The sequence below is a fragment of the Sphaerodactylus townsendi genome, linkage group LG13 (genome assembly GCF_021028975.2).
Source record: "Sphaerodactylus townsendi isolate TG3544 linkage group LG13, MPM_Stown_v2.3, whole genome shotgun sequence".
In the NCBI taxonomy this organism is placed as follows: domain Eukaryota; kingdom Metazoa; phylum Chordata; class Lepidosauria; order Squamata; family Sphaerodactylidae; genus Sphaerodactylus; species Sphaerodactylus townsendi.
This window is the reverse complement of record NC_059437.1, coordinates 36,194,089-36,482,446: the sequence shown is the minus strand read 5'-3', so window position 1 is coordinate 36,482,446 and position 288,358 is coordinate 36,194,089. Positions and strand designations below refer to the sequence as shown.

Genomic DNA, 288,358 nt, shown 5'->3' with positions numbered 1-288,358 from the left:
TGTAGGTGAGCTATTGTTGGGGGGCACAGCGCCTGGGAGGCTCCCGAGTACGGCAGCCATTCTGCTTGGAAAGGGGTCTCACAGCGCCCGGGAGGCTCTCGAGTACGGCAGCACATTGCTTGGAAAAGGGCCCCCAACATCCAGGGGGGGCACCTGAGTACAGCAATAGACTGCTTGAAAAAAAGCCTCTCACGTGCGACTGACCTCTCCTTCCAAAGGTGGTTTCGAAGAAAACTGCTGACATTGCAGACTCTCTGGCCCCAATATGTGTGTACGTGCAAATACTTAATTCTCTACTCTAACCCCCGAGCTCTTTGCTCTCTCCATTGTATTGTGTTCCCCCCCACCTGCATGCCCTGTTTGATTTTCCACCTGTAACTGTCAATAAAAGGGCTGGAAGGGAAACAGTACAGCAGAGTTGTCCCCTGCATCTCTCACTGGCCGAAACGACATGCTGCCTCAGTTGCTGTAAGACAACAAGCTATAGTTCCACCTGGAGACTGGCATCGCTATCAGGACAGCATTTTTAGAAATGGCATAGTTTGTGATCTCGGTGAAAAATTGTAGGCAGTGTTTTTGCATTTATAGTTTGCACTGGGCTGTTTTACTGTATTGTTTTTTTAATGCTTGTAATCTAACTTGAGTCTTAGCAAGAAAGGCACCCTACTATAAGCAGTGTAAGTCAGTCAGCCAGGAAATAAATTGCGGTGTAACAGGCAGTGCTGCAGGGCGACGCTTGAGTCATGCATTGCCATGAAAAGTACCTGGATTGCTTGCTTGTTTATGCCCATGTCACCCTTGTTCCAAACTATATAGAAAAGCACACCTTGTTTCATTGCTTTTGCCAGGGGTTTTATGTACCTATACTAATTGTACTTGTTCTCCTCTAACTGTCTGTACGTGTGTATGCGTACTTCACAGCCAATGTACCAGAAATTCATTATCCTTTGTCTGTATCCAAACCGGGATATTTTCATCCTGAAAAGGAACGGAGAGAAGAGTCTATTAATAAAATTATGAGAAAAAGGGGGAATCTTCTTTAAAGTATATCCATCACCTGAGTGGGGAAACTGTAGCAAAGGGTGAGGCTTAGGCTGCTCTGAAAGGAAATAATTGAAAATGGAGTCATGTGTCATGTTGGCTTCAGATTCAAGGACTGAGAGAGAGATCAGAAGAGGCCGGATTTTTGAAGCAAATTGGCTTCATTATAAAGGATACTTTTTTAAAAAAGAAATTTGATACCTTTTAGAAGATGTAAAGACCTTTAGTGGTCCTTGTGAGATAGTGCCAGCCATTGATCTCCCACAGTTCACTGCTCTCTGAGAGGGAGAGATTGAGAGAGAGAGTGAATGTGTGCGTTTGGAGGAACAGCTGAGCCAAAACGCATTCAGGTAAGTTGAGTGACATCTCATCTACGCCACTATTTATGAAAGTGAGTTCGCTTTCTCTGCCTCATCAACCCTGGTTTGATGGGAAAACCAGAGCTGATGAAGCATTCTTGCTACAGAAGTCAAGGTGGGAAAGTCTTTACTACTGATATTGTCGAAGGCTTGCACAGCCGGATTCAACTGGTTGTGGTGGGTTTTCTGGTCTGCGTGGCCATGGTCTGGTAGATCTTGTTCTTAACGTTTCGCTTGCATCTGTGGCTGGCATCTTCAGAGGTGAATCACAGAGTGAAGTCTGTTACACACTGTGTCTAGTGAAAAGGGAAAGTTTAGTTGGGTTTATTTGTCCATGTCCCAAGGTGGGGAACCAATCAGTAAGTGTTTGGGTGGAACTTGAAATGCAAAGGTGTGGTTGAGTGCATTGTATTGTGGGTGGGGTTATCCGTCCATTTTTTAAAAGTACTGGTAGCCAAGCTTTGTTAATTCTCAGAGTTTCTTCTTTCTTGTTGAAATTGTCTTGGTGTTTGTGAATTTCAATGGCCTCCCTGTGCAATCTGACTACTGGGTTTGCCACTTCCAGGTTGGGACATTCCTAGAGATTTAGGACTGGAGTAGGGCAAGGTTTGAGGAGGAAAGGGACCTCAACAGGATATAATGCTGCAGGGTCCACCCCCCAAAGCATCTATTTTCTCCAGGGGTGCTGATCTGTGTAGCCTGGAGATCAGTTGTCATTTCAGGAGATCTCCAGGCCCCACATAGAAGCTGGTGACCCTACTTGCCTCCTGACAGCTGTTATTAAACCTCACTAAGTGCAAACATAGAGACAAACGCAGCAGTTCGATTGCAAAGGCATTTGGAAGCCATGGGAACGATCAAAATGGGACGATTTCAACTAATTCTAGGTTTGTTTACAACCTTCCCCTCAATCCCTGCTGTTCCGACCTACTTTTGTTTTCATTGCCCACAGCAATCTCTGGCATCACCCTTGCAGGTGCCTTATTGTTTCCCTTCCGATGACTCATGTGACCCTTTCTGTGGCTCTGAATTGCCCTAGACCCTTCTGGCTGCTTTGCTGAGCTCCGCTGTCTTGCTAAGCCTGAAGGCGCACAGAGTGAATAAATAACTTGCCCCCATTCTCATTGATCTGCTTGGCAGAATGGGGCGTGCAGCGTGTGAGTGGCTGAGACTAGCACTCGGGTTTCCCATTGATTTTTCCGTGGGATGTGCAGTCCTTGACCCATCGGCAGAGCACAGAGGAGCTCTCCATTAACAAAGCCCCCTGGATATATTTTTCACCAGCCTGCTGCCTTGCATCTTTATTACCCAGAGAGGCTTGTGTTTTACATGATGGCCTGTTAGGCTGGGAATAATTAAACCACAGATGGATGTTTGCTGTTGTCTCGAACTGTTGCGTCTCTTGGCTGGAGCTACTTGAAAAATGGGTTGCTTGGAATCCTAGGACCATGGAGAGCATTGCAGCTGAGCCTTCAAGGAAAACTTGCCTGCTGTTCCAGATAACTACGGCCCTGCTTAGCCCGATCTCAACAGTTCTTGAAAGCTAAACAGGGTTGGCCCTGGTTAGAGTTTGGATGACCCAAGGACTACCTGGGTCATGATGGGAAGACAGGCAATGACAAATGGCCTCCAGTGCTTCTTGCCTTGAAGCCCCTGCTGTGCCACCATAAGTCAGCTGTGACTTGACAGCATGTGGGCACACGCACGTGCACACACACACACACTTAGAGGGATAAACAAAACCCCCAGAAAGGGTCTGCTGGTGTTCTAGAATTTCTCTTTAGCTGAAACTCAGTGTGCAATCGACCCATTCCCAATAGACCCATTCCCAAGTATTAACCAGGGACTGACCCTGCTTAGCTTCTGAGCATCAGTGCAGGGTCAGTGTGATGGCAACCCCCTCCCCCACTCAAGCTTTTCTCCTGCTGTTCCACTGAGCAGCAGAGGGGTCCAGGGGCAAGACATTTCCTGATATAACAGGTTGCTTGACCATCCCACTAACATACAGAGGCCTTCCAAGATTCTGTGAATCTTTCCTACAGATTTTTTCCTACCCTTGCTCTTTGCAAGGTTCACATTTTGTCAAGGAAAGAGATAACTGGAGTAAGAGACTTGGCTCAGCATTTCAGTTCAGCTTGCTACAGTAGAGTTCCCAGTTGCTATTGTATGTCATAAATCTTGCTACCCCTTGGGGTGATTCTCTGGGGGAGGGGAGGCTCTGACTTATCTCGATTGCAGCATACACTAGCAGTTCTTGGGTAAGAGTGGGCCGAAGGCTGTGCCTGCCACATCGTGCTGCATATGTCGGAATGTAATCTTTAAATGATCCCCTCCTCAATTTTGGTCATGCTTTTTTCTCCAATATAACTCCCCCAGCCTATATTGCATCCATTTTGTGTGGCTATCTTGTTACAGGTGTGGGAGGCTGTTTCCACACACTGTTGGGCCCGCAGAACTGGGTTATGTAGCTTTCATGGTGCAAATCCTTGAGCCAGTGTGTCATGCCACAATATGTGGGCAGCAATGGCACCATGCTGTGGCACCCAATCCTAAGTCTTGGTTGCTGGCAGTGCAGGTTGATGGTACCAGGCCGCTCGGGTTTCCTCTCTGATCCATCTGAGGGGAGCTCTCAAGCTGCAGCATTGTCTCAGGCGCTGGGGAACCATGGGAAATGTAGTTCTGCTGTTTCATGGCAGAAACTGTCACGGCTGCTTTCCAGGGCAGAGACATCTTGTTTCAATTCCTAGAGTCTCCAGTTTAAAAGGATCAGGTAATAGGGGATGTGAAATACCTCAGCCTGAGATCCCAGATTGCTGCTGCCAGTTAGAATAGATAATATTGACCCTGATGGTTCGATTCTGGATAAGGCAGCTTCACGGTCTGGCGGAGTTCGGTTTTGAACCTTTCAGACTGTGAGTTTTGGGAGCTCTTCCACACTGCTGTTAACTGTGGTGTGCCTTTTGTTTGTCCTCCTTTCCATCCTCTTGTCGCCTTCAAGGGACAGGAGAGGGTGGAGGAGAACAGCTGTGTTTAGCTACCGTCTCTTGGGGCTCTTCCGTAGCTCTGCAAATATTGGTGCAGGGAGACACATTTGTTGGTTTACAGTCATCTGTTTGCAGAATATGTTCTCCATTTAGCTTTTTTATTATGATATTTTATTTTTATTGCTCTCCATATGATCTGTTTGTTTGCATTAAGTCGATGCTAAGGTTCTGTAATCTGATTACGGGGGAGCCGGGCACAGAGGGAGGCCATAAAGCAGTCAAGCATGCTAGCAATATTACCTGCATTCCCCAACTCTGACTGCATTTGCCAGGCTTCCTGCCAGACCCATCCATCATTGGGGCTTTCCCACTAGTGAGAAACCTCTTGCCAATCCCACAAGCCACAAGGAGCTCCAAGTGCATGGAAACAGATTAATGTAATGGGTTGCATCTATCAGTTTTAGTACCACTGAATTATTTGCCAGTTCTTGCCCAGTGAGGATCCCTTTAAACCACGATAGAAACTTGATAACAGGGGTAAATTTCAGGAATGAATCATTGATTGCCAAAGAAATAGTGGAGATACATGGAACTTGGGTCACATTTATGCCCACCTCTTGCTGTGGAATGTTTGCCTAAACTACGTCTGATGGTTGATATGAATAGGCTGAACGACTGATTTTCAGAGGTCTCCTTCTTAGGGGAAGGATTTTGGCAGAGCAGTTCAGTTTAGGACCTGCTCAAACACTGGCCATTTAATTTTACATCTTCCTCTTCCAATGGTGGATAGTTAGATGACTCTGGAAAGTTCACAGGCTGGGCATGAAGCAAAAGCTTTTTTCCCCACTGTTCTTTGCTTTTTACACCTGAAGACCTAAATATACACAATGTTATTGGTTTGGGAAATGTATCTGCTGTCTTTCTGAGTCCTTCTCAATGGGTCCACTCTGAGTTCCATCCAACAGAAGTGTGCTGGATTACCAAAACTAGAAAACAATGCAATAAAAAAACATTATAATGTGCACAATAAATTACGGTCCTTGTCCCTTATAAAAAATGTCCTCCCAAACAATTCCTGGCAGCTGGATTCAAATGGACCTTGCTAGGGTTACCAACACAAGGTGATACCTAGAGATCTCCCGGAATTATAATTTATCTCCAGCTTACACTGGCAATCAGCAAAAGGGTTATAGGTGGGGAAAGGGGGGGCACAACATTGTCCGCAGCATCATGTCACTTCCAGGGGAAACCTGGATGTGACACGGGGTAGCTCTAGGAATCACCAGAAACTCTATTCCTGGCATTTTTTTCGAGCTACCTCGGTCACTTTCAGTTTTTCTTCAGAAGTGATGTAGTGGCAAAAGATGCAGCTGCCATTTTTTAAAAAAATCTTCTATTACCACTTGGAGCAGTGACGGGCATCAGGCAGCCATGGATGTTCAGAGGGCCGAAAAGATGGCATAAGTTCAAAGTCCTTGGCACCAGCATTGTTGAGGCAATGGCCAGGTGGAAACCAGAGGCGTAGCAAGGGGGAAAAGCACCCAGTGCACTGGTGCGTCCTCCGCCCCTGCCACGCCCCTGGAACACCCTTGCCAGGCCACACCCCTGGAACACCCTTGCCACACCCCCACAGGGGCATGCGCCTGGTGCGTCATGCATCCCCCGTTCCCCTTGGAGCTACGCCTCTGGTGGAAACTGACTAGCATCAGGTTCTTCCCCACTCACACTTCCGAACCACTCCCCTTGCTCACTGGCACGGTGTGTTGACATGGCGCTGTGTGCTGCATTTGTTTGCCATGGAGGGCTGCAGTAGCTGCCCACTGGTGGATCCGTCCTTCCGCCAGGGCAAGTGCCTCAGGGAGGGCAAATCCACCAGCAACCCTGCACTACCTCCAACGGTGGATTTGCTGCCCCCTTTGGATGGGGCTGTAAGGCTGCTAAGTCCCTGGGCAGGATCAGATATTCCCCACCCAAATTTCTTGTTCCCCACTGTCTCTCCAAGTGACAATAGAGGAAAAATGGAAAATAAAATTAAAAATTAAAAACCCCACCAGCATTGCCCACACTATGACATCACTTCCAGAAAATACCTGGAAGTGATATCATTGCACTGGTCACACCCCCTGGAGAAAATAGCAGCTTCAAAACGTGGACTTTATGGCCTCACATCCACCCCACTCCAACTCTCTGCTTTCCCCAGGCACAAATCCTGGATCTGTAGGAATTTCCCAAGCCTTGGCAACATTAACCTTGCCCCAAAACTATTCCCTTTTTAATAATAATAAGCAGATATTATCTGGCAGTCTGGGCTACCAAGGTTGGAAGCTCCTGGGATCTGCCATAGCTTGGCATGACATTAAAAAATCTCAAAGTGTAGGATTTTTCTTTGAACTTGCAGATCTTGTTGTCTTAAGGAGTGAAACAGTGTGCAAACATTTTGCCATCTGTTTGATTAGGCTTTGGAAGAGATGCTGGGGGCCTGGTATGCAGCCCGGAGGCCACTACTTGCCCATCCCACCTTTGAAACTGTCACCAGAGGGCTGTGGGAGAGCTGTGTGCAATGATGAATCTAGCTATTTGCCTCTCTTTTAAACCACAGCATCATTTCATTTCTGCGCATATGGAGGTTTTCATTTCCTTAATTGGAAATAGGCAGGTGAAGATCTAAATAACTTGGTTTCACAGACCTTGGCAATTGCTAAATTGCAGAGGAAGTTAATCTCCAGTGAGATTACTAACATATTCACCAAGTAATAAGTTTTCCTCAGGAGCAATGGGGTTTGCAGCTGTTATCGGTTGTGATAAATGCACTATTAGAAGCTAGAAATGATATTGTGGGTTCTTTCCCAGCGGGCTCTCTTGGGGGTATTTTTGTGAGGCGAAATAGCCTACAGGCTATTTTTGCAAAATACATAGGGCTGATAAAAAAAAGGAAGCTTAACCCTGTGCCCTGAGCTTTCAATGGTGCAGATTTAAAAGAGAAATGGCTTGATGTGGGCTACATAGGAGGGGGTCTCCTTGTTGACCCTGAGGATACCTAAGGAATATTGAGGAAAGGGCACAATATGGCTGCCATGGGGTACAATTACAAAAGATTGGGGGGGGGGGGGGTTCCAAGCCAACCATACTCCTATGATGGAGATATCTATTTCTGAACAGGTACTCCCTGCAGACACAAAGTTGATGCCTCCTGGAATCTTCTGGAGGAGTTCCGACTCCATTGGACTCCAGAGGAAAGCCAGAACTGGCTCTCTGTTTTGAAAAAGAGCGGTTTTGGGGAGCTAGCAAATGGTGCCAGGAAACACAAAAGTGGGAACTATGGTGCACATGGGTATCATCTTGGGGACCACTGCCCTACTGCTTCCAGCTGTGAAACGGACAGAAATCCAGCCAAGATCTCATTTCTTTCCTCATTGCACCCGTTAAATTTCTATTAGGGAAAAAAAAATGCCATTTGTTGAATTTTTGAAGCTGTTAACAGAATAGCCAGTCCAACAAAGGTGACAAGCAATTTGTTCCCTTGTGTATTGGTCTTACACGGCTTTTGTTTGTTTTCAGTAAGGGCTTCTAGTGGATGGAGCTCCATGTTACCCTAGTAAGCAGGGTGTCCTGTTTGGATGATCCATCTCAAACACCAGAATATATGCAACTGGTTCTGCTGGGCTCATGTTGGAAACTGCTTAGTGAAGGCAAAGGGCCTAACTTAGCATCTCTCCTTGATGTATATTTTTGTCCTTGAGCTTCTTTGTTCAGAAAGCATCCTGCCAGGGCACTCCATGCTCCTGCTTAGAAGATTGAAGGACACACTTGAATCCCACTGACTTTTCAGGAGCCCATTGAAAGACTGAGTGGAGAGATTAGCTTTTTAAGCCTCTGAGCAAAAGTTTTGACAGCCCCATGGGACAGCCCATAGGCACTCTTTTGTCAGCTGCTTGGAATAAACTTAGAAGGTACATATTCCACCTAAAAGCTTGCCTAAAATTAAGGAATGACACGCATGCCTGCACACACACAGGCACCCTTCCAATTAATTCTTATACACTAAATTTGCAGAGCGAACTTGGCCATTGCGACAGGAACAAACATGTCACAAGCTCCTCACAAAACTATACTGTAAAACCCTCGTGCGGCCTTGGATAATATGTGGAAACTATATTTGTTAATACATAAAAAAAACCCGAAAACACTAAATGTGGCAACCTGTCTAATATTATTTTACTGCAGATTTCTTCAAACCTACAGCTTTACTGCATCATTTGTTTGCAAAATAAATCCTGTATGTGCAGTCACTATGTTCCCTGAATGTGTTTTGACATAATCTTCTCCAGCAGCCTCTCAAAAGGAATTCTTCTTAGTTCAATGCTGTGTTTTATTTTCAAATATCAGACCTGGCATTCGGAGTGCACTTTTGCATGAGAATTAGCAGATATATGTGTGAATCATTTTGAACAAGAGCACATCACTAAGAGAGAAGGATCTGTGTAGACAGCAAGTTTATGACATTCTCAAAAGTCGAAGGGGTGAAGGAATTCATAGTCAGATACAGAGGGCAGGTGGGCTCGTTTCCTGCTTTTGTACTGGGTGTTGGTTGTTCCCTGTGAATAATCCTGGTTCTTCAGTGTTTTTGCATATTACAACATTGGCTGTTTCTGTACAACATAAATGTCTTGAGGATGGAAACAGAAGCTTTTTGGGGAGGAGTTCTGCACAGCTTTTCCCCCAACACATTTTGAAAACATTTTATTTTGGCCTGAAATGGTTTTATTTGGAAATGCTTAACTAGCAATCTTATTTTCTGAAACATATTCAAAACATGTCCTGCTAGCTGTGCAGAGATTAGGAAATGTTTTATTTATCCCTCCCAATTTGGAAGCTCTCACTTTTGTGTCTGCTGCCTGCCACTCGCCATTTTCTGCCATTTTCTGAAGTGTTCTGTGGACGTTTTCTCATCTAGCATCACGGCTGACCTCTATTTCCATCGCTGATGTACACTAATAAACTCCGTTTTGCCTGCCGATTACGGGAACATGATGTTTGTCTGTATTTTTAAAATAAGTTCTGTGCTGTATCTTTGAAGCGTCATAGACACAATATGAGAATTGGCAAGCTTGGGCTGATTTCAAGTCTCCATAGCTTCAAAGATACAATAGGACATTTTTTTTAAAAGGAAAGAACCATATTCACTGCAAATGCTTAATTTTTCTGTGCTATGCGGACAAAAATACAATCCAGACCTTTTTTCCTCCACAACGTTTGCAACATCTTTTAAATATTCTGTGTGGAAAAAGCATAGACATAGACATTGGTCTTATTATTGGAAGCCTAATGCTTCATTATTCCTGGCTATTGTTGATTTTCCAGACTGTGTGTCGGTGGTCTGGTAGTTTTAGTTCCTAACGTTTCACTTGCATCTGCGGCTGTCATCTTCAGAGGCATGTCACAGTAAGATGTGTTTCTCTCCGTGTCATAGTGTGGAGTGTTTGTGCAGCTGGGTACTTGTTTTGCCCACCTCTGAGGTAGGAGGGGGATGAGGTGCATTTCCATACGTCTGAGTGAAGTTCATGTGCAGCTGCATCCCCAACTACACAGAACACTCTACTCTCTTCTGTGCAGAGAAATACATCTCACCATGACATGCCTCTGAAGATGCCAGCCATGGATGTGGGCAAAACATTATTTATTTATTTATTTATTTATTTATTTATTTATTTATTTATTTATTTATTTATTTATTTATTTATTTATTTATTTATTTATTTATTTATTATATTTGTATACCGCCCTCCCCGAAGGCTCAGGGCGGTTTCCAACAAAATAAAAATTTAAAACATCATATATATAAGTTAATTAAAATACATAAACTATTAGACTAGAGATGGCTTCAGCTATTCTATTCCCCCTTTTATTAGGAGATAAACTACCAGACTATGGCCCCACAGCTTGGAAAATCCCCAACAGCCAGTTGATTTCAGCCACGAAAGCCTTCAACTTCATTACTCTATCAATAACAATGAGAATGGTGATTGGAAAGCCCATATCACTGCTTCAGGGTTCTAACTGCCTGATTTCCCCCCCCACACACACACACAAACCATATCCAGGGGTGGCCAATCTATGGTGCTCCAGATGTTCATGGACTACAATTCCCACCAATTTGCCCTGCTGGCAGGGGCTGATAGGAATCATAGTCCATGAACATCTGGAGCACCATAGGTTGGCCACCCTATGTTAGACCGACGGAATGATATGCAGCAGAAGACATTTGCCAGCTGGCCTCCGCCAGGCGGGCCTTGTGTCCTCCAGCAAACAGCATGAGGACTCCTCTGAAAGAGGCATCTTTCTCTTCTCCCAAGCATTCCTTTTCTGTGTCTTTTCCCCCGTAAATGCAAACAGTCAGGTAGGAGGCTTCAGAAAAGGATGCATCAAAACTTTCGCTCCCGGCAATCCAGCAGTACACCTGGCTTTGTGTCCTGTAGCCTTTTTGTGGGCTTTCATCCCTCTTCCTGTCTTGGCAGATATAAAAACAGGCCCTGCTTGGCAGAAGGCAATGGCTCTGTATAACATTTCTGTCTTTTATGGGGTCTGCAGCCTGGCAGGTGTTTTATAGCAGCGATCGCTGCCCCCTTGGAATGATGGCGCCTGCTGTTGCTGGTTTGGAAAGGACATCTCCAATGGCAGGATTTTCACCCCACTTGGATCCGTTCCTCACAATCACCTGCTGTCTTTGAGAGCCATTCCAATGCCCACACCACCACATCTCACAGCACCACATCAGTTGTCTCATAGCAGCCTGTTAACTTCACAGCCACCCTGTGGGGTAACAATGGGCATAGGGCTGTGCATTCTATGGGGTTGGACCATTGCTTTAATTGTTTCCACTATGTCAGGCTGGAGCCTGGCATCCACGGAGACTGGGCTTGTTCGGATGGGAGGGAGAAGTCTGGATGGACAGTTACTTTCGCTTCTTCTCAGTTATCAAGCACTATGTGGCCCTGAGAATAGATAACATTGTCTCAGCGTTGTTTTGTAGTCTGCATCAGCGCGTGGGAATGGGGAGGGAAGAAGGGGGAACCTGTGGGTTGAAATATTGGGTTTTAGCAAAGCCAACTTAGAATTGGCTTTGAGCTTCTTGCCTGGGTTACTTAGCCAATAAAGACTTTTGATCCCAGAGTTGCAGAGTCGGAGTTTCAGAACCTGGACTTGTCCCACTGGCAATGGCCCAGGCAGACAGAGGAACTAGAAAGGAATGTCCCAAACCTGCTTCCAGAGAGACTTTAAAGGTCAAGTAACCGGAAATGAACGCAGGACAATATACAGCTAAAGCCTGTGCTCTTCCACTGAGAAATGGGAAGGCTCTTTGATTCTCTTGGAGCTCCTCTATCTCTTGAAGTTAATACAGAGCTTCCCCACCTTAATACTACTCTCACTGGAAGAGTATTTCCTAGCCCGAGGCCATTTAAGTGGAAACTGAACCTGGCGTTCTCTATCAGAGAACAATAGATCTTTCTAGTTCCCAAAATGAGAGTTGTTGGTTGTGGTATTTGTGCTCAAGGGGCTGCTGCCTGAACCTCTCTGGCCACAGCAAGCTTAATGACATAGGCTTTCCCAAGGAGGTCAGCCTGGGAGCTTCACAACCAGGCAGGGATCAAGCCAAGAACTTCACAGCTTTCACCTGGCTACAGCTGCATCCGAGTCCCCTTGAGAAGTACCAGTTCATACTGGTATATGTGCATGCATGTGTGTATGTACGTGCAGTCAAGTTGCAACCAACTTAGGAAGACCACAGCATGGGGCTTTCTAGGCAAGTGAAAAGTAGAAGTGGTTTGCCACTGCCTTCTTCTACAGAGCCTTCCTTGGTGAGATTGGGCTATACCAGGGGTCTGCAACCTGCGGCTCTCCAGATGTTCATGGACCACAATCCCCACCAGCCCCTGCCACCGTGGCCAATTGTGTAGAGTAAAGCCAATTGGCCATGGTGGCAGGGGCTGATGGGAACTGTAGTCCATGAACATCTGGAGAGCCGCATGTTGCAGACCCCTGGGCTATACCATACCATTCCACATCTCAGTCTGTAATCTTAGCCATTTCCAAATTCCTCAAAACACACCCTCCCCCCAATAACTAGCGAGGCTGTGTGATTTGCCCAAGGTGATCCACGGCCAGGTGCAACATAAACAGTCCTAGCATCCAGACCCAAAGAAATTTCCATTTGGATGCCTGAATACTGGGTTGGGGAGATGAGCGTTTGACTGTGCCCTGAGTCAGACCTGCAGTATTTCCAGCTCTTCTTGTTACTTAGAAGCCAGACAGAAAGGATAAAGGACCTCACTCTCTCACCAGGAGACACTTGTGGTTCTGAATGTCAACAAGGGAAGCAAACTCAGTGGGGATTCTAATTAGAAAGGAGTCTTTTTTTAAAAAAATACAGCTTTGTCTTTCAACTGCTTATTTGTCTAGGCTGCATCTCGCTTCGGTGTGGTTTTGTTCATGTGTCAGCAGAAATATGTCTCTAATATAATGAAATGCAGAAGATCTCATCCACCACACTTGTAGCCCGGGGGTGGAGGGGGGGTGGAGGATATAAGACTGTAACACATTCATTGGCTGCCTTCCACCCAAGGCTGTGGAATAAGATAATGCCTCTTTACTGATATTCTCCTGACCTTTCTTATAGTGTAATATAGTATTCAAAGGAATAAGAGTGCAACATGCAAACCCCTTGCTCTTTTGTAGCGATTCAAGCAGATCCAAATGTACTCACTGTTTGGGGGGACATTCTCAGTAGTGTCAAATTGCCCTGCCTGATTTTGACAAGCATGTGCATCTGCACAATTGCTTCAAAAGTGGTCATCTATTCAGGAAATAATTGCACTAATTGGCTTCATTTGCCCTCAGTGACATTGCCAGAGAATCACATCGGACTTGGTAACACAGGACTAAGTGATATCTCTCTTGTTCACCATGTGCTCCTTGACTGGCTGAGATCAGCTATATTACAAACAAGGCAGAAGAAGAAACAGGCAGTCAAAGGAAAATGGTGCCAAATGCCAACGAGCGCAGAGGAGGGAAACAATGGAAGCAAACAAGATGGATAAAAGAGAAATACTACTGCAGTAAAGAGTTTTGAAGGGCAATCTTTCTGCACCTTTCCCAATACGCTATCAAAATGGGAGAAATCAGAGGGAGGGGGCAAGGAACCCAAGAAGATCCCAGATTCAATCTTTGACATATCCAGTTAAAAGCATCTCAGAGAACAGGAGTTTAGGAGCGTTCTTATGCCCAAAACTCTGAAGAGTCACTGCCAGTCATAGGAAACAATGATACGGTAGACCAGCAATTGGGCTCTGTTAAGGGCAGCTTTATAGGGCAAAACAAAGAGGAATAGGTGGAGATGTAGATTACCTATCCTGTTTCTCTGAAAATAAGACATCCCCTGAGAATAAGACGTAGTAGAGGCTTTGCTGAAGTGCTAAATATAAAGCATCCCCCGAAAGTAAGACATAGCAAAGTTTTTGTTTGGAAGCATGCCCGTCGAACAGAACACCAGAGCATGCAGCTGTGGAGCAGAAAAATAAGACATCCCCTGAAAATAAGACATAGCGCATTTTTGGGAGCAAAAATTAATATAAGACACTGTCTTATTTTCGGAGAAACACGGTATTATATCATGAAGTTCCACTAATGCTAAGGTCTGGGGGTAGTTTGATCAAATGCTAAATCAGTTTAAATCCACCCCTAAACCAGTTTAAACTCAAATGCTGGGTGTACATTTCATTTATCCTGTTCATGCAATCTCATCATTTTTTAAAACAGATTAATTTGTCACCTACAAATATGAAAAGCAGGCATTTATTTTGTACTGAAGAACCGAACAAGTTATCTTTTTTCCACCCCCCAAAAATCATCAAAAAGGATCGTGTTGGGAGGGAACGATATCACCTTGTGTTCTGTTCTGTTGCCTTTCTAGTGCATCTGAGGTTAGATTAATACTTCTCTGTAATCTCATTGATTCATGGAAGGAAAAGCCTCCCCCCTCCTTCTTCTAACTATCTGAGAACATCAATAAATTCCCTTGCTTGCTGGGTAATGAAAGTCTTTGTAGCTTAATTTAGCAGCAGCAAGTTGGTTATGGGAGGTTTTTGAAGGTAGCAAGTTCAAATCCAGTAGGAGTTGGGTGTTTAAAATTCTCCTGATCTCTCATTCTTCACATTAGAGCAACACTTCGTTTACCTGGATCAACTTAACAACATTATTCAAAGTGCTAAGTATTATGTAACCACCAGCAGAGAATTGCTCTTTCAATCTCTCACCTATGAAACGCTCCATAGACCAGAGGAAGGTCACAGTGGCATAAAGGTCACAGTGGTATAAGTGATATATCCCCACCAGTCCCAGTTCTACACAAGCTTCTATGCCTGTTCATACTTCAAACACATGCAAATGAAAAAAAATCCGAGGCATGTTTTCAGAAAAAGCTGAAAAGGGTCAGCTTACCCGGGGCTTCTGTATTATGTTGCATTGGTCATTCCCATTTAGCTGATTCTTTGTTTGTCCTAGATACATTTATGGGGGGTGTGCCTGTTGATGGCCATGTGCCATGATGATTCAGAAGGAACCTCAGTGTTCAGAAGGAGTCTACCTCTGAATGTCTGCTGCTGGTGATAAATGATAGGAAAGGATCAATGCCTTCATGCCCTCAACTCCCCAGAAGACTGGCCACTGTTGGGAACAGAATGTTGGACCTTTTGTCAGATAATGGACAGCAATTCCTACAGCCTCATGACATGCAAACCCTCCTTGAGAAAGGTTAGAAAGTCTTCTCAATTCCCCCTTGCAGTTTCTTCAGACCTTTGGTTGGAGAAAGAGTTCTCCAAATGCACTTTGTCTCAGGTGAAATTTTAGAGGCAGGTGTAATGACTCCTCCTCCTTGATCCAATGGGTTCTTTCAGCCTGCTGAGAGCACTGATAGCCCTGCATCTAAGAGTATGCGTTTTGAGCTGGAAGTTAATATATATACTTTCAGCCAAGTTTGTGTGTTGTCTCGTTCTGAGGTTTCACCTCTGTAGTTACAGACATGTACACCTTTGGAAGGAGAATAATACATAACCGCAGGTGCTTATTGACTGGGGCACTATTGAGTTACAAATAGACTCAACCAAGCCTTTGACTGAAGAACAGACAGGGGAAGGTGCTGAATTATTGATAAGGGCTGTGGTGAAACTGAGGAGTGTGTAAGTGGCTTCCTCTGCAGTACAGGCACATCAAAAGGATAAACAGGGCCTCCGCCACTTGAAACGTAAGCTGGGGCCTGCAGCTGTAAGCCTATCCTTGCGTCCACATGGAGCCTTCCTTTTAATTACCAGAAGACTCAGCCTTAACAAGGGCTGTCCTCCAATTAATCTCAGTCAGTACATTGTTAGCAGTGGAACTGATCAAATCGTCTGGATATGTTCAGATGCGAAGAAAATTATTCTACCAAAGAAAGCAAAGCTGTGATATTTTTCCATGATACGCCCAAGTGTTGCAGCAAGCGTCATCTTCGAAGAGACATTCCATTCATTAGAGAAAGGATGAATGCCACTTCTAACATGATACCTCCAGCAGCCAGGCACAGATGTTTTCTTACACACACACCCCTCCCACCTTTCGTCCTTCAGGGAATTCAAGGTTTATATAGGGTTCTCAGGAAGTTTCCCTTCTAGGAATCAAATTTTGACTGGCTTCACTTCAGCAAAGTTGCCATACGATGTGCCCTCCAATTAGGTATTCAGACAAGATTCTTGTAGTGGAAAGATATGCTGCTTTCTCTGTGTAGTGATAGGGAATGTCATTTTTATGAAGATTGTAGGGCTTTTCCATTATCTTTTTCTTTATCTCCCAGTTCTTGTTTTGTCAGTGCTTTTTAGAAGTTCTTCATGTGTTTTGCTCCCTCTAGTGGTTGATTCAATATCACACTCAATTTTATCAAGAGTAAAAAGCTGTTGCTGAAATCAGCATGGAATTAAATCTTCTGCCATGTCAAATTGACCACTAGAGGGTCAAAACACGTGTGGAGCTTTTAAAAAACCCTGAAGGTGTCTTTGAGACAAGAAAAGAGGTATGTGGGGAAAGCCTTAGTGGACCAACAGTGCTATTTTGATAGGAGTCACGCCTTCAAAACCCATTTAAATAAATGTGATTAGGAGGGTATTCCTTACCCCACTTTAAGTGCATAAGCCCAAAATGCTGAATGTGAAGTTCACATGATTCGAGGGAAGTAGTTTGCTGATCTTGACTTTTTAGAGGGAACATTTGCTTCCAGCTTCTCACTGGCCACAGACAGCCCCCTTCTTTTCCACTGAATCACTAAAATAATAGTTATCAAAAATGAGTCTTTGTCAACCTTCATCTTTTGAATAGGCCCCTACCCCTTACATGGATGCTGTCAAAGACTGGGAAAACTTTGTACATGTTGAGCGAACTGGTGAGTTTAGCCAAAATTAAGATCACCTTAAATGTAAGATGCCCTCCTATAAAATGTTATACACACAGAGAGAAATCATTACTGTACATACTTATACGTTGTATATGCTTGTAAGATAACCTCTTCTTTTTCTTGATGGCACAAATTGGAGGAAGGAAACTAGTTTTCTTTGGGGTGAATTACAACATATTTTTACTTTGTTTTCTAAATTCAGTTTTTTTTTCACTTGACAATTTCTGTCCCTAGAATCAGTTTTATAAAATTAGATACTAGATCTGAGAATCCTTCCTTAACACCTCACCCCAAGCTAGCTGCTCAGTCCACACTACTTATAGTTGAAGAGGCTGCCTTACCAGAAACAAGGGGATTGCCTAATTCTACCTCCTGGGCGGAGAAATTGTGGGGCTCTGTCACTCACACACACTGGCCACTAAGCCTCAGGACTCAGGACTAAGCCAGCAGGAGATACCAGAGATTCAGCCTGGAAAAACTCCTGCCTGATCAACTGGTCCCCTACCACTAAGCTTTCTTCAATGAACCCTGAAAAATCACTAAGAATATAAGAACATAAGAACAAGCCAGCTGGATCAGACCAGAGTCCATCTAGTCCAGCTCTCTACTACTCGCAGTGGCCCACCAGGTGCCTTTGGAGCTCACATGCAGGATGTGAGAGCAATGGCCTTCTGCGGCTTTTGCTCCCAAGCACCTGGACTGTTTTGCTCCTGAGCACCTGGACTTCACTGAAAGTGATCCCACCTCAGAGATATGCTAGCTCAGCACTAGGATTCTTTGGAAAAAACAATTCAGCCAGTTTCAAACTATAGCATAGGTATACTCTCACATTTCATGACTGTGGTCTGCCAGTTGGAGCTGTTCACTTAACTTTTACACTCACAGGGCTTTAGACCCTCTTGGCAGTGGTTCGCAGGTCCAAATTCTGTCAGGTGCCATATCAAAACCCCGATGGTCTGGTCCACACAAACAGAAACCTTTCTACTGCATCAATGTGACTCACATCTCTGGAGTTAGCAGTGCCGAGCATTGTGGGCCGCGGGCTGGGTTCACGAAGGCTGTTTCCAGGAAGGCAGCTGCAATGTCTTGAAGACACTTTAGAGAACAGCAGAAAAGAAGAATCACTTCAGCAGGGGCTCTTTTAACCAAGCAAATTAGAGTGTTTATTGATACCAGCATCATAAACAAACAGGCAATAAATAGAGAACTGCTTCTGAAAAGGCTTGGTGGTGTGGGCCTGTGAATCTGATCACTTTTTTATTGTTTGTGGAATATTGTTTTACGTATTGTGACCTTCTTGAAGAATGGGATTTGAACAGGTTTATGATTCATTGGCGTGTGTGTGTGCGTGTGTGCACCGGGGGGCACGTGCGTGCAGGGGCGGGGAGTCTCAACAAGTGACTGCTACCACCTGCAAAAGGATTTGTGGAATGGCTTCTTTAGCCTCACTTGCATTCCTCAGCCTAGTGTAACACGAAGGAGTTTCAAATACATATTTTCCCAACTAAACACTGCTCATCCCCAATGCAAGGCAACCCCAAACACTGTTCACCCACAATGCAAAGCAAACTCACCTTTTTTTGATTGCAGGCCTACCTATATTGGGGTCCCCCTCAGCTCTTGCACCCTTTCCCAGTATATCTGCTTGCCAGCTCTGGACTGAAAAATACTTGGAGATTTGGAGGCGGAGCCTGGGGAGGGCAGGGTTTGGGAAGGGGAGGGGTCTCAGCAGAGTATAATGCCATAGAGGCCACCCTCCAAAGCAGCCATTTTCTCCAGGGGAAACTGATCTTGGCTGTCTGGAGATCAGTTCTAGTAGTGAGCAGGGGCGTACCGCCCAGGGGGAAATATGGGGTCAAATGTTACCGGGCTGTGGCCATTTAGTCAAGTGGGGGGTGGGGGTGGAAAATCACCCCCACACACATACCTCCCCCCCCCCAGGTCTATGCACTGACTTAAAGACAGAGAGATTTCTCTCTTTGGCAAGGTCATGGTGGGGGAGGGTAGCCGTCCAAACGGGGCAGGAGTGGGGTGGGGGGAGAGAGAGAACACAGATTTTGCACCACGCTACATTTTCCCTAGATACGCCCCTAGTAGTGAGGGATCTCCATGTGCCACTTAGAGATTGGGAGCTCTACCAATTCCCCATCCCATCCCTTCTCTTTCTCTTCCCATCTATCTGATGGAATACCTAGAAAAATCCTGTGCTAGCAGTAGAGACATACTGGCTGTTAGACTTATTGGGAAAGTTGCTGGTGAGTGGCTGCTCTGCAAAGCTACTGGTGGCCTGCAGCACCCACCCAAGCTGACCCCCCGCAGGGCTGCCAGTGCCATAGGAGCTGCTCGATTTGGATTGCACTGGTGGTGATGGCTATAGGCTTGCCCATCTTCTCTCGCTGTACCTTAATGGTGTGAGAGAAGGAAGCAGGTGGCACCTGCACAGCTATAGGGCTGCTCAGCTCTGCTTGCTCCTGAACTATTTAAATGTCCAAACCTTTCCTGGATTCAAGGGCAAATGAAGCCAATTAATGGAATTACTTCCTGAAAACATGAACAATGCTAGCTGGTGGGTACCAGGCCGTCCTTGGGTACCACGTTGGAGACCCCTGCTCTTTGCAGAAGTGACCAGCCAGAAGCTGTTTGAGAAGCAGGTCATGAACAAAGGAAACCAAACCATGCTGTTTGCACCCAGCAACTAGCATTCAGAAGTACGTTATTGTGGACCGTAGTTGATTAAAGTCTTCACTAGAGGTAGTGCGGGAAGCCAAAGTGATTTCAGCATGGAAGGCAAGTTTCTAAAACCAGCTCTTAAGGATTATGAAAGTTAAACGGGAGGACGAGAAGCATAAGTTGTGATTACTTGGTTTAAAACTCACAATGAAATATTAATGGCTCTCATCAGAAAGCCCAGCTAATTCTTTCCTGCAATAGACATCCTCCAGACACTGGGCATCTGGATGAAATCGAGTTTGTGTGTGTGGTGTGCATGGGAGAGAGGGCAGTTGCTCCCCCACCCCATACTACCCTTGTGGTAGGATTGCCTAGTCAGCGTCAGGAAATTCCTGGAAATCTGGAGGGAGGGGGAGTCTTGGGAAAGGAAAAGAGGGATCTTGGAGGCAAACCTCCAGGAGGTGGCTGGAGATCCCCTGGATTAAAACTGGTTTCCAGGCAACAGAGATCAGTTCACGTGCAGATAGGGTTGCCAGCTCTGGGTTGGAAAATACCTGGAGATTTGGTGTGTGTGTGTGTGGGGGGGGGGTTACAGCCTGAGGAGGATGGGGTTTGAGGACAGGACAGACATCAATGCAGTATAATGCTGTACAGTCTGCCTTCCAGTGTGCCAGCATGATGTAGTGGTTAAGAGCAGGTGCACTGCAATCTGGAGAACCAGGTTTGATTCCCTGCTCTGCCACTTGAACTGTGGAAGCTTATCAGGTGAACTAAATTAGCTTGTGCACTCCAACACATGCCCGCTGGGTGACCTTGGGCTAGTCACAGTTCTTTGGAGCTCTCTCAGCCCCACCCATCTCACAGGGTGTTTGTTGTGAGGTGGGAAGGGAAAGGAGTTTGTAAGCCCCTTTGAGTCTCCTTACAGGAGAGAAGGGGGATATAAATCCAGCTCTTCTTCTCCTCCTCCTCCTCCTCCTCCTCTTTCTTCAAAATCAGCCATTTTCTCCAGGCGAACTGACCTTTGTTGCCTGGAGATCAGTCTTAATACCAGGAGATCTCCAGCCACCACCTGGAGGTTGGCAATCCTACTTGCAGAAAATGGCCAGTTTGGAAGGTGGATGTTATGGCATTCTATCCCATGGATGTCCCTCCCCCCCTTTCCAAACCCCACCCTCCTCAGGCTCCACCCTCAATATCTCCAGGTATTTCCCAACCTGCAGCTGGCAACCCAACCCCACGGGTATTAGGGGGGGAGCAACTGTCTTCTGCTGGTCTGCAGTAGAAGAGCAAGGTTTGAGTCCAGCCGTACCTTAGATTTCCGGTTAGGGTTTCCAGCTTCAGGAGATCTGCAGGTACCACCTGGAGCTTGACAGGCCTAGACACAATGCCATAGAGCCTGCTCTCAAAAGAAGACATCTTGTCCAAGGAAACTGATCTCTGTCATTTTAAAATATGTTGTCTTTCTGGGAAATTTCCAGCCCTTACCTGGAGGTTGGCAACCCTATCTTGGGGAATATACTGTGCTGCACTGTTGCAAAAGCAACATTATCAGGAAAGCAAACTTGGCTGGAACAAAAATCAGCTCTTGCATTTCACTTTCCTTGCACACTCGTAAGACTCCACGGATTGCTGCCTATTACCCCCCATCTGTCCCTACATGTTGCCAAAAGTTCTCTTCTGCCTGCTAAATATTATATTCGTGAGCTCTGCAGTAGCCTGTTTCTGTGCTGGCTTCTGCATCCGAATAAGACATGTTAGCAAATGTGATCCCAGCAGTTTCCCTTTGTAAATCCCAACAAGTTAAAACTATCAAATTGGACAGTTCATCTCAACATAGTTTTGGAATCACTTGTTAAGACAGCAAACACATTTAGCCAAAAAAAAGATACTGACTATCTTCTGAACGAGCAGAAAGTTACTGGGGCAAAGGTAGGGGAAGCTGGAACAGAGTAAAATTGTTACAAAGGCGTCCCCCAAATAGGTCCACTCCTCATTTTCTAGTACCTGCATTTGGTAAACAACGATCGCAGGAGCATATGGCCTTGCTTTCACATCCTGGTATTTGCCATGTAAAACGCAGCGTGTGCCGCAGACCTTGACAACTACAACAGCTCGTGCATGTGATGAACACGACTTCTGGGACTCTTAATTTTTCCCCCAGAATCTACAAAAGGAGGATGTGTAGATAATGTTTGATCACTCAGGAGAACGTGCTCGATTTTAATGAAAGGTCAGGCTAGCACAAACTGCTGCAATTTAAAAAGCCCCAAGCTCTCGGGACTGAATGCTGGGGAAGTGATGAGGTACAAGTTGGCATGATGTATTTACTGTTAACAACAGGACATTTTGAAGGTCATTAATTCATAGGGTTGCCATAAGTTGAAAAGGACTTGACTGAGCATAATGTACACATAGAAGGAGGAGGAGGAGGAGGAGGGGAGGAGGAATCTGGATTTATATCCCCCTTTCTCTCCTGTATGGAGACTCAAAGGGGCTTACAATCTCCTTTCCCTTCGCCCCAACAACAAACACCCTGGGAGGTGGGTGGGGTTGAGAGAGCTCTGAAGAACTGTGACTAGCCCACGCTGAAGTCTAGCCCAAGCTGTGACTAGCCCAAGCTCTGAAGAACTGTGGCCAGCTGGCATGTGTCGGAGTGCACAAGCTAATCTGGCTCATCCCAATCAAATCAAGTTTGAAGTTTTTCTAGAAGCTAAAGTGACCAAGCGGAGACTATTGTACTTTCCTCACATTATGAGAAGACAAGAGTCACTAGAAAAGACAGTAATGCTAGGAAAACTTGAAGGCAGCAGGCAAAAAGGATGATGCAGCATGAGATGAATTGAATCCATCAAAAAAGCCCCAGCTTGTGTTTGCTAAACCCAAGCTGTTAGCAGAAGGACAATTTGGAGGTCGCTAATTCATAGAGTTACCACAAGCTGGAAATGATTTAACTGAACATGATGCACACACACTGATCAAATCATTCCTGAATTCTCCCTAGAGGCTAAAGTGATGAAGTTCAGGCCACTGTACTTTAGTCACTTGATGAGAAGACACAACTCACTGGAAAAGACAATAATGCTAGGAAAAGTGGAAGGCAGTGGGCAAAGAGGAAGAGCAAACATGAGATGGATTGATTCCTTCAAGGAAGTTAGGATTGCCTCTCCTTCCCTGTTCCCTTGCAGCAGGATCACCTTTTCTCCCCCTTCCCTCGCAGTAGGATTGCCTCCTGTTCTCTCCCCCCCTCACTGCTTCTCTGTCATGCAGCCTGCCAGGGAAGATGCACTATCACCCCATTTCATGTGCTCAGCAACATGGCATTCACAGCCTCTGACTAGAGGCAGCTGCTGCTGCTTCCAGCCCCTCTGTTTCCATGATTGGGGCAGCTGTCCCTCCTAACCCTCTGGCCCTGATTGCCACTTCAGCAAAATACGAGATGGCTAAAAGTGGCAATCCTTGTCACACTTCCCTGAAAGTGAGCCCCACTGAACAGAGTGGGACTTGGCTTCCAAAGAAACTAGGATTAGGCAGAGTTTCATTTGCGGTTGATGTTGTGTTCAGTGGTGCCACCGCCTCCCTCCCTAACTCTGGTGAAGAAATATATTAAGGAGTTTAATATTATTTGAAATAGCTGATCACTGGAATGTGTTTCCCTTCCCCTGGGTCCCATTGTAGCTGTATTGCTGCATTAGCTTTCCCTTCCCTGGGCCATGCGGAAGAAGCCTGTCTGGTGGTGGAACACAAATGCAAGTTTTCCCAGCTTGGCTGTCTCACACCTCTGTGCTCTGCACCTGCAGGTATCCAGATATCAGGTGTCTGTAATATGTACCTGTACAGAATTTATTGAATTCTAAGCCTCTGAGCATTTGCTCCATAATTGCTTGATAGAATTAATGCTATTGTGTGGCTGGGGTTTTGTGTCACAAGAAGTATATCTTCCAGCCTGCTGAGAGAAGAGGCTTATGCAGTTCTTCGAGTCCTCATGTCTGCCCCAGGTGTGGAGGTTCTTAAAGACCTGAACTTGTCTAGAGAGTGATGCTGATCTGTCAGACTGACCTTCCCGTTTGTATTCTCTATGTGTATTTATTACATAGGCGCGCCATCATACAAGTGTACAACAATAGACATGATCACATATGTGGTGTGCACATATATTGGTGTGCATCACTAACCCCAGCCATGAACTGAAAATTACAGGAAATTGCAACTGTGCCTGAACTTTATAAACTGTTTAGATTCTCCAACTTGGAGCAAAAAAAACCCAGACCAATGGAATGTGGTGCAGAATGGTCTCAGGGATCAGTAACAATGTTGGGAATTTGCTCATCTGTACCCCAGATCTAGGCTGGAAACACAGAATGACAAAAGCAGGCTGCTCTTGCCACAAGGCATTCCCCCATCCAATCCTCCCATCCATCAATCCTTTCCCCCCTTCCACTCTTTTGACTTGAGATGCAACTGGACAGATCCCCCTTCCCCCACAAAGGAGCAGCAGTGGCGTAGTGGTTAGGAGCAGGTGTACTCTAATCTGGAGGAACTGGGTTTGATTCCCCGCTCTGCCATCTGAGCTGTGGAGGCTTATCTGGGGAATTCCGATTAGCCTGTACACTCCCACACACGCCAGCTGGGTGACCTTGATCTAGTCACAGTTCTTCTGAGCTCTCTCAGCTCCAACTACCGCACAAGGTGTTTGTTGTGAGCGGGGAAGGACAAGGAGTTTGTAAGCCCCTTTGAGGGAGGATATAAATCCAAACTCCTGCTCCTCCTCCTGCTCCTCCTCCTGCTCCTCCTCCTGCTCCTCCTCCTGCTCCTCCTGCTCCTCCTCCTCTTCTTCTTCTTCTTCTTCTTCTTCTTCTTCTTCTTCTTCTTCTTCTTCTTCTTCTTCTTCTTCTTCTTGCTGTTCTGGGCCAGACTCCTTGTCCCTGGTAAGATTCCACTTTGAAACTCCTAGAGAAGCAGCTCTCTGCCTTCAGGAAAAATGTATATCAAGTACACTGCCATGGAACTCATATCCATCTTCTGTGAAGTCCCATCATGTAACAGAGAATCCAGGTACACCTCTGAGAGGGCTGTTCATTCAGTCTTTTGGTCTACCGTTGCCCCTTTCAGTTTTGAGATGTGACCTAGAACCCAGCCCAAGCACTCCTTTATGGCAGCTTCACAGATCAGTAGAAGAGGATTCCTCTTTCCTAGAAGCTGATCCTCCATGGCCTTCTTATGAACCTCTGAGGAAATTCTGCTCTTCTCAGGTAACAGGCAGGGACTGGGGATATGATTTGAATAAGCCACAAGGAGGAGCCAAAGGAACAGCCCAGCCAAGAGACAGATTTGGAGTTCTGTTCATTTTTGTTTGTTTGCACGACTGAGGGAAGGGGGAGAATCTGGTCTGTTCCCAGCATGATTGCTGTGAAGGAAAGCACCTGCTTGCCAATCTGGTATTATTCAACAACAACTAAAATACTAAACAATTTTGTGTTTTTTTTTGGGGGGGGGAGCTGATACCGTCTGCTTAAATGCCCCTTGTTCGTGTTGAAAACATGGTGCACGCAAGAGTTGAGAAGAGAAACAGCTTCCTGAGAATGATAAAGCTCTTTAATATTAGCACGAAATTCACCTCATTTGTCTCATGCCATACGACTTTTATAAATAGGCTTGGATGGCTGAGATGGTTTTACTGAAAAGCCCTGAAGGCAGAAATCTATGTTGGACAGTTGAAGCTGGCCTTTTGGAGACTAGCTGGGTTCACAAAGCGATCGAATTCGGAAACGTTGGCCAAAACTGCAAAGCCCTAATATGTGGGGTGACGGCACATCCATCTTTCTTGCCTCGAAAGTGCCAATTCCATTTTCAAGCCCAGTTCAATTTCCAATTGGTTCCTGGTCACCATTCAAGTTGTTATTTCTAACTAGGGATGACACCAAATTTGGCATGGAGAAATACTGGAAGTGATCCCATAGTTTGGAATTTCTGAGACAATTAGAGGAGCTGATATCGGCCCCCTCCTTCAGAAGTATGAGCCTGACTCATAATGAGCTCTTTGATACCCTCAATTCCAAATTTCCAGAGCATCGTCACAGCTGTACCTGTTCTTATCTGTACCTGTACTTACCTATACCATATACTTATCCCACTCAAATGTACCTGGAAGCAAAGCCTTGGGGGGTGGGAGCTAGTGTGATTACCTCTGTTATGTCCATGAATACTACCATAGGAATTTGAGTGCCACACTTTCAGAGTGCCTTGGCACTAGCACTCTGAAAATGCAGTTGCCCAGGGCAGCGGTGTTTTGGGGTATAACAGGGACCTAGGTGACAGCTCAGCTCAAGAGCTTCTCCATCTACCATCTCCATGTAAATAGTATGCCACAGGAAGATGGACTGGGGGGCTTAAAGGAGGAAAGTCTTGGATATGATACTGATCAAACTCTGGAAGGGGTTTGCAGACATTAATCTTTGTTTTCTTATTTTGTGCTGGGGGGATTTAAACTGAGCCTATTCTGAACTGAGCAATAAGAAGAGCTCTGTTTTGTAGGAACTTGGTGGTACTTGAAGGAGCTTGGTGGTATTTGAGGGCTTCCCATCTCCAAGGCTCCTTCCGCACATGCAGAATAGTGGACTTTCAATCCACTTTCAGAACTGTTTGCAAGTGGATTTAGCTATTCCGCACAGCTGCAAAGTGCATTGAAAGTGGATTGAAAGTGCATTATTCTGCATGTGCGGAAGGGGCCCAAGTGTTCCAGCTTTGTAAACAGCAGGAGAATATGTGCTTCTCCAAGAGTTTGTTTTAGAAGACTCCTTCTCTGCCACCCTTTTGATTCTTTCTCTGAGGGCATTTGCTTGACCTATTTTGCATTAGACCAGCTGCTGAGTTTGTAACTGCAGAATTCACTTGTTTTAATTCCTTGGATTTTATTGCTGCTTTATGGCTATTGCATACATAGTTGCTGCATTGCTGTTGGCAGTAACTAAGTTTTACTTTTAATCACTTTGTGAGCACTTGCTCTAAACCACTCTATGAATCTGAGTACCACTATATAGACTTAAAATAATGTCGACATTCTTTTTGAGATGATAGGATGGTTGTTGCAAGGTAGGGTCACTGCACTGGTGGGTCCTGGGGTTCTCCTGGAATTCCAGTGAATCTCCAGCCTACAGAGATCCATTCCATTGGATGAAAGGGCAGCTTTGGAGGAAAGGCTATATGAACTCTCTCTCTCTTCCTCAATATCCACCTGCTCCAGATAAAGCTCTTCCAAGACTGCAGGAGGGCGGGGCTTTCATATCTGAATGCTCTCCATCTGAACAGCACCATGTACGAAGAAAGATAGCAAGTCAAGGAGAAACATTCCAAAATGTCCTTGTGATGAGGCTGGTCTACAGAACCCCATAGCATCTCGCCTGTTCAATAGTCACATTTTCTTATTTAAAATATTTATTCCCCTACCTTTCTGTCCACGAGGCCTCCAAGATCAGCTTAACAATGGTCCTTTCTGCACAGCAGAAATAAATTGTCCTGCAGACATTTCAAAAAGATCCATTTTGGCTTTTTGTGATCCCACCGGGCAGAGAACACAAGCATTGCCAGCCAAAAACTGTTCTTTTTCCCCCACCTGCTGGCCAATAGAACTCTGGTCAGTTTCAGAGTTATGTCCACCATTTTGTCTACTGCTGCAGAGCTTCTCCTGTCTCTGCCATTTGGTGAAGGTTTTCTGTGAGCTTGCCGCTCATTTGCGTGCGACTTCCATGTAAAAAGTAGATGAATAAAGATTGTTTTGCCTACTGATCCTGCACACGTGTTGTTTTTCCTTTTTTGTTTTGAGGGGTATGTCTGCAAAGCTACAACATGCACAAATAGGTGCATGTTGCAGCTTCTCTAATCATGACATCATAGCTTCACAGACACCCCCATAAAAAAAAACAAAAGGAAAAATGACATGTGCGCAGAATTGCTCTGCAAAACAAATTTTATTCATCTACTTTTTACATGGAGAAAATGTGCAGATGAGCTGCAAGCAGAGGAAACCTCCGTGGGAAACCTTTACGAAGAATCTGCTGCAGCACGCAAAATGGCAAGCATGGACGACGACAATGAAAATAAGAGGTTTGTTAGGAGAAGTAAAGTGTTTCCTGCCTGCTTTTGTTCGCTCAGCAGACAGGAAACGTCTTCAATCCGGGGGTGGGGGGTGGGAGGGATTGCTAATTTAATTTGCTAATCTGCATGTGCGGAATTTTTGAAAAACCAGGTTTGAAAGGAATAAAATGTTCTGAAAATGTTTTGTGGGAGAAAGCTGTGCAAACATCTTTCCAAAATGGTTTTTAAAACATCCTCAAGATATTTTATTTCAATTGTGCAGAAAAGACCAACGGGAACTTAACAAAAAACCCTCAAATGAATAAAACAAATTTACGGAAAAACAATAGCATTACAGGAATGAGGCTAAAATTATGCAGCTAGAAACCAGGCTGTCCTGTATTCACTGTCACCTCAGGCCAGCCACTCACATCCTCAGTCTGACTGCTGCAATAGAAGATAAAACTGACAGCTTACAAGGCTATTGTTTGCTGAAATGAGATACATGTGGTGCTATGAACACTCTGATCTCTGGGATCCACATATCTTTTGATAATGTGCTAGTGGTGCGTGGCTGTAATTACTCACCTCCTGATTATCTTATCCACACAGGAAAATTCAGGAGGTGAATGATTCAACTTGCGGATCCTTCCTCAAACGTGACAGAAATGCTAAGTTCAGCAGAGATATTTACTGTATATTGTTTCAGTGTGTTTTGGCTGTTTTAATTTAATCCCATTTTACAGATATGTCAGCCAGATGGGGAGTCAGGAATAGATTCCCCCACCCCAAGGGGAATTACTCGTTACCAGATGAGTTTCCACAGCTAAGATGTTATGTAGGCCCATGTTTGGGTCTTGTGTTCCGGTCTGAAATGGCCTCGAAGCAGATGAAACTCCCTATGTGTGAGAAACGCTGGTGTTCACAGGTGAGTGAAATGGAGGGGGGATTTTTAGATGCTCAGGGAGGGAGGGAAAAAATACTTTTTGGAAGCTCCAGGCAGGTGAGATAATGAATGAGCAGACATGAAATTAATAATTACTCCAAAATGCCTGAGAAGCTGAACTGCATTTTAACAACTGTCCTCCATGAAGACAGAAGAGGAAGGGCAGGAGTAATTCTGTACATGGTGATACATGGGAGCGGGGGGAGGGAATTCTTGCTTGCAGGCATATTGAGGAAACTGCACCCCAGAGAAAGCAGCACTTTGGGGCCCCTGCCCCCTCACTGTATTTTCTGCCCCCAGCAGAGGAAGAAGACATTGGCAGCACTGTCCATGAGAGTTAACTCTTGCTTGGGCAGGAGTCGTCTTATTGTAGGGACTGCTCTTCTCTTCTTCCCCAGCTCTTTTGCATGCGGAGGGAGATAAAATTATGTCATTCCCGTTTCCCCACCTTCTCCATTGTTTCATTATCATTGCTGCTGCTGCCTTCCTGCTTTTGCTCTGTCATAATTGTAAATTCTTTGTGGATTAGAGCCTGTATTGTTTGCTTATGATACTCTATGAAAGCCAGTGTGGCCCAGTAGGAAGAGTGCTGGGCTGGGCTTTGGGAGACCAGGTTCATATCTCTGCTCTCATGAAACTCACTAGGTGATAGACTTGCCATATGCCACCCATGGCAGGGGATACCCTAACCCAGTGGGCACTTCCCCACTGCCACTGAGTTGGCTGATGGGAGGAAAAATGTGAGCATGGGAGTGGGGGAACACCAGCAGGTCCTCAGTGTGTTGGCATCAAAACTGTATGGTGCTCAGGAGCAGCAGCAGCAGAAGGCCATTGCTTTCACATCCTGCATGTGAGCTCCCAAAGGCATCTGGTGGGCCACTGTGAGTAGCAGAGAGCTGGATTAGATGGACTCTGGTCTGATCCAGCAGGCTAGTTCTTATGTTCTTATGTTCTTATGTTCTTATGAGTTTTGCCACTTGTCAGAGGATCCCTGAAGTCCCTTGGTGATGCACTGATGTCATGTATGGGTGCACAGAGATTGATGTCAGTGTGTTACTGATGATGTCATGATATTACTGATCAAGCTCCCCAACCCAAAAGTCCTCCTGCCAGTTGTTAGGACTTGCCTGGCTATTGATGCCCCAAGACTTTCAACCCCTAGGGACCCAATTTTTGAAACAATCCCCCACTTTTTACATGTGTACACCTTAGAGCAGGCCTAGGAATGATAGAAGGAGCCTGAATTAAAAAGATATCAAATGGCAGAGGCCCATGCCAAATGAGAAAAGGAATGCAGGGCAGCTCCTCATCAATCATGCAAAAATCCAACCTATGAGGGATTCAGTCAAGGGCCATTTCCCCCCAAGGACCCTGAAGCTTTTTTCTGGATAATATGATTTTAATTGTCAATGCAGATGTCCAAACCTATAAACAGTAGGCTGATTCTAGTTTACTCAGTATCTAAATGACGGGACAGGAAGGCTCCAGCCCTTTCTCAATTATGACAAGTACCCAGCCAGAGATCTAACTTCCCAATCTCCCCAAATGAGCATTCTTGATACTTCCCACACACAAATGGGAAACGCCCCTCTGCCACGTAGACAAAGAACTACTTTTAAAGGAGGTTCATCCTGGAAAGATTATTCCCACAGACTGATGCCAACACCCCTTCCCCTCCTCATCGAAGGCAAAAAGGTATAAAAAGTTCCCCTTCAGCTTCAATCTTTGGATCCATTTTGGACTTCTCCTGTTTTGCCAGTCTTACCATTGGCCCTTCATCTCTCAGATCTCAATGTTTTGCTCCATGGACCCGTTGCTGTGCTTTCCTTCCCTGTGTGGTCAGTTCCGCTCCTGAAGCTGCTGCTTCATGGTGGTGGTGGACAACTCCTTCCTCCTCCACTCCTCTTCAGAACAGGCTCTTATGTTACCTTGTCTGTTGTTTGTGTTTGTATTTTTTACCATTCTGTAACTCTCATTTTGCTCTACCATATTGCATAAACTAATGGGTACCTCCCATACAATGCGTGGGGACCAAACCAAAGCACCATGGTTACACTGCCCCACCGCCCCCAAAGAGGCTTCTTGGCAGAGCAGGAAGGCTTAAACTGTAAAATAACCTGTGCTGCTGGGAAGCCCCCATTGGGCTTAATGGACTTATGCCATCTTTTAGGCAGGGTAAGTCTGAAGCCCCAGCTGCCAGCACGACGGGAGCAAAGACTGGACCCAGCCATGCCCCCAGACAGTCCTAGATTGGGAGGAGGAAGAAGAAGAATTAGATTTATATTCCCACTTTCTCTCCTGTAATGAGACTCAAAGGGGCTTACAACCTCCTTTCCCTTCCCTCCCACCCCCCTCACAACAAACACCCTGAGAGGTAATGGGGCTGAGAGAGTTCCAAAGAATTGTGACTAGTCCAAGGTCACCCAGCTGGCATGTGTTGGAGTGCACAAACTAATCTGGTTCACCAGATAAGCCTCCACAGCTCAAGTGGCTGAGCAGGGAATCAAACGCAGTTCTCCAGATAAGAGCACACGTGCTCTTAACCATACACCACACTGGCTCTAGAATGCTGGTGCCATGTCCGGCACTGTGTCCCACTGCCAGGGAGGGCCATGATGGCCTCCCATCAGTAGATTCACCCCTCTGCTGGGACAAATGGCCTGGGGAGGACAAATCTGCCAGGGTAGCCCCATGCTGTTTTCTCTGGCAGATCATCCCCCCCCCTTCCTTTGGATCGGGCTGTTGGTTTCTCTTTTGTTTATAAAATAAAAACTACTTCAATTTAAGAGTCCTTTCCCCCTTGTTTTTCCTAGTGTTGATCTGGATGTGGACCTTAATATACACAGGCTAGGATCCCAAGTATTGAAGTACCCCAATCACATGTGTTTGTTCTATTCTAGCAAGGGGATACCTTTGCATGTTATGACCCTGACATGAATACACCAATTTGGGTAGCACTACTGGGTGGCCTCAGTCCAGTTGCTTCAGCCTAAACTACCACACATGATTTCTGCAAGGAAAAAATAGATGGGGAACCATTCATACCATTCTGACCTCCTGAAAGGTACGGTAGCATAAGAATCCACTCTGATCCTTCCCATTATATTCAAAAGTTAGAATGCCACTGATTCCCTGCTTTCTTGCCAAAAATAGTAGCTCTGAAATGCTCATAGAGTATTTTCAGGCCTACCTTCTGAGTGTAGCACTCTGTGGCACAACTTTCCTCTCCCTACTCTCTCTCTCTCATATCAAAATTCTCTGCATACAGCGAAAAACATTCTACTGTGATCTACTCCTACACTAAATATGAATATATATATATTTCCAATCACACTAATACCCATTCATTCCATTTATAGCTGTTCTATCCCTAGATAGCTCATACAATTTCTAAGATTTTACATTAGATTAAAGAGAGAGAAAACAAATGACTTTTTCTAAGAATTGATGAATACCTCTGAAGCAGCGCTGGCCAATTGGCAGGGACTGCTAGAACAGCTGCCAGTTATTATGCACGTCGTCTGGGCAGTTCTTAGTTCTTCAACCGGCAGCCCAGGCCAGATTGGCCTTCCTTGTCCCTTTGGCAGCCACAGAGTATCTGACAGTTGCTGAAAAAGGAGGATGAGGTGCTCAGGCTCATATTCCCCTTGCTGAAAGGAGGAGTTCCACTTAAGGTTGCCCTTTTCCTCTTGGGGGCAGGCATCCCTTGTCTCCAGTGGGCCTTTCCTGCCTCCACTTAGCTGGGCAGAGGGAGAAAAATTGGGAGGATGATTGCTATCGTCTTGACATACTGACATCACTGCTAAGCCTGACCAGAAGTGCCTTCAATGCATTGCCAGCGATGCTGTCGCATTTGGTCAAAACTGTATGGTTAACCCATAGAGTTTTAGAAGAATGCTACAGCATCACCATGGTTGTAAGGATATTGCTGGGAAGCCCCCTCACCTCACACATACTGATTATCAGCTTCATGCTGGCAAACCTTCTCCCATTTTGAGACCATAACAGAAACCATCTGTCTCAAACCAGAAGGCAAGGTTTTATGGAGAAGTCAGGAAAAATGATCTGATCTGCTCTGGCCTATTGAGAGCCAGTGTGGTGTAGTGGTTAAGAGTAGGTGTACTCTAATTTGGAGAACTGGGTTTGGTTCCCCACTGATACACATGAACAGCAGAGTCTTATCTGATGAACCAGATTTGCTTCTACACTCCTAGATTCCACCTGGGTGATCTTGGGCTAATCCCCTGTCTGGCTCTAATACAGAATTAAAAAATCCATTTTAATATAAACATTTTAAAATACATCAATGAACATATAAACTATACATACAATGGATAACAACAATGATTTGAAACCCCGCATACACTCACGCACAAAAAAAGGGAGAGAGAGTCTCTGGATCAATGTATACCCAACAAGTCTCTTACCACGAGAACATCATATTCAATGAATTGCGCACGGTTGTGAGGTGAACAAATTGGCTGGTGGTCAGTCTCCGATGGAGGTGGTAGAATTGACCTGGGATGAATTCAATACTTTTGACTAAAAAGTCTTCTTCAGCCACTCACATCATTCTGGTACAAGTTGTTAGCAGGCTATTTCTTATGTTCTTATGTTCTTATGATACAACTCCAACTCCTAAACACACTGTCAAGAGACTGAGCAGACCTGTGGAGTTGAGCTTAAGGCCAGAGCATAATGCCTTATGTTTAGGAATTGGAATTGTATCACCTCCATCGGAGACTGACCACCAGCCAATTTGTTCACCTCACAACCGTGCGCAATTCATTGAATATGATGTTCTCATGGTAGAGACTTGTTGGGTATACATTGGTCCAGAGAATCTCTCTCCTTTTTTTGTGCATGAGTGTATGTGGGGTTTCAAATCATTGTTGTTGTCCATTGTATGTATAGTTTATATGTTCATTGATGTATTTTAAAATGTTTATATTAAAATTGAGTTTTTAATTCTATATTAGAGCCAGACAGGGGATTTGCTGTTTGATTGACATTTATACTGTATCAGGCTTTGTTTTGTATTGCATTGACCTTGGGCTAATCACAGTTTGTTTAGAACTCACCTAGGTGCCTGTTGTGAGGAGAAGAAGAGAAAGGAGTTAGCCTCCTTACAGCAGGGAAAGGTGGGATATGAATCCAAACTCTTCCTCCTCCTCCTCTTCTTCATGTGAGGAAGTCTCTGCTGAGTTTCCTGGCTTGCCGAGTGATGTGATAGGCTAACTCTATGCCCTTAAGCTCCCTTGTACAATTCTCACTTCAGGATCCAGCCCTGACTGGTGCTACTGCAAAAGGCAGCTCCTCATTTTGCACCGTCCAGAAACAGGAAGCCTCTCTCTCTCTCTCTCTCTCTCTCTCTTGTTGCTAAGGGATTGCTTTCAAGTAAGACTTCAATGGAAAGCCTCGGATGCTGCCAAAGGGGAGCGCTTGGAGAGCAGGGCCTCCTCCCTGCTGAGCCTCAGAATCTTCCACACAGAAGGGGGTACTAATTATAACTACAAATGGTGGCACTGTAATTTATTGGGGAAAGGAGGTGGCTTTTCAACTCTAGTGTTCCGTACCTGGCTTGCCACCAAAAACATTTCTCTTTGAGGACTTTCAGGCACCTGTGCATTGGCACCTCCGACTAGCATTGTTTCTAACAAAGAAGAAAAAAGGCCTTCTGAAGCCTGTCGTGTCAGGGAGAACCGGCTGCTTTCTAAAGGAGAATGGGATGCCTTTTGTGAGAGAAGCCTTTGAAGAACAGCTGCGGGGATGAGGCGATAGAGCGGGACAGTTGCGCAGGAAGGGATAATGGACTCGGAAAAGGCTTATCTGTAAAACAGGGAAGAGCTTTTGGAACGACCCACACCGCATGCTGGAGGTGGGACAGATCACTGCATTAGAGGGCAGCCAATTGGTTCCTCTGGGAAATGCCACTTGCTCTTGCTGAGATGGACTCTCTTTTGCCTCAAGCCAGGGGGGTCCAACTCTGGCCTTCCAGATGTTCATGGACTATGATTCCTATCAGCCCCTGACACCCCTGCCTTAAGCATTTCCAATACAGGCAGGTTTTGCTTTGAGGACTCTAAAGACTATCAGTGGTTTTCAGTGGCTAAAGCACAAATATTTGTATTGTATTATTTTTGTAATGTAGAACCTTAATATGTTCTCCCTTCAAAGACCTGCTTGGAAAAGGGGAAAAAAGCAAGATAGATTATTAAAACATGAAATCATTAATATTAGCAACAATTTAAAAAGGCAGCCAATAAAAACTCACAGTAAAAAGCATTAAAAACCTAGAGTATAAAGGCATATTAAAAGCCCAGATTATAAAAGCACTTAAAAAGCCATTTGGACCTTAGCTGCCTGAATGATCCTCGTAAGAGCTGTCAGGTTAAAACAGGTTAAAGAATTGGCTGATAGGCATCTATTTATTGCTGCTGCAATTTATGCACTTGGCTAACGCTGTTTTTTTCCTTTCAAACTCCTCCCTCCCCTCCCCCCTCACACACCTTGAATTCATCATAACCATCTGCAAACTGGTTATTTTTACTTGGGATCTTTCTCTAAATGCCCTTCCCCTTGACGTGCAGCTAGAGCCTCCTCTACTCTCTTTTAAATGCCAGGCCAACACATTTCTTTGTACTTAATCTTCTAATTAAGGGGTTTCATCTTTCTGACTTAGCATCTTCATCTCAGCACCTGCTGTCTGTGCGCCTCCTCACAGAGATGAATTTGGTGGTATGATGACTAGAGACAGTACTTTCTTAGTGGTGGCACCCTGTTTGTGGTATGCTTTTCCTCTTAAAGTCTGTCTGGTGCCTTCCCTAAGAGCATTTAAAATCCAGGGAAAAAATCTGTCAGGTTACTGAACTGCATCCCAACTTTTATTGTGCTGATCTTAGTCTGTTTAAATAATGCTTTTATGCAGAGGCATAGCTCCAAGAGGGCGGGTGTGGGGGTGCACGACACACTGAGCATGCCCCTGTGGGGGTGTGGCAAGGGCATGATGTAGCAGGGGCATTCCGGGGTGAGATGGGGGCGGAGGACACACCGGTGCACCAGGTGCTTTCCCCCCTTGCTACGCCTCTGCTTTTATGGCTTGATTTTACCAGGACTGTTTTCCCTGCTGATTTTATTAATTGCTGATGTTATACATGGAAGCAGAGGTGGTTTTATTGTGGGAGATTTTGTATAGTTTTATTGAATCATTTTTATGATTTTAATGATGCGCTATCTGAAATGTGTTATTAGTTTTACTTGTTCTTTCTTCTTAGCTGCCTCAAGCAGTTATCCAGAGAAGCAGAATGTAAAAAGTCTAAAGAAATAACTAAACAAACTATCCATGAAAGTAATGAGAAGGTTTTGTGGAGTGAAATTCCACAGCTCCCTTGGGTGATTTTTGCAAACTGCACAGGCGCACAGGCGCCATATTGGTGTCGTGCAGGTTGGGCAGCCACCCCACAGGGGGAGCTCCTACTGGCAGCTCAGTTCCACTCAGCAAGAGCAAGTTTCCATTCAGCAGTAAGGAAGCCTTAGAGCAGTGGTTCTCAACCTTCCTGGTTCCTGGCAAATTAGTAGAATCTATCATTAAAGATAAAATTATAAAACATGTAGAAAAGCAAGACCTGCTGAGAAAGAGTCAGCATGGCTTTTGCAGAGGCAAATCCTGTCTTTACCCTGAAACTCTACTTTCAGAGTTCCTTTGAAGGAAGGTGTAAACAGGGCATGCGTGGACAGGGAGGAGTGAACCGGTGGACATTGTCTACTTGGATTTCCAAAAGGCTTTTGACAAAGTTCCTCACCAGAGACTGTTGAGAAAACTCAGCAATGAAGGAATAAGAGGGGAAGTCCTCCTATGGATTAAAAACTGGTTGAGAAACAGGAAACAAAGGAAAGTGGCAGTTAATAAATGGGAAGTTCTCACAATGGAGAGATGTAGGGAGTGAGTGTCCCCCAAGGATCCACGTTTTGGGACCAGTGCTCTTAGCTAACCTATTCATAAAATGACCTGGAAGTAGGGGGGGTGGGTAGCGTGGTGGCCAAAGTTTGCAGATGATACCAAATTATGTAGGGTGGTGGTGGAGAACCACAAAGGATTCTGAAGCGAGCTCCAAAGCTGGACCTTCGATCAATTAGGTGAGTGGAGCTCAGAAATGGCAAATGCAGTTCAATGTAGCAAAATGTAGAGTAGAGTGATGCACACATGAGGGGCAAAATCCAAACTTCACATAGTTATCATCACTACAGGGGGTCAGGTGCTATCAGTCACAGACCAGAGAAAGGGATTTGGGACAAATCTTAGTTGATAGTTCCATGGGAATGTCAACTCCAATGCATGGCAGCTGTGAAAAAAGGCAAACTTCTATGCTGGGGATCATTAGAAAAGGAATTGAGAATAAAACTGCCCAAAAGAGATTGTCATTGCCCCTCTTATATAAAGCAAGGTAGTGCTGCGACCGCACTTGCCAGAGTACTTCATGTCCAGTTCACCGGTCAGCCAAGCATCTCCAAAAAGGATATTGAGGGAGATAGAAAAAAGTGCAGAGAAAGGGCAACAAGGATGATTATTGAGGGACTGGAGGACACCCTTCCCCTATGAGGGAGAGGCTGCAGCGTTTGGGACCTCTTTAGTTTGGAGAGAGGCGGCTGAGGGGGGATATGATTTAGAGTCTACAAAATTATGCATGGGTGGTAGAAAATGTTGACAGAGATAACATTTTTTCTCTCTTTCTCACAATACTAGAACCAGGGGCATTACAATTGAAAATGCTGGGGGAAGAATTAGGAGTTAATAAAAGGAAACACTTCTTCACCTTGGCGAACGTGTGATTGGTGTTTAAGGAATATGCTGCCACAGGAGGTGAGTGATGGGCCACTAACCTGGATAGCTTTAAAAGAGGGCTTGGACAGATTTATGGAGGGAGCAGTCGATTTATGGCATTTCACCAATCTTGATCCTCTTTGATCTGAAGGATTGCCAAATCTCTTAACAGATCCAGGTGATCGGGAACAACAGGCCGCGATGAAGGCCATTGCGTTCACATCCTACATGTGAGCTCCCAAAGGCACCTGGTGGGCCACTGCGAGTAGCAGAGAGCTGGACTAGATGGACTTTGGTCTGATCCAGCTGGCTTGTTCTTATGTTCTTATGTTCTTCTTATGTTCTTATGTTCCTGATGCCGCGACCCTTTAATACAGTTCCTCATGTTGTGGTGACCCCCAACCCTAACATTTATCAGTTTTACAGATGGAGAACACTGATGCAGAGAGTCTTAGGCAACCCCTGTGAAAGGGTCGTTCGACCTCCAAAGGGGTCCCGATCCCCAGGTTGAGAACCACTGCCTTAGAGGGACTATTGGTCATCCTGGGTCATCAATGAGTTTCTACGAATACCTAGCCAGTCCCTGGCATGTGTATCATCAGCCTTTCACAGTCAGCAAGATCCATGACTGCAGAATTCTCTAACAGGATCAATGGTGTTGAGCTCCTTATCATCCCCTAGCTGAAGATCATTGACTAAAGGCCACAAGTGCCTTGTGGTGGGCTTTGAGCTGATCAATGAGACTAGCCATGAACTCAACAGATCCTCACGATCTCTGGATAACGACCCTGGGATAACAAGCGCTGGAATGTTGGTAGAAGCTGAGAGTTTCTGGAGAGTCGAGCAAGTTATAAACAGTTATTTCCTTAAGCAACTGGCCCCTTGCCCTCTTCCCCTCCCTTCTTCTTTTCATTCTAGGCAACCGTTGGGTGATTGACTGTGCTCGGAGTCGAGAACCCCAGGATCTGTTACCTGGCTGACATGCATTTAATCTCTCTGCGATTTGCTCAGCATGGGTCAGAAGCCTTAATGGGATCCAGCTGTGGCACTTCTAATAATTTTCCCCAGCTGGTGGGCTTCAATGATTATATTTAAAAACAGAGAGTAGATTTTGTTGTTGGTTTTTTTTTAAAAAAATACAAACCTACAGTAAGTAGGGGAATCTAAACAGAGAGCATGGTCTATATATTACGCCACTTGGTTACTACTGCTTTTGCTTACTCTTCCCAGTTGCCTGGCCTGCAGGGAGATGTCAGATTATCAGTTCTGGAATGCCCTATCAGTGTATCCTACTCTAATCCTTTCGCTCTTGCCAGTGTAACTTTATATTGAAAAATGATTGAACCTTTGAAGAGCCAGGGCAGGCTGCATCTGGAAATCTAGAAGACCAAGGCAGATGCAAATCAGAAAGGAAGGTGTTACCTGGGGAAGATGACTGAATCTGAACTTCCCTAACTTTTCAGACCCCCAATAGCATTTGTGACGGTAGGAGTAAGGCATGCCCTGCCCGGGGACACTGTTCATTAAACATCTGAACACCAGACCCATGCACCATTTCCTGTTTCCTTCGGTATCTCCGCAAGAGTCTGCTAACACAGTAAATTGCATCCCATGGCTTTCTGAGGAAATGGGCGATAAAGGGTTTATTTCTTTCCAATAAATATTTGCAAGGTGATGCTATCAATTATTTATCTCCATGCATGGTGGAGATGTACACTTTAATAAAATGCAGAAAGGTTTTTAATTTTTCAGAGCAATAAAGACAATTGATTTTGTGACGGGCGTGATGAATAGAGGACTTTAATGTCTCCTTGTTGCAGTATTTTGCATTGTCTTAAGTATACGCTGAAATGGGTAGAGATTTTTATGCACACGCATGCACAGGGACGCGTGCATACATACCTTGGGTGGGACTTGCTTCAAAGTAAAGCCCATACGTAATGTCAGAGCCTAGAACCAGGAGCAATTTTCTTAATTCAAAATTCTTCTTTCTGCCTTTCTGCAAAGTCTATGGCTCAACATTAGCTTCTTTTTCGGAGGAATTACGCTGCATTTGTCATCTTTATTTGCACTGCATTTTCATAAACATTTACAAATATTAATAATGTAGAAAACCTCTTTCATTTGGGTGGTAAGGAAGAGAAGCAGGCATCATAAATATGCAGCATAAGTAGCAAGTGGGTCTCTGAGCCTGGAAACATGTTATCTGAGCTGCCATTCAGCTGAAATACACAAATCAAGGCCAAAGGCTCATCATCCAAGAAAACTGCGTGGCTTTAATTGATGAAACAGTTCCAAACATGGTCCAAACATTCATTTCTAGCCTGCACCATTTCAGACAACTGGTGATATGGATGGGAACATGTGTGTGGCTCAGTGGTCTGCAGAAACTCCTAGATTCAATCCCCACCATTTCCAGTCTCCTTACAGGAGAGGCAGGGGGGGGGGGGTATACATTCAAACTTTCCTTCTTCATCATCATCTGTGCAAAGATAGCACCATCACACATGAAATGGACAGTGGAGTCTTCTTGGCTTCTGCAGTTGGTTATGCCACTTTGGTGAAGTAAAATGGATCCATTTCATTCTCCACTCAAATGTTTCACTCATCCCTGTGAATGAACCAAATGACTCTTCCTCGAGCCCTCAAACAGATCCTCTCGGTGAGACTGGACAGCTAATCAACTCTTTGTTCCATTGAAGTAACCGTTTGTGAGAATGGGGCCTTAGATGCAGACACCTTAGTCTAATCTGGAAAGACCAACTTTATCTCAGCGGGTGGGTCTTGTTGCTGAAGGAGCTATTGTGGGGGTGGGTGCAGTGATAAGCTTAACGAGAAAGGGGAATGAGGAGTAGCACCTATCAAACTATCATGTTTCCCAAAGGAAGTTTCTGGAGGAAGGTTTTTTGGCGGCGGGAGGGGGGGAGGGTTGGTCAGACACTCAACGGTATCTCTATACCACGTGTTGAAGTGATTTAGTGAAGCAGATTTACTGACATTTAAAAGCTGCCGTGGCTGCCTGTCTTGTAGCTGAAGAGCGAAGCTCTGTCAGAGTGGCAAGGCTAAGATATACAGGTTTGCTCTTTCGCCAGGCCTCTTGGGAATGGCCAGCTAATGAACTAGATGATTAAGAACTTCCACCTGTCTCTGGGAGAGAGAGAGCACTAGGAATATATAAACCTGGAGAAGTGCAGTTGGCAGAGAGAAGGAGAAGCTAAATATTAGTTGGCCCAAGGCTGCCCAATTTTTTCTGCCCAGTGAAATGCATCTAAAACAAGAACACTGACGTGAAACCACTTTGAATCTGGGGATAAGAATGAGCAAGATCATTGGTGGATCTTGGGCCTTGTTTTCATCAGTCTTGTGCAATATGATGTTAACACACTTTGTTGTAGGAAACAGGGCCTTCTGACCTCTGTTTGTAATAACAGCTGTAAGGGTGGGGGTTAGTGAGATCCCCCGCCCGACTCGTCCTTGACACATTCCTGGTACTGGGCTTGCTGCCCGGAGTACTGACCTCGCTATGCTTATGCTTATCATAACTGTTCAAAACCTACTTTCGCTTTTCCTGTGTGAAACTATGCTTGGGAACTATACCAGGGGGAGGGGCAGTGCTCTCGTCTGTAAAAACGACGATTCTAGCCGAGGGGGGCCAGTTCTCGCATGGCGTGTATTGTGTTCATTGAAGTTTATGGAATAAACGAGCTGTCCTAAGTCGCTTTGTTTCAAGTCCTTCGAGTTCCTTACAACAGCTCACCCATCCTTCTAGTGTTTGTAGCTTTGTGTGTTCATCTCTCTGTTAGGCCATTTCCGCACGAAGGCGGAAACGGCTGGGTTGGCGTTTATGACGCCGACTGTTAACAATCGCTGGGACCGTCTGCATGTGACGGGTCCCTGGGGAACGGCACCGGGCAGCCCGGCGCACATGGAGCACCGGGTTTCGGTCGACCCGGCATAATAACTGGCCTCGATCCGGGCGCTCGCCGCTGTTGCCTGAGGGACACGCCCGGCCTAAAGGTTCCCTGCGCGCTTCGCTCCAGCAGCGCAGGGCAGAGGGCTCTGTCTCCCAGGCCTCGGCATGCTAGCCGGAGGCCCGGGGACAGAAGGTAAGATGCCGGGTGGGGATGGTGGCGTCGCGAAAGTCGCTGCCCGTTAAACCGCCTGCGAAAGCAAAAGCTTCACGGGCAGTAGCGTTTCCCCAAAAAAAAGAAGTGCTGGGAGAAAGCGCTCTGGGGAAACACCAGCTTCCAGGTTGCGAGGGCGGCACGAGGGCAGCGCTGGCTGGGCGGGCAGCTGCGCCTACTTTGTTGGATATCGGCGGCCTGGAGACAGCGTTTTTACCATCTCCAGGTCACCATTCATTGCCCGTGCGGAAACGGCCTTAGCTCCATATAACACTTCCCACATCTAACAAAATGGGTTCTGGTTCTGAAAGCTTCTGCTGCAACACGTTCATTAGTTGTAAAGGGTCACAAGTTGCTTTCTAGTATATGGTGCCGTCCCTTCCCCCACTCTCATTCCTTTTGAACAGCAGGCACAAATTGTGGAGGCATCTGAACAGCAGATGGAGTAGAGCAAACAATGCTAAATAGGTGCGTAAAAATTGTATTTGGGTTCAGTAGACTTTGTTCAGGTTCTTTAATAATATTGCATTTCTAATTGTGTTTAAGTTATATTTATTGCATTCAATGGGAACACATTCCCAGCTGTCGCTGTCCCCTTTAAAATAGTGCTGAAAATATTGAGAGCTTTTACCCATCACTCAAGGCATCGCCCCTACCAAACTGCAGACTCTGAAAAGCAAAGGTCCCCATTTTACATGATAATTCCAGAGCGGTCACCATGTTGACCTATTGTAGCTTCGGGACCTCTATTTTATTTTCCATTTTACATGACACTACGTTTCTCCCAAGTACATGAAGGCATGGAGATTTTCTTCTTCTCTCTAACAGGATCTTGATGAAGGATGGGTAATATTGACCACTGCTGGTGCATGGAGGGTAGGATTGCCAGATGCAGGTTGGGAAAATCCTGAAGATTTTGGGATGGAGCCTGAGGAGGGCAGGAACCTCATGGAATATATAATCATAAAGTCCACCCTCTAAAGCCTCCATTTGCTCCAGGAAAACTCATCTTTGTAGTCTGAAGATCCCACCTTGTGGCTGGCATCCCAAAAATAGGGACTGGGAATCAGGATGAGGGCCTATTTTTGAACTGAAATCACAAAGGACACTTTCTGAAACAACTGCTGCCCCCTTGGATTTACCCGCTGGTCCTTGCAACCAGCTCCAACACTGCCAGGGGTCAACTGGGAAACCTGAGCTAAGCTGGCCCAAGGGGGCTGCTGGGAGACTCCTCCCTGGGTGGCAAAGCAAGAAGCAGGATCAGTGGGAAGAAGCGAGGCCACTCTGCTACACAGTTCTATAAGTCAGCATTTCCTAGTGGAAAAGTCTTATTTCATTGTCGGGGCCTCTGTGCAGTCCCATGTGGGATTGCGCTTGCACAGGCTGGACACAGAGTTTTATAGATAGCAAATAAAGAGCTTTAGGTCATCAAAAGAGTGCTCCCCCCCCCCGCCCCAGCCCACGACACATGACTGGGGGAAGGGGTGCACCCTTCCCTCCAGATCTTCCTTCACCATTGCAAGGAGCCATCCCCTTTGACAGCTCACGGTGGTTAAGGAGGGAGGGTCATGTGCATGCACAGAGGACAACTAGATGAACAACAGTTATGGTAGCAACACTGTTTTTCTTTCGCAGAGCTGCACTTCCCAAAGTTCCTAGAGAAACCCACCAGAGAATCATCCATTGAAAACTTGCTGAAGTTTGAAATGCAGGCATACCCCTTAATTTCTTAGTCCCCTGGCAGACCATAAATCCCAGCATCTTTCCTACCCAGCAGTAAAATTTCCATAGAATATGAGTAAAATGAGACCTGGATGCCTGCAAAGCTTCTTGGTTGCTAACAAAGGAGCTACACACAAATCCAACAGCACGCTGGACTCATGATTGATTTCCACCACAGTGTGGTACAGCAGACAAGAACCAATCTGTTACTTTTCCTTTCACTCTTGCCAACTCCCTTTGTATCTCCCAACCTTACAATAAGTTCTAAAAAAACCCCTGCGTGTATCATTGTGGCATTGAAACATAGGCCATTTCTGCACAGCACAATTATACCAGGTTACAATCGGTATCTTACAATCCAGGTCTATTTTGTCCCGGTTTCTCCATCTGCATGGCTACCCATTTCTGTGAAGGAATCGAGTGAAGACCAGGAGGAAATACTCCAGTTTGTTTCATGTGACCCTGGGTATTTGTATTTACACCGCAAGCGTATCCACGCAAGCGCGAACATCCCCGGTGTCCCGCATTCTGATTGGCTGTTGTTTTTGGGCAACAGCTTGAATGAACATCTTCGCCCTGCCTTTTGAATTGCTGGTCCTCAAAAAATACTGCACTTCTGATTGGTTGACCCACAGCGAGCAGGGGGAAACGAAGCTCCGCCTTTTCTCCAGTTCTGGAAAGGGCCAGCCGCAGGCCTAAACACAGCAAGCGGCAGCAAAAGACAATGGGGCACAGCATCACATCCCATTCCCATTCTCATATTTTTGTGGAAACAAGAGGCTCCCTGCCCCCCCCCGACCCCCCTTGATATGCCCACTAACATTTGGCCCAAAGTGCATAGCTCTCTAGCTATGCGCTCCAAGCAACCAGTACATGTACAGAAAAGAAAATGGAGATATTTTGGGACTCCACTCCTGATTAACGCAGGTGAAATGACACCTGGTCGATACCATGAGCAGAACATGTGCTTGGGGGGACATTTTGGGAAGGGCAAGCTGCAATGGTCGGAGGCTCAGCAGAATTGAATGACATGTCAGGTGGAGAGATCAGGGGGCGTGTAGCGGGGTGGGGAGATCAGGTGGCTGGGTGGGAAAAATAAACTGGTTCTGCTCTCATGGTGTTCGCATGGTAGTGGGTTCAGCTTTGGATTCTTTTTGAAAAGAATCACCAAATTGGTGATTTTTGAAAATCCCAGGATTAGGGAAACGTTGTGCGACAACCCGCTTTAGGACCCGGAACCATGCAAACTTCTTGGCCAAAACAGGATATTTCCCTTGCTCAACCCTGGCTATTTGGGCCATGCAGAAATGACCGTAATCTAAAAGATGTGGGAGGGATAACAGAAGCAGGCAATTTAATGCTGCATCTGATTCCAAATAGGCCTGAAAACTGACTGAATCCCTGTCTATACAGGAAGTTTTTGTAATATACCAAATGGTCTGCAAACCAAGAGTCTGATCTTCCATAAATTACATTTCTTTTCCACAATCTTAGGTTGTCTTATACCTTCTGAAAGACGTGATTCCCTTGCTATTGGGCTCCTGAAGTACATCGCAAAGGAAGGGGGAGCTAATCCGGGAGGGGAAAGATGAGACAGTTAATTGATTAGAAATGTCATTGCCCTGTGAGTTTCTTTCCCTTCTTTCCACCATGTAGAGATTGATTAATATTTTGTATATCTTATTCTGAATGAAACTATTTCATCTAATAGCTTGATGGCAGTAGATGGTTTAGGCAGGAGGCGGAGCGGTGTGTTTGAGAGCAGGTCACACGGTATTGTGCCTGAATTGAATGAAATAACTAAGTTTAAACTGTCACAATCAATATTAAGGAAGTGTCCTTTCAACTACAGCTATTTAAACTGCAGCCAGATAATATCAAGGTTGAAAAGAAATTACATAGGAGGTATGGGGAGGGAAAGCACTGGGATGAGAATGTTAAGGTGTTTTCATTGGAACAAGTGTAAGTTTATACTGTAGCTAAGTAGTATTGAATGACTTGCTATAGCTTCTCAGTCTTTAGCCACGGCAAACAATGTCAGGTGAAAGGCAAGAGGTAAGTATGCCAAAAGGCACAATAGTGGGATAGACTACTTCTATGTGGGGATGCTATAAATATGCATTATCTGCTCTTGCAGATGTGGGTACGTTTTTGGTAACTTTGAGAACATTATTGTCAGTTCCATAAAAAATATTCAGCAGACATACAAACCATTGCACGGTTAAATCGTCCACAGCTGTGACATACAGTGACACAGATCTGCATGACACTGATTTAAATGATATTTCTGCCTCTGAGTAGGGAACGTTCATGATGCACAGTTAAGGGAATTGCAGAAAATAACAGGCTTATGTGACACAGCCATGATTCAGATTTGTAGTGCTTCACTATTTCTGTTGATATTTCCTGAAAATGTGGTGCCAAGGGGCTAGACCCAGGCAATCAATCTCAGCTAATCCCACTACTTACTATAGCTCCATCCCCCACAGCTTTTGCCCATGCAGGTGTCATAATCCTCAGCATGACCTTTTGGGAGGTCAAACAGGAACCACTCAAGAAACCCCTAGTCCAAGGGATTCTTCTCAGGATGGGCCAGCAACACACAAAATTATAAAATTCTGGGTTATGAATCCTCACACCTCAGTGTTATTAGCTGCCACCAGCCCCTTTCACTGCCCAAACAGCCAGAAGTCAAGGGGCAAGCTTCTAACCTTCCTAAGATTAAAGTCAAGAAAGTTACCCTTGCAAGGTAGACCGCTTGCAGTGTGAGTTTCACAAAACAATTAACCTGGGAGTGTAGCCTAGGAACTGCAATTAGACTGAAACCACTCAAAGAAAAAACACCACAAGATATAATTCAAGTGATTTATTAAAAATATGCAGGAATATTATTAAAAAGAACAGTCAGCAGTGAAAAAGACTAACTACACTGTAATAGCATTAGTTCAGATTACCAGATGTTACCCTTCAGGATGAAATTCTCCAGCCACTGCTGGATTTATTTATAAGCTTGGCAGGGTGAAGCCTGGGGCCTCAAAATCCCTAGAGTCCTCCAATCAAGGATTATAATATTTTTGTCACTATCATTGATTCTTACACATGCTGTCATAATGGACTGCACTTAGGTAATTTTCCTTCAGTAATTTTCCTTACACTTCATTTCAGAATAATACAGTCTTAAGCCGATAACTCGGCACTAGGATTGATTTCTGTCTTGATTTTGTCCTTCCAGGGTTTCCCTGAAGTGGACCCCAACTAGTGGGCCCCATCTTCCTCTAGTCATGAGGGTGAAGTTTGGGAGGAGCCTCACAGGTGGAATAGACTTGGCCCTCTTTTCACCTAAATCCAGCACTGTTTCCAGAATTCAAAGTCCACTCTTTCCAAAAGTCAGTAAGAACAGACAGTTTGGCCCTTTCCCCACCTACCATTTGCTGCGCGCTACTGCCCCCAAATAGCGCGTGGTCCAGTGGTGCTCCCCATGAGTCTGGGCAGCGACAACGCAGCCGCCCCGACTCTGCGCTCTAATGTCCCATTTCTGACGCTGAAGAAACGGCACCTTCTGACTGCCCCGCGCTCTGGGGAACACGACCCCGGGGCGGAAATCACTCGCACTCAGAGTAGCGCACTGCAAAACGTAAGTGGGGAAAGGCCCCATTTGTCTGACCTATGAAGAAGATGTGAAATCAAAAGGTCCAAGGTGGATCAACGAGCCATAAATAGGGCACTTGGAACAAAGCAAGAATGAAATTGCTAAACGTCATAGCCGAGGGTCTGAGTTGGCCTGAACTCATCTGACAAATCATATTGATGGCTGGTTATGTCAATTAACTATGTAACCCTGTTACTAGCCACCTGACCCAAGAGGCAGAGTGAGATAGAATGGTGGGGGCTGATCAGCCACTATGTCCACTCAGTTCTTGCAGGTGTCAAAACTCACGACTTCATCTTCGCTTCATTGGATGGAATGTGGCTTCACTGTTCTCTGCCTTGGAGATTAGAGGGGAGTCGGAATAGAACCTGCTTTCTCCCAGCATCCGGGCTCATATCTTAGTTGCAAAAGGTCACAGCTTGCTGAATCTCAAGCAATAGTTATTTTCCAACTTAAACTTTTCTATTGTAGGCCTGGATCCTGAACTAATATGTGAGAGAACAAGAAACTGCATTAAGGGATCCAGCTTCTTGATAGACCCCATCCTTCCTTTTTCACCAGTGGAAAAGCTGATTTGATCCAGACCCATGCACTTGGTGGCAGAAAATCTGGAGCAATAAAAAGGCATGTTTTGCATAGCTCTGCACTTATACTACCTTCTTCTTTACCTTTGTAACTCCCTCAAAACAAGGCCAGGACAAAACAGTTTACTCTCTGGAAGATTAAAATAATCTGCATACGACTCTGTGGCCACTCTGCAAAAGGTCACACATAACAAGTTTGTTTGACATCCTTGAGGAAGAGCTAACGCTTTCTCTCATGTAACTATGGCCTAAACACATTCATGCACCCACTCCTTTATTTCTTCTCTTTTTATTCTATACGTTAGTGGCAACCACTGTAATGTAATAGCGGTGTCATCCTAAATAGCATTATAGTCTTCTATGGAGAGCCAGTATGGTGTAGCGGTTAAGAATGGTGGATTCTAATTTGAAGAACCAGGTTTGATTTCCCACTCCTACACATAAAGCCTGCTGGGTAACCTTGGACCAGTCACAGTTCTCTCAGAACTCTCTCAGCCCCACCTACCTCACAAGGTGTCTGTTGTGGGGAGAAGAAGTGGAAAAAGTTTTTAAGCCACCTTGAGTCTCCTTACAGGAGATAAAGGTGCTGTATAAATCCAAAGTCGTCGTCGTCCTCTTCTTTTTCTTCTATGTGGACTTAGAATGGCATAACTGCTTCAGATTACATTGCTAGTGAACGTTCTGCCAAGACTCTGGTAAGGAAGGAGAATGTTCCAATTTCCAGGCAAACCCAGAAACATTTGATCAAAACACATTTCTCTCAGTTAAAACTGCCCAATGTGGCTCACAATATAATGATTAAAACCATGTACCAGTAAAAGCAAATAAAAGCCAGCATAAAAGCTAAACCATTAAGCAGCTTCAGGTGATACCATTTCCTGTTAAAAGCTACTGCAAATATAAAACAAAGCATCTAAAATAATTTTATATGAAATGTATATGGAAACAGTTTTCTACTACTTTAAGAGGAAATAAATTAAAAAGAAACATGTACTTAATAAAATATGTCTGTGTTGGTAGATATTAGCCCCCAAGAGCTCATACAGGATATTGGCTTAGAGTTACATTGCAGGCAACAGAATACCACTAAAACAAACAGTCAGTATCCAACTGCTATCCAGTTCAAAAGACAAAAGGCTTTCAATTCCGAACCTACCACCTACAAGAAACAGGGACCGCTGACATCTCCTTCTGCATCTGCAGTGCTAATTGCTGTTCATTTTTGAGCCCTGTGCAAACATTAGTCAATTCAATGCATTTTTTTTGCCAAGGAGTTTCCATTCATGAACCAGAATAATTCAATGGTGCAGCAGTGGCGTGGTGGTTCAGAGGAGGTGTACTCTAATCTGAAGGAACTGGGTTTGATTCCCAGCTCTGCCGCCTGAGCTGTGGAGGCTTATCTGGGGAATTCAGATTTGCCTGTGCACTCCAACACCCACCAGCTGGTCATCCATAACCAGGCAAGATCGTGAGGTTGGGGGGGGGGAGGGTGGAGAGGAGAAAGCTTGTTTTCTGCTGCTCCAGAGACTAGGACCAGGAGTAATGGACATGACCAGCCCACCCTTGCAGAGGGAGAGGGAAGGGAGGGAGGGAGGGAGGGGTGGCATGCAAGAGAGGGGAGGGAGGGGTGGCATGCAAAGGGGGGGAGGGAGGGAGCCGAGCATCTGGACATGGCCCACCCACCATAGCAGAGGGAGAGGGAGGGAAGGCATGCAAGGGATGGGAAGTGAGGGAGAGGAGGGAGGGGTGGCATGCAAGGGAGGGGAGGGAGGGGGCTAGTCACAGTTCTTTGGAGCTCTCTCAGCCCCACCTATCTCACAGAATGTTTGTTGTGAGTGGGAAGGGTAAGGAGTTTGTAAGCCTCTTTGGGTTCCAATAGGAGAGAAAGGGGAAATATAAATCCAACTCATAAGAACATAAGAAGATCTCTTCTTCTTCTTCTTCTTCTTCTTCTTCTTCTTCTTCTTCTTCTTCTTCTTCTTCTTCTTCTTCTTCTTCTTCTTCTTCTTCTTCTTCTTCTTCTTCTTCTTCTTCTTCTTCTTCTTCTTCTTCTTCTTCTTCTTCTTCTTCTTCTTCTTCTTCTTCTTCTTCTTCTTCTTCTTCTTCTTCTTCTTCTTCTTCTTCTATGGTATGAATCTTTCTGTCTTGTTCAGCATCCTTGTTTCTTTGGCTGCTTCATCATCAATGCCAATCCATTCCCCACCAAGTCCCTGCTCCTTTTACCTCCTAAATTGGTCGTGTGGGTGATCCTAATGTCAGTTAATAAAATTTCATCCAATTAGATTTTATCTGATGTCATTCAGGTGACCCATGGTCAGAGGGCAAGTGTGGACCATTTAATGAACAAGATATCTGGAAAAATACTGGAAAGAAATTGTGCTTTTTTAGCATAAATGAAAAAATATTTTAAAAAGGAAAAAAAGAATAATTTCAGCTCTGCCTTGGACATAATAGTCAGTGACTCATCAGCTTGTATAAGGAGAGAGAGGATCTGAGAGTCTGCAGTGAAAATAGGGGAATGGAATACCTGGGTCCCTGCCACACAAAAGCATTGGAAAGATAGCAAAGTTAAAGGTTTTGATAAGCTTTGGTTCGCCCACTCAAGCCTTACAGTCAGGTACAGGCCACTAATAGGTTAGGATTGCGTAGGGATTTTGTGTTCTATTCACACCTGGTGGCAGGCATTATACTAATTTCATTGGGACATGTGGGTCTCTGTAGATTCTTTGTTTAACCTTTGCCATCTTGATCTGGCTTGTGGGACAGAATCAAAACCCCTATTTGCTGTGCGACTGATAGGTATGGGGCACGTGTTGTTGAAGCAGAAGCCGCTTAAACGAGATTTAGCAAGGTCTGGTTTTAATTAGTTCAGTTACCACTGGCTTCACTAACAGAGCATATGAAAGGAGAACAAAAGAGAACGAAGAGTTCACAGATTGCTGCGCTAATTCTTCCATCTTTACTTCTGCCGTATGTCAACTTTAATCTCCAGGGTCCTACTTGCATGCTGCAAAATCCTCATGTTTGTTGTGCGGGGATGGGGGGAGGGGGTTGGAGCACAATAATTTTTCATAAGCTCTGTGATGGGAATTTTGTGCACCTCTGCTAAATGCTAGCTCTTTTCTGCTGGTGACTGCCGTGTGCAAGGGAAAGGGGCTTCCGTTTTCCCTCTGCGCTGTTTTCATATCCTCCAACCACCTCATGGGTCCACTATTGGCTTCACTGTGGAAAATCATGAAACTTGTGTGGCTGCTTGTAAAATTTTCACAACAGAGCAAACAGAGACTCCATGGAGCACTTCAAAAATGTGAAAACACTGCCGGGGGAAGGCTGAATCCATTTCTCTCCCTGCCTGTGGTTATAAGCAGAAAAGGGCCAGCATGCATCTAGGAAGGAGGCACAAATGCTGTTGTCTCCACATCCATTTGTGGCCTGGAGCAGGGAGGAGGAAGCCTAGGAGCCCGCAAAAGCCCAGGAGCTCTAGGAGCCCTCCCAGGAAGCCTAGGAGCCCTCAAAAGACTAGGAAGGGGTTGGGTCTCCATGTCGCCCCACACAAGGCGCAAGGTTCCAGGAACAGTCAGAAAGGCTTTGTTGGTGCAGTTGCTCTCGCTGTCCTCTCCCCCGCAGAGGAATTACTTCATTCCCTGCCCTGGCAGCCTATACTTTTACTGCTTGGTTCTTATCCTCCCAGTTCCTGTGAATGGCCACCTTTAAAGCCCTCCCCAATAGTTCTGGTTGCTCAGGGAACCAATAGTTCTTTTCTCCCCCTCTGTCTCTACTCTCACCAAGCCAAGGACACCACCTTCACACTCAGGACCATGGCCACTCCCACCAGCCAGCTGCAGTCAATATTATTTCTCTCAGGCCAAACCCCTTCTAGAAGCTTAACTTTTGGGCTGCTGCTGCTGCTGTGTCAGATACAAAGAACACCCCTGCTCCCACCTGCTGGTTGCGGGGGGGGGGGGGGGGGGGGGACACCTAGCAATCCTGAGAACTAGCCAAGTAGAGAAAATAAGCACCGGTTCTTGGTGTGAACCAGTTAGATATCTGGAAACCCCTCTCCCACCTGGGATGAAAATCTTTTGGTTTCCCCTGTTGCTCTGTGTTTCAAGGAATGCAGACTAGAAAATGAGGGAAGCTGCATACCCGGATTCCTTAAACATTTCTAATTGCTTTCACAGGCTTTCCGTTGCAAACTGACTCCCTGGCTTGACCTGAGGAAACTGAGTCTGGATCGGTGGGTTTTGATCCAGGTGGTGAATATTCATGCTGTAGTCTATTTGCTAGAAAAAATGAATTGCATCCTGTCGACCAGCTGGGGAAGAGCTAGGCTGATGAACATAACAAACATTCCAGACCTGGAAGGCCTCCCATAATAACTTTGTATCTGCTTACAGCACCAAGCAAAGTTGGCAGATCTGGTCTTCAAGCTGAGCTGTCACAGGTTGTGCTGGCTATCCCCCCACCCAACTTCCCAGAGCTCTAGATGTGTTTGTGTCTGGCCCCAAGACCCAGGATGGTGCCTGTCTAATTGCTAGATGGCAAGGAAGGAATGGTTAGCTGCCCAGCTGGTAACACAATAAATAGCTTGATGGAAAGCGAGAGTGAAAGAAACAAGCATTGCTGTCTGTTTAGTGGCGAGGAGGAGTCTAGATCCACTCATTGGGTTGGGTGGGTTCATTTTAATCAGTCCTGCTTTGGAGTCTATATGAAGGTCATGGACACCAGAATGGAGCTGAAAAAGCTTTGGTGGCCCCAGTGCTATCCCCTCAAGGAGATGGCAGTTTCAGCGAGCACTCTGTGGCATCACATCTGTGTGATGTTTAGGGTTGCCAGCTCCAGGTTGGGAAATTCCTGGAAATTTGTGGGTAGACTCTAGGAAGCGTGGGGTTTGGTGAGGGGAGGGTCCTCAGTAGGGTATAGTGACAAAGTACCCACTTTCCAAAGCAGTCATTTGCTTGAGAAGAACTGGTATCTGTCAACTGAAAGTCAGTTGTAATTCTGGGAGTTCTCCAGGTCTCACCTAGAGATTGGCAACACTAGCTGAGCTTCCTCTCTTCACCAAACTCAGCCTTCCTCGGGCACCATCCCCTAATCTCCAGGAATTTCCCAAGCAACCTTGTTCCTGGGATGGATGATATCTTAATGTGCCATTTCCTTGTTTCATGCAGGTAGGGGAAGGAGCCAGGGCGCCATGCAGCTTAATGACAACATGAAGTTTGGGATGCTACCATGTATAAAAACACTTTCCTTGATGCCCAGGCACCTTAACCATTCTTCTGGAATGAATGGAACCATCTCTGCTGTCTCCAAAGCCAGCAAGTTCTATGAAGTATAGAGTTGGTACTCTCCATGGTGCTGAACCCCAGGAGGCGTCTGGTCCTGTTCTGGTCATGATGACATGTCATCAAGAGCACAATAAAGCCCAGAGGTCTCACCAAGCTGAGGTAGACAGTTGATTGCTGACCAAAGGATACTCTTCTGTGCACAATAAGTGATTAAACTACAGAATCCATTACCACCAAAAATGCAGAGATGGCCACTAGCCATGGATTTTTAAAAGGGCTGGGCAAGTTCATGGAGGAGGAGAAGTTAGTTGATGGCTGTTAGGTATGTTGGTTAAATAGAACCTCAATGCCCAATGGTGGTATACCTCTCAATGAGAAATGCTGAGGACAACCAGGAAAAGCCATTGAGTTCATGCCTTGCTTGTAGCATCTGTCTGGCCACCGCTGCCAGAACAGAATGATGGGTCATTTTTGCATAGTCAAAATATCTCGGAGTGAGCATGGAAAATATCACTGTGCAGCCAGGAATTCTGCATGGTTCCTAAAGCTGTGCAGGGTCTGCCCCAGTGTTGCACCACTATTTTCCCTTTTTCCCTGCAACTTTCAAAAACCACCAAAGTGGTGGTACTTTTCAAATGCCGCTGTGAGACCCCGCTGCTGTGCAAACACCACGGGAGCAGAACCGGGGCAGAACTAGTCTATTTTTCCTGCCTCACCACTCTGGCCCGCCCCATTAATTAACAGGCACTGGAAGCAACAAGTATTTGTGTTGACTTAGGAAGTGCTTGCTGTTGCTTGAGAGACTCACTCTCCTCTTCTTTTTGTCTCCGCCCCTTTTTCTGTCTTAACCCACAGTTTCTCCCTCTGTGTTTTTCCCCCCACTGCAATCAAAGCCATGTCTTGTATCAACACGAAAGGAGTTTGGGGTTCAAAGTCATTTAAAACTAAACTAGAGAAAGTGAGTGGGGGAATGGGGAGAGAATCAGCCAATCAGAATATGGGAAACGGAGGTTATCCTCGCATGCGCGAAAGAGATCACTGTACAAATGGAAAAAGACATGGGCTAGTATGAAAACAGCTGGGGCATTATGTCCCGTTCCTGCCTCGACTCCTTGGAAGTACCAGGGAGCCATATGGAAGGAGAAACTGGGACAAATCAGCCATGGTATGTAAGATCCCGGTTCTGCTCCAGGATATTTTGACTGTGCAAAAACAGCCCTGGACTAGGTAGGTAGATTAACAAATACCAAACATCTGTCTTTTATTTATGACATTCTTAACCTGCCTCTCTCCCAGAGAAACTCAAGATAAATTCCAATATTCTATCTAATACAGGAGCATAGACGACAGGATTAAAACCAATAAACGACATGATTAAAAGTCATCCAATACATCTATCTGAAACAATTATTCACCAGAGGAAAAATAAAGAATTCTGCATCAAAATGGTGTCAGAAAATGAGCAGAGAAGGGGCCTTCTTCACATTCTCAGATCGGATCCTGTCAGGCCGTTCTGGTGTTGTAATTCTCAGCCACCTGCTGCAGAGAGTTAATGTTCACCTGAGAACAGAGCAGCAGCCACTTTGTCATACACTGGAAACCATGTTGCTGATTCCCTGAGAGCCGCGCGCAATTGTTTCCCATACAGGCAAACAAATGGAGAGTGGAGTCTTCATTATCCATTCATCAGGCACCTCTCCTCGCCCCAGGCCAGCTGCCATTCGAAGCCCACATGCTATTTCTCTTTATTGCAAAATGCCGAGATAAATTTTTTCCTCCTGATTGGCCTTAATTCATCTCCAGTTTAGGAGGGGGAAAAACAACACATGAGGGGCAGTGTGCCCCCACAGTGCACGGCCAGCCCTGGTGAGTTACATGCCGCTCCATTAGCCTAAATGGGTTAGCACTGTTGTGCTAACAATTTGCACTCCACAAACTCTCATGAATACTTATAAAGCTGTCCCAGGCTCCCAGCCCCCAGCAATTGCACACAACAACCACAGGCAGATGCAGAAGAAAAGAGGCGAAGCTAGCAGAACAGGCTATCACAGATGAGCCCAGAACAGATGTTGAGATCCGAATCTTAGCTTTAATTGACTGACATCTTAGATCATCCCACTGCTAGAGCAGATTGTTTCATATTGATTTGAAAATAACCCCTCTGTTAAGGTTGCCAAGATCTGCTTGAGAGAATTTTGGATATTTGGGGGGAGGGGGTGTCTGGGGAGGCAGAGTTTAGGGAGGGGAGGAAACTCTAGGACTTCCATTCCTCCTAAACTCTATGGAATTCTGAAAAGAAAGATCTAATGTGCTGTCAAGACTAGAAGACTTGGGAGATCCAGTTTCACATCCCCCTTTTGACATGGAAACTTGCTGGGAGATGTATTGTTAAAGGCTTTAACGGCTGGAATCACTAGAATGTTGTGGGTTTTCCAGGTTGTGTGGCCATGTTCCAGTAGCATTATCTCCTGACATTTTTCGCCTGCATCTGATGAAGATGCCAGCCACAGATGCAGGCGAAACGTCGGAGAAAATACTACTGGAACACGGCCACACAATACAGAAAACATTCTTGCTGGGAGGTTTTGGGCCAGTCACATACACTCAGCCTAATGCACCTCACCGTGTTGTTGTGAAAATAAAAAATGGAATGGGAAATGATGTAAGCTGCTTTGGGACCCCATTATGGGAAAAGGCGGAGTTTAAATGGAATTAATAAATACGGACCACCTCCCTAAAAGGCAAAATCTTGTCTATCTTTTATTAGAGCCAGGTATCACTGAGTAAAAAAGGTAGATGTCAGGTGACCATGCCACTTTACTCCACAGGGAAATTCCATACCTTGTGAAATCAGCAACAGCTTGGTTTACATAAGGAAATTGGGCAGGGGGAGGTCCCCCTGGCTTAGAGAAGAAAGTAAATAATCCAAGCAGTGCAGCAGCCCCTGGGTTATTTATTTTAGTATTAAACTCAATTTATTTTATACTATCTTCACATTTCCATTATGCCTGAGATTTGTATGAATTGGCAACACGCAGCTGGGCAGGCTGCAGCACCATCTGTACAGGGCATCAAAGGCTGGAGTGTGTTTGTGCTATATTGTAAAGTGTCGACACCACACAGTTCATTCTTGTAATTTTGAGTCTGAGAAAATCTAGCGTACAGCTCCAACCGTCGGGGATGGGAGCAAGTCAGAGGGCTGGCTTGCCTATTAAGGCCTGTCAGACCTCAAGAAAAGTCAAGGAACTGGGTGCTGAAACTGATGGGAAGGGAGCTGGACAGGGTTTAGGCTTCTGGTTGGCATGCACAATATTTATAGCCATTGCAGATTTCATGCCAATATATTTACCATTGTATGGGTTGCAGCTACAGTTTTTAATTTGTATATATGTGTCCAGAGACTGTGCCTTTGGATTCCCGCCCCAGCATAGCCCAACCTACCAAGGATGAACACTTACCGGGTTGGGGGCACAGAGTGGCATGGTGGCCGGGAGAGGGCAATGGCAGCAGCAGCCAAGGGCACAGGGAGGCCTGGAGACGAGCCACAGGGACACAGCAGGCCGTAGCCAGAGAAACAGTGCCCCGGCAATGACGGGTCAGTACGGGGGTGGAGACCAGACCCAGAATCAGCCACTAGGGACGGTGGAGGTGGGCTCCCACCAGTGGCCAATGCTGCAGCAGGGTACTTAAAGGCTCTGAGGGGAGAGCTAGTTGTTCACCATTCCAATCCCTACGCTATGTCATTCTCAGAATGCTGCATCACTAATTATCAGCAAGTTATTATCAAATATCTGAATCCAAGCAGGGGAGGCAACTGCAGGGTCTCTGAGGACTTTTAAGTTGCCTTTCCAGTTGCCTGCTTGTTGCCACATTGGGGGGGGGTGGAGTGAGCAAGAGATGGTGTTCAATGCATGACATCACTTCTGGTCACAACCTCAAAGTGATGTCACCAGTTCAAGTGAGATTCTAGGAATTTAATCAACACCTGTGGTTACCAAAGAGATTAGTGGGATTCCTAGAGAGTCATTTGAGGTGGGAAACCAGTTGTGGGTTTTCACACATTCCCAGCCTGCAAAAATCAAGCTTTAATGATATGCAAAGTCTTGGAGAAAAATGTCACTGTATTAAAATTTGTCCTCTAAATCCCTGCATATATTTCTTCTGGGGAGAACCTTCCAAGTTCCAGCTATGCCTTGGATCATGCATTAGGCAAAAATTGATGCCAATTTGAGATGAGAATCAGAAGTGCCAAGTAAAAATCTTGTCTCTGCCATAAACACTAGGGGTGGGGTGGGGGGGCGAATCCAGCAATCTCAAGGGTCTGATTCACACCTCATAAAATCCCTGAGGACTTTTACAGGTATGCGATAGGACAGTGATGGCGAACCTTTTTGAGACCGAGTGCCCAAATTGCAACCCAAAACCCACTTATTTATCGCAAAGTGCCAACATGGCAATTTAATCTGAATACTGAAGTTTTAGTTTAGAAAAAAATGGTTGGCTCCAAGGCATGTGTTACTAAGAAGTAAGCTTGGTGGTAATCGGTGGCTTTGCTTTGAAGCAACCGTGCAACTCTTCCAACGGGTGAATCACGACCCTAGGAGGGTTTATTCAGAAGCAAGCCCCATTGTCAGCAACCAAGCTTACTCCCAGGTAAAGGATCGTGTTTTAGTTCAGCACATGAAAATCAGCGGGGTTTAACAGCTCTTAACAGGGTTACCTACACTGCTTCCCCAAAACTAGGTCTTAGGTTTAATGCTAATAATCAAGCCCAGCGGCTCAGGCCAGCCTAGATGTGTGTGTGTGTGTGGGGGGACTCTGTTTGCACGTGCCCACAGAGAGAGCTCTGAGTGCCACCTCTGGCACCCGTGCCATAGGTTCGCCACCACTGCAATAGGAGTTCTGTGCCTCCCAGATGCATGCTAGCCCAATTCTGATTACAACTGTAACGCATGTGTAGAAGTTCAGCTTCAGTCTTCTCCCTCACAACATTTTCACTACCTGAAATGGCTCCTAGGAGCCACTGTCATTCCAGTGGGGCAACTTAACATGTAGCCATCTTTACTAAAAGAATACTAGAACTGCTATATCTGAAAGCTGCATCCAAAATGGCAACTATTTCCCCTCTGAATACAGGCATTGAGATTTCCCACACACAACTGAGTAGTCAATATTTAATTTTTCTCCTTCATTGTATGGGTATTAGCATAATGTTTTAGTCTAGCAGAATAATGGGGATCTCACAGCTCAGTGTCAACAGCTTCTCTGTTTGATCAGGTTTTCATAAGCACAGTACTCCAGGCTAAGACGATACCTGTAAGAATCCTGATTAGGAATGTACAGCCAGTTTGGTGTAGAAGTTTAAGTGATGGATTAGGGTAGGGGAAACTTGGGTTCAATTCAGTGGGTGACCTTGGGCCAGCCACTTGCAGTCAGTCTAACCAACCTCACAGGGTTGTTGTGAGCATAACATGGAGGAAGGGATCCTCAGATGCTCAATCTAGAGCAGCTTGGAGAAACGACGCAATGAAAATTTGACAGAGAAACTTGCAGAGAAATTTGATATGGAAACTTACAGTGGTATTGATGAAAGTCAGTTGGCTGTCCTCAGAATTCTTCCGGTTTTTTTAGCGTCAATAGCAGCCCTCAAAACTATTCCAGTTTTGGCTAGAGATGGATGAGTTCTTCCCTCCAAATGCAGCCACACCATAGATAAGGTTCAACAAAAGGCCAAGTGGGCAAAGTCACACAAAATCAGGAAAGCATCAATACTGCTCAGAAATAAAACCTGTTAAAAATGGATCAAGCGGATTCAACCTGCGCTCCCCACAGCCCTCAACTAAGCCAGCAACCATTCCATCTCTTAACGGCTTTATTTAACATTACGCAAAGATCATCTCTTGGAGTTCTCCATTTCAGCTCTTCCTGGCAGGCACAGGAACATGGTTAGTCAGTCAGTCACAGACATGATGTCTCGCATGCTGCCAGCTGGGTTTGCCAACTCACCACTTCCTTGAACGTTGCTGAAAAGGCAGGCCGAGGCTGGTACTGACTCTGTCAGTCTCAGGTACAGGTTCTAAGGATCTTCCTGTAGTAATGAAATACATTCAAGAAGGATTTGTGGGTATTTAAAGTATCCTTTTGTTAGAAAGCTCCGGAAAAGGAACTCCTAGAATTCCTTGGAGGCTTTTGAATTGAGCAGAGTATGCCGGGTGACTCATTCGGCCCTTTGACTTTTCTGGGAGGTTCTGTCAGTCCAGTGGCCCAAAAGGCAAATGAGGTGCTTACCAAAAAGAGCAGACGTTGCCCCACACCCCTTTCAAAAACTGCTTTTCTCTCAGATTCGGATCAGAGGTGGGATAAAAGCACTAGAGAAAGTGCTGGTGGGCCAAGGGCTGCCCCCGATCAGGGTCACAGTGACCCCAAAGTGGGCCCACTGGCAATCCTTGCCTCCCTGGAGTCAGCAGCCACCACCATGCACCAAATGTGTGGGAACTGCCTGTGCTGTAAGGCAGAGACAAGCTGCCACTGCCATGAAGCAGACATAATACACCACTGTAAGCAAGAGGCCAGACCCATGAGAGTTGCCACGGTAAACTGCTCCCCATTAAATGGGTGATTACGAGCCAGATGGGAGCTGTGGTGACCATCCTCCTCCTTTCGTTCCTCCCTTCACCAGGGACAGGGACAGAGGCAGACTGAGGACCAGGCCTTTTCCAGGTCTGCTTTTGCCCCCAGTCTGCCCCTGCTTCTGATTTAGGATGCAAAGAGAACACAGCTGATAGGTTCTGGGCTTTTCCACATGAGCATTTTCTTTGGGTTCTGGCTCCATACTGCTTCAGTTTGTGCACGGCCAAACAATCTGATTGTGATGGCTACTTCTGATCTGGTGAACAATGAGCATAGTTTAGAGGCAATATCATCCCCCTACCCTTCTGGTAGCTTATAACAGAAAGCGTGTGTGTGTATGTGTGCGTGCGTGCGTGCGTGCGTGCGTGCGTGCGTGCGCACACGTGTGTATTCTGTTCTTCGTAATGTGGGGAAAAATTCTCTTTCCCATATGTGTAGATGTGCATGGCACACCAGCCCTCTTCAGGCATCTTTCTCACTACCCATATTTAGTGTTGCAAGCTCTCAGGTGCACTACATTTGACATAGTTGCTGAGAGCCACTGATGAGGTGAGGAACCCAGCTTCTAATTCAAAAAGAAGCTTCTGACTCTTGTCACTTAGGTGAGAGATTTGAAAAAATGACAGGTCGTGTTCTGTTCAGCACGTTTGATCCAGTTGTTGCAAGAACCTTCCGTCTTCTGGCTCAAACTACATTTCACTCAGTTCTATTTCTAGCTAAGGCCAGCCAGATACCTCAGGGAAATCCATAAGCCAGGTGAAAAGGAAACAGTTACTTTCTCTGTTCCCTCTGACCCCACAGATAGATATTCAGGAGCATATTGCCTTTGTTCCATTCAACCACCACTCCATTAGAGAGTTGGAGTGGTGTAGTGGTTACAATGCCAGTCTGTAAATACAGGTTCAAATTGTCCCTGTTCCATGGAAGCGTGCTGGACGAGGTCACCATCTCTCAGCCTGGTCTACCTCACAAGGTTGTCATTACGAGGATAAAGTGGTCAAGAGGAGAGTGATCTTATAAGTTACTTTGGATCCCCATTGGATGAACCAATTGGGTATAGGTATCTGAATACATTGCAGTTGGCACTGGTCCACATGCATGCATTGCTTATGAGATGACTTCAGGTTCCAGTGGTGAGTTACATATGTGAATATGCCATCAAAGCTAAAGAACTGTGAGCAGTGATTTCATGCCACCTCTCATAAAAAGCTTTTCACTGGTGTCAATTCACACATTCAAGTGATAGCCATCAAGGGACAGTTATTGAGCAGTAAGAAATCAAGTGCATGCATAAATATGTGAGCCAGGCACAAACCAAAAGACTCTTTTTTGAAAAATTAAATTGGCTTTTGGAGGTCAGGGAGAGGATGATGGAGGGCACAATTCATCAATGCAAGTGGGAATGTTGTGCTTAACATACTATTTCCCTCCTCTAAACCCTGGGAATGAGGCAAGATATCAATCAAACACAATAAATAAAAGGGCTGTTACAGGCAAAGAAGTCCTGCTTCAAGCAGTCTTCCGCAGATATGAAAAATGTTGTCACGTCCCCTCTGCTCCCTTCCGCCAGCCCAATTTTTCTCCAGGCTAAACATGTACAGGACCTTCAATCTTTCATCAGTTCGTGATTCAAATGTTATTCAAAGTTCTCAAAAGTCTCTTCAGAAATATACAAAGAAATGAAGTTATGGTCTGTTCCACAAAGCACAAATAAGACATCTAGGGGACATCTTTAAAAGAAGCAACTTCTTAATTTCACTCTGCACACCCAAAACAAAACATCCTGGGGGTGTCTTTTAAATAGCCACCTCTTATTTGTTTTCCAGACTGCACAGGTGTCATTTGAGGGAAAAGGCTTTTTCCTGCCTGACCTTTTTACTCTCTGGTCAATTTCACCCTGTTTCCAAGATGGCGCCGACGAGGGCTGCCTCGGTGGGATGCTCTCAAATGGCTTCTACATTTTCTACTTTTTCCTGCAATTTACAACGAACTTCATACTCCAGAGACCATCTGCTAAAAATTAGGGAACGTTTCCTTAAGGAGTGGCTCTCTGTAACTTTACCCCTATCTGTCTTTACAACCACGGAGGAAACCACGGAGGAAATTTCAGCACAGGAGGCAGCCATTTCCCGGCAACAACAGCTCAGCAAAAACAAGCACAGGCGGCAGAGACGAAGAGGTAGCTACGGAATTTTAAATAGACTACAAGGAATCGAAGTGTCCTGCCCTTCAATCTTTCTTACCTATTTATGCTCACTTGCCAACAAGATAGATGAAATACTTCTTTTAAACAGATGCAATTCTGATTTTTACAAAGATTCGCCCTATGCTTTACTGAAACCTGGCTAAATGAGAGAGCATTGATGATAATAGCATGTGCATGGTCAAGTTTCAGATATTTCTGCTCAGACAGGATTGCAGAATTATCAGGAAGAAAAAGGGGAGGATTATGTATATAGATAAATAAAGGCTGGTGTCAAGACATAAAAATAATCCAAAAATTATGTGATGAAAACTTGGAGTCCTTACTTATTAATTGCAAAACCCTTTTATTCCCTCGCCGAGAGATAAATTCAGTTCTGTTTTTTTTGGTTTATGTTCATCCACAAGCCGCCTGTAAAAAGGCATTAAGAACTCTAGCCTATCAGATTATGGAGGCTGAAGCCAAATACCCCTGATTCACTGGTTAATATTGGGAGATTTAAACAAAGCAAAACTTAAGGGAAGACTCCTACCAAAATATCTTCAGCATGTCAACTGTCCCACCAGAGGCAAGAATAATATCTTAGACCACTGCTATACAACATTGAAAGATGCTTATCGGTTCTTTACCACGAAAGCAGCTGTAGGCCATTCTGATCATTGCATGATTCACCTTGTACCTGCTTACAAACAAAGATTTAAAAGCCACAAAACCAATAACTAAATCGGTGAGAACTTGGACTGAAGAGGCAAAGTTAAAGCTGCAGGCTTGCTTTGACTGTACAGACTGGAACATTTTTAAAGACACCTCTGCAGATTTGGATGAACTCACAGATACTGTAACATCATATGTCAGCTTCTGTGAAGATCTTTGTATACCAACCAGGAACTTGCGCATATATAGTAACAACAAACCTTGGTTCACAGCTAAACTTAAGCAGTTACGCTGCTCCAAAGAGGAGGCATACAGAAAAGGTGATAGAATGCTGTACAATCAGGCCAGAAATATATTAACAAAGGAGATCAGAGCAGCAAAAGAAACTACTCTGAAAAGCTAAAAAATCAGTTTTCACCAAAACTAAACAGCAAACATGTGGAAAAAACTCTCAAAAATATCACCGTTACAGCAAACCACCTTCCCAAGCTGAAGGAAATCAGCAATTGGCAGACGACCTGAATGTGTTCTACTGTAGGTTTGAAAATAATCTACAGTCACCTTTCTCCACAACCTCTATTCAGATGCACCAACAATAGCTAAACTTCCTACAACTGCAATCTCCATTTCATTGGGTTTACAACCCCTGGTGATCTCTAGAAAAAAGGAAGTGCAAGATCTATTTCACAGACAGAAGCCTGAAAAAGCACCAGGCCCAGACAAGATAACACCTTCTTGCTTAAAAGTCTGTGCTGTCCAATTGGCTCCCCATCTTCACCCAAATCTTCAACAAATCACTAGAGATGTGCTATGTTCCTTCCTGCTTCAAACACTCCACTATCGCCCCAGTGTCAAGAAGCCTTCCATCAAGGAACTGAACCACTACAGACCAGTTGCTCTAACATCTGTAGTTATGAAAACTTTTGAAAGGCTAGTGATGTACCATTTGGAAAACCATCACGGATCCACTGTTGACCCCTGCAATTTGCATACCGAAAGCAAATAGATCAACAGATGATGCTGTTAATATGGCTTTGCACTATATCTTACAGCATCTTGAATCACTAAAGACCTATGCAAGGGTCCTCTTTGTTGACTTTTAGTTCAGCATTCAATACTATCAGACCGACATTCTTCTAACCAAACTAAATCAGCTAGCAGTACCTTCCGAGCATATTTGTAAGTGGATCGCAAGCTTCCTAACAGATAGGAAACAGCAGGTGAGGCTAGGAAAATACATCAGACACCTGTAAATGAGCACAGGGGCCCCGCTGTGTACTTTCACCACTTCTCTTCTCTGTATACCAATGACTGCATCTCAAACGATCCATCTGTTAAAATACTGAAGTTTGCAGATGATACAACAGTGATTGGTCTCACTGGAGACAACGATGAAACCAAGATACAGACGGGAGGTTGAACAACTAGCCTCGTGGTGCCACTGGAACAATCTAGAACTGAACACACTTAAAACCGTAGAAATGGTGGTAGATTTCAGGAGAAACCCTCCCATCCTACCTCCTCTCACAATACTAGACAACACAGTATCAACAGTAGAGACCTTTAAATTTCTAGGCTCCATCATATCTCATGACCTAAAATGGTCACCTAACATCAAAATGTCATCAAAAAAGCACAACAAAGAATGTTCTTTCTGCGCCAACTCAGGAAGCTCAAACTGCCCAAGGAGCTGCTGATACAGTTCTACAGAGGAATCATTGAGTCTGTCATCTGCACCTCTATAACTGTGGTTTGGTTCTGCAACCCAACAAGATCGACACAGACTTCAGAGAATAATTAGAACTGCAGAAAAAACAATTGCTGCTAACCTGCCTTCCATTGAGGACCTGTATACTGCACGGGTCAAAAAAAGGGCTGTGAAAATATTTACTGACCCCTCGCATCCTGGTCATAAACTGTTTCAACTCTTACCCTCTAAACGTCGCTACAGAGCACTGCACACCAAGACAACTAGACATAAGAACAGTTTTTTCCCGAATGCCATCACTCTGTTAAACAAATAATTTCCTCGATAATGTTAAACTATTTATTATATATTTATTATATAATTACTGCACTACTTTTTTCATCATTCTTATTACCCATCTCCTCCCACTTATGACTGTATGACTATAGCCTGTGCTGACATTTCATTTTAATTCATTTTATTTTATGATTTTACATTTTATGGTTTCGTTACTATTGATTGTTTCCTGATTGCTTACTAGACCTATATGACAATCATTAAGTGTTGTACCTTATGATTCTTGACAAATGTATTTTTCTTTTATGTACACTGAGAGCATATGCACTGGAGACAAATTCCTTGTGTGTCCAATCACACTTGGCCAATAAAGATTCTATTCTATTCTATTCTATTCTATTCTATTCTGTTTGTGCCCAAAATTTTGCGTGCTGCTGAAGGGAGTCTCCCTGCCCGCATTTGCTAAGGTTGCCCCAGGATATTTGCTCTGCAGGCTCTGATTCTAGGCACCTTTTCAGCCTGAAAAGTATATAGTTGTACTCAGTTCTCCCTTCCAATTCCAGCAGTATATAGTTTTCCTTTCTTAATTTTGGATGAGCTGTATTCGAAAGTATGCAGACACGTGTATGAGAATCTTAGCCACTCGGAGGACCCCCATTGAAAAGCACTGGGACATCAGAGGACAGGTCTACCACCTATTGAGAAGCACAATAAGGCATTCTGAGAATGGGGCGGGGGGGGGGAGCTGTCCAGACTTCCTCCCGAAGATGCCTTCTTTTGTGTTCTCAGGGTGTCTTATTTGGGTTTAGAATGGACCTTTGTGTGCTTTTTGTGTCTGTGTTTATTCCCATTTGGCCCACTGGAATGCTTAACGACACTTTTCCTTATGCTGATAGGCTGCTATTCCGCTCATGCCAGTCAGGTACTTTTTAGCTGTCTTATGCATTAGTGGCTGCAAAGAGACCTCACGCAGGTAAATCTTGTCCTTCTAGGCTCAGAAACCTCATGCCTAAGGATATCATTTTGTAAAATTGTGGGGTATTGTTGTTATTTTTAATTTGAGGATTTAAATCAGAGAGCATTAGACTCAGTCAGGGAATGGGGAAAATGAGATGTTGCTAATCTAATCTACCTTGGCGGTCCAAATTGCCCCAACATGGGGTAAACTCTCCTTTAATGATAACCAATTTAATACTTCATTCATTGAGATAAAGACATGTTAAGCATTTGCCTGGTGACTTTGAGGTATTGAAGGAAAACGTGTGTCATCTTGTGGGACTCCTAAGAACTTGGGGTCGCACATTGCAGACCCTACCTCTTGAACTCTGGAAGAGAGGAGGCAGCAGAAGCTGAATTCCCCTCCCACAAGATTATCCCAGAATCTGAGACTCCTCCCCCTTTTAGGGATCCCAACTTTTAAACTGTTTCCTGTAACTGACCCTTCAATATCAGTTTGAGTGGCAAGCAGTTATCAGCTGGTGTTATTTAACATCTTGCCTAAGAAGCTTCAGCTCTAATGGGATTCATTTCCACTCATTAAGCCTGACCAGTTGGCAATCTTACCCCAGCTGTCAGGGAAAAGGCATGTTGGAAGAGGCCAAGGCTGAGGGGTATCGGTGAGGTGAGGACTAGTAGGCCTTTCACACCCACCAACCAACTGCACAGCCTAGTTACTGTGCTTGGGAGAGGGAAGAGCCAAACTGGTAGGGGACGGATGGTAAAAGCCAGCTAATCAGTGACTCTCTAGCTCTACCATGCTGAACTATTTCTGTACTGAGCCTGCTCTTTGCAATTTTGACTTAATTTGGATCCTGCCCTCATTCTCTGAAACAGAATGGGACTAAATTGCCCAATAAATAAATAAACAAACAAACCTACAGTGGGTAAAATGCCTATGGCAGAAGCCAAATGTGTTCGTTCTCATTCTCTCTGTCTCTCTCTGTGTGTGTGTCTCTCTCTCTCTCTCATATGAGGGAGCGGAGAGGAGAGGAGGTTGGAAGCATAGCAAACCCATACCTGACATACAGTTTGTTTTTCCTCTTTCCCTTATTTTTTTTGGGGAAAAAATACATTTGTGTTATTTTTGAAAAAAAAATGAATCTGTATTTCAAAATGCCCTAATTCCTGCAATTTTTCACTTTTGCATTCTTCTTTTTTCTACTATGTGGGATAGAATTTTGGCATATATTGAATGTGATATCTTGGAAGTTTATAGTACTAAATGAGCAAATAATGCTCTTTAAATACTGTTCCATAGTTTTTACATTAGGCAGCACTCAATATTATATGCCATTAGAGCTTACTTAAGTAGATCTACTAATCCCAACAGCAGTTTAGTAAAATGCTTTTTACAAGTTCAGGTAGGTCAGTCAAACTTCTCAACAATGGCAGTTCAGAGCTGCAGCCAAACTAGGTGATGTCACATGACCTACTCTGGCCTATCGAATGATAGTGTCCCCTTGACAGCAATTATCTCTGCAGGAGAAGCCTGTGATGAGTCTGTTGGCAATAAAATCTCTGGTGCTGATAGGCTGAATGAGTGTGATGGCTTAGAATGTTAATTGGCTCAGGGAATCAGGATTTTTCAGTCCAGTTTCTGTGAGGGAAGAGAAATGTTAGTGTGACTTGGATTGAAAACTCACATGGGGATGGGTGCAACCTTGAGTTTTAGCAGGACATGGAAGCTAAGGGACACGAAGCTTAGAATACAGGAGGGTAAATGAAGGCCTAAGTGCTGGCAGGAACCCAAGAAAATAAAGAGTCCAGATGAAAGTCAGAGGGAGGTTTGAAGGCCAAAAAACAAAGGGGTCAAAAATTAAGGCAAGAAGTAGCTAAAAACAGATTCTGAACAAAACTATAGAGTTCTTGATGTCAAAAGAGCTGTTTGCCATTCAACAAGAATGGAAACCGGAATACTGAGGAACCTGTGTGACTAAAGACAGTAGAACAAAGTAGCCAGTAGTCTCAAAAGGAAGAACCTGAGGAGAGAGTGGGGTGCTTTGGAAAATGGGCAGCCGAGGCGATGATGAGAGGCAGTAGATGTTTGGAAAGCTATATTTGTGGACCAGAGAGCCAAAGGGGCATTCAGGTTTCTAATTCTGAAACCTAGGCCTTGGCGGAGGGATTCTGGTCTAGCTCTAAGTTGTCTCTAGGGTTACTGATTTCCACATGGGACAGAGAGATCTCCTGAAATTGGAACTGATCTCCAGGTACCAGAGATCAGTTCCCCTGGAGAAAATGGCAGCTGTGGAGGGTATATCACTGAGGCCCTGCCTCTCCCCAAGCCCCTCCCTCTTCAGGCTGCACCCCCAAAATCTCCCCAACCAGGAGCTGGTGACCCTAGCTTGACTCTCAGGACAACCATGTAAGACTATTCCCTTCACTGATTTGAGTTAAGCTATCCATTTTTCACCTCCTCTGTGAATACTAAATGTCAAGTACCCTTCCTCTTTATTCCTATACTTTTTCCAGTCTTTGAGTGTTAAAGCACATTCTCAATTCCCTGCCATTGTTTGTGTTGTTTATTGGTGATTCTGTTTGGATCAGCTGGTTATTACTAGCTTCAACATGCATTTTCCCTAACTTATAGCTTTGTGTATTTTATCACCCTCTGACTTTGACCTGCATTTTATTGACTTCTTGGCTGTGCAATTATTGAATGGCCCACTGAATGGGCTGGGATCACTTGATGTTGTTTGTTAATGCTGAGGCAGTGTAGAATTGATCAGTGGATAGATAGGAAAGCTCTGGGAACCTCATATAAGGTACCAGGAGCTTTCACAATAGGAAGGCATGCGATAAAAGAAAATGTACAAGGCTTATTTTTGTTAAGGTGAAACCAGAGGAGGCAAATGTCAAGACCAGCCGGTATGGGTGGGAGCGGTGCGGGAGAGGAGGGAATCAAGGGAAAGGGATTCAGACAGTTTGCTCCAATTGAGCTGTCAAGACTGTGTCATCCTGTCCCTTGTGAACTGATATCTGTAATACTTCCTTTTGACCATCTGTAGGAATGGTGCCATAGCAGGCTAGCAACTCCTTCCTTCCCCCAACATAGTGAAACTGCCAGTAAGACACTTAAGGTCTACCCATAGTCAGAGTCCCCCCAACTTGGTATGCTATGGGATCTGCAACCTGCGGCTCTCCAGGTATTCATGGACTACAATTCCCACCAGCCCCTACCAGCATGGCCAAGTGGCAGGGCTGATGGGAATTGTAGTCCATGAACATCTGGAGAGCCACAGGTTGCAGACCCCGACTTTTGGGTTATTTGGGGGGCATTTAGATGCCCTCAACCAAAGTTTGGGTTGCAAAGAGTCCCAGAAAGATCTCTCTTCATATTATGTTTCCCCTTCCAACAGCAGTTCCCTGTATCACCCAGCAAGATCCACTAATAGTTTCAGATCCCACTAAGTTTCATACAACATGTTCATTAGCCCAGTGAGAACCTATCAAGAACAGCTGATGGCTATTATGCCAAATCCTGTACTAATCTAGCACGAATTGGGGACGGCTGCTGAAGCCAAGGAAAGACAAACCACATTGTGTTATACCTGCTCACTCATGGAATAAGAAGGTCTAGAAAGCTGGATGTGTCAGACTGCTCCTCATTAGTTCATACAAACAGGAGAGTCCCTCCACTGTGTGCTTAATTGAGAATTAATAAGGCACCTCATATATTGAAGTATTAATAGATGAAGAAAGACTTAGGGTTGTTTAGAAAGGAGATAATGGGGAGGAAATTTACCCATGGTACGTTTAACATGATTACTCAAGTGCTTTCCAGATCCTGCTTTGTCTAATATATACGAGTCATAAGGAACTGACATTTAACAAAGGAACTCTGATGAATTAATTCCAGTTGGCACTGAAAATTCATCATGACATTCTAGTAGCTTATATGTGCACCAGTATTGACTTGTCATGATCCTGTGCTCTAATTAAGGGCTGTGTTATCCTATTTCAAGCAGATTAGGAAGCAAATGGGATTTAATATATCGCTGCTAAATGAAGAGGTGATAACCCTGTGCAGTAAGGGCTCTCAGCCCACTCATGCACCACGGAGAGAATGATAGGAATTCCTGAAAATCAGCCTTCTGGGAGTCACAAAAGTTTGCTCTAGCCTGAACATCGTAGGGTCCAGGGCTGGCAAAAGAATCAAGGGAGGGAAGCTGGAAGTGCAGTGAGTAAAGAAGAGGAAAAGGTGTTCCAGGCCAGGAACCAACCTGCATTCGGAGAAGACTGCTTGGATGGGAGACCGCCCAGAAAAGAAGACGGGGCTCTGAGATGCTCAAAATGTGGAGGACATGCTGCAGAAGTTCAGGAGGTCTGCTGTCACCTTTCATGCCAAAGGAGAGGCGCAGCACAGATGCCTGAATGGATAAAAGGAGAAGTCTCTTGAATAATCTCCCTGTTCACGCCAGGCATGTTGGGTGACTTGAGACTTATGTGCAACTTACAAAGCCAGCTTTCCATTAAGCTCTCTGCTGCTTCCAGCCCTGTCCAGGCTGGGCAAACCATTTTCCACCCATTGTGAAAACAGGTGTAACAGTTCAGAACAAAGGTGAACTGCTGCATGGATTACCCTTTCATTGGCCACCATTGTTACTATCAGGGCTGTTAGGAAACAGAGGAAGAAGAAGAGGAGTTTGGATTTATACCCAGTTTTTCTCTCCTGTAAGGAATAAGCAGCTTGCAAACTCCTTTCCTTCTTCTCCACAGAACAGACACTTTGTGAGGTAGGTAGGGCTGAGAGAGTTCTAAGAGAACTGTGACTAGCCCAAAATCACTCAGCAGGTTTTATGTGTAGGAGTGGAGAAACAGATCTGGTTCACTCAATTAGAGTCCACTGCTGATTTGGAGGAGTGGGAATCAAACCCAGTTCTCTAGATTAGAGTCCACCACTCTTAACCACCACATTACACCAGGTAATTGAGAAAATGGTTGAACAGGAAGTTTTCCGTGAGCAGCTTAGACTGAGCAACTTGACAAAAGTCAACAGCTCTATGATATTGACACCTTCTATCCCTTGATCCTAGTGACTTGACTTTCCAATAATATCTTCTGACCATCTCCAGTGCAGCAGAGAAGTTAGTGGGTCCGTCTTTCTTCAAGCTATCAAATCTACATGAAATGAAGAGTTTGCCAAATATTCTGTAACCTCAATATTTGCTTTGCAAGCAGTAGAATAAATTCAAACATACTTCACCACCTAACGTTTTCACAGAATGGAAGGTGTTTAGTGCCCATACCTTTCAGTGTATGTGTTTTTTTCTGCATCATTTCCGTTCTTTGCTGTCACTCTATTCAACCGCATTTGCCTATACTTCCATTCAATCTTATTGGCAACAGAAACCATTGGGTCTGTTTTTTCTACAGCCAACCAAGATGTTTGCACATCAAACATAGTGTCTGAATGTCATTGGCAAAATCACATAGACTGCCACAGCCAATAGAATTAAATGTCACTGGAAGCAAATGAGACCTAGAAAAGTGAGGCAGTGAAGACACTATATACAACATCGAAACAGCATGGATGCATTTGCAATAAATGCCAGAAAGAGGGGATACTGACATTCACAAGAATGCTTGCACTCTAAACTAGATCTACCTGCTGAACCTTGAAAGTGGGTATCAGGCGCAAATTTAGCACGTGGGGGACCACTAAGTCTTCTTTTTGTTGTGACCATTGTGAGGCCCAACGTAGGCTTCTGGAGGCAACCCTTTGAATATGAATGCCAGTTGTTTGGCAAGAACACTGTTAAAATGATGTCTTCGCCCATTGGGTTGGTCCCAGATGAGGAGGAGGAAGAGGAAAAGAAGATGATGATGAAGAAGTTGGCAAAGATGAAGATGAAGAAGAGTTTGTTTCTATACCCTACTTTTCTCTAACTTTAAGGAGTCTCACAGCAGTTTATACTCACCGTCCCCAGCAGCTTATACTCAGTTTATACTCACAACAGTTTATACTCACAGTTTATACTCAACATTCCCACTGCAGCCTCTGCCCCACAAACGATCCTTGTTCCCAGAAAGGCAGCAGCAATGAAGGACTCCCCACTGAGGCGGATTGAACACACAATCTGCTCAGGGGTTATCCTGATTGGCTGCTGCATTGTGTTGGGGCGGGATTTTTTTAACTTTCAAACTGACGGATCCACATCTGCATGAGCATGCGCAGAACAACTCTACACGGAGACAAAGAAATGGGAGATTAAAGCAAAGCCCTGTTTCCGCGCACCTCCATGTAGTCAGATCCACGTGAATACGACTTGTAGCACAGCTTTGTATTGCCTTCTACTCAGTCAATCAATCAAAACCGCCCCCATCTTGCTTAATTTCCACTTGGATCTCTGGTCTTTTTAAAAAGCTGTGCGCGCATCACGCACAGCCCACTGCATTCTCATTGGATGGGAGGCTCCACGTCACTACCAGCGGTGGGAAAAACGAATCTGGATTCACCCCCACAACTTCCCCACCACTCCAGATTGCCCACACGTTTTTTGAAAAGGTCTGCTTTCTTCCAGGTTCTAAAATAACACGTACTGAGGGGGGGGGCAGAAAAGGGGATGAAAGTGTGTTCAGCACTGGTGCAGCGGGGAGTTCTGTTGGAAACCTGGATATTTTGTGTGATGAGCACACATCTAATCCTCAGTGGGGAATCGACCTCAAAGGGGTTTACAAACTCCTTTCCCTTCCCCCACTCACAACAAACATCCTGTGAGGCAGGTGCAGCTGAGAGAGCTCCGAAGAACTGTGACTAGCCAAAGGCAGCAAATCTTGGTAGAGATCCAGCAAATATTAGATTGGGAGACAGTCTACCAGGTGCTTGTTAAGTGACTGCAGTTCTCAAAATGTTTGGAGGCAAGAGGAATTTCTCAATCAGCTATTACCTTCTTGGATGTATTTGACTATTTACTCTTTTTGAAAAAGGAAGGTTTAGAGGTTTCATCAATCCATGTCGATCTGACAGGTATTTGGCCTTTCATCAGGGTATACAGAGAAAATCTCTGTTCTCCTATAGTTTGACAAAGAGATTGTTTAAGGGGCTAACACATAACCACCTATGCCAGTTTCAGCGGCTCAGTGGTCTGTCATTAGTGCTAACCCAGTTGATGTCCAAGCCTTTTGAGGTGCTAGCTACAAAATCGTTAGCCTGTCTGTCATTGAAAGTATGCTTTTCGGTGCCAATCATGTCAGTGAGTTGGCCGCACTATATATGGAACATCCATTCTTGGAAATATTTGATAAAAGAGCAGTGTTGAGACCTAGTTTAAACTTTCTTTCTAAGGACATATCTAAGTTTCTTGCGACACAGGAAATTATCCTGGCTGTGTCTTTCCCTGCACCAATTTTGGAAGCAGAAAGAAAGCTACATAGTTTAGAGAGCATTATTATTTTATTTACATAAAACTAAGGAATTTAGGGAAGATAAGCCACATTTTATTACATACTCAGAACCTTCTAAAGCAGGGGTAGGGAACCTTTAACACTCAAAGAGCCATTTGGATCCGTTTTCCACGGGAAAAGAAAACACTTGGAGCCGCAAATAATTTTTGACATTTAAAATAAAGATAACACTGTATATATTAGGGGGTTTTTTACCTTTTACTCCACTCATTCTGAGAAGCACATGGATGCACCCGCCCTGCTGCCTGCAGGGCGGGCAAGGATGAAGCCGGCGGCTCGGCTCATGGAGCCGCAGTGCAAGGGCAGAAGAGCCACATGCGGCTCTCGAGCCACAGGTTCCCTACCCCTGTTCTAAAGCAAAGAAAACCCCATATCAGACATTCTCTCATTGGATTGTGTCCACAATAAAGTTTTGATACAAGATGGCAGGCAATCCATGCTCTTTAGCGGTACGTGCATATTCAACAAGAGCACAGGGATCTTCTGCATCTTTCCTGAGAGGAATGCCCATTCAGGAGGAGTGTAGAGCAGTGACATGCTAATTGGCAGACACATTTGTGAGACATTATGCACTTGACCTTCAGACAAGAGGAAAAGCAGTGACTGGAAAGGTAGTTCTGCAGTCTATGTTCTACTGAATGGCTGTGGAGAACTCTTGGTGAGAAGCCTGCTAGAGAGCCAGTGTGGTGTAGTGGTTAAGAGCAGATGCACTGTAATCTGGAGAACCGGGTTTGATTCCTCGCTCTGCTACTTGAGCTGTGGATGCTTATCTGGTGAACTAGATTAGCTTGTGCATTCCAGCCCATGCCAGCTGGGTGACCTTGGGCTAGTCACTGTTCTTCGGAGCTCTTTCAGCCCCACCTGCCTCACAAGGTGTTTGTTGTGAGTGGGGGAATGGAAAAGAATTTGTAGACCCCTTTGAGTCTCCTTACAGGAGAGAAAGGGAGGATATAAATCCAACTCTTCTGCTGCTGCTTCTGTTTCTAGAACCCCAATGTGGGGCTGCCCAGAAAACTGAAGGGTCTTTGCAGGCACACATTTCCTCTCACCTGCCCCACTGTGAGTTCTCTTTTTGGGGAGGGAGCTGTCACAGTGATTCCAATGGCAGTTAGATCACCCCTAATGTTCTCAAGCTCAACACCTTGCCGTATGGAGGCCTATACATGTGCAGTCCCAAATATGCACCTGGACATAAAACCTTGATGAACATCAGTTACCAGTAAGTGGACCCCTGTCTTCTTGTGACTCTTTCTGGCAAGATAGACAAAAGCAGAACACACCATCTTTGGGACCCCCTACCCAATGAATTTCAGTTGAAACAAAGAAAGTGTTCAGACATTCAACACATTCCAAAATGTGCTTCAGGGAGCAGCAGACCATAGACATCATAGAAATTAGAAGACCCTTTTTTAATCTTCTCTGTTTAATCAGATAATGTTGGTATTTTTTGTTGGTAACTGCAATAAGGCAATGCTAAAAGAAATCCCATATGTTATGGAACATTGCTCATAAAGTTTATTAACATTTTGTTGCCCAATCCTCATTAAACTTTTAGTGATAAAGCATTAAAAAACAGTTGATGATAATCAGCCTTGTAATTTCTTATCTGCATAATGTGCTCCCCACTGCATGATTTTTTGCAATAGAGTGGGGAAGGCCAGTCTATCATATACATAACCATTTCATTCCTCGTAGAAATTGGTCCATCATAAAATTGAGATTAATGCATCAGATGGAGACATTCTTTTACCTCTGGTCATTAATGGATATTCCAGTGAAACCCTTTCACAGCTAATTGTGATATAAATTCAATAAGTAACGGAGTTTTTTCTCAGCTTTTTTGGGAACCAGTTGGAGCTAGTAGGGAGATGTCTGATCATCTAACTGAGGCTACCATTTCTCCATTCCAGAAAGCTATGGTGCAACTTGATACCAACGCTACCCTACACCACCTAATCCAATCCACAGTATATCCTTCACAGGTTACAGACAGGAGATCTGAAACATCTGGGTACTTGTATGTTTGCCACAATACGGCAAATCCCGTCTCCCAGAGGTGTTTTGGAATTTGAAATTGGTGCAGGGCGGAAGGCTTAAACCCTGCTTGTGTGTTCCTGCATTGCAGGAGGTTGGACTTGATGGCCCTTGGGGTCTCTTCCAACTCTATGATTCTATGATACTTCCCCTTACACTATGATACTTCCCCCGATCAGTACCTGCACACCTTTCCTTGCCATTTTGCTTCAGTTCAGATACCCCACTTACTTTTGGGGTAAATAGAATGGAAGAAAGAGTCTCACTTCTTGGAGGGGTATTGGGCTACTACCACGGGTACCACAAGGCTACCTCTCCACTCACTCGGCTCTCTCCTCCTTTCTTGGTCTGAGGATGCCCCTTAGTCAAGCTCAATTCCTTCCTTCCTTCCTTCCTTCCTTCCTTCCTTCCTTCCTTCCTTCCTTCCTTCCTTCCTTCCTTCCTTCCTTCCTTCCTTCCTTCCTTCCTTCCTTCCTTCCTTCCTTCCTTCCTTCCTTCCTTCCTTCCGGAGGGTTAGCACCTTTTCTGGTGCTGAGCCATAAGCTCTACTCAAGGCTGTTTTTTTGTCACTAATGCTAAGGCAAAGGGAGTGCAGGAATAACTTGCACACTACCTAGCTCAGTCGGCAGTCAATGAAAATGCTGTCACTGCTAAAATACTAAACGAGTGACAATCTGACAATCTCCCACCAGGTGCTGGGCTGCTGCAAAACTCTAGAAAGAACAGCCTCTATGGGGACTGTACTAACACCAGCCAATTGAACTTGCAGGAATGCCAGGTCCTGTCAGGCTGCAAATGATAGAGAACTGAGAAAATCCTCCTTAAACTACAGTGACCAATGGAGACAAAGACCTACCAGCATAATTATTTTCCTTTGCATGATCTAGGTTTGCCAACTCCGGGATGGGAAATTCCTTGACATTAGGGAATAGAGCCTGAGGAGGTAAGGGTTTGGGGAGGGGAGGGGTCTCAGCTGGTTATAACACCATAGCAGCCATTTTGTCCAGGGGAGCTGATCTCTGTAGTCTAGAGACCAATTGTAATCCTGAGTGATGTGCAGGCCCCACCTGTAGGTTGGCAACCCTAGAAAGATCTGGTTTTGCCTTAGGAGACAGGAAAGGTTGTGTCAGTGTTAATTTCCCTGGATATATAAATTAAGTAAATTAATACTGGCTTTTTGCCAGATATATTATCAGGATTCCTGCTCCCTGTCCTCTGCACAGCAGTACACTAATAATTATGTTTTGGTGAGGCCACAGAAAATGTCCTGTTAAGAGATTCATATCCTCTGTCACAAATTTGCAGTCCCATGCAAAGGGGGACCTATTACTAAACCAGCACTGTGAAAACATACTACCAATTTATTTTCCTGTTTTGTGAATGTTCCTGAAGTACACAAGTGAAACGAAGCCCCTGATATAACCAAACCAAGTGGTGGTTGGGAGTTTGTGTCAGTTGCCTAATTTAATTTGCTTTGATTTAAGTTGCCAATTTAAATCAGCCAGTTGAAAATCTTCTATTTAAGTTGTCAATTGTAATCATGTTGCCTATTCGGACTTGACAGAATCTATTCATAAAAGCCATGTTGGTAGGGAAAGCCAATGAAAGATGCTGAGTCAGCCCTTTGGGTTGACAGGAGGGTTGCCATCTCCAGGTTGGGAAATTCCTGGGAATTTGAGGGTGGAGCCAGAGGAGGGGCCACAGCAGGGTATAATGCCATCCTCAGCAAGGTATAATTCCAACAGACTCCCATCCAAAGCAGCCATTTTCTCCAAGGAAATTGATACCTGTAGTCTGAAGATCAGATGACAGAGACCTATCCATCCGTGATTTTTCTTGCATCCCAGAGCTGTGCAAAACATACTTGGGTTCACATTAATCTGTTGCCAATTTGAAAACTTAACTCATTTTGTTTAATATTAGAATTAAAGCTCGCAGTTGTCATGAAAACAGAGAGAGCTTTTGCATGGGGAGGAGATCCCCTCTGTGTACCCCTTCCCAGGCTGCGAAGAAATCTGCCCACACTAGGGGTGTGGCCAGTGGTGGGATCCAAAAATTTTAATAACAGGTTCCGATGGTGGTGGGATTCAAACAGTGGCGGTGCCGCACACATGCACCTCCAGTCCCTATTGGGCAGGGAGGTTGCTTTCTGAGTCCCTTCTCGGCACTCAGAAAAAATTAGTAACCACTTCTAGAGAAGTGGTGAGAACTGGTTGGATCCCACCTCTGGGTGTGGCCAATTTTTCTAGTATTTTTCACCTTCAGCTATAAAAAATCCTGGAAATTTTTGAAAAAGCTGAAAAATGCTGGAATCCCATGCTGGCTTTTTTATTTTGTTGGAGGTCTTTTAAAGAAGAACCTGAAAAATTCCCAGATGCAAACAATGCCAGATTTAGATGAAAAGAAGCTATAGACCATAGGTGTCGAACTTGCGACCCTCCAGATGTTATGGACTACAGTTCCCATCATCCCCTTCCAGCATGATGCTGGCAGGGGATGATGGGAAGTGTAGTCCATAACATCTGGAGGGCTGCGAGTTTGATACCTATGCTATAGACTATTCCACTTGCGAGGCCCCTCCCAATCCCCCACCCTCACAATTAAAGGAAGATGGAGGAGTGTTTTAAACAAAATTGATAAAAGTCGAGGATGATGACGGGTGTTTATAAATTCTGCAGTTCACTATTCATTCTAGCATCACTTTCAAATCTTTTGCTGATGCTTACAATAGAATCTGAAAATAAAAAGTAAAATTAATCTTCAACAGTCATTAGAAAGGAAAACAACCTCACAAAATGGGGTCCACTTCACTGAAGTCCTGGAAAGACAAAATCAATATAGAAATCAATGCTTGTGCCCAGTTATCGGCTTAAGACAGTATTATTCTGAAATGGAGTGCAAGGAAAATTGCAGAAGGAAAATTGCACAACTACAGTGTGTTATGATAGCATGTGTAAGACAGGCCTACAACAGTGTCAAAAATATTACACACACCCCCCACCCCAGCTGGAGGCCTCCTACATTTTGAGGCCCTAGGCTTCAACCAACCAAGTCTATAGGTAAATCCGGCTCAGCCAATCCCGACACACAGCTCTGTCGGCTTTCCCACCATGGGTTGGTCTGGTAACAGTAGGGTAGGTTGAGAGAGAGTAACTGGTCCAAGGTCATCCTGTGAATTTCATTGCAAAGTGTGGATTTGAACTAAGGATTTCCAGCACTCGAACCCTAGTCCAACACCAAAACCATGCTCATTGCTTGCTGCCGGAAATCACTGAGGAACGCAGCAGCCATGCGGCTGTAAATCACTTCACATGCTAGGTTTGGAACTCTCCCATCCATTGGGTGGGGGGGAAGGGCGGGTCTGGGGCAAGGATTCCAAATGGACAGTCCAGCATCATTGAACAGCAGGAGACCGCTTATTGTATTTTTCAGTTCAGAGTGACAGTGACCGTTTTTATTGCCTTCGATTTAATATTTTGCTTTCTAATAATAACAGTATCACAATCTGGCTTGGATTTTATAAGAACGGATAAAAAATGGAAAGCAATAATGAGTTCTTTTCCGTTTCAAGCCAATGAACTATTGCTTATAATGAACCCCCTTCTGGAGTATTGAGCAAAGTCTGGCATCGATGCTGCTAACAGAATTGCTGCATATCACTATTCTTTATTGATTGTTAGAAGAATGAAACAGTTCTTTTTTTCTCGCAGGGTTTTCTGTTGCTGAATTCTCCTCAGTAGCTGTGCATCCTTCATCCAGGATTTTCCTGCTAACTATTATCCATTGCCTTATTTGTCTGCAGAGTAATTCTCCCCATTGTCCATGAATGATCACTTGTGATGGGGTTTTTCCTGTGTTTTTGCTACCTGATCCCCCCCCCCATTAGACCCAACAAGGAAGAAATTAGAAGGGGGAGAGGGGAGAATAGAGGGGAAGGAAGGAGAGGGGGGGGGAAGAAGCAATGAAAGAAATATTTTTCACCCTCTCTTGTTACAGTAGAAGTTGAAGTCTCCCAATCGCATGAATTGGCAGGAGATTCAAAATGTACACAAGAAAATACTTCACGTATAATATATGGGTGAACGAAGGAAGATGGGGGAGGACTATTAAAGCCGCAAGATGGGGGAGGACTATTCTCACAAAGATAGACAAATGAAAGCAGCCTTCTAATCATACTACAACTATTGTTTTTTTGTTAGCTTTTGTTTTGTTCTGCTGACTAGTCACATCTGGGGAGGAAGTAAAGGAGAAGACTTAGAGCCAAAGCAGGCATTATTTCTTTCACAAGTTCACCAATGCAGACGTGCAGTGGCAACTCTCATGTAAAAAGCACAAATGTGCCTGATTCCGGTTAGTAGTGCAGGAAAAGGAGGAGTTCCTATCTTCCCCCCTGCACTGATTTTGGCAGCACCCCCCCCCCCCACACACACACACACATACACACACAAAATGAATGAGACCCATCCCTGAAGTCCACTGGTTGTTCTGGCTATATTTGCAGTCAAAAAATGGTGGTAATGTAAGGGAGCTGAAAAGCAGGTCCCCATAAAATGCTGGTTTTTTTCTGGCACTTTTCCAGCTACTTCAGTTTTGCCACCATTAGAAAAATGCGGGAACGGAACCCCTCTCCCCCTCACTCACTTGAACACTTGACTCTGAAGTCCACATGGGCTTGGAGGTGGAAAGTAACAAGGAGTTGAATGATGAGCTGGGCTGGGCTGGGGCCACCATTCAGCTTGGTTCTGCCATCTTTGAAGTCCATGTGGACTTCATAGGCTCAGGGAAGCACAGAGCTGAATCCCAGGCAAAGTTTCGTCAATCACACCAGTCAGCTCTCCCACATACCTCCAAAGCCAAGGCAACCATTCAGCAATATGGCTTGAAATTTTCAGGGATAAAGTTTAAATAATCTAATATTTGTATTGTCGAAGGCTTTCGCGGTCAGAATCACTAGGGTGCTGTGGGTTTTCTGGGTTGTATGGCTGTGCTCCCGTAGCATTTTCTCCTGACGTTTCGCCTTCTGTGACTGGATCTTCCAAAGATGCCAGTCACAGATGCAGGCAAAATGTCAGGAGAAAATGCTATGGAACATGGTCCTACAACCCAGAAAACCCACAACACCTAATCTAATTTTTTTTGGAAACCCCCCCCCCCCCCAAAAAAAAAAAAGATAAGTGAAAACCTCCATACCAGTGTGGGGATTTGCGGTTTTTCAGCTTTTTCAAAAATGTCCATGTATGTTAAACCTGAACCCGAAAAATACTGAAAATAATGATGCACATTCCCCCACCTTCATGCCCTGCTTGGAAGCTTTGGAACAGCAACCCTCGATCACAGCATCGGAAACAAGAGGGTAGACAAGATGGACCCGTGGTCTGATCTAACTGGGTTCTGCTTGCTATGTTCTCAGTTATTGTTTTTTAAGACCAGACCTAGCAGGAGCTAGGTAAATACTGAATGTTCTTGCTAGAGCAAAATCACAGGATTATATGACCTCACCATTTTGCTCTGTTCCCTTGGGGGCTGTAGGATTTAAAAGAGCATATAAAAGAACCTATTCAGAGAGACAGCCCATAAGAGTTATTATATAATGTGTATATAATAAGTAGGTTTTCAGAACTTGGCCAGCTACTGAAGGATCAAAATACCTATTTACTTACCTGAAGATTTTTTTCTTCTTATGAAATAGTATCACCTATCTTGTAGTGTGCACAAAGATTTTGTGGTGATGGCAATCTAAAGATCCCCCTGGGGAACTGCACTAGGCTTATTGAATTTTTTTAAACTTCCCTCAACATCACTGCAGATTTAAGAACTGTCTGGAGGGAGCAGATCCAAAGGTCGATTTAGTTCAGCATTCTGACTGTGCCCAGTCAGATGCTTGTGGAAACTCACAAACTGTCTTCTGCTTTTTGCTCCCAGCCACTGGAATTCAGATAAGCTATCTCTGAATATGGAGGTTCTGTTTGCAAGGTTCTGCTGGTTCAGAGCCAGGGTCCCTCTGGCTCAGCATCCTGTTTCTGACAGCATTGGGATGTATCTCCCATGCTTCTTTGCAATAACTTTCTTCTGCAGTTTTCCCTAGCATCTTGTATGCAGAGGCACGTTAGCTCCAGCAATGGGGCTTCTGTCTCGCTCGCATCCCTGCCATATTCCACTTGAGCAGGACCCTCTAAATTTATTGCCCATTCCATTCAGTTCTTCTTCAGCAATATGTGCTTGTTGTAAAGGAATACAAAAATATATTAATAATCACATGAATCTCCTTTTCTTACACAATATACTGCCCTTGCATTTGAGACTATGAGGTTCATCCCCATCTCTGACAGCAAACTAAAGATTTAAATAAAATGTGATCAGATTAGGCTCAAATTGATACACCCAGTCCGTGTTATGAAATCAGCAAACACAACAGATTTTCATTTATTTGTCCTCTCCATGGTTAGTTAGACAAAGCCAGTGCATGAGCTTGAATGAGCCATTTGGTCAGAGAACAGCCCACTGAACAGAAATGAATGTTTTGGCTTGAGAGAAATCCCCCAGCTCTGCTATCAAGCCATCCACTTTTTTACTTTGAAATGCCCCAGTGCCAGCTCTTTGTTTGCCCAGATCCCAAGGCAATTTCACACCCTCCAACATTTCACAGATGGTACTAGCGACACATTTGCGTAGTTGTAACACCAAGGATCTGATGTCCCCCTCCCCACATAGAATATTGCTGAAAATGTTTCTGCTGCTATGCACTTTGTTCATTAGGGATACGCAATCCCCCCCCCTCCCAATAACACTCATTTTCCCTTTGTTTCCATTTGAAACGGTCTGATTTGGTTTCATTAACTTGGTTATTAAAGCTATTCATTTTAGTTATTTGATTCATTTTTCATTTCCATTGGGTTCAATGGGAAACATATTTCTGGCTGTAACTCCCCCACCCCTCAGGCATACCATTGGGATGAAATTCTCTGCAATTGTAATCCTCTTCTAAGACATGCTTTCTTCCACTTTCAGACAAAGAGAAGAAAGCAGATTGGGCAAAAAAGAGGCATTAAAGGCCAGAGCAAGCCATAGAGATGTAATGAATAAAATGACATTGGGCACCATGTTTGGTATCTAGCTGTCAGGTCTGCATGCAGTGGAGCTGGCAGAGCCATTATGCAGTGCTTTTGCTCTGTGGTTGTCTGTGTGTGAATTTTTCCTTGTCTTTGTGTGTTTACATGAATTCCCTTCTCATTCCCATGCAAAGAAAGTGAAGCAGGAGAATCTGTTTCAAAACAAAACCCTAAAATCTTTTTCCCCCCTATTGTGCTCTGTTTGTTTCTGTTCTATTCCGGGTTGTTGTTTTGCCATGTTTTTCAGCTTGGCTCCAATACCAGAAGTGAGCCTGGTTGGGAGAAAAAACCTGAAAGAAACAATGAAATTAGAAAAGGCCAAGGAGGGAGCAGGCCGGGCTTACCTTCCCTCACTTGCTGTTATCTTCCCATGCACCCACAAGAGTAAATACCTATTAGATGTGTTACGTCTAATTTGGCCTTTTGGTAAAATAAAAGATTTCCTGTTTCTTCTTTTCTACAGCTAATAGTAGGAGGGAAAGGTTTAACTCTCTGACATCCCTCTGGCTGCTTTTAAGGAAAAAATGTATCAAGATCCTCTCTCCTTGTGGATCACTGGTTTCTTGTATGGTTTGGCCCCAAGGGTTGGAGCTGCATGCTATAAACAGTTCTGTGGTGACTTTCCCAATGATATTTTATGGCAGAATGAAGTTACGCAAGCTGCAGTTTAAAAGAGGAAACCAAATGCTATCTCCCTTCACATTGTGTTTCCTCTAAAAATCAAAATTGTCAACTGCTTTTATTTGAGCTAAAGAAAACATACGGATGTCAATGTTTTTATTTTCTCCCCAGCTGGAAATGCAGCTTTCGGAGATACTGGTGGTAATTTTTGGTGAAAAAAGGGCATGAAAAGAAGCCAACAAAAGTCATTGCTTGTATAGAATCAAAGTCCTTCCTTGCAGGCCAGTGAGCAATTAATGTAACTACATTAAGCGTTCAGAAAGATGGTCCTCTCATCACAACCTTCTTTAGGAAGCAAATCTGAATAACTGTTGATTAATAAGATCCTTGTCAGTTAGGACAGGCACCAGAACAACAAATGGATCTGAAGATTTATGAACAAGAGATGATGATGATGATGATGATGATGATGATGATGATGATGATGATGATGATGATGATGATGATGATGATGATGATGAAGAGTTTGGATTTATACCCCACCTTTCTCTCCTGTAAGGAGACTCAAGGTGGCTTACAACTTAGCTCCTTTCCCTTCCTCTCCCCACAACAGACCTACCTTGTGAGGTAGGTGGGGCTGAGAGTTCCAAAGAACTGTGACTAGCCCAAGGTCACCCAGCAGGAATGTAGGAGTGCGTAAACACATCTAGTTCACCAGATAAGCCTCAGGCACTCAGGTGGAAGAGTGGGGAATCACACCTGGTTCTCAGATTAGAATCCAACTGCTCTTAACCATTAGACCACACTGTCTCGAGCCCCAACTCTCCACCCCACCCCCCAAATCTCCAGGATTTTCCCAACACACTCAGCAACTCTACAACCATCAGCAGCCAATATACTTTGAGTACCAAATACAGTCTCTGCTCCCTATCGTTTGGATTGCACAAGAATGTTTAATTCCAAAAACTTTTCTCACTTGTCTGACTGGTCACAATTTTGAAACAATATGCTGCAGCCACGGGATTGATCCATTTCTAGGCAGAGCTGATAAAATGATCGATAATGCTGCAGACATGTTAGAAATGTCCAATAAGTCATCCTGCATTGTATCTGTAAAAGTTCAAAGGCAGAGATATTCACATTGCACTATGCAGCTTTCTCTTTGGAGTCTCACAGTGCATAAGGAGTATGCCTATAATTACACCACGATCATCTCAAGCCTACTTTATGCTTACTATTTTTAGGTGATCATTTGGTGCAATGCATAAAATACAAAATCCTCTGGGGATCTCCATTCCGCTTCTGCACTAAAAACCACACCTGTTTGAAAAGTTTCAGATTTCCTTGGCTTTATGGCTGGAATGCAACAAACCATGTATTTAGGGTTTCTGACTCCAGCTTGGTGGCAGTACCTGAGCAGAGTGCTTAGAGGGAACAGGATGTCATAGAATCTCCTATCCAAAGCTACCAGAGCTGGGCTGGCAAGACCTGCTGACCTGCCAACTATGGCAGGACTGCTACTCATCCAAGTCATGAGCGTTTCCCTAACCATAGGAAGCTAACTTGGTATAGTTGTTAAGAACAGGTGGATTTGATTCTGGAGAACTGGGTTTGATTCCCCACTCCTCCACCTGAGTGGCAGAGGCTTATCTGATGAACCAGATGTGTTTCTGCACTCCTACATTCCTGCTGGTGATCCTGGACTAGTCACAGTTCTCTCAGAACTCTCTTAGCCCCAACCAACCTCACAAGGTGTTTGTTGTGGGGAGAGGAAGGGAAAGGAACTTGTAAGCCACCTTGAGTCTCCTTGCAGGAGAGAAGGTGGGGTATAAATCAAAACTACTCCTCCTCCTCCTCCTTCTGTCTCAAGTTCGGCGTTTAGACTCCAGTAATGCTTTTCCAGATAAATTCAGGAACTACAATTCCCATCAGCCTCTGTCAGCATGGCCAATTGGCCATGCTGGTAGGGGCTGATGGGAATTGTAGTTCCTGAACATCTGGAGAGCCGCAGGTTCCCTACCCCTGGCCTAGCAGTAGTGGCTTTCCAGTCTCTTCTGACCTGCAACCTTCTGCATACCAAGCAGGTTCTCTTCCACTGATATATGCCCCCTCCCTGCCTTCCTTTGTGGAAGAAATAGTAAACCCCAGTCTGTATAACACAGGAGTGCATTTCAGAAACTGAAATTTCAGAAGAATGATTTTCGATGCTACTGTTTATTTCTTATCTTGGTGTTCACCATCCTTTTTTAAAACTTTTTTTTCCACATTGGAATGTCTGGGTTGTTAAAGGTGTGCTTCACTCAATAAATAGATTGTACTTTATCCATTTCTGGGGTCATGCAGCCGATTTTCTTTGATCGTATATCTGCTTGGCATTTCCTTAATGCAAGACTGGAGCTCATTAAACAAAATCCCCCACACCCGCACTCTAATTAACCTGGGGCAGAAGTTCTGTTGTCGTTTGGTTCTCACAGCTTTGTGAGTCTTGATACAGATGAAGCCCATTCCTTCCCTACAGGCGCTTGAAGTTAATTTGCCTCTTCCCTTGGGAGCTCTTGAACCAGGCCTGAATTTTTATTGCCCCCACCCAAAACAGGCAACAAGAATAATCACCAAGATTATTGTAGACCTTGGCCCATTATTTAGGGGGCATAATTACCAACTAAAAGATTTAGATTTGCTTTCATCTATAACCAAGACTTTCTCACCCCACACTGTCAATTCCAGATTCCCAGTGGCAAATCATTGCCCTAATGGCATGAAAATGGGTTGGATCTAGCAGATTTCAGTAAAAATTTCTTGTGGATCCAAACCAGTTTTCTGGACAGGCCATGTTTCAGTGCAAAATTTGATTTCCCCAAGGTTGAATCAGTTATATCTGGCCACCCATACTGAAGCTGGGAATTTCTGCAGCCAAAGCACATGATCTGCTACTTAAGAACAGGAGCTTGGATTTATACGCCACCTTTCTCTCCCGTAAGGAGTCTTAAAGTGGCTGACCAACTCCTTCCCTTCCTCTCCCCAAAACAGACACCTTGTGAGGTAGGTGGGGCTGAGAATGTTCAAAGAGAACCATGACTAGCCCATGCTCACCCAGCAGCCACGTGTAGGAGTGGGGAGGGGGAATTCCATTTCACCAGATTAGTCCACCACACATGGCTATTTCACACTGAGCCGTGGCCCTTTCCCCGCTTCCACTTCTAGTTCCCCTTATCGCTTTTTATCTTCATCCTCATTTATTTTCACTGCTGCTGCCTACTCCTATGTATTGATCTTGTGTTTACAACCTGCTAGCTTTATAGTTTCTAATTAGCGAACAGGCTTTCCCATATGCAGCTCAATGTGCTACGAGCGACTTTGGATAGGAGGAATATATACGCAACCAAGGGAAATACTGCGATTGATAACTTAGAATTCTCTAACTGGTGTCAGGACAGGCAGAAGAGACGATGGCCCAGGTGACCCCTCATGCATGACAACCAGGACCAAGTGGTGTTCTTGGTCAGGCCAGAAAGCAGCAAGCCTTCATACTTGGTTGGCTCCCAGTTTCCTTCTCAGCACAATTTCAAGTTCTTCTTATCATTGTCTTTTGTTTAGTTTGGAGCCAGAATACCTGGAGGGATCATCTTCCCCTACAGATGCCTTCCAATTTCTCTGTGATAGACATTCTCCCCAGGAGCTGTTGCTATGGTCTTGTTTTAGTAACAGAAATGGATGGAGACCATAATCAGGTGATCTTGCTATGGTGACCTTGTCCTTTGGATATGTGCAGTGGAGTCTGCATTGCCTCCTGTGTTGCAAACAGATACACTGGCTGTGCTGCCTGTGGCTGTAACGACAGAAAACGATGCCCAAGCACTGAAATTGCCCCCTCCTGGACTCTGTTGCCCCAGCGCACCCTCCACAATGGGGTAGTGGAGTCGGGGTGGTGGTGGAGGCTGAGCACCCCTAGTTGTATTAATTGAAAGACTGGCAAACATTGTGGGAAGGAAGGAAGGAAGGAAGGAAGGAAGGAAGGAAGGAAGGAAGGAAGGAAGGAAGGAAGGAAGGAAGGAAGGAAGGAAGGAAGGAAGGAAGGAAGGAAGGAAGGAAGGAAGGAAGGAAGGATCTGTAGAAAGAAAAAAGGAAAGAGATAGGAAGGAAAGAAGGCAGACACACACTGTAGGTAGGAAGGAAAAGAACAACAGGCAGACCCTGGGAGGGAAGGAAGGGAAAGACACCATGGAGAGAAAGCAAAAAGCAAAGCAAAGGAAGGGCTGTGGGAAGGAGGAAAGCAAGCAAGCGGTAGAGGCGGGCTGGCGAGCAGCAGCAGAAATGCCCTCGCCGGCCTTTCCTCACTGGCCACCCGCGGGAAGGGCGCTCGGAGGCTGTTTGGGTGCGGGTGCGGGTGTTGATCGCCTCCTCCTCTGGCCGGGCAGCCGCCGCTTCTCCCGCCTGCGCCTCTTGGAGCCCTTGGGCAGAGCGGGGGACGCCTCCACTGGGGACAGCTCCGCAGGCGCCGTCAGTCAGCAGGTCTGGGCGTGGAGGGTGGGAAGGGGGGGCTCTCAGGACCAGGGGGAGCTCCCAGCCTGGGTCCTCCTGGTTGCCTCCAGTGGCCCGAATTGGGAAGCCACGGCTTGCCCAGAACCGCAAGCAACGGGTGGAGTCAACCCGGTGGGATCCCCGCCGTGGGACCGATCCAAAAAACGCCACGCAGTTCCCGACTTTAGGTTGCCAACCTCCAGCTGGGGCCTGGAGTGCTCCCGCAATGCACCTCAGGTTCCTCCCTCCTCGGGGAAGGGGGCTGGCCCCTGAAGCCCCCCCCCCCCCACGCGACCTGCGGAAATTGTGCTCGGGGCGCTGGCCCAGCCCGGACTCTCCCGCCCCCTCTGTTTTTCCAGTCCCAGCCATTCATTGCCTCCTTTTGCGTTTCACATGTGGCTGGGATATTATTGGAATACCAGCACATGAGATGCAGATGATTTACCCATCGTCCTTCCTGTCTGCTCTACCTGGTCGTGTAGCTTCTTGACGTGTTTGTCCTCTGTTCTGCATTCGTCTCTCCTCAGTTTTACGCATCCCACACTTTTAAAAAAGCCACCGACTGGCCTCATATTATATTTGCACAAGGCATGCTCAGAACTTGGACATGAACATGATCACTATGCTCAAAGTCACACAGTTGCAGGTGAGATGAGCTCCTTGGATCAGAACATATGGACTGAAGACCCTCTGACAACTATTGCACATAGCAGAGTCCTCCCTTCAATATTTCCACAGACTCACAGTGCCATCTTCAGCAGAGTTATGCTCTTCTAAGCCCCTTGAAGCTGAGAGGGGTGTTATTCTGCTAAAGATGACATTGTAAAACTTCGATGAAACCCATATGAGCTGCCCAGGGGTCCTTGGAAGAATGCTTGGTTTAAAAATGTAATAAGACAGGCATTGATCACCTTAAATTAAAAAGCTCTTCCTATTGGCAGCTGGTATTATATCATGGTTAAGATTGTGAGTTATGAGCTGGGAAGTAACTAGTTAAGCATTTACCTCAGGCATCTCCTTATCTCCTGAGTTCCAAATCCCCCTACTGCAACCGTGATGTGAGGATAATAACACTTAGATGCCTTTTCAGGGTTGTTGTAAGCATAGCGCACGGAGTTATTTTCAGGGTTTTCATCTGAGGGCTACAATCCAGAAAGCTTCTTTTTTGTTTAATAACTTGGCTCTGTGGGACACCAAGGAAATAACTGGTGTCTGCATTGGGTATCAGATATAACTGTATGGGCACCTCCTTCTCTGCTGGAGAAAGTTTGTTTTTAGCATCCCTAAAAAATCTTCATCAACATTTGCTTAGAATGCTGCTTTCGGTGAAGTTTCATTCCTTCTCCTGCTTTCTGTAGCAGTGGAGAATTGAGGTTGTTTTTTTTAAAAAAACAACTAAGTCAGTTCTTTATCCCCATAACACAACATCAATTAAATATTTGCAATTGTTTGGTCTGTATCCAAAGTTTCTAATTCCTGGTGCCTTTGAGATATCAGGGCACGGGGATGACTGGGAAGAAACTGGCAAGCACTCAGATCTTGGGACTTGCCCAGCTACTGCAGATTGGCAGTTGTTCTGGCAGGGACTACAAAGGATGATTTCTGAATTGGGCAGGAGGGACAGCTCAATCCAGATTGAAGCTTGAATCGTTCTTAAAAGTGAGGCTTTGGTACTGTGCCTCTGTTGCGTTTCAGGCACATTTGTCATGGATCGGCTGCTTATCTCCGCAAAGCACACCTCCACCTCTTGCGCGTCGGCACTTGTTCCTCCAGTGTTCAACATATAAAAGTTTAATCACAGCATTGTTCTGTACTTACTTCCTAAGCATTATTATTCCTAGACAATCGTCTCCGGAGACCCTTTCATGTTATTTCACTGTATGGCTTGGTATGTACAAAATACAGATCAATCGCCAACAATCCCATGATCTCCCAGTTCTGGTTATCAGCATCTTCCAATACAAATTTTCAGAAGCTCAGTGAGAAGAAAACCTGTTAGGAAGCTGCAGCTGCCTGATATTCTCAGTGTCACTAAACTAAATATTAAAAGACAGAGGAACATGGGGACATTGATAGGGACACATTGGTATTAAAGGCAGCATGGACTAATGGGTAGAGTGTTGGACTAACACTGGGAACAGCAGTGTTCACATCCTAATTCAAGTATGACTATCACTGGCTGGTAACAGTTCTCAGCCAAACGTACCCCATAGGAGGAAGAAGAATGACAGAGTCATATATGGTGCTAGGGTTGCCAACCTCCAGGTGAAAGCTGGAGATTGCCTGGGATTACAACTGAATTCCAGGCGATAGACATCAGTTCACCTGAAGAAAATGTCCACTTTGGAAGGTGGACCCTGTCATTATAACCCATCAAAGGCCCTCGCCTGGTCAATCCCTGCCTCCTCAGGCTGTACCCCCCCAAAATTTCCAGGTATTTCGTAACCCAGAACTGACAACCATAATGATGCCCCCAGTGGGACGTAAAAATATGTGCATGCCTTTAGGTGAACTCTCACAAACTATTTTCACTCCCCCCGCCCCAAGGTCTGTTGTGGTTGCAAGTGTATGTAAGCATCTTCTTCGTTAGAAACAGTAAAGAAGTCTACTGTTGAAGCTGCCAGAGTCTTCTGTGTGCTGACTTATTTACTGCTACAGACTCCAGAGGATGTTACACGAAGTCCCTTGGGGAAATGGAGAAGGGATGAAAAATAATAAATGTAAGGAAGGATGCACGTCTGTGTCGAAGGATGTATGGGCCATGGCAGTGCATTTATGATAACATGAATCTGAAGATTTTTGCTCAAAAAACATCTATGAAATGTCAAGGGAAGCAGAAGCAGTGTCAGAAAGGAGATCACTATGTTTTACAATGTGTGGGGAGGTATACAGGCCCAACCCCAGCAGCAGGCCATTGCTTTCACATCCTGCATGTGAGCTCCCAAAGGCACCTGGTGGGCCGCTGCGAGTAGCAGAGTGCTGGACTAGATGAACTCTAGTCTGATCCAGCTGGCTTGTTCTTAAGCTGCAGTGCAAATGGTTTGTTGTGTGGTCAGTGTGCATTAACACCTTTACTAGTGTTCCTGTTGAGTGGCTGGCAGAGAGTCTGGGACTAGATTTGCCTCCAAATGTCATGAAAAGCAACATCTGGAGACAAATGTGGAAAAATCTTTGATACATGCAAAAAAAATTTGAGGGATGCTTCAAAGGTTTTAAGGCTATTGAAATCCTCAGAGGTGTTTTGCACATCCCTACATGAAATAAACCAGGTGTTGGTACATAATGCTCATAGGGTGCCTTCCCTCTGTCTGAGTCCTGAGGCTGCAGTCCATGGGCAGGAGCTAGGTTTGCCAACTCTGTCCTGGAAGATTCCTGAAGATTTGGGGTGATGCCCCAGAAAAATTGAGCTTTTGGAGAGCAGAGAGCTCAATGGGGATTTAATGCCATAAAAGCCATTGTCATAAGCTGCCACTTCCTCCTCTGTAGCCTGGAAATCAGTTGTAATTCCAGGATAACTCTAGGCCCTACTTGGAGATTGGCAATCCTAACTAAGGCACATAGCCATTAAGTGCTTCACAGCTGCAAGATGTATACAAATCCTGTGGGAACCTGGGAAAAAGAGTCCTGTGAACAGAAGAGCTTTTATTTACTTGTATTGTCTCTTCTATCTAATCCCCATTCACTGTCTCCACACAGCCCTCACTCATACCACTTAAATGCCTTATTCATGCATGGTTCTCTCTCACACATTCATTCACTCAGCCCTTGCAACTGCTGAGCCTGTCTCTGCTCTTCTCTGCAGGTCTTAGTAATAATTCCATCATGGCTCTAGGCCTAGCCAGTAGATTCTTTCCCTTATCTCTGAGGTGTTAGATTGTTTGTAAACATTCCATATAGTGCAGCTGCTGAACCAAAGGCTTGAGAGGCCACATTTCAATGCACCAAAACCAAAGTTCTTGAAGTCAATAGCTACAAAAGTTTCAAAGTCTACCAGTTTACCTGTGTTTTTCAGGGAATTTCTCCCCACCACATTTGTCAAATGTACCTGATTTCAGGATCAAATTGGCAAATGGCTATCCCGCCCGCCTAAATCTATGTGTTCTCTAATTTAATGCCTCATTAGTCTTTCTGTAATCCCAGCAAGTCTCTTTACAGTTTATTGCAGAGCCAATAGTTTAGAGCCAAACTAGGTCTAAACATGCCTACAGGTCCTTGCAGCATTTTTACATCACTTCAAAATGGCAGCAGCATTCACTTAGTCAATCCTGTGGATGCCATCACATCTAGTTCTGCCCGTAGATAGAACTTTATAAATAACACAAACCAAAGAAGGTTGGGTAGCCCAATCCTATGGAAGAGCCAAATGGGCCCTTGGAGCTGGTGCAGGGCTGTCGTGTTTGCCACCCCACTGGCATGAGTGGCACTTACGCAGGCAGGGAGGGCAAACTGGAAGGCAGGTGACCTAGGGAGGGCAAACTGGAAGGCAGGCCTGACTCTCAGAGGTGCACTGGCATCCATGAAGTTACTAGCATGTCTGAGGATGTTACAGGGACATTCCCAGGAGTGGAGCCGACTTTAGTCAGCTTTCACCAGGGGTTGGGGCTGGGAATGCCCCCAGTATAGCACTCAGACTTATGGCACCCAAAAGTCCATTTTGGCTAAGGAAGGCTTTCAAGTGGCCAGGGAGTTTCTGATGTTTGCTGCCTCCTCACAGTCCATGGAAGCCCTCTGAAGGCAGCATGGTGGTGGCGGTGTCCCCAGCTGCCTGAGCCCTGTGGATTGAGCTGTTAACAATACAAGAGCTGCCATGTTGGATCAGACAAATGGTCCTCCACTATCCTAGTTTGTACACTGGCCAGTCAGATACCCTGAAAGACCTATAAGAAGAGAATAGAAGCCATTGCCTTCCTATTGTTGCCCCCTACTTTGATGGCATTCAAAAGATTCTTGCTTCAGTGCTACAATACCACATTTGAAATACCTTGACTATAACTCTACAGCCATAGGATAGGTCTGTATAAAGGCATAATATACTAGTCATTTTGCTTTCAATCCGATTCCTAATTCCCAGCATAAAACTTACCTTTTTCACCACTGCTGTTTACAGAGTCAACATTTTCACTGAGCTGTTCACCAGGAGTCCAAGATCACTTTCCCTAGATAGTAACCACCAATACTGACCCCTTCAGCTTATACGTGAAGTTTCCCTCCAATTTTTGTCCTCTCTGAACCTCACTAGCCACCTCACCAGCCACTTTCCCCATATGAAGAGTCCCCACTGGAATGCTTCACAATCTGCTTCAGTTCTTGCAAGCCTGAAAAGTTTGGTGTCCCCAACAGGCTCAGCCACATCTCTGCTCATCTCTGGATCCAGATGGTTTATGGATAGATGAAATAGCACCCACTCGAGTGCAGATCCATGTAGGACCCCAATACTTGTTGGGGAGCAAACAAGAACAATGAAAGTCTATGAAATTTCCGTCTTGGCTAGTGTGAGTGGCTTCTTCAGGTGAGGTCACTCTGCCGGTCTCTTTTGTCATGCCTTCCGCATTGGAGCTCCTTGGGCTGCAGAACTGGAGAAGCAAGACACTGGCTGAGCACCACTGGTCTCTCTTTTCCTCCCCTGGAACCAGAGGCGCACCATGGGTAAATGGTGCCCAGAGACAAATTGTCTCCAGGATGCCCCCCCAGGCTCTGCCCCACCGCCACCCCGGCTCCACCCCCTGATGCCCCCAGGCTCCACCCCCCACTGACCTTTACCCCGCCCATGTCACCATGGACATGGGCAAGGTCTAGGGTGCCCACCTCCCCTCCCCCTGCCAGCTGGGCTCCCAGCCACCAGCCTGCAGTCTCTTCTGACTGGGGAGGGGAGGAAGGGAGGGAGGGGGGAGTCCGGGGGGGTTGAGGGTGCTTGGAGGCAGCAGGAAGTCCTGCTGCCTCATTGTTTTTTATGATGCAGTTCGACTGGACATGGGATAGGGTTGGAGAGCACGAAAACTGTTTTCAAGGCAGCAGGACTTCAGAGAGGACAAGGGTACCCCTTGTCCCTAGGTAGATACGCCACTGCCTGGAACAGCATTCTTCCTCCCTCTCTAGCATTTTGCTGCTTCCTTTCCCCCAGCCCCAGCCTATCTGTGATTCCTGCTTTTCATTTCCCCCTCTGGCTTTCCTCCCACCTTCTTTGTCCTTGAGGAGCCAATTAGCCACCCTTCCCGAATCCCAATTCACCCAATAGCCCTTACACTTGGATCTGGTCCATCCTTGCCTGTTTCCTTGATCCAGGGGTTCCTCATATTCATCTGCTGGCTGGCTGGCTCCCGTAGATTCCCTTGTCTTAGGCAGGCAGCCTGTTCCCTGGTGCCTTTCCCTCCCTCCATGGACAATGGGCCAGATAAGTACCCAGGACCTCAGTGGGAGAGGAGCTGAGTTTGGGTATGAGCTCCAATCAGAACAGGTATAGGTTTGAAGACTAGTAGATATCAGAAAGGCAGGTAGTGGAAGTAGAAAGCCGACTTGCTGGTCTGTGTGTGTGGTTAGGCTGAGAGCGGCTCAGCAATACAACTGAGCAACCAGCTGCCCATGTAGAGAAATTAAGGCCCCATGGGTCACCTGACCCTGCTGGGCCAAAAGCTGCAATAGCACCTTCTAGCCATTTGCAGCAATGGTGCTGCAATCCAGTAGAGACCAGAAGTTCCCTCTTCTGACAAGCCACCCCGGTAGTACCGTGGAGACCAAAATACCCAGGACTCAGTTAAGCACGATTTGTCTGAGATGTTCAGTGCCTTAATAACTTGGCACTTTTTACATGGATATGATCCTATGGAACCATAAACCCCTCTCCTCCTTCAGCTTTAACAGCACACTGACTGTGCAAATCCTTTTTTTTTTTTTTTTTTGGTAACAGCTCTTCGTACAGTCTAGCAGTTTTTCAAAGGTTGCAGCATTCCCCTGTGAATGTCAATGAGCTGCAGCTTCTGCAGACCGGAGAAGACTTTGAAGGAAGGCCAGGCAAAACTCTTGAAAAATCTGTAATCGATGGCTAGCCCAAGGGAGCACCCTTGTTTAGGAAACACATTGCTCAAATCATATGAAATCAGTTTCTGCCCAGAATGAGACCACCTTGATTAGAACTGAAATTTGTGTAAAAACAAACTCTATCCCTGCATGCATGGACATAATAGACCTTCATGCTGGTTTGCAAAAAATTGCTCAGAGACCCTAGGAAAACAGATAGACAAGAGGAAGCAATGCTAAGCAGATCTACTCAGAAATGTTCAATTTAATCAATAGGGAAAAGTGAACCATCCTAAGCATGTCTAGTCAGAAATGTATCATTTATTTAATGGGATTTGCTGTCAGGAAGGATTCCTTAGGACTGAAGCTGTTAATTGCTCTGGCTTTTCCAGAAATCTACCTGCCAAGATACCACGTCCTCCAGACAAGGAAGTGCCATAGTTGTTATCCGTTTCTCTCCATTTGTTCTCACTGCCTGAGAAAGACACGGTCAGGGCTGTTAGAGATCGTGAGACTGAGAAAGCTGTTTGGGAGGAGAAAACTGCCCAGGATCTCCTGCTACATTAAACATTTGTAACTAACGATCGCACTGAACGCAAGAGGTCAACTGAGTGTGACTCTTGGCTTCCGTGACATCATCACACACGGTCTATAAATGTTTATAAATGAATAAATCACATTGTCAAAGCTGCCTGGCTACGTGGCATTGTGAATAACATTATCCTGCTCATGGTGTGATCACTAATTAGCTGGGAACACTCATCTGACTAATCCAGGAGGGAGGGTGGAAGAAGCAGCAGCTAAAAGAAATAACGATGCTGAACAAAAAGTAGATATTTGAACAGAGGGTTCCCCCCCCCAAAAAAAGTGTTTCTACATCTCTGAAACTATTATGATTTGAACATTACAACAATAAAAACAGTAATTAATTTCAGTTCCTAAGTATTTCATATTTACAGCCTGTCGTGCCTTTCTTTGGGGCTCAGAATAGCGTGGGCGTAACATCGGCACACAGCCGTTTCAACAGACACTGCTTTTCCCCAATTGGTGGAATCACCAAAGCATCTCCAGCTGCTGCTCTGAATGGGCCCCCTTGATGCTCCTAGAAACAGGCAGCTCAAAAAGAAAAAGCATCAAAGGGGGACTTCCCAGTCTTATGCGTTTTAAAGCATTGAGCTCAGCAACCGCGGCAGATGGGCAAGGGAGCTATAAAATATGCATCAAAAGTCAGCGCTAAGATGTACCTTTAACTGAACAGGAGCCATTTCCTGATCGGAGCTCCTGCCGCTCCGCCCAGTGCTGGATTCCCTCCTGTTGTCTCAGGGGTTTTTCAAGGCTACCTGGTTTTCATCCCAAAAAGGTTCAGCCACCTCCCATTCATTCTCATATTTGTCATCAGGGCTTCCACAATGGTCGGTCAGCATCTGCCTGCCCAAAAGGCCACACCCAAATGAATATTTCAGACTCCCTGCAAAACATTGTCCCCATGAACTGCTTGAATTGGGGGGGGGAGTTAAGAGGACTCCTAATGAAATCCACAAATCTCACCCCATGGCCCTATTCAATCTTAGCCCCCTCCCCCTGCCAAGCTCTTCAAAAAACATATCCCCAGCTCCGTTCTTACAAGATGTTGTACAAATTGTATTGTCGAAGGCTTTCACGGCCGGAATCACTTAGGTGCTGTGTGTTTTCCGGGCTGTATGGCCGTGTTCTAGCAGCATTCTCTCCTGATGTTTCTCCTGCATCGGTGGCTGGCATCTTCAGAAGATCCTCTGAAGATGCCAGCCACAGATGCAGGCGAAACGTCAGGAGAGAATGCTGCTAGAACACGGCCATACAGCCCGGAAACCACACAGCACCTATATGTTGTACAAATTATTCATAGATGTATGTTTGGTTATGGAAAAATGTTGGGAAGCTTTAAAGAAATAAACTTTATTTTTATTTACATAATCACCCTCTCTGAGTCATTATGACCCTCCAAGGGTTTCCTCTCCACCCTTAGGTTTGCCAAGATCCAGGTAGGGACTAGGGATCTCCCAGAATCATAACTGATCTCCATCCTAAAGTGATCAGTTCCCTTGCAGAGAATGGCAGCTTCAGAAGGTGGACTTTGGCATGTCCCTCTGAGGTCTCTCTCTTCCCCAAACCATTCTCTTCCCAGGCAACACTCCTAGATCTCCAGGTCTGGAGTTGGCAACCTGGAGAAGGGTCAGCACTGTGTGAACCAGTCCATGCACTGCAGTACAGCAAAAGCAGCAGCAGAATCAAAGAGGCACCATATCTTAGTAAAAAAGAAGAAACCCTCAGAAGAAACATTCAGTTTTACTATTAGCCTTCCAAATCTGAAATTAGATGCAAAAATTTAACAAAGGAATTTTTAAAAACTAAAGTATGGGGTTTGAATGTTAGCGTCTGAAAATTAAAAATGCACTGAAATAGTGTCTGAAAAGAAAAATGAATCGAAATAGGTGATCTTTGGAGAATCAAAATAGGAATCTTTGGAGGTTGGGGTTGGCCCCCATCTAGCTGAGTGCTTGCCGTATCTTTCAGTTTGATCCTGGGGGCTGTGCGATAACGCTGGATGTTCTCCCTTCCCTGACAGAAGAATTTCTTTTGTTGCTGTTTTTTCCCCCTCTAATGAACTCTTTCCACCTTTTATAATTTGCATATTATGCAAATCAAAGTGACTTGGCTTCTAGATAACGCATGAAATATGCCAACTCTAGCATTCTGGAGTATATGAGAATTACTTTTGCTATGATAATGTTAAATAATAATAATTAAATATAGGTGGGACAGGTTAGAAAGTGAATAGTTAAACACATATGAATGTTTTTATCCCTTCGTCTCAAAAGCAGATGCAGACCTAAGACCACTTTGTTTTCATTTGAAGTCCGATGGTACTTGCTAGCACCAAACTCTAACTGAAACTGAAATTTGCTTAGGTCAAACTCTGTCAAATATTTAAGATTCTAAAAATTGGAAATGTGCTAAACAGTTGGGGGGCTGAAACTGAAGTCATGAAAATTTGAAGAGTTTCTCTCAGCATTTATTCCCACACCTAGTTTATTTGAACTCCAATAAAATACTTTGAACTAGGGGTAACAGTTTCTTTTTCTTCAGGAAAAAGATTAGCATAATACCTCAGCAGACAATTATCTGCATAATTCATTGGCCTCTTGCAAGGTTTTTGAGCCTGGGAGTGGTTTTTGAGACTTTTAATATATTTCCTGATGAAACAGTTGTTTTCATTTAAAAGAGAGACATGACATTCAGCTTCTCTTATTTTCAATCCAGTGATAAAGGCATGAGCACTAAAGGTTGATTGGATATGCAGATTAAGATTTTGCATTTGGAAAGTATCCAAAACCTGAACTGAATCCCATATATAAATTACCGTATTACAACTAATCCAACTTCTAAAGCATAATAACATTTAAGTAATATCCAGAAATCTTTAGGAGTGACCATTGTTCTGCTGTCTTGCTGTCTGCTCTTCACATTTGCATAAGCAAGATAAGGTAGAGCAGTGAAGAACAGGTAGAGCAGTGAAGGGAGAGGTGAATCAGCAGATAACTTAACTGGATATCATCCAACCAGAAAAGTTAACAAATGAGCCTATCAGCTATTATCATTCCCACAAGCACAGCCTTTCTGTCAGTCTTTGGATTGTGTCCTACACCAGGGATGGCGAACCTATGGCATGGGTGCCAGAGGTGGCACTCGGAGCCCTCTCTGTGGGCACACATACACAGAGTTTGTCATGTGGGGATGGAAAATCAACCCCCACACAGACACATCTAGGCTGGCCTGGGCCACTGAGCATGACGTTCATGTACTGTGGTGAGCAGGGAGGACTTGGCTGGCGGGCCTGGTGCCTGCGCTCCGGGTGGCTGTTGCCCAAGGTGGGGGAGGGGAGCAGAGGAAGCAGAGATGCTAGAGAGGCACAGAGCAGTGCATGTGGGGCTGGCCCCTGCTCGAGCGGGTGAGGCAGAGGAAGCCAACCAGTTTTTTCTAAACTAAAACCTCAGCATTCAGGTTAAATTGCTGGGTTGGCACTTTGCAATAAATAAGTGGGGTTTGGGTTGCAATTTGGGCACTTGGTCTCCAAAACGTTTGCCATCACTGTCCTACACCAACTGGTAAAGAATTTCCTTGATTCTGTAGAAGGCAAGATCCTGTCTGCTTGCTATTCCAATCCACGGTCTAGGCATATGCAGCTTGACTACATGGAGGCAAATATTTTGCCTCACATGCTTTGCAGGCAAGAATTGCAGTCTGGGAGGGGAGGGGCATTTCTCCTTCCTCAATAGACAATGCACAGAGGCAAAAGTTTATTTGTACCCTTTTGAAGGCAGGCAAACTACTACAAAGCAGGCTGAGGGGGTACAGAGGGAAATATTTCCTCGCTCTGTGCCACAAAGAAGAGAGCCAGATTAGATGAGACGTGAGAAATTTGGATGAGGATACATTTCTCTCTCTTTTGTATGGTTGTGTGTGTGTGTGTGTGTGGTTTATGTTTGAGAGACAGACAGAAATCCAATCTCTTTCAACATTGTTTATTTCATATAAAAGCACTTATTATTACCCTTAGTATGGAAAAAAGACAGGCAGGCAACCTTTCAATCATGTAAAGAATGTGACTACTTTCAATCAAAACTCAAGTATGTGAGTTAGGGCAACATAAACCTTGCCACTCTCCCATGCCATGTATCCAGAGGCGTAGCAAGGGGGAAAAGCACCCAGTGCACTGGTGTGTCCTCCGCCCCCGTCCCACCCCGGAATGTCCTCACCCCACCCCAGAACGTCCCCATCATGCCCCTGGAACGCCCTTGCCCACACCCCCAGAGGGGCGCACGCCTGGTGCGTCGCACCCCTGTTCCCTTGGAGCTACGCCTCTGCACATATCCAGTGCTTAATGCAGTTTCCCCAGCCCAGTGAACCTATGGTGTCAGAGCTTGATACCAGAAAGCAAAACGCATTAAGCCCCAGTGTGTATCAAGTTAAGTTGTAGGAAAGAGAAGAGAGTAATTGTGGGTCCTCTTTTTCTTTAACAACAGGGAAAACTCATATGCCAGTTCATGCCTCTTTATTCCTGTCCAAGGAAAAACGTAGTCATTGAAATGATTATGTTTTCTTTTGTCTCCTGACGTTTGTCAGGAAAGATCCCTTGAGTCAGAGGTGCAGTCCCTAAAAACGTTGTCCTCATTGGCTGCAATGCACAGGTAGAAAAACGTTTCGCCTTGAAACCAATGGAAAGAAACAAAAATGGAATAAAGAATTCTACTGTAACAGCAACATGTAATGGCTGAAATGCACAGAAGTATGAAAGAGCAAAATGGCCAGAATAAAAAATTCTGAATACCCCCACCCCATTCAGGCAATAAGCAGAGGTGCAGGCTGAGCGCTACGGGCAGGCTTACGGTTATCAAATGAATGGTGGGATTTAAAGAACTAGCTGATTTGCTTGTAAAAATATGGCTCATGACAATCACCTCCTTTCCAGTGCTATGCATGTTGAAATACCATCTTTGGATGCATTTATATGACAAATGGAAAGCTGAAAAAATTTGCAGATGTGTTTTATTTTTATTTTTTTCATATTTGGCTTCCTGGTGATGGTGAATGGGTCTCTGATGGGTCTGCCCATGATTTTGTTTGCCTGGATTGTTTCCTGATGGGAGTCAGGGATTTGATTTAAAAAAAACCTCTTAATGTTCTTTTAATGGCTGTGCATGTTTTCTGAATGGGAATTCACCTGCATGGGGTAGTCTCAGATCAGTGCTCTCTGTGTGTGTCTGTAAGACAGACAGAGCGAGAACTAGTAAGAGGAAGTATAGCCAATCTGTATCTTAAGGTTTCAAAACATGGATTATTTTTTAAAAAGGCTGCCTGAAGATGGTTAAAGAAGGTTTGCTTGCTTCTTCCCATCACTTCTCCCAGTTACAAGAAATATCCTGCATGCACAGGTGCCTTAGTTGACTCACACAGTTCTTGCTCTCATGGTCCTATTCTTCACCGACTCTTTGCTCCCTCAAACTAGTTGTTCTACACAAAAAGAGCACTTTGTAGCTTGATTGTAATCAGCATTGGGAGAGAGGGATAAAAAGTTCTTACCTGGAGCTAGCTGCGCCTGGGGGTGCAGTTGGAGGGGAAGGCTATACACGTTACTTTCCAGGGATCTGCTGCCTGCTTTGGGAGTGTCTGTTTACTCCCACAGATGCTCTGCTTGCATGTTAGTAAACACAAAAAGATGTTATCTCATCCAAAGGAAACTAAAGCCCAGAGCATGACTCCTGGAACTTCTTAGGACTTGGGGAAGCAAGGGGACATATAACAGCAATATTTTTGTGTTCCTCCAATTCATTCTGATGCGCAGCCTCCCAGTCACTACTTAGGTTTCCCATACATTTCCCATTTCCCTACATACTGACTCATTCAAACTATTTGGTTGAAAAGTTGGCTACCATTCATGCTGCCTCCTCCTCCATTCTCTGGAATCCTTCTTATCAATGCAGCCCCACAAGTGCATTCACAGGTTTTCCTTACTTGTGAGAAATTGGAATGTTCATAAATATTCCATATCACCTCAACAGTGTTCAGCCAAGAGCTAATTAAATGTAATTGAATCATGGAATCATGAGTTACGAAATTTACAGCAATAGAATTTTCCAACACTCTAATTTTTTTGGGGGGAGTGGGTTTATTTGATTTGCTGGGCCAAGCGGCCAATCACCATGGCTTCTTTGATGGGGAGAGGTCCATGCTTTAATTCATTTATCTCTGTACAGCTGTGGCATTGTCCTACCTGATACTGCAGACCAACTATATTACTTTAAAATAGATCACTGGCAGACCTCTTTCTGAATGTACGGTTGGGTAAGGTAAGGGGGAATTGCAATGCAGTGGAATTTAAAATGTGCTGTCTAAAAATCTGTATTATTTGTTTTGCTCAAGTGTTTTGTTCAAAGCGTGACAGCACAAAAATACCTATTTACTACAAGCCCTAGTGAGGATTGCAGGGGAAAGGGCGAAGCAATGTGGAAGGTGGAAGCTGCTTTGTGTGATGTAAATATATAGCAGTATGAAATGCTGGGGGGGGGGGGTGTTGACAAATGCCAGTTTGTTACTCAGACATTAAAGGGGGAGACCAGAGCAGTAAGCACAGGGAAAGTGGGAATGAGTGGGCAGAAGAGGAGGGCTGGTAAGCTGAAGCTGAGAGAGTAAAAGAGGTTCTGCTGTGTAGGAAGGCTCTGCTGTGCCCCAGAAAGGTTTTGCTATGCAGCTTTTCCTTCACATGTGCAGACGGGAGTCTTTCAGATTCAAACATAAGGAAACATCATCTTAAAAGAACAGGACTAAGAGAAAGGGAGATAGTTGAGGGCTAGGGGTGGATGATCAACATTCAGAGGGGAGAGATGGAGGGTACAACCCTCCTGTCCACCACTTATGCACCTGCAATGGATTAAAGAACTTCCAGGTTCAGTCCCTGGCTATGGTCAGGATCCGCACAGCTGGCAGAATTGATCCATCTGCACTCTGTCCCTTTTTCCACCAGCTCTTCAAGAGTCTTTTGTCTGTCAAGATCATCCTTGCTAGATTGGGGCAAATGGCTTTGTTGACCTTAGAAGGTACAAATACAGACCCTGTAAAAATTACGGTGAGATACCATGGAGAAAAATGTGAACGAAACAGGCCACTATAACTCACAAGAATAAAAGCATGCAAGGTCAGTAACTCAGCGAAAATGATGGCCCGGGAAGCAGGAAGGAGGACAGCTACGTATCCTTTGAGTCACACGTCTTGATGGCAGGCTGGCCAAAATCAGGGCTATACGTCTTGAGCTGGGACTCTGTCTCTCGGCTTCTAGCACAGAGATGTGAAGAGGGAGATACGTTTGTGCACACCGTTTTATGGTTAACTGTAAATTAACAGGGTGCCCAAAGAAACGGAAGCTCTCCAGTGCTAAATTAGCTTACTGCTGATTGGAGTGATGGTGATGGGTATCCTGAGCCATAGGCAGCCAGTTAGGGAGCCTAACCTACCGGTTCGAGAGAGTTTTTCAAGCCCCAGGATCACCCCTTCTTTCAGACACACCGGCTTTTTGACTTACTCATTAAAGTATTTCTCTTCCTCCTTATCTCCTTCGACTCAGGGTTGCCAACAACAGCAACAACCACAATGCAACAATCACAATGCAGCATGAAAACAGCACACACAATAAAAACAGGAGGACTTCATGCAGACTCAAAAGATACAGGATGCATAGGGGAGATTCAGCATGTGCATTTCGTAGAAACTGGACACTGAGACAGTATTAACAGACAGGGAACACAGGTGGGACTGTCCAAATTCAGGACCAGAATGCCTGATCCTCAGTCAGCTCCCAGCCCTTAAAATCCCTTGAGTTTGAAGCTTCCAAATTAGCAGGTAGAGGAACTGATCTGTAGACCAGCCAAGGTCAGAAGGTCAAAGTCCTGATGGTTATTCTGCCTGTCAATCTCCCCTTTCCCCTTTCAGTGACTAATGATCTGAGTTTACCTCTTTGCCTACCATTGTTCTCATCTAATTACTTTTTTTGTTGATCAGGGTTTCGGAGGGTTTTGTGGGACATTGCCAGTCAAATTCACCATGAACAGACTCCTTGTTTACATGTGAGCTGAACATGCAGTTTGAACAAGGAACTTGGCATGTGTACCGTAGCTGCTGGTGCTACATGGTGATGGTGAAGCGGTGTCTTCCTGAACGAACTACACTTCTGACATGCTTTGAAGCTTGCAGCTGCTTTTGTTCTCCAGCAGTTATTCTACTAAATCTTCTGGATCATGGGAGAAGAGGTCTGTGCCCTGTGGGGTCAAGGTCAGACCCACTGAAGCAACATACTTAATGAGCACAACAACATTCACATCACTTGCAGCTTGTTCTTTCTTTACTTCTGCACAGTTAGATACATCATTTAAGGGATGACAGCAGAGGCACCATAAAAACACGCTGCTGCCCTGATCTGGGCATCTTGCTTGCTTTTCTTTTTTTGTTTTCACTGTCAACATTGTGTACCAAGAACACTGTGGTAAAACAAGCATTGCAGTTAAAGTGCTCGAGAAAACGACGGAGGCAAAATGAAAGGGAAACATTTCCGGAACCAGAGGAAAAAACATGTTGATTTAAAAGGAAAAGAGTAGCATTTGGAGACAAGATAGGCTGTAAACAACTTGTGTATAAAAGTCCAAGAGATATTTTGCACTTAATTTGCTTCCCGCAACCCATAACTGACTGTTGGCCTTTCTGTGTCTCTCTTCCCAAACTCAAAACTTTATGTTTCTTCAAACACATGCCTGTCCCCTCCAAAGCAGTCAGGGGACACCTTTACCAAACTGTCAGAGCAAGCAGAATTTTCAGGGAGAAATTGGCACTCAGAAACATCAGTGAGCCTTTCCAAGCTGCCATCCTAACAAAATTAAAGATTGACATTATTTTCCAGGGTAAAGGCTTTTTTCAGGGTAGTCTGAAAATTTTTGTTTGGCTGTAAGATTGTTACTGGATGCCAGTTTTGTTCTACTAATATGACCACCCACCCGAAACAATCAAATAAAGAGATTATCAGCTTGCAATAATGGCATGAAACAGCATAAATCTTACTTTTAACATCCAAACCAACAAACACAAAACTCGCATGAACTTTTAAATTGAATTACAGCAGTCTTGAGATTTGGTCACATCCCTAGAATGGAATAAACTCCTTCTACTTCAGAGCTTTGTTGGCTGAATATATAGTCCAGATCTGGTTTGCCCTCAGTTGGGAGGATGTCTAATCCCTGCCTCTTCGATCTCTCTGAGCACAGCATCTCTGACCATCTCAGTACCAAAGTCCCCAAAAGTATATTTACGTATTTCATTATTCTCACATCCCACATGGCCTTAAGCAGCCTGCAGCAGTTGGTTTTTGTTTGTTTTCCAAAAAGGAACGTGTATTGTCCCAAAGGCTTCCCGATCTTTAAAATTCAGTGGCCTGAGGTATAGAAGAGTCAAAATGAAATAAAAATGACATTTGAGAGACATAACGTCTATTTCAAAACACAACCGAACACCAAACGGCCAGTCTCAACAATGACCCGAAGGACAGTGTTGTCTGCAGGCACAGAGAGGGATTTGTGGGCTGGTCCAGAAGCTGCCGAAAGAGCCAGCAAAGTTGTGGTTAGAGTGCTCGTCTAGGATCTGAGAGATCAGGTGCAAATTCCCACTCTGCCATAGAAACTCGCTAGGTGATCTTAGGCCAGTCACTCTCAGATTGACGCTCCTCATGAGTTAGGGATGCCATCTTCCAGATCAGGTCTTTAGTACTCCTGGAATTCCAAGTAGCTCCAGAACATAGGGAGCAGTTCTGCTGGATGAAATGGAAGCTCTGGAGCCTCGTTTCTATGTTATCACATCCCGACTGAACAACCTCCCCTTCCCAAACTCCACCTTCAGCAGGCTCCGCCCCCAAATCTCCAGGAATGTCCTAAACCAGAGCTGGCAACCCTACAAAGATTGCCAGCCTCACCCCCGGTGGGAGCAGGGAATTTCTGACCCCTGCCAAGACATTACGCACCAAGGCATAACTTCTGAGGAAAACCAGGAAGTGATGCCAGTCCTCTCTGGGAATTGCCAGGAACTCTATGATTTTCCCATTGTATCTTCTGCCAATCCCTACAGAGGCAAGATGTCACTTGTGCATTTCCCAAAAATGACATGACGCTGTTGCCTACCTGCCATGTCCCTCCCACCTTAACCCCTGATCTCCCATAGGTTGCTAGGGACTCTCTCCCCTCTTCTTTTTACCCTCACAAGAACAACCACTTGGTTTGGGTTCCCACTGCGAAAAAAGCAGATTATAACTATCGAAATAAATAAATTCATGGATCTTTACTCCGTAGAGATCTCTATCTGCAGCCCAAACTAACTGGAAGAAATTGCACCCACGAATCCAGCTTGTACATAGGATCAGATAAAAGGAACCTCCATTTTGAGAAGCACTGTAACTAATGCAGAGGACAAAGGAGGAGGATTGTGGGCTTCCCCAAAAAGCCCTCTGTTCATTGCTGAGAACAGCAAACTGGTCCCTTTGGCCCCATCCCTCCGACATAGCAATTCCTGTGCAGGGGAAACACACAAGCCTGTGCATGTGACGTTTCTTTCGTGTCATTCCCTTAATGAAGTCTTTTGAGCATCCTCTTTAATTCAACAGCTCCTGAGGCTTGGGGGGTGCCATAGATTCCTTCATTAAATCCCACTATAAATATCCCATTGACTGAAGTGAAAGCCACACTGCCCAGCTTGCCCCTCCCCTTAACTGCACGTCTCCCCCACTAACAAGCAGCGTGTTTCATTCTGCATACCTTTTTAGCAGAAACTGCAGAGCCTGCTGCTCCCCAGAGAGCAGACCTACTCCTAGGCAGATGCTTTCTCTCCCTAACAAGCAGCAGGATGCTATGTTGACTGCAGGCAGTGAATCAGAAATTGTAATTCTGTTCCACTCTGGCCTGTGGGGAATTCTCCTCCCTCTCACAGAAAGCCAGTCAGAAAAAAAAAAGAAAAGAAAAGAGGAGGACCTCCCTTCTACTGTAACCCCCACAATCAAAGCACAGCTAGGCTCTGAGGAGGCAGGGGAATTGAACCTCCCCCAACACTGGCTGCCTGCCTCTGTCCTTCTGCAGATTCCCTGGGAGGTGGAATTGCCTTGCAGGGCAGGCGAGGAGGAATCGTGACACACTTGGAAAAAGCAAAGATGTTTATTTTGAGGGCTGCAGCCAGGGTGTGAAATTTCTGATCACATTTCCATTTTGTCTCTTGCAGAGTGCTAATTGATTTTGTTGGAACCCCTGCCTGGCCACGCCGGGTTATTGCACACGGAGACAGGTGTATAAAATACACCGTCCAACATATCAGTCAGGACTTGGGGCAGAGCCAGGACAGGACAAAAAAGAGAAGCAGACAATTTAGGGGATGTCAGAGGAAGAGCCTGGAGGTTTAGGGCAGATAGACAGGGCTGGATCTGTGGAACAGTAAACCACAAAAGCTGTCTTCTTGTTACCTCAGGTGAATATCTTCTTTTAAAAAAAAACTGAAGTAGGGGAATCCAGTTTTGCCTGTTGCTTTTCTGGAAATATATTCAGTCAGTACATTTCAGAGATGTGGTCGCCACATCTCAAAAAGGATATCGTGCAGAGTGCAGAGAAGGGCAACGAGGATGATTGAAGGATTGGAGCACCTTCCTTATGAGGAGAGGCTGCAGCATTTGGGACTCTTTCGTTTGGAGAGGAGACGTCTGAGGGGGGATATGATTGAAGTCTACAAAATTATGCATGGGGTAGAAAATGTTGACAGAGAGAAATTTTTCTCTTTCTCACAATACTAGAACCAGGGGGCATTCATTGAAAATGCTGGGGGGAAGAATTAGGACTAATAAAAGGAAACACTTCTTCACACAACGTGTGATTGGTGTTTGGAATGTGCTGCCACAGGAGGTAGTGATGGCCACTAACCTGGATAGCTTTAAAAAGGGCTTGGACAGATTTATGGAGGAGAAGTCGATCTATGGCTACCAATCTTGATCCTCCTTGATCTGAGATTGCAAATGCCTTAGCAGACCAGGTGTTCAGGAGCAGCAGCAGCAGAAGGCCATTGCCTTCACATCCTGCATGTGAGCTCCCAAAGGCACCTGGTGGGCCACTGCAAGTAGCAGAGTGCTGGACTAGATGGACTCTGGTCTGATCCAGCTGGCTCGTTCTTATGTTCTTATTCCCACTCTCCTTCCAAGCAGTTTGGGGCTTAATAATCTCTATTTTATTCTCCCAACAACCCTGTGAGGTAGGTGAAGGCAGTGGGGTTGACCCAAAGTCACCTAGCAAGCTTGGCCCGAAAGCTAAGCAAATTGATTATTCGGGGTTTCATCTCCATACTGCGAGGAAACTTACTATAAAGTACAATAGAGTATTCTCCATGCAATTAGTGGAGTTGGAGTTTCCATCTATGCTAGTGACCCTACAGTATCTTGTGGCAATGAATTCCGTGAGTTCATCGGGTGGTATGTGAAATAACCAAACCTGCTGCCGATTAATGACATTTGAGAATTATGAGAGACGGTGGGAAATGTTTGGTCCATGTATTGAGTGGATGTTGAGGGGTCAAATGATTCCCATCTGCACCCTGGGTGAATACAGCAAGTAACTTACCATGGTGTGTATGTAAGTGCAGCTTAGAAAATTGGCCACACCCATTCTCCTACTAAATAGCAAGGCAATATATCATCAGTTCTTCTCTCAGATTGCTGATCAAGTGTGCAATACACTTCAGAGATTCTTGCCATCCACGTTTCCCCCGTGACTTTGGCATTCCCGATCTTGTTGGCAGGCCGGTACAGGCGCATTAGCAATCTGGATCTGCCATGGTTTCATTTTGATTTCTGATCTTTTTCGGCCCGTCGCACTTGTTCAGTTCGCAGCAGGTTTTTCTGTTTCCATCTTTTGTATTTACAGGCTGCTGATGCACCCCAAGTCATATGGTTTACTTCAAGGCAATGATTACATTGCAGTGCGAAAAGGAAATGCGATCACAGGTTCACGCCACTATCTCCTTTTGCACTGATTTGATTAATGGACTGTTCATGCACCACCTGAAAGAGCCAGCAAACTGTGCATATGCCGGCTCCAAAATTAGTCAGAGAAGCTCTCCAAGATAAGCTAGATGGCAGGTAGGGCAGAACTTTAGGCAGTGAGAAATTACAGAATAATCATGGATGAAAATCAGGACCATTCTCAATGCAAAAGGGTGCAAAATAAATTTAGAAGCAAGATTACTTACCATATTTCTTTGTCTGGAGCTTTTTCCCCCCAGTTATGGGCCCAAGAGAAGGACAACTAAAAACATATATATATATATATACAAACCTTTCTGGCAAACAGATAAACAACCAGCAGCCTCAATAGAACCTTACAATCAACCAGTTTGCTATTAAGTTACCACCAAAACTCAGTCATCAGGTGGGAAAGGCACTCCTGCCTCATTCAGCCTTTAAAAGCTTATGGGTGGGTGGATGCCTTTCTATGCCATTCTTCGATCTGGGGGATACACTTGAGAACCCCCAAGAACAGACCATGGTTATTATTACCTTACACAAGGGCTAGGACTGCCTAATCCTGATCCAAAGAACATGGTTGTCTCGTGGGTACATACTGGGAGATGTGGTTATTTCCACTTGTTGAATAATGATCTGCGCTGATCTATTGCAAGCAATGAGACAAGAGGATTGAGCCAATCCCATTCAAAAGGTCTGGAGTACAGGAGGCAGATTTTGCTTCTCTCAGTAACCACCCCGGTGGAAACTTTTGTTCAGCTCTGTGCGACCTCGCTTAAGCCTGGGGCTGCAACCTGTGCTATATGGCAGTATCACACCATTGCGCAGCAAACAACATTTGTACCCATTAATAAAGCACATTAGGGGAGACTTCTCCATCTATTTATGAGGACAAAAATCAATCTATGGTGCAGCATGCAGAGACAATTTCTGCCCGCTGTGTAAAGCAAGGTAAAAAGCAAGTTGTCCGCTCCTGCTAAGATGGGCAATCAAGGGAGGCCAGATGTGAAGAAATTGCCAGGGGAGCTGGATTAACACGCCGAGCCCACAGGGAGACGGGGGAGCTGATCTGGGTGAACTCACCCAGGCTGGGAAGAGATGGTTCATTGCCACCAAGACATTTCATACCTTTGTAATAGCGGAGGGAACTGATTTGAGAGCTTGAAATCTGAAAGCGCAGCCATTGCTCCTGTCTTCCTTTGCCCTTCTTCTGTGCATTAAGTAAGGCCATCACAGGGGCACAGAGTCTCCCCTGCAATTTAGCTCAGGGTTTTGGTGTTTTGCTCTAATAATCCTTTTTTTTTGTATAATTAAGTTCACAAGGAGAGGCAAATAAGTGGTGAGGCATGCACAGTAAAGCAGTGCAAGGGACTATCTATCTGAATAGTACATTTCAGTACAAAAATATAGTTGTATCATGTCTTGATGGCCAGGTTGTGGGTTGGATCTAGCCAGCTTTTTTCTAGAGGACCAGCAAACGGGGGACAGAGGCCAACACCTTGGCTGAGGTTGCCTTCTAGCACTGAGTTACAGAGGTCTGCTTATTCTCACTATGGAAGTTTCTTTTACCAGCCATGACCAGTAGCCACTGATGGACCTGCCCTCCATGAATCTATTTAATCCCCTCAATTTTGCCATCTCTTTATTATTCAACATCCTACTTCCCTTCCCTAACCAAACCACAGCAATGCAAAGCCTGTACTCTTGATAGGCTACATGTTTTCCCTTCAGCTGTACTCTTTGGAAGATTCCAAAAAATTCCTTATATAGACAGGCTGTGTACTGCAGACAGTGCTGTATAAAAACTATATCACAATTTTTTTCCTATATTGTCCTTTTGATACTGATATTTGAGACAAAATTTTAATACATTTCTAATTAAATGGAAGGGATTCTCTGATGAGAATAAGATACAGTTTTAACTCTCTAGCCAAAATCTTGTTATAATGGACAAAGTGGCAAAGTTCTTAAAGATGGCTATAAGACTTAAGGAATCTAAACCTTCATCTTGTGTTATCATTGGACCCTGTGTTTCTATACTTTGTTCATATGCCAACCAAGGTGCGGAGATCTGTGATATGTCTAATTCCCTCTAGAAATCACCCATGCTTGTGGCCATCACTACGTCCACTGACAGTGAGTGCATTCCACCATTTTGGCAGCTCCCCCACTCTCCACCAGGTAAACAGAGGCTATCATCCTCCTGTGCAAGGAGCAAAACTGTGCTCAAGCTTGGGAACCCTTTACCCAATTTAACAAAAGTAATTTAGAGAGAGCGAGAGCATGAAATATCTTCTGTGCCTGGTGCATTCATGGCAATGTAACTGCTCTGTCCTTAAGGCAGTCTGTTCATTTAGCTACCCACTTCAATTTTTCAAATCCCCCCCCCCACTTCAGACAACCCAAGGTGATTCCATGCCCCATTGACTGCATGGTGTGGCCTTCCAAGCCCCCAAGGGGCCAGAGTAAATATTAGCAAAAGCAGCTTTTTAAAGTGCTTCACCCCCACCCCCCAACTTTAGCTTGAGTTTGTGTAGTTTTGGAATTGATGGATTGGAATACTTGGCAGCCACAAGCTTGCCAAACCAAAGGTTCTTGGGGCAGTGTTAACTTCACTCCCCATTAACCAAGCTCTATAAATTTAAGCCTACGTTTAACAGTTTGAATAGCAGTGAAAACGATTCTCTGAGAGCAGCTAAGCGGGAGTTTGATGAGACAGACGTGGTTGGGGCTTCCTCTCCCCTGCTCCTCTTTGCCTTAACTGAGGCTGTCATGTTGATTGCACTAGCCAGCTTTTTGTTTATTAAATAGCCAGAATTTCACAGACTAAGTTCTTCAGGTTTGCCGTGAATGAAACTAATCCTGCTTCAACAAATTAACTCACTTCAAGCAGAAGAGCATTGAAGGCCACAGAGGAGAAGGGGCTAACTTTGTGCTTGTCTCCTTAGTCCTGCTAATAGCTCTCACCACTATGCTTCTAAACTCTCTACACCATAGGAGTCAAACTCTCAGCCCTCCAGATGTTATGGACTACAGTTCCCACCATCCCCTGCCAGCATGATGCTGGCAGGGGATGATGGGAATTGTAGTCCATAACATCTGGAGGGCTGCGAGTTTGACACCTGTGCTCCACACCATTTGATATTTTATCGGAGTTCTGTTGAACTATGAAGCACTTTCTCTGCTCCCTGTATATTTGCTGAGTCTCTAGGAAGCTCCAGGCATCTGAATTGACACTGCATGTTTCCTCATCTTCCTGATGGGAAGAAGGAAGGAGGGGTTTGGATTTATACCCAGCTTTTCTCAACTGTAACGATCCTCAAAGTCACTTACAAACTCCTTTCCTTCCTCTCTTTACAATAGACACCTTGTGAGGTAGGTGGGGCTGAAAAAGTTTGGAGAAAACTATGTCTGGCCCAAGGTCACCCAGCAGGCTTCATGTGGAAGACTGAGGAATCAAACTTGGTTCTCCAGATTAGAGTTCACCACTCTCAACCACTACACCACACTGGCTGTCCAAGTGCAACTGGTCCCATGACACTTCCCTACCCTTCCCCACTGGTTGTTTAGATATTTGCACCTTGCTTTTCTTACTAAAAGGAGCCAAAGCAGCTCATAACAGTAAAGAAAATAATATAACAAATGCAATACAAACAAGACAAACTAGGACATCTTGGGGCAACCCAAACTAGGACATCTTGGGGCAACACTTCAGTGACTGGTTCATACAAAGGGACAGCTTGTGAGACATGGTATAAAAGCCAAAGGGCCAAGACTCCTTTGGTTCAGACTCTGGTCACAGCAAGCTGTATAAATGCAACATGAAGGGGGAAGTAAATGTTCAGTTAGATGTTACAACTGGCAAAGGTATTCCTCCCAATCTTTTCGTTCTTGCCTAGTTAGGGTGAGACAAAAAGCCCTTTAAATTGGACTAGTTCTTTGGCATGCCAACCTACAGATCTCCCAGAATTATGACTGGCCTCCAGACCACAGATATCCATCCCTATAGAGAAAACAGCTGCTTCAGGGTGTTTGTTGTGAGGGGGGAAGGGCAAGGAGATTGTAAGCCCCTGTGAGTCTCCTACAGGAGAGAAAAGGGGGATATAAATCCACATTCTTCTTCTTCAAGAGTTGAATTCTATAGCATTCCACTGCAGTCCCTCTGCCCCCCCAATTCTGCCATCCCCCAAATCTCCTGGAATTTCTCAGTCCAGATCTGACAATCCTACTAGCACTGCCCATTCTCCCTTGCTGCCTCTGATGCCTTTAATGGCATCCTAGATCATCTCCAGGATGAAATCTCACTTCTTTTTCAAGCTCTGGTAAGCCCCACAATGTGTCTGAAGATTAGTCTTCACAGCTCAAACAGGCCTCAGTACACAGGGATGGATTTTCTCATATTCATCCCAAATTAGTCCTGCCCTTCTTCCATTGTTCAAATATAGACTGTAGGTGCTTTGGGGCAGAGACCTGACTTCAGCTGATGATACTCTGTACACTAACCATGTGTGACAATGGCACTACCATCATCATTTCATTTATTATATCCAAGATCAGCCAACGCCACTGTAAGAGTACGAGCTCAACCCAAATAAACATAGAAAAACAATTTTTAAAATCTTAACTTAGTTTAACACTCATTTTAGTGATACAATGTGGTTAATAAAAAGATTGAAGCATCTGCTTCCTTATTGACTGAGCCAAAGTTAAAAAATTTAGCCGCCTTAAGAGTGTCTTCATTAAGGCAATCTGCAAGAAGAATGGATATATAAAATGCATCTGAACTGCCTGGAAACTTTAATAAAATAGGAGTAATATACATAGAACAAACATCCTGATAAAATGAACAGTGAAATAACACATGTTCAATGGCTTCAACAGCATTCTGTTGGCAAAAAACCCAAACAGTGGAAATAAGGGATACTTAAATATTTGCCTTGCAGCACAGCTGAGGGTAGAATGTTAAAACACAGTGGTGCTACATGGACCAGTTAGACAGAGTTTCCTCACTTCTGCCTCTGTCTCCTCCTCCAGACAAACAGATTTACACAGATATAATAAAGGTAAAAACAATAAACTTTTTTAAAAAAGTTAAAAGTCAGCTTCTGTAGGTTGTTAATTTAGGCCCTTGGCCTGAGACTAACAACAGTTCAGGATTCTAGGTAAGGCTGCTGTATGAGGAAAATTGGCAGAATACCTTATGAGAAGCTAGGTGGCCCAAACTCTGCTTTGTGATGGGAGTTGGAGCCCTTAGATCAGGGTTGTCCAACTTTGGTGCTTCAGATGTTCATGGACTACAATTCCCATCAGCCCCTGCTGGCATGACCAATTGCCAGCAGGGGCTGATGGGAATTTGTAGTCCGTGGACATCTGAAACACCAGAGTTGGACACCCCTGCCTTAGATTTTTGGGTCCCAATCAAGTGTGTGGTCCCATGGCTTCCCAACCTCAAAATGGTGAAGTAATTTGGCCCAGGCTTAGATTATAGGGGCAAGAATGCACCATTCCTACTACACAGGTAACATAAGAATCCAGAAGCTATATAATAGGGTGGAATCATATAGGAAGAGTATGTGTGGAGCAGGATGAATATCACATGGCAATATCTTCCTCATTCCTTCTCATGATCAAGTGGTTTTTAGAAGGACCATCACAGACAAGGTAGCAGTTTCCTTACAGTTAGAATACTTTGCTAGGAGGCAGGAAAAAAACCCAAACTGTCCAGGATGGTACAAGCATTTAAGCGTTCTCACTGCTGTGAAATCAAGAGTTCAGACTTGGGATTAAAGAAGAGCCAATGTGGCATAGAGATTAAGAGCAGTGGAGAACCAGGTTTAATTCCCCACTCCTGTGCATGAGCCACGGACTCTACTCTGGAGAAGGAGAATTTGATTCCCCACTTCCCCACATGAAGCCTGCTGGGTGACCTTGAGCTAGTCACAGCTCTCTCAGAATTTCCTCAGTCCCATCTACCTCATGAGGTGTCTGTCAGCCTCTTTCAGCCTCCTTAAAGATTGAGAACAGTGGGATATAAATCCTAGCACTTTTTTCTTCTTCTATTGTCCACCCCAACCCCTGGGTCTCCCTGACCCAATAAGGGAAAAATTATGCTTAAAAGCTTACAGCGACCTGGAATGGAGGGAAATAAGAATTGGGGGTAGGCCACAGGGCATGGATTTCCCCCCCCCCCATACCAATGCCTCAATTCAAATCTGCAGCACGAGACAGAGAAGTTTAAAATACCCCTTCTCTGTCATGCCTCTCAGGTAACAGAGTTACAGCCAACAGACAGCTTCTTTTTCATCTCACCCCGGTGTCCACATGTTCTGTGCTAAAGCATTATTGTTTATCCTCTACTATCACTCCCCGCATTGTTCCCTCTAATGGTAAGTGCCTGTCACAGGGGGCTGTGAAATTAGGTCACCCACTGACAAGGCGGGTACTTCTGCACTCTTCAGGTATGCAGAAAAAAAGAGACTGCCTTCCAAAATGACAAAAGAAGGGAAACTCTTTCCTCCCCACCCCCAGTCTGATGAGAACTGACATTGCCCTCCAAAGAGGCACAGGAGTACAAGGTGGCTAAATGAGAAGATGGGGGAGGGGGAGGGAAATAGGATTGGTTTGGGAACTTGGCCTGCTTAAACAAATATGAGTTTATAAGATCTTCAAGGAGGAAGCTGGGGCCATAGTTTAGAACCAGAGCATCTGTTTTGCATTGAGAAGGTTATGAGTTCAGTTCCCACAATCTCCAGTTAAAAGGATTGGGTATTAAGAGACATGAAAGACTTTTACTAGAGACTCCAGAAATCTACTGCCAGTCACAGCAGATGATACTAAACCTGAAGATATGAAGAAGGTTTATATGCTCATGAATTACTTATACTCATATCCTAAATCCCAAGCGAAGCTGCAGATGTTATTCACTTTTCAGGGCTTTGACCACTTCAAAGCTAAATTGTGGTGGTGTTGTAGAGCTGGATCAGAGGGAAAATGTTTCTTCTTATTCTTATTCGCTGCCGATCCTTCCAAAAGCTCATAAAGTTTATAATATCCTGGAATGAGTGTGTGTGTGTGTAAAATTAAGGTCTGAGGACTCCTTTGCATGGTGTACTCCTTAGGGAACAAGGAAAGCCCCATTCTGCTTCCCAGTATGCTAGAGGAAAATTATGTTGCAACGCAGACCTTTTGAAGTACTGTTGCAAAATGGAAGGGGTCATCCCCATCAATTAATCCCCTCTCCAATTCCTGATGCCTTCCCCAACTAGTTAAAAGTGAATATTGAGCTAAAAGTTCTCTAATGGTTTAATGAAAGCAGCCATTTAGAGTGCTGAGTTTGTTTTCCAGGATGCATTTGTCAGTTGACTGTGGAGCAGCACACTTTTATTAATCATGATTTTTGGACATGCAACTCTCTGCAACAAATACATGACTCCCAAGGAGGAAGTCCATCATCTTTGCTAAATGGAGGGATGCCTGCAAGGCTACATCCTTCTCCATCTGATCAAGAGGCACCATCATGATCACATCATCCTGGCACCATGCAGCTACCAGATGTGGCCTTTTAGCAATGTCAGTCAGGGCAAATGAAGCCTTTGCACTGTTCCTACTCTGAATGGAAGGAGAAAAGAAAGAATGCACCAAGTCACTGCTGAGCCACAGAGGCATGGAGGGGGAATGGTGCTCAAGGCAACACCTGCTCTGGCCACCACCAGCCCTTGCCGCCCTGCCCCCATGCCCCCATCTTAGCCTGGCTAGGCCGCCACTGGATGCCCCTTGGCTCTGCCCTGCCAGGCTGCTCCTTTGACCGGTGGAGGCTCTGCCAGCTGAAGGAGCAGCTTGGTGGGACGGGCTCAAGAGGAGGGGCGTGGGGGTGATTCTCCACCCCCATGTGACCCACGTGCACCCAGGACCATGTGACCCCACATGTCCCCGTCAGCGCTCCACCTCTGCTGAGCCAACTTGGGGTGGAGGAACTGCCTTGTTCCCCTTTCCTGGCAACTGATTCAAAGGCACATTTGGAATTGATGCCCTTCCTGTAAAATGAGAATTGGACCTCAGAAGCGTGTGTGTGTGTGTGTGTGTGTGTGTGTGTGTGTGTGTGTGTGTGTGTGTGTGTGTGTGTGTGTGTGTGTGTGTGTGTGTGTGTGTGTGTGTTACTAAAGGGAGACTGTTGTATTTGAAAGTTCAGAAAAAGGTTGTGCAAAGAAAAAAAGAAATGGAAAGGCCAGTTCTGATATTCAACTCTTCCAAGCGGAAAAGGCAAGCAGCGTGAAAAAGCAGCACCGCGGAACATCCCGGTTATTTATTGGGGCCAATTCTCAATTAGGCTGATTGTAAGGGTGATCTAATCAGATCTGAACCTGACCAGAAGCTGTTGATCATTTTATGTTTATGATTTCCCTGAGACCTCCGGGTGAGCGTAACTTAATTATTTCTGAACAGAGGCGCTGGGGGCCAGCTACACATTTGCTATCTCTGCCGCTATTGCCACTAAATTAGCCCACCGTAATTAAAGCCGTCGACAAAGTATAAAAGAGAATGCTATGCAAGCTCAGCACCGCCAGGGTAATGGCTCTCCAAGGTGCACAAACCACAAGCAAAGGTCCAGGAACCCTATGAGAAATTTAAGTCAGCAAGTATTGCTATTACAGTGTCCAGGGACTGGGCTGCCTCCCAGCATCTGGCAACCTGTTCAACAACCCCCCTGCTTGTCACAAAGGCCCACCCAAAGCTGACAGGCTGCCCCTAAAGTTACCACAAGCAAGCCAGCAGCAAGAAAAAAACAGCAGAAAAATGACAAGGCTGGGTAGCCTGGGTAGCAAGGCTAAGCAGTTTCAGGGAACAGGGTGGAGACAGCACAGCCCTAGCCAAGCTACAATCAGCAGTTCTCAGTCACTTTGGAGAGTGGGGCAGGGCCAGCACTGCTGCAACCTGGCTGCAATCAAGGAGGAATGAGAAGAAGGCTGAAGAACCAATCTCAGTCCAGCAGAGTAAGAGAGACAGCTCACCAGCCACTAGGAGGCTGGAGCAGGGAGCTCCCAGTGGGGAGGGAACCTCCTGAAAGTGATAAAAGGGAGGCAGGGCAAGAGGAAGGAGTTGGCATAGTACAGGGGCTCAAGCTTGCAGGAGTTCAAGTAAAGAGTTTATGAACTAAAGTTGGAGTTGTGACCTGTTTGTTCCACAAGGTTGGTTGAGCTCCTTTGAAATCAGGGTGGCCAACCCTGCAGGGATGGATGGTAGGAGGCATTCACACATATAGGTATCCATTAAGACCCCCTGTGACTGATCATGTAGGACTTTGGGGGTGGAGGAGGCATTTCTTCATACAGGTCAGAAAAAGGAAGAAAGTGATTTTTTTTTTGCTTCAGGGTAAATTATTTAAACCTGTGTCTGTATGGAACCCTCACAGTCAGTTCTGCAAATAGTTATGCTTGGTTTAGCTTTTGCATTACATGATCAGGGCATTTATCCACCCATGTGGATGTGCACTGTAGTCCATATCTTAGCATCACTGCTTATCGTTTCTCATTCAAAGTGGGACCATTCTGGGTGCAGTTATCCTAGAAGCTATGCTGAAGAAAACAGATGTCATAGTGAATGTGGATCATCCAGTGGTTCTTTAGCCAAGGTCCCCATTTAATGGTGGGCTAAGAGTGGAGTCCAAGGGTAGGCCGATCTTGGCATGCTTGCTGAATAATGGCATGCCAGACCAGTTTCCTTGGCACCCAGGGCAGGCAGTTCTTCAACCAAACAACCAAGGCCAAAGTAGTTGTGACAGCATCCTGGTTTCTACCACAGGGACACCACTGCCATTTTACAGTAATTTAAAAATGCCACAAGGGCTCTATCCTGATTGGGCCCACAGTGTGGCAGACTGAGGTGCTCTTATTCTCCTCCCCCCTTCCTGCATCTTTTCAGGTGTTGAGACAGTTAGATCCCTAGAGGTCTTGGAAAGGCACAGGTGGTGGTGGTGGGGGGGAACAAAAGGTCAGATTTGCGACCTTGAAACATCTTTCAATGGTATCAGTGTCTCCAAGGTGGACGAAAGGACGCTGTCATGTCTACTTTGGCCCCAAGGCGAGTTGCTAGGTTGCAGCCAATTACTTGTGTCCATAATTCTCTCTCAGATACTCACATTCACCATCCAGATCTTTCTTGAACACCTGCAGCCCTGGTAGTGCTGCAGAGGCTCAGGTTACTCTCGTGTATCTGGCCAAGTACAATCATCATCTCTCTTACTTTTGTATGTTTGTGCAATCATCTTCACATAGGGTTGCCAGATCTTGGTTGGGAAATACCTGAACATTTTGGGCGTGGAACCTAGGGAGGGCAGAGTTTGTGGAGGGGAAGGACTTCAATTAGGCACAATGCCAAAAAGTCCACCTTCCAGAGCAGCCATTTTCTCCAGATCTCTATCTCCTGAAGTTCAGTTGTAATGTCAGGAGATCTCCAGCAAGCACCTGGAGCAGTGGTGGGATTGAAATAATTTAACAACCGGTTCCGGTGGTGGGACTCAAATAATTTAACAACTGGTAGTTTACACTCACCATTTTAACAACCAGTTCTGCCGAAGTGGTGCAAACCTGCTGAATCCCACCACTGACCTGGAGGTTAAGAACCCTATTCTCAAAGGCAGGCATTGTGGGGTTTCTTGACACTGAAGTCAGAAAGGTTGCCTACCCCTGATATATCCCAAAGCCTGGCACACATTGGAAAAATGAGTGTACCAAAGTAACCTTAACAGAGACTGTATTCAAGATCCATCATGATTCTGAAGAATCACATCTATCTCTGTATCGTTTTGGACAGAGGACACATTAGTGTAATTTAAGTCAATGACTGCCCCACCTCTACCCCCCCAAACGCTGGAATCTCTAATTCGTAGTATAATTGATGCACAGTAATAAGTCCTTGCTACCAATAAAGCAAATAAATACAGCTCCCAAAGACCACATTAACTGCTAGGATTCATTTCAGTGTAGAGATAAAACCGTTACGATCAAGCAAGGAGAGGAATAATATCCATCCATAACACTCTTGGCCTTCCGTACTGTTTTATCTGCACTGTGATAGATTTCCGCGTCGTGTGCAATTCATCCGTTGCGTCCCGGCATTAGCGAGGAAGCTATTTCAGCAGGTATTAGATTAATCACTGCTCATTGGCAGACAGGCTCTGTTGGAGGCTTTTCTTGTTTCTCGTGAAATGCTGGATGACTTTTAGAAACAAGCCGCGAAGCACTGGTACAGATCTTTGCCTGCCGCGGCCCTGACGTGCTCTCGTTTGTAAAAACATTCCTTTTCAGCGGTGGCAGTCAACGAGCAAGAAATTAAACACTGTTTTGTAAGACAAATAAGAGTTGTGTAAACAGTAAGAGGGGAGTGCAACATATGAAACGGGGGTCTGGGAGCAGAGCGGCCCCAGCCATTTTGGGTTGCTGCTACTTTGGATCCATTGTTCACTGTCTCGGTCCAATCCTACGGAGTCCCGTGCTCTTGTACGACAGGGAAAGAAGCTGAAACACTCATCCAGGAAGCACAAGAGGTCAAGCAGCAACACATAGCAGATATCAACAATTTTTTTTAAAAAAATCTGTTAGTATTCAAGTTTGTTTTAAGTTTAACCTTTTTATTTATTTATTTATTTATTTATTTATTTATTTATTTATTTATTTATTTATTTATTTATTTATTTATTTATTTATTTATTGTTTCAATTTCTATACCGCCCGATCCCCGAAGGGCTCCAGGCGGTGAACAACATATTATAAACATAAAACAGGAGCAGATCCAATACAATACAATACATAGGCTCCATCAATAAAATCATCTTAAAATACATAAAAACAGTGGCTAATAATTAATGTTTAAACAAAAGGCGTCCAGGCCTCAGTTTCAACCCACCCCAAGAGAGGGGCGGCAGGCCCCTCAATATGAGGGCTCTGATGTACCAGTGCCAGGGCAAGGAGCAGTAGGGGGCACCATATCAGCGGCTGGGCACTCCAAAGGCCCGGTGGAACAACACGGTCTTACAGGCCCTGCGGAACTCACCAAGGTCCCGCAGGGCCTGGACAGTTGGAGGAAGGGTGTTCCACCAGGCCGGGGCCAGCGCTGTAAAAGTCCTGGCCCGTGTGGAGGCCAGCCGCACCATTGAGGGGCCGGGGACCACCAGCAAATTGGCCTCTGCTGAACGTAGAGGCCGAGTAGGGACATATGGGGTGATGCGGTCTTAATTCATTTGTTTATTGTACTCCCTCTCCAGAGACCTGGTCAAGGTGGCTTGCTAAGCAAAAACATGTGCGATAGAACATGTTGCCAGCTCTGTGATGGGAAATACCTGGAGATTTGGAGAAGGGGGTGGCCTGGGGAGGGCAGGGTTTGGGGAGAGGAGGGACCTCAGCAGGGCATAAGACCACGGAGTTGATCTTCCAAAGCAGCCATTTCCTCCAGGGGATCTGAACTTGGTCATCTGGAGATCAATTGTAATAGTGGAAGAGCTCCAGGTGCCTCTTGGAGGTTGGCCACCTGAGCAATAAAAGAATTTTTAAAAATCATGAAGTTCATCTTCTTTGGTAACGGTGTGGCCACTAAAAAGAAGACCTCCCCTCTTTTGGCACCGTGACTGTGGAACTTCCTCCCCACAGTTATTTGCCTCGCACTGTTCGCTTTCAAGGAGCAGCAGTGGCGTAGTGGTTAAGAGCAAGTGAATTGTAATCTGGAGGAACCGGGTTTGATTCCCCACTCTGCCACCTGAGCTGTGGAGGCTTATCTGGGGAATTCAGATTAGCCTGTACACTCCCAACACGTGCCAGCTGGGTGACCTTGGGCTAGTCACAGTTCTTCTGAGCTCTCTCAGCTCCACCTACCTCACAGGGTGTTCGTTGTGAGGGGGGAAGGGAAATGAGTTTGTAAGCCCCTTTGAGTCTCCTATAGGAGAGAAAGGGGGATATAAATCCAGCTCTTCTTCTTCTACTACTTTTACTTCTTCTTCTTCTTCTTCTTCTTCTTCTTCTTCTTCTTCTTCTTCTTCTTCTTCTTCTTCTTCTTCTTCTTCTTCTTCTTCTTCTTCTTCTTCTTCTTCTTCTTCTTCTTCTTCTTCAAGCAGCAGTTAAAGATATTTCCCTTCACTGCAGATTTTGACTGTGGTATATTTTGGGAAGTTAGTTGTTTTTCTTTACATAATTGAGCTGTCTGTGTTGGCCTTTTAGCATCTTTTCTTGCTGCTATGGGCTTATTATTTTTATACTTCTACTGATGCTTTGTTGCTTGGTGTTTTTATGGTTGGCTGCTGTATCGTTTGTTGCCGTAATTGTTCAGTTCTTTTAACCACTGCTTTTATTTGGCTATAATTGCTAGGATTTTAATGTTTTATTGCCGGGTGTTTAAACTGTTTCTTGATTGCTATTTTTTTTCCAGAGCTGGAACATAGGAACTGCCTCTGGAGTCAATTTGGCTGAAAGTATGGGATGCAAATGTTTTTCAATAAATAATCAACTGGGTGCTATGAAGTAAAGCACTGGGGCGGTGGAGATTTTGTTAAAAATGCTTCTGCCTTCCCACAGAAAATGGATCACACATGCCTAAACATAAAAGGATCATGCTGGTCGACCATTGATGAAAACAGTTGCATATTTCTTCCCCTATTTCAGTTCTCATCATTGCAATCCAATTTCTCCCAGCTACTTAAATGAGACAGCCCAGCAACAATCCTTGTAACAGACCTCCCAAATTGCATCTGATTTGGCCCCATGTTTTATGTTTGGTGAAGGGAAGCATTTGTCACTCTCCCAGTCTGTAGCTGACTGCCTGCTTATCTTCTGGAAGGTGTAAGCAAAATGTTTGCATCTTGCCCCTATAGGCATGCTTCCTTTCATGGGATGGAGTATATAGCTTCTGTTCCCCCTACCCAGTCAGCTGTGTCTGCATGTTAGATTATAGTAGTAAAACATTCACCTCTCCCCCTCAAGGGAATGTAGCCTCTGCCTCTATCACCTTCCACTCTGCAGCATCTGAATTCAGAGATTTGCAAGTGAAATCAAAGCGGGCAGGCTAGCATAGCACCAAAGCAGAGTATGGGATACCACCAGGGGCGTAACGAGGCAAACTGTAGCCCTGGGCAAAACCTGAGTTGGATGCCTCCCCCCCATGGGCGGCCACTCTACCACGACCAAATTTTTTTTGCACCAGGACATTGGTGCATGCAGGGGGTGCATTTTTAGACATATCAGCACTAAAATTTCAGCGTATCATCAGGAGACTGTCCTTATGCTACCCCCCAAGTTTGGTGAGGTTTGGTTCAAGGAGTCCAAAGTTATGGACTCCCAAAGGGGGTGCCCCATCCCCCATTGTTTCCAATGGGAGCTAATCCCCAAATTGTGTGCCCTATGCAGCCCTTTGTCTGGAGTTAGGTCAAAACTCCTTGGAATCAGCTGCTTGGCTGAGGGCTTTTAGATTCTGGCTGCGAATTCATTTTCTCTTGGACTGTAATTCCCTGGTCCACCATCTGCTTTCTGACACCCATCCCAACCCCTGGTTTTCCATAATTGAAGAAAAAATGGCCTCTATTGGACTGTCAGTGGATTCGTTTTGCCCTTTGTCCTATTCAGAAGCTTATGAAAAATTAAAAGATCAACTATTGGATAGAGAGTTCTCTACCCTAATCACCGCAGCCAAGAAAATGTGCTCCCCCCTGTATTTTTCTCTCCCATTTGAATGGGGCCACTTGGCACACTACCTGTATTGCTTAATAAACCCTGCTCAAAGGAGAGACATAATGCTCGCCAGGTTTTATGTTATGCCTTCTGCCTTGTTACATGGCAGATTTAATAAGCAAGAAAAGGCTAAAAGATTGTGCCCATGTAATGATGGCTCCGTTGAATTTCTGGCCCACCAATTACTACACTGTCTCAGATTCAAGGAAATCAGATCCAAGTATGTGAATCTTACTCCTTTACATTTACCTGATCTCCCCGATTTATTTAGATTACACTACTTGTTGGACAATCCTGATCCTTCTCTCTGTATGATAGTGGCAGACTTTCTCCTGGAAATTGCTAAACGCCAGTAGATTTCCTTCGACCTAACATTTATTTCCTGTATTGTATATGCTTTTTAATCCATTTTTTATTATTGTTGTACTGTTGTCTATGCCAATAAAGGCTTGCAATGGGAGCCAATAGGAGATGGGGGCTACAGTTTTGAGGGTCCATAACTTTGGCCCCCCTGAACCAAACTGCACCAAACCTGGGGGGTATCATCAGGGCAGTCTCCTTATGAGACCCTGAAAGTTTTGAGACTGTGCCTTCAGAAATGTGCCCCCCCAGCCTGCAAACCCAATTGACAGCAATACAGAAAACTCAATGCAGAACAAAGATTCTTGGGCAAATTTCTGGGATGTTCCTGAAGGGGGCGCATTTTTGGATTGTATCAGCACCAAAATGTCAGGGTATCATCTGGAAACTGTCCTGATGGGACCCCCCAATTTTGGTGCAGTTTGGTTTAGGGGGTCCAAAGTTATGGACCCTCAAAGGGGGTACCCCATCCCCCATTCTTTGCTAAGGAGATGGGGGTTACCCTTTTGAGGGTCCATAACTTTGGATCCCCTGAACCAAACTGCACCAAACCTTGGGGGTGCCATCACGACAGTCTCCAGATGATACCCTGACATTTTGGTGCTGATAAGTTCAGGAATGCCCTCCCTGCAAGAACATCCCGAAATTTGCCCAAGAATCTTTGTTCTGCATGGTTCTACATTGCTATCAATGAGAGTTACAGCAACTGGGGCACATTTCTGAGAAAGGCACAATCTCAAGCTGGGTCTCATAAGGAGACTGCCCTAATATTTCCCCACCAGGTTTGGTGCAGTTTGGTTCAGGGGCAAAGTTATGGACCCTCAAAACTATAGCCCCCATCTCCTATTCGCTCCCATTGGAAACAATGGGGATGGGGGCACCCCCTTTGGGAGTCCATAACTTTGGACTCCCTGAACCAAACCTCACCAAACTTGGGTGGTAGCATAAGGACAGTCTCCTGATGATTCGCTGAAATTGTGGTGCCGCTAGCCTAAAAACTGCACCCGCTGCAGGCCGAAAATGGAAAACCACTAAAAATACCCAAAAACGAATCCAGCATTTTGATGCCCCCCACAAGGTGATGCCCTGGGCAGCTGCCCACCTTGCCCAATGGGCATTACGCCAGTGGATACCACAATTGCAATTCCCATTCCTGCTTTTACAGAATCAAGAAAGTTCTCCCAAGCTTGTGGGACAGTGCAATAATTGGTGGAAAGTGAAACTATTGTGCGAGAATTTTCTTATTGGGGCAATTCTCTTCAATGGGAACATCAGGCAATACTTCTGATTAGAGCTGGATTATCAACTGAGTCTCTCTCATTCCTTTTTGCCTCACGCAACTGTGAAAAGCAGACAGCAGGGCCCCAGAATAACAGACATTTCTCAAGATTATGGACACTTTTTATGGTTTTATGTTTTGCTAGCAGGTTTGGTTCTAATATATATTAAAGATTATTTGGATTGGATTTTGGTTAGTTAATTTCTGAACTGCAAATGTCTAATGGTCGAGATTATCTTGTAAGTATGATCCAAGAGATAATAATGGAATTCATGCAAAGTAGTGCCACAGATCCCAACCAAACTTTGTGACAAAAAAATACAACAATTAAGTACCCGTATGCTCAAGAAAACGTATACAGAGATATTCAACACACTGTGCCCATATGGACCAATTCTGCTATAGCAAGGTCTTATTGTAACTCAGTCATATGATACCTTTCTTAAGTTCTCAAGTGATCACTCACCAAGAGAACAAAGACCACCCACTTAGAATCCTGGGGATCTGTAATGCTTTCTGGAAAATTTTGCTACTGAAACTATGTTCAGTTCCCTCTCAATATCATGGGCCGTTTCCTCACTTAAAAAAAAAAGCAGAGGCAAACCGGTTTTGTAAGCTTCAGGTGTTTTTGAGCGCACAGTCACGCTCCCCACTGCAGGTAGTCGCACGGGGTTTCCCAAAAGGCGCTGTTCCGAACAGGAACAGAAATGACGTGCGCTGAGGGGTCGCGAGGGCGGCAGAATCGGGGCGGCTGCATTGTCGCCGCTCCGGTAGTGGGGAGTGCCGCTGGAACCCGCGTTACTTGGAGCGAGTAGCGCACAACAAAAGGTGAGTGGGGAAACGACCATGGTTACTGTTTTGAATTTCACATTAACCATAATCTAAGGGCTACTCAGGTAGGGATGAGCAGAAACCTCCCAAGAAATGGCCTTCTGTCACAACCACAGATACAGACAGTGAGTGACAGCTCCATACACCATCCCTATGTTTATTTACTCTTCTTGTTAAAACTAGCTTCCCACTCTTGAGTTCCAGCAATCTCATAAACTGATGCTAAGATCTAGTGTGATGCCAATCCGCACTCAGAGAATGTATGGCTAAAGGTTGCTTTCACTGTTCATCAAGAGTTCAAGGTGCTGGTCAGATGTGTTTCCCTGATCAAAACTCCTTCGGATTCCTGTAGTTCCTCAGAATTGCTTTGAATTCCAGCAGCAACCTTTGTTCGGCACAAATCTTAAACTGAGAAACATCCAGTTCCACCCAAGAATGGATGGGTTTGGGTTGCAAACTCACACTCAACCACACACTTGAGGATGGTACATTATAGACTGGCCAAGAGTTTGTTTCTAAGAGTTTCTGAAGGTGCTCTCAGCAAAACTTGGTCAGCTTATTTTTAAATAGCATTCTGCCCTTGCACAAAGAGGTTGTCACTTCTGCCATTTCTAATTCCTGGGAAGCTCTCAGCTGTTGGCTGAATAAACAAGTAGTTGGCCAGATGTCCCCAGCACCTTGTCCAGATCCAGAGGTTATCACAACGAAAGCCTACTTCACAGAAATATCTGAGGCATTTTAAGAGAAGGCAAGCTGGACATTCCTGCAACAGTTGTGTTTCTGGGCATGGAAAACAAGCTTCCTCAGATTGTGAAGCTCACATTGAACTGAAATATTCAACATAACAATCCTGAGCTCTAGGGATGCCAGCCTCCAGGTGGGGCCTGGGGATCCCAATCGAATTACAGCTCATCTACAGACTACAGAGATCAGTTCTCTTGAAGAAAATGGATGCTTTGGAGGCTGGATTCTATGACATTGTACTCCACTGAGATATCTGTCCTCCCCAGACTCAATCCCCAAATCTCCAGGACTTTCCAACCTGGGTCTTTCAATCCTACCCCCACCATCCCCCACTAGTGGCCAAGGGAACCTGGTGACCATACGGAATTCTCTAGCCTGGCAATCCAAGACAAAGATGAACTCCCATCATCCCTTGCTCCCATCCAGCTTGATCGATCTACAGTTGCACCTGCTATTGCAGTGTTTGTCTAGGAGGTGGGAGAGCAGGCAGAGAACACCTCTCCCTCCCTCCCGCTCCTTCTTGCACCCCCTTTTCCTGGGGGCTCTTTGTGAGAGCCTAGAAACTAGGAATAACAAGAAACTTCTTGGAAAGTTCTTATGCAAGTATGGGCAGGTGGAAGAGTTGCTATCCTCCAGGTGGAATTTGAAGGTCTGCTGGAATTGTAATTGATCTCCAGGCTTCAGAGATCACCGGTCCTGGGGAAAATGGCAGCTTTGGAAGGTGGACTCTATGGCATTATATCCTGCTGAGGTCCTTCCCTTCCCCAAACCTGCATCCTTCCCAAGGCTCCATCTCTCCATCCCCAAATCTCTAGGAATTTCCCAACCCAGAGCTGGCAACTCTATGGATTTGAACTTTACTACCAGAGGCAATATGGATAATATTGGTAACATACCCAAAGGAACTTTCACTGTGCCCCTGGTTTGCATAGATTTTACCTATACCTAAACCCCCCAAGATATCTCTAAATTTTTGTTTAAGGACAACATCTAAGGAGATCTGGGGCAAACCAGAAGGATTTCCATAGGACTGGCTATTCTGTTCTGGGAGGTTCTGAGCATTTTCATTAGTAAACATATTTGAAACTAGCAGGGCACCCGTGCTTTGCTGCGCATACTTCATCACAGGCTCTCTATGAATTTTGGGGTGACATTCAACATACTTCTTTACAGCCTGTTTGAGAACTTTGGGGTGACATGCAGCACATTTCCTCACAGCCTGTCTGTGGACTGATGGGTTTAGCATATTTTGCAGCAGCTTTATGTAGCTGTCTTTTTCTAATCCATGTGTTATTGCTCTCTTTCACCTGGTGGGCTCTAAAAGACGTCATGTGGAAGCAGCCGTTGTATTTTTGGGATGCAGAAAGGAAGTGTTCTGCCATTGGATGCTGATGAGTGAGAAGGCTGTGAAGAGGTTCAGGATAGGGTTGAAGGACAGGGAGCTGGACTGTACTGCCACTACAGCACATTCCTGGAGACTCATCCTGCCACTTCAGAGCACTACACCAAGCACAGGGTGATTGGAGGCTGAGAGCAGTAAACTTGTCTCCACAATAATCAATCTGATGTCCATATGCAAAACTCGATAAAAGTTTAGTAGTCCAAGGTGATAATGTGGTTTGTAATGTATGTTGATAGTATTTGGCTGTAGTGGTGTTGTTAATGTGAGGGTGGGTGGAGGAGTACTTTTTCACAGCCTGTCTGTTAACTTCGGGGAGACATTCAGCATACTTTTTTGCAGCCTGTTTGTGAACGTTGGGGTGACATGCAGCATATTTCCTCACAGCCTGTCTGTGGACTGATGGATTTGTTTTTGCATATTTTTCAGCAGCTTCCTGTAGTTAGAAGAATACTTTTTCACAGCCTCTCTATTAATTTTGGGGTGACATTCAGCATACCTCATCATAGCCTTTCTGTGAACTTCGGGGTGACATTCAGCATACTTTTTCACAGCCTCTCTATGAACATCTGGGTTGTTTTTCGCATATTTTGCAGCAGCTTCCTGTAGTTGTCTTTTTCTAACCAAATCTGTAAATCACTTTCTGCGTGTAATCCCTCTCCTCCCTTTAGCTGTTTCAACAGAAGGAACAGGTTCATATGCGGTGAGGAGGTCAGTGGTGGGATCCAGTTGGGCCACCATTGGCTCAATTGTGTTTGTTGTTTGGTGGGCATTATCAGAACTTGTCGATTCAACACATGGAAATAGAGCATCAAAGTGACCTTCATTAAAATCTCCTGTGAAATGAATCATTTTTACTCCCCGTACTGCATCCTTTAGCTTGGCAAGCAGGTTTTTAACTCTCACCTTTAGAATGTTTGCGCAGATGGCCAGAGTTCAACAGTAACGCAAATGGCCAGAGCTCAACAATAAATGTGTAATAACTCGAGTAAAACTGAATATTTTAAAAAATCCTTTCTTAGTGAGCACCTAAACCACATAATGAACCGGTGTGCCAAATTTCAACTTTGTACGTTGGGTGATTTTTGAGTTCTTTTGATTAGTCAGTGAGTCAGTCAGTGGTATAGCAAAACTGTAAGCAGACCCCTCACCACACATGATCAGACCAAATAATCATCTAGTTCCATATCCTCTTCCAGATGCTGATCAGCCAGTTGCCCATCTGGAAGCCCTAAACAAAACAATAGCCACCTTCCACTTTTGCCCCTCAGTTAATTCAAAGATACGTTGCTTCTGTACATGAAGGCTCCCTTTCACTCTCAAGAAATAAGGGGAATGATCTTCCTTTCTTCTCTAATAGCCAGGTAAAGATCCCATGCACTTAACACTTCAAACATGTTTGTCGCAATCTTTGCATGATCCAAGTTTTCATGTTCTCTTCAAACTCAGCCACAGACATCTGCGATAAAGCCCGAAAAATCCTAATGGCTGCTGCATTAGATTGGCTTACAGTGATGTCTTGCCTGTCACAAGAAGATTTTATAAGTCTTTAAACATACTCAAGAGTTCCTTACCTCTGATCCTTTGTTTCTTTGCTCACCATCCTATTACATCACACTGCAACAACTCTTTTCTGTCTGAAAGTAAAGATAATCCGCAGCAAGAATTTCCACCAATCCCTTGGCAAGTGCTGTGCTAAGTAAGGGACTGATTTCATTTGCCAGCAGCATCCAAAAAAATAGTATTCCATCAAAATCTTGAGCTGTGTTTAAAGCTGGTGTTTAATGCAGGTTGTAGAGTTCAGGTGCTGTGAATAGTCCTGTTTATTGATCCAACCAGATAGCCTAATGGCCATTAGTCACCTGGCTGGTTACATACACTCTTCATGGTGATACTACTAATATGGGTTGTTGTTTGACAGTTATTGTTTCTTGTCCAGTTCAGTGGAGTCTGGCTGCCCATAAGGATCATGTTTTATTCCCATTTTTATTACCCATTAAAAAATACCCTCTGTGGGGGTCTAGAAGTGCTGGCTCCATTATTGATGGAGATGGGATCTCAGGAAGAGAGGAGGAACAAAGGGAAACTTCACCAGGGGCACGCGCGCATCCTGCGTCCCACTGTGGCGCTGCCTCCCCCCACCCCGCCCCGGAACGCCCCCACCATGCCCCCTCCGCAGCCTGGTCATGCCTCCACTGCTGCTCCACCTGGGGCATCTTGCCCCGCCCCACCCCATTGGCACTACGCCTCTGCCCCTTACGAAAAAGCAAATTTCCAAGAAACCCCCCACCAAATAAACAAACAAACAAAATACCAGAAATATAAAATTCAAACAAATAAGCTAAAGAGAGAAATGAAAAATATATTTACAATTCAAACTCTTAGGCTGACCATAGATTTATTGGGCAGCTGGCTCATTAGCCTTTTTGAAGGCTCTTATGAGGGCAAAAAGGTCAGGTGTACATTTTGTTAAATAAAGAAACAATACATGGCTACAGACTGTGAACTATGGGCCACTGAGCAAGTTCCCTTCAGCCAGTGGCATAGCGCCAACGGTGATAGGTGGGGCGCGACCCCCCCCGGGCAGAGCAGTAGAGGGAATGCGGCCAGGCACAGAGGGGCATGGCGGGGTGTGGCGGGGCATTCCGGGGGCGTTCCGTGGCAGAGCGGAAGTGGACAGCTCCACAGCAGGGGCACAGGGCACGCACGCGCCCCAGGCACAGTTCCCCCTCGCTTTGCCTCTGCCTTTAGCTCTTTCCCCTTAGCATGCAGCCATGCACCAAAAGACTCATATCCAACTGCGATGTGGAACCTGATGTTCTCTTGGAATTACAACTGATCTCCAGTTCCCTAGAGCCAGCTCCATCAGTATCACAGCCCTGCTGGGCACCCTCCCCACAGGCCACCATCTGTAGGTACTGCTCCCAAATCCCCAGGCATTTCCCAAGCTGGAGTTGACAACCACGTTCCTCTGGCCTCGGCCAAGCTTGAGGTATCTGCAAGCAGGAAGAGAAACAGAAGTTCATTTTGGAAGTTCTGCAATTCCCTAATTTCCTTTCCTTGCTACATATGTTTCAAGACCAACAAGGCAACCAACAGCTTTGTGTAACAACTTATAATCCTCTTGTCCCACAAAATCAAATGGTACTAGAGGTCCCTTGCTGAACCACCAACTGCTTTGCAGCTGACAGACTTTGAACTTCCAGCTAAAACCACTCCTATGTATTATGAGCGATCTATGGCTAATTCAGCACTGCTACCTTTCTCTCTCAAAAGTCTTGTGTGGGTAGGCCTTCCACTGCCCTCTAATGTAGTCCTATGACCTCAAACAGGTACTCATCAATAACAACAGACCATTTAACATATTCACTGAGGGACCAAACCCTGCCAGAAGCTGAAGATGCCCATTTTGTCCCTACATCCCCTTAAGCGGGCATCATTAAAGGACTTCTTGTTCCTGTAGTATCAAGGGGCTCATTCATCCAATCCTTACCCAGCAGAATATATGGCAACATCTGTCAACGTTGCTCTTCTGTGGTTTACACAGGACAAACAGGTCAATCATGAATTAAAGAATCAATGGGCATAGATGAAAAAGAACCAGTGGCAACATTGAAAAACCAGTGGGAGAACATTTGTGTCTCCCAGGATACTCTGTTGCTGACCTAAAAGTCAACATTCTTCAACTACAACAACAAAACTTTAGAAAGACTCCAACAGGAAACTGTTAAAGTGGAATTCATCAATAGGTGTCATAGTACTAGCTGGGAACTCAACTGATCCAACAATTTTCTCAAACTCTATAGGTGTTAAATTGCTTAACACAACTAGATAGTCTGTTATAATCACCACTCATGATCAATCTCCTTGTCTGTATACTTTTGAGTTTTCACAGAAATGTCACAAACTAGGGCTCCATTTTCACAGTTTTTTTCCCTTTCTTCTCTCTGAATATCAAAATTTGCTGATAGAGAATGTACTGCATTCATCTGACAGAGTGTTCTAGCCCACAAAAGCTTCTAAAATAAGCCTGTTAGTCTTTACATTATCCCAGTTAGGACTGCCAGGTCTGGCCTGGCAACCAGTGGGAAACCTTAACTGGGGTACCTTAAAGATTAAAAGATTTATTTTAGGGACAGGGGCAGCTGTCAGTGAAGGGATGACATCACATCTAACACATTTCTGGGAATCATCAGGAATGCTGTTGTAAAACCCTACAGTTTTCATCAATTCATACAGAAGATTGGTTTCACTTTAAGGGGAAATCCAGAAAAAAATCAGTTCTCTCTAGGAATCTCCAAAAACTCAGCGATTTTATCATAGAGTTTCTGGCAATTCCTAAAGAGGTGAGGTGGCACTTCTGAGTTCCCCAAAGAATAGACTTGCTAACATTTTAATTCTATTTTTTTTTGGCTACTGCTCAGAAGCTGAGAGCTGGGGTTGGGGGATACTCCCCATTCCCACCAGGGTTAGGGTTCCTGCCCATGAGTCTTGTATTGTTTTTGCTGCAACAGACTACCATTGCTACCCCACTGGAAGTTAAGTTCCTTGCGATGTTTTGGCCAAATTCAAGTGCAATTTTGCTTTAAGCTAAATGTGAAGACAACTCCAGCACTAAAGATTGCGATTGTGCAATCCCCCAAACACTTTCCTGGGAGTAGGGCTATCAATTGCTCACTTGTGTCCCCTCACTGGTGTGGCCTACCATCCCTCCCTTGCTCCTCAGAGTGGTAGAAGAAAGGACCTGAGGCCAAAAATGACACCTGGCAATGCATGATGTCAAATCTGTCCCCAAACCCAAATGTGATGTCAGCGCATTGGTGGTGCTTTGGCCATCTGTGCAAACTACATAGTTTTTTGGGAGGAGAGATGGGCACAATGAGAGTGCTACCTAATGGGCTGTGTGGGTTTTGTGGGCTGTGTGGCTGTGGTCTGGTAGATTTTGCTCCTACCATTTTGCCCATGGAACGTTAGGAGCAAAAACTACCAGACCACAGCCACACAGCCCCAAACCCCACAACAGCTAGTTGATTCTGACCATGAAAGCCTTCAACAATACAATGGTGCCCAATTCACTAACCTAACATTTGGGTTTGGGGCAGATGTGACATCATGTGTTCGCACCAGACATCATTTCTGCCAATTGCCCCATGCTAAAAGCTTCCTGGGAAGTTGGCCAGTTGCTGGCATTCCTACCTTGGAGTCAGCTCCCCTGAATAACCCTCAGTCAGGTTCTGAGCCAACCTTCTTTGGATTCTTATCTAAGAGTTGCAAAGTGATTTTTTTTCACTCCAGCACCAATAACATTTCTTACCCAAGAAGTGTATTTCTATTTCAGCCCTGACAGACAAAGATGAATTGATCAGGGAATCATTAGTGATTGCTGAGTTGCCAGTAATCTTGACTTGAACACATTCATTTTGCACAAACAAAAGACAGTCCGAACAAGTAGCAGATATACTCAGTGCTTTTAAAAGGCTAATTTCGCAAAGCTGAAATCAATCTAGCAGCTACGCTGCCTGCAAGGAAAATCCAGGTCACAAAAGGTAAACAACAACTGAGCCTTGATTCAAAAAGGGTCTGAGTGAATGGTCAGAAAAGTAAAGGCCACATGACAGCAAATACTGGGAAATAAAAACATGTCTTCTTTTTAAAAAAAAATCTGGAAAGCACTCGAACAGGTAAGGAGAAAAGTGAAATCCAATGAGGAAAATAGGAACAGAAGCTTGATGCAAGGGAGAGTGAGGAGAGACTCTTCCTCTGATCTTTCAGGTCACAGACATCATTGTTTTGAAGGAGCATCAATACTTCCAGGTAACGCTTTGGGAGACCATTGTGAGAAACAATCAATAGGCCTTGTATGTGGTATGCATGCCACACAGGCTCATAGCCTCTTTGCTCAAAGAAACAGGTCATGGATTGACCTGTATGGAAAACAGGGGCATAGTTACCCAAAAAGTGAGCAACATACAGTTTTTTTAAAAAAACACATTGCAATCCCACGCCTCTAATATACCCAAACACTGACCTTTAAGACTTGCTCAAAATTTTTACTTCCTCTAGAATTCTTCCTCCCTTCCAATGAAGTCCATAGTGGCGCTGATGATTTGATACACACAAAACACTACGGGAAAATGTTTTTAAAAATACAAGTAGGCAGGTGCCTCAAGAGTGCCAAGGGTCTCAAAGTACTGAGGAAAGTGATATGTTTGAGGTGACTCCATATAAAAGCTTTCTGCTCCATTATAAGCTCAGAGAAAATCAAGAGGGACGCATGGACATCACTTCTCCCACAGCAATTTTGAAACTATGAAGATAATGGTGCCCCCCCGGCCCAGCCGCTAATGGTGCCCCCCCGGCCCTTAACACCTGGGCCATTAACCATCTGATGAGACTCGCCATGCCTCCCTTTTTCGTGGGGAGGGAGGGACTTTATGTTATTGGATTGCTGGACGCCACCTCACATTTAAATTTAAATTCAAATTTTTGAATTTTTAAAATTGGACTAAGAATTGGAAATTTTTACCGCTGCTTTTATATGTTATCATTTTATATTGTATTTTATATGTTGTGCACCGCCCAGAGCCCTTCGGGGATGGGGCAGTATAAAAGTTTAATAAAATAAATAATAAATAATAAATAAATAAACACCACTGGTTACAGGTGCTGGGAGATTCCATGTTTATAAGTTTACCATCCTCACGGTCAGGGAGGCCCAGAGGTCTCCCAAAAATTAGAGCACTTTGACTGGAAGAAATGGCAGCTTTGAAAGGCAGACTTCATGTCATGATAACCCCACTGATTTTCCTTCTCTCTCCGGACTCCACTCTTCTCAGTCACCTCTCCAAAATTTCCAAGGATTTCCTAAGCTCTAGGTGGAAACCTTTTTCAGGTGGCCAGTAGACACCACCAATTGTCCCAAATGGGTCTGTGAAAATCTGAAAGGATCCAGCCTTTAAAGAGTCTGTATGCCCCCAACACATGCCGGAAGAACTTGTTGGAAGGGTGTTAGAGGACTGAGATGTTGCAAAGCACCTGAAGGGGGGAAAAAAACCCTCACCTGCTCTACTTCAGCACCTTTCCCAGAGATCTTTATTTATGTTCCCAGGGATATGACATACAGAAATCAGCAGGGGAAATTTCTCATGACCTGGACCTCAGCGTGATCACCTGCTAATTGCTGCAAACCAAAGTGCTATTAATAGGATAGCTACATGGTTGATTTAGACCTGGGCAAAGCAATAGCAGTTAGTGAGCTGCTTCTCTTGTGAAAAAGAAGTCTTTGGATTTACACCCGATTTTCTCAACCATAAGGAGTTTCAGAGTTGGGGTGCTGTGTGGTTTCCGGGCTGTATGGCCGTGTTCTAGCAGCATTCTCTCCTGACATTTTGCCTGCATCTGTGGCTGGCATCTTCACAGCACCCCAGTGATTCCGGCCGTGAAAGCCTTCGACAATACATTAGTCTCAGAGTTGCTTTACAAACTCCTTCCTCTCCCCACAACAGACACCTTGTAAGATAGGTGGGGCTGAAAGAGTCAAAGATAACTGTGACTAGTCCAAAGTCACCCATTAAGCTCCATGCATAGGAAAGGGGGAACAAACCTGGTTCACCAGATAGAGTCCACCACTCATGTGGAGGAGTGGGAAATCAAACCCAGTTCTCCAGATTAGAGCCAACCTGCTGTTAACCATTATTCCATGCTGGCTCTCAGGGAAACACAGATATGATGCCTCTTCAGAGATTGGTTTATGATGGCTCACAAAGTGAAAAATGATACAATCATTTTTTTAAAAAAAGTCACTCAAATCAACCATCATTAAATGCCACTTCTTCTCTGTCCAAGTTCATTGATAGGGTTGCCAGCTTTAGATTGGGAAATAAATGGAATCCACCCTCCAAAGCAGTCATTTCCTCCAGGGGATTTGATCTCTATTGTCTGAAGATCAGTTGTGATAGTGGGAGATCTCTAAGCCCCACCTGGAGGGTGGCAACCCTATTTATTGGGCATGCTTCAAATATGGCATTAAGGGTTCCATGCCAACCTCACCTGTCTGGCATTGTTTGAATATTTTTTTCAGGGAGATGTGAAGCCCTAAGCTGCCCCCTCTCCCATTTTGCTGGTCCCATCAGTATCTTTTAGGCATCCTGAAAATTCCTCAGATGTCCACCACAGCAGAGACCTGCAGAATTGGTACAGTAAAAATGGGTGCAAGCTGTAAACAAAATGCTGAGCTAGACGGGCCATAGTTTGATTCTGCAGAGCAGACCTTGATCAGGTCTGGAGAAGCAATATCTACATCTTATTGATTAGTTAATGAATGAATGTTCTCAAGAACCGCAGAAGGCCACCTTGCAAGGCTTTTCTGTTAGGGATTAAAGTCCAGCTCGTGATATTCATTTCACTTCATGGATTTTCCTCTCCTCACTGGAGCCTTGCTCATACTTTAGAGGGTAATTGTCCTTCCTCCTGTGCGCTAGTAAGTCATTATGGCCTCTCAGGGAACTGAGTGCTTCAGTGCCTCATGAAATGATGGTTTCCTCTACTAAGAGCTTCAATGAGCCAGTGCCTGTAATCATTGCCCAGCAATGTTGAGGAATGGAGTGCCTGAAAGTCAGAAGCAGACATTCCGGGCTTTGTAGCGGGATAACGGAGTTGGCCACACTGACATACTCTGCTACAATGGCCAGCACTTGGCCAGTGGATATATGACCATATTGTAGAGTGATGGTATGCATAAAATATATGTACATGCTTAACTGGCAAACCACTTTGCAAACGGGTGTAGAATGTCTTGAAAAACTTCTGAAGGATAAGCTCCTCAGTTGCCAGTGGAAAAAATGCAGACTGGGTGTCGATCCTTAGTCTAATGGACTAAACAAGATTTCTTTGTATTATGTACTGAAACAACTTCCACACCATTAACAGTTATAGTAACCAATAAACAAAAGAACGCAACCTCATTCCACTGTGGGCTATGTGGCAGTGGGGCTGGCTGGCTGTGATGGTCTCTGTCACAGGAAATTCCCCTGGGACTAGTGGTTTTGCTGCTTCAGGCCGACTTTTCATCGTTTGTCCAAATGTCCTGTCTGTCCACTTTCTTCTCTTTTCCCTTCTCCCTCATGTCTCTTTCTTCAGTTTCTCCTCCAGATACAATCGGATTCCTCACCACTGTTCTCTTTCCTGTTATTAGGGAAAACATTCTTTACTGAGAAATGAAGAGATACAACTCCTCAGATTGCAGGCTGTAATCGGACTGTATTTCCTTTATGGCAGGGGTTTCCAGTATTTCTAAGTCTGTGGGCACATTTGGAATTCTAAAATGACACACCTTCAAAATGGCTGCCTCAGGAGGCAGAATCAGCCATAGTATATTGTCACAGCTTAACTCAGCAGTGGGATTTAAATAATTTAATAACCGTTTGTTTACAAGCACCATTTTAACAACTGGCTCTGCCAAAGTGGTGCAAACCTGCTGAATCCCATCACTGGCTTAACTTCAGTAACATAGTGTAGATTGTTGTGCTGTGCTGGCAGCTGCTGCCAATGCAACATTTTAAAAAATCTGCACAGCCAATCACGTCTCCAATAGTCAATCAAAGTCTGGCTGGGCAAAAACCCTACTTGGCCCTGCCCACTTTCTAAAAACACCTGGCAGGTGTCAGCAGGTGCCATGGGATGCACAGCAAACGTTTAACAGGTTGCAGTGATAAAGGAACCTGTTTTCCTTCTTCCCATTCACATGCGTGCAGAGCAGGCAGAGGTTGGAACCCATGGAAGCACAAAGAAGCTTCTCTCTTTTTTTTTAATTTCCTGCAACACACGTGTAGCTATGCAGGCATGTAGAAATGAACCCCCCCAGCCATGCCAATTGTCCCACGATATGGCCGGCTGCACCTGTGTAGCTACGCAAATGCAGCATGCAAAATATAAAAGGGGGGCTTCCCTGCAACTGGCAGGCAGATTCTCCTTGACCATGGATGGTGGAGTGGAAGGGAGGGAGGGAGGAAAATAAAGCGCCTCCTGCCTGGCCATTTGCACAGCAGTGGCTCCAACCTGGGATTTTTCAAAAGGATCGCTAGTTCAGCAATGTTCAAAAAACCTGAGTTGGGGGAAATAAAATGGGGCAGGCTCATTTTGAGGGCAGGACCTATGCAAAGCCTCAAAATGGCTTATATAGCATCCGTTATATTTGCCCTGTGTAGAATCAGCCAATGTTCCAGCAGTCTTTTGCCTGTTCCAAGGAAGGGAATGCTAACACAGCACCATAGCCACACAACTCAGTCTATTGTTCCTTTTCTTAGTTCTGTAACACCCAGTAGTGTTTTTGATACAGTTTCCCAGTGTCCTTATGCTCTAGTGAAGTGAGATAAGAAAATAAATATCTGTTCCTTTTAAAGATTTCAGATTGTGGTCAGGCCCAAGGGCACCTGACTGCTCACCCATGCAGTATACAGGAAACTCCTGATTAGGCTACTGACAGCAGGCCAGGGAGCAGGGTGTAAGGAGGTTTCCTCTGCTTGCAGCTCATCTGTGTATGATTTCAGTGTAAAAAGTAGATGAATAAAGTTTGTTCTGCCTAGCAATCCTGCACATTTGCTGTTCTTCCTTTTTTTTCTTCAGGGGAATGTCTGCGAAGCTATGACACAAATATGCACATATTGCAGCTTCTCTAATCATGACGCCAGGAGATTTTGAGGGTGGTACCTGGGAGTATAGTTTTGAGAGTAAATGATGCTGTAGGAGTTTCCCCTATCTCTGTGATTAAGAATATTGAGACATGGGGGAATTCCTACAGCATCACCAAAGAGGCTATTTTCCCACCATCTTTTTCCTGCTCTTCATTTTTTAAAGGATCGGGTATTGGGGTTGGGGCTTATCTGCCACGGGCAGGTAAATAACAAGTGTGCAAGGACTTTTCTCACACTAGATTGATTCTGACCCATTGGGCGACATTTCATAATCCCACAGAAGCCCAAGATACTTAAGCAGGACAATGACGTATCTAGGGGGAAGAGGGGGCAGATGACCTAGGTATCATTTGCCTGGGTCGTGAAGGCACCCACTCTTGCCCCTTCCCCTGCCCATGCCAGCCAGGCAAACTGGGGCTGACTGACCTGTGAGCACAGCTGTAGAAGACCTGATTCTGGTCTAGCTTGTCCAGGAAAAGGCGGCTCACAGATCAGTCAGAGGAAAAGTTGAAGGGAGCAATTCCACCCTGTTCTGCTTTTGAGGCAGTGGCAGTGGGGCTGGTACACCACTAAAGCAGGCACTAATGATTGCCACAGTAACCCTCCTAAAGGGCTGAATGGTGTGGCATGCAGACTTAGGGAGCAGCAGTGGCGTAGTGGCTAAGAGCAGGTGCACTCTGATCTGGAGGAACAGGGTTTGATTCCCAGCTCTGCTGCTTGAGTTCTGGAGGGTTATCTGGGGAGTTCAGATTAGCCTGTGTACTCCCACACAGGCCAGCTGGGTGACCTTGGGCTAGTCACAGCTTTTCGGAGCTCTCTCAGCCCCACCCACCTCACAGGATGTTTGTTGTGAGGGGGGAAGGGCAAGGAGATTGTAAGCCTTTTGGGATATAAATCCAAACTCCTCCTCCTCCTCCTCCTCCTCCTCCTCCTCCTCCTCCTCTTCTTCTTCTTCTTCTTCTTCTTCTTCTTCTTCTTCTTCTTCTCAGATTACTGTTCTAAACCATATGTTATCCATTGTTGGCCTGATTCCGAGTAAAATTATACAGGAAAGGGTGTTTCAAATAGCTCATTTCAATTCATTTATGAGCTATCTCTAAAGCAAGGGTCTGCAACCTGTGGCTCTCCATATGTTTATGGACAATTCCCATCAGCTCCTGCCACCATTGGCCAATTGGTACTGTGCTTTTTTCCTTGCCTTTTTTGTACTGTGCTTTTTTTCCTTGCCTTTTTTGTGGCATGTTCATTTTCAGCATTTTTTTAACATTCTAAGATAAGCGCTATAGCACTATAGTGCTAGACAATAATAGCAACCCAGTGCATTTGAATGTTGATGATATAGCATTTCAGTGCTATATCTCCAGGATTTAGACACACTGGATTGCTATTGTGACCTAGCACTGTAGAACAATTCTTAGAATGTTTTTAAAAAGCTTAAAAAGAAGGCACCATGGGAAAGGTGGAAGTGGGGGTGCGGTGCGGTCCTTTTAGTAGTACTCCAGATATTTTAAATGGCAGAGTGTAATGATTCAGAAGCCCAAAGAAAATCAGAAAACATGAGAAAGCTGTTTGCATAAAAACCAGCTGAGCCCTGCATTGCAAGCAGGACACGAGTGGTTTTGTCAGAAAAGGTAAACAAATCCATTAGCAGATGGGAGACAAAATGGTTGTGTCTGAAATGACCAAAAATCTGTTTACAACTGCCTGCTAAAACAGATGATATGGGCAGTTTGAAAGGGGCCTCGAGTCATGTGTCCCCAGCACTGCTGAGTGACTTCAACCACCAGCATCTTCATCCTTCTCTGGCAAGGACCTTTAGGAGTGTGGGCAGCCAGGGGTAGGTGATTTTGAGAGGCTGGGGTTCAGTGGGAGAGCCTGTGCTTGGCATGCAGAAGATCCCAGATTCAATTCCTGGCATCTCTAGCTCAAAGGACCAAATAGGAGATGATAGGAAAGACGTCTGCCTGAGACGCCTGAGCAGACCAGGTGCTCAGCAGCAGCAGCAGCAGCAGCAGCAGAAGGCCATTGCTTTCACCTCCTGCATGTGAGCTCCCAAAGGCACCTGGTGGGCCACTGCGAGTAGCAGAGTGCTGGACTAAATGGACTCTGGTCTGATCCAGCAGGCTCTTTCTTATGTTCTTATGTTGCTGCCAGTCCGACTAGACAGTTCTGACCTGGATGGTCTGCTGCTCTGATTCGGTATTATACAGCTTCATGTGTATGTGGTATACTGATCTGGAGCATGTTATTTTGTACCTCCTGCCATAGGGGTTAAGGATCTTTTTGGCTCCTTGTTTTGTAATGGTGGCTATTTTACACAGAATAACACAGAAATGATCTAATAAAGATTTGCTCAAAACAGAGTTCAGCCGGCAAGCTGTAATTTGTCATGAGTGTTACCTTCTTCCATGTTTCTTATATTCCTGTATTTATACTGTTTATTTTTAGTAGTGTATTGAACACTGTTTACAATTGTATGCTTGTCGCATTTTTTTTCCTTGTGTGTTCAGGTTGTGTTTTTAATTTGCATTTTATAATCCACCCCTATGTCTGATGTATCTTCTTGTACTTAAGTACTTAGTTTTTGCATTATTTATGGCTGCCAGCTGGCCAGCCCCCCTCCCCAATGTCTTGTCCCTTTGATAGAAGTATGCAGAAATCTATATCTGAAGCTTTTCTTGGCCTGGAGCTAAACAACATCGCCTAATAATTACTGACTGCAAACTGGTATTAAAGAGACTAATGGAAATTTAAAAGCTGGCAACCCGAGCATTATTTAGGATGGGCAACGATCAGCAGGATACTGGCCCAGATTTCACAAATTCAAGCAGTGCTGCCTCTTTCCAGAATGCCCCTTCCCCAATGCCTGATGATTTGAGGCTGACTATGGTTATGTGGAAGATAAAGCATCTTGTACATTCTCCGGGGCAGTGTTGCTACTGCCTACTGGACCAGCTGATAACCTCCCACCCACAAAACCTCAGAGGCAGCTCAGGCCATTCAATTGCAGTGGAAGATGTTGAAAAAGGAAACCAGCCTGTGAGCAGTAAAAGGCTTTCCTCATTATTTGCAAGATCTCCACAGCAAGAGAAGGAGGCTGGGCTAAAGTGACCCAGTTTGAGGACCCCTGTGTTACCCTTCAGTCAAGCAGCTACAATTAAGCACCAACCCAATAGGAAAAGGCCAAAAGCAGGAAGAGAATTTGAGGCAAAGATCCTTCAGTCATGTCTCATTCCATCAATTTGGCTTAAAGGCAATATATAAAACCCGCAGAGATCAAACAGGTGTAGCTTTCTCCATTGTGGCACCTATTAAATTTCTGCCTGTCAAGGCTGCTGTATAAAGGGATGTAAAAAAAAATTCTGATTTTCATTTTAATCTATCACTTGTTTTTATTTCTATTTTGCTTTACTCATACTTTGTTTCATTATTCCATTGGTTTTCATTCTCATATTGGAAATTCCCTGCTCCTTCTTCTACTTTGTGTGTATTACTTGCTACCAAGTTGCTTCTGATTTACTATGACCAATGAATCAATGTCCTCCAAAACTCCCTCTCATTAGCAGCCTTGCTCCAGTTTTGCAAATTGAGGGTCATGGCTTCCTTGGTTGAGTCAATCCATCTCATCTTTGGTTTTCCTCTTTTTCTGCTGACCATGACTTTTGATAGCATTATTGTTTTCTGCTTTACTATGCGCTTATTGCACGAGTGATGCTGATGACAGTGACAAGAGAGCAAACAAGAAGGATGGAGGAAATAAAACAACAACCTTCCCACATTCCCCTCAGATGCCCAAGGTACCACACCTGAGGACTGCATTCACCTGGGTTCACTAAGGTGCAGGGCTGCAGACATCTCTAAAACAGCATCCCAACTGCCTGTCTTCTAGTTGGTGACTGGTTACCAGGCTGGTCACCACCACTGCAAATCTGCAATTTGGTGTTTGGCACAGTTGCCACTACCACTACCAATTCCATCAGTACAGGGGTTGAAGGGAGGGGTAACTTCTCCCCCTGCATCTGACACCCAGAACTCTTTGGAGCAGATTTCTAGGAACCAGGGAGAAGTATGAACAAACGACAGCCATTTATTGTGTTTCCCATTTTGGTTTGTTATCCCAGTGATTGAAATAAATTTGGCTATGTTTGGAATTTGGAATGTTTCATTCTCCTCATGCCATTCATTAGGAAGTGAATACACATCTCTAGGGTATGTTTGTGTTTACAAAAGCTTTTTTCATGAAAACCTAAGAAAATAAATGCTTGCAATCTTTTATACTTGGAATTCTCATCCAGAACAACTGTGGCTGAGCCATAAGCCACCTCTCTCAGTTCCTTCAAAACTCTACATTTTCAGTACTTTCAAAAACTACCAGTTCCAGGCTGGGCTTTGAGATCTGAGTCAAATAAGCAGGTGCAATTATTAATTCCTTCTTTTACACTTGGGGTTGAACACCATGTTATGTATTGTTTGTAACAGGGAGTCAAAGCACAGAAATGTTATGCAATAACATATTTCCGAGACTAGAAATTATCCCCAAATGAAAGACAATCCTGCTAAAAAGAGGTGCTATGCAATTTTTTTTATTACTGTAAATAAATGTGACTTGGATGCAAATTTAAGATGGGCCCTTCTTTTTCTTGACAGCACCTCTAAAGGAACTTTGGGGGCGTATCTATGGAAAACATCACCTAGAGCAAGCACTGAAAAACCCTGCCCCCTCTCCTTAGCACCCCTCCCCCATCCTGTCCAAGCCCAGCCTTCAACAGTGGGCCTCGCCTCTAAATTCCACATGCACTTTGGAGGAAGAGTCCATAGTTTAAACATGGACTCGGCCTAGCCCAGTGTTGAACGACAGGCTGCACCTCTGAATTACATGTGGACTTTGGAGGCAGAGCCCACAGTTTAAAGCTGAGCCTGTCTGGGGAGGTTCAGAGTTCTTTTCAGGGAGGAGGGCTGAGAGGTCAAGAGCACCCCTTTCAAGAGCATATGCCCTGGCTGCCCCACCCAAGATACGCCTCTAAGTAACTCGCAGGTATTTATTCCCAGTATAACCCCCAAAGAGCATTGCACTGGACTGGAACCAATCTGCTGGTGATTCCTGGCCCTAGAAGCACCTGGTTGTCCTCAACCTGAGCAAGGGCTTTTTTGGCTCTGGCCCTGGCCTGGTGGTCTCTCTGTCCCTGTCCCTGTCTGTATTTCTGTTCTATTTCTATTGATTAGATATTGATTAGATTTGAGCTGCTATTTTATTGGATCTTACCTTCCTTGATTAATCATCAGGTGGTGAATATGAGGATTAGAGTATGGAGGATATTGTTTTATTATGATTTTTAATGTATACGAATTCTTGATTGTTTTAATAAATGGAGTGTGAGCTGCCCTGAGCTGACCCCACTCAGGAGGGGGTGGGATAAAAGCCTAATAATAAAACAAACAAACACGCACATAAAATAATTAATACGGTGCTTTCTTTCAAGAAAGCGTTCTCAGGATTTCAACCATTCTTTACCTTCTTCTTTTCAGGTAAACAGAGTAAAGTGCATGAAATAAATGAGGACATGGTCGTACCTGAAAAGGTATATCTTTTAAAATGCTTTTCTACCCCATGCCCCTTTAGAGCTAAATTTCTCCTTGTCCTCCTTTAGCCCTATCAGGCTACAAGATGCTCTACCAAGTCATATAAGGAAAAGATGCATCGCTGCCTCAAGAAGCATGCAATATAATTTCAAATGGTAAGGAGGGCAGGTGAAATGGAGGAGGAGGAGGGGGGGCAGGAGGAAAGGGAGGGGGAGGGGGAGTTTAGATTTATATCCCATCTTCTGTCCTATAAGAAGACTCCTGTAAGGAGACTTAAGCTCCTTTCTCTTCCCCACCCCGCAACAGACACCTTGTGAGGTTGGATGGGGCTAAGAGAGTTCTGAGAGAACTGTGATTAGCCCAAGGTCACCCAGCAGGAATGCAGGAGTATGGAAACACATCTGGTTCACCAGATATGCCTCCGCCACTCAGGTGGAAGAGTTGGGAATCAAACCCGGATCTCCAGATTATAATCCACCTGCTCTTAACCACAACACCATGCTGGCTGTCATGAGGCAGAGGGTAGAATGTGACTCTTACTTAAACTGGGGTCCAGTTGAGGGGTGAGGCCTGAGGGCCAGACTGAGAAGTGAATGAGACTGTGAACCTGGAGTTTGGAAAGGGAAAAGAGAAATGGGGCTGTGCAAACGCTCTGGAAGGGAGCCCCAGCCCTGAAGAAGTCATAAAGCCATAAAGCGCCAAGAGTCTTTTAAAACAGAGCAGGAGATTTGAAGGGGCCAAGAGGAGGAATGAAGATTACAGGCACAGATATCAGCACAGCAGAATCCGCCTGGAGGATGGGAGTCTTGGCATCCATCATATGTCGCAAGGTAACTACCACCTTGCCCATTAATGCCAAACACTTAGTTCCAGCAGCTGAATTCACATAAAATGACTGTGGCAAATTGAGTGGGAAGCATATTTGTGATCCTCTGTTTATTGCAGTACCTCTTTTTGGTGGGGGGAAAGCCCCTTCCACATTTCTAACTTCAGAAGCCTCCCTTCATTGCTGTGCATAAAGAGAGCATGCCTTCCAGGTAATGTGTTAATTCCACATGGCAATGGTGGGGAGAAGCAAAGGGAGAAAGAAAGAACTTCTAATGAACGAGTAAAACTGATTGATGCCGGTTTCCTTGTCAGGCAGCTGAGTGGCTGTTTGTCAAGAAACAACAAAAATGTCACCGGGATTTGTAAGCAATTGTAACCATTACATAAAAAGCACTTTGACTAAGAATCACATCCAATAGCTTCGCGGGCTTGCTGCTCTAAGCGTGTTAATATAACCACTGGCTCTGGCTGACATTTCTGCAAACAACTTATAAATATTCCATGGGAAGAGGCTGTTCCCGCTGCTGCTGTTTGCTGCTGCTCTCCAAGTGAAATAGCAGAGGCAGAGAGGAGGAGGGAGATGGCCCAGCAAGCACCAGGGCCAGCTAAATCAGAGCTGATCAGGATCACATCAGGAGCTGTTAGGAGAAGGGCAGCATCCTTCTTTGGAGCTCTGTGGTGCCTTCAGCAATGTCTGAGCCTCCCAGCGGGACCATCCTGAAGCTCCATTCCTCTACACGTAGCAGCAGCCCATCAGATGCTTCTGAGAGGTCAGAAGGCTGTTGTGAAGCTGCCAGCAGAGGCGTAACTCCAAGGGGACAGGGAGGCACGTAATGCACCAGGCGCGTGCTCCTGTGGGGGTGTGGCAAGGGTGTTCCGGGGGCGTTCCGGGGGCGTTCCGGGGGCGTTCCGGGGGCAGGGGATGCACTGGTGCACCAAGTGCTTTCCCCCTTGCTACGTCTCTGGCTGCCAGCATGGTGTAACAGTGAGAACATCAGTCTAGAATCTGGGAGACCTAGGTTCAAAGCCATACTGTGTCACAAAGGTCATTCACTGGGTGACGTTTGGCCAGTCACTCTGACACAGCTTGACCTCCTTCACAGGGTTGTTGTGGGAATAAAATAGAGAGGGAAGAATGATATGCACTACCCTGAGGCCAGCTAAATATGCACAGAGATATGAGCCATGTCCCCTGCTTGCTTTCACCATTTGGAGGCATGCCACCTCTGTGCATGCAGGCTCCACCATGGCACAAAGCTGCCGAGACATTTCTCATCCATGAACTGATCAAATCCCTTTTAAAAGCAATCTTATGTGAAACATTGGCTCAGGTAAAAGCACTTCCTAGCATCACCTTGCACTGGGACACTGTCTCGTTTAAGATGGTATCCATGCATGCAAAGCAGTTCCTATGTCATGGACCAAATCCTGCCCAGTGAATTCCCAAAGTTAATGGTGCTGGATTTAAAGAGGGACTTCCTTTTTGTCCACTCTGAGCCTCTTGCCCATGACTCCCCAAGTTATTTTATTACAAAAAATGGCAGAAAAACAGTTCTTTCCACAAGCCTCATCAGTCCTGGAAAGTGTGTTACACTCTTCCTGCCGAGTGAGTGAGTTCTCTCCCCCAGTTGCAAAAGCCAGACCGTGTGATGACTCTCCCAGCATCTAAAGTTTCAACATGGTACGGCTGAGATCTGTTGCAGGGCACAGCTGCATTGTAACCTCTTAGCTCCTTGCCAGGTGGTATGACCATTGTTTATGCAAGCTCACATCTGGCAAACATTGTTATGCAAAGCACCGCTGGCACCCAGGAGGGCATGAACACAGCTGCACATTTAGGTTGTAACACATTAACTTTACCCTGGACATGGGCTGCAGGAGGAGCAGGGATCCCTCTGCCAGTTCTAACATAGGTTTTTGTTGATTGTTTACAGCTATCATTCCACCTGAGCAAAAGGTGGAAGGAATGCTGATCGCTGGCACGCAGGGCTGTGCTAATGAGAACACTTAAAAGTTGTGGATGTACTCCAAGGTCCTGAAAATTTCTAAAGTAACGGTGTATGAATGGAATGGAAGAAATGAAGCCTCCTGTTGCAAAACTTGTCCAGAGTGAACCCTTTGAACCTCAAGATCATAAAATGGAGGGGCAAGAATATGGATGTATATCAGTGCCATAAAATCACAACCAATCTAAGGGGCTTTCAAGGCAAGTGAGAAGCAGAGGTGTTGGCCATTGCTTTCTTCTGCAGAGTCTTCCTTGGTGGTCTCCCATCCAAGTTCCAACCCTACTTAAGCTGCAGGGATGTGCTGAGATCAGGCTATACTACACCATTCCACATCAGGAACAACACTACTGACACTTCATATCTGAACAGGAACAAATATTCCAATTTCAACACATTTGCTTTTAAAAGAGATTCTCTCTTTCGCATTTTATCTTCACAAGAATTTATGAAGGTTAGATTGACAAAGAGGGTGACTGGTCCAAGGTAGGCATCATGGCAAATGGTGGATTTGAACTCAGCTCTTCCAACTTCTACTTCAACGCTCTAACTACTATACAATACTACATTTTCCAAACTCCATCTTGAATGTGAAATCAGACCCCTTTGGTATTCATAAACCGGATCCTTTATCCTTCTTGGTATCTCTTGATGGTTTTGATTTTGACAAGCATTAAATATATAATCCCACAAGCAGTCAATGGTCAACCAGTGAATACCATTGCAGGTGCTGTAATATCAGATCCTATCAAATATTAAACAGCATATTATATACCACTGCATGTCAACTACAGAACACTGCTAAATATCAACTGCCAATAATCAAATATTAAAGCAAATATTATTAATTAGGATGTCAAATACAGAGACCAAACATTTGTCAAATATTGAGGCAACTTGAGGTGGATATTTATACACTGTGGAATTAATTCGTATGAACCCTTCTGAGAATTTAACCAGTACTTTCCCTCTGTATTCGACCCACATCAGCACAGTAATCCATTCTCTGATTAGCCCAGTAATGCAGATGGGGGTTGACAACCTGGAGGTAAAAAACAAGAGCTTAATCAAAGGCACATGGCATGACTAGTTCATTGCTGGGCTAAGATTTGAACCAGGAACCTCAAACTGTAGTTTATGCCTCCCTTACTTGACCTGTGATGCCACTCTAGCCCTTTTGTGTGCTCCTCAACAAATCAAAGTGCCCGACCATTATGCTAGCAGAGGTGTCCAACTCTGGTGCTTCAAATGTTCATGGACTTCAATTTCCATCAGCTCCTGCTTGGCCATGCCAGCAGGGGCTGATGGGAACTGTAGTCCATGAACATCTGAAGTGCCAAAGTTGGACACCCCTGTACACCATTACACACTTCCAGTTCTCTAGCTATCAGACTGTACTGTGAGACTTCCTGAATTCTGATGGGCCACTGTGCCAAATCTAGATCGGTGGATTTCATAAAGCCATCCAAAATTTTGTTGGCATTTCTGGAATGATTCCCAGGAGACTGTGGCAAATATATTGGCACTAATATTGTGCGTGAACTTTTCGCAAAAGGTGTCAAAGCAGGAATGTGGTAGGTCTTTGCTGAAAATAAACCCCATGGAATTCCAGTTCTGAAGTCTGTGCAAATTCCCGCAGTGGGAATAATTCCAAAACAAATGCCATAGAAAAAAGTGATTTTTTAAAAAAAATGTAGTTGAAAACAAAATTTTGAATTTCAGACCATTTGAAGAAATGCAAGGGAAGTAAAAAGAGAGTAAAAAAAAAGTACCCCAACTTCTAAACTGGGTTCTGGGCGTCAAGCAGATTGTCAGTTTCACTGTTGTGGCTCCTTGCCCTGCAGTGGAAACTGTTCTGTTGGCTGTTTTGTGGTCAGTGAAGAAATTCTCTGCATGGTGGAAGCAAAGTTGAAAACACAGACCAGGAAATGAGAACTGACCCTCAGATTCCATTTGAAATTAAAATTTGGGCTGAATTTACAGGGGTTTGCTTAGGGACATGGGGGTAAAGCGGTGATCTAAGCCCCTGAAAGAGCCCTGGAGATACCATCACATCTGAGCTTGAGAACTGAACCCCAAACCTAGTACATCCCCTTTTTATCTCGCAAATTATGTAATTATGTACATTGTGAGCCCGTGGGGGGAAAGGAATTCATTTGTAAAAATTGTTGCAAGCAGTTTTAAATCCAAAGGATAGATACCAACAAACCAACACCCTAATTCTTTTCAAGGGAAGCAAAACAAGTTTGAATAAGACTAGAAAATCTCACCCCTCTGGATTCCTAATACCTACCGACCTCCCTAGCTACGCTGCAGACGTTCTCTGCTATTCTTGCTCATCCCCACTTTGGACTTTGATTTGCAGTTTTTGCCTAAGCCATTCTAGTTCAAGGCAGTCGATCAACCAGATGGCTTATCCAGATGGCCAGAGCATCAGAACATCAGGGGTTCATGTCACCTGCATGACAAACATACGCCGGAGTAATTCACCTTTGAGCTTGTTGATTTACAACAGACACAAACCACCTTATGGCTGGAGGACCTTAAAGCTCTTGCGAATAGATATCAAATGATCAGGGGGTAAAGATCTTCCATATGGGATGTGGCAGGCAGCAGCATTTGGAGATGTACTGTTGCTGAAACATACAAATAGCCCTGCTGGACTGGACCAGTGGCGTATTTAGTCCAGTATCCTGTTTCGCATAGCAGTCCGCCAGTTGTCCTAAAGGGTCAACAAACATGGCACAGAACCCCAGCTTTTTCCTAATATCACATCCTAGCACTGAGTTTCAGAGATGTGGTTCATAAGAACATAAGAACGAGCCAGCTGGATCAGACCAGAGTCCATCTAGTCCAGCACTCTGCTACTACTCGCAGTGTCCCACCAGATGCCTTTGGGAGCTCACCTGCAGGATGTGAAAGCAGTGGCCTTCTGCTGCTGCTGTTCCAAAGCACCTGGTTTTCCTCTGCACATGAAGATTCCCTTAACTAGCCATGGTTAGAAGCCTATCCTCCATGAATCTCTTATTAAAGTCAGCAGTGCTTGTGGCCATTGCAACTTCTGCAGGAAGTGAATTTCACAGCTCAGTGATTCAACAGTAAACAAGTGTTCCTTTTGTCTGTCTTGAACCTATTGCCCACTTGACTTCATTAGGTTCATTAGGTGACCCCCATTATGGACAGTGTTAATTATGGAAGGTGTTGCCTCTGCCTTGTGTAGACTGCAGCACTTCAGAGCTGTGGAGGAAGTATAGTAGAGATGTCGGTGCCCATACTGCAGGCAGGGCTGCCAGCCTCCAGGTGGTGGCTGGAGATCTCTTGGGATTACAACTGATCTCCAGGTGACTGATCCCCAGGAGAAAATGGCCACTTTGAAAGGTGGACTCTATGGCATTAGACCCTGTTGAAGTCCCTCCCTCCACAAATCCCACTCTCCTCAGGATCCACCCCCCAAATCTCCAGTTATTTCCCAACACAAAGCTGGCAACCCGAACTATATGTGTTCCTTGGAACCCCTCATGGACTAGATCCCCTTTAGAGGTAAGTTTGTTGAATCAGATCTAATATATCAATTCTGTTGGCAAAGGGATGTTGATTGTTGCGCCCAGCTTTGCTTTCTAACAAGCAGAGAAGCCATCAGTCAGAGGAGATGTAATCACTTCTTATCTAAGTGCTGCTGCCAGCACTCTCACCAATAAATAGCTCACCACCAGCATCCTTGAGCTTGATCCCGTAAGAACCCTATCTGGCAAGAGGGTCTCACAGGTCAGCCACATTAATGTCCTCTTAGAATGTGGATTCTCACCTCTCACGTGTGCCAAATGGCTTACCTTGCAAGTTCTTTATACATATCACAAAAGACAGCAGTTTGTCCTCACTAGATGCTTTTAAAACTCAAACCATCCTACAGGGTGTAAATCATACATAAGAAGTTTCTCAACAGTTTTCTGTCTGCAGTGAACCAAACAGGTGAACCTGGCAGCTTGGTGGACTATGTCTCTGCATGCTCTGCTAGTGCCTTCTTCCCATTCAGACTTCTTCAGGGGGTTTAATTCTACTGCATGTGGGGAATCTAACCTGGTTCTTCAAATTACCGTGGACTGGCAATGGAGTGGAGATTACCATGGACTAGCAATGGAGTGGGGAATCTAACCTGGTTCTTCAGATTACCATGGACTGGCAATGGAGTGGGGAATCTAACCTGGTTCTTCAGATTACCATGGACTGGCAATGGAGTGGAGATTGCCATGGACTGGCAATGGAGTGGAGATTACCATGGACTAGCAATGGAGTGGGGAATCTAACATGGTTCTTCAGATTACCATGGACTGGCAATGGAGTGGAGATTGCCATGGACTGGCAATGGAGTGGGGAATCTAACCTGGTTCTTCAGATTACCACGGACTGGCAATGGAGTGGAGATTGCCATGGACTGGCAATGGAGTGGAGATTACCATGGACTGGCAATGGAGTGGGGAATCTAACCTGGTTATTCAGATTACCATGGACTGGCAATGGAGTGGAGATTGCCATGGACTGGCAATGGAGTGGGGAATCTAACCTGGTTCTTCAGATTACCATGGACTGGCAATGGAGTGGAGATTGCCATGGACTGGCAATGGAGTGGGGAATCTAACCTGGTTCTTCAGATTACCATGGACTGGCAATGGAGTGGAGATTGCCAAGGACTGGCAATGGAATGGAGATTACCATGGACTAGCAATGGAGTGGGGAATCTAACCTGGTTCTTCAGATTACCATGGATTGGCAATGGAGTGGGGAATCTAACCTGGTTCTTCAGATTAGAGCCCACCACTTTTAACCACTATATATCACTGGCTTCTTTATCCTCATAACAGCCCTGTTAGTGAGGCTAGAGTGAGAGAGAGAGTGGCCAGCCTAAATGCCCCCCTTCCCCCAGCTGAATGATCCACACCAGGTTTAAACCCTACTGGACTCTGTAGAATTCACTTCAAAGTAAACTTGTCTGGGCTTGCGTTCCATATCTCCCAACTCCTAGGGTGGTTCTCTAACTTCTCCAAGACTCTGAGCTGTGATTAATACTGTCCAAGTCTTTGACAAGGAATTACCTGGAGTGGGGTTAGGTTGTTCTCTGGAAGGTACATATGCTGTGTTTCATCAAACCTGGGGCATCCGTCAACATGAAATTCAAAAGAAATGAAAATCTGGCTCCATTCTAATGTAAAGCTCCCCCCCAAAAAACACACACATATGCTCTTTCTTTCCATCTCCCTCCCCATGACTCTTGCGTGTGCTCAGGATTTTCTTCTCTACAACCTTAAACAGTCCTCATCTATTCTAGGCAACCTGAAATATGCACGGCAGCAGGGGAGAGAAACCGTGCCATCCGTGCTATGGGTTGGTTTCGTGCGAGGGAACCCTTTGTTAATGCCAATTAGAGATTGCCTAATGGCCTGCCGCATGGCTTATTCATTACCTTCCTTCCCAGGGATGATCCAGCCCAGGTGATTGCTGCAAAAGAATTTTAAAAACACAAGCTTGAAATGCATGTGGCATGCACCTGTCTGCGCGTGGAGGTGATGAAACCATCCGGAGGGAAAAAAAGAGAAATCTTTATTTCATATCTTTTTTTTTTGTCGTACTTGTACACAAGTAAAATAAAATGCATATATATATTTATATTTATATATATACTGCAGTCTTGAGTGAGTGAAAAGGAAGCATTCTTTAACAAATGCCCCCCTCCCGTAAACATGGTATGACAGAAAGGAAAGGTGATTAAACGGCAAAGGTTCAGAATAGTTGGAGGGGAAATGGCAGTGCCATGTCATCTCTGCAGATGGGAACCTGGCAACATCATCTGAGAATTGTTTCAAATTGCAAAGCACATTTTAAAGAAACATTTTTAAAGGCATTCTTTTTTGCACCTTTATTTTCTGTTTTATTCCATGGGCGGGGGAGAATGGTAAATCTCTTTTTTTAAAAAAAAAATCTGTTCTGGCCAAAACCTCTTGTGGATAAGTGCAGTGCCACAGACCAAAAGATTGAACACAGAGATTTCAGGAAGAACAAATAAATTATGTACAACTTTGTTTGTTTGTTTGTGTGTGTGTGTGTGTGTGTGTGTGTGTGTGTGTGTGTGTGTGTGTGTTGTGTGTGTGTGTGTGTGTGTGTGTGTGTGTGTGTGTGTGTGTGTGTGTGTGTGTGTGTGTGTGTGTGTGTGTGTGTGTGTGTGTGTGTGTGTGTGTGTGTGTAAAGGCATCCAGTTAACTTTCTATGTAACAAAGTTTTCTCTGGGTATAGGTTACCTTCTTCTCATTCACAATGTTTTGTAGAGGTGGGTTTCATTTTTATTTTTAAGCCAATGTCTGGGATTGAAGTATCATTCATCAAGGGGGCGGGGGAGTGGCTTGTTTAGCAGAACCAAAATAGGCTCCACACCAAGGGGGGGATCAATGGGCTTAGCTGTGATGTGGAACTGGGTGCTGGTTGAGTGACACGGCACTGTGACCGAGACTTGTTCTTTTTAGAACACCCCTGCCTCTTTTTGGTTGGGACTGTGGAGGGATCAATTGGGCCCAAGAATTCGGGTTTCAAATTGGTCAGCGGAGGGTTCACCACACTGGGGAATGTCCCAAAGGGAGAGTCATTGATCTGTTTGTTGCTTCCATTTTTGGAAAGGTCCATCTCCGCTTGGAACTTGGTTTTGGACATATTCTCCTTATCCTTCAGAGGGTTGTTCGGGGAAGCCCGGCTGCTGTGGGAAGATGGACTCGTCTTGCCTTTGGCTTCATAAATAAAAGATTTATCCATTTCTGGCTGGCAGCATTTTCGCGAACTGTTGTGAGGATTTAGAGTTGGGTTGGCCGTCGGCAATTTGCCAGTTCTGGTCTTAGTGCTAAAAATGCTCGTTCTTATCTGGTTGAAAGAGTCAATGCATCCTTCCAGGTCAGAGCTCTGCAGCCGCTTAAGATCCCTCCCCGCCAAGTGAAGAGGCAGGTGGCATTCCAGTTCCGAGGAAGATCCTTTAAACTGCTTAAACCAATCCCAGAGAGACCGGGCTTGGCAGTCACACACCCATTGGTTGCCGTTCAGCCGTAAATACTGGAGGGACACCAAGAAAGCCATCGTATCTCCTGTAAGCACCGTTAGGTTATTATTAAAAAGGTACAAGGTCATCACTTTCCCAAGATCATGGAAAGCCCTGTGATGGACCACGCTAACCCTGTTCTGATGCAAAAGAAGCCTATCCAGGTTAATCAACCCCCGAAAGACGTTTTCCGATAAACTCTTTATTTTATTACCATGCAAAAAAAGATAGGTGAGGTTAGCAAGATCCATGAAGGTGTCGTCCTGGAGATTCTGCAGGTTGTTATCCTGCAGGTAGAGATACTGCAAAGAAAAAAGCCCCCGGAAAAGGCCCGTGGACAGCTCCAGCAATCCACAACGATCGAGGTGCAAGGTATGAAGGTGGATGAGGCCCTGGAAAGTGGAAGGGTTGATGGAACGCAGGTTCACATTGTCACTGAGGTCAAGCTCTTCCAATTTGTCAAGCCCGTAAAATGCCCCAGGCTCAACTAGGCTAATGTTGTTGGAATGGATCCACAGGATGGACATATTGCGGCAAGAGGTGAAGCTGGTGGACCCAATCAAGGTTATCTTGTTATTGTGTAGGAAGATGCGCTGGGTCTGGATGGGGATCTCGGTGGGGATGGCGCCAAGTCCTTGCAGCTGACAGCTGATGGTAATCTTGGGTTCACTGTAACATACACACGCCACAGGGCAAAATTCTGCTTCCGACGGGAAGTTCAAGCAAAGCATCAAAATCAGCAGTTTGCTTCCTAAAAGACAGCCAAGACAGAGAGAGAAAGAGAGAGAGAGAGGACAGTATGCAAATCAGATCATTAGCATCGTCTTTGAGCATCTATACTGAGTTGAAACATATTTTTGCAAAATGCATTAGCCACACAACCTTGTCAAAACACTGGATAAGGTAGCTTGGAATGCAGACATTAAAATCTTCCCCCCAAAATCAGTGCAAGGGGTGAAGGTGTATACATGTGAAGGGGAGAAAGGGGGCTGCTATGCCTGTGGCTGCAGAGCAGGTCTGATATGAATAGCTAAAAACAGCAGGGTGCCTTCAGCCATTCTGGAACCAGATCCTCCTCAAACTCCAACCACTAACATAAGCAATAACATTGCTTTTATTCTGCATAACTTTTTTTCTGACTCTCCATTCTCTCCTTATTCCTGTTTTTTCTCTTTCTCCATTCCATTCCCATGCTCCCCTCCCTCCCTTCCCCATTTCTTAAATAGAAACCATGCAAATGACAATCATAGTTGGACCTATCTGTGGACCCCAGTCCACCATGTGAAGACCATTGCTTAAAATCCTTATCTGCTTCTACTAGCTTAGTGGCTTGACATCTAATAAGCCAGGATATCCTTCTGGCCTCCTACGATTACTCTGCAGGATCACTATGAAGTATACTAACGTAATCCTAGAATCATAAAGTTGGAAGAGACCCCAAGGGCCATCAAGTCCAACCCCTTGCAATGCAGGAACACACAATCAAAATCATAGCAAATGTTCTGAAGATGTATCCCAGTTTTGCACGTGATAGTCAAGAGCAGACCTTGGAGAGATTCTTGCCCTCCTTCTCCAGCAGATTCAAACCATGGATTTCCTCACTCCAGGCTAAGAATATCAGGTAGAATCCTTGGAATGGGATTTCAGAATGAGAGGGCAGGATGGTAGTACCTCAGGGAGGTTGTTGCCTACCCACCCTCCTCCACAACCCATACGGAGAAACTACTCTCTTCCTTTTCATTCTTCAAACTTACTACCCAACGGTACCCTTTGCACTCTGGGAGGATGCAATTCCATCTGGATTTGGAATTGCCTCTCAAGGATTTGCCCACACTCATCAGGGCAGGTCTGACTTCCACCTTGACCTGGAGTGACCCAAGTCACCCCGTGCCTTCTATTTGTCATTGCCTCATCCGACCCCCGGCTCTCTGAACTCAGCAATCAAGCTGCTACTTTGCATTAAAGTGTAATGAGGCATTAAAATGCATGAACAACATCTCTTGCCTCCCAAGGAAGATAAACCTTCCCCTGCAAAAACAAGCTGAAGGATCTTAGTGACTTCTCCAGCAGATGGGAGGGAGCCGGTGGGTTGGTCTTTAGTAACCTGGGAATAGCATGTTCAGGGAGGCTCTGTGGCCCAGTGATAGAACAGCTGCTTGACATGCAGAAGGCCCCAAGTTCTGTTCCTAGTGTTTCCAGTTTCTAAAAAAAAAGAGATCAAGGAGAAGGTGAAGTCAAAGACCCCCACCTGAGACCCCAGAGCCACTACCAATCAGGCTAGACAATACTGAGTTTGATGGACTGAAGGTCTGCCTCATTGCAAGGCAATTTCCTGTGTTCATATTTAATCGCACATGTGCCCTGTTGCCTCCCCCCCAAGGAAGTGAAGGTAGCTATTAGAGGGTTATTCACACAATAGCCCTGCATGGTAGGCTCAGATGAAAGATGGTCACTGGTTCACCATCACCCAGTGAACTACATAACTCAGTAGCAACATGATTCAGTAACAACATGACACATGCAATCCTATGTTGGGTTGCTCCAGCCTAGCCCTTCTGACTTCACTGGACTTTGACTGGATAACTCTGCCTAGGATTTCCCTCTAACTCCAGCACTCTGGCTAATGCTTTCAATCTGTCTGGCACAGCTGTTGCTCTGAGTGTTAGGGAAATAATGTTACCTCCCTCAACGCATAGGAAGAAGGTGAGTTATAAATCTTGAACAATGAATTATATCACTTGCCTTGTCAATAACAGAAATATGACTTGAATGTTTTATTGGGGCAATGAGAACGGAGCCAGGAGACCAATCAGGCGGAGGCAGGTTCTGTCTTTCATGCAATCAAAAGCTGGAACCCTACCATACAACCTGCAATCTTGTCATTGTAACTCACTCCGAACAGTTAATAAAGCTGAGAATGCGAGACAGGGACATGCTGTGCTCTTCGCCCAGCTCCCGTCTCAGATCTCAGGGGGCAGCTGACACCTGCCTGGCATGCGAGGCTAATCCGTACCTGATATTATTAGCTTCTGCGCAGCCCTGCAAGGCTCTGTGCGGGGTCTGAGCCGGTGACGCGCGCTGGCTGGCTTGTCGTGTTTTGACACATCACAGCCCATTGTATGGAATGAAATAACAGAAGGCCCACCTAGTCCCCTACTGGCAACATGTCACACTGGTAAGCGTCCCTTGGGAAATTATAGCAATGTGGCATCATTCTGCCCAGCATGATTTCTTCCCAGGCAGGAGGAGGAGGAGGAATGTTAAAGCCAGTGTTTTTGTTTTTAAAAAGTTGCCAATACTCGTATATATTTCCCCCTCCTTCTGCAGATACCCCCTGGCTGAGGGTCCACTCTTTCTTTCTCTGGCTGATGGGATAATGTCAGGTCAGCATACAAGAAACAGTACTTTGGAAAGCCCCCCCCCCCAAAAAAAAGAGGCAGGTACTCAGTACTGGTGAGCCCCATATCAGAAAAAGCCCCAGGCGGAAATGGAGAGCAGGAAAAGAGCCCAGTGCCTCACAAGAAGCTGGGGCATCGCTTAATAGCAGGTAGGGCATAGTCACAGTTTTTCTTAAGGAATGAGGCCCCTAATACCCACACACTATTGGCAGACCATGTGGCTTATTCTCAGTACATTGTATCGTTTGCCCCCTATTCATGCTGCAGATTTGATCCGATTGCAATCTAAAAGCTACCCAGGAACCAACAATATACAGAAATCAAAAAGGTTTCCCCAGTCAGTGTGTGGTGCTAATCACACATCTCCAATGATAACCATAACTTTTGGAGGCATTTCTTTATGGGTACTTGAATACTAATATGGTATATTCAGGGCACTTCTCCCAAAGTGCTCGGTAAAAATACCAGAAAGCAAAATCACATCAAAGCACAAGCCCATACCCATTAGACAATGCCAGCAGGGGCAAAGTGATGGGGAACTGCACCCCTGCACCCCTGCCACAACTTCACCCGCCCCTGCCCCAGAATGCCCCCACCATGCCCCTGCTGCGGCGTGCATCCAGGGCATCACACCCCTCCCATCCCATTGGCACTACACCACTGAATGCCAGCAACACAGTTAGAGGATCTCACCACATCCGAGATGTCTCCACACACAATTCTATTAGTGTGATGTGTGCGGTAAATTGGGTTCCCCTAATGATGCTACCTTTCCCATTCAAACCATGCATTATGCTAGTATAATGAAAATCACCACCAAGGAACACTCTGCGGAGGAGGGCAATGGTAAACCATCTCTGCTTCTCCCTCATCGTAAAAGCTCCTTGTGGTAGCCATAAGTTGTCTGTAACTTGACGGCACTTCACACACACACACACACAGAAAATCCCGTTTGCTCACTAACTGCACATTTAGCTCAAATGTCCATCCACACATCCCTTTTGTCTCGCCAGATCCATCAGTCCTGTTTGTAATCCTGCTGCCGATCTCTCTTGTCAAAATATATGCAGAGGTAATAAGAAGTAAGCAGAGGTAAGTATGATATCCCTGCTTGCAACTGCATTCCCTGCTTGCAACTGCATTGGAGAATTGCTATGTGCTCAGCAACCCAAGTGACGGCTGGTGCTGGATTGGGGGGTGCAGAAAAGGGGAGGCCAGGTCCGGACAGTCCAGTAATATCAGCCAAAAAAAAGCTGTTGCAGATGCTCTTGATCATGCAGCTCCATTCCTTCCACCTGTAAGTCCACCTGTTTAGCACCCCTCCCCAATCCTAGCTAAGTCACTTCTCAAAAGAAAGAAAGTAGCATATAATGAAAAATGCTGTGCATGTACAGAGCATGCAAATGAGTAAATGTGGCCTTGGAATTAAAGAGCTAGTTTTTGTTGCACAGTAAATGGCAGGGTCTGAAGATCTCCCAGAATTATAACTGATTTCCAGACTACAGCAGTTGCTGTAAAGAAAATGGCTACCATGTAGGATGAGCTTTATGGCAATATAGTTTGCCGAAGCCCTTTCCTTTTCCAAACCTTGCCCTTCCCAAGTTCCACCTCCAAGTCTCCCTAAGCTCCATCCACAAATCTCCAGGACTTTTCCAACTGGAATCTGGCAGCCCTACCACCCATCATCCCTCACCAGTGGCCAGGGGGGATCTGAAAACCCGACTAAAGGATAATTCAGGTCGAAAGCACCTCTAAAAACAATAGGAAAACTCTGCTATCAATTCCCTCAGAAAGCTTTGCTTTGAATTTTGCTTTTGTTCTTCTGGAGACTTCTTAAAAGCTGGCTACCTCCTCCAGTCAAAAAACGGCAGTGCTTCCCCTTTGCCATCTCCAAAGTGTTGGATGACTCAGAGAACTGGGAAGCAATTAGAGAGGGTCCATTATCTGCCTTTCCGCCAGTCCCAGTGAGATCGCATTGTCAGACACGGCAATTAGAAGGAAAAGGCTTTGGGGACCACTAATAGACGCTCCGCAAACTTTTTAAGAGGCCAAAGCAAAATGCAATTTTCTGTAGTTTGCCAAGGTCTGGCCTTTCCCCCCCACTGCTTGGCTCTTGATTCTATTGATTTGGAGATATTATAATGCAGCCTTCCTTCAGAGCAGGGTCAATAATCATTAGAATTCTCTCCTGCTTGGACATAAAGGGGCTCAGACGCAGCTCAAAGCCTTTTGCTGAGGCAAACAGCTTTCTCTTGCCTTGTCTCTGTGGGGAGTGATAAAAGACACTCCATTCCACTTTGAAACGGTTGCGGCCTGCAGTTTGCCACTTTGCCTCTCAGAGCTAGGGGGAAATTAACATCTGTTTCAACAGTCCTGGGGGTGAAAAATAGGATGTATTCAAAGGTATTATTATTGTTGCTGTTATTAGTATTATTATTTCATTATCAGTGGTGTGCATAGCAATTTATAGAGTGACCTAAGCGCAAAAGACCCCGCCCTGAGATTTCAGTCTAAAGTTAATGGTGAAGGAAAATACACAGAAGAATAAATGTGAGCAGTTTTACATATTTAAACTATGCTTCAGTTGTGGGTGAGGAATAAGGATTTAAGTACCAAAATACCTTTTTATATGTTCAAACCCCACAAAAATAAAAAATTTAAAGGAATAGAACAATGGAAGATCATGACCACTCTCGCAGTTCTGACCTCCTCACATTCATCAGTTCTCTGTGTGTCCTGATTATGGCCGTTTCTGCACGGCACAATCATACCTGGTTACAACCGGTTTCTTACATTCCGAGTCTGTTCTATCCTGGGTTTCTCCATATGGCTGCCTGTTTTGTGAAGGAATCCAATGAACACTGGGAGGAAATATTCCAATTTCTTTCACACAAGCCCGGGACTTCTGTATTTACATTCCAAGCATATCTGAGCATGTCCATGGGCCCCCCATTCTGATTGGCTGCTGTTTTGGCAGCTTGAATAAACACCAGGCGGGGAGATCAGGGGGGTGGGCAGCAGAGCGAGGAGATCAGATGACTGGGTGGGAAAAATAAACTGGTTCTGCTCCCGTGGTGTTTGTACGGTAGCAGGCTCACCCTGGGATTTTTGAAAAGAATCACCAAATTGGCAATTTTTGGAAATCCTGGGATGAGGGAAATATCGCAGGGCAAACCTGCTTTAGGATTGGGAACCGAGCAAACTTCTTGCATGGAACGGGGTATTTCTCTTGTTCAACCCAGGATATTTGGACCGTGCAGAAAAGGCCTATGTGCAGGTTATATGCTTGCCCTTGGGCCTGGTTTTCGTTCCTCACCATATCTCTGCACACACATAATGAATGACTGTATCGAAGCTGCAGAAAGAGCTGGTCTGATCCTGCTGTCTCTCAGTGCACAGATTGCACATGGATCCTGAAGGGCGGAGAAAGGATGAAGGTTCCATAGAAAAGGTGGGATCTCATCAGTAATTCCCCAGTTTTTTTTTACAGTAGCCCCAATGTAAGAGCCTTCTGTTATGGACTTTATTAGCCTCAGAAGGGGAAAAGTCTGGCAGTCACCAAATCATTAAAAAGTAAAGGATGGGGAGCTAAAATTGGCTCTATTCTGTAACATCCTTAAGCACTACCAGATCATTTTTAATATTGACAGTTAAAGCATAGGAAGTGCAAAGGGCTCCTTTTCAGTATGCTTTTGTAAAGAAATACCCCTCCCCACCCACCCGCCCACCCACCCACCCTTCCTCTCTCTCTCTCTCTCTCTCTCTCTCTCTCTCTCACTCACACACACACACACACACACACATACACATACCCCTTGCCATCTGAACATCCCAGAAAAGGCCAGCCCTCCCCCCAAAAAAAACCCTCACATGCCAATGTTGTCATGCTGTCTTGTACGAGGGGGAATTTTAACTGCCTCTAAAAATGGGGATCCCCCCCCCTCTTTGCAGTTTTACAGGAGAGGGGATTCCCTGAAATGAAAGATACATCCCCAGAAAATTCCATTCCAATGACTTTGGAAAGTGACACTCTGAAATCTATTTATCATCCTCATCAATAGAGATAACAGTTGGACTGATTAACTGATACAACTAGATTTAATTCCAAAATTAAAGAATCCAAGATTTTAAAATAACAAAAAAGCAACTCTGAATCCCTCCACCCCCATCCTTTCAGGAAAAAATTATAAAGAAAAAAACAGGCGCATCTTTAAACACAGTAATGTCACCCACCCATCCTTGAAGCCTGAAAAAACCAACCCCTTGACTCTGCAGACCAGCCTTGTCTGGAGGTGGGACTGTGAAAGTGCGCCCTAGAGTCTGGCCAGCAAATGGTGCGTTGTGCCAATTCTCCCCAGGATTGTTCCCCTCCCCCTCAGGCAGTGGGAAATGGTTCACAAAACCATGAAAATTCATCCATGCAGCTTTTGGGGCACTAAAATAAAAATCAGCCACAGAGGCGGCTTCCTTTTTCTTAGACGCGGGTGAGCTTGACCTCTGAACTTGGCTCTTGCTAGAGGAAGGAGCCAGCTGTGAAAAAGAGGTTAATATCTGGCTAATGGTGTGGAAGGAGGAGAGGAGAAAGGAGGGCAGCTTCAAGAGAGCAGAGCTTTTTAGCAGGTCTCATCTGCAGTAACCACTAAAAGGCTTGTCTGCTGCAGATATAAATCATGTGATTTACTGCTGTAACCCTGTCTCTGCCATAGGGATGCTGGAGGGAGCTTCATATTCAAAGGCTGGAAGCCAGTTGATATATCCTGCAGGTCCAAGTTGTGGCCCTTTTCCTGGGTGGTACTACTTCAGGCTGCAAATGGGTAACCGAAAGTTGGAATGCCGCTTCATACTATTTAAACACATTTTTTTGCATATTAAAAAAAATCCCTGGCGATTCAGAAAGAAAGATTCAGGCAGTCTTTCCTTTTTCCTAATATGCTATTTTTGTATATAGGGTGGAATTTAAAATTATTATTAGAATCACATCAATCCATATTTCTACCTGCAGCCTGGAGTGGTTCAGTCCAGGAGCAGCCTGATTCTATTGAACACAGTATCCTCATTTGTGCAGCAGTTTCCAAAAGTGAAATAAAAATCTGAGACTAACTTCCCACTTTCCTGCAAGTAAATGATACTTAACTGTACCACATGCATCCTTCCCCCCGTATGGTAACTGATCAATGTTCACGTCTCCTTGGATGTCTTCTAAACAAGTTTACAAAAACAGAGTTAGCTGGAGCAATGCAGAAAATAATCCAAGACCAAAACTGCATCCTGGTATCAGTATCCAGGACGGTCAAAAACAAAGGAAAGCAAACATTTTTGATTTATCAAAGAGGAGTTTCCACATTTATGCCAAAATATATATCTTGGGTGAAATTGTGCAGTCCATTCCCTAACAGTTGCCTGGACCCTTCTTTGAAGCATTTTCTTCAACCATTCTTTTAATGTTTAGTGTATTTGGGAGATGTGCAACACTTGCAAAAGCCAAGACAGATTCCCTCTGGAACCCCTCAGCAACTTGAATCCAATCTAAGTTTCTATGAATACGCATGCCTTGCCCTACGACAGGGTGACCAAGGTTCCCAGAAAATGGCCTCCCTAGTCATCCATTTGTAGGCAATCCTGTGGACTGTAACTCTTGTCCCTTCAGTTCCATTGGATCTCCCTTTTGGAAAGCAGGATAGGTAACATTCAGTCAGAGTGAAACTGTGAAAAGAGTCATGGCAGCTTGCTGGGGGAGGGGACATATCCCCCTCCAGCCCATCATCCATTTTCTATAACTGCTCTTTTGTTACACAATGCATGAAAATAGCACCTCAAATGATATTCCTGCACAAGCCACCTAACTCAGGCACTAAGTTAACCTGCGCTGAACCAATTGCAAAGGACACAGACCACATGGTATGCAAAGGAACTGCTTTAAATGCCCTTCTGCCCACCTGAAATATATTTCAAGTTCTATTGCATCATGAATGCCAATAGTTCTGCCTGTTAAATCCAGCCCCTGCTTGGACATTGAAATGTGTAAGCGTGTTTGACAAGCCCTACTTTACACGAATCTATGCTGACTGGTAATAAAGTGTGGGTCCAGTGCTTAATACTTTATTGATTAACTCCCACATCAGAGTTGACATGATTTTTTCCAAGGGTCAGTGGCAGGCTAACCAGATTGTCCCGGTCCATTTAGACTTTTCAGAATGTTGTAATTGAGCCTGAGGGACCTGCTGACTATGCTCCTCACAGGGTTACAGGTGTCTCCTTTTTTCTAGTATTTCTCTTTTTTGAACTGGCTTTTCACCTTCAAAACGCAGGACCACCTAGGTTCTTCCGGTCCAGATTCCTATTTGGGTAATTATTCACCTCTAATGGGTTTCAAAATGAAATTTCAGGTTCTCATACTTCCACCTGAACTCCTTGTACCATATCAATGAGTGAAGGGGGTGAGATTTCAGTGGGAAAGTGCCTGCAAAGGTTCCCCCTATGGATCTTCAGATTCTCCAGTTAAGAGTGCCATGTGTTCAATGGTAGATGATGCAGGGATACAGGATCCTGATACCAATCAATGAAGCTTCAAAGGTGGAGGAAAAGAAGGAGGAGCCTAATTAGGGCACGTGGCCAAAATCTCCTGAGAACCTCCACCTTTCACCATCCCCAGAAACAGCTGGTAAAGAACACATTATTAATTTTGCACTGAAGAGGGTACAATACCACCCCCAGATCCTATCCCAACCACTGGGACTGATTTCCTTTCAGACACCCATGATTTCTCTCCAGGACCCACCACAGCCTTCAGCATCCCATCTTGAGGGGCCACAGAATGCATCAAGATCCAAGTCACGAGAATATGACAGCCAGCCCAGTCCAGATCTCCAAGTGGCTGGGGATGATACCACTGCAGCGCTACCTTGCTGCCACCTCCAGAGGGCTTTCCAGTAGCACAGGGAAGAAGAAAAACCCCAAAAACCACCCTGCTGCCAGAAAACTCTCTAGAGGGCTCAATGGACTTATGCCACCCTTTTAAGTCCAAGGTCTGGGTCGCCATGCACTTCCCCACAAGCATGGGGTGGAAGCCGACTAACATCATCTCCACCCCCAGGCATGGTAGCTGCCCACTGGCATGTTTTCCTCTCTGTCAGGGCAATTGCCCCAGGACAGCAAATCCACCGATGCATCTGCACTGCCTCCATGGAACAATTCCTCCCCACCAACTGGATTGGGTCATTAGTGCCACTTATACAGAGCTGGCCTTTCCCAGGATGGCTTGAGCCATATGTGAAAATTCAGTATAGCAGTGATCTGCCAAGGTCTACTAGGACATCAAGAAAGGGGTTAAAGTTTGCTTTGAAAACTTAAGGAACCTTATGCCATTCTATGCCCTTTGAAAAAGGAAAGCCCCATGTTTTACTGCTTTCCTTGCATTATATGGACAGCGAGATTTCCAAACAGAGCTTACGCTGCAGCTGACAGATGGGGATTAAACCACGGCAACTCTGAAAACACAATACTCTTGCAGGGTTCCAACAGAATGGGGGTATTGAGGTGCAATCTTAACTGTACTTCTGGTTTTTATGCAAACCTGGGGCATAGATCAGGTTTGTAGAAAAATCCCTCTTGGCTATTCGCAGCTCCAGTCACACGATGTAAGTATTCTTAGATTTGGCCAATTTGGCTATTAGTGTATAGACACTTTTTAATATAGCTATTATAACAAAACCAATTTGAAAAATGAATGACAACATTAGAAAATATTTCTATTGGTTGGAGGAAGAGGCTGTGACATACTGAAGGCTCCCAATTCAACAGATAGGTAAGGACAGCAATGCCTGCCAATCAGCAGAGCCACACACAGATCCTGCTACTCAAAAGAGTGCACAGATAGGCCATCCTTTTTAAAGGGTTGTTAGCACCAATCAGATTGCTGGCTCGATGGCTCAGGTAGGGTTTTCATTTGGTAATACATAAGCAGTGGTTCCTGTTGACTTGCAATGCTGACGAATCTGGAGCTGGGCTTAGGAGGTTTGTACATGCTGGCATATATGCCATGTCTGCTGTCCTCTCTGAATACATATGTAGTACATTTATTATTATAACACAGTAGCCACATACGGGTAGAAAGAGAGAGATCGGATGAGTTGCGACAGATCAGTGATGAGGGTGGATCTGTGATCTCTTGACAACTGCAATTTCATTTTAAAGTATGGTGTTATTTCCATAGGAAAAATCTCACCACTATTACTGCTATCAAGCCTGCTAGGTAAAAAAAGATGAGCAAGGATCCATTCATGTATTGTTTATATAGGTGATGCATGTTCCAGCGGTCCACAACACTGCAGAATAATAGCTTAGAGACTTCTTAGTAGCTTTACTGTAGCATATCTGTACCATGGTCTCCTGATTTTTTTTCCCCTCCTAACCTCTACTGCCAAGCTCCTAAGGTGGCACCAGGTAATAATTCTTAACAGAAACACTGCAGCACACAAGTGAATGGTCCGTGAAGGCTAGGGAACTGTATGTATTCCTTAAAAGTGTTGCTTTACAAAAGGCCCAGGCTGTTAACACAATTCCTGGCATCTGCTGGAATATGTTCTAAAGATGAAATATGTTTAGATTACTGAGTGATGTCTCTTGGTGTGAATAACCTTTTAAAAATACTTAAGTATGTTTTAAACTGATGACCCATTTAGCATTTAATATTTACTGGATGCTCTTGAGAGTGTGTGTTTTTGTGTGTGTTGTGAGCATTACCTCCCATTCACATTTTAAGTAAATGTGGAGGGTCAAGGCTTATTTTTCAACACAATGACAGAATGTGCCAGTAGTGGGCAATTACTGCAATCCCCTCCCATTTCTCACCTCTCTCTGCCTTGATTCTGAAAGCATTTTTCACCCAGTTTGGCTCACTTCAAGTGTCAGACTCATAGGGGAAAAACATTTCAGTCATGTAAGTGTAATGAGAGGGGGCAGGGTTCATCTCAGCACTCTATTTTTGATAACACGCCGATCCATCCCTTGCTTTGGATACACTTAGGTGGGTTCATAATGTGGTGTAATGTAGTGGTTAAGAGCAGATGGATTCTAATCTGGAGTATGGAGTTTAATTCCCCACTCCTCCATCTAAGTAGCAGAGGCTTATCTGGTGAGCCAGATGTGTTTCCACACTCCTAAATTCCTGCTAGGTGACCTTGGGCTAGTCACAGTTCTTCAGAATTCTCTCAACCCCACCTGCCTCACAAGACTTCTATTGTAGGGAGAGAAAGGAAAGGGAGCTTGTAAGCCACCTTGGGAGAGAAATCCAAACTACTACTACTACTACTACTACTACTACTACTACTACTACTACTACTACTACTACTACTACTACTACTACTACTACTACTACTACTACTACTACTACTACTCTTTTTTCTTCTTCTAAAATGCTCTTCTACTACAGGAACAGAGCCCTCAACTCACTTGCTTTGAGGTTAAATATCTGCCCTCAACTCACTTGCTTTGAGGTTAAATATCTGCTCAGTCCACTCTACTAGTGATAATATCATTTCCCCATAAAATTGGAACCTCTTCCTCCCACCTGTCTAAAATTTGGAAGGAAAGATCTTTCAATAAGGGAAATAATTCCCAAGGATCCCATTCTAGAGAGTTGAAAAACAAACAAAAAGAGAGAGTCAGAAACATGATTCCGATTGAAACCAATATAAAGAATAAAAAACAAAATAAAGACATTCCTAAAATACACAGAAGAAGAAGAAGAAGAAGAAGAAGAAGAAGAAGAAGAAGAAGAAGAAGAAGAAGAAGAAGAAGAAGAAGAAGAAGAAGAAGAAGAAGAAGAAGAAGAAGAAGAAGAAGAAGAAGAAGAAGGAGGAGAAGGAGAGGAGGAAGAGGAAGAGGAGGAGGAGGAGGAGGAGGAGGAGGAGGAGGAGGAGGAGGAGGAGGAGGAGGAGGAGGAGGAGGAGGAGGAGGAGGAGGGGTGATCTCTGCTTGTGCTTGTGTTCTCTGCCCATGTGTCCATGTGTTCTCTGTCCATGGTCCTGAAACCTTGCCTGTCACGCCATATTCTTGCAACTTGAATTGTTTGCATAGCCCTGCTTTCTACTTGCTGGTGCATATATCTGTTTTTAACCATTTTTACTATGAGCATTTTTACCACAGCTCTGCCTGACCTTGGCTTGCAGGAAGACAGTCTATTTGACCCTACAGTATAAAACTTGAGTCCTCCCATTATAGAGATCACTGCTGAGACACAGCGTGGACAGAGGGACACTCATATTTCTTGCTAGGCTTAAAGTGCCCTGGAGATGAACAGTGGCATATGATAATTCTCCTAAACATAGCACTGAAATGATCAACAGTAATAATTGTAGTTGTATGGTGGCTTAATAATGTGGACTTTTTAAAGCATTTCAATTCAGGGCGCAGTGGAGATTGCCACTGCAGCAGGTTGCCTGGAACAGCAGCTGTAGATATTAAAAACATGCCCACACCTCTCAAAATAAAGCAGCTGGCTAGACTGCGGTATAGAAACCCAAGCAGGGCATCAGGGAAGCCAAGCTAAACCAGACTTATTGGACATCTTCATTAATGAGAAGGAGGAGAAAGAAAGATTAGGTTAATTACTCTTTTGCATACTGAAGCTGCCAGCAACTTGTCGGGCTAAGAGAATAACATTAAATGTGGTGGGGGAGGGAAGACAGAGAAATGAAAGAAGCAGAACTTGCTCATGGACAGAATGTAGGAAAGGCCATTGCTTTGCATGCAGAGGGGGAGGAAATCAACTCTCTGGCATGAAATGGAGAATCTTGGTCGGTGTTCTTGGAAAAGAGAGGGGGTCAGGCCTCTGCCCGAGTGGAAATATGCAGGGGAGCATTATGTGTGCTCAACAGAATAGCTGATTCTGCACCCCAAACCCAATTTTGGTCCTCACTTGTGGTAATAATTTATGGTAACCATAGCTCCATCCATAAACATGTCACTGCACATGCTGACATAAAATATGGGTCCCTTCTTTGAAGAGCTTCCAGTCTAAATTGGAAGGGGAAACAAAGGGAGAGGAGGGAAGAGAGAGGAAGAGCCATGGATGAGCAAGTGCAGGTACACAGGCAGAGCCTTCCTTTTGCTGGAGAAAGGAGGATGACATTTTTAGGACAAGTGCTTCAAGGACAAGGTGGATGTGGGCTTGAGGATGGAGACTGAGAAAGTGACAAGTGAGTGGCTTCCAGACCTAGAAAACTGCCTTGAGAAACACTGTTATCTATCTATATGTTTTTACTCTGCCTTTCATTCAAGGAGCTCAAGGTAAGAACACGATTTCATTCCACTGTTGTCCTCAGAAAAACCCTATATGGCAGGTTAGGAAGAGAACTATTGAGTAGCCCAAGTGAGCGTTCATGTCTGAATATTACAAACCAGATCTCTCAGCTCCTAGTCCAACACACTAACCACTGAACCACACTGCCTTTGTTATCCCACCCTTCCACCTGCTCTACACACAAATGCTCCTTTTCATCATCCACCATCTAAGGGGTGTGTCAATATTAGCAAGAGTGGTCAGGCGGAGCTAGAGGCCAGCCTCATTAAGACAACTTGTTCCAATGGCTGCTAGAACCAAACTAAGGTCAACTGGAGCACATTCAGGCCCTGTCTTCTTAGGGCAAGTGGCTCTTCTTTAAGGGCCTGCACTTACATTTGGAATCTGGCATTTCTTTAGTGCTCAACAACTTCCTGGCAGGTCTTCTTGCTTCTCCAGGCAGTGGGACTTGTTGATGGTGATCCTGAAGGCTGTTGCAAGGGGCTCTGGGTACATAAAGGGGGAGGTGGAGTACTGGCACTGGGCCTGTCCCAGATAATATGGGGAGGTAGTTCACATGCCCCTCTTTAAGTTCTGCATTGGAGGGGTCAGCAATGACTGCTGCTGCCATGGACTAAGCATTATACACTAGGAGGGATTTCCCCATCATTTACCCACAAGTGATTCCTCACAGGCCCATATATATATATATATATGATAGAACCCAGGACCATCCTGCAAAGTTGACTGTACTATGTCACATGATGTAAACTGCACTTATGGAATTCACTGATGCATCATCTGGTGATGGTCACGATGTTAGACAGTTTGACAAGGAGTTCTACTAATTCACAGGGAAATTTAGCCGGAAAAATTTGGTAGTCATGATGGTGAAATTGAACAGGGCTGTATAGCTCTGAATATTAGATACCACAGACAGGCAACAATGAAAGCTTCTCAGTGTGCCCTGCTTGTGAGATCCCCATAGAAACGTGAGAGAAAAAGGGCAAGCATGGTGTAGTGGTTAAGAGCAGGTGGACTCTAATCTCGTGAATTAGATTTGTCCCCCCTCTGCTACATATGAAGCTTGCTGGGTGACCTTGGGCTAGTAACAATTTTTCTCTCTTTCTCACAATACTAGAACCAGGGGGCATACATTGAAAATGCTGGGGGAAAGAATTAGGACTAATAAAAGGAAACACTTCTTCACGCAACGTGTGATTGGTGTTTGGAATATGCTGCCACAGGAGGTGGTGATGGCCACTAACCTGGATAGCTTTAAAAGGGGCTTGGACAGATTTATGGAGGAGAAGTCGATTTATGGCTACCAATCTTGATCCTCTTTGATCTGAGATTGCAAATGCCTTAACAGTCCAGGTGCTCAGGAGCAACAGCCGCAGAAGGCCCTTGCTTTCACATCCTGCATGTGAGCTCCCAATGGCACCTGGTGGGCCACTGCGAGTAGCAGGGAGCTGGACTAGATGGACTTTGGTCTGATCCAGCTGGCTTGTTCTTATGTTCTTATGTTCTAACAGTTCTCCCAAAACTCTTTCAGCCCCACCATCCTCACAAGGTGTCTGTTGTGGGGAGAAGAAGGGAAGGAGTTCGAAAGCTGTTTTGAGACTTTTTACTCCTGAGAAAATGGGGTATGAATCCATACTCTTCTTCTTCAGTGTGGTGGATCTGCTCCTATAATGCTGTTTGGAAGTAAATGGCATTGAGAAACTATACAATTTAGAAACAGCTACACACAAAAATCCTGCAGACTTTATTTCAGCAAGTTATTGTGCGAGACCCCATGAATCAGTTCCAACCGGGTAGGTAGAGTTCTGGCACAGCAGAAAATAACCTGACTGGATTACTGTTTTAATGAGGCTGAAGAATACCTTTACTTAGTTTGGTTGTTTAATTCCTTAACAAACAACCCAAAGGGGATTAAGGGCTTCATCAAGCAGTCAGATTCATTGTCTTCCAACACTTGGTTAGTAAAACAGCTGAACCATTGGAAAGTATCTAGGTTAAACTTTTCTAGTTGTTAAAAACTACAATGAAAAAGTGCTGCAACAACCGTTTTGTAGATGCAGTAAATGCAGGTGAGCATGAAGGATTGGAGGCCAGGGACTCCTGGGTGCCTGGAGATTTGACCAGCATTAATTGTCAGTTCTGGCTGGGCCTTTGTTGGCCAATTTTTTTGTATCACTTCAGGCAAGAAGAGAATTGCACTGTGGAGGGCTAATGATGCAGATGCAAAGATCCCTTTTGCAGTAATGAACCTCTGAGATCAACTTAATCAAATTTGTGCATTTGCATGAAATCTGATTTTGCTAAATTTGATTTAGATAAATTATGTCATTTACAATTAGAGATGCCGAATTACTAATGAGGGTGGTTAGGGATGGGAATGAGCTGGTACCCCAATGCAGATTCCTGGGGGAAGTGGGGCAGGGCTCAGAGGGTAGACTGTGTACAGTTGGTTGGCTTTAATTCCCAGTTTGGGAATTCACTGTTAGCTAGGGCCATATTTGGAAAATAACTGTGATCTAAAAGCCACATTGGCTGTGTCCTCAACAGGCTGAGAGAGGGCTACAGCCTTTTCAAGTCTTTCCGTTCCATCATGAACAACAGCATAGGTTTCTTGCAAAGCCCCATTGCCCTGGTCATCAGGGTCTTATCAGCTGCCCACAGTGAAAGATGCAATTGAAGACATTGAAGCAAAAACTCTGCCTTCATGCCTTGCTTGTGAACTTCTCAAAGGCTGAGAACAGAATTCTCGGCTAAAGGGACCCATTTCCATCCAGTCTAGTTGGGCACTACTCAGGCCCTCCCTTCCCCACAGTCCATCATTAGTGATGGTTAAGCATCTGTCAGCTTTGTTCATCAGTCACGAACATGGAGCCAATTTTTCATCAGGCAATTTGGCTGCTCGTGAGCACTTTAAGCCTGTTCAGCGAGTTACTTTCTACATATTGAAACAGAGCAGTACAGTGCAATCAGCTGCATTTTATGAATGTGTTTCTCACACAGCCCAATGACAGATCTTATTTTCCCCCTCTACAGATCTGTCTTCTCTACACACAACTAATTTCTTTCAGTACTGAACAAATCAATTAGTCATTTATAAATAATGTGTTTTTAAGAAGCTTTAACATCTGGTCTTACTGATGTTATTTCATGCATGTGAGTTTTTGTGCAGCACAATGGGAGATGTTGTCCCCACATAATATCATTATATTTAATTTACTTTTGCTTTATTTATAGTCTGCCTTTCTCGCTGGGACTCATGCCATAGTATATATCTGATTCTGAACATGGCCCTAAATGCAGGTCGATAAATTCACAGAATGTGGCTATGTACAAAGATGAGAGGCATTTCTGCAAACTTGCGGGGCACCCAGTGTTGCAGGAAAATCTCAGACATTAAAAGGTAGGGGGGGGGTGTTACAAAAAAAACCCCTCCAAAATGAGACATGTTGTCAGCAGCACAATGTAAAAACAAACTGATTCTTGGCTAACATTGTGATGGCAGACAAGGAGATCAGGTGACCGGCAAGAATGACCTATTGACTGGCTAGAGAGGAACATGGAAGCTGCTGCCAACCACAGAAGGAGCTTGGCGGGCAGCAAGATGCTCCACAGCAACACAGCTGTATCATTCTCCCTTCCCCAGCAACTGCTGCTCAGCCCCACCTCTATGAAGAATCAGAAGGAGGGAGGGGGAGGCTGCAGTGGTGGTAGCACTCCTACTGCTTTCTCCTTTCCTGTGCTGGGAGGGGGCTGGGGAAGGCAAGCAACTGCCTGGCAGTGGATGTGCCTTAATCATTGCCAGAAAGGGAAGGTTAGCAAGTTGCAGCAGCCATGAGGAAGAGAAGGAGGCGCCATCCCTCCATGTGTCCTGCTCAAGGCTGAGGCCCACTGAAACTGGAGCCAGCAGTGTAGGAGAGGGTTGTTCCAGCAAAGGCTGAAGATGAAATGGGTGCTCCAATGTATGGAAGTGCTGATAAACAGAAGCAGGCTTTCATTAGTTAAAGGTTCTGTGCCTCGTTACTGAAGTGAGCACTACAAAATAATTGAGGTGGTTCAGGGCTTTGCGAGGCCTGGGAGTTTGGTGGATGAGCGAGCTCTGGTTCAGTGGAAGGCTCTGAAGCAAAGGGCACAGTCCATGAGAAGTCACAGATGTATCCCAGTGTCCAAAGCTGTATCCCAGCTGATTCAGAGTCTTGAGGCTCCTCCTGCACATCGAAGGAGGCTTCTGGAAGTATCTCAACTGCTTCCTTGTGTGTTGCTGTTAGTTCCCCAGCTGTCTCCTCCTCTGAGTCATCGTACTCTTCACCTGATGAGGGGTCCACACACCGTCCCATGACACCATGCCCCCTCCCCAACAAATTTATTATGCACACCCCTTGTATCATTTAATTACCTGAGCCACTCTTCTATGATCCAGAGGGGGGTATCAAATTCGTCAACTAAGTAGATGTAAAAGCAGCCTGCAAGGCAGAAGGTAATGAAAGGCCACCTCTTCAGTTGCTGCACAGCTACAACATTGCTCAATAGCTGCTCAAGCCGAGTGGTGGAGAGGCATGAGGAGTCAAGACTCAGCTCACAAGTGATCATGGCAGTTCAAAACCTCATGCTCACCATCCAAACACTCTCACCATAAAGTTCACAGCCCCTGTATTCATGATCCCTTTGCATCTGTCTGTGTAGTGGATTGCATTCCATCCTTCTTCCAAGGAGTTCAGGTATGACCTCAGCAGTATGTAACCTTTCCAGGTCCCCGATTCTTTTAATACTGAGCAGCAAGCCCCGGACACCTGAGGTTAAAATTAGGCTTATTTACCCATGAACAGGGCAGGTACTTTGGGTTGTGTTTCACCAATATGTTGTGGAAATAGGTAGAGGGACGTAAAAGATTATGCTGGGGATCACAGGACTGGGATGAACAAAGACTACGGGGGGCTGGGCTTTAGCAAGGAAGAGAATTCAGAGAATTTAAAAAGCTGGCTGGATCCAACTCACTGAAAACAAGTGTCACTATCTACCTTACATCTCGCTTGGTCCAAAGTTTCAGGAGCAAGCTGCTTGTAAGGCACCTAGTAACAAAGCAGCATGGCCAATGCTCCTCATGAGCGGAGCGCATGAAGCATATGCAATCTGCTACCAACAGCTTTGCGAATTGAGCGGCTGTTTCCAGGGCAGGCCCAGGGCTGCCCTTCTGAGGAGTCTTCCAGATGACGCTTTTGTTTCCTCCCCTTCAGTGTAAACCCCTTCCCCCCAACAGCCGCTCTGTTCCCCCATTTGCTGCACCAAGGAACTAATTACCAAACTTGTGATTCCGAACACAGACAAAAACTGGGAGGATCAAGACGCACCACTTCCCGGCGCTGCCCCTGCCAGCCACTCTCCCGCTGCTGTGAGGATCGGTTTTTAATGAGGGTAGCTCTAATCAGGGGCTGCTCGTCACAGAGGCCGTCAAAAGCAAACCTGCCTTTCTCTATGCTAATAAAATCATTAATTACATAGCACCATCAAAAGGATGGAGTAAAACAGGGGTGGAGAGGATTCTTAGCTGCAGAAACCACTGGATGATGCATTCTAAGGCAATTTCCTCCATCCCATGGGATGGTTGCATACATCCACACATATCTAAGGAACAATGTTTGCACCTCTTTGCCAACTGAAATCATTCTTCCTGCACAGGAAAGGAGCCCCCTTTGATGGGGAAAAGAGTGTACAGGGGGAGGGGGAGGGGAGAGGCACGTGCGTTCCCCCTCCCAAAAGGGTTTCTTTGCCATCTCTCTGTGTCAACCAGTCCAGTGTCAATTTATAAGAGGTGTTGGGTATGAGCCAAGTACTGTCCCCAGGCAAGGGTTCTATGCAGCTTGGCATTTCATTTTACCCATGTGCCAATCTCTCTGCATGCTCCATTGGCAGACTTGTGATTTACTGCCCAGGGGGAGGATATGCTGGCATGCCAGTGGTGCATGCAAAAGAACGGGTGGCTAATGGGAAAACAGTGTTTTTAATGAGACAGCAGATGCCTGCATAAGAAAGTGCTTTGTCCATGCCCTGCATGAAAGGGCTTGAAGCGGAAAGCCTCCCGCCTCCCCCTCCCCGTGAGAGCTTCATGGCTAATCTAAACCAAACATTCCTAAGCATGGCTGCATCCGGGCTCTCCTCTACCACCTCCATGATTAATTTTATTCCGCTTGCCTTTCAGCCTCACAAACGGACACTCAAACACCTATAAAGAGGGAGCTAACCTCTCAATGGGCCATGTGGCTGCTTGCAAGGGGCCCAGCCCTATACTGTGCCAGGCTCCATCAAAGAGAAGAAGGCCAGCCCCCTCAGTAGTCTTCTCCCACTGCTCAGCAGGTGTCTCCCTGCTTCCCCCATGCGCTGCCACTGCAGCTCACCTGCTCAGCAGTTGCTTGAGGTCAACTGTGACAAGGTAGAAAACTTGACCCAGGAAGAGGCGTGGCAGTGAAGCTCGGTGTGCTTGCCTGTTGAACTTGTGTTTATACATATTTGCATTTATTGATACTTTGCTGTTCTTCCCAGTTGGAACTGTCCACTGTGAAGTTTGTGGCATCCCTTCTATGTGCCTTATTTCCTTCTTACTGAGTTACTGGTCCCTCCAACTGGGAGTGGCCCTTCCAGGCATTAGGCAGATGCCCTGCTAACTAACTAGACATGACTATAATTGAACCTGAGACCTTGGGCTGGACTCAAAACCAGGAGCCATGGTTTCTTCTTAGCATACACCCACTCTGAATATCCAGCACTCCTCTGGGATGTGCCACAAAGTCACTGTTTCACTATAAGTATTGTTAAGTACCAGGTTTTAAAGTCAAAGTGACTTTTCAGAAGTATTCAAAGTTTGCTGCTCAGATTTTAATGCATAAACTTTGAATTCAGAATTCTACTTTGCATTTTGAATACCTCCACATTCTAATGTTTTAGACCCGTTTGCATCTCCTGACGGTTTTGACAGGCATCAAATCAAAAATCTCATCAGCTGCCAGATCCCAAATGCAGTTTTGTATCAGCCATCTAATATTGTCAAATACTGAACACTAGGATATGTCAAAACCAAAACAAGTCAAAGACTGAAACTAAATATACACAGTGCCAAATATCCAATGTCTGATGGATGTTCAGCAAATATTCTAGCTCTCAGAGACTATCTAAGGAACATGGGAAATCGAAATATGAGCTTTTCCAGGCAAGCAGTTTACTACATGCGCTGGCAAATGCTGCTTTTTTTCTGTGGACTTCAGCATGTTTTTCCCTCATTTGATTTCAGAAACATTTCCAGTGAACTTTTTCTCCATTGTTTTCACAAACACTTCTACCACAATGTTTTGCCTGATCTGTTTCCCAGCTAGTTTCCCTCAAGTGTGCAATCATGATGGTTTGTTATTTATTTCTCTGCCCTGCCAAACCCCTGGCCCTTATCCACACCCCTGTGTTGCTGCCCAGCCATTTTCTCCCCTTCCTCCTCCTCCATTTTCAGGGTGGCTCAAACTATCAACTTCACAGAGAACTCTGAAGTTCTGAAAAATGAGGCTGGGTGGATTGGACCAGCTTTGCTGATTTCACATAGAGCTCCTGAAGCTAATATTCAGGCAAATATACAAAGAGGTTGCATGGATCGGACTAGCTTTGTCAATTTCATATAGAACATTTCCTTCTCCTCACAGCAGCCAATCCTTCCTTTCAGCCATTTTCTCTTTTCTTTGGTCAATCCATTTCCCCCCCCCCCACTCTATTTCCTCCCTCATATTTTTAAAAACAATTTCAAAGTGAGCCTATTGATGGAGTGCTGGTACAAATGGACATGTGAATGCTAAGTTAACATTGCTGAAGTAAAAGGCTAGGAGCATGAAGTCTTTCATACATTTCTCTTATCCTGCTCATTTCTTTTCTCAAGGACTGGGTCTCTGGGTTTGGGAGGGGCCTTCAGATATGTGCAATAGTAGGTCATGTCTCAGTTTGTGCTGCCAAATGGTAGACAGCAACATTTTGTGTGCAAACTTTTCCAAATTCAGAAGGGACATACTCACTGGACATACTCACAGCTCAGAAATTCTCCAACTTGCAGTAAAAATTGTTCTTGCTAGAAGGGCATATCAGAGTATCATGTGGAAGAATGGGACAGTTTTTTCAAAAAGAGATCCAAGGTTGCAGAGACCAATCAGGGTAGACTGAGTAGGTCACATGGACATATCAGTGATAATGCAATAAGTTGCATCATCACTAGTATGCCTGTGCCCCTCCCCAAAAAACAACAACATGAAATGCCTCCCATGTGGACAAGATGAAACTGACTAAACTGAGCAAAAACAATATTTGGAAGGGAGGCAAGCAGACAAAATTTGGAACAGCAATACCTAAAGGATGGGGGAAATTTGGGGATGCAGAAGAGGCCAACATTAAAGGGAACTCCAAGAAGAGTTCATTCAGTTTGCCTCTGCCACCGCCCCAGGACGGGGCTTCCTTTTTCAAGCCCTCTGCCTGGGACTTGCCTTGTACTTTTAGCAGGAGCATCAACTCGCCTGCTCTCAGGAAATGGACAAGAAGCATTTTGATTGCCTCTGATGTCTGCTGCTTGAATTTGATTACATAACTTTATGCCATTCCCAGAAAGATCTGGATATGTGTTCCTACATGCTTCACTTGGGATTGGCTGTGAAAGAGAGAGAGGGGAGGAGGGAGAGAAGGATGGAAGAATATGAAAGAAGGAAGCACAGAGAAGAACAGGGGAGCGGCTTCGACTTCTCTGTACAAGCCGTTTATGTTATCTGTCACTTACAAACCCAAGGGAGGAATTCTGATTATGCACATACAGCTTTGAGTAGAATTAGGGCACTTCTGCACATGAGGTTGGGAGCCTCACATAAGACTAAACATGAATCACTTTGACATGTGAATCGACATTGGCCAGAATGTCCACCATTTAATTTTTTTAAGGCTCAGCACCTGCTCCTCCACTGGTGTGATACTACAGGCAAGGCTTGTGTGAATTCTTGCATCAGCCTTCACTGATTCATTCATGGGGTTACTATGTTGCCAGCAATCATGGTGTTGCCAAGGTTTATAACTCCCCACTTCAGAGTATGAACCTCAATGGCTTGTAATGCTCACCTTTAATATGAAAAGAGCATTATAAAGACTATGCTGTGGGCACTGATGCACCTGTCATTTCCCCATGGTGTTGATAGCCTTTCCGAGAACATCAGCTGCCTAAAAGAAACTGCATTTCCCAGAATGCCTCATATTTCCCGGGTTGCCATAGCAATATAACTCCAGATGCCAAGAACTTGGAAGGAGGATAGAAGAAGGAATTCCTCCTATGCTGATAGTAGGTACAGGGATGGCAGTTCAGGGGTAAAAGGTTCGGCGGCTCAAGGGTTCACAGAAGAGTTTGAGAGGCTGGTCAAGGAAGGGCAGTGATGGCCATGTAGAGATCTCAAGAAGAAGATACCCTTTCCCCAAGCTTCCTCCAAATGTGCTTGCTGCTACATGGGAGAGTTACTAATTAGAAAACTTCCAAAAGAGATGAAAAGCTGACATTTGGAAAACATGCAGCCCAAGCTGTCAAGCTGATGAGACAAAATCTAACATTGGTCAATGGTCAAAACACTGGTTTAAAATGTATGTAGCTCAAGCCTCATCATATTTTGATGAAATTCAGGCTTGAGTGGAGGATTCTAATCTGGTGAACCAGGTTTATCTCCCTGCTCCTACACATGAAGCCTGCTGGGTGATCTTGGGCTCGTCACAGTTCCCTCTGTACTCTCTATCTCCCAAGGAGTCTGCTGTGGGGAGAGGAAGGGAAGGAGTTTTGTAACCCTCTTTGAGTCTTATTAAAGGTAGAGAAAAGAAGGGTATAAATCCAAAGTCCTTTTCTTCTTCTTGAGAAAATCCTGCTCACGCATTATCCCCACCTCTCTATATAAGAACACTGTGGGATTTGTGGAGTGGACTTTGCAATAACAAGTAGGACAGGAAATCTGAATATAAGATGAGCTGCCCGTGCCAGTGAGAGGGGGTTTTCTTCTAACATTCCTTTCGTTGTGCCCAGAAGGGAAATCGTGGCTTGTGGTACAGCAACGATGCTTTCTTCCAGCAATGGAAAGCAATTCTGTATGCCAACAGAGCACCCCACTTTCTGGCATGGGAAGACGTCCGATTTTGTGGCCCATTAATACAGCTTTCCTTTTCTGCTTGTGTACACGTAACAGTTATTTGAGCAGTGCAAAAAAAGCAGGGGAGGGTTCTTCTGAAATTAATTACTTTCCAACTCATTTGTTCAAGAGCTACACTGGGAACACATGAAGAATTACAGCCTTAATTAGGGAGTAAACGACCCCTAACTCATAACAATGGTCTCCTGGCTTGGGGAGCCATTTGCTAACAATAATGAAATGCATCCAGCTTTATTGCAAAACCTAACTATGGAAGACAAAGGCACACACCGGCCTGAAATTGGTGACTGTGGGGAGGGAGGAAAGGTTCTTGTCTCCTTGCTGGTTTGGCATTGGTTCTGGGGGATTCCCACTGGAATCAACCTCAGGAGAAATCAGGGCAAGGAAGAAGGATTATCCCCAAAAGTTTCCAAGGAGCAATCCCTTTCCTTGGCATTGGGAACTGAAGGGAAGGTGAGGCAAAAGCCATGCCTATTCAGAAGTAAATTCTACCATGTCCAGTGGGCCTTGCCTCCAGGTAAATATGCACAGGATTGCAGCCCTAGCCGACTGGGAGAAGCAACTGTGCTTGAATCGCAGTTATTGATTCTCCAACCGCATTGCTCTTTGCCATGTAGAGATTGTGCTGATTTTCTGCACTGGGGCTCATTCTAAACTAGCTATTCCTGTACCAGTGCTCCAAAGGCAGATGACTTCACAGCTGGATCTCACACAGTGTCAGAAAAGGGAAGGCAGACAGAATTGGGAAGCCGGGAAGCCACAGACCAGTCACAGTTCCTCTCCGCTTGACCCAGCTCACAGAGATCAACAAGGGAGCCCTGCAAGCCACCATGAATTCTTTGAAAGAAGGGTGGCATTAAAAAACACAACAGGCAGATTCCTCCTGCATTCACAGTTGAAAAACTGGATGCATTAATAGGGCCTGGTGGTTGGACAGTGGAACACTAGTTGCCTTTGGACATGGGAGAGCCACAGTGAAGTCTGTTCTTAGCTGTGAAACTCACCTAAGTGGCCTGGAGCAAAACACACATTTTCAGTCTTCTCATGCCCATGAAGTTGCTGTGAGAGAAACAGTGATTGAGTTAAGAACCATAAAAAAACCTGTGCACACTAAAATCTCCAGTGGCATCTGTAAAACTTGTGACCTGCCAATATACCAATTTGACCCGTCCAGTTTCAAAGTTACCTCAGCTGTTTCCTGATGAGGTGGGGGAGACAGCCTCCAAATGGGAACTGGGAATCCCCTGGAACAGGGGTAGGGAACCTGCGGCTCTCCAGATGTTCAGGAACTACAATTCCCATCAGCCCCTACCAGCATGGCCAATTGGCCATGCTGGTAGGGGCTGATGGGAATTGTAGTTCCTGAACATCTGGAGAGCCGCAGGTTCCGTACCCCTGCCCTGGAATTACAGCTCATCTTCAGACTACAGAGATTGGTTTCCCTGCAGAAAATGGCTGCTTGGAATCTGTGGCATTACATCCCACTGAGCTTCCCGTCCTCCCCAGGCTCCACCCCCAAATCTTCAGGAGGTTTTCAACCTGGATCTGGCCACCATGCCTCCCGCCCCCACTAGTGTGCTAGTGGGCAGGGGGATCTGCCAATCCTATAATGAAATCTATTTACCCTCTAAATCAGGGATGGCCAGGAGAGGTGTATCAGGGGGAAATGGTGCCCGGGGACAACACCTGCTCTGGGTTCCTCCCCCATGCAATGGGGTCCCTAGCACAGCACCCACATACACCTGGTGTTCACTAAGTGTTTTTAGAAAATGGACACAGCCAGGTAGGAATTTTACCCGTGCAAGGCTTTGGATTGACCATTGGAGATTTAATTGCAGATGCAGATTTTTAAAAAATGTTGCTTTGGCAGCAGCTGCCAGCAAAGAATAAGGATCTTCCTTGTGTTACTGAAGGTAACTGGTCACAACTATTTTGTGGCTGGCTCCGCCTCCTGAAGCAGCCATTCTGAGGCAACCATTTTGGCTCCGCCTCCTGAAGCATTTGGCTCCGCCTCCTGAAGCAGCCATTCTGAGGCAGCCATTTTGTGGCTGGCTCCGCCTCCTGAAGCAGCCATTCTGAGGCCCTTTCCACATGGGCCAAATACGGCGCCCTGGGGACGGCAAAAATGCCATCCCCAGGGAGCCATTCGCACAGGGGGCGCAGCTGCTTTGCAGTCGCGCCACCCGAGCGGCGCGAAGCCGCCATTTTCCTACCTCGCTTCCCGAGCGAGGTTTATGGAAAAAGGCGGCTTCGAGCCGCTGCCGTGCAAACGGCAGCAGCTCGAAGGTGCCCTCCCTCCCCCCTTTGCACCATCCACCTACTGTTTCTGTGGCCGTCCAGTGCGTCGCTGAGGCCTGGGGACACATTCCCTGCCCTGCAACATCGGAGCAGTCGCGCAGGGCAGGGGGGGGGGTGTCCCCAGGCCTCGGCGACGTGCCGGATGGCCACAGAAACGGCAGGTCGACCGGGCGACGACGCTCCGCGGCGCCGTCTTCCCGGCTGTTTCTGGGACCGTTCGTGCAAACGGTCCCAGGGGGGTTGGGTCGGCGTCGTATACGCCGACCCAACCCCAATCATGGCCGTGCGGAAACGGCCTGAGGCAGCCATTTTGTGGCTGGCTCCACCTCCTGGAGCAGCCATTCTGAGGCAGCCATTTTGTGGTGGTGCCCACCACACTGTGTCAGAATTCCAAAGGTGGTCACAGGCTCAGAAACATTGCGGACCCCTGCTCAGTAATAATGTTGCCACCATCTGGCAGTAACAGCTTCACAGGAATGAAACACTTGTTCACATAATCATCAGATTGCATACATGCTACATACATCCAAAATCCAAAACAGAGATTTACTAAAATTACTAAAAAGGCACAGAAGAACTTTCCCCTACATTTGGAAAACTGGTCCCCCGCCCTTCTTTCTAATTCAGTGGAAACTGAGGATGAACTTTCTTCCCTATTTGAATCAAAATGTAAGGGGCTCTGTAAGAGTCTGGCAAAACTGCTTTACTGGCAGGATGTCACCCTAGACATGTCACTGTAAAGTTCACTTGGAGCTGAGATAGCCAACTGGTGACTGGGATCACCAATTGGCTATCCCAGCCCTGAGTGAGCTTACAGTAACACGCCTAGGGAGGGTGACATTTGCTGGGGGAACCCAATGCTTCACCTTGACTTCCCTCCCCCTCCCCAACAGCCAGTACATTCTTAATTGGCAGAATTAGCAAGTTTATTTGAAGAGTTCTCAACTCCTCCGAGTCTAATTTCCTGCCCTATAAATAATACATCAGCAGCAGCAGTAGCCAGCTCTTCAAAGCAGATGAATATTCCAGATTGCCGTCACATTGTGAAGAGCCCTCACAGAGTTTTTTCCTCCAATATCCCCCCAACAGCACCAAACCATTTCTCACGTCATCTGATTAACTCGGCATGTTAGAGGGATGGAAATTGGAGAGGAAGGCTTTGCCTCGATAGGTGAGATCACACCTTTTGATGAGCACTGTGGTTATGAGAGAGCAAGCAGCCCAGGGAGTAAATGCCAGATTTTTCCTCCAAAAACACAATTTTTAAACATACAAATGACTGTTGGAAAGCAGGCTGCTTGGATAAAAAGTTCAATGCTCTGAAATCAGGGCATTGTGTCATAGGACCCTCTTCTTCAGAAAGATTACCCTGTCTAATTAAAAGTTTCCTCAAAAATGTTCACATGTTTGGAACCTCCACATTCAATCCCATTTTTTTTCTGTAAATAAAACTTTAACAGCAATTTGATAGCAGGTTATTTTATCCAACGTGCTCACTGTGTAGAGAGGTTCCCACACAGGTAGATATTTTCAGATGAACATTCCATGCAGATGAGAGGCAGGTGAGGTTCTCAAAACAGACTAAAAATCCATATTAATTTTTCCCCGAGTTCTCATGTACTGCCCCTCTTAGAAGCTGTGCTCTTCTAATTTATTTTAGAGCATGCACAGTCCACATTTCTCTCCCAGAGGCTTTCAGGTAGATTACCATGACAGGTTAAGATATATCCCTAAATTTCATACAATACTGCCATTCATCAACAATAACTAAAATAATGTATCTTATAATATATTCATCATCCGCTTCAGCCGTCAACTGGAAAGGTCCCTCTAAAGAGCTTGGCCTTATGAATCTTACCGAATCTTAGCAGAGAGGTGGTTTTCTGACACATTCCGGAAAGTGATTCTGTAACACAAGGATGACCATTGAGAGGGCTTGAACGAGCTACAGTTTTTTCCTTGCCTACAGGATGCAGGGTTGCTAGTCTCCAGGTGGTGTCTAGACATCTGCCAGAGTTACAACAGGAGATCAAACTGATCCCCTGGGAAAAAATGGCTTCTTTGGAGGGTCAGTCTTGTAGCATTTTACTCCACTGAGGTCCCTCCCTCGCCTCCTAACCATGGGCTTCACCCCCCTCCCATTTCCAGAAATTTCCTAACATATAGGAAACCCTAACAGAATGTATTGTCGAAGTTCTAGCAGCATTCTCTCCTGACGTTTTGCCTGCATCTGTGGCTGGCATCTTCAGAGGATCTGAAGGATCCATCTTCAGATCCTCTGAAGATGCCAGCCACAGATGCAGGCGAAACATCAGGAGAGAATGCTGCTAGAACACGGCCATACAGCCCGGAAACCACACAGAACCCTAACAGAATGGCATCACCAACTGACCCTGACCTAAACAGTGCAATTTTCCCAGCTTCCCTCCCCGCCACAATGTACTTCCTGAAATCCTGGTCAGCTAAGGTTGGCAGGTCCCTGGTAAGTGGTGGGGGCAGGATGGCCAAAACCTGGTGGGAAACTCCTGGAGTGGAGCCTGGGGAGGACACAGATTTCAGTGGGGGGAAATCCCATACAGTCCACTCTCCAAAGCATCCATTTTAGAATCTTAGCTTGATACACCACACCTAAGTAAAGCTTTCAGAGTGGCTTATCTCCAGGTAACCAAACTAACCATAATTAATTTAGTGGTTTTGCATGACATCTGAGCCAAGCCACCAGAACACAAGAACAGACGGCGTGCACTGCAAATCAGTGAAACACAGCACAAATGATAATGTGGAATTAATAGTCAGTTAACTGTAAAGGGGTAGGGCAATATGGAAAACCCCCACAGACATCCTAATTCAGTGGTGGCGAACCTATGGCACTCCAGATGTTCATGGACTACAATTCCTATCAGCCTCTGCCAGCATGGCCAATTGGCCATGCTGGCAGGGGCTGATGGGAGTTGTAGTCCATGAACATCTGGAGTGCCATAGGTTTGCCACTACTGTCCTAACTATAGCAGCCCTTTCACCCACTAGCAAGGATAGCCAAGGAATCACTCACACAGGTCAGTCACACCACAGCCATGCAATCTGCAAAGCACCAAAAAGAACGTGGAAAATACTCCTCAGTCAAGGAGAACAGAAGTAAGTCAGCAAGAATGTTGCTTTCAGAGAACTAGGAAAACCCTCCCAAAGTAGGCCATTTTCCCAAGGTGGGGGAGGGGAGGCAAGCTCATTCCCCTGAGATCTCTTCGCTCCTGTGGGACCAGGAAAAAACCCATAGAGATGGATGAATTCCAAGAGTGTTTCAACATCACTTCTGGGTACAAACCATAAGTAAAGTTACTTCCCTGCTCCCCACACCCAAAGTCCTAGTGCTCAGCAGGGTATAATTCCCTAGAGGGCACCTCCCAAAGCAGCCTTTCTCTGAGGGAACTGATCTTGGTCACCTGGAAATCAACTGTAATAGCAGGAGATCTCTAGGTTCATCAAGGTTATGACTCTTCAACCAGAGCTTGTCCAAAACAGTTGGCCCTCCTAACATTCCTCACTTCCTTTGGATAAAGCCTTAAATCTTACTGGTTGTGGTGTGTTTTCCGGGCTATGTAGCCATGGTCTGGTAGATCTTGTTTCTAACATTTCGCCTGGTGAAGCAGACTTTTCTTTGTGATACACCTCTGGAGATGCCAGACACAGATGCAGGCAAAATGTTAGGAACAAGATCTTCCAGACCACGGCCATGCAGCCTGGAAAACCCACCACAACCAGTTGAATCCGGCTGTGAAAGCCTTCGACAATACCTCAAATCTTAATTACTTCACATTCTGGAAACCTTCTTTAAATCTCCTCTCAGACAGAGTCATATCAGGCATCGTTGGCCATTGATCTGCTGCCTGAAAACTTGAGACGCACTCTCCCACGCTCACAAGTGACTTCACTCCAGTTTCCTTGCATCCTTCTTCTTCCATCATCCTTTGGAAAATCTCCCACGTACACTGATGAAGTCTTTTTGGCTTCCAAACATTGCTTAGCGAAAGCAAAGACTTCCGTATTAAGTGAGAGGATCATGCGAACACTGTTGAGGGTGTTTGATGTGTTGCTCTGTGTTCCTATTGTTTGGCAGAAGATGCTAATACAAGATTAGTAGGCTGGCATCCCGAGACCATTGCTCGGTGCATTCTGGGTAAGTGCATTATAATTAGTTTTGCTCATTTGTCTGTGTCCTCATTGATATGCATTTACCCAGAATGACCTTCAGGAAGCTCCAAGAAGGAAATGCACATTCCGGATTATGAGTGGCAGGGTTAAGGGAGGCCCCATTATTCTCTGTCTCATTGTTGGAGACAGACATTAGCATGCACCTTTAAAAATAAGAAATCCCTCATCAATCATTGATTAGGTTTCAGCAGCCCCACTTAGAGCCTCAGCCCTGCTTCCATTTCACTGCATTGGACCTGCTAGCAAATAAGAACACAGAAAACAAAAGGACGGGCAGTTCTGAGCATCATTAGAGCTAATACGCAAGCCATTCATTTTAAGGGTGCTTTTTTTTGCCTAAATTAACTTTAAAGCTTTTCTTCCTTGGGGTGAGTTATAAAATTTTAGCGTTGATAGAACAAAGATAATAAAACGCAGCTGAAATTACTTTCCATTTTGTACATATTTTCACACAAAAAAACAACCCCCTCCTTTCTTTGGTACTCTTCTTGAAACTGTTCATCTATTAATTCACAATGTTCACACCTGCTGCTCTTTTCCAATCAGCTTTATTGGCCCTGCTGATATTTTAAAGTCTGATCTCTTTTTTTGCTGGTTTTTTAAAGGAAGACATTAAAAAAAATTAAAATAACCCAACAAAGCTGGACATCTAGTGTAGTGACGGCACTACATCTCTGATAGGTTGGAATTACCGATGTGATATAACAAAAGCAGTTCTACATACCACTCATGGGTCTACAGAATAACTTCCAGGTGGCACCTGGAGAACACCTGCTATTGCAACTGACCTCCAGGCAATTAAGGTCAGTTCCCCTGGAGAAAATGGCTGCTCTCCAGGTTGGAGAGGTTGGAGGTCCCTGGTCTCCCCCAAACTCTCGCTCCCCAGGCTGCACCCCTAAAATCTCCAGGTATTTCCAAACCGAGAGCTGACAACCATAGGAATATACAACCTGGCACATTTGCCACTGATTTGCCAGGTGGTCCCACATCTGATCTCCATGGAGATCGGGGCTAGGTGAGCCTGCTCCCAATCTCCATGTGGAGTTTGGGGGTGGGGAACGGGGCTCAGGTCTAGCCCTGGGTGCTGTTTGACAAAAGCTGTGCCCACTGGCTAGGAAGGGTCATAACATCAGCCCATTCCCAGCAGTGGCTTTGCCTTACTCATGTGGCTAATTGACAAAAGCAAAAGAAGCTCCAACTAGAGTCAAAACACTCATGAATTGAAGCAGTAAGGGGAAAACAATGGCCTGGAACAACCAAGATGTTTAGCACATCTAGGCATTTTTCTAGGAAAATTGGTACTCCGTATCTCCCCCAATAGCTAATTTGCCCATATAATCAAAACCAGAGGCAGAGGCATAGCTAGGAAAAATGGAGCCTGTGCAAAATCTGAATTTTTTTGTATTTTTTAGTGTTTTTCAGTTTTTGGCCTGCAGGGGGGGGGAGTTTTTAGGCTAGCAGCATCAAATTTTTAGGGTATCTTTAGGAGACTATCCTGATGATACCAGCCAGGTTTGGTATAGTTTGGTTCAGGGTGTCCAAAGTTATAGACTCTCAAAGGTGTAGCCCCCATCTCCTATTAGCTCCCATTGGAAACAATGGGGGATGGGGGCACCCCCTTTGGGAGTCCGTAACTTTGTATACCCTGAACCAAACCTCACCTAACTTGGGTACCATCAGGAGAGTCCCCCCAAAACTTTCCTAACTTGGGTACCATCAGGAGAGTCCCCCAAAAACTCCATGAAATTTTGGTGCTGCTAGCCTAAAAACTGCACTCCCTGCAGGCCAAAAACCAAAAAAACTAAAAAAAATACAAAAACAACCCTGAAAATTTTGCCCCCCCCCCCCCCCCTGGTGCGCACCCGGTGCAACGTGCACCCCTGGTCCCCTTGTAGCTACGCCTCTCACCAGAGGCTCTCCAGCGCAGTAATTCAGAGTGAGTAAAGTTGACAAGACAGCATATGAACACTTAACACTGACTTTGATGACCTTCAGCTTGCAGTCCTTTGCTCATGATACGAGGAAATGCTGGCTGGGTTTTTTTTCCTGGTCTTCCATCTCCAAACTGCCAGGGAAAACCATGTTTAACGAAAGGCAGATTCATTTCCACTGACTCAGACCAAGTGTCGGCAGCTATGTTTGCCTATAAAATGGAAGTCTTCAAAGTTCTGACTAGGATGTTTTTCACATAGCAAGTATAACCCATAGCCTGATCCTCAGAACTATATGCTGGGTTATTTATTTAAATGCCCATTGATCTCAGTATCATTTTTGCAGTTTCTGCAAATTTTGGCAGAAGGCATGTATGTCTGCATGTGTGCATTCTATTTTAAACATCCACGAGAAATGTTCCAACCTTATAAAATGCACAAAATACTTTACAACTATTTTCGTTCCCCACAAATAGCCCTAGGTTATGAATCCTATTTTAGAAATGGGAAGCGAAGACTTCAAAAGAGTGAGCGATGCCCAGCATTTTATCTGGAGATTTCGCAGTAAGTAGAAATTTAAAAAACGATATCCCTGGTCTAACTCTGAGGCTTTATTTAGAAGCCACATGAACTCAGTGGTATAAACAGTGCAGAGTGTCTCCATAATGGATTACATATTCACCCCACAAAAACAGGTGTGCATTGGAGGGAGACAAACAGGGGATGGGCATTTTTCATCCAAAGAAGCCAAAGTATTTTTGGGAGATCTTCAGAGTGCGAAATGGAGCAAAATACCCACCAGCTCAGCTCTCATTCCAAGCTGATTCCTGTCCCATTGCTCTACTGTTTGCAAACACTTCCAGTCTGTTTTGTCAGAATATTTTCCACAAGAGATACAGGGCAGAAAATACTCCAGTGCTGTTTTTCAGCAGAACATTTTCTAATTTTTGGAACTTTTATTGTTTTATAAAAGTTATAACAAAGAATGCACATAATTACCAATATAGCGAGCTTGGCAGTTTCAAAATCGTAATTAATGTTTTTCACAGAATTATTCCTAGGAACTGTGTCAGAGTGTTCAAATATGCTTCACTGATTTATAAACAACTAGCAGTAAAGCCCATTGTGCTGAACAACGCAACAGGCTCTAGACCAGTGGTGGTGAACCTATGGCACTCCAGATATTCATGAACTACAATTCCCATCAGCCAATTGGCCATGTTGGCAGGGGCTGATGGGAATTGTAGTCCATGAACATCTGGAGTGCCATAGGTTCTCTATCATGGCTCTAGACAGTGGAATCACTGGTCTGGCGATCAGTTGCAAGTTCAGCTCTCCAGGCTCCAAAGCAACCATCTTCTCCAGGGGAAGTGGGTTCAGTGGTATAGAGATCAGTTGTAAATTCAGATTTCCAGGCTTTACCTGGAGGGTGGGAAGCTGCCTGTGGGGCCAATCCTGTGCACTGCTTTCCTGCCACAGTGGCCTGGTTGGTGGGGGGAGGGTGTTTGGAGGGTGGACAGGACAAAAGGGAGGGTGTTACTGGGTGGCGGGGCAGCAGGTCATAAGGGGCTTCTTCCCCACTGCATCAACTGTCATGGTTAAGAGCAGGTGCATTCTAATCTGGAGAACCAGGTTTGATTCCCTGCTCTGCCACTTGGGCTGTGGAGGCTTATCTGAGGAACTAGATTAGCCTGTGCACTCTAACACTCGCCAGCTGGGTGACCTTGGGTGAGGCATAATTCTTCGGAGCTCTCTCAGCCCCACCCACCTCACAGGGTGTTTGTTATGGGGGAGGGGGAGAAAAGCAGACTGTAAGCCACTTTGAGTCTCCTTACAGGAGAGAAAGGGGGGTATAAATCCAAACTCTTATCTTTTTTTTCAACGTGGTTGGGGGGGTTGGAGGGCAGGCAGGGCATTAGGGAGTCTGTTGGAAGGCAACAGGGTAGCAGCTCCAAGGCACCACTTCCCGCCACCACAGTGGTCTGTTTTGGGGGTGTTTGGGGGTGGGAAGGGCAATAGGGAGGCAGTGGCAGCAGACCACAAGATGCCACTTCCCTGCTATGGTTTTTGAACATGACGGCAAACTCCCAATCAATAGGCATGCAGGACAGTCCTGCATACCCAGTGGTTGAGTGTTTGTTATTGTGACACTCTGCGTATCAGTGAATTATATAGGTAAAGATTAGGGGCAGGGAAAAACCGCAAGTACATGTAACAAATAAAATTTAAAAACAAGTTATGAACTCAACTCATAGGATGTACAGAACAAATCAATACAAAACCAAAAATTCTTATTTATGTTTCTTCTCACATGGTGGAAGGGATATGGTAATTGCCCATCTGCTGTGGAACAAGCAGAGAGCCAGTACGGTGTAGTGGTGAAGGAGTCAGACTAAGACCTGGGATACTCAGATTCAAATCCCCACTCATGCCTGGGAAGATTGCAGGCCAGTCAAATACCCTCAGCCCTGACCCCGGCTAGTATTTGGATGGGAGACCTCCAAGGAATAACAGAGTTCTGAGATGGGCAGGCAGTGCCAACCCATCTTAGAGTGTTTGTTGCCTTCAAAACTCCACATGATCACCATAAGTCAGCTGTGACTTGACAGCAAAAAAAAAGGAATAAACAAGTCATGCAAGTGATGCCACAGAACGTGAAACTGACATGCCCCCCTGACCTCCGTGGCAAAGAGTTAAGTTCTGTTGAAATAGACGAGTGGACAACTATGTCCACAGGGTATCGCGCACAGTTCTTTGGTTTTGCTAAAATTACAGCATCAACAATTTTCAGTACCTTTGGGTTTCTTTTCGTAAATTTATGCAATATAACAGTCTAGGCTGGCTTTAAATTTTAGTTATTGTGCCAATAAAAGCAATTTTCACATAAAACTCTGAATTTTGTTAAAAAATATAACCTTTAGACCACGCATCTGTATGTTGTGAGTGAGTATGTTTTGGTAATCAAATATTTCAGTTCAAGCATTGTTGTTATTGGGCCATATAATGAACATGAAGAACTTTAAAATTGTTACTTATTAAATATAAGTCAAAATAAATGTGCCAAATCGGATTATGTTCTGATTAACGTTTTTCTAGAAAACCCACAACATGATTTTCATGTATTGAAACAATATAGCACAATGCTATATTGTATTGTATTGAAACAATATAGCAGTGTTTCACACACACAGGTTCCCACACAGCCTGATGGGAGTTTGTGTATCATGCAACTGAGTACAATTTAGATTCCAGTAGGGCAGGGGTCTGCAACCTGTGGCTCTCCAGATGTTCATGGACTACAATTCCCATCAACCCCTGACAGCATGGCCAATTGGCCAAATTGGTGATCCTTTTCAAGAATCCTGGGGTGAGCCTGCTAGAGCATGCTACCGTGCAAACACCAATTGAAAGCAGAACCAGTTTATTTTTCCTGCCCAGCCACCTGATCTCCCCGCCTGATGTTCATTCAAGCTGCCACTCAAAAACAACAGCCAATCAAAACGCGGGACACCGGGAATTCTCAGATATGCCTGCCACTTGCAAGTGCCATTCAAAAACAACAGCCGCTCAGAATGCAGGACACCGGACATGCTCAGATATGCTTGCAATGTAAATACAGAAGTCCCAGGCTCATGTGAAAGAAACTGGAGTATTTCCTCCCAGTCTTCACTGGATTCCTTCCCAAAACAGGAAGCCATGCAAACAGAAAAACCAGGATAAAACAGACCAGGATTGTAAGGTACCAGTAGTATACAGGTATAATTCTGCCGTGCAGAAATGACCCTACTGTGTGTGTGGATATTTAATCTTATTATTTGGGTTTTAAGTCTACATACATCAACGTTGTTTCGCTCATGCTTACTCCTCCATAGTTTTTTTTGTTTATTAGATTTTTATATGGCATCCTCTTCCATACAGTCTCAGAGCAGTTTACAACAAAACATTCCACAATAAGCATTTAATAAAACATGTGTAAACATTAAAATAGCACTAACTAATCAAATACAATAACCATAAAAGATTCACAAACATGAATAAATATAAACAAATGGCTAAAGAATAAGCCAGTCAGCAATTTCCAGATACAGGTAGTGGAAGCAGTCCACCAAATTTAACCAAAAGTCTGATGGAATATAGTGGCCTTACACACTCTGCAGAATGGAGGAAGATCCTGCAGAGTGTGGGCCTCATAAGGGAGCTGGGCAGGAGCAACAACCAAGAAGGCCCTGGCACTGGGGGAAGATAAATGTTCACTTCGGAGACCAGGATGTTCAAGAAGCCCCAAGACTGACTGAAGGGGGCATGCGGGTTTAAACTGGATGAAGTGGTCACAAAGGTACAAAGGTCCCAGACCATGCAGGGCATTATTATTTAAAACCAACACCTTGAATTGGCATCAGAAACTAATGGGGAGCCAGTGCAGCTTCTACAAGATAGGGGTAATATGAATGACCATGAAAACCCAGTCGAAAGCCTGGCAGCTGCTTTCTGGACTACCCACAATTTGCAAAGTGCCTTCATGGATAGGCCTTCATAGAGAGTATTACAGAAGTCCAATCTGGAGGTGTCTCTCCAATGGATTCCTGAGTCAAGGTCCAACTGGGGCAAACAGGGCTTGGCACAGATGGACTTCTCCACCATGGACACATGCTTGTCCATTTCAAGGGAAGAGCCTCTCCCCGGAGCTCTTTACAGCACACACTGGAGTCAGTTGGATCCCATCCAACATTGTTAGTAAAGGCCGCCTCTATGCCCCAATCTTTCACAGTCACACAACCTCTTCTTTTGATGGATTTAACTCTTCCCCAACCACTCCACCACACAGAGTTGCCAAGCTCCAAGCAGGGCCTGGAAATTTCCCAGAATTACAACTGACCTCCGGACAACAGAGATCAGTTCTATTGGATACAATGGATGCATTGGAGGGTGGACTGTATGGCATTATACCCTGCCAAGGTCCCTCTCCTTCCAGATACTCCCCCTCCCCCATCTCCTCCCCCAAAACTCCAGGACTTCCTCAGCCTGGAGTTGGCAACCCTACCACCATGGCCACAGGGCAGGAGGTTAAGGCCGAGATCGCAGCCACTGGTTCCTTCCTTCTCAAGCAAGAGGACCTCTGTGAGAGGGCACAACCAACTATTAAACAGCGCTGGGAGAGGACAGACTCTCGCAGAACTTTACAGTTCAGGGGCTGCTGTGTTTACCTAATTCTCCCAATGGCCACCTTCTGTGAGAGTCCCTGAATGAAAGAGGAGAACCACCACAAGAAACTGCCCCTTACCCACGGAAGCAAGGCAGTTGATCAGGGCCAAATGGTCAACTGTGATGAAAACAGCTGGCAGATCCAAAAGGATCAGCAATACTGAACAGCCCTTGTCAAGATAGAAATGGAGTGTCCACCAGTGCCCCCAAAGCATCCTTCCCTCATCTCATCATTTAATAACCTAGTCTGACCATCCATAACCCTGGATTAGAGTTGCAGTGCTAATGTAACCCCCATGCTCAGAATGGGTTGACCCAGTAAGGGGTGGAGACTCAAAGCAGCAAGAGGCTGCAGACCTCATGTAGTTTGGAGGAGACAAGGTTACCAGACTTGGACCTTGATTTGTATAAGCCCTTAACACCTTGTTAAGGGTTTCTTTTTATGGTTGTAATGGGTGAGAGTTCTCCTGGAAACCTTCATCATGTTGAATCCTGTTCATCAAGCCCTTGGAATCTTCAGGAGCCAACCCACTGGCAAAGAAGAATTGGACTTGGCAGTATCAGTAGACTGTAAATATAAGGACTTGAAAATAAAACCTGAACAGGACCTTGAAGTGTGATGTTAAATGTTGATGTTATATGTTATGTGCTAAGAAAGTAAACCATTTTGTTTTTTAAATTTGTTGTTGCAAACTCATTCCAAGTTCTGCCCCACAGAACCCACAAGCTGAGGTTACACTAACTCTGGGTTGGAAAATTCCTGGACATGTGAGGGCAGAGTCTGAAGAAGAGGGACAGAGATTGGGGAGTGGGTGGGGCTCAGCAGGGATGTGATGCCATGAAGTCCGTCTTTTGGCACAAAGCGACCATTTTCTCCAAAGGAGAGAACTGGCCCTTGTCGTCTGGAGATCAACTATAATTCTGGAAGAACTCCAGGCCTCACCTGGAGATTGGCAAGCCAATCCTGAGCAGAATGATTTCACCTGCTGCATAGCAGCAAAATCCTCCGCAAAGCCAGTAAATGAAACTCTACCAGCGCAAGGGAACAAAATACCGCCCTAGCTACTGCGCAGCTGCAAAGCTATTCAAGGCAGATGGCAGACAGGTAAACAGATCAGAGGTTCTGCTAACAAGTGATCACGGCTGCTGAACATGGTTTGTTCGCCTATCAAACATGTCTGCTGTAAAATCTGTGGCATCCCGAGAAACAGCAAGGGCACGCCGCATTTTCCTCATTCTGAATTGGGTTAATTATGTCATTCAGCCAAAGCTGATTCGCGACAAACTATTTGATCCCTGAGTGTCTGAGATCCCTGTTCCCAAAGCAAATGCCTTTTTAAAAAGAAAAGGCACCTGAGCAGCTGCCAATCAGGCAACCGACATGCTGCAAGCAACCTGTGGGAGGCAGGTTTCAAGGAACATTCCAGCCCCACAACATCTGGCTGAAATGCAGCCCTAGGTGGGTGGGTTTTGCACTGATTGGATTTCCACTGTTCCCCAATGGCTCTTGAGATTTATTGTAACGCCTGCAAGAGAGATAGCCCACCACTCCCCTATCCAAAGCCCAGACTGTTATTGTTCTCTACACAAAGCCCTGCCTGGGCATTGTTGCTTAAGTGATGCTTATCTTGCACATCAAATAACTGTTCCCTCCCTCCCTGCCATACACACATATAACAATAACTATCTGCACAGCCTATTTTGGAACAGAGATGTACAGCTATTCCTGCATTCCTCATGAAAACATCAAATGGGAATCTCTTTTTAATAAAGAGTTTTAAACCACTGGATGAAGTTCAAACCTGCCTAGCTTAGACCCTGTATATTCACAGGGGTAGCATCTCTCCCTCCGCTTTGTCATAAGCTGCTGGTAGTGGAACTTACCTACGAGAGATGCAGAGGGCTTGTGAGACCCAATGTTCCAGCAGTGTGTGGGCGTCGGCTTTAAACTTCGGAGGGGTGATGTTTTATTTAAACAGAAAGGCCCGAGATTCCAGCACATTTCACATGAAAAATACACCCAGTTTTCTTTTTATACAAATCTGCTTCCCTTCTCCCTGGCAGAGTCTATTCATTCTCTGTCCGGCATGCTTTACCTGCAGCGACGTCGTGTATTTCTTCAGTGTAAACACAGCCTTTTTAATTTTGGTTTGCGAGCGGGGATGGAAACAAATTTATTAACCAAAGCAGGGTAAACAATGTTTCCAACCTTTGCATTGTTATTAATATTCTCCAGTCCTTTTGTGCTCATCTCCCCGGAGCAGGGAGAGGAGGGGTGGAGGATAGGGAGCTGCCGCTACTCAGTTATAAAGCCACCTTCATCCAGGAATGCTTTGTGGAACCAGATGGGCCTCTTTCATGATGGGCACAGAAGATTTTTAAAAACACACAATCACAGTCTTCAAAGACGGAACACAGACATGTACTGTCTTTGGAGTACCAAGTGGAGCCACACTCCACGGAGCGGTATAACCACACACACGTAGAAATTGCATCTTTGACTCAGTTTGCATCTATGGGCCCAAGATCAATTCCCCAGGAGAAAGTGGCTTCTTTGGAGGCATTATGCCCTCTCCTTCCCAAACCCCTCCTTCCCCAGGTTCCAGCCCCCAAATCTCCAGGTATTTCCCAACCCTACCTGGATCAGTCGCAAAAGCAGGAGATCGCCATACCTCACCTGGAGGATGGCAGCCCTATTCAGAACTTCTGGAAATATGCTATTCATTCTGGACAGGGAAGATGTCTTGACTTTTCACAAGATCTGCCCTTTCACAACTAAAACCAGGATCAAGCTAGCTAACAACCAATAAAGTAGTATACAATTAAAATTAATACATTACTATCATATAGGTTAGATATTTTAACATTAAAATTCCAGACGGCACCACCCTTTTGTGTCCAAACACCGCCTGCCAGGGACGTAGGTAAGGGGGGGGTTTCTCAAGTTTAAATCCCCCCCCATTCCATGTCCAGTGGGGGTGGGCGCTCCTGTGCACCAACACAGGCATAGCCCGCATCGCATGTTTGCAAGCTGCAGGCCAGCCGGAGCCCGGGAAAGAAAGTCTCACATCTCCTGAAGCAGTCTTGCGAGAGGCGAGACTTTCTTTCCTGGGCTCTGGCTGGCTTGCAGGCTGGAGGTGGGGATTGGGGAGGCGGGGCCATGCCCCCAGGGGTGGGTGGGGGCGGGGCCCCACTCCCTTAGCCCCACCCCCAAACCCACCCCATTAAAATTCTATACCTACGTCCCTGCCTCCTGCGGTCTCATCTCACCAGTCTCTTAAGAATTAAAGGGTGTTTGGTGTTAAAGGGTATATTTTGCATCACCCATCCCAGGATTCAAGGCAACGTGGAACAAGGCTGAGAGTGAGGCTGCGTTCTGAATCCTGCTCTCTGGCTCCCAGCATCACTGAATGGTTTGTTGGCAATGTCTGATCATCTTGGGCAAGATTGCCAATTTCCAGGAATGCCTGGAGATTTCCCAGGTGGAGAAATGATCTCTAGCCTATAGAGAGCAGTTTTCCTGGAGAAAATGGATGCTTCGGAGGCTGGATTCTAAGGCAGTATAACCCATTGAGCCCCCTCCCCAGGTCCCATCCTCAAACCAAAAGTGGAAAAAAATGGTGAAGCAGAGAAACGAATAATTTTCTTCTGTTATGGGGAGGTCTATTGGAACAAAATTATTCTTGTCCCCACTGCACCATTCTTTTGTTGTCGTTCTTTTGTAGTCATTATGATGGCCCTCTTCTGCTGTATTCCACCCTCGGATTTCCAGGGGCTTCCCAAAGCTACATTGACAATCCTAGGCCAGAGGGAGTGACCAAGTTACACCCAAGGAATTTGGACCTCTTGGTCAGAAGGAACATCCAAGGAATTTTAAAAGAAGCAAAAAACAGGTCTAAGAAGTGTTGTGAACTGGGGGGGGGGGAGATCCCCGGCCTCCAGACCAGGCAGGAGAATTAAAAAGCACCGGACAAGGCTGGTTAATCTGACAGTGTTTTAGCAGCTTCCCCAGAGTGCCAGGATGGTGTGCTACAGTTTATGTGCCTTATTCACACACTGAATGCTAATGCAGCTCTCTGGGCCTGGCCTGTCTTTAAATCCTCCGCCTTGAACTTTCCAAATGCCATGCCCGCAGCAGGGCAAGGCCTTAAATCTGCCAGCAAAATGGCTCTTTCCGCCCGCCACCAGCGCCAGGCTCCCAAGGAGATGATGGATGCCATGACTTTGAGCTGCAGCAGCCCAATGCAGCCTTGCTGCTGGTATCAGAGAAGCAGCTCTGACTTCCCCTTGGCTCTTGGCAATGTCGTTACGAGTTCAATGATTGGGATGCCTCCGTCAAGGCTATGTGGAGTCTGCTTCTCTCCTTTCACTAGCCAAGGCTCAAACAGGATTGTCAGAACTGCTGTGCGCATTTTCCCCGTCTAAAAACAATGTACATGGTTCCTCCTTGAGCAGAATTCCGCAGGAAGGTGGGGGAAAGAGTTTGAATAAGATCAGCAACGTGTTTCAGGATGGTGGGTCCTGGGTAGTTCAATGGGGAGAGTCTTGCCCTCAAGACCTTTAATTCAAAAGGCTAATGTCAGTGCAGGTGTGAGGGGTAGTTAATTAGCCCAATGGTGCAGGGGTGGAAAGGTTGAACCCCTTTTCCCTTCCCCACACAGCCCCAGTCTGAATCAGGGCCTGTAGGGCTGTAACTTTTCTTTTCAAGATCCCATTTACGTTCTTCACAGAGCACATAGTTAAACTGTGGGACTTGGTGATGCAGGATTTGCACATGGGAGGCCTTGAAGGAGAAGTGGATAATTGTAAATATGTGCTGAGAATTTGGTACATTTGTGAATGGGCCAATCAGTGGCTGGCTATTAATTGCCCATAAATGTCTTCAGTGGTCAAAGGCAGCATACCTCTAGCTATCAGTGGGTTAGGATAAGCAAATAGTTGGACATCATCTACCAGCTCTGCTGGTGTGCTTTCTGGAGGCATCAGGCTGGCTTTTGCTGGACATATACTGGTGGACTGCAGTGGTGTAGCGCCAAGGGGATAGGGGGTGCACGATGCACAAGGTATGCACCAGTGCAGGGACATGGCAGGGGTGTTCCTGGGGCATTCCAGGGTGGGGGCGGCCGGGGGCGTAGGCATGGTAGGAGCACAAGGCACATGCTCGCCTCAGGTGCAGTTTCCCCTAGGCTCCGGCCATGCTGGACAGTCATCCAATCCAGTGTAACCATTTTCAAACATTTTGGAATGTGGCTCCAAATCCACGTCTGCTTCTCTCAAGCCCTCCCTCTCCCTTCTGCCACAGCACTATTTAAACTTCCCTTTTTGCAAATGACAAGGTATGTTTGGGACTGCTGGAGTTTACTATTCAGCAATCCTTTAAGCAATCTGCAGAAGGCAAAAGGCAGCCCCTGATGCTGTCCTGTAACTCTCAGCACAAATCATTTTGTGGCGCAATCATTCAGCAAGCCCAGGGACAGCCGAGACAGATCAAGGGCTATGTGCTGATAAACTGAGGTGACTAGCGCATTTCTGACAAGCTTTGCTTCTTGGGTGGCTGGTGCTTACTCCAGAATGAACAAACCCAGCCAGGAAATAGGCTGCTGAAACGACCCGGAGATTGGAATTGATCGCGCATCCCCAGCCCTGGAAGAGAAAGAGGCAGTCGTGCCGAAAGGGATCTCTTCTGACTTTTAAAGTACTGGTGTCTGTTCCAACTTGCAAAGGTTGAAACAGAGCCAGTGGGCACCTAAAACATGCAGATTGTGAACAAGAAAAAGATTGGAACTCACAGGTTGCACACTTGCATTAACTACGGGGCAGGTAGGGCACCAGCCCTACACCGTGCACTGGGAGGCCCTTCATGGGAAGCACCTGAATACTGAGCTGCCTGGGTTCCTGGCTGCTGTTCCTGGCTACAGACAGCAAGAGGTGTCACCCTGACAGTGGCTGAAAGGTGAGGGGGGCTAAAATGTGGGAGAGGGGACACACTCTCCCTGGCTGATTGTCAGCTGCAATCCTGAAGCCACCCCACCCATCACAGGCAGTGGTTCTGGGGCCCCACCTTTGACATTTTTCTAGCAGAAACTGTCCTGGCTTGAACTTCCATGTCATGGAGTCATCAGAGAGCCAGGTCTGGCTACATTTCCATGTTGTGTGATGCATGTTTGGTGGGAGATCCAGATGGGTGGAAAGGCCATAAGGGGGGGGGGGCTGATATTTAGCTGAAACAGGAATCCATTTCATGAACATTCAGAACAAGCCTTCACCTTTAGTCAATTATGATGGTCTGTGGCAAATTCTTGCAAACAGGAGAGGAGAGGGCTGGCTTTCCCATTGCTCAGGCAACATCAAATTGTGCAACAAAGTTAGGATTGCCAATCTGCAAGTGGCACTAAAGATCTCCTGCTATTACAACTGATCTCCAGTGTCAGAGATCAGTTCACCAAGAAAAAATAGCCATTTTAAAAAGATGCAGGGAGGGAAAGAGTTGCAAATAGCAACTTCTGCAGCAAAAACAAACAAATCTCCCCAAAAATCTGGCACAGCAATAAAAGAAGGAATGAAACATCTGGACAGGCTGGGCCAGTGCAACAGTACCTACAATGCAAGCGATTGGGCAATTGGCCATGCTGGCTGGGGCTGATGGGAATTGTAGTCCATGAACATCTGGAGAGCCGCAGGTTGCAGACTCCTGATCCAGACCATGTGACCCAGGGCTTCCCACCCACTTCCATACCAGTCAGAAACCTCATTTTTTCTTTCTTTCTCTATGGCTGGCATTTTCCTGCCCTTATTTTCGATCCCGTTTCTGCCTGTGATCTTCATTTTTCCAGCTCTCCCATCCTCCGCCACACAAGCAAGTCCGCCCACTCTCCCTCACTGCTCACATTTCCTTCTTAGAACACCTACACGGAGCATTCGCTTTCTCTCTCTCTTCTTTCAAGCCCTCCTCAAGCCTTTAGTTTAGCCCCCCTGACTTCACCTTTCCCTACCTGAAATAAAGACTAAGGACATGTAATGTAAGACAAAATATTCAGACAAGAACAAGGTGACTTTGGTGACGATGCAGCCAACCAGGGGCTAAGGAGTCAGTCTGTTCTAGACAGAATTACAATTACCCAAAAAGAGCAGATATTTCACATTGGGGGTTGTTAGATCCAGTCCTATGGATGGTGATTCTTCAGACAGTTTTTCTTTAGGCACGTAGAACTTTCAGCTCACTTGGACTGGCACCTACACAGGGCTCGATGCCGCTTAAGTTAATATTGTAAATTCCAGATTGGAAAATTCTTGAAGATTTGGAGACAGAACATTGAGAGGGGAAAGTTTAGAGGCAGGAGGAACCTCCGCAGGGGTGTGATGGCATAGGCCAGTGGTGGCGAACCTTTGGTACTCCAGATGTTATGGACTACAATTCCCATCAGCCCCTGCCAGCATGGCCAATTGGCCATGCTGGCAGGGGCTGATGGGAATTGTAGTCCATGACATCTGGAGTGCCAAAGGTTCGCCACCACGGGCATAGGCTCTCCCCTCCGAAGCTGCCATTTTCTCCAGGGAACATTTTTTTCTCCAGGGAAACAGATCTCTATAGTCTGGAGATCCATTGTAAATCTGGGTGAGCTCCAGACCACATCTGGAGGCTCGGCAACAACATAAATCTGTATCCGATGGCTTAAACCACGCAAAATGTGGGTAATTTTATCTACAATGTACGATACACAATTTCATAAGCAATGGTTTATGCAATATAATTTTCACAACTTGATAAATTTCCAACTTGTATTGAAATGAGTACAGTTATATACATTTACAGTTTATATTTAAGTGAGTACAATTATGGACAAAGTAATATTTCATATCTGAGTTTGCTTCAGAATGAACACGGAAGGTAGGGCTAGTTAACCTCCAGTATTAGTTAACCTCGTAATGCCTTCTGAGGCCCCTCCTAAAATAAACAAAAATACATCAAACATGTACGGTGATTGTTAACACAAATTTATGTATGATCATATACTAGCCAAACTCTCATAAATACCTTACTTACTATTTTACATGAAATCTGTCCTGAATAGGTGAATAAAATTACCCACTTTTTTGTGGTTTAAGCCATTGGATACAGATTTATATTGTTGACATATCTCTGGTGTATCCATCCCCTCCCTTTTTTTTTACAAGATGACCTATCTGGAGGCTGGTAACCTGAGCTCAAGACCGTGTTGTGTGAGGAGAGGGAGGATTTTTAACCCCCCTCCTCCCACATCATTAGCTCAGTCCAAAATGACCTTGTGAAATTGCTGTTTGCCCCCTATATCCTATTACAGTTGGTATCATCTACTCTGATTGGCAGTGGCTCTCCAGAGTCTTAGGAAGAGGTTTTTCACCTCAATGACTACCTAGTCTTTAAAAAAAAAACTGGAGATGGCGGGGACTGAACTTGGGACCTTGTGCATGCAAAACACCTGATCAGCTGCTGAGCCAGGGCTCCTCCACTAAGGAAACAAATGGAATTGAATAATTATTCTTGCCCAGTTATTCTCCTCTTCAACTTCTTATCCCCTCTCTCTCTCTACTTCCTGCACATTACATTTTAGACTGCACATTCTTTGGAGCAGGGATTTGTCCATTTACTTGCAGCAACCTAAAAAGCCATACTTTGGTAACTCTGCCAATTGTATTTGCAAGCAAGTACAGTTTAAGCTTCACATACATGACCTCGGTAATCCCAATAAAAGTCTGTATGGGATTGGGGTGTCAAAGATACCGTGTTACAAGAATGTCAAGGAGAGGGCGGCAGAACTGCTCTGCTGGCATGAGGCTGAGCAGCTTTAACTGGATGAAAAAAATCCATTTTCCATTTCACCAGCCACCAGAGCCCATTTTCCCCGCTCCCATTTCCTTACTGCCCGAGCAAGCTTCACACCAGTAATTGCTTATTAGAAAAAGCAATGTCCAGCACAGCGTCGCGGCTGGCTCGTGGTAGCCCAGCTGAGCTCTCGCAATAAACCAGTTAGCAAGAATCACCCTCCTAACACTCCTAAACCCACAATGTGAAGTGAGATGCAGAAAAGTCATTTCATGCCAACACCAATGGTCCGCAACCACGGGACGGGACGCTGCGGTCCACAGCAGCGTCTTCCTTGCCAAGGCTAAGTGGAGGGATGCTGTGAGCTTGGTTTTTCTGCTCCTGAAGTTTACAGCTTTCGAGATTCGCACACATACACAATGGCAGCATCTGAAGCCTCTCGGTGTTGCACCAGAATTCTAATGCACAACAATGTTTCAGTGAGGTATAATGTATGCTAGGCTTGGAGATTCGGGTGCACCAAATCCCGGATTCGGCCCAAATCTGGGCACATTCGGGCATATTCTGGTCAAAATCAGCCGAATATGTCCTGCCTGAATATGAACGAATCCAAATGCAAGGCATTCGGGCTGGGGGGCGGGGTATTTTTGGTGTTTTTTCACGTGCCTGTCAGGGGCACATTTTTAAAGCTAGCGGCACCAAAATTTCAGGGTCTCATCCAGAGACTGTCTTGATGATACCACCCATGTTTGGTGAAGTTTGGTTCAGGGAATCTAAAGTTAAGGACCCTCAAAGGGGTGTCCCCCATCTCCTGTTCACTCCAATTGGAAATAATGGGGGATGGGGGCACCAGTTTGGACCTCCTGAAGCAAACCTCATCAAACTCACTTGGTATCATCAGATGTCTGTGAATGATACCCTGAAATTTTGGTGCTGCTAGCTTAAAAAAATGCACCCCCTGCAGGTCGAAATGCAAAAAACACCAAAAAATACCCCCCTAATCAGAACTGTCTCAGCCCCACCTACCACACACGGTGTCTGTTGTGGGGAGAGGAAGGGAAAAGAGCTTGTAAGCCACCTTGAGTCTCCTTACAGGAGAGAAAGGTGCGGTATAAATCCAAGCTCTTCTTCTCTTCTTCAAAAATCACATAGTTGTGTTTGCAAACACACACACAGTGCCACGAAGGTGGCAATATCTGTGGACAGACATCTGGGTGCTTCCCTGCTGGTAATGTTATTATAGAGGGACGAGAAGGGAGTTGGGGCAATGGAGCTGTTCCTCACTGTTGTTAAGGGTGTTTTATTTCCCTTTCAAGTTGTGTTTGTGTCCCAACAGCCCTGGCTTGGCTCACCCACCAAGGTTTCCCTCACAAAAGGTCTTGGGCAAGACTGCTGAAGATAAAAAGCAACCGACCTTCATCCCCCACATCTGAGAATTCTCACTTTCTCTCCAAAAGCTCCCAAACCTGTGTGTGGGCAGTTTCAGGTAAAAAAAAGAAATGCATTATTTATTCATTTATCTGTGGCAGGCAAGCAATAATCACATTTTTAAAGGGGACACCCATAACCCAGGTTGTGCATGCTCACTCCAAATTAAAAAAAACATAAAATTCTGCACTTTGGTAACTTGTCAGGAATATCACAATTCTGTGACCTGTATAAATTAGGCAAACGGGGACTGTGTGCATGCTGTCTGATTTTTGTATCATTTATTCTACATTTTGAATACTTTGCTAATCAAGGGGGAAGGGGCTTTGCAAAATACTTAAACATCCCCAGTCTGAAAAAACAGAAATCTGATTGAGCTACCCCACACATTTTTTTGCAAGTAGAATAATCCCTGACTTGTTCCTTTTAAAAAATGAGAACAGACACTCTCCGGAAGAAGAATTTTGGGCTTGGTATTAAATTCTATACCTTGTCTGCACTCTGTAGATGGAAAATTATAGCACAGGATGAATGGGACTCCCAGAGACATTCCCTTCATTTTATCTAAACTCTTCATGCTTCTTTTGAAAGTCCTTGGGCATTTTAATGGAATAAGAACCTCCCGAACTCTTGCTGGGACCTTCCTGTCTGGACCTCCTCTCAGTCAGACTTCTGGGGCCTCTGCCTTGCAGCCAAACTACAGAGCCTCACATCTCAACCCCACATTCCAAAGAGTCTTCTGGTAGGCAGATGTCTCTCTCTCTCCCTTGTCACAGTAATAACAGGGATTTAATTATTGATCAGTTTGGTATGCAAAGCAAGTATCATGGTGAGTCAAAGGAACAGGACACATTGCCCCCTGTTCTTCCCTGAAAAAATAAATAAATATTTAACAGCCGACAGAACGTATGAATTTTTGAAGAGACCTTTTTGTAACTAATCAAGCTCTCCATCCACTAAACCACTGAAAACGCTCTTTCCCTCTTTGTTTGCTGCTTAAAGAGGCACGTCAGTGCCCTAGGGGGTGAAGGTGGAGGGAAATTCCAGCAAACCATTGCCTGTAGCCCACAGGTGTCACTCACAGCCCTCCAGATGTTATAGACTACAGTACATCATGCTGGCAGGGGATGATGGGAACTGTAGTCCATAACATCTGGAGGGCCACGAGTTTGACACCTATGCTGTAGCCCATAGAATTTGGGAGATTCTGCTTTTTCTCTGTCTCATCTGCAGTCACAGCATTTCTACTCTAAGTTCCCTGCTGGCTCCCTGGGGAATGGCATGGGAGCTGTATGAATATTCACAAGGGAATTTGCATTTCACAGCTTTGCATGGAGGATGAAGGAAGCAAACATTCATATGCGTTATACTGTCCAGCTCCAGCTCATCATCAGGTGGGCTCCAGTTGCAGCCGAGGCAATAGCCGAAAGACATTTGATGCCAAAGATTCTCAACATTTGATTTCTCTTCTACTTTGAATATCAAATGTTTTCCTGACTGTGACTGAGCACTCACATTTGTGTCCAATATTTTATGTCTGCATCTGTAATTCTATCATAGATGTAATTATTTGATTCTAAACATAAAATGCTAATGCAGATTTCGTGGTAGTTAATAGCTAACATGCAATGGTACTAACATCCAACAGCATGGGATCAGTATGCAATGGAACAGAGATTCTGACTGCATTGGAAAGCTGATGTGCAGGGTACGTAACATCTGGAGGGACACGAGTTTGACACCTATGATGTAACCTTTCAAAATAATGAGTAGTTGGCATGCAAAATGCTATTATGGCTGGCACACATTTGCAGTGGTATTTGACACTTTAAACAGCTGACAGCGTACGGCAGCAATTCCCAATGTGAAATCCTACCTGACCCTACAAGAGTCTAGCTGGTTGGCAGCCTTAAATGTCAGGCACAGGAGAACTGGGGAAGCAGAAAGCCGTCAACTTGTTAAGCGCAAGTGGGGTGCTTATGCTTACACCCTGGAGGGCTTTCTTTTTTCAACGAAAGCCCCCGATTCCAGAGACTTCCCTAGATGGGGGCTGTGAAAAACCTAATAAAGTCATCGAGGCGAAGCCAGGCTGAGCTGCCATCACTCTGCCCCAATCAGGGATGTCGAGACCTCTAGTAAAAAAACGATGTGCCATTCCACAGATCCATCTAGGCCACAAAAGGAATTTATTTTGATATATATAAAGAAATGTTCCGGGAGAGGCAGCAAACAATGTTCCCAGCAACTGCAAGATTGCAGGGAGCTCCTTTCAACAAACAACTAGCTTCCCTCTCCCCCCCCCCCCCCACCTCTCCATTCATCTCCATTTCCCCGCGTGGACATTCTGGACTGACAGGAGAGAATCGAAGCTTGAAAAGGTCACCAGATAATGCTGGGGAAAGACTCATCCTCTTTTGCAGATTAAAGACTGATCAATTTCTAATATGTCTGAGCAGGCTGGCTTACCAGTCCCATAACCCCAAGAGCCGGGGAGTATTTCATTTCTTTGAATGTTACAAAAATTTCTTGATAGCCCCCCCCCCCCCCCGCTTCCCAGAATAGTCAGGAAGATAACTCATGTGTAAGAACGATGCTCCGGTGGATCCAATGGGAAAAAGAGAATGAGAATCAGTTTAGTTTGCAGGCAGGAAGCCGGAAGAGAGGAGATCAAGCAGCGTGTAGGTTGTTCAGCCACATCAAGTGCCCAGATAGCTTTTTGTAACTGAATAGAGACAGTGCTTTGCTGCTACATTGCCCTTGGTGCATGATTTCCACAACAGAGCCGACTCCCCTCCCCTCCCCTCCCCTCCAGGGTCTACTGAGCTAGAGAGTTGCTGCTAGACCTGCAGCTAATTTGCTTCCCAAAAAAAGTCTCTCCGGTTCTCCTCTCTGAATTTTGATGATGAACGTACTCCACATGCAGGAGTATCTGGAGTCCAGTTTTGCCCTCAAAATCTGACAACCAAAGTTTGAAAAGATCACATTGGCTTTCTGGTGGCTAATGAAACTGGACACCCAGAGCCAGTTTTGTTGAGAATTGTGGGTTCAAATAGCACTGGAAGAGACCTGGGATCAGATCCCCATTCAGGCATGAAACTGGCGACTTATGCATGCACTACTTTCCCCACAGGTGTTTGCTCTGCAGTGGGGTTACCCTCCTGCAAAGAGGCCCTAGCCGTGTCAAGCTGCTGTTTTGCCCAGCCCAGCCTCCTTGTGGTTTCTGTGCAACCTCCATTTGAGGAGGTTGCCTGCCAAGGACGTAGGTAAGGTGGGGTTCATGAGTTCAAACCCCCCCCATTACATGTCCGAAGCAAATTGTCTCCAGGTGCCTGCCCCCCACCCCTGCTGGCCCCTGTCTGTGAGGGGGTGGACAGAAGAGACTGGGGAGGCATGGTCACACCCCCAGGGTGGGTGGGGGCATGACCCTACCCCTGAGCTCCACCCCCTGAAGCCACTCCATAAAAAATCTATACCTATGTCACTGTTGCCTGCTGCTTCTTTTTTTGGGGGGGGGGGATCTTTGTTCTAGTGTTATTTCACTAGACCATGCCAACTTCATGTCAATTTCACAGGATCTATCACTGGAGTGCTTTAAAAAAGCCCTTCTGATTGTTTTGAGATAGTAGCCTGAAGAGTGGGAGGAGCTGCTGTGATATGGGCAGGGAGAGGCGGGGAGGAGTGAGAAAGCCTGAAGACAGCCTAATGCATAGGGACCTCCTTCACTTTCCCTGCAAAGTGGGAGGAAAAGTCGCACTTTAGGAGGTTTCAGAAACTGTGGGGATTCTGTAATCTGGATCCTGGGTGACTGCTGAAGAAGGGGGAAAGTGTGTATAACCAAGTATCAAACCCATAGGGAATGCACACTCAATAAGGAGTTGACATGTGTGTAAAAGCCCTTTCTTATCCTAACCTGGCTGCTTTCTTTGGTGGAACTGGGGAGGACAATGTGGGCCATTCTAAGCTGTTCAGGGGAAAGGTGAGATCAAAAATGTAAGAAGTTCAATAAGGAGCTGTGGCCCAGTGTTTTAGACCCCAGCCATTCTTCAGATCTGCCTGTATCTCTGGCCGACTTACTGTCAACTGACTGTTGTGGACTTTTCAGGCTATGGTAGTTTTAGCTCCTAACATTTTGCCCACATTTATGGCTGGCATCTTCAGAGGCATATCATGGTAAGACAGTGTGCTATGACTCTAAAAATGCCTGCCATAGATGTTGGTGAAACGTATGGAGCAAAAACTACTAGAGTCCACCCTCCAAAGTATTTTCTCCAGGGCAACGGCTCTGTGTCCAGAGATCAGTTGTAATAGTAGGAGTCTCCAGGCCTCCCTAGTCATGATGCAATGGTTTAAAATCAGGACATTCTCCCCATGCCCCATGGGAAAGAGCTAAAAAATTCTTAATCATGCAAAAAATGAAAGAGAAAGAGGCTAGCTTCAAGATATGCAACCCAGTCAAAGACTGCTGCAGCCAGGGATTAAGAAACCCCTTGAGTGCAAAGGTATGTTTCCAAACCAACTGGAGTAATAGCAAATTCAATTCCCATTCTCTATGAATCTGCTCAGGGTTTTTTCCCCCCACCTGTTATATTCTCAGTATTCGTCCTCACAAGCACCATGCAAAGAAAGCTATTTTTATCCATACTGGAGAGAGAGGGAGAGAGTGTGTGTGTCTGTTGCTCAAGACTACATCATAAAAGACTAAGTTTTGGACACATATTCTGTTCTATATCCTTCAATTAATACCTTCCTATTAATCAAGAGTCAGTGGTTAATGAGCCCTTGTCTGTTGGACACCAAGGACCCAAACTAGATATGCAGGTTTTCAAAGAGTTGAGCCCAGGGTCCTTGCAACCACAGAACAGCTGTGGGGAATGGTTGTTTTTTAAGAAAGGAGAGTCTGTTTTGGCTCAGAATGCCACGGGGGCAGGGGGATGAAAGTTTCCTACTTCACCCTCACCCCACCCTAAATTCCATGTTCCTCTGCCAAAACAGCACTGGTGGTATTTCCCCATTTTTGCTGGTCCATTTGGAATATCCAATGCACACACAGCAAAAACAAGGGAATTATTCCTCCAGCACTGTTTTGGTGCAGGAAAACAGGTTGGGGATAAAGGCAGGAGCCTTCCCTTCCCCCAGCAGTTACATTCTGAGCTCAAGAGGACTCTCCTCTTTTTAAAAAACACACACACAGCCATTTCTCATTTCTCACACAGCCATTGCGTGGTTGCAATGAACTTGGTTTGGGTCTGGGAAACCCGAGGAGGAGGAGGAGGAGGAGGAGGAGGAGGAGGAGGAGGAGGAGTTTGGATTTATATCCCACTTTTCTCTCCTATAAGGAGACTCAAGGTGGCTTACAAGCTCCTTTCCCTTCCTCTCCCCACAACAGACACCTTGTGAGGTAGGTGGGGCTGAGAGAGTTCTGAATAACTGTGACTAGCCAAAGGTCACCCATCAGGAATGCAGGAGTGTGGAGACACATCTGGTTCACCAGATAGCCTCTGCCACTCAGTAGAGGAATCAAGTCAGCATTCCCCTGCACTATGGTGACTAGTCGATGTACATCCTATTAAACACTGTGTATTTTAGACGTAATTGGCTGTGCCTTTGAATGTATATTACAATATGGATATTGTTTCTTTGCAATGTGTATATGTATATTTCACTGTAGTGCAGATTTGCACATGCCATAAATGCCAGTGGAAGGAATGGCTTTGCAGTGGCAATAGTTCCATCCCCGGCCCAGCACTAGCAGATTGGGGGATTAATGGCTGTGAATGCATTTGTATGTAAGTGGTACTAAGTCATAACTGACTTGTGGTGACCTCAGCAAAGGGCTTTCAAGGCAAGTGAAAACCAGAGGTAGTGTGCCATTGCCTTCCTATGCAGAGTCCCCATGGAAAAAGGAATTCCAAATTATCTCATCTATTTTCCGTAGTGAAATGAATGTGTTTGGCATATTCCATAGTGCACATAGTGCACATTTTGCAACAGTGTTCAGTTCCTTCCATTTCTTTCCATCTTCTCCACTCATACAAATGTTGTATGCATGGGCATTGATAAAATCCAGTAGTGATTATATTCGTACATATGGTGATTCCAAGAATTTTCTGTATGGTGAACTACAAACTTTGGATTGGTGGAAAACTACAGAGGCCAAAATGTCCTCTTTGGGTCTGTCCTTAGAATCCTTCTATATGCACTCTGCAAATGAAGTATGGCAATCCCTGAAAAGGGGGTTATTAGACCAGGAATACCAGCTGCTGTTGAGTGCAGCTAGGACATCTTGTTCCTCTTTGCACTTTGGAATTCATCCTGAAATTAGCTCGACAGTCAAATATTTATCCCAACTACCTGAGTCCAGGCAGAGATGGGCCATTACTCGGTGCAGCGTATTCCCCTCTGTCATTCTCAAGGGTTAACGGTTGAACATCCCACTCCAAGATAGAACCTGTGCATACTGTCAGGATAAGGTTGAGACCAGTGGTGGGATTCAGCAGGTTCACACCTCTTTGGCAGAACCGGTTGTTAAAATGGTGCTTGTAAACAACCAGTTGTTAATGTATTGTCGAAGGCTTTCATGGCCGGATTCAACTGGTTCTGGTGGGTTTTCCGGGCTGTGTGGCCGTGGTCTGGTGGATCCTGTCCTAACGTTTCACCTGCATCAGACTTTTCTCTGTGATACACCTCTGAAGATGCCGGCCACAGATGCAGGCAAAACGTTTGGAACAAGATCCACCAGACCACGGGCACACAGCCCAGAAAGCCCACCAGAACCAACCAGTTGTTAAATTAATTGAATCCCACCACTGGTTGAGACCCTTGAGCACATCATGTATTCTTGTCTGAGGTATGCACTACCTAGACTTTCATTACTTGCCCTAGCACTAGGGAATAAAATAGGTTGTTCTGAGACTCTTCACCTGCTGAATAACAGTGATGGTGGGATAACTGGAAAAACAGCAGAATTTTTGTTAGAGGTGATCAAGATAAGATCATAAGGGAAGCTTGTTCACCTCTTCGTTTCCGACCTGATGTGATTTGTCCTGGTTTCAAGTTTTGCTTTCAGAACTGTGTAGATTTTTTTCTTGCTCTGTTTTGTACTGTTTTATTTCCTGTGGGTATGCCTAATAAAGGTCACTTAAAGTTGCAGCTGAAGTTGAATTTTGTGTGTGTGTGTGTGTGTGTGTGTGTGTGTGTGTGTGTGTGTGTGTGTGTGTGTGTTGTAAAGTTGCAGCTGAGTTATGGCAACCCCATAGACAACAGACATTCTGCCATTGCCTGCCCCTGCATAGGCTGATAGAGTTCTGAGAGAGCTGTGACTGGCTCATGGTCGCTCAGCAGGCCTCATGTGGAAAAGGGGGAAATCTAACCTGGTTCGCCAGATTAGAGTTCACTGCTCTTAATCACTACATCATGCTGGCTCTCTGTAGCGCATTACATATGTGAATTAATATTAATTAGGTTTTTGATAAAACATACTTTTTATGATAACCCTTGATATGGTGGTATGTACATTCATATTAAAAACACTTTTTGGGAGTTTTTTTTATCAATATATGTATGTGCTTCAGGAAACCAGGAAAGAAAAAAAGATGCAAGCAAATTGAACAAAAGGTTAACAAACTATAGGTATTGTACATCTGGAACTAATTTCAGAAATTCTCCTAGTTAAACCAGAATTCAGGGTGAATGGGATGCATGGCAAACCAAACCCACACAACAATGAAGAAATAAAATGGAGGAGGGGGATCTATTAATCCTTAGCGAGAACAGGAATATTAGAAGAATACAAGAAGGTCCCAATTGTCAACTGTGAAATGTACACTAACCAATAGCCACATTCTCTGCACAGATCATCCAGGAACCTTTTTATTCCAGGTCTCCAGAGACAGTGAAAGCAACAAGATTGTAAGAACAGAACTTTTTTTAAAAAAACTCCCTGTAGTGTGGAAAAGGAGTAGAATCCATGTCCTGCTCTCCTAATCCATCTCCTTGACCCAGCCGAAAGTCCCAAAGCTGTAAAAAAAAACCCACAATAAATGCCACCATTCTGGACGTTACAGGTCTCCAGAGACACCTGATTAATCCTCATTAAAAGAGCCAAAAAATCACATTATCTGTGTTTAATGTATCCCTGTTATGTGAGAAAAGCTGGGGAAAGTAAGCAGAGTATGAAGGATCCTAAAGGCCCCACACTGTATGTTCAAATTAAATATGATTTATTTTTAAACAGGAAATCTAAATTTGCATGGTATTCAAAGGTTAAAAGCAAAGACTTTGTAAAATGAAATGTGGTGTAAACAAACAGAAGACTGGAATTTTTTTTGCACTCAAAATGTGCTTATTTGCAAAAGCCTTCAGGCCTTCTCACAATAGAGCTGACGAGATATCTCCTGATAATATATTTATTTGTTCCATGTATACCCTGCAGCTCATTTATACCCTGCCTTTCTTCTCAATGGGGATCCAAAGCAGCGTACATCAGCCTTCCTGCCTCCATTTTATCCTCATTGCAGCCTTGGGAGGCAGGTGAGCCTGAAATTAAGTGCTTGGCCCAAGGCTGTCCAGCAAGCTTCCATGGAAAATTGGGGATTCTCTTACTCCCAGATCCTAGTGTGGCACTCTAACCACCAAGTCACACACTGGCTCTCTTACAATCCACAGCATAATACTTCTCCTTGAACAAAGTCATCACAACGTTACACTCACCTGTAACTGTAATTCAGAGGCGGAGCGAGGGGAAACTCTGCTCAGGGTGCACACACACGCGGCACCCCTGCTGCAATGCCACCTGCCCCCAACCTAGAACGCCCTCATCCCACCCCCTCTGTGGCCTGGCCACACCTCTGCCATGGCTCCACCCAGGGCGTCCCACCCCACCCTGTCCCGTTGGGGCTACGCCTCTGCTGTAGTTCATCAAGTGGCTTTCTGTGCAGGCATACACTGGGACTTTGCTGGTGCAGGCCAGCCACAGAGCAATTACCAAGCTTTTTCTTCACAAACTGTAGCTTAAAGGAGCACTCACTCCCCTTCCCCTACCCATTTAGGTGGGAACTTTCATAGTCACATGGAGGAAGGGTGCATTTCTCTCAGTTCTTTCCCTGCCATCAATGTGGGACTGCACAGAATACCCACAAAGATGAACTAGGAAGAAACAGCAACTTCACCCTGTCTGGCAATCACTACGGCAAAGCTGATATCACAGAACTCCTCTTTCACTGGAAATCCTCGGCCTTTGAATGCCACGGGCAGTCCCTATGGATGGAGAACAAAATGCTTGATCCCCAATGAGGCAAAGGACTGCAAAATGATCAATCAGCCTCTCAGAGAGAAGCCGGCCAACAAGGTTTCAACACCTAATGTTAAGACAGAAAGAAGTGAAATCACTTTTGACTTGTCACCTGGAATATACATTTATTTTTCTGAACGAAAAAGAAACTGAGCACGCAGAGTGACAGACACAGAAATAGATGCACACAGAGAGACAGATACACAAATAGATAGACACAGAGACAGTGCAATTCTATACAGGTCTATTGAAAATCCTATTCAGGTCTAATAAGTGAGGCTTACTCGCAAGAAAGTGTTCTTGGGACAGAATTGATAAGCACAGGCATTCCTGAGTAGGCCTAGGGTTGCCAGATGTTGGGAAATTTATGGAGATTTGAGCACCGAGTCTGGGGGCAGCAGAAGCACAGTGAAGGGAAACTGCACTCAGGTTGCAAGCGTGCCCTGCGCCCCTGCCGCAGCACCACCCCGGAACACCCCTGCCATGCCCCCTCCATGGTCTGGCCAGGCCTCCATCACGGCTCTGCCCGGGGCATCGCACACATACACCCGCCCTGCGGGCGCTACACTACTGGGGGACAGCAGGGTTTAAGGGAGGGATATAATGTCATACAATCATACAGTCATAGAGTTGGAAGAGACCTCAAGGGCCATCAAGTTCAATGCAGGAACACACAATCAAAGCACTCCTGACAGATGGCCATTGAGCCTCTCTTTAAAAATCTCCAAAGAAGGAGACTCCACCACACGCCGAGGTCGTGCATTTCACTATTGAACAGTCCTTACTGTCAGGAAGTTTTTCCTGACGTTTAGGTGGAACCTCTTTTCCTTTACCACCGTTCAAAGCAGCCGTTTTCTCCAGGGGAACTATAGTCTGGAGAACAACTGTAATACTGAGAGAACTCCAGGCTCACCTTGAGGTTGGCAACTCTATCAGGGGTGTAGTTGCTGAAAATGAGGTAGGGGCTGTAGACAAGATGGTGCAGATGAAGCTGATCAAGAGATCCAATCATTTTATTTTGTTGTTGTCAAGTCTCAGCTGACTTATGGTGATCTCTTTAAAGGCAAGGTGGTTTGCCATTCCCTGACTTGCAACCCTGGTCTTCCTTGGTGGTCTCCCATCCAAATACTAATCAAGGCTGATCCCACTTAGTTTCTGAGATCTGACAAGATCAGGCTAGCCTTGGCTATCCAGATCAAGGTGATCCAACTAATAACACAGCCCATGTAAGCCTCTTCTATGATGCCCAACTGCCCCCACCCACCCCAGCCTGACTGGCAAGATGCTTTTATATGAATTCAAGAGTGAACAGAGCTGCCAGCAAATTTTGCCTGTGAAAATTCAAATCCCAAGGTGCAACATCTGAGGTTTTTCAAGACATGCCATAAGGTTCCCCTACAAGACGAATAGCATTTCTCAGGGGGAAGGAGAGTCTGTGTGTGTGTTGCTCGTCCCCAGCTGAGAAACAACTCTCATATTAAAAAATGTGAACACTGCTTGCCACTCAAAAACAGACCCCCCCCCCATTTTTTTTCTATTTTAAGTGTGTGGTCCACATAAAAACAGGAAAAGGAGGTTAGCAGTATACCCCCCCTCCCACAACACACGCATACTCCTGTTAAGAAGATGCTGCATTAATAAGTTACAAGAGCATCAGCATCAGTCAGCTGGGTGGCTGCATCACTAAGGGTGGGTTTGCCGGCACAGAAAGAGAAATCTCCATTTCTCTGTGAATCCATCTTTGATCTTAATTGAAACGTGCATCCACTGAGTTCATTGATCTAGGAGGCGTAGAACAGGTAAAATCAAGCTTGTGCCAGCGACAGAATGCTCTTTTGCTCCCCATAATGGAAACCCCCCTTCCTGCACCAACTTTGGAATGCATTTGGTCACAATAAGGGGAGAGTCAAGACAAGTTGCTACATTTTGAAAAAGCTCCACTATTTGCCAATTTAGTCAAATAACCTACTGAGCAAAACTCAGCTTGCATCACGCCCAGAAAGGGGGATTTAATTGTCAGACCTTTTGGGGGGCAAAAATGCCCAGAAATCCTTTTAGCAGACAATGGTCAATTTCCCACTCACCATTAGATGCGCGCTCCTCACAGCAAATATCCTGGGGTCCTGCAGCACTCCCCACTACACCAGCAGTGACAACGCAGTCACCCCAATTCTGCCGCTCCTCCCACCCCTCAGTGGAACCTTTTTGAAAACCACGCACCAAAGCTGCAGTGAGGACCATGAAACCATGCTCAAAAGGTCCCAAAGCAAACCAAACCGGTGCGTATCTACTTTCTTTTTTGAAGTGGGGAATCGACCAATGTTCCCCATTTCTTGCAAAATGACCCCTTGTTCATTTAAACTGACTTTATTTTATTGCTCACTCAAATACCCTGATTTGCCTAGTCATGCAACCAGATCTGTAACAGGTTATGTTAACTTGTATGATAACATTTAGTGATGTTCAGTGATGTTATCTAATTAGACGTAATACTGTGATGTCATAACTGTTCACTATGTGATTGATGATGGCATGGGATGACAGTGTGGCCAGTTTAGAAGAAGAGGTGAAGAGGAGTTGGTTTTCAATCCCACTTTCCCCCCCCCTTTAAGAAGTCTCAAAGCAGCTTACAAATCCCTTCCCCTCCCCACAATGGACACCTTGTGAGGTAGGTGGGACTGAGGGAGTTCTGAGAGAACTATGACTAGCCTAAGGTCACCCAGCAGGCTTCATGTGGAAGAGTGGGAAATCAAACCCAGTTTTCCAGATTAAAATCCACCACTCTTAACCACTATGTCACGCTGGCTCTCTTTAGAAAAGAGAAAACAACAGCTGCTAGGAAAACAATGACACACAACAGAATTGAATGAAAGAAGGTAAACAGTGACACAGTGTAATTGTTTTTCAGAAAAAGAAAATCACAGTTGCCAAAAATTGCTACTTTTTGGCTGGAAAACTGACCTCTGAATATTGGATGCAGTCCTGGATTTGACCCCATTTGTAAACTCTGTGATCAAAATATCTGACTCAATGACATAAGCAAATACTTCTGTTCTATTCCATTAAGCCTGATGCCCATCCACAGACTCATGAATGAGCAACAGATGCAGTGCCAGCAGTGCCTGATGTCATACAACGATGCACCGCTCCAAAAATGTGCATCTCTCCACATCTCAGACTATTCCACAGAGCTGGCGCTGAAGTACAGCTTTGAGCAAACCAGGAACAACTTCCTTCAGTGGCACAGAGGCTAAGTTAACTGGTTCTTCATGGCAAGGTTTTCCAAGTGCCTTGCTAGAGCATCCGTTACTATTTGGGTAAATTTATCTTCAGCGTAGAAACTGAATGCAAAGTTAATCAAAGTGTGTTCAAATGAAAAAGTTCTACTCCCTGCAAAAATATTATGGACAAACTCTATTTTCTACTTAATTGCAGAAGGAGCTCCTGACAATCCATAACTATTGCAAATGTGGCAACCTATTGACACTTTACATTATTTATTCATTCATTTTATTTAAATATTTATACCTTTACTTCTCTCCCCACTGGAGACCCAAACTGGCATAAGCATTGCTCTTCATTCAATCACTTTATCCTCACGACCCTGAGATATATGTTATGCTTTCTGCATGCCGGCCACAAGAAAAATGACATACCTATGACATCTGTGACCCAATAAATTGCAAGCTAGCCAGAATCTTTTTCTCCTTCCAAAGTCAACCCTGTTAACCAACTCTTTTCCACTAAGCATTTTAAAACAAGGTTTAAAGGACACGCATTTTTAAAAAGCACCCTGATCTTCAAAATGAACCAGACCACTATCCTGGAAATTACACCAAAGAGGATTTAATTTGCTTTTTGATCTGCTGCCTGAAAAGCACAGTCTATCAGAGGAAGTGGGTTCATAATTTATTCACTAGCAGGCACATTTGGGAGTCTGTCTGAAGTCCTCATAGAGAGATACCACTGCTGTATTGGAGAATTATTTTTATTTTAAAAAGAAAAAAACCCAAAGTGATCAGGGTTAGAATTCCCAGAGATCTGCTCAAGATGCTCTAGATATTGCTTTTTTTAAATAAAAAAAGTAATCTCTGCAATTGTTTCTCGCTTTGAAGGCCTGAAAAGCAGTTCGCTTTGAAATTCATCTTCCTCTAAAAGGAAGGCCACAATCACTAACATACCCATACATTTGACTGCAGAGTTGACCTTCGAGATCAAATACCACACAGTGTCTTCTCGCATCCCCTTTGCAAGATCTCACAGAAAGTCAAAGCTACTCCCTGGTCTGGCATGGAAATTTAAGGCTGATATTATGCGTTTGCTTGGGAGGAAACCTCAGAGGATTTGCTTCTGAGAAACGTACGTAAGTTACAGTGTATTAAGACTGTTCACACAGTAAGATTACCGCCCCCAAATTCATTCTCTTCTTCCTTCTAACATGGTTTTTAGTGTGTCGATAGTTTCATAAGGTGCTGCAAGAGACCAAGCCTCACTCAATGGATTGATTTGAAATGTAGTACGAAATCAGCGCAGAAGGAATCTGCAGGATCAAGCCACCCTTAGAGGCATACTGGGTTGGGGTGCCAGGAGTTCACAGCAGATCAGTGGAGTGATAATAACTGAGAGGTGTCTCCTGCACCACATGGGCTCTAAACAGAACCTTCTTGTCCAGCCTATGTATTAGGGATGCCAAGCGCCAGATTGGGAAATCTCTGGAGATTTTGGAGATGGAGCCTGAGAAGGCAGGGTTTGGAAATGGGGTTTGGGGAGGGGAAGGACTTCAATAGGCCTAATGCCATAGAGTCCACCACCCACAGCAGCCATTTTCTCCAGGTGAACTGTTGCCTAGGGAGCAGCTCTAATTCCAGGAGATCTCCAGCCACCACCTGGAGGCTGGCAACCCTGCCAGACATTAATATAAGCAGACATGCAGAAGCAGCCAGCATGAATCATGAAAATAGAAAAGTAGCTATTATCCTGATCCTCAGAAGAAAGTGTGAAGGAGGGGGAGAGAGAGGAACCTTTTCATTGGCCTAGGCCTGTGGTGATGAACCTATGGCACCCCAGATGTTCATAGACTACAACTCCCATCAGCCCCTGCCAGCATGGCCAATTGGCCATGTACACTGGCCATGTACACTGTCAGGTGCTCAGAGAATCTGCCCCCAACCTGCTGGGCGACTTGCACAGAATGGTGGGCGGGTGGATTCTCTGATAGTGAACAGCACGGAACTTAAAGTGAATGGGTGGAAGGGAGGGAAATAAAGTAGCTTCTGCCTGTTGTGTTCATGTGAGCGTGCCTCCAGCATGGGATTGTCCAAAAAGGATCACTTGTTTAGTGATTTTCAAAAATCCTGGTTTGAGGGGAATAAAACAGTTTTGGGAACAGAAGAGGCGTAGCAAGGGGGGAAAGCGCTCGGTGCACTGGTGTGTCCTCCATCCCTGCCCCGGAATGCCCCCACCACACCCCACCACGCCCTCACCACGCCCCCCCACAGGGGCACACACCCAGTGCATCACGCACCCCCCCCCCGGTCCCCTTGGAGCTACGCCTCTTGGGAACAGAATCTGTGCAAAGTTCCCCCCCCCGCCCCCCAAAAACAGTTTATATAATGTCCCACGTCCATTATATTTGGGCTGTGTGGAATCCACCGATGGCTTACGAAAGCACTTGGCTAGACCATATCATAGTCCATCACCATTTCCGACACTGACCATCCAAATGCTTTCAGGAAGCCTACAAGCAAGACCTGGAGGCAGCAAATTTCCCCTGGCGTTCAGTTCTCTGAAACTGGTCTTTACAGGCATCCTGCAACTAAAGCTTGCGGTTCCCTCTAATTGCCTACAGAGACCGCAGAGTGAGCGAGGCAGCTTTGCCAAAGCCTTCCAAGGGAAACCTCTATTTGCTGATTTACTTAGGCTTGAGCAAAAGAAAATATCACTCGTGTTGCGTAAATTAAGACCAAAAAAAACCTCGCAATGATCAGGATTCTGCCCTAGTAAAAGGCAATTGGCAAGCCGCAGGGACCGGCAATGAAAGCGGCTCAAGGAAAACGTCTCCATCTAAATACCACCAGCTCTACTCCGAAATACTGAATGGGGCAGAGCATTCTGAGCTCAGAGAGCTTTGCTAGCAAGCAAATGTGTGTGTACTCCCTGCTGAATGGCAGAGATGCCAACTTCAACACAAACTGTAGGCACAGGGCCCAAAACTGCTGATCTCCTGCTGACAGAAAGATACAAGAAAAAGGAGTTTGAGTTCCATATCTGTTTTTTTTACCCTGACACAGTTTCACAAATTTGTTTTCTAGACATGACTGGAGGTTTGGATCCCCCATCCTTGTTCATTGCACCCTCGTGGAGGAGGCAACACACATCTGAAAGTCCCCAAGGCTGACTGTGTAATATGTAATAAAGCCCTGAGAAGACAGCCACCAAGTAATGCTGACGCTCAAGGATTCCAACCCTCCCCCTTTGAAAATGCTGAGGTCTTGAAAATCAGCAGGCCAGCTCTCCCAGGTCTGCCAGAGCCAATTCACGATTCATCACCTAAAAGCTTTGATAAATGGCATCCAAGACCTTGGATGGTCTATTACAGTGGTGGCGAACCTATGGCACAGATGCCAGAGGCGGCACTCAGAGCCCTCTCTGTGGGCACGTGCAAACAGAGCCCCCCCCACACACACACACACACATCTAGGATGGCCTGGGCTGCTGGGCTCAATTATTAGCATTAAACCTAAGACCAAGTTTTGGGGAAGTAGTGTAGGCAACCCTGTTAAACGCTGTTAAACCCCACTGATTTTCATGCAAAGAACTAAAGAGTGATCCTTTACCTGGGAGTAAGCTCGGTTGCTGGCAACGGGGCTTGCTTCTGAGTAAACCCTCCTAGGGTCATGATTCATCCGTTGGAAGAGTTCCACGGTTTCTTCAAAGCAAAGCCACCAACTACCACCAAGCTTACTCCCGAGTAACGCACGCCTTGGAGCCAACCATTTTTTCTAAACTAAAGCCTCAGTATTCAGATTAAATTGCCGTGTTGGCACTTTGCGATAAATAAGTGGGTTTTGGGTTGCAATTTGGGCATTCGGACTCGAAAAGGTTCACCAACATTGGACTATTATGAGATAGATGACCAGTGAGTATCCTCATGAAATGACTCTCCTCTTCTCAATGCTTTAGGTTTTGTTAATATGATCGCGGTATAATCATAATTACCAGGAATTTTAATTGTTTTCTTTTAAAAAAACAAACCAGCAATGGTGAGAAATTATTTTTTTCCAGAGCATTAGTCATCCCAAACACTCCAAGCCCTGTCAAGTCTATGAGCCCTCTGTAGGCTTATGCTCCAGGGTGGGGCTGTGGCTATGTGGGGGGCAATTTTCCACGCCCCCCACATGATTGAATGGTGGTCGCCCGGGGCATTTGTCCCCAGGCTGCGCCATGGACGTTCTGCCTTTGCTTGGCAGACTATATTTAGGAGGTGGTTTGCAATTGGCTTCCCCAGTATTCTACATTTTACCTCCATCAAGCTGGGGGCGGTGGGTAGGATTAGCACCCATTTTTTCAGGTAAATTGATGCTTCAAAGTAAGGCCTGCTTGAATAAACACTGATCTCCCAGTTCCCATTAAAGGGTACCCATGCCTGGGCCCAGCTCTCATACTTCATTGACCCTTACTGTCCTTAAATTTTAAAAGCTAGGGATTATTCAATTTGCACAAAAGAGGCTTCCAAAAAACAAGCTTACCTCATTCATAATGCCAGTTTTCCCTTACATCGAGCACATCCCTATTTACTCTTTGACTGAGCAAAAAAAATACTTATGATATGCTTTAAGGGCCTCAACCCTCCCACACTGTAGCATCTTCTGATGCCTCACAGAAACTCAAGGTCTTCTATTCTCCATGAGACCGCAAGGGAAGTACCCGAGTGAAAACCAGAAACCATTCCTCACAAATTCAGTCAGCCCTGTCTTGAAGCCAAAAGGATTTGAAGAGTGCTTTTCTCGTGCTGATTTGCATGTTGCCGTGCTCACCAGCTGTGGAGAAATAATCAAGCTCTCTAGAAACACAGTCCCTGAACTGTGTTTGCCCTGGAAATCGCTCGCCTCTTGGCTAACCCTTCACCACTGTCCTGAAGTAATGGCTTCTGCAGAAGCAGCATTTGCAGAGCATTGATAGAGCTGAGTAATCCTCTAAGCAGACACTCAGCCTTGCAGAAGTGAAGCGAGCCGGCAAAGGGACATTTAAGGTTGCTACCAAGCACTTAATATAGTGTATATTTACTGCATAATGGCTTTTCAGCCTCACTAACTTCCATTTCAACAAAGAGACTTCTACTGTATTGCCTTCAGCTTAAGTGCTAACTACAGCTTCACATTAATAAATATTTTAGAACCATGGAACTTTAAACTTCTCGGGCATCCTGCCAGCCAACTGCAGCCTCTGCAAAGAGGCAAAAAGTTCCCACGGGCAGGTGTATACTCATTTCCTTCCTCTCCCGCCAAGGGTGCCACTATGGGTTTGTTGCTCTTCTGAATTTATCACACTCAAATAGAGTAGGACAGGACCACGTTGCTAGGGTTGGTGGAATCACTCTGGAACTTGGTCAGGGATCTTCAGCTTACCAAGCAGAGTGGCAGGAGAAGGCATTGATCAAAGGGCTCCAAGTTCTAGTCCTCGTAGCTCTAGTTTGCCTACAATTGTGAAGAGGACACAGGTAGACAGAGACCAAATGCCTCCACGACTGTTACATGGAAGTAATTGGAAGAGACCAAGGACTGGTTCTTGTCACATTTTTCAGATCAGAATGAATTTATTTATTGTTGTCATGCAGCCAGATAACCTGGCAATCCCAGAATAATTGTATTTATTATTTAGTAAGAACCATTTGCCTTGACCTGGATGGTCAAGGCTAGCCTGATCTCATCAGATATCAGAAGCTAAGCAAGGTCAGCCCTGGCAGGGATTTGGATGGGAGATCTCCAAGGAATACCAGGGACATGCCATGGAGGCAGGCAATGGCAAACCAGCTCTGAACATCTCTTGACTTGAAAGTCCCACCAGGGGTCACCATAACTCAGATATGACTTGGCAGCAAAAAAAAGAGGTACTTTTAAATCATGCCCATCTTCCAAGGAGCTTCCAAGGCAAACCATTTGATCATCACAAACAATAACCCTGTCAAGTAGGTTAGGCTGAGAGAGACAGGTTGATTCTTCACAGCACAAATAGGACATCCTGGGGATAGGGGGGAAAAAGGCATCTTGGGAAGGAGATCCGTACAACTTGTTCCCCAAGATGTCCTCAAGATGCCTTATTTCTGCTTGAGCTATTCTATTTTGAGGACACAAAACTATTGACTTTTCCCCCCCAAGTTGTCTGCAAGTCTACTCTCCTTTGGCCCATCACTTTTATACAATTGACTCTCCTATCCATTCCCATCGTACCTGCCTCCAAAGACTTCCTTTCTCTCACATGGGACTCAGGGAACTGTGATTTAATACATCATACTGTACAGATTCAAACCAAATTGAGATTTAGAGTCCACCTGTTCTTAACCACGACACCATGCTGGCTCATCATGCAGTGAGATATCTGCAACTTTTACAGCAGGCAACCAAGTCACCATGTGGTCACAACCCCCTCTCTCTATATTCCTAATAATCGAATCATTTGCTACCAAAAGCACACCTCACCTCCCCATCCCAGGGTAGTGTCAGTATGAGAGGATATTGTTCTGTTACCCAAGGAAGGGGCCCCATCTAAGGGATCACATCCCTCCTCTTAGATGGATGCCCTTTAACCTCAACATTCTCCCTCTCCACAACAGCAGAAGACCTGTCAGTACAAGAGTTGGTCTGTTCTGGTAGGTCCTTGAAGGTCTCATCCTTTCTGTCCAAGCTTATCCAGGTTGCCAATCATTGCCTCAAAGGGTCCAGAGAGAAAATTACCAAATCAGTTTTTCTCAGGTTTTTCATCAACCAATTAAAAAAAAAACAGGGGTATTCAAAAGGTGAATACACCTGGGCCTGAAAAAACCCTGAATAACATTCGGTTTGTTTGGCTTTTTAAATCTACACACACACACACTATTTCCCAAGCCCATATGAACTTGGGAGCCAATTGAGGGTGGGAGAGAGAGAAAAAATTGCATACCACGCTAAGCAAGCGCAGCGTGGCATGGAGTTCTGTCCTCTGCCCTCCAGAGGACAGGGTCAGCGGGTCAGCGGGGCAGTTCTCCCCTCCCAACTGCCATTTCCTAAGCCTCCAGGACTGGAAAAGCATCAGCAGGGGAGCTACAGAGTGGACTTCATGCTACATTGGGCAAGTTAAGCGTAGCATGGAGCTCTCTCCCCTGCCAGCGCTTTCCAAGCCCTCCGGAAAGAATTGGAAAGCATCAGCTGGGGAAGCAGAGAGAGAACTTTGTGGGCCTTTGTGTGACAGGATGCTATGCTAAATGGACCACTTGTCTGATCCAGCAGGGTTCTTCTTATGTTCTTAAATTCATTGACAACCACATCATGTGTGGATGCAAGAGGGGGGGGGAGTATTTGCATCTAATGAGAACAGCAGGCCAAAGAAACGAGGCCATTCCCATTTGTTGCAAAGAAGTGTAGGATGAATAAAACCACATCCAAGAAAGGAAAGGGCTTCACATACACCTTCAAGTGGGTTACTTCTACTTGCCATAGCCTGCCTGTATTTGTGAGACTAATGTAATTCTCTAAAGACATAAAAACTCCATAAATGGCATTACACCTTTCCTTGTAAGGAGGGAAGAAAGGGGAAGGAAGAAAAAAAAATACTTGATTATACAGTGTGTGGAAGGGGTGGGGAAACCCACTGCACTTTCTCAAATGAATGAACCCATCTGTGTCATGTGCCGTATTATCCTGCGAAAGGGATGTACATAAGAACTGAACCTTGAATGGCTTTGATTTCAGTAACGGTGCTCGGCAAACTGCAAGTCCTATTCATTACAAAGCGAGCTGGGCTTTCATTAGAGTGTGTATTACAAAGCCCTCATTCTCTTGCTAGCCTCAGAAATTAGTCCTCGGAGAGTAATAAAAAAGTATTTTTATTGAACACTCTTGTAACTACATGTGGGGTTATGTTTTTGCGTCCAAACAAGCAAGGCCATTTGTTTAAATAATTCGAAGGTGAACTCTTTTCTGCACTTGCAGAAGCTCAGGCAGGTATGCCTGAAATAGCTGACAGTACAGGCTGCCATCTAAACTAGCAAGAAGCATATCCAGCAAGAGCTACAAAGGACAGCTGAAGCGTGAACAGTGATTGAGTCCCTCTTCTTACATCTTTTCCAAAATGGTGAAATCAGTCATGTGCAAATGTTCCCCTGCTTGAGTCACAATTTGATCACTAATTTGATCACTGAGTCACAATTTGATCACTAATTGTGAGAAGCCTCCCTCAGCAGTCAAAACATTTCGCTTTTTACTGATCCATATGGCTGTCGCTTCCAGGTTGGACTTCAGTAATTTCATCTATGCAGGACTCTTCTTAAGCATAAGCATAAGCATAAGCATAAGCATAAGCATAAGCATAAGCATAAGCATAAGCATAAGCATAAGCATAAGCATAAGCATAAGCATAGCATAGCATAAGCATAAGCATAAGCATAAGCATAAGCATTTTATTGTCATTGTGCACGCACAACGAAATTTACAGCAGCATTCCTCGATGCACACAATTTCAGACTCATACATCATCCTCACTTTCCCCTTCCTCCCCCATCCCTACACAGCCCCAAATACATCAATATGAAGCAGCGGAGTTTAGCATAGCCACAGCTCTAGAGTAGAAGCTGTCTCTAAGCCTCTTTGTCCTAGTTCTGAGGGCCCTGTATCGTCTGCCAGATGGTAACAGTTTAAAAAGAGAGTGTGCTGGATGAGACGGGTCCCTCAGAATATTTTGGGCTTTATTTAGTTTTCGGGAATTATAGATTTCTTCCAAGGAGGGAAGAGGGCAGCCGATAATCCTTTGTGCAGTAGTGCAGTAGTGCAGTAGTGCAGTAGTGATCACCCTTTGGAGCGCCTTCCTATTCGCCACTGTGCAACTGGAGAACCATACACAGATGCAGTAGGTTAGGACACTCTCTATTGCACAGCGGTAAAAGGACACCAGAAGTTTTCCATCTAGTTGTTGCTTCCTTAAAAGTCTCAGAAAGTACAGTCTTTGCTGGGCTTCTCTTTAACCACATGACAGTCTATGCGCGCCGCAGGTCAAGTCCTCTTTAATCATAACGCCCAGAAATCTTAAAAACTAGCCACCCGCTCCACTTGATCTCCATTATAGTCAAGGGGCTGAATTTCTGAGCTTATTCCTTCTATAGTCCACTTATGAGCTCCTTTGTCTTGTTGAGTGCTTAAGAACCATGGTTATTTTCCTGCACCCATGAGAGCAGTCGATTCCACTTCTTATTCCGATAAGAGCAGACTCATCCCCTCCAGAGATGACATTCCCCACCACCGTTAGGTGTGTCATCAGCAAATTTGATAATGGTGTTACTATGATAGACAGGAGTACAGTCATATGTATAAAGGGTGAACAGTAAAGGACTCAACACACAGCCCTGTGGCGTTCCCATATTTAGAGTAAGAACTGAGGAAACCCGATTTCCCAGTCTAACCCTCTGGGGTATTCTGCCCCTTCCGCACATGCAGAATAATGCAGAATAATTCACTTTCAATCCACTTTCAATGCACTTTGCAGCTGGATTTTACTGTGCGGAATAGCAAAATCCACTTGCAAACAATGGTGAAAGTGGATTGAAAGTGCATCATTCTGCATGTGCGGAAGGCGCCACAGAGTGAAGAATAAAATAAAATTAAATTGACTTCATTGGACTTAGAAGGGTGTTTAGGACTGCACTGTTAGTTGCTTGGCTCCTTTGTTTGATCTCCACGCTTAAATTTAAATAGGAGTAGATGATTTTTTTTTGCCCCAGGAATCAAAGGGAGGGGGATCTAATTTAGGAATTGTGAAAATGCCCTTATCTGTTTCCTTTTATTTACCTACTGCTATTGTAAGTTTGTTCATCCCCCCCCCCCCTTCCATTTTAATTGTTGGTGTTTCTTATTTTTTTAATGCCATTAATAAATTATACACCTTCAATATGCTATATACAATTTATTTTCCAACAAAAGAATTTCCATGAGGAAACAGCAAATGGTGCAAAAACAGAAGCTTCCGTGTTTGATTTGCACAAGAGAGAAAAATTAAAGTACTAGGGGTTTTTTTAAAAAAAAATCAAACCAGCAAAGATCTGGTAGCATTCCTGTTCTGTTTGTAAGTAAGTTTTCAAAGTTGGAAGCTTGACAACTCCTGTTGAATTCCCACCACCTGCTGCTTTCCTGATGAGGAGTCCATGCCATCTTCTAGGCAATTCCGGCAAATGGCACTGTCCTTCATCTTGATTTCTTCCCTTGTCTGACATTAGGAAGATTGCCCAGGCTCTGAAATTACCCTTATTCTGCCTCTCATGTGTGATCACAAAAGCCACAAAAGGAACCTGCAGAGCTGCGCAAGCACCCCAGAATGGTCTTTCAGGGAGACAGCAATGGCAGGAAACAGCAGCTCCAAACAGCTGGTGATGAATCACAAGAGATGCAGGCAGAAATTGAGATAAAGAGCATTGCAGAGCCAATTTGATTGCCCAGCACCGAATAGTTGCATCCAGCTCCAGAAAGTGTCACTTGGGCCATCCCTTAATGAGAGAAGCTTCAGCGCCATTTACAAATGGAGAATGCAGAGGGTAATTGGGTCTCTGCTATTCAGAGAAGCGATCCAGGTGCAAAGTTAGGGAGGGAGCTGCATGCATAAAAGGGACCCCGGAGAGCCATTTGAAGAGAACAGCCGGGCAAAAGGTAACTAACTGCGAGACAAGCCCAGTCATCAGCTAAACAAGAGGAAATCAGCGGTGGCTGATTTGGCTGCCTCTCTGTCCCAGAGTTTGGCATCATTTGGTCTAGCAACGGGCAGATCCATCCCCTTCCACACCAGATATGTTTCAGGGAAACAAGGTTATTTTGCTGAACATCTGCTGGACATTTGGAAATTGGTTCTCTCTCCCCCTGCCATTTCTTTTCAGTACTGCCAGTTCGTGAACAGAAAGCCCCATCCGATGTCACACCGCCTTGCCCTTTTGCTGACGTAAACTGGGGCGAGACCCAAGGGAAGTGAGAGGTGATTTAGACAAGGCCGGTTTCAACATCTGTCCAAGGTGCCACATTTTCAGGGAAAGCTGGAATGAGAGACCTCAGAAATGGCAACAGTGACTTGCAAACCTGCTGTGACTCAGCACCCAAGACAGGAAACATGACAGCTTCGCAAATCCTCAGTCCAGGCTCAGCATCTCCACAGCTGGGAAGATGCAATTCTTCAAAGGCAAGACTGCCATTTCTAGTGCCAGTCCTGGGCCTATATATGCTGCCTGACATTTGACAGCTACAAGCATGCCAAAAAAACCACCACCCCTTTAAGTGATAACCAATCCTGCATGTCAGCATCTGCCCTGTCCCTGTCTAAATCTGGAAAGGAGACTTCTTGGAGTGCTCAAGGGTTGAAGACATACCTGCATCCCACAGCCTCTTGAGGGGATCCTCCCCTTGCCTTGTCTATCACACCACTCTACCAATCACCAGCCAGTGAGACATAGGATCATCCCTCAGTTCTCTCCCAATTACAACTGATCTCTAGACAACAGAGATCTGTTTCCTTGGAGAAAATGGAGGGTGGAGTCTGTGGTAACCCATCCCCACTGAGCTCCATCCTCTCTGTGGTAACCCATCCCTTCGTCCTCTCCCTAAACCAGGGGTCTGCAACCTGCGGCTCTCCAGATGTTCATGGACTACAATTCCCATCAGCCTCTGCCAGCATGGCCAATTGGCTATGCTGGCAGGGGCTGATGGGAATTGTAGTCCATGAACATCTGGAGAGCCGCAGGTTGCAGACCCCTGCCCTAAACTCTGCCCTCTCCAAGAATTTCGTGCGTTGGAGTTGGCAACCCTAGTAAAATGAGCAAACCAAGAGACTCCTGAGTGGACCCAGCCATCTACAGCACCTCCAGAGTCTTCCCACAGAAGCCCAGGAATAAGGAAGGCAGAAAAATCAGAGCAGAAGATGCACATCTCTAGCACATTCAAGCATCATGCTGCAAGACACTTTTTGCAGCATCCAAGGTAGAACTCTGGCTACAGGAAGGGGTGGTGTTATCCCCATACAAACTGAAGCTTTCCACATAACCTAGCTCATGCTAACCCCTGCAGAGCTTCGTGTGGCAAGTCTCTTGCTATGCTGCTGGTTCAGCCTGATCTTGGGTCTTCTACCAGAGACCCTACAGCAGACCACTGAACAAGACAGTGTGGAGGGATTCTGTAAAAAAAGCACAGGAGTAGAGTCATTGAAAAGGACCTTATCAACCTTCTCAAGGCATGAGAATCACCTTCTCAACCTTCTCAAGGCATGAGTATCACCAAGAACAGAGAAGGCAATGTTGCAGGGCCTTGGGTATAAGGATCCTGCACACATTTCATAATATCCAAACTTCCTAATATCCAAACTTGAATTAGGTGCTATCTTACACTTCCACAGACACAGGTCCACCTATCACCAAGCAGTACTAGGCAGAGAGGAGTCTTTCCCTCCCAGCCTGGCTATCTGCAGTCTCCTAAATGGAGATGCCATGCCAAGGAGTGAACTTGAACCTTGTGCCTTCAAATAGATGTACACGCTGTGACTCTGAGCTATATGCCTTTCCTCACCATATACGGCCTTACACCATCAGCCCATTGTCTACTCTTATCTAGCGAAGCTAGGAGCAAAGTCTCCAGAGCTCTGGTTCACCACAATTGACACCCGGGCCAGGAGCAAACAACAGGAACTAAAAGGACACGCAATCAGATGGAGATGACAGAAACACAGGCAAGCCACACACACTATGTGGCAAGCTGAATTCACATTGTCTACGTAACAACATACATTATATTGCAGCATGCGTGTTTGAGGAAACCAGGCCCATTTTACAGCTGAGGAAAACTAAAGTCTAGCAATACATGACTCAGCCAAGAACAGGCAGTGAATTCTTAAACAGAAATAAAAATTAATATCAATTGCCCATGAACCAGAGCTGTTATAGAATTTCTCATCTCCGTGAGTTCATCTTGAAGACCCCATTTTTATTTTGTTTCTTGTTAGCACACATCAAAAGTTCAGATGCTTATTTTTGTTTCCTTTCCTTGGAGGGCTTTTTCATGCTTCATTCCCAAGCCTATTGTACCTTAACACTTCCACCTCTCTGACCGCTACCTCTGTAACATAACATATACACTGTGTTTCATCCCACACAACAATTCAGTTCTACCTTTCCTCTCTCAAGCTATTCACAAAAACAGGCCCTGTTTTCTTAACTCACCCCTGTCCCCATAATAGGCAAGCTCTTTTTCTGTGAGAACCTCTGAGAATGAGCAGAGTGTTTTTTCCAGTGGCACTGTTCCACCTTCATATATAGTTAGCGTTTGGGAGCAAATTGCTCCAAGCCTATTCTTAGCCTGGAGCTGTTTGTACAAGGTCTGAGTCCAGAGTCTTTTTCCTTCACACACAAAAATCCCCCTCCTGGTTCTTTCTAGCAGCCCAATTATGAAAATAATGATTTTCTCCCTTTACAAAAACTCTTTGTCAGCACTAGAGATATTTCAGTTTTCACAAATAAGATATTTGAATATTGATGTTTCTGTGCTTGCAGCGCCTGTTCCCTCTAGAGTACCCCGACATGACTGCACTGCTTATTTGTTGGCAATTTAAAATGAGCAGCATTCGGAGTAACTTTATATCTGGGCAGTTCAGCATGGTGCTTAGCCAGGTAGCTATTGTATACACCGAGCCACAGTTTGCTTACTTTGTTTATCAGTAATTATTGGCAGGTTGTGTGTTCCTCTAAAACCAACCACATTTGTGAGTGTGCATTCTGCTTTTATGTACGCACAATCAGCAGCATCCATTGATCAATAGCAACCATCGTTTTGGAACGTGCTCAGAATTCACTGCCGGAAGCCGAGGTCCCAGGTGGCAGCACAAGAACACAGAATGTATTTGCGATCCAATTTAGAACCCTCCGTTAATATGAACGCACTCAACTTTGGGCATCATGCAGGTAAACTGGTGTGGATGGACTACTAGAAACAAGTCACGCAGTTTCTCAATAAATACACTTCCCAGCAGACCTGAGACAACAGTGAAAGCATCGTTTTTGTAAATTAGTTGTTTACCAACCAGGTGCAGCTGGAGGAAGAGCAGAGGAATGGTCATGGGAAAGCAATGCAAGAATGTTCATACTCAAGACATTTGCAATATCAATGGGATTTGGAGTTCAGTTGTAGGTGATGGTTATGACCTTTAAAGCCCTTAGTGATCGAGGGCCCACGAATCTGAAAGACCTTCTTTCCCCATCTGCTCCAGTGCACAAATTCCCATCCATTCACTTCAGTTTGTTCCACTTCTCAAGACGGCTTGCCTGGTATCTACCAGAGACCATTACTTTTCAGCAGCGCTCCCCCCTTGTGGAATGAGTTCCCTGAAGAGGATGCCATTATTAGAAGTGTTAGGAAGTTTTGTAAAAGTTGTTCTGTTTACAAGGACTTGTAATAGGGTTTGACCTGCAGGCATTTTCCCTGGGGGGGAAAGCACTAATGGCTCGATTTAATACTCCCCTCTATATTTCTCTCCCTCCCAATCTGAGTGAGCTAGGAGAAGCAGAAAGTGCCAGCCAGTGGCAAATACATCTAATTTTCATTTAACACTTATACTTTGGGAATGAAAGCTCAGAGCAAGAGAATCAGTGTCTCTGCTATTTTTAAAAAGTCTTATCCCAGCTGCTGCTTTTGTGGGCAGAAGCTATCGCTTTTGGAATCACAATAGCATGTATGAAAGATACAAATGATTATGTACAACACTGGTTGACATTCCATTTTAAGGCTTGTTTCTTATGCTTCAGCACAGTCTGCATGCACAGCATCTACTATGGAAGGAGAGAGGGGTAGCTACAATAAAATCTGTAGGGTCAATCCATTTTTCCTGACATGAAATTCTGAAAATCATCACTACCCCCATCTAAATCAGCTCCATTGGAGGATAACTTATTTCATACTTCTCCTGTTTACCCAAATACCACAACAACTGCTTCAATATCTGTCAGTTCAGGTTTGGTGATGGTAGAAAAAGCCATCAAGTGACAGCCAATGCATGGGAACGCCACAGGGTTTTTGAGGCAAGGGATGAAGAGAAGTGGTTTGCCACTGCCAGCCTCTGCGTAGCAACTCTGGGAGTCCTTGGTGGTCTCCCATCCAAGAATTCACCAGGACGGACCCTGCTTAGCTTCTGAGATCTGACAAGATCACGCTAGCCTGGGCCTTCCAGGTCTGCTTTATTCAACTTTTTCCCAATAAATAGCACCAAAGAGCTACACATGCTTAAATCTCAGCAACTTCCATATTCAACCAAATTTTTGAATAAAAAGAAAAACAGTCTCAGAGTTTGTTCATGATCAAGTTGTCAAATTCAGACTTTGCATGCAAACTGACCCCAGTTTAATTCCCAATCTATTTAAATAAGGCTTAGGTGGCAGAGCCCCAAAAATATAGTGTGTTTCAGAGGGAGGGAGGGAGGGAGGGAGGGAGGGAGGGAGGGAGAGTGAGTGAGTGAAAAACAGGAAGAAAAGTATGGATTTATACCCCACTTTTCAGCCATAAGGAGTCTCAAGGTCGCTTATTAGTGGCACTGTACACAATGACTGCTGACTCCTCCCCAGCACTATCTGTCAACCAATCTAGGCAGTGTTTGATGTCTGTAAGTTTTGAACCAGACAGCTAAATCACTATGTTGTCACAACATCTGTCACAGACTCCTCTCTCTACATTCCTAATGAATTAATCATTCACTACCAAAAACACACCTCCCCTTGCCAACACAGAGGAGTTTCAGTATGAAAGCCTATTGTTCTGTCACCCAAGATGGGGGTCCCTTCTAAGGGATCACAACCCTCCTCCACAGACTGATGCCCTTCAACCTCAAAATTCTCTACCTTCACAACAGCAGAATAGCTGCCAGCACAGGAGTTGGTCTGTTCTGGTAGGTCCCTGAAGGTCTAATCTTCAGGCCACCATCTCCACCTTAGCTTTTCTAGGTTGGCAACTTTTGCCTCAAGAGGTCCAGAGGGGAAATTACCATAAGAAGAGTAGAAGAAGAGTTTGGATGTAAACCTAGCCTTTCCCTCCTGTAAAAAGACTCAAGGCAGCTTACAAACTCCTTTCCCTTCCTCTCCCCACAACAGACGCCTTATGAGGTCAGTGGGGATGAGAGAGCTCTGAAGAACGGTAACTAGCCCAACTGCAGTCGCCGGGCAGGAATTTAGGAATGGGGAAACAAATCTGGTCCACCAGATAAGACTGCGCTGCTCATGTGATGGAGTGAGGAATCAAACCCAGTTCTCCAGATTAGAGTCGACCACTCTTAACCACTACACCATGTTGGCTGTATTTGTCTATACATATGCACACTTGCATGCACTGTATGGTTTCCAGGTCCTCCTTGGCCACTGGCAGGGGAATGGGGGATAGGGTTGTCAGATCCAGGTTGGGAAAGTCCTGGACATTTGGGAATAGAGCCTGGGGAGGACAGGGATTTCAGTGAGGTACAACGCAAAGAGTCCATCTTCCAAGCATCCATTTTCTACAGGAAAACTGATCTCTATATTCTGGAGTTGACCTGTAATTCCAAGTGACCCCCAAGTCCTTCCTGGAGGCTGGCATCTGTAGTGTGCCAACAAATTACAGCTAACATGGTGATTCTGAAGGGGTTTTAAGGCAAAAGACTTCAGAGGTGGTTTACCATTGCCTGCCTCTGTGTGGGCTGTGAGAGTTCTGAGAGAACTGTGACTGGCCAGGGTCACCCAACAGACTTCATGTGGAGGAGTGCAGGGAATCAAACCCAGTTCTGCAAGTTAGAGTCTTCTTAACCACTATGCCACACTGGCTGGCCTTTCAGTAGCTCCAGCAGGTCGATTGAATTGGAAAGGAAGGACCAATGATGTGACTCAAGATGTGGTCCATTCATGGTGAGGATATCCTTCTTCAGCTTGCATCTTCAGCTTTAAATTGGCTTGGGGAAAAAAACCATCTTTCTTTGTTTGGCCTGGAAATTGGGAAGCTAACTTTAGGCCAATGTCTTTGTTGCCAGCCAGTTCCACCAAATGTTAAAAAGTAGCCAGAACAAAAGCAAAGTCAAGGGATGGGCTCCTAAGTGGGTGGAGGGACACCAGCCCTAACATTTGGCTTCTGCTCAAAACACGAGACTGGGCTACTCTGAATTTTGCCTGGAGATCTGGAGTAACAGAAGTTACCTGTCTGCCTCGCATAATTCTCAGGTTGACACCAGGCAGTGAAGAACAGTGGCACAATTCAACCCTGAATGCTAATTAATTAAGATGATTGCTACTGTGGCTTACGATGGGTTTGTAATAGGTTTTATCTGCAGTTAAGAGGGAGTGGCAGGAGATTAGAGAGGGCTTAATCGGTCTCTTAATTGGCCTCCAATGGGAACCACGAGATCCTGTAAAGAGCTCTCAAACTGCCCTTATCAGAACTCGTGGGAGCTGGAGTAGCAGTTCAAAGCAGAATGAGATTCTGAGGATGTGTCTGAGGTGGGAAATCCAAATCACACCTGCCCTTGAATTAATTATTGGGCGACAAGGGGAGGGGATTCTCCATGTGCAACCAGATTGAAATAAAGGCTGCGAAGGGTGTGCCACAGAGGCCCTTTCCACATGGGCCAATAAAAGCTGGGGGGGGGGTGTTACATGAACCCGCCCTCCCCCCAGCCCTTTCACACAGCTGGCTGTCCCATGGACAGCCAGTGTGTTGGCCGGCTTCACATGAAGGTGCATCTTTTTTGTTCTTCCCTGCTGGCTTTCCCCCTCCCCCATCTGCTACTTTTGTGCTTTGCGGGCAGTCAGGACTGACCCCCGGGCCATGATACAGCCTGTTTCCCCTGCATGGCTCCGCAGAGACATGGGGAGCTGAGGGGAAAAGAGGAGTTTTCCCAGAGAATGTCGCATGTATGTAGGGAAGTTCTCTTTGTTTTAGACACTACACCTTGAACAGCCACTGTTAAAACAAAAGAGTCACATGTAACGCAATTCTTGAAAAATCTGGGTGGGGGGAGGGGAAATGTGGAGTGGATCCGCATTAGGACCAGGATCCATGTGAAGTTCCCCTTCCAACCAGTGTTATCCCGGTTTAATTGGCCCGTGCAGAAAGGGCCAAAGAGTGGTGTTCCAGATGTATAAACACAGGTAGTTACCGTGCCTCAAGTCAAATCACTATTTGGCACAGTGTGGTCTACAACTGACAGCAGCTCTCCAGGGTCTTAGAAAGGTCTTCCCCCAACATCTGCTGTCTAAGGTCTTTTAGACCAAGATGCTGGGACTGAATGTGGGGCTTTCTACAGCTACAGCAGGTGCTTTCCCACTGAGTCACAGCCCCTTCTCAGAACAGTCAGAGCTGCCTTATACCAATCTGTTCCTTGCTCCATTTACCCTGCTATGATTGGAAGTGGCTTTCTGAGGGTCTCGGGCAAGAAGGTCCAGCTCTGCTACCTATAGGGTTACCAGTCTCCAGGTGGGGTTTGCAGATCTTCCAGAATTAGAACTGATCTCCAGAACATTAGAGATGTTCCCCTTGAGAAAATGGCTGCTCAGAAGGGGGTACTCTATAGTATTATACCCTACTTGAGGTCCCTCCCCTCCCCAAGCCCCACCCTCCCCAGGCTCCATCCCCAAATCCCTAGGAATGTCCCAAACTGAAATTCACAACCCTACCTGAGACCCTCATTGAACCACACACCCCTTCTGCATGCAAAGTTAAGTGTTCTGATGATGAGCTACCTTCTTCCCACCTGAAGGAACCATAATATTATATCCAAAATCTGCAGGATCCCAAAGATCAGCATTTAAAACTTCTAGTGTAGCAGGCAATATAACAGCCACGGCTTCTCCTTTCCAGGCCCTGTGGTCTAGGTCACCTATTCTGCAACACATCCGTTGTACTAGGTCTGGAAGGGAGGAGTGAATGACAGGATCAGGTAGGAAAGAGGCTCAGGGAGGGGCAAACCACATGTTACAAATCACATGTGCTATGAGGACTAGCAAATAATGCTCCCCAGGGCTGTTTGTCAGCTGAGGAAAATGGCACAGGGTGGAAGGTGGAAGCCCCTTTTCTTCCTCCATGCATTTGCCCTGATCAGAACTGGGGCCCTGCAGTGCTTCTAAACTGGGCCATTGGGAACCTGCAGCTGCAGAATGGCTGCTAGTCCTCATAATTTGTAACATGTGGCTTGGCTCTAAGACTGCTCTGCCGTTCACCACAAGGTGTAACACGGGTGTCTGGGTTGTGGCATGGCAATCAAACACAGGATCCAACACAACTTTAAGGGCAGAAGCATTGAAATTTACATTTCCATGTAACTGAGGGCTCTCTTGTACAGCTCCTATTCATTTCAGTGGGGCTGCGCATAGGAAAACCCAGTGGCGACGTGCCCATGGAGCCGGGGGGGGGGGTGACACTCCAGGCAAAGCAGTGACAGAGGCGTTGCCGGGCCATCAAGGGTGTGTGGCAGGGGCGGGGCAGGGCGGGGCGGGGCAGGGCGAGGCAGGGGCAGGCGACGCCGTGGCAGGGGCACAGGGCTCATTCGCACCCCGGGCACAGTTTCCCCTTGCTTCGCCTCTGGGAAAACCACAGCATTCTGCCCCATGTTTGGGGTGTGTGGAGTTTTCCAGCTTCAAATCAATCTGTTTCAGATCAGTAGGAATGCTTCCAGGTGCCACTTAGACTGATTTTTCACATTTTTAAAACATCAGTTTAAATGTGAAAAAGACTTTAAACAACTGAGGAGAACAAAAGAGACTAAATAATTGAGAAGACCAAAAGAGAGCCAACATTATGTAGTAGCCAGAAGATCTGGGAGGCCCAGGTTGAAATCTCCACTCCGCCACGGAAGCTTATTGGGTAACTTTGGGCCAGTCACATACTCTCTGCCTAACCTACCTCACAGGGTTGTTGTTATTGTTGTTGTTGTTGTTGTTGTTGTTGTTGTAGTAAGGATAACATGGAAGAGAGCAGAATGATGTTATTTACTGCTTTGAATCTCCATTGGGGAAAAAGGTAAAAGGTAAAGGTTGTCCCCAGTCAAGCATCTAGTCATTACTGACCCATGGGGTCATGTCACATCACAACACTTACCAGGAACACTTTTTACGAGGTGGTTTGCCATTGCCCTCCCCAGTCATCTACACTTTACCCCCAGCAAGCTGAATACTCATTTTACCGACCTCAGAAAGATGGAAGGCTAAGTCAACCTTGAGCCACGATCGACCTTTTCTATTGGGAAAGAAAGAAAGGAAGAAAGAAAGAAAGAAAGAAAGAAAGAAAGAAAGAAAGAAAGAAAGCCAAGTTTAGTCTACCTTGAGACCAAAGGAACTTGCTTGCTTCTTGAAGATACAGTACACAATGCCATCATGCTTTAAATGCAAATTAACTAGCATCAGCAAAAAAGGTGATGATAAAAAACTGGTCTACTCAAAAATAGCAAGCAATGGATTGGGAAGATCTGGTTCACCATCCAAACTGAAAGGCAAAATTAAGGGACAGAATATTGGAAGATTCCCACATAACAAGTGATGATTTGTTGTTGTTTTACTTTAGGAAATCAAAGTTTAACACTGATCACAGTGCCCTTGCCTGCTTTTCAATATTATAATGGAATTTATCAGACAAATGAAGATTTGTTATAATTAAGACATCTGGTAAAAACATGTTTTAAAAAAGGAATGACTTTCAAGTAAATAAGTTCGGGATTGCAGCCTGTGGCGGACATGTGTAGGCCAATCACAGGGTGGCATTTTGAAGGACATTTCTAAGATAGCAAAAAGCACGACCAACCAAAAGGTTACATTTTGCATAATTTCGAGGTATTTTGAAAAGCAAGGCAGTCACACAAGACCTGCTTCTTATTCTTCCGTGACAGGTACATGGCTTGGGGAGGTGAAGGGCGTGTGTGTGCAGCAATATTGTCTGTCTTATTTAAGATGAAACTCTCGGTATTTAGTTCCCCTCGTGGTGGCGGACAAAGGAGTAAAGAATGTTCATTCCAAGTGCACTGGGACATCAAGGCACGTCCAAAAATAATTTTTGAACTTCATAAATTGGATAAAGTTTATTTTCATGGAAGCAAATTTAATTATTCCTTTTAAAAATCTACAAAATGTTCATTTTAAAAGTCTGTAAAAATCAAATTGCCTCCAAACATCTCACCTAAAGCTAAACTTGAAGCAAATCTGCAGATTCCGCTTCAAGCAAAAAAATGTCAGAGAATTCTGAAAGAAGGTAAAAGGATTTCATGAGACGAGTCAAATGTCTTCTGATTCTGTCCCTTCCAGCTGAAAATGATGACATTTGTCTTCTGCAGTTATCAACAGAGTATTGAGTAGGAGCTCTGCCATTATGATGCATTTGATAGGCCAATAGGGTATCCATCTCTTTTAGTGCAGTGCAGAATTTGTTAGGTTTCACTCCTGTGCAGTTTACGGGGTTTTGTTTGTTACTCTAAAAGAAGGAGGAAGGAGGGGGAGGGGGAAGAGAGGAGGGAGGGAGGAAGGAAGGAAGCTTCAGGGCAAAGGCAATGAATAAACAAATAGCATTGGCTCATCCATTGGCTTTCTCATTCATTTTCATCATTCAAATGAATGAAAGAACACAGTGTTTTCGTTTCTTTTCTGTTCTTTTTGGAGCTGAAATACGTTTCTGTAATCCTTAATTTTTTTTTAGCCACCTCAAACAAGATTTTGGAGATGCAGGATGAAAAAAATATTTTAAGTACATGTTAATACACACACACACACACACACACACACACACACACAAATGAGGCATACACAAAGAACGAAGGAAACAACCAAATGTTTATGCATTCAAAAAGGTTTCACTTGGGGCCTGAAGCTTAACTGGCTTGGTGCCAGGCACACCTCTGCAGGGAGGTCCTTCTGCAGCCATGCCACCACCACAGAAAAGCAGCCATCTCTGCCTGGCAGTGCCACTGTCGTCAATCTTCCTTCTGAAAGTGGGGGCAGAGAATAAGGCCCCCAAGAATGTTATTGCTAGGCTGCTTCATATGGGAGAAGGAAGTCCTTAAAATACTTTGGTCCCAGGACATCTAGGGTTAAGAAGAACAAGAGGAGGAGGAGTTCAGATTTATACCCCACCTTTCTCTCCTGTGAGGAGACTTAAGGCAGCTTACAAACCCCCTCCCTTCCCCTCCCCACACCTTGTGAAGTCACTAGGACTGAGAGAGTTCTGAAGAACTGTGACAACAGGTCACAAGGTCACATAGTAGGCTTCATGTGTAGGAGCAGGGGAAGGCAGAGTTTGGGAAGAGATGGAGCACAGAGTAACAATGTTTAGGGCTTCCATAGTTGCTGCCCTCTGAAGCTGCCATTCCCTCCAGGAGAACAGATTTCTGCAGACCAGACCCAACGTCTTGAATTCTGTAACCCTACGAAAACAATCTGGATGTCTGTGCAGTGTGCAGCATTATCATTCCTTGCACATTCTAGTTGTTCATAATAGTGGCAAAAAGACCATCCAGATTTCTTTTGCTAGCGCAGGCTTCCCCCATCGCTTAGACAATCTTGAACTGAATGTAGCAAAGTGATGGTGACATTAAGGTTATAAAAAGAAAAACCTCCAAGGCCTCACCAGCTAATCTAGCAAAAGGCACTGCTGAGGCGACCTCTGTCTCCCAGCAGATTTGGAGGATCTCCCTTGTTAACTGGCTCTAATCTTCAGAGTCTCTGCACATGAGTAGGTTAAAACAATCTGCAGGGCAGCCAAAAATAAACCCTGGTGGGAGTAATGCATCTCAGGTAAGAAAGTCAGCCTGCAGCCTGTCACTTGTGACCCAGTTTCTCAGGGACATGTGCTCATTTGTCAGCAGCAAATGGGCGATTGGCTTCGTGGTGGAATTTTCTCCCGCCAGCTGTGCTATCTGCTGGATGCCAGCTCAGTTTTCATGTCAAGATGCAGGAAACGTTCCCAGCAGGGTCAGTGATACTGGGTGTGAGGGAGGGAGAGGAAGTAGGGCCAGCTTCCGCAGAGCTGCCCCAAGAGGTTTTGGAGCCTGAAGTGGAATAATCCAGGCTGCACCTTCTTCTCATTAAATAGGGCTCAGTCCACCAGGGAAGTTTTATTTATTTAATGTATTGTCGAAGGCTTTCACGGCCGGAATCACTTGGGTGCTGTGTGGTTTCCGGGCTGTATGGCCGTGTTCTAGCAGCATTCTCTCCTGACATTTCGCCTGCATCTGTGGCTGGCATCTTCAGAGGATCTTTATTTATTTATTAGTTAGTTAGATTTTTATACCGCCCCATCCCCAAGCGCCAATATTTTTTTTATACCGCCCCATCCCCAAGGATTTTTATACCGCCCCATCCCCAGTGCCAACCTCATTGAAATGAACAGGAGTTGCTCAAGAGCATATTGGCTAGTGTGGAAATGTGTGTTTTTATGGTGCTCCCTGACTTGTGTAGACAAGCAGGAACCAGAAGGGGCGTCAAAACAAGGACCAGCCCAAGACAGTATGAAGCCTAACATGGAAAACCTGAAGAGCATCAGGACTGTGCTGATTATTTCCCGGTTTTGATTTGAGAGTTTTAAAAAATAGAGATTTGGAGGGGAGAGGGGATCTGAATATTTCTTGCAAAAACATTTGAGTGTAAGAATATTCTACTTTTATTTATTATCATTAGTTTTCAAATTGTGAGGGCTACTATTACTGTTATGTTTGCTTATGTTTACTTATTTCTTTTCTTTGGCTTTTTTCTGTATTTTTCTGTTGATAAAATAAAAATGATCTATACGCATAAAAATAATATTCTACATTTGTGAACCTGGTTGGAACAATTGTTTCTCCCAGCCACTACTGCTCAGTAATATTTCCTCCTTGATTACGGCTGCTGCACGGCTTTTTGTCTTCCTGGATTCATCATATGGGTAATCCCAGTCAATTAGGGATCACATGATGAACAGCATGCCGTCAAAATGCTACACAGCCAATCAGATATGGCTACATGATGACCCAAGCAAATAAAAGTCAATCGAGGGGTATTTTATTTGCTTGTTTGTTTTCCGTTCAAAATGTTGCTAACCCACTTATCTCCCAAAAATGGGACACAAAGCAGCTTACGAAGGAAAAGAAGTGAAAACAGCAGATCATAACAAACCACCAGGCGCAAACAGCAACACAGCCTAATAACATCAGCAGATACAAGTCAAGACCTGAATAAAAGCCAGGTGTAAAGTGCGTGCTTACCAATAAGTACCCTCACATGCCTCCTTAAATAGCTCCATTTTGCAGGGCTGCCTGAAGGCCACACAGGTGGATGCCTTCCAACGGTGGCACAAATTGTACAGTTGACTCTTCATTCAGAACAAAGCAGAACGTTTCCTGGGATTAGTCACATGGGATCAGGGATCTAATTACAGATTATGAAGTGAATGAGACGAGATCACTGTGGAATGCAGCTCAGCCGCTGTGGCCAAGCGCCAGACTAGGTGATACGTTCTGCCACGAGTCAGATGGGGGAGTCGCATCCCATCTTTGGGTCCCATCTAGTTTGAGAACCCCTGGGCTATGATAATTGCTTCAGTGCCCCCACCCAGTTGACTGCTTTAGTGCTGTGAATAATACCTTCCCCTCCCATCAGACATCCCATGGTCTTGCACTTGTCTCCATTTCAGGGGGTCCCCAAATATAGTTGGCAACCTCTGATGGGGCCAGGGGATCGCCCAGAATTACAAAATTCCAAACAGAAACCAGTTCCTTTGGAGAAAATCAGTGCTTTGAAAGGTGGGCTATATGGCATTATACTCTGCTCCCTTCCCTTAGTCTCCCCAGGTTTTACCCTAAATTGCCAGGAGTTTCCAAATTTAGAGCCACCTTCAAATTTGCAACCTGAAACTACTATTTCACCTTGTCTCATGCTAGGGCCTGCCTCTAACCTTTGGGAAGGTCTGATTTCCATAGGCCTACTGACAGCTTCAAGATCCTTTTTTATCTGTTCCTCTGCAATGTCCCATGGCACTTCTCATATTTCGCTACCAAATTCCACTTCCTATTTTACCCTACCATATTACAAATCTTTTTTAAAGAAGCTTCTAAAGGCATGTCGGGTAAGTAATTACAAAGAGGGAAGATGTATTCTGATGGCTTTTCCACATGTCTTTTGCACTAATATAGAATTTTAGTGCAACTTGTGTGTGAGAGAAGTTGCATGGACTGAAATTCCTACAGTATTCTCTTTAGATAACTGCAGGAGGAAGGTTTACAGAAAGAGTTTCCATGGCCAAAAATGCATGGCGAGCTTCCTGCGACCCCAACAAGAATTAGCCATGGAGTCTGTTTTAGGGCATGTTTGGCATTATTACCCACTGCCCTATTTGCAGTGGGGTAGGCATTGCCCATCTGATGACTTTTTGCTTGTGTCCAGGGGAGGACAACCTCTGCTTGTTTTTGTGGGTTCTCTATGATGCATGCATGTTTTAATTTAATTTTTTAATTCTCATATTGAGAATTCAAAATATCAATATAAAAAGGAAAACTATTACAAAAAAGACCTGAATATGGTGGGTGCATACTTTGCCCAGTCACTGATTGTCTTCTATGGCAGGAAATTATGGGGGAGTAACGGTGGCACACAAATTGCAAAAGGACAACGTGAACTGTCTTTTGTGAAGCTCTCTGGGTGCCCAATCATCCTTTTCCCTTGTGCTGTAAACACCGAGAATCAAGACCAAAGGCCTTTCCCCAGTGTGATCTCGAATCACTGATTTTTTGTGTGTGTAAAATGAGGAGGGCAGGAGACTCCCAGTCTGTTGATCAATAAGAAGGAATAGGGACAATGAGGAGCAGTGCCTGGGCAAATTGGGTGTTTGGAGAGAAGCAGTCAGCAACAGGGAGGGGAGGAGGTGCAAAGCAGTGTGAGGGAGGGGGTTTAAGCTAGGCAGGCTGGCTGTGGGCGGAGGGAAGTGGTCCCGGGCAAAGCTGTGCTCACTGGGAAATCTGTCCTGCTCTGGCAGCAAAGAAATAAATGGGTTAAATAATGACTCTTATCAGCACCCAATACCAATGCACAGAAGAGCATGCCTAGCACATCTCTGCATGAATTACTGCTCTGGCTTTTCCTCCTTCCATAAAGCATCTTTCCATCATTTTGTCACTTTTCTCCTTCAGGATCTTTAAAGCACTTTCAATGACTGACTAGAAGACAAAACAGAATTACCTGCCCTCAGAAAAGGCAGATCTAGAAGATTGTCTCACACAGAATCATAGATGGTAGGCTCTTCTAAGGGCTGAACTAGAGCTCCCAGGATTTGTGACACTTATTTATCAGAGGTACAGGCCCCCAATTCTGATTGGTTTTCATGTGAGAAGGGGTTAACAGTTCAATAAACAATAAACAATGGGTAAACAGAATTGCACCTTTATCAGTCCACTGAACTCATCAGACTTAGATGGAGAGAACTGTGCTTAGGATTCCACTGTTAAGCCGGTAATAATCAGTTCTGGTAATCAGTAATAATCGGTTTGGTAATCGATTTGGTAATCGGTATTAATTGGTTTGGTAATGGGCAATAATCAGTTTGGTAATTGGTTCTGGTAATCAGTTTGGTAATCGGTAATAATTGGTTTGATAATCTGTAACAATCGGTATTAATCAGTTCTGGTAATCTGGTAATCAGTAACAATCAGTTTGGTAATTGATAACAATTGGTAATAATCGGTTTTGGTAATCGGTAATAATCGGTTTGGTAATTGGTTCTGCAATTGGTAATAATCAGTTTTGATCATCGTTAATAATCAGTAATAATAGGTTCTGTAATCGGTAATCATTGGTTTGGTAATTGGTAACAATCGGTTTTGGTAATCGTTAATAATAGATTTCGTAATCAGCAATAATCAGTTTTGGTAATTGGCAATAATCAGTAATAATCGGTTTCGTAATTGGTAACAATCGGCAATAATCGGTTTGGTAATCGGTAATAATCAGTTTGGTTTTTGGTTCTGGTAATTGGTTTTGGTAATCGGTAACAATTGGTTTTGGTAATCAGTAATAATCAGTTCTGGTAATCGGTAATAATTGCTAATAATTGGTTTGATAATCATTAATAATTGTTAATAATCAGTTTTGGCAATTGGTAATAATTGGTAATAATAAGTTGTGTTAATCAGTAATAATCGGTTTTGTAATTGGTAACAATCGGTTTTGGTAATCGGTAATCATCAGTTTGGTAATCGGCAATAATCGGTTTTGGTAATCGGTAATTTTTGTTGGGGAAAATAGGCTTATACTCCCCCTGTTCCTACACTGCAGTCCCGCTCTGAATTAGCCCCAAGTGCTTGAAAACTGATGGGAACTCCAGACACAAACCTGGTCTGGTTTTGTCTGCACATATGCAGTTAGTTTGCAGTCTTAGGCAATTTAAAAATACCTCTTTTCAGATGTCATAGTGAAGGATGCCTCCAATTTTAATTTAAACATTATTGTTTTTAGGGGTGGAACCAGCACTCCTGGTCTATCAGAAGCTTAGAAAACACAGAGCTAAAGGAACAATGACACCACAGCAGGGGAAGTAAGTGAGTCAAGTGCAGCAGCAGCAGGAACCAGAAGGAGGGAAAGGAGGTTGATTGCCACAGCTAAGAACATTCACTATGCTGAGCTAATTATATGGGTATTTCAAGTGCTGGAGTCTCCAAGTCCACCGAGGCCTTGATTGTGGCCATTCTAGTTGCTTACCAGCAAGGGGGAAACAGCGGAGCACGAAAGGGAGCTGCTTGCCCTGTGGAGGGAAGAGGTCTTCTACATTGTGAGCAACAAGATGGATTGCAAAGATTTGTGCTGCAGCTGGAAGGCCTGCTCAGCATTCAAATTGAATGCAAAAGGTAACCTCCATTTCCAGATTTTGCATTCAAGTGGGGATTCAGGGCACAAAACTGCACGCGCTAAGAGTCAGGTTTCACTGCCAAGCCACAATCCGAGAAACAGCAGTAAAAGCAGAGTCTAAGAGTGGCACATTTCTATGCTAGAAACTTTAAAATATACATAAAGATTTCCGTGTGGGTGGGTGTGTGGTTTTTTTTAAAAAAACTTCCCTGTAAAGGCTAAAAGCAACTGATGATAATTCAGCAGGAAAGGCGCATGAGGGTCATGTCCATCTGCGCACCATCCTTCCCCTTTATAGTCCACAGGCTTTGTCTGATACAAGAAGAAAATCCTTTTCAAAGAATCACAGAGCTTCACAGAACATCTACTTCTGCCCTTAGAGGGAACATTTGCCAGCTTCAGCAGCACACCAGTGCTAACAGTGTCAGTAGGGAATTCATTATGTTTTTATTCTTTTCATTTGGGTCTAATGTGACAGCAAAGAAGCAAAGAGGGTCAGAATGTAAGGAAGTGTGCAGACACAAGCACAGCCCGGCTGGATCAATAAAAGAACAAGAAGAGCACTGCTGGATCAGACCAATGGTCCACCTAGTCCAGCATACTGATTCACACAGCAGCCGACCTGTTCCCCTGGGAAGGCAAACAGGGCATAAAGCCAATGCCTTCCCTTGATGCTGCCCCCCCATCATTGGTATTCAGAGGTTTGCTGCATTTGGAGGCACAGGGAGATTCCCTTTGTTCACCCTGGCCATTAGTCATTGATGATCATGGCCTCCATGAATTTCTCTAACCCCCCTTTAAAACCATCTATACCAGTGGTTCTCAACCTTCCTAATGCCGCGAGCCTTTAATACAGTTCCTCATGTTGTGGTGACCCCCAACCCTAACATTTATCCATTTTACAGATGGAGAACATTGATGAAGAGTCTTAGGCGACCCCTGTGAAAGGGTCATTCAACCCCCAAAGGGGTCACGACCCACAGGTTGAGAACCGCTGATCTATACCCATGGTCATCACCACATCCACTGACAGTGAATCCCACAATTTAATGACTTGTTGAGTAAAGAAGTATTTTCCCCCAAGCTCTAGTATGATGGGAAAGGGAAGAAAAAGTCCTTCTATCCTCTTTCTCCACCCCATGCATATTTTTTATAAATGTCTACCACCTTCCATCTTTTTTTCTAGGCTGAAAAGTCACAGAGTCATCAGCCTGTTCTCACAGGTCAGGTGCTGCAACCTCTTAATCACCTTGGTTGCCCTCTTCTGTCCTTTTACCAGCCAAGGGTCCATCTAATCCAGCATTCTGTTTCCAACAAAATCCAGCCAAGTGCCTTTGGGAAGAGTCCCATGTCCTAATCCAATACTCTAACCACTACCCACACCAGCATGAAAATTATTTTTCTGCTCCGAATGAATGACCTCTTCCTTTGAGCTGTGATCTCTCTGCGCAAGCCCCATGAAGACCAGCTGACCAAGAATGGAGCAGGATAGCCAACCAGTGGCTTAAGATACCGGGACTGAGGGTGGAGCCAGAAAGGCAGGTCATGAGGCTGAACATAGCGAGCAACATGTGAGGTCAATGCAAAGTGATTAAATCCCCCATCCAGCCCGGCCCTGAATGCCTGGTCTATTCAACCAGGCAATATCAAATTTGAAACCAAAATACTGAATGGGCAAGGTATTCGCTGATTGGCAGCCCTAACTGTGAGCTGCTTCTTTATCATCATTTTTTCTTCTTCTTCTGCAAGACCAGGCTTGGCCCGAGGCAGTGTTATTGCATAAAATGCAGTGGCAAGTCATGAATTGCGATGCCTTTGCAGAAGGGTGAGGCAAGGGAGAGAGAAGCTTTTTCCAGCTAACAGGACAGGCTGTTCCGGGTCTAACCACAGTTACAGGGCTAATGGAGATTTTACAAGGACATGAAATCAGGCAACGATGAATTATTAAGCAGCAGCCGACTGCATCCTCCACAGAGCTTTCAAGTAATGGGTGGGGAGTGGATGCCACTTGGGCCAGAGCATAGAGGTTGTAGGTGCTGAGCCAACTATCAGGGGGGCAAAAACGTGGGGGAGACACAATTGGAGCTCATTTTCTCAACTAAAAGGAGTAATGTGGATGGAGGGGGCAAGGTTTTGTTCAAAACAGCAGCAGAGTCAGACAGGCAGCCATCAGGTTGGGCAAACAATAGGATCTTTTGAGCTGATAGAGGCTGTTTCCCCACTTTTAAAATGACATTGGTTTCGTCTGGTGTGGACCTTTTTAACGCTGGGGTTGTGTTCCCTGGGCTTCCCCACTGCCCCGCGCTCTGCGCGGAGTCATCAAAAGGCGCTGTTTTGAGCAGCGCCAGAAATCATGTGCACTGAGGGGGCGCAAGAGCGGCAGAGTTGGGGCGACTGCGTTGTCGCCACCCCTGTAGTGGGGAGTGCCGCTGGACCCCGTGCTACTTGGCAAGAGTAGCGCGCAGCAAACGGTGAGTGGGGAAAGCACCTTGGTTTTTTATTGCACAGCTACAAGTTTCTGTTCAAAAGCTTGCAATGTTTTCAGGCCACAATGGCCGAGGGGGGGGGGGTGTCCTTATCCATCCTCCAGTTGGCTACATCATATTTTAAATCTTGGTCAAAATTTTGCTCACTGTTTCGTTTGTTGTTGTTGTTTTTAATCCCAAGAGGTATGAAAGGACAGCCGTGCCCAGACACAGACATTCATTCCACAGCCATGAGACTGCTGGATGAAATGGGAGATCTTTTCATATGGAAGGCTCCAGCTGGGGAACAGTTCCTAGTTAGCAGAAGTTGTGCATCACTGATGTTCAGAGTCACTTCCCATCAGACAAACCCAGCAATGGCGCACTAATCAATGTCTCCAGCTAGGACCTGATAGTATTTTGCTCTCTCAGTTGACCTCTTCCACTTCTGCTACATCTTATTGTAAGTGCAAAGGGGAAGGGAGGGGATACATTACAAGGGCTGTCCTTGACCACAGTGCCTTTTGTTTTTGCACTTTTACAAAGAAAGGGCCTTTCACATTGTTAATTTGTATTTATAGAGGAAGTAGGGGCTTATAGGTCGGGCAAATGCAGGGGGAAATCACAACTGCCACCAAAATTCAGATCCCAAAAGTCTGGGGCAATGGGAGAAGAAACTAGTCCCCAATAAGCCAGGAACCCCTGTGATTCTGCCCACCTAGTCAACCTATTGCCAACTGGGTTGGGCCTGGCACTCCTTCCATGCTGCACATTCTCCTTCCAGGCCTCTTACAATCCTTTGCCGCATCTTCCATACTCCATCTGGCCCTGCATCCCAGTTTCCCTGAGCTGATTGGATTCAGCCCCGGCCTGTTTGACACCATCTCCTGCCCGAGCACACCAAGGCCTGACAGCTAAGTGGTATAATCAGGGCAAGAGGCACCTTCATCTCTGCGCATCAGCTGGGCCCTGTCAGCAGTGATGGATGAAGCCAGCCTCTAATAGGCCCTCTCCATATTTGTTTCCTCATTTGCAAGCAGTTCCTCTCAGTGGTTTCCCACAATCCATCATTCTTTGTGTGGCCAGGCACTGTAATTACAATTATTTATTCTCCCACTGTTGTCAGAGAGATTAGTGGCAGATGGAGAGAGTGCGCGGGAGAAAGGAAGGCACTGCTTTGGATCAGCCCAAATGACACCCAAGCTCTAAGCACTGAGACAGCTGCCCTCCAGTGTTCACTGCCGACACAGATCTGTCCACTAAACAGAGGCAGCCCTCCCCTGAGGCAAAGTGAGATAGGGTTTTGTTTTTTTGAAGGGATGCACAAATGGGTGGCACAAAGAGATTGGGTTGATTGTTCACAATCAAGTGAGAAGTCCTCTCACAGAATGTTTAGTTTGGGTATGGTCGTTTCCCCACTTACCTGCTGCTGCGTGCCACTCTCCCCAAGTAGCGCGGGGTCCCCCGGCACTCCCCACTACAGGGGCAGCAACAATGCAGCCGCCCCAACGCTGACGCTGTCGCTCCCTCTCAGCGTGCGTCATTCCTGGCGCTCCTCGAAATGGTGCCTTTTGATGACCCCGCACTCTGCGTGGGGTCGTGGGAAAGCCCAGGAGCGTGCCAGAAACGATGCGCACTGGGAGTAGCACACAGTAACCTTTGGTTCGAGGTAAGTGGGGAAACGACCTAAGTTTAGTTTGGTGAAGAGAAGGTTACGAGGTGACATGATAGCCATGTTTAGATATTTGAAGGGATGTGATGTTGGTGAAGGAGCAAGCTTGTTTTCTGCAGCTCCAGAGACCAGGACCAGGAATCATGGGTTCAAGGGGAAGGAAAAGAGATTCCACCTAAACATCAGGAAAAATGTCCTGACAGTAAGGGCTGTTCAACTGTGGAATGCACTACCTTGAAGTGTGGTGGAGTATCCTTCTTTGGAAATTTTTAAAGAGAGGCTTAATGGCCATCTGTCAGCGGTGCTTTGATTGTGTGTTCCTGCATGGCAGGGGGTTGGACTTGATGGCCCTTGAGGTCTCTTCCAACTCTATGATTCTAAGCCCTGGAGAAATGAGGCAGGAGCTGCATAAAAGCATGGAAGGGCTTGCACGGAAATACTGCCCAGCAGATTAAAACAAGAAAGGCTAAAGTTGTTAAGAAACCCAGTTTGCTTTTTCCTGCCTTGAGAGTCAGCATAAAAACGTTCTCCAGAATGTCCTATCATTAACAGCCTTGCTCAGATCTTATGAACTGAAGGCTGTGACTTTCTTTATTGAGCCAATCCATCTCACATTGGGTGTTTTTCTGTTCCCGCTGCTTTCAATTTTTCCCAGCCTTACTGTCTTTCCCAGTTATTCTGGTCTCCTCATAATGTGACCAAAGTACGACAGCCTCAGTTTAGTGCTTTTTAGCTTCTAGGAAGACTTCAGACTTGATTTGATCTAGAATGTATTTATTGGTTATTTTGGTGGTCCGGGGCATGCACAAAAATTTCCTCCAAAACCATACTTCGATAAATCAGTTTTCTTCCTGTCAAGTATGATTAGGCTACTTTATTTGGTGTAATCAATGAATATACAGAGTTTCAAAAGTTGGGAAATGATGCTCCAATTGCGGACCCTTTGGGGATGTATTGACATAATTGTGTCTTGTAATTTGTGTGTGATATTTCTTGCATGCATATTTAAACAATTCCTTTTCAAATGTAGTATAATGTTAAAAGATAACAGCAAAAGAAGGCAAAAGAATGATGTGCATTCAGAGTCAGACCCAAGAGGTGCAACAGTGTAGAGCACAGGTGTCAAACTCACGGCCCTCCAGATATTATGGACTAAGTTCCCATCATCCCCTGCCAGCATGATGCTGGCAGGGGATGATGGGAACTGTAGTTCATATCATCTGGAGGGCTGCAAGTTTGACACCTATGGTGTAGAGCAGGGGTAGGGAACCTGCGGCTCTCCAGATGTTCAGGAACTACAATTCCCATCAGCCCCTACCAGCATGGCCAATTGGCCATGCTGACAGAGGCTGATGGGGAATTCAGGAACATCTGGAAGGCTGGGATCTGGTAATAGAAACATAGGTGTCAAACTCAGGCCCTCCAGAGGTTCATGGCCTACAATTCCCAGAAGCCCCTGCTAGCATGGCCAATTGGCCCTGCTGGCATGGGCTGATGGGAATTGTAGTCCATGAACACCTGGAGGGCTTGCATTTGACACCTATGTTGTAGAGATCATGAGCCACTACCAATGACTAATTTTGGTGTTGGGCAGGTCAGCTTTAAACACTTAAGAGCCTGACATTTTGCATTGCCTGATCAACAAAGAAGGTCCTTCTGCTTATTACACTTCCCAACTCTAACCAAGCCAACCAGAAGTGGGCATGAGGAACGACTGCCATTCCAACCGGATCCATATATCTCATAGCCTGGAATCAAGGCCAGGCTAGAGTGGTGGGAGGCTGGGTCTAAATGTAGGCCTGATGGATATTCTTCAGAGCAGGGGTCCCCAAACTATGGCCCGGGGGCCAAATGTGGCCCCCTGAAGGCATTTATCCGGCCCGCCAGGCATGGCAGCGATGACTCCATTCATGTGCAGTGGGGGCTCGAGGGAGAGGAGGAACTGGCCCCAACGGCTGTTGATTGCAATTACATGATGGCACCCCCAAATCTCCATGAATTTTCTGACCCAGAGTTGGAAACCTTACACGTGGCAACTCCTGCTCCGCCCTTCCCTCTCGGCTACTCCATGTGTTGCTCTCAGGCTTTCTGTTCCGCCTCACTCCCATTGGCATCAGCCAGGCTGGTGAATCGCTCGCTGGCTGCTAGGGAGGAAGAACCCAGGAAGATACCTAATCCTGGGTTAGATGGAATGCTTCATTGGGAAAGTTCTGCTTTTTTTACAGGGGAAGGTATTCCACAGCCTCCCCAACAATATTTGGAGCCCACCCTGTACTTGACATACTTTGGTCACTGTTCTAAAAATAGACCATGACAGAAAGGCTGAAAGGTGAAATCAAACATTTTACAATCATTTGTGCATAGGAATTTGTTCATAGTTTTTTTTAGTCCGGCCCTCCAACAGTCTGAGGGACAGTGAACTGCCCCCCTGTTTAAAAAGTTTGGGGACCCCTGCTTCAGAGCAATCCATACGCCAAACTGCTGCAGCTTGATTTGCAGCAGGCCAAAGGTCCAGCTTTGTTGACCAGGCTGGGGCAGCACAGTCTTTTAATAGCTATCAATAGCCGATTTGCAGGCTGCATACTGACTGCCAATCACAGCACCTGATGCTAGGGTTACCAACCATTTGGAGGATGCTGGAAATCTCCCAGAATTACAACTGATCTGTAGAATTGCTACAGAGAGCAGTTTCTCCAAGAAAATGGCTGCTTTGGAGAATGATGAGGCATTAGACCCACCTGAGGTTCTTCCCATCCCCAAACCATGCCCACCCTGAGCTCAAACCGCCCCCCCTTGAACTTTTCAGGAATTTCCCAGCCTGAAGTTGGCAGGGCTTGGTGATGCTGCGCATCTCTGGTCCTTTCTGTTCCCAAGGCTGGAACACATATACAGTTCCCAAATCCCCAAAAACTTTCAGAGGTAAACATAATGCTGAACCCAATCCAAGTTCAACATGCTGCCTATTGAATCTTTTTCTTGTCTTTTTCCCCCTCCCCCCCGCCCAGGTCTAGAATGTTTCCAAGCTTGGGGCGTTCCTTGACTTGGAAGAATCAAGAGAGAATCGTTTTTTGTCAATAAACACCAGCAAAGAGTCTCTGCAGCATTCAATACAAATGGCTTCCATGTGATAAACAGCACCAGAAAAAAGCAGATGTTTGTATGCAGTGCAAATAGACTCGGCAAGCGGTAAATAAAAGCTTGCAAAGCAACTCCCACCTGACAAGAACAGGGACCGCTGTTGAATAGTTTGCAGACTCTGAACGACAGGAACACTCTGAGCAGATGGACTAATGTGTTTCCTCTGAAGGAAAAGGGACAGACAGCCCTCTAGTGTAAAGATGAAGGTAAGAGTGTTTTTGCCTTGGCACAGGAAACTGTGGTCTGTTCTGCACAGCACAAAACAAGACTGTCTGTGGAACGTCTTCAAAAGAGGCAACTGCCTCTTTTCACCCCACACACCCAAAATTAGACATCTGGCGGATGTCTTAAAAAGTGGCTTCTGGTCTGCTTTCCAAAGGCATCAGAGAGGAAAAGAGGCTGTTCCCCACCCGACTGTTTATATATAGTTTTCCTATTTTTTAAAATTTTCAATGAGCTATCTCCATAGCTTCACAGACACAAATGTGAGAGCCTTAGCCACTTGGAAGACTTGTCTACCTCCCATTGAGAAGCACTGGGTTGACCTGGCCTGCATGGACCAACTTAGTTTTTTCTGTGCAGTTAAAAAAAATTGTCAGTCTGTGGAGGGCAAGTCAACCCAGTGCTTCTCAATGGGAGGTAGACGGGTCTTCCAAGTGGCTAAGGCTCTCACATTTGTGTCTGTGAAGTTATGGAGATAGCTCATTTTAAAAAACAGGAAAACTGAAATCAGCAGGACCAGCTATGCGTTCTTTTTTAACAAAAGGACACCCAGGATCAGAGCCTGCAGAGCAAACCTCCTGGGGCAACCATCAGCAAATACAGAGGAAATCTCTTCAGCTGCCAACAAAATGTTGGGCGCAAGTTGAGGGTGAAATTGACCGTAGAGTAAAATGGTTGGGTGGGAAAAATAAGATGCCTCCTGAGTTTTGCATTTTACACAGCCAGGCAGGAGATGTCTTGCAGGCGGCTTAGGGGGGAAATGTGCACTTTGAAGCATTCTGCAAAAAAGACACCTTGAGCTAAAATAAGGCATTCTGAAGATGTCTTGAGAAGAAAACTGTGTGGGGTGCCTACCCATGACACCTTTTTTTAGCTTCCCTGGGACGTCTCGTTTAGGCTATGCTGAATGGACCACTGTCACTCAGGGGTGGCATTCACCAGCCATGCTTGCAGGACAGCCATGCTGTGTTGTTCTGAAACAAAGTGCCAAGGTGCCAGAATTCATTGACTAATCAAGCGGCCATCAGTTTCCACACCAGTTCCTAATGAATGAGCTGCAACTGAGTCATCAAAACAAAAGCCACAAGATGTTACAAAGGGTAATGAACGGTTAGGCCTAGGCTTGAAAATTAGGCTTGAAAATTTGATCAGCTATGTATGTTTTAAAATGTGCATTTGAATATAAGAACTGGCTGACCAGATTAGACCAATGTTCTAAGGAGACTAGAATAGGCTAGGCCAGGGAGGTTGGCCTGAATATTCAGGGATGAAAAAAAGAAGCATTTATTTACACTATACGTAACTATCTTCACAGCCAGAAGAAGTGCTAATGGCCAGATAAGTCTTTCAAAATTCATGGGAAGAATGAATGAACTATTAATAGCTAAATGGAATCTTCGGATTCATAGACAGTAAATTTTGATAGCCATATACTAGAGGCAAGTAAAGGGGAAGATTGGACCTTTGTGCCCTTGTTGCGAGCATTTGAATTACTAGCACTGAAAATAGTCTGCTGGAATCATCCAGCAAGGCCAATGTAAAGTTTCAATAAATCAATACAAAAAGACTGCAGAGCCAAGAGACCACCTCTACTTGTTTACCTGCATAGGACAAAGACCAAGGTCTAGTCTCCACCATCATAATGACTTAGGGATACTCATGAAAAAATGTTGGCTGCCACTACAGAGATAAGAGTTTTGGCTTAGCTAGAGAGTGCTCAGTTCTATCCTTACATTAAAAACACCATGGACCTGACCCTAGTCTAGTGCTATGCAACGAGTGGCCCTCAACAGCAAGTGACTTCCAATGGAGCTGTGCATCCCCATCTGCTTCAACAGACATATCCAGTCACCTCAATGGGTTCTGTCATCAGTACATCTGCACCCAAATTGACTGTGCAGAAGTGGATACGAGTTTGCATGCTTACATTTCCCTTGCTGTATCAGGGCATGGGGGCTTACATAACTCCCTCATAAGACCCTCTTCCACTGCTTTAAGTGTGCAGTGTTTTCAGTGGTCCTCTGGCACGTGCAACTCTAGCAAAACCCACACATCCAATAGGGAGTGTTGCAAACAAGCACACAAATTTTAACTATCACAGAAATCTGATGTGACATAAATGCTCAAGGCATTGTGTCAGTGGAAGATCTGGGCTGCCAAGAACACCATTGCTGTGCCCGCAAGCCTTCAAATGGTGATTGTGAACTCACCAATTTAAAATGTTTCTGTTACCCCCCACCCACCCCCCCAAAAAAATCTGGCTTGCAGAAATCTGTCATTTTAACAGGATGCCACATCTTGCTTTAGACTAGTAGTCCATCGCTTTTCCCTTACTTTTCAGTGGCGAAGTTCACAAATGAACTCCCAGCAAAAGTGAATTCTCCAGCAGAGAATCTCAGCGGCCATATGGCTCTCTCAGGAAAAAGAAAAGGTTGTTCTTTCTCAGAATGGATTTACAGAGAAACAAAGAGGAGAAAAAATATTGTGTGGTAAAAAATTAATCCTTTGACATCTCTGACAGTGATGTCTGTGATCCTCCAAAGCTACAATTGTCCTCCCGTGGTCCCAAAGCTTTTGGATATCAAGTCTGAGAGGGGATTCTCAGAAGACCACTCAGAAGCAAACTTACACTCTCAAAAGCTACCTGGAGCTATGCAGAGCTTTCTGACATGGAGCCTGTTTTGTGCCACTCACCACACAAGGACTTTAAGGAGCCTCTGTTGGAGGGGCAAGGGAAACCATCAGAGGCCATCCAACACAGTTCCATGTAGAATTAAGCCCCTTTAATGCCTCTGCATCTTCATGTGAGGCATGGTGGGACTCTGGGAGTCATCAGAAGTTGTTTGGGGTGATCAGGATTCAGTTGCACTTTCAATGCTGGGAGAGGGATAGTACATTTTGCTATGTATTCCTTGGCATGTAGCCTACTGCATATAAAAGGCCATCACAAAATCAGCACCCCAGACCAAGAAGAAGAAGAGTTTAGATTTATATCCCCCCTTTCTCTCCTATAGGAGACTCAAAGGGGCTTACAATCTCCTTTCCCTTCTCCCCTCACAACAAACTGTAAGGTAGGTGGGGCTGAGGGAGCTCCAAAGAACTGTGACTAGCCCAAGGTCACCCAGCTGGCATATGTGGGAGTGCACAGGCTAATCTGAATTCCCCAGATAAGCCTCCACAGCTCAAGCGGCAGAGAAGGGATCAAACCTGGTTCCACCAGATGAGAATGCACCTGCTCTTAACCATTGCTATTTGTATAAATGTTGATTCATCCAACGACAAATTAACAGGCTGTCCACACAGCTACTTGAATAAATTGGTTGCTGTAAAATCCCACCAGGTGGGAAGAGGTTCTTCCCATGCTTCTGGGCCGATCAGAAGTCTAGGGAAGCTGCAGAAGAGTGGCAAGTGTCTCCTTGCCATTGGGAAGGAGACTGCAGATGACTCGCTTGCCACGCAGTTGACAGCATGCTTGGCAAATAGCAAGTAGCCGGCTGCTCTCGCCCTCAGTGAAAATGCCATCTGCCTCCTCTGGGAGCGCTGGTGGGGAGCTCTCCAAGGTGCTACAGAGCCCGCAACTTGCAAGCTGCTTCCACTGCAGAACTCTCCTGCTGATGTTCAGTCCCCACATACTCCTGTCTTCTCTCGAAGAAGAGGGATGCAACCAACGTAGAAGAACCAGGCATAACTTGTGGATCATCTGTGTGTGCATGGGGGGAGGGGAGTGTTCCCAGAAAAAAAATGTGTTTCTATTTGCAGACTTTCCCCCATTTTTACCCCGCTTCAGAGCCACTTTCATCTTCCTCAACGGTTTCCAAACAATCAGGGGGGCTCATATGGCAAATGAGATGACATCACCATGCATTTGGCTATGCATACGGGACAGTGGACAAACAGCACCAGTTGATGCTGAAGGCGTGCATTTCATTGCCCTTGTTCTGAGCAGGCTAATGCTTTCATCCTCTTCAGCTGCAATTCTTGAAAGGCTGACGGTGCTTTGGAAAAACTAGTCTGCACACTTGATGCTGACACTCTGCACATTCTTTCTGGCATGCAAATTTAGGAATCAATGTTTACTTACAAAGACCCCACACATCTTGTTCTTCTAAAGTGCAGTCCTTGACTGTCTCACCACATGGGGAAAGAGGTCCTATTTTGGTGCATAAATATCTTCTTAGCTTCTTAGAGCAAGGTCCAGTCTAACCCATCATTCCATTTCTAACAGCAGCTGATGAGGGTGCTCTGGGAGATTATATCCAATGTATTTATTTAATTTACCCCCTGCCTTTTCTCCCCAGAGGGCACCCAAAGCAGCTTACATTGTTCTCATCCATTTTAACTTCACATCAGTCCCGTGACTTGGGTTGGGCTGAAAGCACGTGACTCACTTAGGTGATCCAGTGAGTTTCTATGGCAGAGCGGGGATTCAAACCTGGTTCTTCCAGATCCTACTCTGATACTCGAACAACTATATCACACTAGCATAAAAGTGGGGGTTTCTTCTCTCAGATCCACAGGTGCAAAGTGGCTGCATACAGAAGTTTAATCAGCTACTCATTACATTTTAATCTCACTATTTTTCCAAGTGGAACCAGTGTGGGATACATGGAATCTCCTCCTTTTTATCCTCACATCAAACTTGGGAGGTACGTTAGGCAGAGAGAAACTCATTCCACAAGACTGGGGTCTCCCTGACCTTGGTTCAACACTCTAACCACTACACCACTGTGTCTGTCATAGAATAATTACATTCCCTGTGATAGATCTCTCCCTCTGTACAAATCTGTTCAATCCTTGTTTAAAACTCTTCTGAACTAGTAGCTACCCCCTCAAATTGTGCTAAGGATTTCCATACGTGCTTTATGTGTAGCCTTAAGGTGCACTGCTCTTTGTCCAGAATATGCTCCGGGAAAGACTGTGGTTTCTCTGTGTTCAGTCCTCAGGCAGCCAGAGCTGGCTTCTGGGTGAGTCTCACACAAAGTATTTCTGTGCATTCTGACAAAAAGCAGTTTTTAAGGTCTGCCTCCTCCTGTTCCACTACCCAAAAGCACAGGCTGTGAATGCTTCTGCCTACCTCCTTAGATAAGCACTCCCCTTCAAAAGCACCAAAGGGGGAGTTTGGCTGTCAGAGATGCCTCTTAATAAAGGTGATGGCAGCAGAAAACATTGCCGGTCCAGGGGGAAGGAAGACAGCACGCCTAATTAAATCAGCACCTTTCTTTGGCTGCTTCTGTGGTACAGCAGGACAATGTCCTTGCAGCCTCATGCAGTGGAGGTTTGCTAATGCTGCATCCACATCATCAAGCAGGGACAAAACTGAAGTTGTCTCCTTTAGGTAGAAATGCCTCTTTAATTGACTGCCCGTGAAGCTGGCTCCGATACTTATAGCATGCAAAATGCCCAGACTTGGAGGTAAGTCAGGAATGAGCAATGGTCTTTATGTGCTGAAGGAAAAAAAAGAGTCACAATGCCCAAGTATCTGCTCACTGACAAAATGCCTGTCCTTGCGGCCATTGAGATGCACACAGGAGAGATACTGCAGGAACCTCAGAATGATGCAATGAGTCTCGGTGGGCTCTCCGCACTCAATGAGAAGACTCATTGTCCTTCTCTCCCTAAGAGCAGCCAAAGCCATCCAGCAATTTGGGGCAATGGGGCAGGTTTGGCTTAAGGAAACTGTCAGTTCAGAATTCTATTTTTCTCCATAGTCGTTAATGACAGCCATTAGAATTCACAAATCAGGAGTACCTACTGAGCTAGCTAGTCCAGTGACTCTTCCTTCTATTCAGCCTTTTGACACACAAAGATACCATGACTATAAACAAATACAGGTTGAATGCACAAGTCCTAGCAAGCCTGCATATTGTTCCCAACATTATGAACCTCATCAAACTCTGCCATATTTGCATTGAAACTACTTGGATGCTTGGTCCATGTCACCAGTGCTGTTTTTATGGCGTAATCCCCTCCCCTTTAAAAATAATCTGCTTCCATCAAACTAATTTAAGCTCTGACACTCACGCTAAGTACGCACGTGTGTGATTGTGATGCTTGCAAATTTCATGCTGCAGTGCAACTTCAGAACAAGGGTGCTTAATGTATTTAGGGGTGAAACAATGATCCAGTGGTTCAGGATCTTGAATGCTACAAAGCTCATACCTCAGCAAGCACACACTCTCAACAACTTGATGTATTATCCATTATATAATCTGCATCTTGACTCCTTGTCAAGCAGGTTTCTGAAGAGAGTTTTTAATCCATACACTTGTGCCTATAATGTTCTCCTGGACTGACAAGAAAGAGGGGGGAGGGTTTGGAGGATGCTGATAGAACCCAAGTAATGAAAGGGATGAGTGGTGTTAATTAACAGATGATGCGAACTTGGAAGGATGAGATAGATGCATCCGAACAGTAAGAAGCACAAGAGGGTCAGAAAGAGCTACAATGAAACCTGTTTCCAGCATTGACAAAGATTGTAAGTAGCTGAGTGGATCCATTAGAAGACAATAAAACAAACACCGAATAAAGTATTCCCGGGCAACCCTCTCCTATTAGGACACTCCAGCGTAATCTTTTCAGTGGAACCACCAAAAACAAAGGTAGCTAAACCCCACCAAGGGTCAGCAAAACTGAGAAACCAGCACTTGTGGAAACACAGAAGGAACCCTTTGAAAGTTCCCTCACTCACTCAATCACATTACTGGCAACATTTTTACAGTGTCTTCTGCATTATCATCTGATCTTCCAACAAGATCATTACAACCTGGTTCATCAACACTTTTTGGCTTTTAGCCACAAGGTCTTCCCAAGCAGACCTCAAAGTAACTCCCATCCTCCAGCTGTATGCAACACACACACACACACACTTAGACCCTGCAGCACCCTCCATAGAGATAATCTATTTGTCCAAAGGCTGCACAATACCATCTAGAGTGGATGCAAATGCTGGCATGATCAGCTCAGTATGCTCCGAAAGGGACTGGGGCTTCCTTAAGGAGCAGTTCTACGATGTCACTGGCAGTATTCAAGCAGCAACTGGATGAACACTTGCCGGTGATGCTAGACTGATCCTGCATTGAGAAAGGGGTTGGGCTAGATGGCCTGTATGGCCCCTTCCAACTCTATGATTATATGTAGCTAAGCATTTTTTAGCCTGAGCGAACACCCCAAAGCAAATAGACGGTGGAAAGTGCTGACAGGTTGCAGCCAACTTATGGTGACCCCTGGTGGAGTTTTCAAGGCAAGAGAAAAAGAGAGGTGGTTTGCCATCATCACCTATCTCTATGTAACAAACCTAGAATTCCTTGGTGGTCTCCCATCCAAGTGCTAGCCAGGGCTGACCCTGTTTAGCTTCTGCGATTTTACAAGACTGAGGCCCCTTCCACACATGCAGAATAATGCACTTTCAATCCACTTTCAATGCACTTTGCAGCTGTGCGGAATAGCAGAATCCACTTGCAAACAATTGTGAAAGTGTATTGTCGAAAGCTTTCACAGCCGGATTCAACTGGTTCTGGTGGTTTTTCCGGGCTATGTGGCCGTGGTCTGGTGGATCTTGTTCCTAACGTTTAATTCAGAAGGTTACTTTGTCAGACTGCACAGGGAAGCCATTGAAATTTACAAACACCAAGACAACTTCAACAGGAAAAAAGAGATTCTGAGAATTAACAAAGCTTGGCTACCAGTACATAAAAACACCAAAAGCAAACCCCAAGGGCATGCTAAATTCATGGACAATGGACTCCACCCAAACACAGGATTTGCATTCACCAATACTGCTGCTGCTGCAGGGCATGAAAATGTGAATCACTCCCTGGACTGATAAGCCCCACCCACAATACCATACTATCAACCACATCTTTGCATAACAAGTTCCACCCAAACACTTACTGATTGGTTCCCCACCCTCGGACATGGACAATATATACCCCAAACATTTCCTTCTCTCTGGACACAGTGTGTAGCAGACTTCCCTCTGTGATACACCTCTGAAGAGGCCAGCCACAGATGCAGGTGAAACGTTAGGAACAAAATCCACCAGACCACGGTCACACAGCCCTGAAAACCCACCAGAACCAATTCTGAAAGTGGATTGAAAGTGCATTATTCTGCATGTGCGGAAGGGGCCTGAGCTAGCGTGGACCATCCAGATCACAAAGCAGACTGCAATGCTTAAAAGGCTACTGTTGCTTAAAGAGGCATTCCAACTGGGCACACCCCAACCTCCGAGTGTGCCAAAAGCAGTTCTTTAGAATGTCTGGCACAGCAGAGACAGCACATTACCTCTCGGCCACCCCTCTTAGTCTGAGAGGCCTCTGTATCATGACCTCTGCTATTCAGGTGGGAAAGTATCAATGTCTTACATGCACACAGCATGCTGCAGAACACAAGAAAGAGAATGGAAACAGCCATTTGAAGAGCACCTGGACATGTTTCTCATATTCACAGAAGCACCTCCATGATTCAAAACAGCCTCCAGTGCAGCAGCAGCCCCAGCACAGACCTCTAGAATGATTCCAACAGTGTCTCAAATTCATCCGTCATCTTTGAACTGTGAAACTTTAAAAAGTCCAAATCCGAATTCAGGTTTTGATGTGAATTCCCTTGCAGCAACAGATTGTATTGCCTGCAGTTGACAACTGCGCCGTCAGTGATGGATTGTTGAAGAGAGTTTGGACAACTGCATCAAGGAACACAGTAATCTATTACAGAAGGATGCAGGGAGGGAAACACATTGATACATTCCCTGAAAGATGGATTTTATTTGTTCTGTAATGTACTGGAATAACACACATCAAGATAATGTTTTTGTTGCTACTGTTTTGTTTACCGTTAAGAAATATGTCTCAAACAAACTATTGTTTTCTAATCCTTTTGGTACCCCTGGGATATTTGGGGAAACCTCCACTACGAAAAAAATCTCTTAAGCTGTCATTGCCAAATCCCACTGCTTCAAATTCTCTCCACTTCTAAATACTATTGCATGTTATCCATCTAATGCTGTCAAAATAGCAAACAGTTGCATGTCAACCACTAAAAGCTCTCAACACGTCAGCTATCAAATACTGGAAAATATCAACATATTGAAAATCATCATATGAAATGTCAGAGATATAAAACACTTGAGCAGAGCCCAGCAAACATCTGAAAATTGATACCAAGGATCATGTGACATCAATGTTCAGAAGAAAGGATTTTCACAAGCATCTCCAAGGTGAATTTCAAGGACTCAAAGCACATTGTATACATTTTCTCAGTAATCCACACCACAGTCCTATAAGGTTGGCCAGCATTACAACTGCTCCTGAGATTTCATTATAAAGTTTACATGGGGAACATGCAACCCCCCCAAAAAAAACAGTTTGAAAACATTCATTAAAATGCACATAAATTAATGGAGTCTTGGTCACAAAAATCACTTGCAAATGATAGCTTCAAGACACTATGAAATTACAAAGGCTGCAAAATGAACCAAGCACCTGGAACATAGATTTCATTTTCTCAGGTACCAGACTGAACCAGTACCATAACCCCAGCCTTAAAAGGGCTTCCCAGGCTAATTTTATGTGACCTGTGCTTGATTTGATGGAGGGGGCATGGATGTCTGATTTGCATGCAGAATGTCCCAGGCTTAATCCTTAGCATCTCCAGGTAGCAGTAGTAGCAGGAGGAGGAGGAGTTTGGATTTATACTCTACCTTTCTTTCCTGTAAGGAGACTCAAGGTGGCTTGCAAGCTCCTTTCCCTTCCTCTCCTTACAACAGACACCTTGTGAGGTTGGTGGGGCTGAGAGAATTCAGAGAGAACTGTGACCAGTCCAAGGTCACCCAGCAGGAATGTAGGAATGTGGAAACACATCTGGTTCACCAGAGAAGCCTCCACCACTCAGGAGGAGTGGGGAATCAAATCCGGTTCTCCAGATTAGGATCCACCTGCTCTTAACCACTACACTATGCTGGAAGTAAGTGATGCAGAAAACCTTTTATTGAGAACCCAGAATATTGCTCCCAGGTAGAGCTGACAATGCTGATCTTGACAGATCAACGATTCAACTCATGCAAGACAGATTCATGTAGTAATATAAATACAAAGAAAAAATGGTTAAGTGGAAACACTTTAACACCACTGCTACATGGGATATCTAGCGATATAATGTCTCTCCGTACCTCTCTGGTCAGTTACGAAGCTTTCCCAGAAAGCCACTCTGATGAACCACAGGAACACAATGAGCCAAGCCACCAAACCTCAGGGGTGGGGTTGCATGCAAGGGGAGGGAGGGAGGGAGGGGTGGCATGCAAGGAAAGGAGAGGGAGGGAGGGGTGGCATGCAAGGAAAGGGGAGAGAGGGGAGGGAGAGGTGGCATGCAAGGAAAGGGGAGGGAGGGGTGACATGCAAGGAAAGGGGAGAGAGGGGAGGGAGGGAGGGGTGGCATGCAAGGAAAGGGTAGGGAGGGAAGGAGGGAGGGAGGGAGGGATGGCATGCAGGGGACGGGAGGGGACCTAATTTGGCTTTATGCTTACTCCTTGTTGTCCTGGATCTACACTGCTTCTTTACCTCAGGGAGGGGTCTGACAATTGTGGGAGGGGACATCTATCCAGTAATCTGAATGGGCCTTGGGACCATGGCTTGCCAGTCTTATTCAGCTACAGCAGTTTTCAGGCATTCCGCAATTCCAGTTTAAAAGGGGGGAGGCAAGCAAATGTCCCAGCAGACAGAGGTTCATACCTGGCATGTGAGACTCCACGACTGCTTTGATGGGTTCCATCAAAAAGCCTGTCTCAGCAGACTAGTCGCAAAGCAGTTGTCGTCACGCGTGACTAAGACTGCCATCAACACCGGGACATTTTTATCCTGTCCTTTTCCCAAGGAGCTCAGAATGGCACTCATAATTCTCTCTCCTGTTTTGCAGCAATTCTGTGTGGTCGGCTACACTGAGAGATTGTGACTGGCCCAGTGTGCTTCAAGGCTGAGTGGGGACTGAACCTAAGTCCTCCTGCTTTATATGCAGCTAGATCTTTAATTTCCAAAGCAGCTGGATGCCTGTTCAGGATTATGCTGAAATCATTCTCTGTGGCATCATCTATCTATCCACCCAACGAAACATCCATCCTTTTTTATGGTAAGTTACCGTCTATTTAACCTTGAGCTCACCGCCCAATCCTGGCCCATGTTCTTAATTCCACCTTTGGGCTTGGTTTCAAGCAGACATGCTATGTGCTAAGTGATGGAGCTCTGAATAAAGGCATGAAAGGAATCCAAGTAAACCCCTCCCCTCTTCCGTCTGAAGTACATCTGGAAGCAAATGTAAAGTTTTTATTCAAGCTAAATGATTGAAGACTTTCAAGGGAAGCAGTCACACCTGTCTTATCCATTCTACAAATGCAAACTGATTTGATGCTCCTCACCTCTCATTGTGTAGTGGTGGTAAGAGCAGTGGACTCTGACCTGGAGGACGGGGTTTGATTCCCACACCTCCACATAAGTGGCAGACTCTAATCTTGTGAACCAGATTTATTGCTCTGCCCTACACATGAAGCCTGTTGGGTGACCTTGGGCTAGTCACAGTTCTCTCAGCGTTCTCTCAGCCTCACCTAACTCACGAGGTGTCTGTTGTGGGGAGAGGAAGGGAAGAAGTTTGTCAGCCAATTTGAGACTCCTTACAGGAGAGAAAAGTGAGGTATAAATCCAAACTCTCCCTCTTCTTCAGAGAGCTGTGGGACTTATCATCATGTGGGATGTCTGTGGGAGAAATTTCAGCACTCCTTCCCAGGATGCTTTGCAAGGAAGCCATGACCATTAGGCTAACAGGCAAATAATACCCACGGGCAGAATTTTCACACATGCTTGATGCAGGATATGAAAGGACCCTTGGCTTTCTCAGGCCCTGCCCTGGGACTAAGCAATGCACAGAGCTTGCCAAACCCGTGCAAACAGAGCCATTCTGCAGGATTAGGCAAAAAATACATGGTTTCTTTCCCAGGCCCAGATAATGCCACTCCATCCCCAGTAGGAATCGTGATAAGAACCCAAAATAGGCTACCATTCATTTGGGAGGGGATGGCCCTCTGCCAACTTTGGACAGGAAATGTGTCTCTTTGTCCCTTGCAACATTTTTGTTAACACCCCAACCCACACAGGTGATTTAATTAGCACTGTGCTCTCCCAGAGGAAACAAGGGGGTGTTTCTGAATGCCTGGCTGCATGAACACCCCAAGCAGAAAGGAAATGCATTTGAGGAAGGGAAATATTTCTTTCCAGGGCTGCTCTGTGTACAATTCTGCACTATGAGCAGTTGAATTCTGCAGCCAGAATGAATTACACCAGCTAGAGACATCTGCTTTGTTTTGCATACTCTATTTCTTGACTACTCTGACTATTTTTTTCTGGTTCTGCTAGACATAGGGATGGGAAGGGAAGAGACATCGCCAGGCACTGTTTGCACAGGAGCATATCTTTATAATCATTAAGACTGGAAACGTGAGTTTTAAAAAATGAAAGCAGAGATTCTCATGAAGACAAGCCTTGTGGTTTAGGGTGTGTGCGTGCTCCTGCAGAATCTCCTATTTGTGTCTCACCTTTGGAGGTGGTACTGTATAACAAGTAGGCCAGGAGGAACTTTTATAACACACTACTGGTTTAATTCTGTTCCAAAATTCTGGTCCTTTATATGGCTTGCCTGGGGCTTCAGGCAAGCAGCTGTCAGCCCTGGGAACAAATGAGGGAGGCCAGGGACCGGAAGGAGCTTGGGGATCTATTATGCAGGAATACATTCCCTACTCACATTTCTAGGCTGCTTTCACACAGGCACCGAACACTTTAATCAGATTTCCCTTCAGCTCGTCTGTGGATGTAACAACAATGTAAAATCTGGAGTGCTGTGTGGTTTCCGGGCTGTATGGCCGTGTTCTAGCAGCATTCTCTCCTGACATTTCACCTGCATCTGTGGCTGGCATCTTCAGAGGATCTGATGGTCTGAAGATCTTCTGAAGGTGCAGCCACAGATGCAGGCGAAACGTCAGGAGAGAATGCTGCTAGAACACGGCCATACAGCCCAGAAACCACACAGAACCCCAGTGATTCCAGCCATGAAAGCCTTCAACAATTCAATGTAAAATTTGCTTTGGCAAGGAGGAGGAGTTGCTTTCTCTGCTGAGTTCTCACTACGTTAACAGCATTCACACATGGCAGAAGTAATGCAGGGGATGCTTTTTAAGTATTGGGGGTGGGGAGTGTACAGCTGCAGAGAAAAACCCAGGCAGGCCGGAATATTTGCAGGATTTTCTGGAAACGTTTTGATCCCAGATGTGGCAAATCTAGATGGCAGCCCCACCCCTCCTCTTCAACCACTGCTTCCAAGGGCGGCTGCTTCAGCCTCTTTCAAAAGAGCAGCAATGCAGGAGAATTTCCCAATAGATGGTCCCCTCCACCTCTCTGTCCCCAAAGCCTGCTGCCCCGCTCCGTTTGGCCTCCCTCCCAGCAGGGCTCCCTGGGACATGGGGGTGGGGGATGTCATGCCAACTGCTCGGGAGTTCATCCACGCAGCGCCCAGCCCAGGCATCAGGTCGGGTTGCAACCAGCCCTGGCTTCTCTTCAGGTGGCAACAACACACCGCGCTTCCACCCCCCCCCACCCCACCCCCGGGCAAAAAGGCAGCCCTCCTCCTCGCCCATTACACGCCGGGCTCCATTACGCGCTGGAACGAAAGCGATTCCGAAGCGAGCACAGCCGCGTCGCCTGTTCCCCGAGCGCGTCATTTCTCTTAAACCTTAATCCACTTTAGCGCCTTGATACCAACGCGCGTTTCAACGAGGGACAAATGAGTCGAGGGCGCCTCGGGTTGGCAAAGCCCTCAATGGCCCCTCCCCTCGCCCATGTCCCACTCAGCTCCCAGCCCCTTTTCTGGACCATCCCATCGGGGTCTGGCACTTTCTCCCAGCTGCAGACCACCTTCAAAGGGACCGGGGAGGGAGACCCTCGGAGAGTCACCCTCGCCCCCCCGCATCCATACCCACAATCTTCTCGCTTTAAGGCTACGGGATGAAAGTGGGGGGGGGGGGAGGATTCGGCAGCTCACACTTAGGACGCAGTTGCGGTGATCAGAAGTGTGGCCTGTGCAATCCGTCCAGCCGATAGGGACTCCCTGGAGGAGGGGAAATCTCCCCCGCCCCTCCCCTTTGAATCAACTGATCTCCTCTGGAATTTCACATCAGCCCGCAGGAGACTCATTCAGACAAACACTGGGAAACTTTGCATAAGGCTTGCAGACACTTTGCCAGGGGTGGGGGGAGGGGGGCAATGCTGCTAAAAGACTCGACGCGGGGGGTGCTCTCTTTTTCAGACACGCCTGAAACACGATGCAGCCCCTTCCCGCCGAACTGCTCTGCCTCCCCAACTCATCCACCGTCACCCTGCTTTTGAAAATATATCCTGTTGCCCCCTCCCCGAATAAAACCCCGGTTTCCTATTTGATTCCCCAAGGATCAGATCAGAATGGGCGTGCGTCCGTCCCCTAGTTTAAGAACGGCCAGATCTGGGCACAGCTGAGAACATCAGGAGCACACACCAAGGGAAAAATGGAGGGGGAGACATCGAAGTCCCCCCCCCCCGATAATTGATCAGCCTGGCCCACACGACAGGGCCCAGCCGGAGTCTTCCCTGCCCTACTCCAAGATGTGAGTAGAGGGGGTGGGCGATGCCGCTAACGGAGGTCGTCTTCCTTCCCCCCACCCAAACCCAGCTGCCTAACGTGAGCGCCTCTGCAGACACCTGCTGGAGCTGCAAGGCTTGACTGCCTCTGGGGGGCGCTGTTGAGGAACCCAGGGGAGATGGGGCGCTTTGATGGGCAAACGTTGCCCCAACCTGCAGCGCTGGCCAGGAAAAGGAAGGGACCAGTCTCTTTTGGCAACCAACCAGCCCCAGAGGGGGAGGGAAGCCTAGAGACCTTCGGGCCCTTCTTCCGCATCCAGGCTCCAGAGGCTCCCGGCTCCCCTCCCATCCTCACTTTGCAGCCCAAGCCAGGAAGGATTCCAAACTGCAAGAGTCCCGAACGAGACCAGCGACACCCCCCCACCCCCACCCCCACCCCCCACCCCCAAGCAGCAGCCTTCTTCTCTCCCACTTTACCGCTTTCAGATTTGGTCCGTTTGGCCCTTTTCACGTGCACACACAACTCCAAAACGCTCCTGCTGTCCTGCTTGGGGCAGCTCAGAAGGATGGAGGCGACTGGAAGTAAAGCCCCCCCCCCCCCCCCCCGCCCAGCCCGCAAAGGACTTGGGAAGAAAGCCAGTCCAGGTCCAGCAAGCCATGCACCACCTTGCTCTCCTCCGACCGCTCCCAGCCCCAGGCAAAACTCTGCCCCAGGGCAGGTGGGGGGGGGGGGCTGTCCCGCCAGGTGGATCCTTTCTCCTTCAGCCTCCAGCATCCGCTCCCCATTCCGCCGGTTCACTCTCCTTTCCACGGCCCGGTGGGCAAATTCACCACACACACCCCGCGCCGTCTGAGCCGGATCCCCTCTCTAGCTGAGCCGCTTCGGCTCTTCTGTCCCCCCCTCCCGCCCCGCTCTCGGCCACCGCTGGCCGGCCACGACTCCGCGGGAGAAAAAGTTGCCCCCTCGGAACTTCTCCGCGTCCTGCTCGGTTCCCGCCTGGCGCGCCCGCCCAGCCCGCTGCCCTACCTTCAGCAATCGCCCTCTTCATTTTAGGGGCTCGGCGAGGCCGGTCTCGGAGGCGGGCAAACGGGCGCAAATCCTTCCTCGGCGGGGAGCAGAGCGGCGCGGCGGAGCCTCATGCAAACTTCCCCCCGAGCGCGGCGACGGGGCTGCTGCCTCTGCCGGTGGGGCCCGTCTCGCTCATCGGGAGGACGAGGCGCAGCAGTCCCGCGGCCGGAGCCACCATCCAGGCGGACGGAGCCTCCCCTCCAACAGACCGCGCCGGGCTAGGCTGCGCTGCGGCTCCAATGCGCACCGGCGGGCAGGGCTCCCGGCTCCCGGCTGCCTTCGAGCTGGCTTGCCCGGGCGCTGCTCCGTAGCCCTCGTCGGGGTTTGCAGGATAGCGGTTTCCCCGGCTGGGAGCACGCGATCCCGGGCGCCAGGAGAGGAGGCGAGGCGAGGCGAGCGGCCGGGGAAGCTGGTGGCGGCTGCTGGAGCGGGGGCTGGAAGGTGATGAATGTTTTATGGGATCATGTGGTTTGACGTGAGAGGAATCGGCCTAGATCGGATTTACTGGCTGGAGGAGAGCGAGCGAGCGAGGAGCGGCGGGCGGGCGAAGGCGGGGGGGGGGGATGGCGACGGCACAGGAGGAGTGGTCGCGCGCTTTGGGAAGGGGCCGCCGGGCCAGACCGAGCGCGGGGCGTCCTGCCAGGGGGGCGCTTGGCCGAGGCAGCCTGCGGGCGCAGGAGACGCCCCGAGATCCCGCAGCCGAGGAGGGCAGAGCGCCGCCGGACCCCACTCCGCCACCCACGCCGCGCCCGGGTCCCGGGAGCTCTTGGCCAGCCCTGCGCGCTCCGGAGGAAGGGACGCCGCTGGCTCCTGCCCGCCTGAGCAGCTGCTGGGACGGGAGGGGCGCGTGGAGGCGGGAGGGCGGGACCCGGCCGGTCCACTCCTCCCGAGAGAAAGGCCCCCGCCGGTGCCGGTGCCGGTCCTGGAGAGGGCGGGAGGCGGGCAGCGAGCGCGGCTGCTGGGCTTCCTCTCCCGGACGGCGCTGGGCAGTGGAGGCGGGGCGCTCATTCCTGGAGGGACGGTGCCACCTAAAGGACGCCGAGCGCAGAGCCCGCGCTGCAGTGGCGCTGCTGGGCCGGAGAGCGAAGAGGCGGCTCAGTCTCCCCGAGGGAGTGGAGGAGCTGTCAGCCTGCCCAAGCCCATTTCCCTTCAAGGTGGGGAAATTCCGGGAGAGCCGCCGCAGACACGCGTCGGGCTGGCCCCGGGCTTTCCTCCGGATGCCCCAGCCCGTCGTTCGCACGAGCTCTGCTTTCTCCCAATCGCCCGGCTGCCTTTAGTCGCCACATTTTATCCCGCGCTTTGTGCGCACAAAGGGGGGGGGGGTAGGGCGGGAGGGTCTCCCCCTTTCCTGATGCCGGGTGTGAACGGATCGTGGACAGCCCTGTGGGGTGTGTCGCTGCAGCACCGGGGCGGAAGTGGGGCGGGGGTGCTAAGAGATGTGGATTCAAATCTCCCCGAAGGAGGGTCTGCCCTGCGAGTCCCATCCTGCCGAGCGTCCGTTTTTAGCGAGCAGCCTGTTTGCGCTGCACCGATTGAATTCTGTAGCCCGAATCCGGGCGGGCCACAATCTATGAACGGATGGGACAGTTTCAATCGCGCGACATCTGCCTCGGGTCGTCCGTACCAAATGCCACTAAGGCGACAGGTCCAACATAGATGGGCCATAATCCCTTTGCAGCCTCCATTTAAAATGAACAGATGCTGTCCAAGAGCACCTTCATTCAACTGCAACACAATAACCAGAGTGAATAATCGAAACGTCCTGGCTTGTATCTCATTGTTTTGTTCTGTGCAGCATCTCTATCGTGTTTGGCTGCACCCCTCTAAGAACGGAAGAGCTCTGCTGAAATCCGATTTCCAACAGTGACTAATCTGATGTCTGTAAAGTGGACCTGATTTCCTTTTGTGGATTGTCATCAGCGTCTGGTATTTTGGGTTATGCCGCCTCTATTCCATTATGTTAATACCCATTAACATGCACCTATTTCTTCCCATCAGATCCTTTTAAAAACTCATCTAGTCTATGGCACATCTTGTGGCAGAGAGTTCCAACTTTCCTATTAAGCATATGGACCATGAAGATAATTGTCTTAGTGGAGACATACATTTGCAGCCAGTGATTGGTCACCCAGCCGTTTCCATGACACACTGGGGATTCAAACCAAGGTCTCTCAGATCCTAATCCAACATGTAGTCATTATACCACACAGCCTTTCTTGTTTAAGTGAGATATTATTATAGCGTAAAGTGTTACACCTTAAAGCCCACTTGGTCAGATGCAATGAGTGGACCCTCATTTCTGCTGCAACCAGCTAACAGAGAGAGAAGAAGAGTTGGTTTTTACACCGTCTTTCTCTCCCTGTAAGGAGTTTCAAAGCAGTTTACAACCACCTTTCCTCCCCCTCCCCACAACAGACACCTTGTAAGGTAGATGGGGTTGAGAGAGTTCCAAGAGAACTGTGGCCGGGCCAAGGTCACCCAGCAGCTACCCAATGGAAGGGCAGAGGGTGGGTTTGGAAACTACCACCCCACCCCCACCCCCTCCCCCTCCAGTACTTCCCCTCCAGTACTTCCACCTGCACAGAATCATGTGGAGGAGTGAGGAAAACAAACCAAGTTCACCAGATTAAAGTCTGCCGCTCATGGGAAAGAGTGGTAGTCAAACCCAGTTCTCCACTCTTAACTACTACACCATGCTGCCTCTGGAATGATCATCATCAACAATAATTCTTTATAGGGGTATCAGCAGCAAATAATTGGTAGGAGGTTGTCACGCTAGAGAGCCCCTTACATAAGAAGAAAGGACTGACATCATGAAGAAGACGAAGACGAAGAAGAGGAGGAGGAGGAGAAGGAGGAGGATATTTTGGATTTATATCCCCCCTTTTTCTCCTGTAGGAGACTCAAGGGGGCTTACAATCTCCTAGCCCTTCCCCCTCACAACAAACACCCTGTGAGGTGTGTCGCTGGCGTGTGTGGGAGTGCACAAGCTAATCTAAATTCCCCAGATAAACCTCCACAACTCAGGCCGCAGAGCAGGGAATCAGACCTGCTCTTAACCACTATGCACTGCTAGAACATCTCAAAGGGGACTCTCTTAAAATTATTTCAGCCCAATTTTAATCATGTTCAGGGAACAGAAGGAAGCAAACGGGGCAGTTTTGCACCACCTTCCACCTACTCTGAAGTTCCAGCTGTGGAGACTGGAAGCAGATCTCTGAAGTGATGCCGGCTGTGTCCTGGGAAACATGGGCTGGATGCCAATTACAACGTGACAAGTTCCATGGAGCTCATTTGCCGCTTGGAAAGGAGCCAGGCTCTCTGATCTCTAGGAGACACCTTGCTTCAGTGGCATAATTATATGTTCATCTCTCCCTAATTCTTAATTACAGCATGATACATCCTTCTTTGGAATTAGGAGTCTGTGATTGAAAGGTTTCTTCCCCTCTCTATTTAGGTACTCTTTGGAGCAGAGCTGTCATAGAGAAACAGCTATTTAGTTAATTTTCTTTTTTTAAAAAAAAATAGAAGCCTGCTTTACTCCCACATAACAGATCCCAAGCCAGGTAGTGTGGCATGGCCAAGATTCAAAGATATGCCTTCTTGTTCCCCTCTCCCCAGAAAAAAACATTGTTTTGTTCTATATCATTTGACCTTTGTGTCCTCTTATAGTCTTGCCTGGAAATCTCTGATCCTGAAACCTTTAATTCTGCCCCCCTCCAGCCCCCCAAAGCCACCTGTTCTCCTTGATGGCCCTGCAGGATCTACTGAAGGGATCTCTTCTCATGTAGAAGCCTCACTGAAAGATATGCATGTGCACACACACACACGCACACACACCCACACACACACAGCAGACACACAGTCTTGCTGTCCCTTGCAAGACACTTTGATAACTGAGCTACCCAATGGAAGGGCAGAGGGTGGGTTTGGAAACTGACACCCCCCACCCCCACTCCCACTCCCACCCAGAGCCCCTCCAGTACTTTTGCCTCCACATAATCAATTTCTTCCATGAAGCTTTGGGTATAGCGCCTGTGTGCTAATTACACAGACAAGTAGCAAATTCACTGATTAAAAGATAAAGGTAAATGTTTATTAGGGAACCACATTTCAGATAGGAAAGCGGAGAGACAGGAATAGCCTGCAGCAACCTTGCTAGCTGGGGAAGGAAGAAAAGAGATACTTCCAAGGAGGAGGAGGAAATTAGACCTAAGAGAATCAGTCCAAGGACAGGCAAGAGGTGACCCAAAAGGACAGAAGGGCCTCTATTCTTACAGCCCAATCTAGCTGACCACTTGCCCACCCCCTACTGGGTCTTCTTCTCAGTTATTTTTGCATACAGGACATCGCTACTTCCAACAACATCTTGCTCCTCTCCGGCAAACAAAGCATCCAGTCAGGTCAGGGATTCATGTGTCACGTCCATCCTTTCTGGTTTTTGCTTCTTCTTCCTCTCCCCACTTCTTCCTCTATAATTGAGATCGTGGGTTCCTTGGTGTCAGACACCCTCCCTTTTTTGCTCAGGTTAAAGTCTCACCATGTGTTTATCAAATATACGTTAATCTTTGCATTGCAGAAGTTAAAACAGTCGTGTACTCAAACAATGCAATCCTAAACAGAGTTGCATCATTCTAAAGCCATCACGTTCAAGGGACTAAGAAGGCTGTAACTCTGTGCTCTCACGCAGAAGTCACAAACACAAAAGTTATGCAAAAAGAAATTTCATTTTTTTTAAAAAAATCCTCATTTGTGCCTTTTTCATTCAGTCTGTCCTATTCATTTTAATTACTATTTTGGTCTTCACTGGTGTGTTTTCATTTTTGTGGCTTTAAATGGGAAACACCTATCTGACTCCAACTCTCTTTGCTTTCCTGTATAACTGAGATGCACATTTTGGAGGATGTACCCCATTCCCACAGGCTCATACCTGTCACATTTCAGACACAGGTTTTTGCATACTGGATGGAAACTTCCTTTTAAAACCTCAAAGGAAAAGGAAGCCTACAAATTGATTTGCATAAATAAGAAAACACAGCAGAGAAAGGGCCCCAGACTGAGGGAGGCATTTTGGAAGGCAGCTCAGCAAGACCAGCGGGTCCAAATACTGTATAACGAATGCATAAGATGCCATTGGGCACTATGCAAGGCCTTCTCTCCACTGGGCATGCAGGGATCAGAAGAAGTCCTGACTCTAGAACATAGGTGTCAAACTCGCGGCCTTCCAGATGTTATGGACTACAGTTCCCATCATACCCTGCCAGCATGGAACTGTAGTCCATAACATCTGGAGGGCTACGAGTTTGACACCTGTGCTCTAGAGACACTCTTACAAGCCGTATCAAATCTGAAGACTTGATCATGGACCATATCATGGAGCCTTTAGTAGTTAGCTAATGTATAGATCCATGATCCTTTGCCCTGAGCTGGATGGGGCTGGCTAGCCTGGTCTTGTCAGATCTCAGAAGTTAAGCAGAGTACTTGGATGGGAAACCACAATGGAATACAAGGATGCACAGAGGAAGGCAATGGCCAATCACCACTTCAGTTAGTACCTTGCCTTGGAAACTCTATTGGGCCACCATAAGTTGGCTGCAACTTGATGACATTTCACACACACACACACACACACACACACACACACACACACACACACACACACACACACACACACACACACACACACACACACACGGTTATTTAACCCAGTGGTCCTGAACCAGTGGTACATACAGCATATGTGAGATGTAGAAGTAGTCCAGGTGGGATGCAGGCTTTTCATAATAATCACTAAGAACATACTGTCCCTCAGTCCCCATGTCCACCTGCAAGTGTGACCTGCTGTCTCCTGCCGGTCATAGATTATTGAGCTGGGACTTCCCAGCCTGCTAGTAGCAATCTTAGACATTCAGTATGCTGCAAATCCCCACTCCCCCTTGCTCACCAGCAAGAGTCTTTGATGATAAGTTGCTTTCTGCTGACCCTAACTGCCAGGGATTACCCATTTAAGCCATAGCAATAAAATTTACTTCCAGCAACACTAGTGCAATTTTTAAAGTCCTTAAAAATTACTACACATGATAAATACAATGACAGAATGCCCGCAAATGTATAAATGCCCTTGAGAAATGTGAGCCTTTTGTTTCTATCATGGTGGGACCCAGGGTCTTTGATAGGATAATTGGAGGGATGTAAGATAGGAAAGAGGAGCCGCATGGTGTAGTGGTTAAGTGCTTGCACTGCCACTCACACGGTCAGGAGTTCGAGCCCCCTATGGGTCAGATATCCTGGCAGCTGGCTCATGGTCAACTCAGCCATCCATCCATTTCTTGGTTGGTAAATGAGTACCTAGCACATAGCTAGGGGCTAAAGAATAGCCGGGGAAAGCAATGGCAAACTACCCCACAAAAGAGGCTTGCCTATGAAATCACTGCTCGCAGTGGTACCCCAGGGTCGGACATGACTGAAGGGGAAACTTTACCTTTAAAATAGGAAAGATGAAAAGCCAGTGCTTTAATCAATTAGGGGGCAGTCGGAATGACTGGAAGGCTGACAGTGACATAAGCCCCCACAGCTCAAGTGGCAGAGCAGGGAATCAAACCCAGTTCTCCAGATTAGAGTGCACCTACTCTTAACCACTACACCATGCTGGCTCTCCCAGCTGACCTTCTCTTCCACCCCCAATCAACAAACAAGTATTTAGCAGAACTCCAGTGGACTTCTCCCCCGCCACCGCTTTCCACCCAGTCCTTGACTGCTACTTCCTGGCTGGGCCCCCATATCCTGTCTCTTCCTCCCCATTCCCTTTTGTTAAGCATCACCATCAGGAAATCATGAAGTGTATCTTTGGCCTTCCAGAGCTGTCAGTTGGTTAAGTGTTCCTTTTCCAGCTTTGGTTCCCAGGCCACTCCCCCCACCCCCATTCACACATTTTTTAAGGTTGACCTGTCTTCACTCTTACAGTTGGATTACTAGTGGGTCAATCAAATGATACCTTCAGTTGTGGTTGCATGACCGGATCTACTGATCTGTACCTGCAAGGTCAAAAAGCAGCCTTGCGGAAGGGAAATCCAAATCATTGCTGGGCAGTCAGAGGGTTAATGCTTTTAGCCATGGGCACCTCCAAGATGCAATTAGTTCAAGCAGGAAAAAAGACAGGATGCAGATTGTACCTGGCTTTTCTCTCTCGCAGGTTTAATAGCAGCTCAGGATGACAAATTTCTATCAGGAAATGCATAAGGAGGGAGTAGTTCGGTTCTGTTTGGCCCAGCAGTGCACCCTAATCCAAATCCCCCCATGGCGAAGCATATGCCATTAAAGTACACGTTGCAGGATCATATTTCTAGCATAATGTATGGCCTGGCTCTTTGACAAGCATGTTGGCTGGAGTCCTGGGAAGATACGGAAGAAGGCTGAAATGAAGAGTGAGCAGGCTTGCCACATTCAGTCTCTTATTATTCAGACGTTTTCTGTGCTGCCTTCCACCCCTCTTGAGTTCTGCTTTCATCAGGAGCATTGTTCTAAACTTCATTCTGCAATTGACTCAGGCCTAGTTTGTGACACGGCCAGATGAATTGTTACGGTATTTCACGAGTTGGGTTCAGGGTCCCAGATCTGACTTTCAATCAGACCGTCACACAGCTGCTGCAGCTTTTGACCTCACGAAACACCGTGCTGTGTAGTTTGGCCCTTAATTCTTTTCATTTACTTGCTCATTTCCGCCCCTCTTCATTACTAGCGCACAAATATGTATTGATAAAACATTGCACCCCCCTCCCCCCCAAGCTTTTACATGATTCTATGATTGGATCATTTGCAGTGTTTTCTTGATGTGCACATGCATTGGGAACCCCCTCCCCCCCCACACACACACACACACAAACCCTTTAGGCATGACCACATCCAGATAGCTTTTTTACTATCTGTATGGGAAACACATCATTGATAAACATACATAAGCTTTTCATATGGCAGACAAACTTACTTACTAGGGCCGTGGTGGTGAACCTTTGGCACTCCAGATGTTATGGACTACAATTCCCATCAGCCCCTGCCAGCATGGCCAATTGGCCATGCTGGTAGGGGCTGATGGGAATTGTAGTCCATAACATCTGGAGTGCCAAAGGTTCGCCACCACTGTACTAAGGCAATCCCAGTATCTAGATGCCAATGCAACATCCACATATTTGAGGTTGTAGATTAGTGTCCAAGAACATGCAATAGGTTTGGTAATGTTATCATCACGACTGGAGGCTGGGAGCAATATCTGGGTGTGCAATTAATGATCTGCATTATAACCAGTTCTGATTTCTTGTTTTTGTTGCATATCCTCTGCAATCTCTGGAACTCCAAAGGGAGCGACACATCCTAGTATTTACAGTGCAGCTGTGGTCCAGTGGCTTTTGTGGCCAGAAGAATAAAGATGGAGCCATGATCCAGAAATCATGTTTTATTTATATATTTGTTTCTGCACCTGGGGAAGCTGGCTTGGCAAGCATGAGCCAAAAGAAGAATCCCAAAGACTGGAGGGGCAGAACAGGGACAGCTGTCAAAACCACATCAGGCTAAAGGAATTGAAAATACAAAATAATTTTGCATTTGTACGGTCTGCAGAGTCTCATTGTGGCTGAATCTTTCCTGAAGTCTCATGACAACTTACCTAGAGAAGAGGCTTTCCTCTCTTCAGGACTGAAGGGAAGGCTCCTGACATCCAGCAGCAGAGCAGGAATGGGGGTCTGTGGCTGGCAACTCTTCAGCAACAAATGCATATTCATTCATTCATTCATTCATTCATTCATTCATTCATTCATTCATTCATTCATTCATTCATTCATTATCTTTGTGCTTCTTTCCTACCCATCACTAAAGTCCCTGGGTTGGGTACAATCATAAAAATCATAAAACCATCTTAAAACCATCATAAACAATACTTTAAAGACCATCCCCACCCCCATATCAAGAGAGGAGGACAGCAGGCCCCAGTAGCAGGCTAATTTAAAACTTCCTGAGGCTATCATTTTTCCCTACAAATGTCCTCAAAGCTACTTTTTGTTCCACTGGGCTTCTGGTCTCAGAGTTCTGGGGACAAGGAGCTTTTTCATCATCTGTTGAAATGCAGCCTTTATGAAGTCCAAACCCCACTCAACAGAGAAGCTGGATGAGCACATGAAGCCTTTGGTGTGGGAGATTTTAGTGCAAGATGCTGTAAGTGGGAATGGCTTGTTCAAATGCTTCTCATCTACTAAGGTGGGATACACTGGCAAAGGGTTGGGTTGGGTTGGGTTGTCCCTTGGTTTGGACTATTCTACCCCTGATTCATCTGAGCTTGGCCCTTGACTTAGAGAACTCCAGTCCCAGATCCTGCCACGGTAGCAGGATATGATGCCTGAGATGCAAAACGCAATCATCACCCTCTACACACATATCATCACCCTCTACATCACCCTCTACACACCCTCTACACCAGGGGTCTGCAACCTGCTGCTCTCCAGATGTTCATGGACTACAAATCCCATCAGCTCCTACCAGCATGGCCAAGTGGCTGGCAGGGCCTGATGGGATTTGTAGTCCATGAACATCTGGAGAGCCGCAGGTTGCAGACCCCTGCTCTACACCCATATTTATCTCACTTGGGGCAGAATCCACTGAGCTGTTCTCCCGCACAAGCCTTATCTAAATGAATGGGGACCACACAGGAAAGCCATACTGTGAGAGCTGCTGCCTTGAGAAAATGAACAAGCAAATGCAAAACTTACCCCAAGCAAACCCAATGCAAAACTTACCATTCAGAGGAATTATCCAAAGACATCTGGGGCACACATTTTTACAGCCTCATCCGTGCTATGGCTCAAGGCTTGTTTTCATAAGCATCAATATAAGCAGAGTCCCAGAAGCAGAGTTCATGGGAACAGCGTGGGTTGAAGAGCTATTGAAGATCCTGGATCAGTTCCTAATTGGGAGCATTATCTTCAGCAAGGAAAACAAAATCCCCTTTGCCAATCGGATCAAGACAGGTCAGGACTGACCTCTTTTCGATGAGAGTCTAGTCACCTCCAACCCCACTCCCACAAAAAACTCCACCCGTTGTACTTGGGTCCCCCTTGATCCCATACAGACGCTCTTCTTTCTGCCTCCAAACTCCAAATCAGGATCCATGTCTTCCATGAGGCCTCTTATTTTCACTCCTACCTGAAATGAAGCCTCCATTTACTTAAACGTCTTGTAGGTCACATAAGTTCAGATCCGATGGCTGTATTTTATTAGTTGTGAAATTTTCTGTTCTGTTCCAACAGAAGCTGAAGCTGAAGCAACAGCCAAATTATGAAGGAAACGACTTTTTGGGGGTCTGTAAAACATTTGCAAACTGGCAAACATAAGCTAAAGAGCATGACAGCAACAGGGAACAAACCTCACATTTCCATCACCCTGTTTCCCTCCTCCCAACCGACTGTTCCCGCCCCAATATGAATGTAGATTTTGGGCCCAAGGGGAAAGGATGTCTCTCTTGCTGATGGAAAGGCATCTTCATGTACACTGATAGCATGTGATAAATAATAAATCATATTCTCACTGGAATTTTTTTTCCTCAGAATCATCTTGATAAATAGCAAAGCTGTCCTGCCACGCAGTGTCTCTCCAGATGGTCTGTTTGCCACGGGAATAAAACCAGCTTAATTCCTCCAGAATGATTCACTCCCAGCAATGCTCCTGAAAAGCCAGCAACCTTTTCTTTTCTGGTTTCCTCAAGGTGATCTTCGCAGGGAAGGGCTGCCTCATTTGGGAGGGTGGGGAGATGCTTCTGCTTCAAGAACCTCCAGCCCCAGTTTCCTTTCTGGAGTACTGGGGATTTGCAGATGGCCTTTGAAGGCCTCATTTTCTTGGAGAGGTGAGAGAGAAACGAAGAGCTGGAAAGGGGGGAGGTCATTCAGAGCTGGAGCAGATCTGCTCCTCTAAATCGCCTTCAGCAAATGGCGGCATCCAATATTCTGTAGATACTGAGATATTTATATTTTGATGGTAAACGAAACCCTCCTTGCTTTGTTTCATCTTCCTACGGCAGTGATGGCAAACCTTTTCGAGACCGAGTGCCCAAATTGCAACCCAAAACCCACTTATTTATCGCAAAGTGCCAACACGGCAATTTAACCTGAATACTGAGGTTTTAGTTTAGAAAAAATGGTTGGCGCCAAGGCATGCATTACTTGGGAGTAAGCTTGGTGGTAGTTTGTGGCTTTACTTTGAAGCAACCGTGCAACTCTTCCAACAGGTGAATCATGACCTTAGGAGGGTTTACTCAGAAGCAAGTCCCATTGCCAGCAACCGAGCTTACTCCCAGGTAAAGGATTGCACTGTAGTTCTTCACATTAAAATCAGTGGGGTTTAACAGTGCTTAACAGGGTTACCTACATTGCTTCCCCAAAACTAGGTCTTAGGTTTAATGCTAATAGAGCTCAGCGGCCCAGGCCAGCATAGACATGGGGGGAGGGGACTCTGTTTGCGCATGCCCACAGAGGGAGCTCTGAGTGCCACCTCTGGCACCCGTGCCATAGGTTCGCCACCACTGTCCTACGGATATAACTCCATGGGCACTAAACTTAGTGCTGAAGCCCTGTTATCAGCCAGGCTCCTGACATGTGTGTTGTTGTCATGGAGCAATATGGTACAGCTCCCAAATGGCTCTGCCTCTTATTTGGATCCAAATAATATTGTGTTTTATGACTCTTTGCAATTAGCTTCCTCCAGCAGATGCATGATCTGTTCCTGTTGATTTGACAGCAAAATTGTTCCGTGCCTCATTTGGACGAGGGACAATCAGCCACGCACTGAGCCAGCAAAAGACCAGGGCCAGCATGCTGCCCTCTCAAAGGATGTCCTATACTTCTGGGCCTAACTGCACCATTATGTTTTTCTCAACATGTCTTTTCCCAGATCTGCAAATTCAAAGGTACACTGCAAGTTCCGGGAACTTAATCCCTAAGTACACGTGAGCCAATTCAGATCGGGACTGTGGCATGTCGGGAGAGCTGCCTCTTTCAGCTGTTAGTGTAACTGCCTGAACTTCTTATTATTTCTCCAACTCCAAATTGCAGAGAGTGGCCCTCATAACCTTCTGTGAGTTGTTCTGGGCTGAGGCAATCCAATGGAAGCCAATACTGTGCAGTCTGTAAGTCTGCATACAATGGATTTTATTTGATATAACTGGTACTAGGAAGGTGGGTGGGTTTCTCCTTCTGAGACGTGAGGAGTGTGTGACTCTTCCATTCTCTTCTGTCTCATCACACTCTGATTGTTTCCTCATCTCTTCCATCTTTTCTGGTATTCACTTTGGCTTTTGGTAGGGAGCGCCCCTCTTCCTCCCCATCCTCCACCAATGGTGGAGCTATTATTGTGCAAAGCCATTTTGAGCAAACACAGGACCTAAGCTGAGAGCTCTGGAATCTGTTACACTTCAGCTGTCTTCACACACATACACACACACCACACACACACACAAACTACCACCACCCCGCCAATCACATCAACCACACTGCAACTCCTTCATTCTTTCCTGATAAGTTGAAGCTGGCTGGAGAAGTGATGTGGGGAAAGGGTGAAGGACAGAGATGCTCAAAAGAGAAAGAGAGGCGCAGAAAAGGCAAGGAAGGAATGTGAGAGGGGGCAAAGTGAAGAGCAGAAAAGGAAGCCATGCGGACAGAGCACAGGAGGGGACAAGCTGACAAGGGAACTTGGAAAGGGGCAAGGAAGGAGCAATGTTGGGAAGTGTGGAAGCCAAGTGAATACTAAGAAACACACTGATCCCCTTGGCGTCATATTTGGGAGCATCAGCTTAGGAGAACAAAGCTATTTCCCCCAGCTTTGGAGAGAAAGCTATTATGTTGTCACATTAGTAGTCACCATTCTGCAGCCCTAATTCTACCATGCAGAAAGGGGCCAAGGGTTGAAAGAGGAATTAGTGAAGTGGTTGCTGATGTCACAAAGACACAACTTTCCACCATAACCACTGTTTACAGGGCAGGCATCTGCCTCACCAAGGATGGGCCGTTGTGGTATGGGAAATTAAAGAGCGGAAGGAGGCAGAAGCCTGAGGGATGGCTGCATGAAACAAAGGAGGGGGGGTAGAGTGAGGCTCAACAGGAAGTTGTACATGTTCTCATCACTGAGCATCCTTCCTGTTAGTTCCAGCACTCCCTACTAGAGCCAGTGTGATGTAGTGGTTAAGAGCAGTGGATCTCGAATCTGCAGAAGCTGGTTTGATTCCCCACTCCTCCACATGAGTGGAGGACTCTTATCTGGTGGAACTGGGTTTGTAATTTTCCGTGCTCCTCCACATGAAGCCTGCTGTACCTTGGACTAGTTATAGTTCTCTCTGAATTCTCTCAACCCCACTGACCTCACAAGGTATCTGTTGAGGGAAGGAAAAGGGAAAGAGTTTGTAAGCCAGTTCGAGACTCCTTACAGTAGAGAAAAGTGGGATATAAATTAACCTTTCTTCTTCTTCGGGGTTGGGCTTGTGCATCAGTAGATCTTTTTTAGTGTTTGCTAACCAAGGTATCATCACTTTCTCTCCCTGTGCAAAATGAGAGTTGTGAATTCTAATCTGGAGAACCAGGTTTGATTCCTTAGTAAGAAGGACATGGGTGCTGGGCCAGTACCATTCTTGGGGCTAACAGCAGCTCTGGCATTAGCTAACACACAATATGCTCACCTTTCCCAGTGTCAGTGCTGATAAATTTAACCAGTCTGGCATAAAATACTGGTCCCATGGGAAGAGAGTGGGTCTTTGCTCCATCAAGAGAACTGAGCTAGGGAGATGACAGCTGGCCTCTGACACTTAGCTATGCTAATTGATGCTAATCTGAAATCTGGGTGGAGGCAGGCCCAGAACCACTTTGGAAAGTGCTGCTTGGCTCTCCAGAGCCAGCCGCTCAGCCAATGATACCGAAGCCCCAGAGGAAAGATGCAGAAAATAAAAATTCAGCCTCACAAAGCAAACAGATTTTTTTGGTAAGGAGGTGAAAGATGCAAAGTCCTAGAAATAGAAAGAAGCGGCAGCAGAATGGCGACTCCCTGCTGTGTTCAAAGGAAGTACAGGACAAGTTTGGGGAAAGCTACAGACTGACCTGTGGGAAGATGTTACAGAAAGGCCAGCCTGGCAGGACAATTAGCGACATGGTCCTCTGCCCCAAAACAGAACAGCCAAGAGAAAGACTTGCCACTTGTGAAGCACTGAAGAAAAAAGGCACAGTTACATTTTTTATTGTGCTGAAGCACAGGATGTGACTGGATCTACAAAGGAGGGACATGAAAGTCAGGGATGAAGCACCAAACTGGCTAAGAAATAGGGCTTTGAGGAACAAGCTGACTGAGCAAGAACTGCTGAGGGAAGAAGATGCTGAGAAGAAGGCCGTCTTGGTCCTTGCTTAGGCACAGTTTTGCAACAGAGGCCTCATACGCTTTTTAAGAGCTAATAGGCTCACCTCATGTGGAAACTGTGGCAGCAGTCAGTTGTCTGAGGCCGACTTTCTGTTCTGCAACCTTCTGCTAATTCATGGTAAACCAGAATGAAGCAGAGTCCAAGAGGGGGGAAAAGGTCAGTGAACCAAAGATGGGTGTTGTTAATAGGCTTCTGTCCTTTCCCAGCCAGGCTGTGTACATGTGGGATGCTGAGTGTGACCTGGAGGAGCAATCCTGAGCAAGACTCTGCCAGCAACAAGAGGCAATGTTGGGTAATAAGTGATTAATCTCATGTTGTTCAGGGTCAGGGAAGACTCTGTGACTGGAAGCCAACTCAGTTCTCAAGGAGTAGGGTTGCTGACATGTTGAGTCCTCCAACCATGCCTCAGCAGACAGATGGCAGGAATGCAAAGAAAGAATGTGTCCATGGCATGGACCACTCTCCCCAACTTCCCAGATGCTCCTCCTCCAACCACATCCTTAGCCAGAAGTTGACAGGCGAGTGAATGTTTTGGCCATTTTTGGTGAGGTAGCAGAACTGGGCGTGCAGAGTCTGAGTCCAGAGGCCTGAGGATAAGAATCAGATGCAACCCTGTGTCTCTGGTTCCACTTAGCCTTGGGCATGTCTGAGGGATGTGAAGCCCCTGAGGTACGTACTCTGATTTACATACCACATGGTAGCTCCTTGATGTCCAGAAAGTCCAAGGACTGAAGCAAGGCACCTTGGGCAATTTCCCTTCTTCGTGGGTTTCATGCTTCATTGACTGGCCACCCTTTGGAAGACTCACTTTTCTGAGTTGCATGTTCAGCTCTACAATTGATTCTTCTCACTAATTACTGAGTACGCATTTACATGTTCTGTATTCACTGAGCCTTGTAAATGGCATGGCTGAGTTTATCTATTGTCTTTTATTGGTTATTGGAGAATTTTGTTTCAGGTTATTATTTATCAGTTGAGAATGGTATCAGATTCCTAACGTTTCTGAGAGGTTCAATTTTGGGGGTTCTTTTTCTCAATTCTGGGAAATTCTTGGTATGCCAGTGAAACCAAGTAGGAGGCCTGGGACCACTATTGTTTCCTTTGGATTCCATCCTATCATCACCATCACTTTTGGTCCACCTTGTTTTTGTCAGTGGATCTTTCTCTTCTCTTGTGCCATTTCAGACACCATTTATGTGCAATTTGAATGCGACCGACAACACATTTTCATGAGAAAAATTCAACCCGAGAAAACAGAAAATGTTCTCAGGTTGTTTCTCATAATGGAGAAGCAAAACCAAAAATAGGAATGGTCAAACTGGACCAAATGAACTTGTAACATTTAATATGATCCCCATTCATTAAGCAAGCATCAGCTAGAAATGTCCTGGAGGTGACAGAAGAGGATAAGGGGGTGTGAAAACCCAGATACAAGTAGTCTGATGTGTTTAGCAGGAAGTTTTATATCTTATCAAATAAGTTCAGGGCAACACAAATTAAACCAGTGGTTCTCAACTTGGGGGTCGCAACCCCTTTGGGGGTCGAATGACCCTTTCACAGGGGTCGCCTAAGACTCTCTGCATCAGTGTTTTCCATCTGTAAAATGGATAAATGTTAGGGTTGGGGGTCACCACAACATGAGGAACTGTATTAGAGGGTCGCGACATTAGGAAGGTTGAGAACCACTGAATTACTGATATGATATCTGCTTGTCAATCACTGCTTTAGCACGAATTGATCAGGTTTGGAAGATGGTTGACTTCACTGAACATTCAGGTAGTTCCTGCCTTAGTACGGTACAACCCTTTATATATGGTCTCTTGTACTAATGGCTTGAGAGACCAGGAGCACTGGGCGAGGTCTGTGAAAAGGGAAAGAGAATGCCATGTCAGAGAATCCCGCTCCCTAAGATGGGAACGCTCTGCCCAACAAGAAGGCACAATACATTCCAAACGCAGTTCCTCTTATCCAAGCCCCCAAAGAAGTGAATCCAAATCCTTATTGGCCAGAAAGTACCAATTGTAACAGCAGTTGTACCCAGCCTTTTCCCTAAGGTAGCATGTGTTGGCCTTTTCCCATTTTATTCAAACAAGCTAATGAAATATTAATTTCCCGAAGGATGAATGGAGACCTCAACCAAGGTCTTATTTTACCACGTTCTGATTTGTTCAAAAGGGAGAAGCAAAGTTAACAGAAAAACCTGAGTGGAGCTAATCTTAACAGAGGGATTCCATATTCTAGTCTTGTTTTTATTGTCTATTTTGAGCCTGAGGGCTGTTTCAGAAATATCATTTCCGGCTGCCGAATGTTGCTTTCTGCTATTGTTTAATTCCTTGGCCTGCCTTTTTGGCTTGATTTACTACTGATCGTTCTCATGTTGCCTTTTTATTATCTATTTTGTTTCAACTTTGTCAGCCACCTGAGCAGGCCTCTAGAGAGGTGGCATATAAATTTTCTACAGATATATTTAGGACCTTGTGTGAACCTTTAAAAAAAAACAGAGCAGAACTGGGCAAAGATTTGCTGCTGGAAATGTGTTTATGTCCCTCTTTGTGCACGTTCCAGTTTCTGATTCAGAAATCCTTCCCTCTGTTTTCAATATTTGCTTTGGATGCTACAAGTGTTAATTATTCCATGATAAGCAGCTTTGTTATGGATGGGAACAATTTTATAATGTGGTGACCTTTGGAAAAAGAAAGATCTGCAGCATGATGGCTTATCGTTAAACGGAAATAAATGCATTCATATTTCTTGTTGCCAGGTGTCAATTTGTTTTGCAAATGTAGTTTCAGCTCTCGTTACTGTTGGCTCAACAAAGCTAACAGGGATTGAGGGCTGCCTCAAAACTCATCCTAGTAATGCACTTCATTGTCATTTGAAGAAGATCATATGGCAGGGAAGGAAGGATTTTCAGACTTCTGGGCTGCAAATCGAGTTGGGGAATGGGTTAGGGGGAGATCTGTGGCCTGTCTATTCTCTTCTTTAGCATGATTGTGGAAGCGTAATCTAGTTAGATATCCGTGTTGGTGGGACTGATGCTTGCATGTACTCTCCCAAAAGGATGGGAAAACAGCACAGGGGAAAGACTTAAACACCTCTTCCCCTTGCACCGTAATCCACATTGGGTGTCTGAAAGTTAAATTTTCAGTGTTAAATTTTCAGAGTGGTGTAGTGGTTAAGAGCAGGTGCACTCTAATCTAGAAAACCGGGTTTGATTCCCCACTCTGCCACTTGAGCTGTGGAGGCTTATCTGGGGAACCAGATTAGTTTGTGCACCCCAACACATGACAGCTGGGTGGCCTTGGGCTAGTCACAGTTCTTTGGAGCTCTCTCAGCCCCACCTACCTCACAGGGTGTTTGTTGTGAGGGTGGGGAAGGGAAAGGAGTTTGTAAGCCCCTTTGAGTCTCCTTACAGGAGAAAAAGGGGGCATATAAATCCAACTCTTCTTCTTTTAAATTCCTGAATATGCAAAACAAATATTAAAATGATCATTTGCAGACCAGATTGGAAGGGGGAAATGCTGCTAATATCCCAGCTCATGATGCAGAGGTGAGTGACAGGGGATGGTAGGATTTGCTTCCCCTCTCTTTATGCTTCTCCTGTGTTAAGAATAAAGCTAAACAGCAAAGACTTCTGCTTTCTATATGGCTAAGCAGACTCACATTTCTCAAGTCCCATCACAGGTATACCTTTTTCAGGGTAAAGATGACAGGAGATTTGTGAAGTCATCCACTATTGCCAGGACAGCCTTTGTTCTAGAATGCTCCACATGCCTCTTGGTGCCTTGGTGACAGAACTAGGTAGGCACTAGAACCCAAGCGGAGCACAACAACAAAACAAACAACCTTTATTGGCATAACAACATTATATACACAGATCCACTTAACCAAGTAGAGGGAAGCTAAAATAAATGTACAGGTAGAGAAGGCTGATGTTCAGGATTTGCTCCTAAAGCGCTGTTTTATATACAAATCCAAAAATTTGGTGACTGCATCGTTTGCATCACTACTGGAGCTGTCCAACAGAAAGGTAATCTTTTGCAAGTCAGATGCATACTCTTTTTTGAGTAGCAGAGGTGACAGGTATTTGACTCTGGGTCCTGCGTAGAGTGGACAATAAAGTAAAATATGGTCTATAGAGTCAACACAGTTCCCGTTGCATATGCATAGCCTTTGGCGGTAAGGGGTTTTAGTGAATCTCCCTGTTGTTACGGCTGATGGAAACCCAAGCGGAGCATTCTAGAACAAACGGTCCAGGGAATAGCAGATGACTTGACAAATCTTCTGTCATTTTGATCCTGAAAAACATATACTTGTTTTAATTACAACTGAAGATGTCAAAGAGCACCAGAGCGATGATCTGATCTTTCATCAGTGCTGATTTGTGTTTGAATGTGTTTGTGTGGATGTTTTTGCTTGTGAGGGAAGGCAATAAACCTCCTGCCTCTCATTTGCCAGGAAGGATGGGTGCCTGTCATGTGTGTGGCGTTCAAGTCTGGATCTCTGTTCCAGCAGCAAAACTTTGCTTCACCTTGTTTACCACACATACAATCCCACGTAACAGAAGAGCTCAGGCAAACACACCCTGTCTTAAAAGTTCTCTCAAGGACCAGGTGGAAAATGCTCGCTGTGAAGGAACAAGCAGACAAGACCTGAGTGGTCTGGCTGGACAAACTCCTGGGTGCTGAGTCCGTTTCGTCCTTCACTGCCCCAAAAGAAATGGAAATTAAAACAAGAGTTTTCACTATGGGAACATTTGCCAAAAATAATATTCACAAGTGACCTATTTGGTTTATTCTTTACTGAAAATTGGAGGTGAATTGGATTAGTTATTCCTCCAGGGCTAACAAACAGGGTGTTTTTGGACTAGATTTTGATTAGTTATATTCTGAATGCATAACCCTGAGGAAAATTCAATCAGCTTCCTTGAATTTCGTGTATGAATATGCTCAGAACATGAATTTATTTCTTCTGTTAGCTCATTCACTTTTTTTAAAGGCTCATTTTTTATTTTTGCTGTTGTGTGTGTTAATTTAAGTATTCTCTTTTTTGTTATATTTGTTTTAAAGGGAAAACATTTCTACCTTTAACTTGAACACATGCGCCCCTTAAATAGGATTATAGCCCTCCCTCAAGTGCATGTAAAGGGGTACGCCTGGTTCTAATCATGGGTGTGAGTGCTTGTGGAAAACAAACACTGGAATACAGAGGATGTGACTGCAAGAACATATGCATTACAGTGCATGACATACAGAGACACACTATAAATGGGTTGTGCAATCTCTCTGTTATGGTTAGGAGGATAATGGGGCCCTGATCCCTCAACTCCTCCTCAGCTGGCAAACTAGCTGTGATGCTCATGCTCACAGTCCAGCCGTGCAGAGCTTCAATGTGGGCAGCTGTTGGCTCTTTAAAAGTCTCACTGTCTGCCAATCAGTTGGTGGGACAGAGCTGGGAAGCTTGAGGAGATGTTGTGGCCATTCTCAGTCCCTTGGGAGGAGTCAACTCGACCCACACCAAATTGTGTAAGGACTACAAAAAGATAGAAGGAAGAGTCCAAGAAGTACACTTTGGCCCTAACTCCTACAGCTGAAAGAGCAGGGTTGAGTGGGAGGAGGAGGAGGACAAGGTAGGAATGCCAACCTCCAGGTGGGACCCTTGGAATTACAACTCATCTCCAGATGACAAAGATCAGTTCCCCTGGAGAAAACTGATGTTTTGGAAGGTGAACTCTGGCACTGTATGCCAGTGAGGTTCTTGCCTTTCTCAGTCTCCACCCCCAAATCTCCAGGACTTTCCCAACCTGGATCTGGCCACCCTAACCCCATCCCCCACTAGTAGCCAGGGGAATCTATCAACTTGCTTCCTTATTCTGGGGCCAATAGGAAACCAGGCATGAGTGTTCGGGGCTCTGGCTAGGAGTCTGCAACCTGTTGGCCAATTTGCCATGCTGGCAGGGGCTGATGGGATTTGTAGTCCATGAACATCTGGAGAGCCACAGGTTGCAGACCCCTGGGCTATATGATCAGGACAAACACATGGCAGTTACACACCAGAAGATACTATCTGATTAGAGTACCTTACAAATATCACAACAGTGCACACAGAGTGACAGTTAATACGCTATGACATGTTGTAAACACACTAAACTAGCGCTAAAAGGGTAATGTAGAATGAGAGAAAACCTCACTGAATAAATAGCAACACTTTCATACATACGCAAATAGCAAATCACCCTCTGTCACAGACAACTCAATCATACACAAAGTAACAATATTGCTAGGAGCTAAGTATGTGATAGAATAAAATGTAAATGCACAGCACAAGGGGGAAATGAAATGGCAGAATCACTGCAGAATAATAATAATAATAATAATAATAATCCCTCCCAGGTCACTGATACAGTGCAATGGTGAAGAAACATAGGAAGCTCATAGTTTAATCCATTGTAGTTGCAAAATTAGTATATATTTGCTGATTGGACAATGCCCTGCCTCTTACATTTGCTACTGACATAGTCCCTCCTCTCTCAAACCTGCTTCCATGGCCCCAGTTGACCTGCAGACATAGTGAGGGGCCAAATTATCTACGATTAACAACAGTTTCCACTTGTTTCTAAAGGTAACTTTTTTTAAAAAATGGATTTGTTAAAATAACTATATTAAAGAACAGGGCCTTTTTATTTTGCATATTTTGCATGCTCCGCACAGCAAGCAGGAAATGTCTTGACACCATCTTGGGGGGAAAAGATTGCTAATGTAGCATTTTGGAAAAAAATAAATAAAAAACCAGGTTAAGCAGAAATAAAATGTCCTGAAAACGTTTTGGGGAAAAACCTGTGCAGAGTTCCTCCCAAAACACTTCTTTTAACGTCAAAGCTTTCTATTTATGATGTGCAGAAAGCGCCTCTGTTTCCTTCTCTTTCCAGGAGATGTTAATTGGTCCAGCAAAGGTGTCTGGGGAGGTGTGCGGAGCTATCATTAGCCTTGCAGATTACAAAGCTTGTTAGCAAACACCTCAGATCTTGTATTGCAGTGTTCTAATAAGGGCGGGGGGGGGGGAGTTCTTTCTCAAAGGGAAAAAAGCCTTTCTGATTTATGCCTCATTCACTAAAGATGCCAATAGATATATTGATACGTTTGGAACCAGCAGCAGAGATGAATATTGAAGAAAAGCATCTGTTTACTTGACTCCATCAAGAATCCTCTATTGATGCCCAGGGGTGGAGGGAGAGAAGAGAAGGCGTGTATTTCACAGTGGATAAAGCACTCCTGACTGCTCACCCTCACTTGCCAATACATCCCATATTTAGGGCTATTAGAACACCGTAAACCAGTTTTATGGAGCTATGAATACAAGCACACATCAATATCTCCAAGTCTGAAGCCGATGGTATTTCATAAACCTGATAATGTCAATTGGAGGCCCTGGGCATTTTGACAAACCATTAGGCAAATGTGCGTGGGGGGCGGTATATTCGTAGGATGGCTTGTTCAGTTCTAAGGGGATGAACCGTTTTGGCTTCCAGCCCCAAGACTTCAGATGGACGACAAGAAGGGGAAATGGAACAGCTGGGGAAACCAGGAGAGGACTCCTCATTCTGATGACAGCCAAGGTGTTAGCTAGAGGAGGGTTGCTTGGATTGTTGGCAGTGGGGGCACAAGTTAAAAAAAACCAGAATCATTCCCCTGAATGTACAGTAAGATGTCCGTGTGTTTTCTCAGTCAACTGCTAGAGCAATCTTTTGCAGTTGTGGGATAGTCCAGTTAATGTTGCAAACTGGTGTCAAATCCTACCCTTTCTGATCCTATTTCAAGGACCAGAAATTGGAATCTTTTCTGGACAATGGTGATGCTTCTGAGACTCCCTTGCATCTTTCAGCTATACCACTGGCTACATCAAGGGGCATTTATACTGTCTCCCTCGGCTTGGTTTCACTGCCCTCCTGTTGGCTTTGAGAAGGGGGGAGAACAGATTAAAGCTACATGAGGCATTCCCCCTTTGATGGGCACAGAACAATGAATGTATTCAAGATGCTACTTACTTTTCAAGGCCCGTTCCAGCCCCTCTCATACATACTAGTGTGTTTGGTGCAGCCTTTTGGGATGATAAAATGGAATAATCATCCGAGGGAAAAATGGATTCCAGGGTGATAATGAATAACAATCAGAAAAATAATCATAATGATGTGCTTTATGAGAATCTGTGCGTGCCACCAAGTTATAGCTGACTTATGTCAACCCCGTAGGGTTTTCAAGGCAAGAAATGTTCACAGGTGGTTTGCCATTGCCTGCCTCTGAATGGGCAGAGAATGTACTGAGAGAACTGTGACTGCCTCAAAGTCATCCAACAGGCTTCATGCGGAGGAGTGGGGAATCAAACCCTTTACTCCTGATTAGAGTCTTTTGCTCTTAGCCACGATAACACTCTGGCTAAAATACCCAGAAACAAACCATCAATGAAGCTAGAAGCCTGTTTGCTGGGGTCTCAGGGCTGGTTCACACATGCAAATGAATGCTCAGTTCGATTCTGCATTAGGATGTCTGCAGACATTTTATTTGAGTTCAGCTCCTTTTGTCCA

The 288,358-nt window shown here is 45.5% G+C and overlaps 1 protein-coding gene across 2 annotated transcripts; it reads right to left on the bottom strand.

Moving 5' to 3' along the window:
* Positions 1–152,167: 152,167 nt before the first annotated feature.
* RTN4R (reticulon 4 receptor) lies at positions 152,168–265,850 on the bottom strand. Of its 2 annotated transcripts, none has more exons than XM_048514998.1 (2): positions 265,302–265,850; positions 152,168–153,773 (listed from the first exon to the last, which is right to left on the bottom strand). In XM_048514998.1, exons 1-2 carry the CDS (start codon positions 265,321–265,323, stop codon positions 152,347–152,349), a joined length of 1,449 nt encoding a protein of 482 aa, XP_048370955.1. In that variant the 5' UTR covers positions 265,324–265,850; the 3' UTR covers positions 152,168–152,346. The 2 variants fall into 2 exon arrangements, with proteins under 2 accessions (XP_048370955.1, XP_048370956.1); XM_048514999.1 differs by lacking the exon at positions 265,302–265,850 and adding an exon at positions 159,192–159,211.
* Positions 265,851–288,358: the final 22,508 nt, after the last annotated feature.

Excerpts from the sequence above, each read along its gene's own strand:
- RTN4R (XM_048514998.1), bottom strand. The coding sequence starts at position 265,323 with ATGAAGAGGGCGATTGCTGAAG. Across the intron at positions 153,774-265,301 it reads GAAGAGGGCGATTGCTGAAG|GAAGCAAACTGCTGATTTTG; the intron begins GTAGGGCAGCGG and ends GCTGTCTTTTAG.